This window comes from Pan troglodytes, chromosome 1 (assembly GCF_028858775.2).
Source record: "Pan troglodytes isolate AG18354 chromosome 1, NHGRI_mPanTro3-v2.0_pri, whole genome shotgun sequence".
Classification (NCBI taxonomy): Eukaryota; Metazoa; Chordata; class Mammalia; order Primates; family Hominidae; genus Pan; species Pan troglodytes.
The window spans coordinates 141,134,279-141,422,636 of record NC_072398.2 but is presented as its reverse complement, the minus strand read 5'-3'; the positions used below and the strand labels follow the sequence as shown (position 1 = coordinate 141,422,636).

Sequence of the window (288,358 nt, the reverse complement as noted above, 5' to 3'; positions counted from 1 at the left end):
TTACCGTAACTTTTTAACTTTAAACATTTTTTAATTTTTTAACATTTTGTCTCTTTTATAATAACACTTAAAGTACAAATATATTGTACAACTGTACAAAAATATTATTTATATCTTTGTTCTTTAAGCTTTTTCTATTTTTTTTTCTTTTTAAACTAAAACACAAACACACACATTAGCCTAGGCCTCCCCACAATCAGGATCATCAATATCACTGTCTTCCATCTCCACATCTTGTCCCACTGGAAGGTCTTCAGGGGCAGTAACACACATGGAGCTGTCATCTCCTATGAGAACAATGCCTTCTTCTAGAATACCTCCCGAAGGACCTTCCTGAGGCTGCTTTACAGTTAACTTTTTTTAATAAGTAGAAGGAGTATACTCTAAAATAACAACATATAGAATAGTAAACACATAAACCAGTAGCATAGTCATTTATTATCAAGTATTATGTACTGTACATAATTGTACGTGCTATGCTTTTATATGACTAGCAACAGGTTTGTTTACACCAGCATCACCACAAACACGTGAGTAATGTGTTGCACTACAATGCTGCACTACATTGTTACAACAGCTACAGCATCACTAGGCAGTAGTGACGGCATGGCTCCACAGAACTTTCGGGGCTGTGAGCCGTGAGGCTGAGGGCAGTAGGAATTTTTCAGCTCCATTATAATCTTATGGGACCACTGTCATATATGTGATCTGCCGCTGACTGAAACATCGTTATGTGGTGTGTGACTGTACAAGAAGACAGGCCAGTTCTGCGCAGTTCTCTTAGCCAGTTCCCTGGCAGAGTGTCTCAGACAGGTAAAGTGAAGTTAGGGAGTGGGTGGGGCCCTCTCTGCTCTGCCTCCAGCCCCAGATTTCTTTCTGAAGGCCAGAAGAGCCCTGACTGTCCCAGTGACCTCAGGACCAATTCGTCCATTAGGAGCAATAGGCACAGAGGGCTTTTAGGGGCCCACAAAAATGTTTTCATTTTAATTTCTTTTCAAATCAGAAGAAAAACAAATTGCTTATATAATAATAAATCTGGCCTGTATTATATTAATTTTTATACCAACAGTCGTAAAATTTTTTAAAAATTTAATGGAGGAAAAGGCTCATGAAGGCAAAAGCCATCAGGGCTCATGAAAGCCAATAGTGCAGCCCTCGCCGACCTGAGCAATACAGCAAAACCAGCCAAGCACTGAACTGCCCTGGGAGGGGCTGCTCCCAGGCTCTGCCTGGTCAGGGCAACCCTCGGTTTAGAGGCAGAAGGCTATCCAAACTACCTCAACCTCTTAAATAAGGTGTACTGGGCACCGTATACCTCCTCCCCTCACTTAATGATACAAAATAAGGGAAACAGCATGATCTCACTCATTCGTCTCCCAAATAACACAAACCCAGGTGTGACCTCATCCCCTGACTCTCAAGTAAGGAAAGCTCATCAATGATCTCAACTTTTTCCTCAAAAAGCAAGCTCACCCATGGCCTCCCCCTAGTCCAGGCAAGATCAAGCCTGATGTCACCCTCCACCTCCCAATCCCTCCACCCATATCTGGCTGGGTTCCTCCTCCCCCTCCCCACAGCCTAAGTCTCCTCATCCCACCCTCTGGCAGATGACACACTCCTACCCCACTGCTTCTCAGAAGCGGCTCTGTCTGAAGGTGTGGGTGTCTGGCTGGACGCTGCTTCCTCTCAGCCCCAGGGCCAGGCAGCCTTCTAGAGACAGCATGGACCCAGCACCTAGGCAGTGACTTAGCCGTGGCAGCAGACAAAAATTTATTCAAGGCTCAACACTAAAAGGGGAGTTTTTAGGCAAGTCTGAAGAAGAGACTGAGCCAACTCAGGATGAGAAACTAAAAAGCAAAAGGGGAAATCCAGGGCTGAGAAATTCCTAGAAAAGAATTTATAACTTTGGCTGGGAGAAGGTTCTCTGAGTTGACAGGACAAGGCAGGAACAGCCCTCAGCCACACAGCTTGCAGCCCTGAGTACTGTGGAGCCATGACATCTGTTTGCCCATGTGCCCTGCTCACCGTTGTACATCCTCTGCAGGTACTGTGCATCTGCAAGGAGAGAATGGCAGGCCCCTGACAGCCTGGGCAGCCCAGGTAGGCAATGGGGGACTCAGGACCCAAAGAGCAATACCAACGGAATCTGTAGCCCGGATTTGATCTGTGAGAAAGGGGCAGGACAAGGAAAAAGTTAACCTTGTAAATAAGTCTGTTCTGGCAATATGTCATTAGTTGGGGAGATTGTATGGTGTAAGGGTAGGGGGTTTGTGGGAACACTCTGTACTTCCTGTTCAATGTTGTTGTGCACCTAAAACTGCTAAAACAAAAACAAAGTCTAATTAAAAATTGGCTGAGAAAACTACAACATAAAGCTGTTCTGTGGCCACAGAGCCCTGCCTAGCATCAGAAGTGGTTTGTTCTAGGTCAAGAGGAAGACTAGATACGCAGGACCCACCAACCAAGGCATTGTGATTGTAGGAGTCCCAAGAGATGAAAGCTCTCCTCTTCTCTCAGACCTTCAGCACAACTTTTGGTGTTAAAATTCCTTAACCATGTACAAATTGCTTTGCATTCTACTGCTAAAGAACAAGTGCCATGCAAATACTTAGGGAAGAGATAGACTCTAACATATGAATAGCTGAAAACAGATCTTTTCCTAAGAAAAAGATTTCATATTCTAAGCTTCTGTTTCCTAATCTGTGAAATGATAACAATATAATCTGTCTGATGCAATGTCCTCTGGATCAGTTTGTGTTTGTTGTTTTAAATACAGATAGGCTCTCGCTATGTCTCAAATTCCTGAACCCAAGCAATCCTCTAGCCTACACCTCTCAAAGTGCTGGGATTATAGGTGTGAGCCGCTGCACCTGGCCCCAGATCAGTTTGAAGTGAGATCTTTACCAGGTCACCACATTTAAAAGAGCTACCTTCCCCTCCTCAACTCTCACCAGCATTTCCTAGCACCCTTCGTTTTATTTTTCTATATAACATTTATCATCATTTCCATATCATATATTTTACTTTTTAAATTCTCTTACCTCTCTCCCTTTGGAATGTAAATTCCATGAGGGCAGGGATTTTTGTCTGTTTTCTTCTATATCCTCAGCACCTGGAATATTTTCTGGCATATAGTAGGTCATCAATAAACACTTATTGAATGAATAGTTCATATAACATCCTCAGCACAATACCAAGTATGTGATCCCGTTAACAATTATTTATTTTCTTTTCAAAGCCCTGACAAAGGTGGCATTGTCCTGATGCTTTGGGAGGACCAGTGTGAAACTAATTGTTTGGTTTTTCATCTCTGCTCCTACTTTCCTCACATGGAGGTCCTCTCAGGCTTGAGCCAGGTAGACCAGCAGCTGAGCTAGCCTGAAGGCAGTCTCTGAAGTCTGGGCAAACTGTCCTGGCTTGGCTTTCTCAAATGAAAAACAAACAAACAACAACAACAAACCCTTTTCTCTATTCACACTTCTGATGCCAAATGTGTGGGTCATACTGAGCAATTCTCCAATTCTCTGGGGACACCAACTGGGTGCTGGATGTCCACTTTACTTCAATTATGACACTGGTTAGCTTGTGCTGACAGTTAACACAAGCCCCACAGATTAAGGACTCAGTCCCACAAGACTGCCCCCACTTCATTTGCCAATTGCAAGTAGTGGGTCTCCAGGTGACCCATAACTTCCGGCTTGCCTACAGATCAGGGGCTCTCACAATCCCCTAAGCTTTCATTATTTTCTGCAGTGGCTCACAGAACTCAGAAACATTCTACCATTACTAGTTTATTACAAAGGAGAGTATAAGGAATACAAATGAGCACACAGACAATGCAGTACCTGGAGGGAGGTCCAAAAGGGTACCAAGTACAGGAGCTTCTGTCCCCATGGAGTTGGGGTGCACCACCCTCCCAGCACGTGAATGTGTCCACCAACCCAGGAGCTCTCTGAACCCCGTTGTTTAGGGTTTTTATGGGGGGTTCATTGTGTAGATATGGTTGGTTCAATCACTGGCTGTTAGTGATTGACTCACTCTCCAGCCCCTCTCCCCTTCCAGGAAGTTGAGGTGGGGAATGGGGAAGGGAGATATGGCTGAAAGTTCTAACCCTGTCATCAAGGCTTGGTCTTTCTGGTGACCAGCCCTCATCCTGAAGCTGGCTAGGGACCCCAGGTACTAGTCATCTCATTAGCATAAAAAAGACACTCATCACTCTGGAGATTCCAAGGTTCTTAAAAGCTCTTGTGCCAGGGAACAGAGAATAAGACCAAATATAACAAATGGTGCTCCTCTTACTCCTATCATTCAGGAAATGATGAGGGTTTTAAGACTCATGTGTCAGGAACTGGGGTAAAAGACCAAATATATATTTTTTATTATGTCAGACAGCTATAGGCAGATGATTCAAGGGGCACAGTTATAACTCTAATGCCTTTGTGCAAATTATAAAAAGGTGGCTCCTTCAGGCCCATGGATTGGGAAAAAAGCTTTTATTCCTCTGGGCTGAAACATCTCTGAGACTGGGGAGAAAGGCAGTGCTATAATTCAGCCCACTGTCTTCCCTCCCCCTCGGCTGGACACTTTAGTGCAGTACAGAGACGGCACAGCTGTACCTGGGGCTATGGGAGAAAGTGGTACTGGGGGCCAGGGATATGTGGAAGACAAAGTGCCTCACCCTTACTATGCTCACCCCAAGGATGAGACTCTTTTTCTTTCCAACTGCAGTTTAATTGTTGTAGGGTCTCCTCAGGATGATGCTCACCTCCTGATCCTTCTCCACCCTGCCTTGCCCTGTTCCAGGCCTGTGGTATCAATACTTAAACCGAGCTGACCTAGGAAGAATGCCTTTCTTGGGTGTAAAGATTGAGCAAGCAATGGACAGAGCCATTTGAGGAGGGGCAATGTGTTGTCATGGAAAGGCCACACATCCTGGAATCAACTGACCTGGTATGGTGGCTTGATGGGTGTCAACTTGATGAGGCTGAACTGCATTTCCCAGAATTCCCTTTGCTGCGTGTTTCCCATTAGTGTGGACCACAGGAGATATCGTGTGAAAGTTGGAGGGAAGTAGTGAAGCCACAGCCATTAAGTAGCTCACACATGTCTATGTTGGCATGAATCTGCTGGCTCATTTGCTGGGTCCTCCAAACACATGGATGTTTTTGCCTTCCCAGAGCTCTCCACTGTGAGAGCACTTGCTGTTGTGCACCAGCCCCACCTCCTAATACTCCACCTTGGGATTAGGATTTCAATACATGAATTTGGGAGAGACATAAACATTCAGTCCATCGCAAATCTCTTGCACTCTTAGCAGACAGCTAAATAAACCAACCCTGTCCCTGTCCATTGATCTTCTTCTCCCAGTTAAAATACCAGCATTTTCTCAGGACATTTGAAAGCTAGTGCTTTTACTCAAAGAAAGAGTATGGGTAGAACCTGTAGGCACCTTACTAGGCTAGTTGGGGAGGTATTTTGGGGTGGTTCTCTCCCAATCCTACCATAAGCAGCATCATATACTTGATTTGGATTCATAATAAAGGTGATTATTTGTGACTTTATTAACAGGGAATATAAATGCCTCAAAGAAGGCTTCCACTGTTTAAAACTATTTTCCAATTTTCTGAGTTTGCTGGAATATGAGGTTATTCAGAGAAGGAGCCCTCTTGCAACTCCCTGGCATCTTACCCTCAGTTCCATCTGCATTTTCCACTCTCAACATCCACGCATAAACAGCCAGCATCCAGCCACTCTCTCCCCTTTTATCCTGCTGTGTTATCACCCTGTCCTCCCTCTGTCTTGTCAAAAATGAGCAAAGGCATATTAGTCACCCTGGGACAGCTTGACACGGAAAAGGTGTCCTTTCAAAATCTCAGAATGTCACGATGAACTAGTTGAGAAAACAGTATGATGGACTGTACTGGCTTCTCCAAAGTCAGCCCCTGTGGAAAAATATTGAACATTTGACTCATTCACTGACATTTGGGACAGTTAAATGGGAGAGGAAAAAAAGAAAGGAATGAATAAATTGCTTCTTTTTCCTCCATAGGTATCTGATTCAGGCACCAAAGCTTATGAATCTTGGAATATAGTCAGCTACAATCATGGGTTATTCTCCAAATGAAGAGTCCAAACACTGGCAAAATAAAAAGCACATTTGGTCCATCACATTCCTAACTATAATGGATGCTGAGAAATGGATGCACTGTAACAACCCGCAAGTTTCCTGGTACTGCTGCTGTCATTGCAAAACCATGGCTCCTTCAAAGTATCCATCTCTTGCCTCTGCCAGAAAAAGCCAGCCGTTAACAGAAACTAAACCCAAGGTCACTTACTTTCACATAAAGAGAATATTTTGGCAGCTGCCAAAATTCATTTTTCTAATGTGCACTTACCCAATAACTTAAGCTTGGCATCCTGGGCAGAATCCAACTTGGGTAATTCCATTTTCACAACCAAATTCCCCCAAGGAGTTTGAGCTGAACATCACATTATTCTTCACTTCTCCGGCTATCCTCTCAGTAATCAAACGAGTGCTTTTCATCCCTGAAGCGTCATGGAAATATAGGGGTGGGAGTTCAAAAAAGGGTTTCTTCTTAAGAATATAGTGATGAGAGGTTCCATTATACGAACTTAGTAAAGTCCTTTGGAAGTCAAGACTGGTTTCATTTTTTAAATTATTATTTATTTATTTATTTTTTTTGAGATAGAGTCTCGCTCTGTCACCCAGGCTAGAGTTCAGCGGCGCAATCTTGGCTCACTGCAACCTCTGCTTCCTGGGTTAAAGTGATTCTCCTGCCTCAGCCTCCTGAGTAGCTGAGATTACAGGTGTGTGCCACCACACCTGGCTAAATTTTTGTATTTTAGTAGAGATGGGGTTTCACCACGATGGCCAGGCTGGTCTCAAACTCCTGGCCTCAAGTGATCCACCTGCCTCAGCCTTCCAAAATGCTGGGATTACAGGCATGAGTCACTGCACCCAGCCTGGTTTCATTTATTTAACCAACAGGTATTGAGGTTTGTGCCAAGTGCTGGTCTCAATATTGCAGGTGCAGCAGGACATAAGAAAAGGTTTCTGCCCTCAAGAAGTAAATATTAGAATAAGTATATGAAATAGGGCTGGAGAGAGACACAGGAATCAGACCATTAAGGCCATGATATGGAGTTTGGATATTATTATAAGTACAGTTGGAGAGTATTAGTGGAGTGATGATCAGATTCAGGGTTTTTAATAAGATCACTGTGAAGAGGAAGAGCCATTGTACAGGATACCTGTGGAACCAGGGTCTTAACCTTCTGTTGTTTTCCATTGGAATCTAACCATTCTAGGAGTCAACACAGCTATGGCCAGATTTTCCTCCTTGCCATTCTTCAAACAGCCTTGGATTCTCAGTAACTCAAGAACCAAAGAGTCCAAAGCCATGGTTTGACCAGACGGATCATCAGCACCGCTCCACGACTGATGCTGCTTTCCCTTCTTCTCTAGCCAGCTGTACTTCGTGAGCTCCCTTTGGTCATTCAGGACACCAGAAACAAATAAACTAAGAAGCATTAGTTCATCTCCATGAGCTGCTCCAAGAGCTTTAAATGTAGGTCAGTTGCAAAGTCCAGGAGCAGAAGTATGTATACATATATGAGACTTATTAAATGGTGGCATTCTGGGAAGAGCATCACCACTGATAAAGAATCATTGAAACTTTCTATTTCTGTGAACAGTGGTAAATATAAATCTTAAAGTCATAGAATCTGAGAGTGGTAGAGGACTTCAGTGGTCATCAAGTCCATCCTCCCACCCAAGGTAGGATTATTCTATGTGGCCCTGACAGGGAGTCTAATGTCCTATATCCCTCCCATATCACATAAAAATATCAGAGGAGTCAGTTTAAATGCACACTGTTCTGTTGGCTAGGGAAGGCCATCGACTGTGACATCTATTGCCCAAAGTTGCAGTCTGAAGGGCCAAATAGCAGATAGAAAAAGTTATGTCTTAAAGAGGGGTAAAGGTCACAACCTAGAAGGAGAACACCAAATAAGCTTGTCAATCTCAGCATCAAATTGGAAGAAGGTTATCAAGTATACAGAGCCAGAACAAGAAGATACCCAAGATGCTGATGGGTGACAAATATGGACTAAGTGGATTGGAGGTGAGCACATTTGGAGGGATTTCTGCAGGTTCTCATGATAAATTTTTTATATAGTTCTCACACAGATTTATATAATTGTGCCAGGTACTTTTGGAGGATCTAGAAGGGAACTTCTGTCTTGCTTCTGCTAAATGATCCCTGTCTCACACGGTGGCCCATTCCATCATTAGGAAGTGCCGACAATCAGAATATTCTCCACACCCTCTTCCCTCTGGCCATAGATCTGTTCTTGAGTGACACGCAGAGCAAATCTAAATTTCTTTTTCTCATGATGACCTTTCAAATAATTAAAGCAGATCCTATGTTCCCGTTCAATATTTCCTGCTCTAGGCTACATCTCTCCTGATTCCTTCAACTGTTCTCAGATGATGTAATTTTGTAGCTTCCAAACTTTCAAGTTGGAAAGGGCCTCAGAAATTCAAGTACAGATCTCCCTCTTTTTCCGGGAGGAAGATAAGGTTTAGAGAGAAGAAATGCAGCTTTGGGTAGAGGTGGGGAGTAGATTTTGCCCAATGTCATCTGGAAGTGGCAATTTCAAAACTTAAACCTGAATCTCTTCATCTGAAGTCTAGTGTTTTCCCCATATCTTTCAACAAACCTCAGGATCCTACTCACTTTCCTCTGGATTCATTCCAGCTTCTCAGTCTTCTTCTTTAAAGGGAGCCCCTTTTGTTGAACCCACCAGCAGATGTGGTCTAGCCAACCAAGAGAACAAGGGGATTGTTATCGATTTTATTGTAAACTTCATACATCCATTAATGCTGCTATGATTACTTTAGATTTCTTTGGCAGGCCCTGGTGATTCATACTGAGCATGTGGTTAACTAAAACCATTTGTTTTGTGTGGTTTTCTTTTACTTGAAATGTGTCAAGGAAGGTATTTTCCACCTTGTACTAAAATAGTTCATTTTTAATTTAACAAAAGTGTAGGACTTTATATTTAATCTTCCTAAATATCTCTTTGTTAATTTAGTATATCTTTCCACCCAGTTGAGATATTTTTGAATTTTAATTCTATCAAACATATTAACTAACCATCCATGTTTTATGATATACATAGATTCAATAAGCACACTGTGGCAAAGACAATTCTTGCCAAATATGCCATGTACTCCCTTGCTTTACCCAAACGCTGTTGCAATTGGGTTGGAGCCATGTGACTTCCCCCAGCCAATGGACGGTGAGTAAAGGTGATGTCATTTCTGGGCCAAGGCATTTAAGAGACAATCTGATTCTTCTATTCCTCTATTCCCCTGATGCAGAGACCTTGAACGCCATATGTTCTAGACATAACTGTAGGTGGAGCTTACATGAGCCTGTGGCAATACATTAAAGATATTTGACTATATTCTATTAATTCAAATTTGTATCAGCTACAAATTCATTTCCACCCAAAAACATCATTAAAGATTTAGGTAAATGTTGAATATGTCAAATTAGCTTTATTTAGCCATTCCACAATGAATACATATCAAAACATCGTGTTATACACCATATGTGTATGTGTGTGTGTATATGTATATATGTGTGTGTGTATATATATATATGTATACATATAGTTTCATATAGTTTGGTTGTTTTTTTTTTTTTTTTGAGATGGAGTTTCGCTCTTGTCACCCAGGCTGGAGTGCAATGGCATGATCTCGGCTCACTGCAACCTCTGCCTCCCAGGTTCAAGTGATGATTCTCCTGCCTCAGCCTCCCAAGTAGCTGGGATTACAAGCACCCGCCACCAAGCCCAGGTTGTTTTTTTTTTTTTTTTTTTTTTTTTTAGTAGAGACGGGGTTTCACCATGTTGGCCAGGCTGGTCTCAAACTCCTGACCTCAGATGATCCACCCGCCTCGGCCTCCCAAAGTGCTGGGATTACAGGCGTGAACCACTGAGCCCAGCCTAGTTTTTATTTATCAATTTAAAAAATATTTTAGTTAACTGCCTTGTTAAAATCTAAATACATGAAGTCCCAAGAACCATGGTAATCCACTAAAGGTTTATAAGCATGGGCATGATATGATCAGATTTGCATTTTAAAGATGCATCTGGGTAGGGAGTGATTGGAGGGAACTAAGACTAGGAGCAGGGAGAAGAGCTAAGAGGCTGGTTCATGAGCATTTGAAAAGGGAACTGTGGTTATTGGAGCCAATGTGAGCTCACTACAACAAAGTTCTGTCAAAGTCACCTCTTTTTATTTTTGCTAGTGTTGCTAGACTGGTGTGTTAGAGAGATGACAAAGTTCATAGTCCTGAACTTCTTGTCTGCTGCTCAGTTTTGTCCTGCCACTCAGGTTTGTCCTGTCCCATTCTCATTCTCTGTCCTCTAGCCACATGGACTCCTTTTGGTTTACTTCTGTGTCTTGAGGAGTCTCTCAGATGCTTTTGCAGAGGCTCTTCCCTCTGTTTAGAATGCTTTTCTACCCTGTCCCCTTTTCCAGGCTAATTTCATGCTTTAGATCTCAGTTTTTTCAGAGAGGCCTCCTCTGATTCCCCAAAACTAAGTTAGATCCCCTTGCTTAAATCTTCATTGCTCCAACCCCTTTCAAAGCATTCAGTGCCACTGTAATCACTTCTTACAAAATCACTTTTTCTTTTGACACTAAAAATTCCTTGAGTACAAAGGCCACTTCTGTTGTGTTTACCATTAGGAACTTAAAATAGTGCAAAGTAGGTGTTCACATTTGTTTTATAGGATTATCTAATCATTTGTTCTGGAAATGTGTCAGAAACCTGTGCTAAACCGTGTGAACTACAGATTTTAGAATCTTTTTGTTCTTTGCCCTTCTCCAGATTCTGAGCATTTCCTCTTTCTTGCAGCATTTTTCAGAGATTACTGACAGTGGTTCTGTGTTGCAACAGCAAGTTCTCTCAGTTGTCTGGGTTGTCATTGCTTTAGTGCAGGGATCAGCAAACTGCAGTCCAGCGCAAATCTGGCTAGCAGCCTATTTTTGTAAATAAAGTTTTATTGGAACACAGCCATGCCTATTTGCCTATTTCCAAACTGTCGATGGCTGCCTTCACACTATAACAGCAGAGTTGAATAGTTTCAACCAAGACCATATGGCCTGCAAAGCCTAAAATATCACTTCTATAGAAAAAAATTGCCGACCCCTAGTCTAGTATAAATATTTGAGCTCATTTAAGACAGCTAGTGATTTCTTTGTATTACCTCATCAATATTTGACTTCTTTTCATCTTTGCCCATCTTTGATCTGCCTTTACAATTTGGAAATTATTCTATTGAAGAATTCAGAACAAAATCAACAGCTGCTGCCCATAGTCATCTGCTGACGTAAGTCTTCTGCCCCATGTGGTGCCTGCTCCACGTTGTTCTCTTTGCTCTATATATGTCTAACAAAGCCCATTTTATTGCCCTTAGAATTTTTATAAAATGTATTTCACACTCTGCTTCTTTTTGCAGGTTATATTCTGTCTTGATTATGCACTCCTCCTTCCTACAATTCTTCATGACCCTTTAAGAACTCACCAAAGAGCTCTCTTGGTAGCCAGACACTCCCTTTGTTCAGAATCACTTCCACTTGTGTTATCGGAATTTTATTTTTGAAAGTCATCTATCTCTCATTAATGAGTCTTTAGATCAGGTCTTTAGATTATACCTGTGAGTTTTTCTTTCTCTTTTTCTGAAATATCCAAATGTTTCCGTGAGAGTTTTGAGGGCATGTCAGAAGTCCAGATATCCTTAGCCATTTCAAACTCTCGGATAACAATCCATTCCACTTCTATTCCTCCTCAACCAGTTATTCTGCTTGGTCAGTGTTATGGTTACATTGTAGTCCCTCAAAAAGATATGTTGGACCCCCAGTACCTCCAAATATGAGTTTATTTGGAATCAGGGTCTTTACAGAGGTCAAGTTAAACTGAGGTGAAAAGGGTGAGTGTCTGTGAGCACAGGGTTCTGGGAAGCATAGAGACAGATGCCTGACTCAGAGTCTGAAGGCTGGGAGGTAGAGAGGAATGCCTTGTGGAGAAACTTCTGTTTCAACTGAGACCGAAAACAGTGAAGAGTGTTTAGCAAAGGCACCACTAGCAGTGCTCTGGAGGAGCTGGAGCCTTCCCTGTGATTTCTGTTATTCCCCGCACCCCATCCCCAGCAACCTAATAGTAAAAACTAACATTTATTGATATTCATGTACCAAGCACAGTAATCAGAAGATAACTTAACAGTCATTATTTTATTTAATCATCGCAAGAATCCTGATATTACTATCCTAAGTCCATAGAAAGAGAGACTGAGATACATGGAGGCTAAGAACCTTGTCTGGGATCACTAAGCTGAGTGAGACACCTAGCACTTGAACTCAGGCAGGCTGCTTGCAGGAGCTGTGCCCTTATCCTACGTTTCCTGTGAAGGAAAGGAGCTTACCTGCTCTGCCAGGCAACTTTGAAACATGTCCTCTAGCATCGTTCTACCCACCTTAGCGCTTCAAATAGATGGCCACCACTAAGGCCCTCCTTTAGAGAAATTCTAGAATGCTCTTGAAAATGAGCCAAACAAATAAAAGAAGTATGGGAAGTTGGGAGAAGGGAGGAATCCTCAGGCTCTTCAGAGGAAGATTTTTTTTTTTTTTTTAGACAGGGTCTCACACTGTCACCCAGGCTGGAGCGCAGTAGCACGATCACGGCTCACTGCAGCCTCAACCCCCCTGGGCTCAGGTGATCCTCCCACCTCAGCCTCCTGAGTAGCTAGGACCACAGGCATGCACTACCACACCCAGCTAATTTTTCTATTTTTTGTAGAGATATGGTTTTGCCATGTTGCCCAGGCTGGTCTCAAACTCCTGGGCTCAAGTGATCTGCCCACCTCAGCCTCCTAAAGTGCTGGGATTACAGGCTTGAGTCACTGTGCCTGGCCAGCAGGAAGATTTTTAATAAGAGCAAATAGCTAGAAAGTGGGCTGGGGTCGAAAGTTCCTCAGCCCCGATCCTGTCCTACTAGGAAAGTGCTTCTCAGCAGAAAGGATGAGACTTACTAACATCATTCACATGTAAGAGCATGTCCAGGGACACATTCAAGATATGCCTAAGAGCAGGGTCTGGGCGGATGAGCCTCAGCTGACCCACTGGCCACTCATTTCATCTCTGACTCTCCCCTTGCCTGCTGTCTCTCCATCTCCCCAGCTTCTCTTCTGTGCTACTCAACCTGCCCCACAAGCCACAAAACAACCTGTTAATGTTCTTGGCCTGCAGTTTTTCAGATCTTAACAGGTGAAACTTCAGGGTCAAAGCCTCATAGCACAGCCCCAGACCATCCTCACCCCACTGCAGCCATTCAGGATGGCCTCACAGAAGCCTGCAAGGAAATCAGTTCCTGGCTGGAATTAAATAACAAGGAGCCTCTAGAAATCAAGATTTGACACTGACAACTGAAGCACTTAAGTCACTGGGGCATAAGACAGCACAACAGACGCTACCCCAGTCCTAGGCATGCGGACTTGCCTCGAGCACACTGTAAGTGTTCAGACAGCTTTGGACAAATGCTGTCTTGAACTGCCAGGTTGTACCTTCGTATTTAAGAGACTATTGCTCGGCACAACATGGCAGCTAATATTTAAAACAAATGGTAAAGAGGAAAGGCAATCATTTCCTCACTAAATGAAAAAGGAGATATGAATCTGAGGAACACAATCTGGCACTGATTGAAAGTAAATTACCAGTTGATTAGACGGCTGTAAATTCAGGGAGAGAAGCCTCAACCGGCAGCTGGATTTTGTAAGGAAGAGGGCAATTAGAGAGGGCACAGGCGAGGCAGAGCACAGACAGGGCTCTGCACAGAGCAGACAGGGCAGCTTTGCACCACCAGGATTACAAAGGCAGGAAGGGGTTTGTAGGAAGTGTTCTGCGGATGGAGCCTGCAAGAAAGGGGAGCTCCCCACTCCCACTCGCCCTGCCCCACCTCCCTAGTGAGCAGGAAGAGGTTAAACTGCCAGTCCCCTGTCTAGCAGCAGTTAGGACGGGTGTTTGTTATTGCAACACAGGAAGTACCACAATTTCTCTTCCTTTTTCAGGCTGTACTCAATCTAGAAGCTTTTTGCTTCCTATCAAAAGCCAGGGACTTGAAAACTACTCAGGTCCCTGCAGCCCACAGGGACAAAGTTCATGCAGATTTCAGTGGGAGATGCCATCTCCAGATAGCAACTAGGGCCAGTTTTTGCAGATGGCAAGCGCTTAAAGATGCAAGCCTGCATGATTACCACGAACTGAGAAATCTCTGCAATTAGCAGGAGTGTAACTGGAAAACCCAGGGCTCCTCTGTGCCTTACCAAAAGACATTCCCTCTTCCTCTGGCAAGTTGAAGAAGATAATTTGGCCAGCCTAGGAGGAAGTGATAGATTGAGACAGAAATGGTGGAGAGAAGGATGACTGTGATTTTTACTTTGGTGATGGGCATGAACATAACAAAGAACAGATGGTGGATGCCTTAGTCCCACTGGTGTTATCAATTCCATAGCCCTGAGCCCTGCCCTGCTACAGGCTTATGTAATTCTCAAGCATGTGCTCTCATGGCCCAAGGGGAGACTATGCAGCACAGACCCTCCAGCTGCGAGGTTAACTCATCAATGCTCCACCCTTGTCATCTTTGGGTTCCAGCACTCAGGCCCTGGATATGCCTCTCACCAGAAGTGAACACTTGGTGGGGGCTGCAATAGACCCAATGACCACATCAGCTGCAGTTTGCATCTAAAAGAAATGATTCCAATGTAACATGACAGGGGACATATGAGACGATGAGTAAACAATAGAGAATAAAAATAATGGAGGAAGAGTTGAGGAAAAGGTCTCCTTTGGGCTAGGATAAAGGCATTTCCTTAGCCAGATCTAAGGGTTTAACTCTTAATTTGGAGGCACCAAGAAGTTACAACACAGTGCTACTTGAAGCTTATTTTATAGATAACATACTTAACTGTTAACAGATTCAGTTAGCTGTTTACAGTTTAGTTAACTGGATATAGTTCTCAACCCACATGGGGTCAGTCATTTTCAACAAATCTTTTTAGTTTCTCTATAGAATTCAGAGTTCAAGAGCTCCTTAAAGGATACACAAAACTGTCATCAGTAGTTAAGATTTCGGCGGTCTGGGGGTGAATTCCAGGTAAGTAGTCCCTCTTATCAAATGTCTCTTTAACAATGCTTGCAGCTATCTTGATGTGACAACCATCACAAAAGCAAATATTAATCAGATCACTAAAGGGACACAAATAACTGACACTAGCCAAGAAATAATTCAAAGATATTTTTGAACTAGTTTGGGGCCAACTTTTGTGTGAGAAGAGGAATTGAGTTCACTTCATCTGGTGTTAACTGAAATAAGAGTTAATGTGCCAAGTATCTTCATCAGTGACTAAAACTAAGACCACAGATTAGAGTGCCAAAGGGTGTAACTAGAAGGAAGTGTCAGCATTGCAGAAAAGAATGCAAAACCAGGAGGATCTCATGTGAAGAGCTGGCTGCCTAATGGATAAGAAATATGGCCAGAACACAAGGAAGGAGACTGGCGAGTAATAAAGCTGAATTTAAAGGCTCTCAACAAAGCCACCTTCTCTTGCAGGATTACCACTCCTCCTGCTGCTCTCAGGACAATTCCTGAGCGTGCTGGTGAGAGGCTATGTTCAATCATCCCCAGGGCCCTTCAGCTCTTCCTTCCCTGTTGAAGTAGAAATGAAGATCAATTTTACTTAAGTAAACATTTGGTTCTCACAGCCATAAGAGAGAAAGTTCGGTTCTCAGAGAAGTACATACAACTTACTTCTCTTAAGACAGCTCCGTTTTCCTAAAGACAGTTTATGAACCCCCAAGAACCTACAATGTTCCCTGGAGCCAGTTTAAAGTGTTGAGTCCTCTCTGGTTCTAGGATTCTAGAAGGATCAAAGTTTATTAACAAATCATATAGCAACTACGACTGCCCAACTTTTCCACACAGTTTCTTCTCCGTAACTAGATCATGTTAATGCAATTACTATCAAAATTTAAATAAGTTTTTTTCATAGACATAGACAAGCTTACTCTAAAATTTATATGGAAAGGGAAAGACCCAAGAATTGCAAAAAACAAAAAAACGAACAAACAAAAACTTTAAAAACAAGAATAAAGTGGGAAGAATCACGCTTCCAAATGTTAAGGCCCTATATATAACTGCAGTATCCAAACAGTATGATACTGGTAGAGGGAATAGGCAAAGCAATCAATCAGTGGAACAGAATAGAGAACACAGATATAGACCCACTCAAAATTCCCATTAATTTTAGACAAAGAAGTAAAAGCAATGCAATAGAGGAGAAACAGCCTTTTCAATAAATGGTGCTGGAGCATTTGGACCTAAACCAATACCAAAATTAACTCAAAATGGATCATTGACTAAAACATAAACATACAACTATATAAGAGAAAAATCTTTGGGGTGTAGGACTAAGCAAAGTTCTTAGACTTGACACCAAAAGCATGAGCCATAAGAAGAAAAATTTATAAATTGGATCTCATCAAAATTAAAAACTTCTGTGAAAGACCTTGGACAAAGGATCAAAAGACAAAATACAGACAGGAAGAAAATATTTAGAAATTACATGTCTTAGAAAGGTCTTGAGTCGAAAATATATAAATAACTCTCAAAATTAAGAAAAGAAAAGGACTGCTTTCGTTTGAATGTTTGTGTCTCTCCAAAACTCATATGTTGAGATCTAAACCCCAAGGTGATGGTATTAAGAGGTGGGACCTTTGGGAGGTGATTAGGTCATGAAATGGAGGGCTCATGAGTGAGAACAGTGCCCTTATAAAAGAGCCCAAGGGAGCTTATCTGCCCTTTTCACTTAGTGAGGACACAGGGGAAAAGGACTGTTCTAGGAAACAGGAAGTGAGCACTCACCAGAAACCAAATCCGATCTTGGACTTGCAGCCTCCAGAACTGTGAGAATTAAATTGCTGTTGTTTATAAGTCATCCAGTTTACAGTGTTTTGTTATAGCAGCCTGAGCGAGCAAGACAAGGGCCCAAGGCCTCCGTCAGCACCACGTTTTATGATATGTGTTCTGTGAACCATCTGACTTCGGATCTTAGAGGAGGAGGTAGCAGAGGGATTGGTAAAATGCCGATTCCTGTGGACTGCTCCAGAAATTCTGATTCCATAGATTTGGGCAGGACCTGAGAAATCTGCATTTAAAACAAACTCCTTGAGAGACTTTTTAAATTATTATTAAAGTTTGAGAACTCCCACCATGGCCCAATCTACCAAATTATAAAGGAAGAGCATGCTGGGCATGGTGGCTCATGCCTGTAATCCCAGCACTTTAGGAGGCTGAGGCAGGTAGATCACTTGAGATCAGGAGTTCGAGACCAGCCTGGCCAACATCGTGAAACCCCATCTCTACTAATAATACAAAAATTAGCTGGGTGTGGTGGTACGCGCCTGTAATCCCAGCTGCTTGGGAAGCTGAGGCAGGAGAATTGCTTGAACCCAGGAGGCAGAGGTTGCAGTGAGCTGAGATCGCACCACTGCACTCCAGCCTGAGCAACAGAGTGAGAGTCCATCTCAAACAAACAAACAAAAAAGAAGAGCAGCATTAGAAAGAAAACCTGTACTGGGACAATTGTGCCCTAAAGGGGCAAGCAAAAAGAAAGGGAATAAAGACTAGCAACAACCCAGAAGTGTTGTGAACAACAATTTCTAAGAAGTGACCATTCTCTGTATTTATTAGGATGTGAAAGAAATGAAGTTCCCTCTCTCACACACACATTCAAGAATATAAGTCTGAGGAGAACCTGCTCGGGGTGAAGAATTTTTTTTATAATTCTCATATTCATGCTCAAGGAGCATGCACTCCTAGGCATATATTCACAAGGGGCTATGAGAGCCCTGGAGAGACCAGGTTCTCTGAGGGCAGGACACATACTTTAGCAACTTGGGGGACACATTCTCGAGCTGAACTGGTGTCTCTGGAGCCCATATGAGTTGGGCCTGTGGGGGCCCCACAGACAGGGACCCTTGGCATTGCTGATAATTGAAGGGTCTGCCACAGAGGTCTCTAACATGACTTTCTACCACCATCTTTCCTGCTCACTTGCACATCAATAGACACACAGGCATATTGAGCAGCAGCTCTTCCTCACCTTGTCATCAAACAGTCTGTTTCTGCCTTCACCATTCTGCATCTGACCTTTCACAGGTAGCAAGAGAAGAGTCTAAGGAGCAGCAGGCAACATGCTGAAGTGCAGAGCCAGGTCAAGTCTGGGTTTGTCTGAGCAGCTGGTGAGTAAGAGAGCTGTGATCAGGGCTCTGAGAAATATGGACAGGGGCCAGCCTGACAAAGACAACAAAGAACTGCCCAGGGGAAGGTGAAGAAGGTAACTGTCAACCCTTCAAAAAGTGAAATGGCCTTTAGTAAGATGAAGGCCAGCCCATAAGAGATGCCAGCCAAGATGGAATAATGCGCAGATTTTCATCTAAGGGTGGGAATGACCTGTCGGCCTGACCCAGGCACACCGGCTTCTGACATTCCCTTCCTAGCCCTGCCCACACACCCCCCACCCGACGCCCTTTCCCCAGCCTAGGTCCCTGAGTTTCTCATTCGTTGCTCACTTGTGTCTATTGTATGTCTTCTTCGTCAAAATCGACAGGGGCTAATTAGCGGTGAAAGCAGAGACTCCAGCTCATTTCCGTTCACTTCATTATTTGTTTCTCTTTTGGGCTGAAGCCAAACAACAATCAAACATTAACATTCCCCCTGCAGAGCAGGCACACGGACACATGGGAGCATGTTACAGACACCACACCCTCACAGCGTGCACACATGCACATGCACACACACACACCTGCTCCACTGCTATTCGGCTGTGCGAGGTCTCTGCGGCCCCGCTGTCTCCGGGCATCTAGGGTAACATCTCTTTCCATTTCAGACCTGGGACTGGGAAAAACGTAAGAAACTGTATAATGGAATGGCCCTGGGCAAGCAGGGAAAGGACGTTGGGAATTTCCGGAAGCACAATCCCCCTGGCCAGCACTGGTGTTAAGGGCGCTGCTGGTGTTTTGCAGGCTGCTGTTTCCTCCTCCGGCCCTCCTGTTTCCCGGGCCGCCTGGGCACCGGCGCCTGCACTCTGGCATTCATTGCTCTACCGTAAGCCTTGTTTCTAGCCGTTTTCAATCAAGTGGGAGACTGTCCAAATTTCCGTCTCAATGAAAATCAACTGTTCTAAATCTAAGCTCCCATGAAGCGTTCCAGGGGCTGGCCTGACTTGGAATTTAAGCAGCAGCGCAGCCCTCCCTGGAGTGAGCGGCAGCCGGGGCTCCAGATGAGGCGGGCCTGCCTCCTAGTGGCCAAGGTGCTGCAGGGCAGCTCTGAGGGCTCGAGGGCTGCGCAGCCGCCACCCGAGGACACGGGGAGGAGGCACAGTAAGAGAATCCTTAGAGCCTAATGCCCCCCTCTCCGTCGCTCTCGAGCCGCTCCAGTCCCCAAGTCCCATCCCCTTTCCTTCCCCGACATCTCTCCTCGTTGCCCCACTCTGGCTCCGTCGAACTGCAGTGGTCTGTTAGCTGGACTCTATCTCCAGCTTCTGTATCGAATCCATGCACCTCGCTGCCAATTCGTCTTCCGGACGCTCGTTGTCGATCCTCTGTGATCTCTAATTAAGGCTCTGCTGAGTCTCCTCTTTATCTATAGGGAGGATCCTCAAGCGGGGAGACACACCCTTCCTGCAGAGGCGTATCGCCAGCCACGACAAGGCGAGCCGCGTTTCTCCCCACACTCCCCAAAGAGGCGATGACCCTCCCTAGGCCGCGCTCACGCTGAACCCCTGTTGCTGAGCTGCAGTTCCTGGAGGTGTCCTGTCCTCAAATGTGGGGACGCGGGGAAAAGATTAAGAAGGTAAAAGTTCAAACCAGGCAAAATTTCAAACCTCTTGGCACTCCACAATGGGGCCTCAAGTTTCCCTTCTAGCTTTAGTGCTGGAGTAGAATGAAATGAAGGGTTGGAATGCCAGGTGTGCTACGTTTTAGTCATGGAACTGTATGAAAGGTTCTAAATTCTAAATGTCTTTACAGGGTTGTTATGGAGACTAAAAGAGGTCGCCTGAGTATCAAATTTAGCACAATGCTTGCCACATAGTGAATGTTCAATAAATGGCAGCTGTCATTTTCCCTCCCCCGTTAGAAAGACAACTGGTTTGCTCACAGTTCTGATACCGTCCTTGAGCTGAACTTTCCATCTCTGCACCTCGGCTTTTGACACCCTATTTGCCTGGAGCGTCCACTATCACCACTTTGGTCAAAGCCACTGTCACCTCCTGCAATAGACTAATTCATCTCCCTGCTCCCGCCCACAGTTATTTTTAATCTAGCCACCAGAATTTTTTTTAAGTGTAAATCAGATTATGTCACTCATCTGCTCAAACCCCTATTGTAGATCCCTATTTCACTCGGTGTAAAAGCCAAAGCACTCACCATGTCCTGGAGGCCCTACATGATCTGGCTCTTTCCCCCCCTCATGTTATTTCCCATACCTTTCTCCCTTGTTCACTCTGTTTCTTCCACAATGACCAATTGCTTTTGCTGGAAAGCACCAGCAATTTATTAATAGCCTTTGTGTTGGCTTTTCCCTCTACCTAGAATATTTTCCTCACATACCTGCATAGCTCTTTCGCTTACTTTTTCATGACTTTACTCAGTTGTCACCTTAAAAAAAAAAAAAAAAAAAAAAGCCAGCCAGGCATGGCAGCTCATACCTGTAATCTCAGCACTTTGAGAGGTGAAGGCAGCAGACAGCTTGGGCCCAGGAGTTCCAGACCAGCCTGGGCAACACGGCAAAACTCCATCTCTACAAAAAATACAAAATATATTTTTTGTAGAGGACGGTGGCACACACCTGTAGTCCTAGCTACTTGGGAGGCAGGAGGACTGCTTGAGCCTGGGAGGATGAGGCTGCAGTGTGAGCCATGATCATGCCACTGCACTCCAGCCTGGGCAACAGAGCAAGACCCTGTCAAAAAAACAAATAAATAAAAGCCAATCCTGACCACATATTTAAAATTTCAAACTGCTATACTTTCCCCCAGTACTTCCAATCCCCTTTATCTTGCCCAACTTCTCCTTTTCCATAGCACATACCATATTCCTTACTACCTTCTAAAATAATATATATAACAAAGCCAACCATTGGCAAATAAATCTCTCATAATTTGCTGATGGGAGTGTAACTTGGTACAACTACTCTGGAAATCTTTTAGAGAGTATCTACTAAAGCTAAAAATACCTAATTTTACTCTTGTATATAAATCCAACAAATTGCAAATCCAACAAATTGCAAATCCAACAAAAAGGAGTACTTTTTGTCAGATGTATTTGGTCAGTTCTGTAAATATAATATGTTATATAATATATAATAAGATATATACTTATATATTAGTCACCTAATCATATAGCTATATAATCATATAATTTATGATCTAATCATATCACATATAATAATCTTAATTACTTTAATCATTTCACTAAACTAGGAACAACCCAAATGTCAATCTACAGTAAAATGAATAAATTTTGATTTTTTTCAAACAATAAGTACACAGCACTAAAAAATAAGTTATTCATGGTATTCATTAACAACATGAATGAGTCCAGAATCTAATATTGAGGAAGAGAAGTTGGAAACCAAAAAGTACCTCCTATATGATTTAATTGATTTGAAGTTCAAGAAAGGCAAGACTTCAATGATAGAAGTCAGAATAGAGCTACTTATTTCTCTAATTGGGATATAACCTAATCTTTCTGAAAACAGGGAGAATATTCATCTTGCAGGACTGCTGGGAAAATTGCAGATAATATATATCTAACATCTAGTTCCAAGTTCCTAGCACAGAATATTTGCTAACGAAATTATTGTTTGTATTCACGTGTGTTCTTAATTCATGTTAGTTTGATAATTGCTAAGTAAAAAGATAGTTTTACTCAAGCCAAAGGTTCTGGTTGCATGTGCCATTCGTTGCCACCCAATAGCCATATCCCTTTTATTCCTTACTAATAAAATCCATATTCTTTTTCAGGACAGCTATGTGCCCAGTCCTGAAAGATAAAGCATGACAAGTCTAAGCCAATCAACAAACTCTCATACCCTTTTGCCAGATATTCACTTTCCCAACTCCTCCTTGCAGCTAGGGGTGCCCATGTGCCCAGTTTTGGCCAATGAGATTTAAAGAGCAATTCTGATAGGAAATTGCTTAGGAAAGATTTCTCCTCTTTACTGAAAAGAGATAGACACACACTATCTAGCTGCCTCCTGTTTTCTGCCTTTGAACAAATGATTCCCAGAGCTGTGACAATCATATTTTTACCTTAAGAATCATAAAGATAGTGACACAGAGTCCTAAAATAGCAGAGTTATCAGTCACCTACCTTCAGACTTTTTGTTCTAAGAGTTAATTATCTTTATTATTTAAGCCACCATTAGTTAACTATTATGTTACTTGTAGCTGAAATCATTCCTAACTGTGACTGTTCCCTTATAAATTACTAGTGTACAGAAGAGAATCATAAACTGATAAGACATCTTACTGGGCTCTCTTTAATTTTCCCAGTGTCTTCATGGTCCTTTTTTTGTAAGTCTCTTCCTTACCCGTTTACTAAAATGTCATTTTCTAGTCAAGTATCTTTCAATGGCATATGAACTCACTAATAAGACCAATAACTTTTCAAAGGCCTTTAGGGCTAAGACATACATTTAAAACTCAGGGAAATTCTACACAGTTGCTGACTCCTGTTGGAGGTTGACCAACTGCTAAACTCTGACAGTAACACATATTAACCTGCATTTGCCCACAAGCACACCAGTGTGCCAATTCTGTAAATGTAAATACACTGTGAACAGGTGGTCCATCCAAGCAGGGCTCATTCCTGGTTGGCAAGGCAAATTACTATGATGTTAATGAAGTTCTAGGACCCCTCCCTTTCATGAGCCCTTTTCATGCTTGGGGCCCGAGCAATGTGTTCCCATAGTCATAAGCTTTTGTAAAACTTGTGAGCTATGTTAACTACAATCGGTTAAGACCTCTGTCTCTTTCCTCTCCAGCTTACCCTCTGTTACACTTGCTCTTCTGTAGGGTGGTCTTTTTGTTTGTTTGTTTTGGAGACGGAGTCTCGCTCTGTCACCCAAGCTGGCATGCAGTGGCATGATCTCAGCTCACGGCAACCTCCGCCTCCAGGGTTCAAGTGATTCTCCTGCTTCAGCCTCCCAAGTAGCTGGAATTACAGGCATGCACCACCACACCCAGTTAATTTTTTTTGTTGCTATATTTTTTAGTAGAAATGGGGTTTCCCCATGTTGGCCACGCTGTTCTCAAACTCCTGACCTCAGGTGATCCGCCTGCCTTGGCCCTCCAAAGTGTTGGGATTACAGGCATGAGCCACTGCGCCTGGCCAAGGGTGATCTTAAAGAGGCAAGGGGTGATTGGATTCAGCTAAGGGGAAGCTGACTTGAAAAGGCATAGAGTTTGGGTTAAGAAGATTATTTTTATGTGGTTCACTTCCATATCTAAGTTATTGTTAGCTATCATGGTGCAGGAATGGCTTCCAGCAATATTTCCAATGCTCCTTTGCTGCTCAGCCAATATCTGACAGACAGGTGCAATGCTAGAGGTCATATTGTGATTTGAATGTAACCTATTGCACTTGGCATTGGAAGTCTGTAGGTAATCACGTAGACAACGTTTTCAAAAGTACGAACCCAGAAGCTAGCCTGTGGAAAATTCTGCCAATCTTCAGTTATGTAAAAGTCTGAGCAGAGGATTTAATTCTCAAAGACACCTGATCAAAATGGAAGTTCTGTCCTGTTGAGAATATACATGATAAGCAGTGTATGCAATTATAAACCCAATATTTTTTATTTTTTGAGGTAAATCACACAAAATAGAATTTATCAGAAATCCTGTGATTGTAGGACACAGACCAGTGCCAGGTTCACAATGACTGTGCCTGTTTGTTTAGTCATGTATTTTATGCATCCCAACATGTTGGATCACATCGCATCCTAAAGACAAAGAGCAGCTTTAGACAAAAGAGAATGAAAAAGTATTCATCAATGAATCACAACAACCTAAAGAAACATTCCAATGATAAAATCACCACACATATTTATAAAATAAGTCCATGTACATAGTATAAGAATAATGACAAGTAAGTAGCTTAATGCAATGATGTTTAAAATCTATTTTACTTACTCTTCTATATACCTTAATTTCATGTAGCTTTGTGTATTTATTCAGAATTATTGATTATATTAAAATTCAAAAGAATTATAAAGGTATATATAAGGTAATTCATTAATAAAAGAATTGCATAATTTGTCCTGGACTTTTGATGTTTGTGGTATATTTGTCAACATTTTATTCTTTTTTAATTTTTTTCTTTCATGACAGACAGGGTATGTGCGGATGTTGTAACAGGGTTTGAAGGAAGCACGTCTCACACACCTCACATATGAGAACCCAATCATCACATTTATGAACTACAAAAGGATCAGCATTTTAAAATTTGTAATTTGTGGATTTTTCTCATTCCAAGTAAATAGTTGTTTACATACCCAATTTTTTATCTTTGTTTTTGTTTTAATTTTTTCTTTTTTTCTTTTTTCTTTTTTCTATTTATTTTTTCTATTTTCTACAACCAATTTTTTATTCCTAACTTTGCGTTCTTTTTCTTAAAGAAAGCCTCTGCCAAATTGTGTAAGCTCCTACACAACGCATAACTACCCCTGGTGATCAGGCAACAGTCACAATCAGTGAAGGCTCCAAATGATATTTACCAGTTTGGTTACTTTGGAAGTACTTTCAACGTCAGGCTTTAAGAGGGCAAGAATATTAACTGAGAAGAATTGAAGCTACTTTATTGAATGCCCTACATGGTTTGTTAAGTGAACATAACCTAGTGTTAAAATAGAACGCTTCTCACCTCAGAAGCGTCAGTCCAGAGGGACTGACATTGTGGCTCTCAGGTACCAATGTGCGCATGGGACAGAACACCATAAGAGTAATCTAAAACAAAACAAACCCTGATGTTTGCGTTTGGTTGCAAATTTTAAGGTCATTTATCCAAGGGCTTCTTTCTCTCTTCAAGAATAGAAAAGATTTTTTGGAGAGTAAGAATAAAGAAGAAAGATTCTAGTGAGAAGGATTTTTTGGAAAAGTTTTTGCTGTAAGCCTGAAGTCCTGTATCTCAAGAGGAAATAAGGGGTGAGGGGACACCTGAACCTCCCTCAGGTTTTAAGGGCCTTCAACACGGCCGTTCTGAGAGTCTAATATGTGTCACCTGAAGTTTGAAAGACAGTGAGCTGAGGGCTGATTTCTGCCCCAGAAAATGTGCAGAGTAAGAGAGAAGCTGGCCAGTTGTGTTGAGGATGATGAAGCCAAAGCAAGTAGCTGCTACACCTGGGAAATTCCCACAACCCCAAGCCCCTGCCGTGGAAGGACACGGCATGTTACCCCAGTGCAGGACAGGATAGAGGACCAGCAATCCTGAGGCTGTGTTAGGCTCTATCAGAGAGGACCTCCTAGAAGGGGCAATGGGACTTCATAGTGTGTGGGGGTGGATCCTCTAATGTGGGGAGCTGTCAGCAGAAGGGGCATCAACACAGCTCCAGAGATCCCACAGAGGGGGTACCCCCCAAAAGAGTGCTCAAGAGAATATCAGCTTTAAACGTCAGCCACACTCAGCACAAAGCCAAATTATGGCAGATAGAGCTGAGTAAGAAAATTCCCTTCTACTATTTTTGATTCCTCTCTTTATGTCCCAAACCTAGGGGCAAGCCTAATGAGGAAGAGGAGCAGGAAAGGAGAAATGAAGGATCAAGCCTTCCTCTTTCACTGCAGGCAGCCAGCTCATACTGGGGCTGCCCAAGAATGGGATACAATTCAACATTAAATAAAATTCGAGGTTTTAGATTTTTCCAGGGCTCAGTATTCTAATGTGTGTATTGGGCTGTGTTTGTGACTTAAAATGACCACAGGACAGACTGTAAATTACCTTGGGGTGAACTGTATTCATCCAAGGCAGGAAAAGATTACCATACAAAATAAACTTTATAGGATCAATAAGAACAAAAATCAAGTTGTGTTTTTATCACATTCCACGTGTCACATTTGTTCAACACTTTTGTTACATTAAGAAGAACCTATTAGAAAGCCATAAATAACTTAAAACTTTAATAATGATATTGATCTGATATCACTTTCTGATCGTTTTTCACTGGGCGTTAGTGAAATCCATATTCCTAAGTGGCCAGATTCATGTCTTTGTCTTGATATTACTCTGAATCATTCATTCATTAACCCAACAAGTATTTATTGAGATGTGATGAGGTTAGCTTCCTAAGTTCTACTTTGGTCATGTCCAAGACCCCTACTAAAGAACCTTCTGTGACTCCTCACTGTTTACAACAGACAGGAATAGCAATAGGGTAAGGCTTTACCTCACCTCAGCTCCCTCTCTCATTGTGTGTTCTGATATGTGCCTTAGGGGCGGGGGACTGCCCTTACCTGCCCGTTCAAGAGCCCACGCCCAGTGCTGCCCTAAAAGCCACTGTGATGTGTCAGAGGATTCATTTAATTTGCTCTTAGCAGAGCCCCTATCCTTTGCCCATCTAAATCACTTGCATAAAAAGGGAATTGAATTATATTTCATTTAGATTCAACTTACATTTTATTTTTTTTTATTAAGCCAGGAATATGATTTCCTCTCTTGGCAGCAGCCCAGCGATAACCATTTAAGCCCAGTTCCTTTCTCTAATGCCGTATCCTGGGGAAGGAAAGCTTATGGGGATTTCATGAGTGGTCCTGGTGAAATGACAGTTTATTTATCTCCAGGGGCTCTTTAGTCTCCACCTCTTGCACTTGTCTCGACAGAAGGTTTTGGAGGCTTTGGGGTCAAAGCAGTTTGGTTGGGAGAAGAAGGACAGGAACAGCAGTTATAAATGTCTGACTGCGGCCCACTTTTAAGAGATCTTTCCAGTTCACACAAATGAAGTGGATTTTAAATGCGCTATTCTAGGACAGTATGCCTCCCTAGTGTCTCCCCTGCAGCTGCCATAGACCCCGTTTGGGAGAGAAGATTGTTCCTATGCAGCTTATTTTATTTTTGTTTAATCAAATAAACAAGAGTGTTTTTCCATGGCAAAAAAAAATAAAATAAAATGAATTTTTGGCCAGGCACGGTGGCTCACGCCTGTAATTCCAGCACTTTGGGAGGCTGAGGCGTGTGGATCACTTGAGGTCAGGAGTTTGAGACCAGCCTGGCCAACATGGTGAAACTCCGTCTCTACTAAAAATACAAAAATTAGCCGGCCATGGTGGTATGTGCCTGTAGTCCCAGCTGCTCAGGAGGCTGAGGCACGAGAATCGCTTGTACCCTGGAGGCAGAGGTTGCAGTGAGCTGAGATCACGCCACTACACTCCAGCCTGGGCGACAAGAGCGAGACTCCGTCTCAAAAAAAAAAAAAAAAAATTGAATTTTTGAATTAAGCGTGATTATCCTGTTGCAGCTTGTTGTACATTCAAAATACAAGTATGAGAAGATAAGATTAACACCTATATTCTGTGCCTTTTAAATTATTTCTTTATTATTAGTATTTATACTCAATGCAACAATCACTAAGCTACAGTGCTAAACATTGGGGATTTAAAAGATCAACAAGAAAGGGGTTGGAGAGGGGGAGTAATCTGGAGGGGCGGGTAGCCTGACCATAATCTTCAGCAGTTACCCCAAAGCCACCCAGGTAACATGATGAGGATGAGAATAACAAACAAAAAGTGAGAAATCTTACGAAAAAATTAAAATGCTGCCTGGCATGGTGGCTCACACCTGTAATTCCAGCACTTTGGGAGGCCGAGGTGGGAAGATCACTTGAGCTCAGGAGTTGGAGACCAGCCTGCACAGTATAGTAAGACTTCACCTCTATAAAAAAATAAAAACTAGCCTAGTGTGCTGGTGCACGCCTGAAGTCCCAGCTACTTTGGAAGCTGAGGTGGGAGGATGGCTTGAACCTGGGAGGCAGAGGCTGTAGTGAGCCAAGATTGCACCACTGCATTCCAGCCTGGGTGACAGAGCAAGACCCTGTCTTAAAAAAAAAAAAAAAAAGTTGTCTTTATTGATCTAAGACCTATAATTTCAAGACATATGCTTATTATGAAAATGCAGCTTCAAGACAAGACTTAATCTCTTCTGCCCATCATATTTTAAAGCTGCCACAAAAGAAGTTTATGGTCTGTTGGAGTAAGAGACTGACGTGTGCACAAATAAATTACAAGACAGTAAATGCTATAATAGGGCAATGTATTTTCCTAATGAACCCTTTGTGGAATGGATCAAGAGTATTCATTTTCTTCTGGTAAACAGCAATCTGAACCCAAGAGATAATCCTTTCTCAAACACCCAATCAGCAACCAGCCAGCACCAGTGTCTTGATATTTCTAAAGAGCATACTCCGGTGGTTTGGCCTCCTGGAAGACGCTGTGAGGAAGATTGTGCTTGCATCCCTGAGCCTGTTGCCACTCCTTACTAAGGGCCTTACTAAGGGCATGCCCAGAGCCATCACAGTCTGCTATGTTTGGAAAGGGTTCTGGGCATCAAGACTTATCACTCAGAATACTGTGGGATTTTCTTCTACCTAAGACAAAAGAAAGAAGCAATTCCATTAATGTACGCTTTTCAGGATCTGTTGGGTTTTTCATCTGTTACTGCTTTGGGAACTTTTTCTGTGTGCCAGCACAGCGCTATGCACTGGACATACCATGATGAGCAAGACGGATGTCCGTGCCCTCATGGACCTTAGAGAACCTAAAAGATTCTCATTTCTCTCTGAATTCTTCACAGGATAAACTGCCCTGGCATTTTCAGTTTTCTTTTTCCTCCTTCACCAGGAAGACTGACCCAAGCTTTCTCCTTCTGGGGCTGCCCCCAAAAGACTAGCTCAGTGTTATTCACACACCTGCAGATAGTTGTCCAGGTATATGTATTTCAGTGCACGAAAATAACATGCTTTCCCTGTGTTATTCTCTATCACAGCACTCTGTGTAGTATCTTCTTGGTGCTTATAGGCTGAAGTAATTAATTTGTCTACTTGTTCATTACCTGACCTTCTCACTGGAATGTAAACCCCATGGAGGCAAAGACCTTCTTAATATTCTCAGCTGAATCCTCAGTTCCTCATCAGCAACTTGCATATCATAGATGCTCAATGGTATTTGTTGAATTAATAAATATATGGAAAGAAGGAAGGAAGAGAGAGAGTCAGAAAATGTTATGCAAGGCTTACCAAAAATAGGGTAACCTAATTTCTTAAGGACTTTTACATATTCTTGAATGTGTACCATTTATAAGGGAATCATGGGTCTGGGGTGACATCTTTGACCAATGTCCAGAAGTCTACTAGAAATTTTCCTGGACATTCTCTCAGGGAAAATACTAAGTGAAATAGTTTGGGCCTTGTGGACCTGGAGTCACACAACTGAAAAAGGTTTTATTAGTTCTTGATGTCGGTGAGTAGAGAAGGAGAGAAAGAAATACTCCTGGGCTCTAGGAAACCAGCTCCACCTGTGGCTTAGATAGATCCTTAGAGATAAGAGACAAGCAGGGTTTGTATGGGTCTGCAATGTTTTCCTTTAACCAAGGCCCACATTCTAATGAAATATATTTCTTGTTCATATAAAATCACCCTTAAAAAGATTTTTTCTAACATCCATAAGTGTGTTTTTCTAGTTAGAGTTGACATAGGCTGAGAGCAAACGTATGTAATTGGCTAAGCAAAGATGTGTGCAGATCATGAGGCCATTATTGCAAAGAAATGCATATAATCAGGTAGGTATGATCCCTCAGAACCACAATGTTGGCATAGGTTAAGAATTTTAGATATTTGAAGTTATTGGTTTATTCCTATTTTATGCATTTATTAAACATTTATTAAGCACATACTTATTCAATTACTAACATGGATGACAAAACCAAATCATGCCAGTTGGGGAGGGAAATGGTAGTGGCCACTGCTGGATGTCTTGGATGCTTAGTGGAGCTGTTTCCTGATGCCATGGATTAGAGGTGCAGATGCACTGCTCCTGCACCTGGAGTGCAGTATTTCCCAGTCCATCTTCTGTGGGGTGAAAGTGCTTTCTGGTGCTATTCAGGGTATCAAGGCGTCATACAAAAAACTTACATTGGAAGATACATCTTACTGCTGTTTATCAGCAGCCGTCTACATGAAAATGCTGGTGAGGTCACTGCTGGATAATGCAGTACAAATGCAAGCACTGGTAAGCAATCTGAATTGTAACCACTTCATGTGTAAGAGAAGCACAAGGCCAGGCTGCCATTTGTAGGTAGATTACACTTTCAATGCTAGTGCCAGAATTCACATTTCTCTGGATTTCTGGTTTGCCAGCAGGTACCATGTATGTAAGGTTCTCCTGTGTATGATACCGGGAAATAGTGGTCCTGGCACCCTTGCCTGTCAAGCAACAACAGCATGGCTGTCCTATCCCTAAACCGACCCATGGAATTATGCCACTGTGCAGCCACTGTAGATCACTCTCTGGCATTGACTAATCTGCTGCTGCTTTCTTTCTTTCTTTTTTTTTAGATGAAGTATCAATCACTCTGTAGCCCAAGCTGGAGTGCAGTGGCATGATCTCTGCTCACTGCAACCTCCGCCTCCTTGGCTCAAGTGATTCTCCATGCCTCAGCCTCCCAAGTAGCTGGGACTACAGGTGTGTGCCACCACACCCGGCTGATTTTTTGTATTTTAGTAGAGACAGGGTTTTACCATGTTGCCCAGGGTGGTCTCGAACTCCTGAGGTCAGGCGATCTGCCTGCCTTGACCTCCCAAGGTGCTAGGATTACAGGCGTGAGCCACCATGCCCGGCTAATCTGCTGCTTTCTAATGATCCTGCCTGCCACTGAATGTGACATGTAGCTCACATATGCCACAAAACATTCAGAAAGTCCTTAATGTAGTGGGTACCCTTGTATATATTTCTTGACTGGTTTCTATATAGTCTATATAGTCTCTGAGAAAAGTTTCTTGATTCTCTCAGCTGGAATAATCTTTCTCACCCTGAAATCTCAGAGCACAGCAGCAGCACCACTCATGACCTTTTGTCGTATCTCTCCTACTGATCTTCAAAATCAGAAAGATCTGTGTGGTAAGCAGGGTAATGGCCCCCAAAGACAACAATGTCCTAATCCTTGGAATCTGTGAATATGTTAGGTTACGTGGAAAGGAGGAATTAAAGCTGCAGATAAAAGGAAAGTTGCTAATCTTCTGTAGAGATGGAGAGATTATCCTAGATCATCTAGGAGGGCCCAAGGTAATTACAAGGGTCCTTATAAGTGAAAGAAGGCAGGACAATCTGAGCCAGAGGAGATGCAATCATGGAAGCAGGGTTGAAATGATGCAATTGTTGCTCCATGAGGATGGTGGGGGACCATGAGCCAAGGAACAGGGGCAGCCCCCCAAAGCTGGAAAAGGCCTGGAAACAGATGCTCCCACAGAGCCCCTAGAAGGAATCTAGCCCTGCCATATCTTTATTTTAGCCCAGTGAGACCCATTTTGAACTTCTCACCCATAGAACTGTAAGATAATAAATTTGTGTTGTATTAAGCCCATAAGATTCTGGTACTTTTTTACAGCAGCAATAGGAAACAAAAACAGTATGTCTGATTTATCTTTCTTTCCATCAGTGCCTAACACAGGGTCTTGTTTTCAGCTAGCATCCAATAAGCATGTGTTGAATGAATGAATACTGAAAAACTACTGTTTTATACCTATAGTTGGTCTTTTGTTGTGGAAAAATATGCATAGTATTTATCATTTTAGCCACTCTTAAGTGTGCAGTTAAGTGGCAATAGATACATCCACAGTGTTGTATAACCATCACCACTATCTAAACTTAAAAGTTTTTCATCAGCCCCGCAAAAACTACACATTAAATAATAACTCCTCCATCCTCCTACCCCCAACCCCTGGTAACCACTATTCCACTTCCTGTCTCTATGAATTTGCCTGTTCTAGGTACTTCATATACGTGAAATCATACAATATACGTTCTTCTGTGTCTGACTTGTTTCCCAAACACACTTTCAAGTTTCATCCATGTTGTAGCATATATCAAAATTGTATTCCTTCTTATGGCTGAATAATACTAGTGTGTGTGTGTGTGTGTGTGTGTGTGTGTACACAAACCACATTTTGTTTATCCATTCATCTGTTAATGGACACTTGGGTTGTTTATACCTTTTGGCATTTGTGAGTAATGCTGCTATAAAATTTGGTGTGCAAACATCTGTTCTTTACCTCTCCAAGCTCTAAATTTAAAAAGATAGATAGATAGATAGATGATAGATAGATAGATAGATAGATAGATAGATAGATAGATGATAGATAGATAATAAATTTCTGTTGAAATTTCTGATAGATAAATTTCTGTTGAAGTTTCAGATAGATATAGATAGATAGATAGATGATAGATAGATAGATAGATAGATAGATAGATAGATAGATAGATAGATAGATGATAGATTTCTGTAGAGAGATTTCTGCTTTTGATTCTTTTGGGTATATACCTGAAGTAGAACGACTGGGTCTTATGGTAGTTTTATGTTTAACCTTCTAAGAAATTGTGAAATTGTTTCCCACAGTGTCTGTACCACTTTACATTCTCACCAGTAATGTGCAAGATTCCAATTTCTACACATGCTCACCAACACTTGTTATTTTCCATCTTGTTTTGTCTTTTAATTATAGCCATGCTAGCTGGTGTAAGGTGGTACTCATTGTGATTTTGATTTGCATTTCCCTAATGACTCATGATACTAAACATCTTTTTATGGGTTTATGGACCATTTGTATATCTTCTTTGGAGAAATTTCTATTCAAGTCTTTCGCCCATTTATTTTATTTTATTTTATTTTATTATACTTTAAGTTTTAGGGTACATGTGCACAATGTGCAGGTTAGTTACATACGTATATATGTGCCATGCTGGTGTGCTGCACCCATTAACTCGTCATTTAGCATTAGGTATCTCTCCTAATGCTATCCCTCCCCCCTCCCCCCAACCCACAACAGTCCCTGGAGTGTGATGTTCCCCTTCCTGTGTCCATGTGTTCTCATTGTTCAATTCCCACCTATGAGTGAGAATATGTGGTGTTTGGTTTTTTGTTCTTGCGATAGTTTACTGAGAATGATGATTTCCAATTTCCTCCATGTCCCTACAAAGGACACGAACTCATCATTTTTTATGGCTGCATAGTATTCCATGGTGTATATGTGCCACATTTTCTTAACCCAGTCTATCACTGTTGGACATTTGGGTTGGTTCCAAGTCTTTGCTATTGTGAATAGTGCCACAATAAATGTACGTGTGCATGTGTCTTTATAGCAGCATGATTTATAGTCCTTTGGGTATATACCCAGTAATGGGATGGCTGGGTCAAATGGTATTTCTAGTTCTAGATCCTTGAGGAATCACCACACTGACTTCCACAATTGTTGAACTAGTTTACAGTCCCACCAACAGTGTAAAAGTGTTCCTATTTCTCCATATCCTCTCCAGCACTTGTTGTTTCCTGACTTTTTAATGATCGCCATTCTAACTGGTGTGAGATGGTATCTCATTGTGGTTTTGATTTGCATTTCTCTGATGGCCAGTGATGGTGAGCATTTTTTCATGTGTTTTTAGTTATATTTTTGAGTTTTAGGTGTTCTTCATATATTCCAGATATTAATACTTTATCAGATATGTGCTTTGCAAATATTTCCCGCCACCTAGTAGGTTGTATTTTTGCTTTTAAAGTATCCTTTGATACACACAAGAAAAGTTGTATCCTTTGATTCACAGAAGACTTTTTTTTTTTTTTTTTTGAGACTGAGTCTCGCCCTGTCACCAGGCTGGGGTGCAGTGGTGCCATCTCGGCTCACTGCAACCTCCACCTCCCGGGTTCAAGTGATGCTTCTGCCTCAGCCTCCCAAGTAGCTGGGATTACAGGCACACGCCACCACACCCAGCTAATTTTTGTATTTTTAGTAGAGACACGGTTGTTGGCCAGGATGGTCTCAATCTCCTGACCTCGTGATCTGTCTGCCTTGGCCTCCCAAAGTTCTGGGATTACAGGCATGAGCCACTGCGCCCAGCCTTGATTTAATTTCCTACTCTGTGTCTAACACCACATAAAGGATTGTCCAAACAGCAGAATTTGTGTATAGCTCTTTTATATGTGAAAATCTCAGACTAAATAGTTTTATTTACAATAGCCCAAAATTGTAAACAACCCAAATGTTCACCGGTAATAGAATAGATGAATAAACTGTGGAATATTGAAACAGTGGAACAAGGCAGTAATAAAAAAGAATGCAGCCCTACGTTAAGTACAAACATGGATGAATCTCATTGACATATTGATAAGAAAGGAGGCCAGACACAAAACTATACATATATTATGTTTCCTTTTAGTATTAAGTTAGAGAGCAGGCAACACAAATCTATGGTTATAGAAGTCAGGTCTGTGGTTACATGAAGTGGGATGTTGAGAAGAGACATAAGAGAGACAAAGAAGCCTTCTGAGCTGTTGGAAATATATCTTGATCTAGGCAGTGGCTACATGGGTGTGTGTGTGTGTGTGTGTAAATTCATCAAGTTTACACAGGATTTGTACACTTTGCTGTTTATATATTATACCTCAATTTAAAATATTTTTTAATCTCTGGCTAATGGTGAGGTTCACAGAGTTCATGTTAGTATATCATCATAGTGATTTTTCTCATCAGAATATAGTCTGGCTTCTTTGGGAACTTTTCAAATGATAACTGAGTTTAATCAATCAGCAGCAAACACAGGCTCTTTAACAGTCACAGATTCGGCCGGGCATGGTGGCTTACACCTGTAATCCCAGCACTTTGGGAGGCTGAGCCTGGTGGATCACCTGAGGTCAGGAGTTCAAGATCAGCCTGGCCAACGTGGTGAAACCCTGTCTCTACTAAAAATAAAAAGTTAGCCAGGCATGGTGGCAGACACCTGTAATCCCAGCTACTCAGGAGGCTGAGGCTGGAGAATTGCTTGAACCCGGGAGGTGGAAGTTGCAGTGAGCCGAGATCGCGCCATTGCACTCCAGCCTGGGCCACAAGAGCAAAACTCTGTCTCAAAAAAAAAAAGAAGTCACAGAGTCTTGGAAATTTGCTTGTCGCAGAAAGAGTTTTCTTGAGGACTAGAGAGAAGGGTAGTAAATCATATGCTTCTATATTGATGTTATATTCACAAAATAAATATAGATTGCCTGGAAAAAATCAGCAAGTAATGAAGTAGGATGCTTTGATTGCTGTAGTATTTGAAACTATACCCTGATGGTTGCTCAAAGATGAGAGTTGTTGCTAAGATATTTTAGATACCAGGAAAAGAGATTGAAAAGGATTATGAGCACAAAAGCAGATTTTTAAAAAAAATACAAGTTCAAGTGTATGTTGTTTTGACGCAGACTCAGAAGTGAAATTGGGAAGGCACAAAGTAATAGCATTGGGCTTCAGTCTGTTCACTGACTATTCCCTCAGTAAAGAATTGAAGTTGTGGAAATGATCCCTGTCACACAGGCTATCTGAAGCAAATTAGATTTTAAAAAATCATATAGGTGGAGACCGAGGTGGCTAGAAATATCAATCATCACTCTAGGTCAATGGAGTAGGGAGATGATTAGCCCCTGGGCTGCAAGAGTGAGTGGGAAGATCAGGCAATTCTGGACAAGATTATCACACCTTAGAAGATTAGACTAATATTCAAAATTAAATTTATAAAATGGCCCACCAAAAATAGGATGAAAAACAGTAAAGATGGGGGCGGGCGGTTGCATGTTTGGTTCAATTCTTCTTGGGTCCTGAGACAAGATGGAAAATGAATCACTAAGTAAAAGTGCAGTAGAAAAAGCACTAAGACTTTCCAAATGGAAAAACATACTTGAGCAACGTATGCTATTTCAAAAGTTTTCAAGATACTGTAATAAGTTAACAAAAGTATGACAAAGAAAAATGTATAGTATTCAAGAGCCAAAAGTTATACTCTATAAGCATATATATCATGTTTTCCTCACTGAGTAGAAAGATATTTTCTTCTTTAAGAAGCATTAATTTTTCTTTTTTTTTTTTTTTTTTTGAGACAGAGTCTCACTCTCTCACCAGGCTAGAGTGCAATGGCGCAATCTCAGCTCACTGCAACCTCCGCCTCCTGGGTTCAAGCAATTCTCCTGCCTCAGCCTCCCAAGTAGCTGGAAGTACAGGCATGCGCCACCATGCCCAGCTAATTTTTGTATTTTTAGTACAGACAGGGTTTCACTATGGTGGCCAGGATGGTCGTGATCTCTTGACCTCGTGATCCAGCCACCTCAGCCTCCCAAAGTTCTGGATTACAGGCGTGAGCCACCGCGCCCAGCCAAAGCATTAATTTTTAAAGGCATTAGAAATTCAACTTTCATTAAGCAAGCAGTATGCAATAGATGTGGAAGTCCTCAGGCACTATGCTATGATTTGAATACTATCTAAATTTCAGGAAAGAGCCCCCATCCCATATCTTTAAAGTGAATTATTTAAAAATTGGAAATTAACCTTTTTTAACAAAAAATTACAGGAATAACTGTATACATATCTTCACATATGTAATTTCTAGTGTCATTATAAAGGGATCTGAATAGGTGCTAACCTCAACAACAGGGATCAAAAAAGAACCGAGCTTCAGTGCCACTAAGACATTCCAATGTGTTGTCTGTTTTTGAACTGAACAAGCAGTAAAGGTTATAAAGTGTCTATCTATTTCAAAAAGATCATGAGAAACAGGACTGACCCCGCCTGTCCCTGACAGCTTATGCATTATATGATTTTTTATTCCAGCATTCAATGATTTCAAGTGTCTCACAGAGTTGATTATTCATAGTGCTCATACAACCAACAGATGGCAGAATTGGCCATGTTGTTATTCTATGATGACTACAAATCTAGATCTATATCAAGCAGGATAGTTTTTTTTTTTTTTTTTTTTTTTTTTTAGACAAGATCTCACTCTGTCACTTAGGCTGGAGTGCAGTGGCGCCATCATGCCTCACTGCAGATTTGACCTCCTGGGCTCAAGCAATCCTCCCACCTCAGCCTCCTGAGCACATGCCACCACACCCAGCTATTTTTTTTAAATTTTTTTGTAGAGATGGGGTCTCACTATGCTGCCCAGGCTTGTCTTTAACTCCTAGCCTAAGTAATCCTTTCATTTTGACTTCCCAGAATGCTGGAATTATAGGCATGAGCCACCTTGCCAGGCCAGATTTTTTTCTTAAAATTGTTGTGGCCGAGTGCAGTGGTGCATGCCTATAGTTCTAGCTATTCAGGAGGCTAAGGTGGGAGAATCACATGAGTCCAGGTGTTTGAGGCCAGCCTGGGCAATATGGCAAGACCTCGACTCTAAAAATGTATAATAATAATAAAGATGGTTGCGTATCCCCCTAGGAATCAGAATATCTTACACATACACATCCATATACTCTTGCTCTTTCCAATTTTAAAGTATGTTTCTGGGCTTTTTTCCCTAAAACATACCAAAAGAAAGGATCTCACCTTCAACTATTACTGCATGGTAACAACATAGTCAGTTCAAGAAAAGACAGAGCTCATGAGCTGTTTTTTTTTTTCTTTTCTCACAACACATCTGACACCAAATGAGATTTTTCCTCCCACCAACCAATTCTCCAACTCTCCAGACAACAACTGGCTGTTGTACAATTCAATTCAATTCTGACACTAACTGCCAGAGTTGGTGTCAGATGCTACAAGTGGAAGGGCTCAGTTCCACAAAACTGTCTCCACATCAGACTTCAGATGCCAATCACAAGTCCAGGACATCTAGGCTTCTGACCCACCAGCTACAGATCAGGGGTTCCCACAACCCCCTCCTAGAACAGCCCACAGAACTTAGGAAAACACTTTACATATTATTACCAGTTTATTATAAACTCAGAAACAGCCAAACTCAGAAACAGCCAAATGGAAAAGACGCACAAGTCGAGGTGTGGGGGTGGTGCGTGGAGTTTCCTCTGGCACCCTCCCAGCACCTTGATGTGGTCACCAAGCATTTAGGGGGTTTTATGGAGGTTTCATCATGTCGGCATGATTGATTATTAACTGAAGCCCTAGCTTCTCTCCCTTGGAGGATGGGACTGAGCATTCCAAGTTTCTCATCAAGACTTGGTCTTCCTGGCAACCAACCTCAATCCCGAAGTTATAAAGGAGCCCAGCAAGAGTTGCCTCATTAGAACAAAGATGGTCTTATCACTCAGAGAATTACTAGAGCTTTAGGAGCTCTATGCCAGGAACCAGAAACAAATACATATTTCTCTGGGTTCTTTCTTTATACTTATCTCATTTTAAAAAGGCAGCTCTTCCAATAAAGAAAAGTTCAGAATCAGCATAAACTACCATCAGCCTTTCTGTTGCAGTATAACTGCTGGACTTTCCTCATTTCCCAAAGTGATCCTAAAATCAATCAGGCCTGACCTGGGGCCAGATCAGACTTCCCTGAGCTTGGATTCTCTGGGCCCAAATTGTGGTTCCAAACAGCTCCAGCCCACAGTCTCCTCTCTGCCCTTCATCACCTCCTAGGTACATGTGAGAGACTCAGATCTATGGTTTTACATCTGTTCTAAAGGGAATTCAACTCATCCCAGGGGTTGGTTCACACACATAAAAACAAGGAAACTAAGCTCCTAATTAACATGTGCATATTATTTGTCTTCCACTTCTTGCAGGATCACGGGATCAAATGCTATATATGAGTAGCTTCTGCAATGCCAGGAATCTCATGACCCCCTCTCCACTGGCAAAAATAATATTAATAGCTAGCCCTTATTGAGCATTCACTATGTGTCAGACACTGTTCTAAATACTTTAGAATAGTGCACTGCACTTAGTCATTCAGCACGTTTTTAGTGAGTGCCACTCTTTGCCAGGCACAGTCCTAAACACTGGGGCTAGAGCAGTAAGTAAATAAAAATACATGCCTTCACAGAGCGTATAGTCTAATGAGAGAAGAAAAATAATAAACAAAGTAAATAAACTATATAGTATATTGGAAAGTTATAAGCCTGTAACTGAACACAGTTTCAGTCACTGCTTGCAGAGTCCAATTAACAAGAGCGAGGTATGGTAGGGGAAAATTGACTTTATTTCCAAAGTTGGCTAAGGGGATGTGGCTGGATTCCTATCCAAAGCAACCACTTTGAATTTTGAGGTGGAAAGGCAAGCATTTAAAAAGGGAAGACCTGATATGGAAGGGATGCAGGAATTGCACTGAGTTTTATTCCAGTGGCTATCTTGGGTCCCAGTCCACCTGGAGTGTGGGCTGGCATTCATCTCAACAATGGCCAGGTTGTTGATTAGCCACCTTGAGGTAATCTCTGGAATTCTGCAGCTGGGTCTCCAGGCTTGCTCTGTCTCTCTCAGGATTTGTCCCTGGAACTTCTAAGTAGGCACATAGTTAGATACTAACATATAGTTAGATAAATGTGAAGGGCGTGTATACGGTGAGAAAGGGAGGGATGGGGAGTCTATTTTAAGGCTAAGGGAAAAGGCTTCTGCAGTTTGCTTCAAGGTTACGTCTTGAAACCCAAGAGAAAGGAAAAAAAGTTTTAAAATGCATTTTGAAGTTAAGCTGCCCCTTTACAGGCCCATACAGAAAACGATGCAGGTAACAGGGATAGGGTGTGCTGGTGTAGGATGAGGGACAATTGCCATTCAAATAGAGTGATCAGGAACCTCAGGGAAAAGATGGCATATGAGCAAAGAGTCAATGCAAAAGGCCTGGAGCAGGAGCTTTACTGGCATGGTCAAAAAGGATGCAGTGTAGCTGAAGTGGAGTGAACAAGGGACAGAGTCACAGGAGGTGAGGCTGAAGAAGTAAGGGCAGGGTGGTTGGGCAGATTATGAAGTCTTTTATGTCATTGTAAGGAATCTGACCTCGACCAGGCGTGGTGGCTCACACCTGTAATTTCAGCACTTTGGGAGGCTGAAGCAGGTGGATCACTTGAGCTCACGAGTTTGAAATCAGCCTGGGCAACACGGCAAAACCCTGTCTCTACCAAAAATACAAAAAATTAGCCAGGCATGGTGGCACGCACTTATAGTCCCAGCTACTCAGGAGGCAGAGGAAGGATGGCTTGAGCCTGGGAAGTGGAGGTTGGCGTAAGCTGAAATTGCACCACGGCACTCCAGCCAGGGTGATAGAGCCAGACCTTGTCTTAAAAAAAAAAAAAAAAAAAAGGAATTTGACATTTACTTTGAGTGGAAAGGAAAGCTATGGAGTGTCTTGAACTAATTTATGTTCTAACAGAGTCTTTGCAGCTCCCGTGTTGAGCAGAGACTGCAGAGTTAAGGATATAAACAAGGAGACCATTTAGGGGGCTATTATAACAATCCAGGTAAGATATTGTCTTAGATCTGGATCCTTGGAAACTAACTCTGAGATGAGCAATTACATCCACAGGGTTATAGAGGGTGCTCTTGGCTGATACTTGTGTCAGGACTTGAGGAAAGCATAATAGGTCAGAGGGAGAAGCTGACCTGAAAGATGGTGGCATCTGACGCCTCAGCCTATCCTATGGGGAGCCCTGGAGCTGGGATGGCCCTTCAGAGTTGTCCGAAATTAGGTTAGTTTTCCGTGGCTGCTATAACAAATTACCACAAGCTTGGTGGCTTAAAACAACACAAGTGTATTATTTTACAATTCTAAATAACAGAATTGTAAGAGCCCGAAATGAGTCTCATGGGACTAGTAAGGTGTCAGCAGAGCTGCATTCTGCTAGAGACTTGAGAGGGAGAATCTGTTTCCCTGCCTTTTCCTGCTGTTAGAAGCTTAGAAGCTGCCTGCATTGCACCTTTTAGAGGCCACCTGAATCCCAGCAATTGCCATCACATCATCACATCTCCTCCTCTGACTCTGACTCCTGCCTCCCTCTTTCATTTATATGGAGGCTTGTGATTACATTGGGCCCACCCAAATGATCCAGGACAATCTCTACATCAGAACGTCAACTGGTTAGCAACCTTACTTCCCCTTGCCATGTAACCTAACACATTCACAGGTCTGGGGATTAAGCTATCATTCTGTCTACCACAGGCAAGGTGGCCAGGTGTTCGTATCCATACATTGGCCAGGCTTTGGTGGGGGGCTGCCCCTTGGGAGAGCAAGGCAGTTCTCAGCCAAGGCAATCCCCATGAGGGACACACCTGTATGCCTTTGACAGCCAACATTCCCAGCAGGTGGAGGACAGGGACCTCAGCTCTGAAGAGGATACCTGGGAGGAATGACCAATATGGTAATCACTGTAGCACAAAGCAATTGGATGTTGGATCTATTTTGAAATTAGATTCAGCAGGATTTGCTGATGAGAAAAAAGGTCTCAAGGATACTCCATGATTTAGGGACTGAACAATGGAAAACTAGACCTGCTGTTAATTAGACAAAAAACACTGAATCAGTACTGCCTCATTTAATCCTTAAGATTAAACTGAGGAAAGTACTTTTATTTACTTCATAATACAGTCGAGGAGATTGAGGCACAAAGATGTAAAGAAACCCGTCCAAGGCCACTCAGTGAACCAGTGACAAAGCCAGGATTTGAACCCAGCCAGTGCCCCCAAAAACACTCTGTTTTATCATTTTAAAATGATAACGGAACCCTTTCTGTAAAATAGTTGTTTAGGGATCCAAAATTGAGCTTAACATTATTTTACAGAATCTTGACCTTTCACTCTGGGCCTAGAACCATGTCTGACACAGGCTGGAATGTTTGGAAATACTTGTACACGGACTGTGTGAAGATCTAGTTACATGTATAAAATGTCTGCATGTGTTTCTACTTGGGGCAAGGACCAAACTCTTTAGTCCAAAATCCAAAATGTGAGCCAGGCATGGTGGCACGCACCTATAGTCCTAGCTGCTCAGGACACTGAGGCAGGAAGATCGCCTGAGCCCAGGTTACAGTGAGCTGAGAATGCACCACAATATTCCAGGCTGGGTGACAAAGTGAGATGCTGTCTATAAAAGTAAATAAATAAGCCAAGGGCGGTAGTTCACGCCTGTAATCCCAGCACTTTGGGAGGCTGAGGCGGGCAGATCATGAGGTCAAGAGATTGAGACAATCCTGGTCAATATGGTGAAACCTCGTCTCTACTAAAAATACAAAAATTAGCTGGGCATGGTGGTTCACATCTGTAGTCCCAGCTACTCTGGAGGCTGAGGCAGGAGAATCGCTTGAACCCGGGAGGCAGAGATTGCGGTGAGCTGAGATCGCGCCACTGCACTCCAACCTGGCAACAGAGCAAGACTCTGTCTCAAAAAAAAAAAAAAGTAAATAAATACATGAAAATAAAATCTGTGATGTGGCCCAAGGCTTGTTTCTCACCTTCTCACCAAGTCTCCGGCCTTTCTATGCTGTTTCATACATCAGCTCCTTTACCCTTCTTGTTCTCCCTTAGGCATTACAAAATTAAGTTAACTGTACTCTGCCCAGGGTGGCTGGCTCTCGACATTGCCCTGAATGCATGTGCTGGTTCTGCTTCCCTGCCACTGGGTAGGACATACTGTACACCTGGAATAGCTTCTCCTTTCTCCCAGCCTAGCTGAATATTCCTCACCTTCAAACCCTAAATAGAGACTCTCTCCACCGCGAAGGCTTACACGTAACACTTTGTTCAATTGTTTGTAACAGAAGCTCAACTACATTATTTTAACCAAATAGGGGTTTGTTTTCTCACACACCAAGAAGTCCAGAAGCAGACAGCCCAGGACTCTTACAGCTGCTCAGGGAAATCACCAAGGACCAGGCTGCTTCTAACATCCTTATCTGCCAACCCCAGCGACTGGCTTCAGTCCTCATGGTGGTAAGATGGCTGCTCTACTCTAGGTGTTGTGTCTGAGTCCCAGGCAAAGAGAAGGGGCAGGAGCAAAGGGTCCAAGGTGCATGCCAACTGAGTCTGTGCCTTTGTACCAAGAAAATAATCGCTTTCCTGGAAGCCCCACTTACTGGACTTCCTCTGTCATCTTGCTGGCCAGAACCTGATTGGGTGGCCACCCTTACTGGGCACATGGCTCTCCTAAACAAAACCGGCATGCTATTAGAAAGGAAGAGGAAATGGTAGAAGATGAGATAAACAACCAGCGGTGCCTACCACTCCTTCAGTCTATTCCAGTCCATTGGAAACTTACCCTCCTTTGAGCAACTATTTACAGTCTTCCCGCCTTATCCTCAGGGGATACTTTCCAAGACCTCCAGTGGATGCTCAAAACCAAGGATAGTATCAAGCCCTATAAATACTGTTTTTTTCCTATATATACATACCTATAATAAAGTTTAATCTATAAATTAGGCACAATAAGAGATTGACAATTATAACTAATAACAAAATAGAACAATTATAACAATATACTGTAAGAAAGGTTATGCAAATGAGGTCTCTCTCTCTCAAAATATCCTATTATACCATACTCACCCTTCTTCTTGTGATGTGTCCATGGCTGGATGTCAGGAGCAGACAATGTCAATAACTCACAGGTAGGTAGCACATACAGTGTGGATACACTGGACAAAGGAGTGATTCATATCCCCACAGGACAGAGTCGGACGATGTGAAATTTCTTCATGCTGCTCAAAATGGTATGTAATTTAAAACTTATGGATTATTTCTGAAATGTTTAATTTAATATTTTCAGACCATGGCTGATCATGGGTAACTGAAACCATGGAAAGAAAACTGCTGATAAAGAAAATACTGTATTGCAATTTGTGGGCAGCAAAAGTCCATGTCTATATCCCCCATAATAGAGTGCTGAGCATACGGTAAATGTTCCACTGACTAATACCACAAATACATACAGGCAACATGGCATCATGGTTACTACTTAGTAGCCTGTGTTTGAATCCCAACTCAGCCACTTACTATTTATTAGTCCCGTCAACTTGACCAAGTTACTTAACCTCTCTGTTCTTCAATTTCCCCATCTGTACAATGGAAATAATGTGTTAATACATATAGGCAACCCTTGGCATCCTGGGGATTGGTCCCAGGACACCCCTCATACCAAAATCTGTGAATGTTCAAGTCTCTTATATAAAATGGCATAGTATTTGCATATAACCTACTCACATCCTCTCATATTCTTTAAAGCATCTCTAGATTACTTACAATACTTGATCCAATGCTTACACATCATTTTATTCATGTAGATTCAATGTAGTACTCAGTGCATGGTAAATTCAAGTTGTGCTCTATGGAACTTTGTGCAATTTTTTTCCCCCAAATATTTTTGATCTGAGGTTAGTTGAATTTACAGATGCAGAACCCACAGATATGAAGGGTTGTCTGTACTTTATGCAGTTGTTGTAAAGATTAAATTAGATTAACCCAATATTAATTTAATAAATTAACTTCAATAGAACAGCTAGAATAGTAAGCACTATGTAAGTGTCTGTTAAATGAACACATGATTGTCACCTACGGTTAAAACATTACCAGAAATTGAGACCCAGAATTTGACAAGTTAGAGCATCTTCATGGACAAAAGGGACAGAACAGTGGAAGCCAGGACTGTTGAGGTCAATTAGGATGCATGGTATAACCGCAGGTGAGACATCAATAAAGGAACCTAGCGACAGGTGGGTCAGAGTTGAGGCTTTAAGGTCAGGCTGCCAAATTCAGCCACTAGCTTCCTACTTATTAACTGTGTTCCCTGGGCAAATCACTGAATCTGTCTAAGGGTCAATTTTCTCATATGTAAAAATAGGATAAAAATAAACAGAGCCTCTCCTTAGGTGTGTTTTGAAGATTAAATAGATTATGTAGGGTACTTAACATTATTCATGGTATGTCTGAATAAATGTTCATTTTGTTAAGGATCAGGACCTATAATTGAGAGGCCAACTGGACCATTTGACCTTGGCTGAAGGGGACACAGGAGTGCAGAATGAAGTTTTGCCGTGAACGTGGATCCTCCCTTACAAATCCCTCCATTTTCAAACCCAAGGCGAGAAGATAGAGCTGAGGGAAAATGTGTCTGAGCTGCAAAGTTGTTAGGCCTCCCTGGGGCATTATGAGGCACAGGAATGAGCCAGTGCCCTCTAGTTTGAGTTATGACATTGGATCCTTTTTAAAAATGGAACAAATGGACCTCTCCTAAGAAACATTTATTTCATTTATTTTCTTAGACTGGCATATAGAACCAGGTGCAGTGGCTCACACCTGTCATTCCAACACTTTGAGAAGCCAAAGCAGGAGGATTGCTTGAGCCCAAGAGTTTGAGAACATCCTAGGCAACATAGGGAGACCCCCATCTCTACAAAAATATTTAAAAATTAGCCAGGCATGGTGGCTCATGCCTGTGGTCCCAGCTACCTGGGAGACTGAAGTGGGAGGATCGCTTGAGCTTGGGAAGTGAAGGATGCAGTGAGGTGTGATCATCTCACTGCACTCCAGCCTGGGTGACAGAGCAAGACCCTGTCTCATAAAGAACAAAAACAAACAACAAACAACATCAAAAAGAACTGGCATATAGCAGACAATTGTTATCTCTGGAAGCTCATTTACTCCTAACTCCTATAAGATATGTCACATACACACACACACACACACACACTCTTCCAGGAAAAGAAGAGGCTAAATATTTTAGCCAATATCACATAGTTGGTGGGATTTAAACCACAGCCTTCTAACTTTTTTTTAAAAGACAGGGTCTGGCTCTGTCACCCAGGCTGGAGTGCAGTGGTATAATCACAGCTCACTGCAGCCTCGACCTCCCAGGCTCAAGTGACCCTTCCACCTCAGCCTCCTGAGTAGGTGGGATTACAAGTGTGCACCACCACACCTGGCTTTTCTTATTTTTTATTTTTTGTAGAAATGAGGTCTTACTATGTTGCCCAGGTTGGCCTCAAACTCCTGGCCTCAAGTGATGCTCCCACCTGAGCCTCACAAAGTGTTGAGATTACAGATATGAGCCACTGTGCCAAACCCTTCTAACTTTGAATTTGTGGGTTGTTACATTTCAAAACAATTTTCTCTATTATAAAATGAAACTTAGTGTGCATTTCCTATAATCTCTACCTAAAATCCTCCTGTTAAATAGCTTACGATATATTGTTGCCAACAGAAATAGATGACCTAGACAGAAGATCAGATGTCTTCAATCCTATTCTCCATGTATCCCTAAGCCTGTGAGAAGTTTCAGAGGGCCACGTGTGTGTGGAAGACAGTGTGGAGCCAAGGGACATTTTGATAGAACTTGGGCATTGGCCTCCAGCACTACTATACTCCACAGGCAGGCAAGGCTAACCCAGGTTATGTGGCCTCGCACCTAGAAATAAAATGGGTAATAGCCTACATGACCTCGTCTCTAAGTGCCACCTGAGTCTCAGCCCCCATCATTCCAGCACTCAGTGGTCAGGCAAGACCAATCCAGTGAAAATCAGAAATGTGGGCCCAAGAAGAGGCGACAGAGAGAGCCTGTGTGTGTACCAATGCACAGGTCAGAGCTTCTCTGGGCAGCCAGCCCCAGCCCTCAGGTGAACTCAGCACAGCCCTTCTGACTTACCCAGGAAGATGGGAAAAGGCGAGAGTGAAGAAGCAAGAGAGAATGAAATGAAGAAGCCAAGTCTTCTCCTTCTTCCTTTCCCCTCCAGAGGAAAACCATCTCAAGAGCCAGAAGTGGTATAGGCCCCTAAGTCAAGCTTTTTCAAGCTCCACTTCTAATGCTCCATGCCTTAAAAAGTATGACCCAAGACTGTCCCTGAACATGGCTGATCCACGGTAACATCCTTCCTCCTGGGATAGTCTCAGAGGTGGGTGAGGGGAGCACCATGAACTTTCTCAACCTACAGGCCAACATATTTTATTTTATATTCTTATGTCACTATCTCAGAACTTAATAGCCACTGTATGGCAAAATAAATAATTGGGTTTTTGTGACGAGCCTTTGAAATGTCCTTCCCACTGCAGATGTGCCACACTGTCTCCTAATTCTTCCCTTACAAGCAGACGTAATCCATGTTTCTGAATGAATTTATAATACGAAACCTTCAAAGGGTGGCATGTAAGTTCCACAGACCTCATTTTTACAACAAGGAAAGATTCTTTCCAGGAAAAGATTTTGAAGACCTGAATACTAAGTGAGCAGTGCTATTATATGCATGTGAAACAGAAACGTCTCCCAGTCTTTGGTAACTGGTGCAGTAGACCAGAGCTGGTTTTAATTATGTAGAAATGACTGATTACAGTAAAAACTCAACCTGGAAAACTGCCTCAGAGTTAGAGTAAGGGATTTATAATAATTTAGAGTTGGCAGAGACCAAAGTGATCATCTTATTCACTGGTGCCTTACGTTTTATTTAATCCACTCAACAAATGTTTACTGAATGCCCGTTATGTGCAGGGAATGCAAGTACAAAAATCTTTTTTTAATATTAAAAAAGGTCACAGACCATCATATGATAGCATTGTAATTCTGGACATTCAGAAAATTATTTAATAAAGTAAAATCAACTACAAACTTAATAAAAGTTTAAATATTATATTTTAATAATTATGACATTACCTACATTGAAAATTAGTAGTATACACATGTATAAGACGTATTATTCATTCCATTGACAAAATGCTTGATTCACAAACATTCCTAAAATTCCTTGCAGGCACACCTAAGTTCCCTCCGAGTCTAAAGCCTATAAATTGGAAATTGCTGACTAGTTCAATAAGCTCATTTTACTGATGATGAAAATCAATAAATAACTTACATCTGGTCTTATAACTAGTGGTAGAGCTAGCAGCTCCAACTCCTAACCCAGAGCCTCACTGTGTCATGTAGTTTCTGCCTATCTGCTGTCTATTCAGTTATGTGACAGAGAACACTAACTGGCCCCCATGATTTATTCTCTTCCTCTTCAGCCCCACAAGTTTCAGCCGGGCACGTGGGTCACCAGATGGAGACTACATTTCCCAGCTCCTCTTGCAGGCTGGCATGGCCATGTGACTGACTATGGCCCATGAATGTAAGTGGAATTGATGAGTCCAATTTCTAGGTCACATCCTTATAAAAGAAGCTATTACAACTCCACATCCTAGCCCTCCTCCCCCCAAATTCTGCACTGCTGAAACAGTTTTGACTGTGCAGATTAAGTCAGAATCCTGGAGGCAAATGCAATAAATAGAAAGAATCTGACCCCCTGGGTGCCCTCAATGAACAGGACCACCTTGCACTGCTGCAACCCCTTCTGGACTGGTATGTGAAAGAGAAAGAAACTTCTATTTCATCTTAGCTACCATATTTGCAAGTTCCTTTGTGGCAGAACTTTAGTCAAACCTAACCAAAATAACATAATATACTCACATAAAAGGTTACAAGGTGAGAGGATAAGAGCAATAGCAAAATGTGCTTCTGAAAATAAGGACAGTGTTTCATTTGTATTTCTAATTAATTGCATTACGTTTGATCTTGGTGATCATAGAAGAAAATTAATCTCAGACTATAGAGGCCCCTGGTATTTACCATGGTGTGGTATCCTCCCATGCTCTATCAGAGTTGGTCTGTGTGACCAATAGAATATGACAGAAGTGATAATGTGTGACTGCTGAGTCTAGATTATAACAGCAGTGTTGCTTCTGCCAGGATTTTCTCAGGTAGATCACTTTTTCTGAGGGAATCCAAGTGCCATGCCATGAGGACACTCAGGCAGCCCTATAAAGAGGCCCACATGGCCAAAATCTTGAGGCCTTCAGTCAATAGCAAACAAGAAACTGAGATGAGCATGGAAGTAGATCCTCAAGCTTCAACGAAATCTTCAGATAACTGCAGCCCCAGGAGACATCCAGTTTACCTCATAGGAGAGCCTGAGACAGAACCACCTAGCCAGGGAATGTAAATTGGTATAGCCGTTATAGAAAAAATATGGAGGTTCCTCAAAAAAATGAAACAGAAGTTCATACTGTATTAGTCCATTCTCACACTGCTATAAAGAACTACATGAGACTGGGTAATTTATAAAGAAAAGAGGTTTAATTTGGTCATGGTTCTGCAGGCTGTACAGGAAGCGTAGCTGGGGAGGCCTAGGGAAACTTACAATCATGGCAGAAGGGGAAGCTGGTACATCTTATATGGCTGGAGCAGGAGGAAGAAAGCAAGGTGGAAGGTGCTTACACACTTTTAAACAACCAGACCTCACAATAACTCACTCACTGTCACCAGAACAGCACCAAAGGGGAGATCCACCACCATGATCCAATCACCCTCCACAAGGCCCCACCTCCGACATTGGGGATTACAATTTCACATGAGATTTGGGCAGGGACACAGACCCAAATCCTATTACATACAATCTAACAATCCCACTTTTGAGTATATCTCCAAAGGAAATGAAATCAGTATCAAAGAGATACCTGCACCCTCATGTTCATTGCAGCATTATTCACAATAGCCAAAATATGGAAACAACCTAAGTGTCCACTAATGGATGAATGAATAAGGAAAGTGTAGAATATATGCCAGGTGCCGTGGCTCATGCCTATTGTCCCAGCACTTTGGGAGGCCGAGGCCAGGAAGGGTGGATCACTTAAAATCAGGAGTTCAAAACCAACCTGGGCAACATGTTAAGACCCCATCTCTACTGAAAAAACAAAAAAATTGGCGGAGTGTGGTGGTGGGTGCCTGTAATCCCAGTTACTCAGGAGGCTGAGGCAGGAGAATCACTTGAACCCAGGAGGCGGAAGTTGCAGTGAGCCAAGATCACACCACTGCACTCCAGCCTGGGTGACAGAGAGAGACTCCATCTCAAAAAAAAGAAAAAGAAAAAAATATATATATAGGACTATTAGTCAGCTATAATAAAATATGTGAATCCTACCATTTGCAACAACATGGATGAAATTGAAGGACATTATGCTAACTGAAATAAAACAGACACAAATATACAAATACTCTATGATCTCATTTATATGTGGAATCTAAAAAATGTGAACTCATAGAGGCAGGGAATAGAATGGTAGCTACCAGGGGCTGGGCAGGGGCAGGTGGGGAGATGTTGATTAAAGAGTACAAATTTTTAGACATAAGATGAATAAGTTCTGGGTTTCTAATTTACAGCATGGTTATTATAGTTAATAATACTGTATTATTCACTTGAAATTTGCTAACTGAGTGGACCTTAAGTGTCTTTACCACACACACACACACACGCGCACACACGCACACACACACAAAATGGTAACTAAGTGTGGTGATAGATGTGTTCATTAATTTGACAGTGGTAATCATTGTACAATGTATACATATAGCAAATCACCATGTTGTATACCTTGAACATATACAATTTTTGTCAATTATACAATTTGTAAAGATGGGGGTAAAAACCTAGCTAAGTCACTCCCAATTCCTGACCTACAGAAACTGTGCTATAATAAATGTTTGTTTTTTTAAGCCACTAAACTTTGGGTTAATTCATTATACAGCAAGAGATACCTCATACACTTATTGAATGTGTTTGGCAGGTGACCTGATACAGAGCCTACTAGAAATGTTACATGCTAGAAATGTTGACCTACCTCACCTGGTGAATGGGTTAGTTCCGTAGAAAATTTAGTTTATGCTCCCTAATTTTCTATAGGATTAGAGGTAATAATACCTATAAACATATCTCTTCTTAATGAATTTTTTGTATGTTATTTTTGTGGATAAGGGTGGGGATAGGTAATCTCACCATGTATTACCCCAGAATCCAGACAAAAGAGACAAGTTGGCATCAAGTTATACAATTGATTTACATTTTAATTTTTTCTGATATTTAGGTGAAATTAAGTTGTAAGTGTAGAAGCCAATTCTTTCATTAATCATTTAAACAGCTGTTCAATGCACGTGACTAGTACCTGGTATAGTTTCTAGAAATCATGGTAGAAGTCATGGACTCCTCCCTCTCCCTCAGTCAAAATCCAGCCAGTCACTGAGTCCTGTAAAGAGTAACTCCGGAATGCACAAGGAATTCCTCCTGCAGTGTGAGGCCCAGGCTTTCCTGGCAAGGTCTCAGGGAAGGCGCTGCCACGTTGCTTTTTCAGGGGGATGGAGTAGCACTTTCACTTGGGGCTCAAAGAGCACTTGAGCTGAACACACCCCTTCCTGAAACAGTTACCATGATTTCGAACCCCCAAATCAGACCCTATTTTGGGGGGTGGGGGGTGGGGATGGAGTCTCACTCTGTTGCCAGGCTGGAGTGCAGTGGTGCTGTCTCTGCTTACTGCAACCTCCGCCTCCCAGATTCAAACAATTCTGCCTCAGCTTCCCAAGTAGCTGGGACTACAAGTGCGCGCCACCACGCCTGGCTAATTTTTTGTATTTTTAGTAGAGACAGGGTTTCACCATGTTGGCTAGGATGGTCTGGATCTCCTCATCTTGTGATCTGCCCACCTCAGCCTCCCAAAGTGCTGGGATTACAGGTGTGAGCCACCACGCCCAGCCCATATTTTAATGTTCTGAAAAGTCCAGGACCCAGGAAGGAACATCATCAAAGAGAAATGGGCTGACCTGGCCGCTAGCATCCCAGTGACCAGTCATTCATCCTCTAGATATTCCATAAGTGTCTGCTATGTGCCAGACCTGGCCCAAGGTACTGAGCGAAAGGCCCAGTTCCTACCCTGGGCTCTTACAGTCTAACTGTCAGCGCTGCTTCCCACACCCCCAGGGCTCCCTCAGCTTCTCCCCACACCCCACCGCAAGTTGGCAGGTGGAGGCAAGATTCCACCTGTCCTTTCCCTTCACCTGCTGGAGAGGGCTTTTGAGTACAGCTGGGGCAGGGGAGGTCAGGATGGTGGGCTCACTGGGAAACTGGATGACAAGGAGTATCACTCTCTGCTATGTCAAATAGCTGCAGAAGAACTCAGACTGACATGTTTTCTTTTATTATTATTATTATACTTTAAGTTCTAGGGTACATGTGCACAATGTGCAGGTTTGCTACATATGTATACATGTGCCACGTTGGTTTGCTGCACCCATTAACTCATCATTTACATTAGGTATTTCTCCTAATGCTATCCCTCCCCCATACCCCCACCCCACGACAGGCCCTGGTGTGTGATGTTCCCTGCCCTATGTCCAAGTGTTCTCATTGTTCAATTCCCACCTATGAGTGAGAACATGCAGTGTTTGGTTTTCTGTCCTTGTGATAGTTTGCTCAGAATGATGGTTTCCAGCTTCGTCCATCTCCCTACAAAGGACATGAACTCATCCTTGTTTATGCCTGCATAGTATTCCATGGTGTATATGTGCCACATTTTCTTAATCCAGTCTATCATTGATGGACGTTTGGGTTGGTTCCAAGTCTTTGCTATTGTGAATAGTGCCGCAGTAAACATACGTGTGCATGTGTCTTTATAGCAGCATGATTTATAATCCTCTGGGTACATACCCAGTAATGGGATCACTGGGTCAAATGGTATTTCTAGTTCTAGATCCTTGAGGAATCGCCACACTGTCTTCTACAATGGTTGAACTAGTTGACACTCCCACCAACAGTGTAAAAGTATTCCTATTTCTCCACATCCTCTCCAGCACCTGTTGTTTCCTGACTTTTTAATGATCACCGTTCTAACTGGTATGAGATGGTATCTCATTGTGGTTTTGATTTGCATTTCTCTGATGACCAGTGATGATGAGCATTTTTTCATGTGTCTGTTGGCTGCATAAATGTCTTCTTTTGAGTAGTGTCTGTTCGTATCCTTTGCCCACTTTTTGATTGGGTTGTTTGATTTTTTCTTGCAAATTTGTTTAAGTTCTTTGTAGATTCTGGATATTAGCCTTTTGTCAGATGGGTAGAATGCGAAAATTTTCTCCCATTCTGTAGGTTGCCTGTTCACTCTGATGGTAGTTTCTTTTGCTGTGCAGAAGCTCTTTAGTTTAATTAGATCCCATTTGTCAATTTTGGCTTTTGTTGCCATTGCTTATGGTGTTTTAGACATGAAGTCTTTGCCCATGCCTATGTCCTGAATGGTATTGTCTAGATTTTCTTCTAGGGTTTTTATGGTTTTAGGTCTTACATTTAAGTCTTTAATCCATCTTGAGTTAATTTTTGTATAATGTGTAAGGAAGGGGTGCAGTTTCAGTTTTCTGCATATGGCTAGCCAGTTTTTATTATTCCTCCAGACTGGACACAATTAACTACCAAGAGCTAAAGTGACAGAGCACTTTTCATGACCAGATAATCTATGGTGGCTGCTAGAGGAAACTGTCCCCTCAGGGTGGTTTACAGGGGTAATCATGGGAAAAAATAAATTTGTTTTATGACTGGGCTCTTCAAATTCTACACTTTCAATTACACCATGAAAGGGAGGCAAATGGTGCTGTAAGTGCATAAGACAGAGGGTTTGACCTGAAAGGAGGAGGTGAGGGGAACACAGACAGGGCCTTGGGTAGTGGGGAATCTTGAAGGATTGCAGCAGCAGCAGCAAAGGGGGTGTGAAGAGCAAATAAGGAGGAGGGGTAGGAATTGAGTTCAGGATGGGCTTTCTGAATTGCCCTATGGGAGATGGAATGGTTTGGGGTGACTTTCAGGTAGAGACCATGGTCATACAAAGTGGTATGTGGGTGAAAGTGAGAAGAAGGTGAACTGGAGAGGGAGAACTAAAGAGGCCGGGGGTGGGGGCCACTCATGAGATGTGAACTCTAGCCAAGATGATGGCAGGGCTGGAGACAGACAGGAGGGCTATGACTGTAGTCATCAATGAGCAGGGAGGAGCAGATCGGAAAGTCTGCATGAACCACAAAGGAACAGGGCTTCACAGACATGACCAAAAGTTGGGAAGACAGGAGATTCAGATGGCTCAGTGGAAGGGTTTGGGAAAGAGGAAGTGAGTGGGAAACTAGGAGGAGGAGAGAGAGCACCACGTTTTGATGGGGTTAGATCATGAAGTGGGGGTTACAGCCGTAGGTCAACCAATGAATATAGGAATGTGAGGAGAGATGATTGAGTCCCTGATGGTATTCTACAGCCTTGCTTCTCAAAGGGTGGTCTGAGGACCAGCAGCATCAACATCACCTGAGAACTTGATGTCAGGCCCCACTGTGGACAAATGGGATCCGATTCCGCATATGACAAGCCACCTAAGTAGTTCTGCGCTAGAGTTTGACAAACAATCCTGGGAGGAACACTGTGAGGTTACCATTTGTAGCTGGATATTCCTTATTTTTTAGTCCATAGGAGGCTGTTTCCTGGCCTCCTGGTGCAACATCTATAGGAAAATTGATTTTAGGAGGCATTACAAATAAGCCATTTGGCACATAGCCACTTAACAGGCTGCTGTGATGGTTTCGGTTTTGGGTTTTGTTTTGTTTTGTTTTGTTTTGTTTTGTTTTGTTTTTGAGACGAAATCTCGCTCTGTCACCCAGGCTTGAGGGCAGTGGCATGATCTCAGCTCACTGCAACCTCCGCCTCCTGGGTTCAAGCGGTTCTCCCACCTCAGCCTCCCAAGTAACTGGGATTACAGGTGCCTACCACCATGCCTGGCTGATTTTTGTATTTTTAGTAAGAGACAGGATTTCACCATGTTGGCCAGGCTGGTCTTGAACTCCTGACCTCAGATGATCTGCCCATCTCAGCCTCCCAAGGTGCTGAGATTACAGGCATGTGCCACCATGCCCAGCCCTGCTGTGATGGTTTTTAGAGACTGATCTATGGCCCAGTCTGTGGATGCTGTTTGGTGGGGATACTGTAGCTGAGTGGAATTGAAGTCAGTTTCACATATGAACAGAGTAAATGATTGGAGGGAGTAGGCAAAGATAAAGCCCCCATGTATCTCCCCATCAGCTTGCTTGCTTTAGGCCTGACATCCCACATCTCCCACTGCTGTAGCCAACTCCATAGGTATTTACTGGATGTGCACCAAGGGCCAGGCAGGCACTCTTAAACATCCCCTTCAATTTCCACAGCCTTTGCATAAACCAGCTCACATTTTAATTTTTATTCTCATAACCACCTTTTGAAGGTAGAAGATACTTTCTCTATTTACAGTCCTGGAGGATTTACCCTAAATCACAGAGCTGATCAGTGGCTGAGCTGGGATTTGAATCTAGATTCTCTAACTTCAGCGGATTTCTGCAGAAAAGGCAGGTTTGTTTATGAAGGGGCTTATTATTTATGGCATAGATACTAGAGTTTGGTGGGCCTTGACCTGTTATAAAGTGTTTGGTTTCCTAATTACATAAGCAAGAGGATTTAAAATGCAGAAAGAGGCCCTTTCAGTGACAATCTCCTTTCTGGTCCTCTCTGACCCATCTCATGGGATATCACAAAGCAAGAAGCACCTCAGAAAGCAGAGAGGCCCATTTCGATGAGCTTGTTTGGGACAATGTGCAAAGAGGCCCTGATGCCCTTTGTGGAGAGGGAGCACTTAGGAAAGCTTGGACATGACTTTTCTGCTTCCTCACCTGGTGGAGTGGCGGCTTGGCAGCTGCATGGCTGTAAAACACCACTGTCTGGTCACTCTGCTTCTAATTGAATGCACATCACACTAAACATATTGTTTGCAGGAGTCTTAATTTTAAAAACAAGAGAAATGTGGGAGGAATGAGCCGGCTTGTTCCATCACTTTCCAACTCTCTGCACCTGTTCTTCCATGTGATTCTCATTGTCCTCCTCGAGGGACTCCTGTGTAGTCAGGGAGACCAGGCTAGGAAAGAAGTGGAGGGAGGCCCAGAGCTTCTTTTGTCTGTATTGTTTGGCAATCTGAGCTATCCCTTTCTGTTACACAGCTTGAACATGAGAGTTGTTTTTCAAAAGCCAGGGGAAATAGCACTGGACTACTGATATGGAAGTACCTCTGTTGATATGGAAGTACCTCTCCCATCAGCCCTCTAAATGCTTTTGAGATAAAGTGCCAGCTAGCTCCCATGGGGCATTTGCCTCAGTTGCTTACACAAGTCTAACAGAGATGGAAGGGATGGCTGTGAAATCAAAGTGAACAAGCCTATTTAAATCTTCATTACTCAGTCCCAGCAGCACCTACCAGAGCCCACAGCGCTAGCAATGGGCTCAGAGCATCTCACTGGGCTTCCAGCTGTGTTTTGTTTTTATTTTTAAATTATATGATGTGATGCCCTCAACCAGAGTTGAGGACCCAGTGACAAGGAGAGGCTGTCCTGCCACCGGTCCTAATGTTTAGTCTTTACTTGGCAGAGCACAGGGGCGTATGCTGGGTAAGCCGGTGCCAGATCTGTGAGCACCGTGGTCCAGCAGACAGAATTCCAAATCCAGAGAATCTAGATATTGGGAGCTTTTTGTATAATCACCCTGTTTTTGTAGCACTGGCCTCTTAAATCAATTAGGATATTGAATTTCTGAGTTGGCTATTTAAGTACATTACCAGAAAAACCTCTAAACAAAGCATGTACCTTAACCTGCCATTCCTACACAGTATGAGGCCTTCTGATGATTTTCCCATTAACATAACACATTCCTAGAATTAAGGACGTGAGATAAACAGCAGGTCTAAAAAGAATTCCAGGCCGGGCACAGTGACTCATGCCTGTAATCCCAGAGATCTGGGAGGCCAAGGCAGGAGGATGGCTTGAGGCCAAGACTTTGAGACCAGCCTGGGAAACATAGCAAGACCCCATATCTACAAAAAATTTTAAAAATCACCCTGCTAAACAGATGCATACCTGTAGTCCCAGATACTCAGGAGGCGGAAGCAAGAGGATAGCTTGAACCCAGGAACTAGAGGCTACAGTGAGCTATGAATGTGCTACTGCACTCCAGCGTCGGTGCTGGAGCAAGACCTTGTTCCTAAATAAATAAATAAAATTCCACAAAAGGTTCTAGGAATGAGGTTTTGATTAAATGAAAAATCATTTAACTTTTTTCCTTAGCTACTTTACCCATTAAGAGCTAGAATAAAATTGATTAGAGAAAAATAATAGCACCCATATATTGATCTCTTACTATATGCCACGCCCTGTGTTAAGCCCTTTCATATATTTCTTATTTAATCGCCACAACAATGTCGACTTCTCTTCCTGTTAATGGAAATATGGCTTAGATTTACCTAAATTTACAGAAGCCACTAACTGGTGGGACTAGGAATAAAACTGACATAAGTCTGTGTTTAAAGCCCTTAATTTCCGTGCATCATTTGTTAAAAGATGACTGGAAGGGGTCTTTATTTTATTTTATTTTGAGACAAGAGTCTCGCTCTGTCACCCAGGCTGGAGTACAATGGTGTGATCTCGGCTCACTGCAACCTCTGCCTCCCAGTTCAAGCAATTCTCCTGCCTCAGCCTCCTCAGCAGCTGGAACTACAGGCATGTGCCACCATGCCCAACTAATTTTTGTATATTTAGTAGAGACAGGGTTTCACCATGTTGGCCAGGATGGTCTTGAACTACTGACCTCAGTTGATCTGCCCGCCTCAGCATCCCAGAGTGCTGGGATTATCACAGGCATGAGCCACTGCAGTCGGCCAAGGTCTTTATTTTTGAACCTTGCATTTTCTATAGCACTTTGTAATTTTCAAAGTATTTTGTGAACAGTATCTTTTTTCGAATCTCTTAATAATTCTGTGAATAAGGCCGAAAAGGCCTTTTTCCCATTTTGCAGATGAAGAAACTAAGGCCCAGACAGGTTAAATGATTGACCAAGTTTCCAGAACTAGTAAATATTGGAACACCAATAAAAATGTAGGTCTCCTGACTCCTGTCCCAGTGTGAGATCCGTTCCTCTCACCACCTCTGCATATAAGCAAAGAACCATGTGCTGGAAGAGACCTGAGTGATCATGGATTCTACAGATCTCATTTTTAATTTTCAGAAACTAAGATCCAGAATGGGGGCATTCCTTAACCAAGGTCACCCAATTATCCAGTAACAGAACTGGCCCCAGAAATCAGACTCTCAATATTTGCCACTCTTTCAAAAAGAAGAAGAAGAAGAAGAAGAAGAAGAAGAAGAAGAAGAAGAAGAAGAAATTCGTAAGCAAAATCATCATCATTAAAAAGCATTTGAGGGAAATATTTTGCCAGTTGCTTTGGAAGCATGAAAGAGGAAGCTTCAGGATGAAGCATCGTTGGTTCCTGAGTTCTATCCTCAACCTGCACAGTATTTGCCAAAAGATTTTGTTTCCAGAATAAATTTGTTCATCAGTCATTAATATTATGCCTGTAAAGTCATAAAGCAATTTTTCATCGGTGTTGATGTGTAACTTGCTATTAAAGATTTTTTATGTAGGCTACAAGAGCGTTCAAAGGACAGTGTGCCTTGCGTTAGAAACTTGAACTGTGCAGAGACAGAATGAGTCATTACAGTATCTGACACTAGAGGGCGCTCCGTGAGAAGGCTGGCTACACAAACAGGAAGCCGTCTGGAGCAGCTGGAGACCCAAAAGGGAAGCCAAGAAGAGAAGAAATAAACAGTAAAAAGATACAGTAGTATCCATGGATCCGATGTCACAAGCCACAGGATGGGCAATGAAAATGGCTGTGTCTGTGTGTGTCTCTGTATTTTGGTTTTGGTTTTGTTTTTGTTTTAATATAGCCTTAGTCCAGAATAGGATTTTCATGTGGATACCATTAAATCCTCACAACCTTGAAAAGTAGGTATTATTAATCTCCACTTTATAGGTTAAGAAATCAAGGTTCAGTGAAATTAAGTGATGTGCCCAGGGTCATAAATGCAAAGGTAGTGTACTATTAACTCCTACCAATAGCATTTTCAAAGCAATAAGGCTTTGATTACTGAAGAATATGTAGTAACATCCTATTGTCTAATAAAATGCCTTTCAATTGCAGAATTCCTTAGAATTTCTTTAGTTAAAACTGTTATTCCAAAATAAATAAATAAACTGTTATTCCACAACCTTGTCCTTCCATCTTAGCCAGCACAGTAATTTTTTTTTTGTCCATAAATATTTCATTGTGGATTCTCTTAAGTGACTTTATTCCAACCTCACTTACTAGAAACATCCTCTTTTCTTCCTCCTCCTCTGAGACCACCTAACCTTCATGCCATGGGGTCTGCATTGACACCTCCTGTGGCCCTTACACCTCTCCTCTCTGATCCTGACTCTAGGGACTTCTTGAACCATAGTAGGTGCCAGATAAATACTGGCTGACAATGGTTCTCAAACCTTAATAGGCATCAGAATCACCAAGGGTGCTTGTCAAACTTGGAGATATTCAGAACTTACCCTAAGAAATTATGATTCTCAAAGTCTAGGATAGTATCCTTGCATATTTAACAAGCATCTTGGCTGATTCTGACATAGGTAGTCTGTGAACCTCATCTTGGCAAAATACTTGTTGCATTCTTCTAATGATATGATTTGCCATTTGTTACTACTACTTGAAACATTTTCTCAAGCTGCCACACTTCTATACATTTTGTTTCTGAAGGGTGGAAGCTCTTAGAGGGCAGAGACCTCATTTTCTGTTCTTTCCTATTCCTCCCTTTCATAGCCATCAGATCCCCATTGTGTTGGCAGTTCCCAGGCACTTCTCTTCACCTACACCATAACTCTCTCCCCATGCCCTTTACCTGTGTAGCTCCCACCCCACTTCATGGCTCAGTCTGGATGGCTCCAAGTGATCTTATTGCTCAAGTCCAGGAATGCACTGCTGCTACATGTTCCCAAGGCACCCTCCACCTCTCCCACCAGGGCATGACACACGATGCACACGTCTTTGCCTTCCCTTAGAAACTTTATTCCAACCTCACCCACTAGATACTTGCTGTACCCTCTTTGTGAGGACAGGACCTTTGGTTTTCTTATCCCAACTCTAGGAACAGAGTTCCTAGACATTATCTTATCCCAACTCTAGGAACAGAGTTCCTAGACATTATCTTATCCCAACTCTAGGAACAGAGTTCCTAGACATTATCTTATCCCAACTCTAGGAACAGAGCCTGATATTGGATAAGCCCTTAATGATTGTTTACAGATAAGTGAATGAACAAACTGAGAAGAATGATTAAAAAGAGAGAAATACAGGAGAAGAAACACTTTAAAAATTACCTTATTTCATAAAGGGCATGTGAAGTGTGGGGACAATGCCTTTGGGGTCAGAATGGGGCACCCAGGGATGGCCAAGGGGAGCTGAGGAGCCCTGTTTACTTCACTAACTTCGTTTTTCCTGTGAATCTAATACAGCTCGACTTAATACATATTTACTGGGATTCTTTGATGTGAAAGCCACTACGCTGGACACTGGGGAGTCAAAAATGTATTAAGACACAGTCCCTGAACTTGAGGGTATGATAATTTAAAGTGAAACCACTTTGTGATCTATATGCCAGTGTGTTTAACTATTAATAGGAAACAAGAGATGACACTATTCTGCTCTGAGGACAGTTCAAATGATTCTGGGTCTTATAATTGCTACATGATATAAGGTGAGTCTTAAGAAGCAATGAAGCACAACGGAGAAAAAAAAGCCAGGCTTTAAAGACCCACAAACCCATGTTTAATACTGTAGCTCCCTCCTCTTACTAGTTATGCTACCAGCAGCCTGGGCTGCCTGTGTAACGTAGGTCTAATAATAATAACACCACTTCTGGCACATATTAGCAGTGGTAAGCATGATTTAGCACTGTGCCAGGCACTCTGCTAAGCACTTTCCATGCGTTATCATATTTAATCCTCTCAGCTATGTAAGTGCCACTTTTATTCACATTTTATTACTGAGGAAACTGGCTGTCATAGACTGAAGGTTTGTGAACCCCCAAAATTCGTATGTTGAAGCTCTAACCCCTGCTGTGGCTGTATTTGCAGATGGGACCTCAAAGGACATATTTAAGGTTAAATGAGGTCATAAGAGTGGGGCCCTGAACAAATAGGTTTAGTGTCCTTATTAGAAGAGATACCAGAAGGCCAGGCACAGTGGCACACACCTATAATCCCAGCACTTTGGGAGGCTGAGGTGGGAGGATCACCTGAGCCCAGGAGTTTGAGACCAGCCTGGACACTATAGTGAGACCTCGTCTCTACAAAAAATTTAAAAATTAGTTGGGTGTGATGGTGCAACTGTAGTCCCACCTACTCGAGAGGCTGGGGTGGGAGGATTGCTTGAGCCTGGGAGAAGAGATTGCAGAGTCATGATTGTGCCACTGCACTCCAATCTGGGAGACAGGGCAAGACCCTGTCTCAAAAACAATAAAAGAGACCCAGGGAAAACTCTCTCTCTTCAACCCCTCCCCTCCAAGAAAGAAAATGTGAGGTTTTTGCACCAAAGAAAGGCCTCATGAAGACACAGTGGGAAGGCAGCCAGGTGCAACTTAAAGACAGACCGCTCACCAGACACCCAGACACCAACCCTGCTGACATCTTGGTCTTAGACTTCCAGTCTTCAGAACTATGAGAAAATAAATTTCTGTTGTTTAAACCACCCTGTTTATGGTATCCTGTTATGGCAGCCCGAGTTGACTAATACAGCTCAGAGAGGTTAAGTAATTTGCCTAAAGTGACCCAGATATCAAATAGTACAGTCAGTATTTGAACCTGAACCTGGCTGATTAATAAATTAGATAGTGTAGGTAAAATTCCTGCATGGTGCTGGCAAATAATAATCCCTTAATAAATGGTTTATAATATTCATATTGCACTCCAGAAGTCAGGCCCACAGAATTATTGCTGTTAGTTAGGGTGAGTTACTAGGAGGACGGCTCAGCAAGAGAGCAAGGAGGGCTAGGCTCCAGAGCCTGTGGCATGAGCCAGACACAAGAAAAGAGACACCTCAGCCACCACCAGTGCTTGTGCAACTCCTCCTGCACTGAGCTTCCTTGGACTCAGGAGCTATCACCAAGATCTGTGGAACCCTAACATCATAGGGTTACAAAGGCCTCACAGGTCACCCAGGTCCACAATCTGGTGCCTGCATACCCCTACCACATCTCTGCCAAGTGACAGCTACTGCTTTAATCTCTCATCTGATGGCCTCTCAGTATGGTTCTCAGGCAGGGAAGGCGGGGGATAGAGCCCAAGTCCCAGAAGTCATCCCTGGATGACACTTTCAAGATCTTCTAAGTCAACCCCATGTGTTCCACATGGCCTGCTTGGAGGAGGAATAGCAGGGACTTAACCTAGGGAGAGGCTGGAGATTTTCCCTCCCTCCTATAGAATGAGTCATTCCTTCCCAACCCACTTTTCTCATTGTCCTTCCAGGAGGCAGTGAAATGTTTCACATATTTGGAAATCCAAATCAACACTGATGCAAACGAAAGGGCCCCTAAGTCATTGGGAACCGGTGTGGTCGGCATCACCACGGAGACCTGGGAGGCGGTTGTCAGAGGACAGCTGGCTCAGATGTCAGAGATGCACAAACTTGCATATGCTCAGTCCACAAGCAACACCCCCGCAGCTGGCATCTAAACCCTTGGTAAAGCTCTTGGCTACAGAGTGCTCGTTGATGACTACATTTCATCTCCAAGGCTCTCCTTGACTTTCCTTTCACTGATACAAGGTAATGCAGCTTGAAGCCTCCTACTTTAGCTTTCAGCACAGGGGGTCATTAGTGAGATGTAATGCTGTATTCACATGCTGGTTACCTGTTTGTCTTGTCTTCTCTTTTCTGACAACACACAGCAGGCAAGGCCTTATCATCCTTTGATGAGTAAGGACAGCTATCTTCTTCAAAGGGCTGGAGTCTCAAAATGAGATGGTCCTTTAGATTTTTCGGTCCCAACTCTTTCATGAAATTGTACCAAGATCCTGATTTCCTAAGCAGACATGGGTCAGGAACTTCGTTATTGCCCTTTAATAGATTATATGTTAGTAGGTGCTTGATAAAATCCATATTGAACAGGACCTGAATGTGAGTCCATCCTTGGAGCCACTGCTCTGCCCCTGAAGCTTTCTCTGTCCTAGCCCTTCAGCTTTCCCTTCCTGCTGGAGTTCTGCCACTCCTGCAGGGCTATGAAATTCAATTGTGAAAACATCTCTCCAGACCTCTTCATCAGTTCTTCCTAACAACTCTAAGCCTCTAATACTTGTGCTTAGACTATTTTTAACTTTTCCTTTCTTTTAAAAAATTACGCCAGAGGAGCTTAATGAGCCCTACTTAACTTTTCGTAGAAAAAGAAAATTTGCAGACATTAACCAATAAGTGCGACCGAACACCATGGTTAGCTGGCACGCCTCTGAAAACCTGCCTTCTCCCTGTGCAATACAATAGTTTATTTTTGGACAGCAGCCTCCACACAACATCATGAACACACAACACTGGGGTTTATAATGAACTTAAAAGAAAGTGAAGATTTATGTGAGAGGTTTAGGGGAGGAACTCAGGGTTGCAGAGGGCAGGGTGTGGGAAGGAGGGACGAGTTCCTGGGCAATGAGAAGTCCTGGCTGCCCAAAGCTGCTTCCAGCATGTTGCACCTCCAGATTCTTTATCTTTGCTTTGAATCAGCCAGGAGTATGAATGATATGAAGCAAGTGGGAGAAAATAAGCAAGATTTCAGATTTTTGTTCATTATCATGTAAAACTAACACACACATAGACACGCATACACCACCACCACCACCACGAAAACCAGCAACTAGCCAAACAAAAAAGAGCTTGAGCTCTTACAAAGAATAAAGCACTGTGGCAATAAACATTTTCATCATTCCTCCATCCAAACTCAAGAGTCCCTTTGGGTCAAAGTTGATTCTAAGGAAAGGTTCTCAGCTGTCCTGCAAGGCAAGAGGTCCAAGTCACAAATTACAGGACTGCCCCCATTCGTGTCATAGCAGTTAGGACATGACCATTTGCCCTCTGGATTTTAGCTGAAGTATCATGGAAGTCTTTCCAGGCATGAAAGTAAAGCCCTATTCTTAATAGTGCTCGTACCTAACCGTGCTGGTTGTTCCAAAGTCGCCTGATTACTTTCCCTATTATCACCATGACCTTCTAAATTGGGGCTCAGCCATGCCTTTACCTAATGGGGTTACAATAAACCGTCTCTGACCTGGGGTTTGTGAACGCAGTGTGAGGCATGCAAACACAGCCTTATTTAAGTGCTACTGGTGTGTCTAAGGTCTGGGGACCAGAGAGGGAGGAAGTTAGACTTCAGCAGAGGAAGACCTTCCTCTCTGGATAATTAGCCCATTCTCTCTGAACAGTGTTAGTGTTATAATGTACCATTCTTTAGAATTTTTCTTTAGAATCCATATTATTTCAAGCATTCCATGATAACTCAGAAGATAAAAGTGCTTGCTCAAAGCAGGACAAAGTACTGTCTGGCTGTGTTGGCTAAAAGAAAAGATTTTTAAGATGCTAAGAAATAAAGGAGAAATTTGTACATGACAGGAATAATTTTTAAGTTTATTACCATAACAAATTACTTGTGATCAAAATGAGTGTGAAGTATTTATTCATGATGTATACAACTTTGATTAATTAATCAAAAGGAAACAGGATAAGAAGAGCAATTCTTTTGAGTTGCCACTCAAGTCTAGTGCTCATAATGAAAAAGGCAAAGAGTTTCATGTTTAGACTCTTGATGAGAGGTTAAAAAGTCAACAAACCTCCATCAAAAAAAGCAATTTTCTGAGTTCTTTACTTGCATGTTTGCTAGTGAGGCAAAAGCAGCCAAGGCTTTTGTTTTATGCACAGTGTAAACAGAAATTGTGTAATCCTTATTCAATGGCTCATTGAATTTAGGTTTAGAATGGGCCTCCTTGCTTGTCCCATGCTACCTGATAGAATGGAGATGAAGACAAGCTCTGTGCCTGTGCTCATACTGTTCCCTCTGTTGGTAGAACCTTCCCTGTTTTATCCGCTAGGTGAACTTCTGTTCATCTTTTGGGACCCAGCAAAAAACACCGTCTCCTCTCTGAAGGTTCCCTTGATGCACCCAAGGTGAAGTATAATCTTTCTATCTGAATTTCTGTCTCGCCTCACAGACTGTGGGCTCATAAAGATGCAAGAATATGCTTTATTGATATGTGCATTTCGAGCACAATGGTTGGCTCACAGTAAGCAAGTACTCAATAAAGGTTATTATTGATCATGTATATAAATAAATGCTTTTTGAAGGCATGCATATATGGCAATGACAAGGAGAACAAATAACAAAAAGAATCCAACATAGGCATTATTTCATAAATTAATAATCACTGATTCATCACTGTGCAAAGCAGTGGGGGAGACTGAAGAAACTTAAGACAGAGTCTAGGTCCTAGTTGGGAGAGTTAAATGAAACCTACATGAAATAGCAGGGAACACAAAAAGCAATATGTGATTGCATCTTACAGTTAATGGTTCAGAGTAGTGAGGGTAGGTGTCAGAGCTTTGAGTTCTACCCCTCTCCAAGAGGATTACCCGAATCCAATGTTTACCACTCAAACAGCTGTCAGAATCCTTTTCTGGGTTGTTCCTCACCCTACTTTGCACTTTGTTCTGGATGGTAAAAGGTGCTGGAAATCTAGGCATTTATGTGAAATCTCCTGATTACTAAATATCAGCAACTAATTTTAAAAATCTTAGAACACTGTGTAGTGAAAACACATTTGTAGGCTTTGGGTCTACAGCTTGTCAGCCAGGTGTCACACAAGAAGAGAAGAAAGACTAACATAGTTAACTCATAAAACTCTTATTCCATTTAAAGAGAAGAAAGATCAGATTTTAGGAGATAGGTAAATGTTACTGAGGAAAGTGTCAGGAGAACTATCTGTTGATATGCTGGAGATAAACTTCCAGGGGATATAATAGAGGCTCAGGAATGGGAGGTAGCTGGTCAACTAGTCTCAAGAATGGATGATTTAGACTCATAGTCTCAGCTCCCTGTATGAGTAAGGATTTTCTCAAGAAATGGATCTAATAGCGTATTTACATAGAGAGATATGTAAAAGAGGATTTATGATGGGAATTGGCTCATGTGATTATGGAGGCTAAGCAGTCCCACGATCTGCAAACTGGAGAACTGGGCAAACCAGCAGTGTAATTCAGTCTGAGGCCAGAGAACTGAGAACCGGGGGAGCCAATGGCATAATTCTCAGTCTGAGGCTGCAGGCCTGACATCCTAGGGGGGCCATTAGTGCAAGGCCGGGAGTCTGAAGGCCTGAGAGCCTGGAGTTCTGATGTCCAAGGACAGGAGAAGATGGCTGTCCCAGCTCCAGGAAGGAATTTGAATTTGCATTTCCTTTGCCTTTTTGTTCTATCTGGACTCTCAACTGATTGGATGGTGCTGGCTTTCATTGGGTGAAGATGGATCTTCCTTACTCAGTCCACTGATTCAAATGCCGGTGTCTTCTGGAAACACCCTCAGACATACCCAGAAATAATGCCTTACCAGCAATCTGGGTATCTCTTAACCTAATCAAATTGACACTTAAATGTAAGCATCACACTCCCCTTTGGCTTAGGTTCCCTGCCTGAGCTGAGCAAGGGCACCAACTTCGAGAATGATCAGCAACAGGAGACAGGACTGCTGCCTTCTTCTGTGCATCTGTGTTGCCCAAGGAGCCACTCACGTTAGGATAACACTGACTTTTAGTTCCATGGCTACAACCTCTCAGTCCGAACTTTATTTTCAAATCATCTCCAGGTTTTGCTGCTTTGAGAAGCTGTCAGGTGAAATTTCAAACAATGCTCAGATATATTAATCTTTTAAAGCCAGAATGCTAGAATTTCACTCATGAGTAAGAAAACCCCACAAGCTGGCTTCTCTCTTCCTGTTCCTACATTCCTCTCTCCAGCGCAGGCACTGCTCAGCCTCATCTTGACATTTAAGGTTTCTGGCTGTGCTCATCTTCTCTTCCCACAGACAAGAGCTATGAGGAGACATACTAACAAAGTAATTTCCATGTGGATTTCTAAACATTCAACTCACCATTTAGAAACAGCAATTACTCTTCCTCTTTTCAAGTGACCATACAAATCAGTTTGCTTTGGGAGCTTTTTAATTTTTTAAGAATTGCTCAATTCTTTTCTTATGGTGATTTTCTTGAGGATTTTTTTTTTTTTTTGCCATTTCAACTTTCTATTAGAAAAACTTAGATTCCCACTTGCTATTTTATGTCACATCTGTGTTCTTTTATTCTCACTTAAACCTTTTATTTTAGCCAATTAGAATACACAGCAGCCTTACCTCACATGACAGTTTTAAAATAAATAATATGTTACAGGAAAATGAATGTTTAATCTGCTCTTATTCTTTTCACTATTGTGTTACTTTGTTTAAATGTTTTCCTTAATTAGAATATAATTTAGGACTTTGGAATTACTATTTAGCAATTTTGTTTACTTGTTAAGTCAGATCAGATTGTTTTTCCTTATAAGAGATTAGCAAAAATTGACTGGGCGTGGTGGCTCACGCCTGTAATCCCAGCACTTTGGGAGGCCGAGGGGGGTGGATCACCTGAGGTCAGGAGTTCGAGACCAGCCTGACCAACATGGAGAAACCCCATCTCTACCAAAAATACAAAATTAGCTGGGCATGGTGGCACATGCCTGTAATCCCAGCTACTCGGGAGGTGGAGGCAGGGGAATCTCTTGAACCCGGGGAGGCAAAGGTTGCAGTGAGCTGAGATTGCGCTATTGCATTCCAGCCTGGGCAATGAGAGCGAAACTCCGTGTAAAAAAAAAAAAAAAAGAGATTAGCAAAAATGGTAATGTTTTCCACTAAGTTTCATCTCCTGCCATGTAAACTACTAGGTGTTGTTTTAGTAATAGGTATGTATGATTTGGAAACTCTGAATATGAATGCCTTTTTTCAATTAACAAAACTCAGAGAACAGCATGATGTGGAAAAATCTCTTCTTGGGAAAAATTTTCTCCTGCATTTACTATTGATTAGAAATCTGAAATAAATTCATTAATTCATTATAAAATAATTATTCAGTGTGTACTATGTGCCAGACACTATTCTAAATACATGTGGGCAAAATAGATAAAATTTCCTATCCGCAAAAAGCTTATATTCTAGCAGGAAGAGATAGATAATAAACAAAAAATATAATAAGCCAGTGATAAGTGCCCAAGGGAAAGTAATGAAGCAGGGTGATGGGAACGGAAGCAGGCAGGGAGTGGATTCCAATTTTAGATATGGTTGTCTGGGTATGCTTCTCTGAGTGACGTTTGGGTATGTGGTACATAGATCATGTAAGAACCTCACAAGTCACTGTAAGGACTTTGGCTTTACTCTGAGTAAAATGGGGAGTGATCACAGGGTTTGGGCAAAGGAGTGAGACAATCAAACATATGTTAAAATGATCACTCTGGCTGCTGCTGAGAATAGACTGTGGGGAGGAACAGGATAGAAGCAGAACTACATAGACTAATTAGATGACTAATGAGTTAATCAAGGAGAGAGATGATGGTGGATGGGACCAAGGTGGTAGCCGTGGAAGTGCATAGTTAGAAAGTAGAGCCAACAGAATTTCCTATTTCAATATGAGTTGCATGAGATAAAGAGTCAAGGATAACTTGGGGCTTTTAGTCCAGGCAACTGGAAGAATGGAATTGCCATTTAGTAAGGGGGTAAAGCTGTGTGGGATGCACAAGTTTTGGGGAGAAATCAGGAGTTCAGTTTTGAACATGTGGAGTTTGAGGTGTCTATTAGACGTGAAAGTAGGAAACCCAACTAGGCAGTCAGAAACACAAGCTGGAGCTCAGGAAAGAGGACTGAGTAAGAGACATAAATGCAAAGTTGTTGGCATAGAAGGGGAATTCAAAGCTATATAACTGGATGAACTGATTGAAGGGAGTGAGTTTGGTGTCCTGAAAGGCAAGAGAAGTCCACTTGAAGAGGCAGTAGTGTTCAATGGTGTCCAGTGCTGCTGAGAGGTCAAGTAAGGACCAAGAATTGTTGACTGTATTTAGCAGTGTGGAAGTCATTGTTTTCCTTGGCAAGATCAGTTTTACTGATGCTTTGGGAGTAAAACCCTGATTCAATTAAGTTTAAGATGGGGGTGGGGGATGAATTGGAGACAATGAGTAGAGACAATTATTTTGAGATCCATTCATAGTAGAAGCAGGCAGGAAGGTGGAGTATATGGGTACGAATTCATAGGCAGTTGAATTTGGTATATTTTCTTTTTTTACAGTTTATTGAAGGGAACACTTATTTCATGGTTACCTATTAAGATGCACCCACTCACTTAGATAGATAACCCTAATTTTACCACTCTCTCCGAATACATTTTTAATTTTTATTTAAATAGGGAAGGGGGTCTTGCTATGTTGACCAGTCTGATCTCAAACTCCTAGCCTCAAGCGATCCTCCCATCTCAGCCTCTCAAAGTGCTGGGATTACAGGAGTGAGCCACCACACCCAGCCCTATGAATCCATTTTAGAAGGCGTAGATCCACTTCTTTCTTCTTTTTGTGGTTAAGACATGTACCCTTAGTTTTTCTAGTTTCAATTTCGCCATATTATTTCTAACTATAGCAGTCTGGCAATTTCCCTTCCTCTTTGGACTTGATGTTGTGTCATACTCGCGGAGGGTTATCCCCCACATCCCGTCCAGCTCCATTTCCTCCACAGTGCTTCTCCCCTTTCAACCTGCTCATTGCTAGTCTAGTCATTTCAATTTCCTTAGCTGTGAGGAATGGAGACTGTTTGCCTCTTTAGCTACCTATAAGGCTAAGAGTTTAAGCCTGGGCAACATAGTGAGGCCCTGTCTCTACAAAATTTTTTGTTTTAAAATAGCTGGGCATGATGGTGCATGCTGTGGTCCTAGCTCTTGGGAGGCTGAGGTGGGAGGATTGCTTGAGCCAAGAGGTTTAGGTTACAGAGAGTGGTGATGGTGCCACTGCACTCCAGGCTGGGTGACAGGGCAAGAACCTGTCTCGAAAAACAAACAAACAACAAACAAACAAACAAAAAACAACCCGCAAGAGTTTAAATAAGTCTGAGAAGTGAAATGGGTTTAACCCATATAAAGAAAGTTTGAAATGGGTCTAACCCATATAAAGAATAGAAAGAACATTAAAGTAGTAGGTAGCGCAGGGGAGGAAAGAAAATGAGAAAACATTTGTTTTACCATTTACTTAGGCTGAACTCCTACCATGTAATTTTAAAGCATCATACGTATTGAGTTCCTGTCTTTTAAAAATAAAGTGCTCTAGATATCACATATTATGTTAGTTATGTTATTAAGAGACACACTAGATTAAGAAATTTGATCACACTTATAATATGTGGTTGTACTTAGGTAACATTTACTGAGCAATGCCTATTAAGCACTTGGCTAAGCCCTTTCCACATATTATGTCATTTAACTCTTTCCCTCATAATCAGCTGAGGTATGTATTAGTATTCCCATTTCAGAGATGAGGAAACTGAGAGAGGTGAGAGAGAGGTTCAAATAATTTGAAACTCTTCAGCATTACTACCACTTTCAAGCAAATATACTGTACATTTATTTGTGTGTGACTATGCAGGTATATCCATATTTAGCCCCTCCCACCAGGGCTATTTTTCATTTTCCAATGAATTCATCATGACATTACTCATAAGCCACCTCAGTGCATTTGAGATCAATTTATAAAGTTTGATTGCTGCACAATTTTTCAAAAACATGTTTACAGATTATTGAAACCCATATTGCCTACCATATGTTAGGCACTCTGCTAGGTGATAAAATGGAAGAATGCAAAATCACTCCTCCAAGGAGCTCAGATTCTTCTTTTGTAGGAAAGTCAATTATTCATTCCCTCATTCAAAAGTATTATTGAGTGTCTTGGAGCATGCTATAGTTTAGGTAAGAACAAATCAAGTTAGAATCATCATACTTGGTAAGAGGAGATGCACAAATAATGCCCTTTATCTTACATGGTCCTTTTAGGCAGTACTGTGATTAAGTGCTTGGACCTCTAGAGCCAGGCCACCTGACTTAAAAAGGTAGCTCTGTCAGTTAAAGGCTATGTGGTATTGAGCTAGTCACAGAGCCTCTTTAAAGCCTTCTGTTTCCCATCTATTAGATGAGGATAGTATCTCATAGGGCTACTGTGAAGACTTAAGGTATGTGTAAAGTATTTGGAAGAGGACCTACGTAAGTATTAGTTGTTATTGTTGATACAGATTTACCATGTGCTGAAACAGTTGCCAATTCTCATAACAAGTAGCAAAGGATAATAAGTGCTCTATTAAGTTTTTGTTGAATAGAACTTCCTAGAAGCCGTGTGTTTCTCTGTAGATATGTCTAGAGTAGCCTCAGATTCCTTTTCCATCATATTTCTTCATTCTGAACCCAACATCAAATCAGTTATTGTCCTTTGCTGCCTCCGTTCTGTTTTTTTGTGGAAAAGGGGAAACTGATGGGCTGATTTTTTTGTTTCTGTTTTTACATCATAGATAATCAGAGTTATTTTTCATTACTTATCATTGGTAGACTTCTTACTAGTTTGATCCATGCTATAGTCTGAATATTTTGTCCCCCGCCCCTCCATTTTATATGTTGAAATCCTATCCCCTAAACTGATGGTATTAGGAGGTCGTTCCTTTGGGAGGCGATTAGGTCATGATGGCAGAGCCTTCATGAATGGGATTAGTGGCCTTAAAAAGGAGGCCTGAGAGAGACCCTCACTCCTTCCACTATATGAAGACACAGCAAGAAGTCACCCTCTCTGAACTAGAAAGAAGACACACACACACAGACGTGGAATCTGCTGTTGCCTTGAACTTCCTAGCCCCCAGACTATAGGAAATAATTTTTTTTTTTTTTTTTTGAGACAGAGCCTCACTCTGTCACCCAGGCTGGAGTGCACTGGCATGATCTTGGCTGATTGCAACCTCCACCTCCTGGGTTCAAGTGATTCTCCTGCCTCAGCCTCCTGAGTAGCTGGGATTACAGGTGCCTGCCACCACTCATAGCTAATTTTTTTATTTTTAGTAGAGACAGGGTTCCACCATGTTCGCCAGGCTGGTCTCGAACTCCTGACCTCAGGTGATCCTCCAGCCTAGGTCTCCCAAAGTGCTGGGATTACAGGCATAAGCCACCATGCCCAGCCAATTTCTGTTGCTTATAAGCCACCCAGCTTATGGTATTTTGTTATAATAGCATGAATATACTCTAAAACAATCCTTTAAATTTTTAAAATTATTATTCTGATTATCAGAGTAATATGTGCTCAATATAAAAACAATTCAAACATACAGAACTTGATGAAAGGCCCTAGTAATCCCACACCCAGAGATAATCACCATTAACAGCTTGTTATATATGCTTCCAGACTTCTTCTGAAGCATACATTTAATAACATGTATATCTTAATGCAAAAAAGTACAAAAAAATGGAATCATACTATTCATATTGTTCTGCAGCCTCCTTTTTTTTCACTTATAGATTTTGGACATCCTTCCATGTAGGTACAAATAGATCTAGCTTATTTTTGTTAATGGCTGCTTATGGTTTCCTTCTACAGATCTAGCAAAATTTGCTTAAACAGTTTCCTACTGGGCCTTTATTATTCGATTTTTACACCATTACATGTTCCCACTATTACAAACAATGTTGCAATAAGACACGTATATATGTATTTTTTGTACATGTGTAAATATTTCTGACATAATTTTTGCACAAATATGCTTAAAGCACAAACTCTTAGACATGGACTTACCTATTCAAAGGGAACACACCTATTTATCAAAAATTTCCAAATTGTCCTCCAAAGGGGTTTGTCCAATTTCCTCTTACTTTTACAGTGTGTGAGAGTGTCTATTTCTCCACATTTGACTGTTTTCTGAATATCACTTTTTTCTTTTCTCGATTTATACCAATCTTAAAATCATGTTTTTCAAGTCTAGAATCACAATTTAAAACCCAGGGAAGATCAAAAGAACAAAGTACAGAAGATTGGTTTTTTTGGTTTTGAGACGGAGTCTCACTCTGTCGCCCAGGCTGGAGTGTGGTGGCACCATCTCAGCTCACTGCAACCTCCGCCTCCCGGGTTCAAGCGATTCTCCTGCCTCAGGCTCCTGAGTAGCTCGGATTACAGCTGCGTGCCAACATGCCCAGCTAATTTTTGTGTCTTTAGTAGAGACGGGTTTTCACCATGTTGGTCAGGCTGGTCTCTAACTCCTGACCTCGTGATCCTCTTGCCTCGGCCTCCCAAGGTACGGGACTACAGGCGTGAGCCACTGCACCCGGCCTATAATTTTTTTTTTTTTTTTACGAACAGCAAAACATTCCATATTCATTATAATAGTGGGCTGTTTTCAATAAAAATATCACACCACTAGTTGTTAAGTTTTAAAAGACCTCTCATCTCTTAGATCAGCAAATCTGACACTGATTAGATCACTTACACACACTCCCTGCCCATACACCTCCTTCTTGGCAGTGTGTGGAACAGGAGTGGCTGCTGGCAAGGAGGGTCGGGGAAGGAAAGTGAGAGCAAAAGGGCCGAGGGCTCAGAATCTGGTGTCATCTTGTAACGGGTCTCGGGCAGTCCCTTGAGTGTATTCTGGACCTCTCTGTTCGTGTTCCTGTTTGGGCTGCTCTTCTTCACGTCCAGTGCCTGAGGGCCAAGTGCTCACCATCCAAGGGTCAATTCTATCAGCTCCTCTCTGAATCCTTTTCTGAAACCCTGGACAATCATTCTCTTTAATGTCTCACTGTCTCTGAACCGACACCTTCCTGAGTACCTGTAACATTTGTGCAGCATGCTTATTAAGAATATTTAGATGCTGGGTAAACGTTGATTGAACATTTGCTGACATGGAGAGATATTGGTAGAAGACAGATTAGACTTCCGATGGTTTACAGAAACACATGGATTCAGATAAAAGAAGATATGAAAGCACTGGGTTGAACCACATATTTTATTACAACCAAATAACTCCAAATATCCCGCCTTAATTTATTTATTGGCCCCTGCCTCTGCTCACCCACAAAAAGACTGCAAATGAACCCCGATCCTACAACAACAACAACAACAACAAAAAACGGTGACATTATCGGGCTGTAAAACCCTCTTAGCATAGAATAATCTTTTCATCTGCCTCTTTCAGATGTAACATATTTTTGACGAAAAGAATGGGATGAAAACGGCGGGCTCAGATAAAAACAAGAACCGACTTTCCAATACAGCTTCAATAGCAGACGGAACACATGAAGCTGAGAAACTCTCCATGCCAAGTAGTAGTTGTGTGTGCCCCAAAGCTCAGATAAGTACTTCTCCTTAGAGTTGGAAGGCGCTTAAGTGACTTTTTAACGTAATTCAACTCCCCACCCCCAGCGCCAAGTCTTAATATCAGAGTTTAGTCGACGGGACAGCCTCCTTCGCCCAGGACGGGTGAAGGCTCCTGACCATGCCTCGCAGCTAACTGGCAGCTGCGCCTGCCCGGCACCGAGCCCTGCCCAGGTGGACGCTTGCGAGAGCATTACGGCGATGGTTATGTAGGCTGCCGTTCTTCCCCTCCCAAGCACCTGCTCCGCATCTAGCAGTCGCTCGCCGCCAGTCTCCAACCCCGGGTCCCCTCCCTCGCCACACAGACCCCGTCCGGTCAGGCGCTGCAGGGCCACCGGAGAAAGCGCTCGCAATCACATGGAGGCCCGGGCCCGCCCCATTGGCTGCGGCCGGGCCAGTCGCGGCGCTCGCCGGCTGCGGTTGGTCCCAGAGCTGCAGCGCCTGCACGGGCCCGGAGTCCATGTTACGCTTTGTCTAATTCCCCTCGTTACAGAGTCATGTGCTGCTGCTCCCGTCGCCGCTGCTGCCGCTGCCGCCGCCCGTGGTGCCCCGGCTCCTCCGCCGCGCTTCGAGGTGGCAGCCGCGGGCGGGGCCGCGGGAGCAGGGTCCAGGGCGCAGCGCGCCTTCGCCGCCCCGGCGCGTCCTGGTGCAGCCGCCGCCCGCCGCGGGTGATGCCGCCACCTCCGGCCTCAGCATAAGCCGTGGCTTGGCGGCCGAGCTGCACCCCAAGGTTGGTGCGCACCTCTCCCGGCAGGGGCCGGGGGCTGCGAGGGAAGGCGACGCGCAGGTGGAGCCGCGCCGAGCCGGAGCGCGCAACCCTGGCGCAGGCGCCGCGGCCCGAGCTGCGGTTGCGGCCGGGAACTCATTCGGGGACGTCCGGGGGTCGGGAGGAGGTGGCGGCGCGCGGAGTGGGCTCCCGTTTGCTGCCGCCAGGGCCTGAGAGATTGTTCCGCTTTCTGCAGTCTGAGCGTCGGCCGCTTTGGCCCCGGGCGGCCGGCCCTGCGAGAGGGGAGTGCGGCTGCCTGGCTCCTGGACCCCTCGCGCGCGCTCCCTTCTCTCGCCTCCCTCCGCCCTATCGGAAAGGCGGGGAGAGCCGGTTTCGGCTCTGCTGGTTCCTCCCGGAGGTGGGTGTTTGGTGTCTGGCCTTGCTGGCCCGGCGTCCAAAAGGTGAGCCCTTTAACTTCTCCAGAATCGCCTCCCCTCCGCTTCCTTCCTGTGCAGGGTGGGCTGCGCTGGGAGCCCGGCGGGCGGGGGCGGGGAGGTGAAGGTCCGCGCCCCGCCCCCCGCGCCTGTGGGAGGGAGCTGGGGGCCCGCAGGTGCACCCAGCCGTCCGCGGGCCATCTCCGGGTTGGGTACCGGTATAATCCGCTTCTAGCTTGTTTGGAGGCGTGGGCTCTTGGGAGCGGGACTTCTGCTCAAATCCTGTCCAGGGGCTTGAAAAGGAGGAGAATTGGGGGTGGTTGCCGGGAGGACCAGCCCCTCCAGTTACTGGAGGGTTGATAGGGGCCTTCTCCTTTCCGTCCCCCTTTACTAGGGGGTATCCCTTGCAGATAAATGAGATTTTTTGATTTCTTAAAAAGCCAGCTGCAGTGAAGAAGAACTGCTGCAGGTCGAGGGGAAGAGAGGTAGGTTCTTGCTGGAGAGGGAGAGGTGGGCTGTGAGGTTCCAGGAGCACGCAGTTGGGGGGTGTGTGGCCGAAAGTATGGAGGTAGGGTTGTGGGAAAGAAACAGCCGAAATGAGAGGGAGGGCGCACTCAAGATGTAGGCGGAGAGATGGGGAATAGGTACTGGGGAGTCCTAGCGGAATGTGGGGCCCAGCTGGAGCCGCTTGGCTTATATTTGGCTCCTCGTTGCCTCGCAGATTTCCTGCTCTTGGATCTTGAAAAATATTTTTTTGTTGGACAAAGAAAACTCTGAGGACATATTTTGGAAGAGCTGATTTCTGGAAACTTTCCTTGGCAGCTTTGATAGTAAAATTCCGTACAGGCAGCGTTTATTGAGCACCTATTACGTGGTTTGTACCGGACTTTGGAAGAGTCTGGACAGGCAGGGAATCCCCGTTTGCAGTAATGATGAGGGCTGTCTACCTTATAAACAAATAAGGGGCCCCTCCCAGTGCCAAGAATGAGAGTGATCAGACCTTCCTCGCCATAGCATCTGGGACCTCTGCTTCTTACAGACCTGTGGGAAGAACCCTGCACCATATCCTGTAAATGGGGTCTTCAGGCAGCATTTATTTTTGCAGTCCAAAAATAGTGACCAAACACCTACTGTCAGCTAGGCGAGAGTTGGGGTTCTTGCTTCATCTGTCTTGACACCAACTAACTAAATCCCTGTTAAAATCCAAGTGCAAGATGGGGACGAATCTGAGATGAAAATTAGGTGGTTAAAACAGAGGTCACGAAAAGTTGATTTGGGGTGTTGGGTCTCTGTGGGTTACTTATGGAGCCCCCCATAAAATGATTAGGTAATCTATGGAGCCAGCGAAAAATTCCAAAATCTTGAATTGGCACAGTTTATTTCTATATTTGAACACTACGTTAGATTTGTCTCTTTTTTATTGAGGGTGTATGTGTGCGTGTTGATTAAAACCTAACAGATTAGAAGGTTGGAGAGGAAACTGTCCTTAGATGACCCAGCCTTCCATTACCATGTGGAGTAGCATATGATGCAACAGTTAAAGTATTGAGCCATATTCATATCATTTTCTCCCTGCTGTGTTTTCCAGCATTTAAAAAACGTGGTCAAAACTTGGCCCTTTTTTTCTCAAAATCGCTAAAGTTTAATGGAAAGAAAAAAGAAAAAAACTAGGCCCCTTTTCCCTTAATTTTTATATTATGCAGCATTTTTAAAAATTAATTTTAGAAAATTCTGATGTGTTTGTCATGTCCAAATAGTTAAATTGTTTTGGTAGCTATAGTTTGGAAATTAGACTCGATTCTGTTCTCAGTACTGTAGACAAAATAGCTATTAAAGTCAAAAGTTTGTCAAAACTTTGTAATCATGATTATTATGTTGTTGAAGTGGTAGCTTGTAAGAGATTTCAGTTATTTTTAATTGGAGCTGGTGTTTGACATTCTAAGAAACACCAGCTAATATTTGTTGAGTGCCAGCAGGAAGCAGAGAACTGGAGTGGGTGCTGTGGGATCTTAACAAGGCAGGAGAGGATTCTCGTAGTAATCACAGAGAGCAGATAAGACAGGCACACATGAGGATGCCAGCAGAAGCAGACAGTTACAGTTGTCTAAGAATCCAGGGTGTGTGGAACCAGATAAAAGTGTATGAAGTATGCTGAGGGAGGAGTGGAAATCTGAATTGACTTTTGACAGTGGTCAGGGATGTGGAACAGAATATACGACTAATAAAGGAGGGTAGAGGGAACCTAGTTAGTGAAAAACTTAACCACAAGTCAGTGGTGTTAATCATTTGCCTCAAGACCAGTGGCTCTCAGAAGTAGGCAATTTTGCTTCTCAGCAGACATTGAGGAATGTTGGAGACATTTATGGTTATCATTAGCGAGGTGGCAGGTGCTGCTGTCATCTAGTGGCTAGAGGACAGGGATGATACATAAGCATACTACTGTGCACAGGACATCAACCCCCTTCCTCCTAAACAAAGAATGATCCTGTCCAAAATGGCGATAGTGCCTGCCCTTAGATCTCAGAATAGGTCTTGAAGGGAGGTGGTTCTTGACATGGGAGGAGTAATAACATTGAGCTTAGGAAGCTGATGTAGGAGACTTTTGTGCTCAGGTCTGATGTGATTAGGGTCTGGGCAAATCCTTATTGAAAGAAAGGGGCAGTTTGGAGGGAGATCATAGCAGATGAGCACAGTATGATAGTGGAGTAAGTTGGGAATCATAGAAATCAGAATTGGCATTTTAGAGGGGCCCTATCCAATTTATTTATTTTAGTAAATTCTTACCCTTTCTAGGTAACTTTTGTTAAACCCCAGGAACCGTGAACTGCTCCTGAAGACAGGTTATTACACCTTTGGACTGTTTGTTGTATTATTACTTGAGCTGAAGACTGTCTCCTTGAATTTTTTTTTCCAATGATTTTCTTCTTTTAGAGCTGCCTACTCTCTTTGAATGCACCAAGACAATATGATGTCCCCTTACCCCCAGTTGACTTTGCTAATGCAAACTAGTCCCAATTCTTTTCACAGTCTTTTATTGGGATGTGATTTCTCGATGTCTTCTCAGTTTATCGGCATCTCACATGGAGAATCTGGAATTGAATATGTAATTGAGATGTGATCTGGCCAACAGAGAGTACAGTAAGACAGCTGTTTGCTGAGACCTAAGCATAAATGTCTGCTTACTGCACCTTAAGCTTACAACTGCCTATGATTTTCTTAGGCAGTGCCGAGGACAAACTTCTTTATTAGATAATCATGTTTTGGATAGTCAAAACCCCCAGATATTTGCTCTCTGAGCTGCTGCATCCTGTATTTCTTGGGCAGATTTTTTTGGAGAAGTTTTTTTTTTTGTTGTTGTTCCTTCTCAATGTTATCCTATTTATTTTGATCCAGTCTTCTAGCCTTTGACATTTTTGAATTTATGCCTTCTAATTATATCAGAGAGGAATGGAGGATGACTTTGTTGAAAACTGTAGTCAGTTAGTACTATGTAAAACTCAGTAGTTTGGGGGCTCTGTTGGTCCTATATGAGAGCTGAGATCACTGAGTGATGGAGGTGAGTTCTAGGGCTAATTAGCCCTTATTTTGGGGGCTTCTTAGAAATCTAAATGCCAAGCCACATGGCATTTAGCTCTTGAAATGTTTGCACCTGGGGTACCATTTTGAAATTGTTCGAGTCTGTTGCAAGCTTCTGAAATCTGAATTCCTTCCTCTGGGTCTTTGTAGTTCTGTTTATGTATCTGGAAGAGAGTTTCTAATGTTTTGTGCAAATCTGAAGCTTGCAGGGTTAGAGTTGCTTTTGAAATTTGTGAGAAGGTAGGATAACTGGCAAAAATCAACTATGGACTTGTTTCCCACTCAGGCTAAGCTTTGTTTTCTTTTTTGCTAATATGCCTCAAATATTTAGTGACAGCCTTATATTTAGAGAAGGAGAGAGGATTGAGGTTTAGAAGCAAACCTTTTTCTCAGAGCTTGGCTTTAACTTGCCGTTGATGTAAGTTCATACTTAACTTGAATTTTACAGTCTTCACTGCAAAGACATTAGGAAATTACCATTCCCAGATGTCTTCTGAAGCTGGCAGGTAAGAAATCCCAGGTACCTTAGTGCCAAGTTCTCCGAATACTCTAGATCTATCCAATGAACTAGATTTAATAAATTACTTGATTTGGGTGGTAGCTGTCTCACAGTGTTGAAGGAGAGCTAGAGGAAAATTTCAAATCTCATGGCCAAATGTGTGTGACCTCTTTGTGATGAGTGTCCACTGTGCTCCAATCCTTTGTTAGTGTGTTGGCTGTCCAGATGGTGCAGTCTACTTGGTTTCCCTTCTTTACCAGTCCACGTGGGAAACCTCTTTATATCCTCTGGAGATGAAGGATATTCCAATGAAAAGAAGGGATGCCTTTCGAATATTTGAAATTTCTTGAGGGGAAAAGTGTTGCTGTCCTTTTATATTTTCAAAGGCTGTGTCGAAGTTGGAGTCTTAGAATTAAGGATGCAGTTATGTCACTTTGAATAGAAAGAATATTATAGCTGGAAGGGATCAACCCTTAAATTTTATTTTATTTTATTTTTTTAGACGGAGTCTCGCTCTGTCGCCCAGGCTGGAGTGCAGTGGCGTGATCTCAGCTCACTGCAAGCTCCACCTCCCGGGTTCACACCATTCTCCTGCCTCAGCCTCTGGAGTAGCTGGGACTACAGGCACCCGCCACTGCATGCAGCTAATTTTTTGTATTTTTAGTAGAGATGGGGTTTCACCGTGGTCTCGATCTCCTGACCTCATGATCCGCCCGCCTCGGCCTCCCGAAGTGCTGGGATTACAGGCGTGAGCCACCGCGCTTGGCTACCCTTAAATTTTATAGTTGAGCGTATCCAGGCACAGGGAGGTGATGTGCTTAGCGTAAGTTTACACATGTAGTGACAGAGTAGGCATTAGAATCTATCTGCCTTAAAGACCACAATAAAGGCTAAGGATCAGGATTTCTTCTCTGCTTAGAGGTGTGTAAACAGTAGGGTCCCTCGGGTCTTATTTACATAATTGATCTAAAAGAAGGAACACACAGTGGAATTTCTAGGTTTGCAGATGACAGCTTTTCTGGATTATGAAATGTCTAACCACTGGGGATTTGCTCCAGGGAAACCATACTAGGATGTATTAGTCATCAAAAGATTTGCAGGTGAGTTTCTTGTGGGCAAATAGGTGGTTGGGTATTAAGGGGAAATTACAGAATTTTCATAGGATGGTGTTTTGTTGGATAAACTCAGGGAAGGGCTCTGAAAATACCTTCATGTTGTTGTCCTGACTTGCTGTTGCAGAAAAACAAAAACCATGAAATGCTAGGCTTCATCAAAAAGATTTTGGGGCTGGGCATGGTGACTCAGGCCTGTAATCCCAGCAGTTTGGGAGGCCGAGGTGGGCGGATCACCTAAGGTCAGGAATTTGAGACCAGCCTGGCCAACCTGGTGAAACCCCGTCTCTACTAAAAATAAAAAAATTAGCCAGATGTGGTGGTGCCTGTAATCCCAGCTACTCGGGAAGTTGAGGCAGGAGAATCACTTGAACTCAAGAGGTGGAGTTTGCAGTGAGCTGAGATCACGCCATTGCACTCCAGCCTGGGCAACAGAGACTCTGTCTCAAAAAAAAAAAAAAAAAAAAAGATTTTGGGGAAAAAAAAACAAAATATGGCCTTAATTGAGTTTTCACTGTGTTTTTTCCCCCAAATTCGTGGGCACCTAACCTTCAGAAAGACACTAGAGCTGGAATGACCATTGTAATGATACCTAGAATGTTTGGACATTGCTGCTAGAATGTAAGCTTCATGAGGACAGGGTCCTTGCTTATCTGTTTCTTTGATAAAAATATTAAGATTTCTAGCACCTGGAAAGAGTCATCTGAGAGGAGATGGCATGGAGGCCTATGAAACCACAAAGATAGGGCCATAGGCAGCCTTGATAGTTCACTTTATTCTAATAAGCCCAAGCGTGCTATTTTAATTGCCTCCTTGTCTTCCTGCTCCAGTACTCTGTCAGTGTGGTGAGGGTAGGGATTTATCTCTGTTGTTCTCTACTGATTTTCTAGTGCCTTGCACATGGCACTATTAGTATTTGTCACCCAGAGGAATGAATGAAGAGGTATACCTTAAAGCTTTACAAGATATAAATTCAGGATGAATGCCAAGAAGTATGGTTTTTCTCAACCCTGGCTGGCATCAGAATCAGTCTGGGGAATATTTTTTAAATACATATATTCAGACCCTTCCCCATGCCTATTGAATCAGAATCTCTGGATATGGAGTTTAGTTTTGAAAACAGCCCTCCCTGCCTCCAGGTAATTCTAATGTGCAGCTCAGCTCAGAACCACCATCTTAGTAGTTGTGCACGAAGGTTGGGTACTGACTGAAGACACCTTCAAATGGGTTTGAAACATTTGTGGCCAGCAAGCCCATCATTGGTTATTAAGACAAAAGAGAAGCTTTAAGGATATGTCAGTCTTCTTGGAAGGTATAGTGACCCAAACAGCACATGGTCCACCATGGCCTTTGGTGCCTCCATGAGATAGTGCATCCTGGGCTGGATGGATGATGGGACCAACTCCCAGTCCATCCTTGAGCAGTCATTTCCAGAGTGGGTCCCTGATGACAGTTTCACCAGCCCATGAAAAAATGAGAAGAGAGAAGACAGTGCAACAAGCTTTTCTGTTTCAACTTGAGTGCTAAGTTTATTCAATTATAAGAGTCTGGTTTTTTGTTTTGTTTAATCTTGGGTTGTCCTTCCTACTGGAGGGTTGGCTTGTTTTTCATTTTATGAAAGGATGATGATGGTTTTTTGGTGTCATTTCTAGGTCCAGTTTTAAGCTGGCAATTTTGTGATAGTCTTTCTTTTGACATTTTACTGGCCTGTGAAATCAAAAGTCTGGGAACTACCACTCCTCTGAGGTTTTCAAGATGTCTGTGTCTACCCCTTGACACCTCCTATTGGGGAACGCTCATAAATATGGTGTTAGGTTCCATTACAAGCATTTTTTTTTCTTAAAACATTTTTTTCTTTCCTCTTATGCTTGCTGGTAATAGTTAGGAACATTGCCAGAGAAAGCTTCACTTCCCCAACAATGCATAAATCCCATTGCTACATCTTAGCATCGACAGAGAGCCAGCACTGCAACGAGTTCTACAGAACAAGGAGAAGAAAGGATGTACAAGAAGACACCTTTTTCTCTGATAGTTATTGGCCGCCAGAAAGCTGTGTCTCAAAATCTCTCATGCTATAGAGATAGGACAGAACTCTTCAGATTGGGTATTAGATGCCGTCAGTCAAAATTCTCTTCACTGATTGCTTACAACCCAATTTTAAGAAATATTAGAAAATTAAAATGCTTGGAAAAATGGTCCCCATGATGCTTGCAATGGCACTCTACTGAGTAGGCTTTTAAAATCAGTGTATTCTCAGATATGGCTGCTTTTTTGTTTTTGTATTTAACTTAGCTGGTTAAGAAGTACTTGGACAATGTATGGAACACCTAAAGTTAATAATAACAGCTATTAGGCACTTAATGATTGTCCAAACCTATGCCCTGGAATTTACATGCATTCTCATATAATCCTCAAAACAATTCTGAGTGAAAGATAGACTTATTCCCACTCTACGGATGAGGTCATAAGGCTGGAGAGGTTATGTAATTTGCAACAACGTCACATAGAAGTGGCGGAGGTGGAATTTGAAACCAGACTCATTTTATACCAGACTTTTGTATTTTAAACCAGACTTTTTAATATTTTATAATATATACCTATTCTCTTACCTACTGTACCCTTTCTCATTTCTGCACATTTCTTTGTATTTATTTTATAATACCTAGTAGTATTTCTGTTACATGAAAAAGAGAATCAGGTTTTGAGGTGTAAAGGTACCTGATAACTCCTCTGGTTCGTGCTGCGTGTTTGAAGAGTAGAGCCATAGCGGCATCCCGGCATTTAGGCTTCCAGGCCAATGCTCTTGTCGCCCCAAGTTGGTCTTAGAAGTATGAGCCTGTTGGTAAAACTACTTGAATGAAAATTTATCCTGGAATTGAGAGGGTAACTTTAAATCACTTAATTATTCTGGTGTTTTCTCTAGCCCTGTTCTCTTTTGTCACCCATATTGATGATAGAATGCCACTTGTAAAGTACATCTTAAGCACCCTCCTCCTAGTTAGATCTCAGCCAGAATAACTACTGTACATAAACAAATCATGTAAAGATATACCTAATATTTGCTAAGGTGTTATGTCTTAGCTGAAAAAACTGCTGTAACAAATGTTTGCTGAATAAATGCCATAAATATATTCAATATAAAAAAACTATATCCTCAAAGTAAATGAATGAATAAATAAATATCCATGTATCTACGTCATATTCATAGGCTGTTTCATTCGTGCCTTTATTTTTTAAATACAAGAAAATTATACTTCATTATACTCAAGTATAATCTCTTTGCTGGAGTGAATTTATTCTGTTCAAGTTTTACTTTAACTATTGAATTATTTATCTTAACATTTAGCCAGTAATAAAGTACAAATTGGGAACTGGGCTGCAGTTTTATACATCTTGCACAAAACACCCCCTTCCTACAAACACACACACTCAGAGACAGAGAGAGATGCACTTGTTCTTTAACTTAGCTCTCTTAAGATATTTTTCAATTCCAAAATAGTTTCTCTTTCACCTGTTCTAAATTCTTTTCCTTATAACTTATTTATACCTGCTAAGTTCTGTACCAAGCAGAAATTAGATCTGTAATTTCTGTGCTAATCAGAGTTGGATACTAGCAGTAGCCTGGGGGTCTTGAGCAAATAGTGTGCCTCAGAGATGATTTGTGGCAGCAGGCACTCGCCCTCAGGGTGGGGTCATCAGGAGTGGGAGACCCATCAGAAGTGGGCCTGTTGAGCAGTGCATTGTTGCCGCGTAGGAATGTGGGCCGGTGTTGCCAGATCTTCTGATTTTTCACTGTAAGCCAGAAATCTGGATTGTTGTGTAAAATCTGATTTTAAAGATTGGCTAATTCAACATTTTAGAACTTCCTGTAAACCAAACAAAATAGCTTTGTGGGCTGGAAACTGCCTCTTTAGGCCCTTAGAGATAGCCCTTTAGTGGCCAGATAAATGGAAGCATAGGGTTTGAATAAAAAGCACAATACACTTTTTTTTTTTTTTTGAGATGGAGTCTCACTCTGTGGCCCAGGCTGGAGTGCAGTGCTGTGATCTTGGCTCACTGCAACCTCCGCCTCCCGGGTTCAAGCGATTCTCCTACCTCAGCCTCCTGAGTAGCTGGGATTACAGGTACGCACCACCACACCCAGCTAATTTTTGTATTTTTAGGAGAGAGGGGGTTTTGCCATGTTGGCCAGGCTGGTCTCGAACTCCTAACCTCGTGTAATCTGCCTGCCTCAGCCTCCCAAAGTGCTGGGATTACAGGCATGAGCCACCATGCCTGGCCCACAATACACTTTTAAACATTAATTTAAATTGACATGAATTGAAACTTGATTTCATCCTTTTCTCTCCCAACCCCAGACACAAGGCAGAGCAAAGCAAACCGCAAGCCCCGTACTTTTAATGATAACAATTTCTGACCTTTAAATGTGGTGTATTACATCTGGAGTGGTTGCATTTGAACAGGTTGTCTGGCCTGAGGAGGAATAGGTTTAGGGAGAAATAGGTAGAGTATGAATATAAAAGGGGAGAGGACCGGTGGGACACACACAGAGAGAGAAGGAAGGGTAAGAGCCACTTGGAGTTGAGTAAAGAGATCATCTACCCCAGGAGATACGGGAAGATTTGTTCATATCTTAAAATTGATTTGGGGTAAATGGGGAAGAAAGAGAAAGAAAGAAAAAATGTCAATGTTTAGAAATAGTGCAGAATCTATGTTGGCAGGGGGCAAAGAGTGCTATTATTTTGCAGTTCCTAGTGTATCATGTTAATGTATACGGTGGCTTCTCCAAAAGGGGAATTGGAATGAAAAGGAAGGAAAAGAGTTTATGTCAGAAAGAAGACTAGGGAGTGAGATAAAGAAGAGGGGTCCAGAGAACAGCTGATAGCAAAAAGTAAACCAAGAATGCTGGAAAATGTTTGCATAGGGGAAAGTTGGCTATGTTAGAGTACAAAGCATCATTTTTTTCCCCCACCCAAACTACGACATTGAGGGGATATACACAGCAGTCCCTAGGAAAAAGATGGTTTGGAACACCAGCTTGTTTTGCTTTTGAAGGGCCAGCCTCCAGGGTCCCTTTGTGTGAAGCAGTGTCAGCAGGGCTGCGTCTGCCCTGTCGGGGCACACTGCCAGGAGGATATTGTCTACTGGTTTTAGCCCCTCTCCACCATCTGGGTATCCTGGTGCAGGACAGGACCTCAGACCTTTACTGTGACCCCAATGTTGCTCCTGTCTTTAGTTTTATTTGCTTTTCTGGGGAAAATCTAACATCGTTTTGTGTAATTTGTTGTACATACACCCTCTTTGAAAGAGAAGAGAGTAATAATTTGAACAGATTTCTGCTACTAGCAGAATCCTAGTCTGAGAGGATTTTAAAAAGCATTTTGCTCTTAATCATCCCAAGTATATAGTACCTTGTTCCTGGAATTTCAGCATTTTCTGTGGGGCGGGGAACAACGTCTTTTCATCATCTGCAGGTTTTATTCCAGTCCTGGGGCTGTGATCCCTGTGTGATCTGAACTATGTCTTTCTAGACTGGAATAACTTTAAATTTCTAATACTTTGGTTGCTTTTTAGAATAAATTCATTTTAAAATGTCCCCTTCTATTTGTTACTTTAGTGCAGTAAGGATCTTTATGGATTTCTTTTCCCCCTTATGGAAACCATTTGTAGTATTGAGAGAATGGGTTCAGGTTTTCTTGCACTGTTGGGAAGAAGAAAAATTCTTCAAATTCCACTGCTCGGCCTTCTAGGGACTCTACAGATGGAAATCCTGGAAGATCCTATCAGGAAGTGAAACTTGTAGATAATGTTTGTGCTTGTTTGGGGCATTATGCATTAACAAGTTGTACAAGAAGTCTTCTTTAACCTTCTTATAAAATACACTTAAAAAAGAATCCAGTCCTAGTGACGAATCTGGAAATAAGACTAGGAAACACTTCACCATGTGCCAGGCACTGTTTGCAGCACTTTACATATATTAGCTCATTTACTTCTGACAACAGCCCCATTTTGTAGCAGGGGAAACCAAGGCTGGGTTCTCTAGTCTGGCTGCTCCTCCCAGTCACCATGAGCAGCCAAGGTCATTACAGGAAGTGGCAGAACTGTGATTTGAACCCAAGCTGCCATGGCTTCAGGATCTGTGCTTTTTAGGACTCCTTCATTGCCCCTTGAACTCTCTCACAACAATGACGAACATAAATTTGCTTTAGAAACTTCTTTTGCCTTCCACATTACCTCAGTCTTAAAGTCAGCATCAGAGTTTGGTTGAAAAAAGAAATAAAATTATATTCCTTCCCTGATACCGCCTCCCCAAACCAAATGAACAAATGAAATCATGGAGACAGTTTCCATCTAGGAACAGAAACCTGACTAAAGGATCTTCCTGGAACACCGTACTAAAACGCTGGACTGATCATTACAAAGGCTGTAGTTGGAGCCTTGTTGCTGTGACAACCCGCATCCTTGGCACCAGACTTGTTTTTAACAGCACAAAACCCATCTTGTTTTACCTTTACCTTTACAACTGGTAGATTTGGTGAGCTTCTGAGAGCACTTTTTAAATTGCTTTTTGCAACCTATTTGGAGGCAGTGGGAAGGACCTAGGATTTGGCGCTTAAAAGACTTGAGTTCTAATCCCAGCACTCTCTTTTGTGGACTCGTGTGACCTTGGGTTTCATCTCCTGTAAATGGGGGAGGGGACAGTAACGGCACTAGGATTGGTTTGGTGAGGATAAGAAGCTATTATATATGACAGTATTTTATTCACAATAGCCATGTGTGTCAGGCAGTGAGCTGACCAGCAAGTCCTTTGTGAGTCTTGGAATGCATTTTCCATGGGTGGGTGGTGAGGTAGGTGGTTGGGGAAGGTTTGTGTTGATCTGAACCCCTTTTCTTTCCTGTTCTCTCCTTACCTGTATTCCAGTGTGAATGATAGTGTGGGTGTCAACTCAGTTTTTGGCCCAAATTCCTTTTCCTTGGTTTTCCCCCCCTCCTACTTTGGGCTCTCTTCCAGTTTGCCTACAAAGTGCTATTTGTTGCAAGGGTGAAGCAGGCAATTCTCTGGGCAGCGACACTGTGGCTGCAGGCAGTTACTGTAGTTCAAAGCAAACAGCCAAGCTAGAGTAGGAGGGACACTGACAGGGCTTGTTCATTAGAATTTTGAACATTAATTTTTGAAGGAGAGAAAGGGGAGTAGAAATAGAATAGGAATAGAAATATTATGAAATTTTCTTTGTAACAGAACAAAATTGGGTCAGGAGAAAGGACTTTAAGAAATCACTTAACATTTATCATTACTTTGAAAGCAAATGCCTTTTTTGAGTAAAAGCAAATGCTTTTTGAGCATTTACTTTGTCTGCAGTGCACTCTAGTGGGGTGGGAAACGAAAGTTAGCACTAAATATTAACAACGGCTATCATGTTAGTGCATTTCAGGTGCTCCACAGTGGGCCACTTTTCTGTTTTATTCTTATATCAGCCATGAAGGTTGGTGTCATTGGTGTTCCGTTTCAAAGATTACAAAACTGAGGCTCAGTGTGTTTAAATAACCCACTCAAGGATACAGTGCTAGTAACTAGCAGGGAGAGCTAAACTTCGACCTAGGTCTCTTTCTTATCCACAATATGAAAGATGAGTAAGATATGCCCCTGCTTTGAAGATAAGACCTGCATGTAAACAGTTTAGTATAATTCAGCACAGTTTGCAGTATATGTTGTAATTCTTGTGAGAGCTACATTTTTTGGACATTTGCTCAGAAGGAGAGACTGATTTTGACTAGAAAGATCAGGGGAGGTCTCACAAGGAAAAATACCTTGAATAGGGCCTTGAAGGATGACAAAGATGGTGACAGGTAGAGAATTGATGGGAGAGCTGAGGGAACGTTGGAGCAGCAAAGCATGGAGTTGTAGAAGTACAGAATGTGTTTGGGAAATGCTGCTGGGATGGAGTGAGGGATGGAGGAGGAAAGGAAGCCAGAGAAGTAGTTTGGGACAGATTACAGAGGGCCTAGAGTGTCCTGCTGAGGAATTTAGACTTCACTTGGTTGCCTTTGAATAAAGGTTATTCCATTGAAGGTTCTTGAGAAGGGAAATAATTTTGCCTTGATCTCTGCCTTCAGCAATTCTGGTGGTAGCATGGGCTTTCGCCAACTAGGCTGCATCTAAGGATCACTTGGGAGTTTCCTAAATGTGCAGATTCCAGGAGCACCCCTCCACCCCCATGATTTCAATGGTTCACATCTTGGGTAGGGCCTGGGAAAGTGTGTTTTGAAGGCTCTGCAGGTGGTTCTGAGGGCAGCCTGGTGAGGGAAGGGTTCTAGAGGGCGTTGGGACATTCTAGAGAAAGGTCTGAGATGAAGCTAATTTTGAGTTTGTCACTGTATGGATGATTTTTTAAACCTTGGGAGGGGGCCAGTCATCAAACTTTGTGGAAGTTCTGTCTGTGTAGGTTCTATGGTTTGCTTTTTGTCCTCTGTAAGTATTAAACAGTAATCTCTCAGAGCATTGTCATTTGGCTGAAGTTTTTCACATGTATTTCCTGTTCAAATCTAGAATGTGGGATGGCTCTAATCCTTATGCCCCTGTGCTAGATTTCTCCTTTTTTGTTGCTGTTTCTTTTAGAAGGCAGAGGAATATATGGGATTTTATTGTGGGCTGTACCTGTCTTCAATGACAATCTCTTGGAGAGCATGAGCTCTGTAGTTTACTGCCTGGGTTTTTACTCTGCCTTTCTAGCCATGGGAACATGGGAAAGTTACTTAACTTACTATAAAATGAAGATATAATAATATTTACCTCCTAGGGTTAGTTGTGAGGATGGTTTATATAAAATGCTTAGAACAGTTCCTGGCACATAGTTAACACTCACGTGTTAGCTGCTGTTGCTGTTATTATTGTCATTAATTCTGCAGATACCCAAAGGTATTCCTTGCCTGCATTGCTCACATATTGAGGGCTTCACCTTAAAAAATAACTGTACAAATTATGATTGAGAGTAGTAAGGGTGACATATTAGAAAGTTTTAATTATTCAGTGACCCTCTTTCCTTTCAGAGCCTTTTATTTTCTAGAAACATATGCTTTCCTCCCATGAACAAGCCTGCTAGGACATACTTAAAACCCATATCTGGTCAAGAATCTCTTCCTGCATATTGGCTACAGAGCTAATAGTGCAGTTCTTCAGTCTCTTAGGAGCTACATGAAATGATGCTCACTTTTACATTTCCTAGGACCCAGCCTGAATATAGGTCATTTTTTTTTCAAATGTTTCAGAGTTCTCTTACTCTCATTTGTTAGTTCTAAATCAACTGCTAACATTTAAAATACAATTTTTGCTGGGAGGACAGATAGTTCTACCAAGGGATAAGCTATTTCTCAACATTAAAGAAATTAGAAATTATAATTTATGCTTAAAAAAATAATGTTAGTTCAAGTTTTAACTTGCTTCTCTCTCCCTTCTCTGCTGTTCTTTGTCCTGCCATGTGTTTGCAAACCATTCTCATGACCTTCTGCCTGTGCGGCATATTTGTAGTGGGGCCAGATTATACATACGCCACTGACTTTTTCATCTGACCTCCTAAACTCAGCCTTTGAGCCCCTTCTTTTCTTTGGGTTTTCCTAACGAAGTCTTGTTGAAAGGAATATTATTTCCCATGGAACTTTACTGATAGTGTATGGAATAATACGATCATGCTCTGTGAAGTTCAGACCGGAAGTCTTAACATTTTAAACATGTATCTATTTGCTATTGCTTACTTAGTTCAGTCTTGGCATTTTAGGTTTAGAGGTGGTTACTACCCATTGGACATCCATAGCCACTCCCTGCAAATTAAAGGGGACACAAAAATGAAACTGAACTTCTGTTTTTCTTCACCTCTCTGCTAATTTAACTAAGTCAATTGGCTCGCCCTCATTTGCCCTCTTCACACCTCCCAAATTAATGTTATGTGCAAATTTGATTAAAACAGCGTGAGTAATTTCCAAGTTACTTTTGAATACGGATTGAATTCCATTCCTTGTGGCTTTTTCTTCATCATACTAGTAGATGTAGCCAGTGTTTTTCTTTCTAGCCTGCTTAACTTGTGTGGTTCTTGGAACAACATAAGTTTTGGTTGATTTAGGATCCTGATTTCACAGGATACTGTATCAACTGCTTTACCAAGATCAAAGTACATGGGTTCACTGCATTCCTTTCAGTTGCTAATTCAGTTGTGCTGTAGCCAGGCAATCCTGGAGGCTTGAAATCCAGGATTCTGGTCAAGGTGAGGAAGCAGCCCTTCCTCCTGGCTTTTTCATTCTGCAAATACCTTTTCTTTCCTTCTTAATATTTATTTATTCAGCAATGTGGCCCAGGCTCTGCATCCCTGACTTCCTAAAGCTTTCAGCCTAGTGCCCCTAGACAAGTGGTTACATTCTTGCTACAAACTGGAAAGTCTCTGAGCCCCTCACCCCACTCCTCCCCACTTCTTTTCTTCTGCTGTATTTATGGCAGTGTACCTCATGAACTTTCACGCTAGGGAAAGCAAACTCAATCCAATTGGGTCTTATGGGTAAGAAAATGTGTTGGTTAAAGTAGATTCTGGTCAGCCAGGCTATCGAAGTTTTAGTATTTACTAGCAGTGTGACTTTGGGCAAATTACTTAACGTCTCCATGTCCATGTCTGTTTTCTCATCTGTAATATGAAGATAATAACTCCTACCTCATAGGGTTGTTGTCAGGAATCATTGAAGTGTTAATACATGTAAAGTGCTTGGCATTTATTAAACTAGGGTTAGTTAAAAAATTGATGAATAAGCTATTAAAAGTTCATAATAAAGTTTCTGGAGTTTTCAGGTACTCCGTTTCTCTTTCGTGCTATTTGCCTTGGCTATTCCACTACAGGCAAAGGAAAGGAGATGAAATTTAAAGTATCTAATTTTGTAACCTTAAATTATTCATGAATTGTTTTTCTTGTGTAGACTCCATTATAATGTATAATGGAGAATTGTATTCAAGATATGATGTGTGTGACTTATTCCTTATGAACTCTGAAAGTCATTTTTAAGAGCACTTCTTAATAATGAACATTATATTTATTTGACTTTTTAGGATCCAACCCTTTTACATTGTTGGGCTTTTTAATATGTTATTTAAAAAACAAGATTGCCCAGGCCAGGCGTGGTGGCTCACGCCTGTAATCCCAGCACTTTGGGAGACCGAGGTGGGTGGATCATTTGAGTCCAGGAGTTTGAGACCAGCCTGGGCAACATGGCGAAACCCCTGTCCCTTAAAAAAAAAAAAAAAAAAGGGGGTGGGGGGAAGAAAAATTAGCTGGATGTGGCGAGCTCCTGTAGTCCCAACTACTGGGGAGGCTAAGGTGGTAGGATTGGTTGAGCCTGAGAGAACAAGGCTACAGTGAGCTGAGACTGTGCCACTGCACTCCAGCCCGGGAAACAGAGTGAGACTCTGTCTCAAAAATAAAAATAAGATAAATAAGATTGCCCAAAGAGAATTAAAACAATGTTTCAAATAAGGAAGCAGATACTATCACAGAAGATTAACAGACAAAACATGCTTTCCAAAGAAGAATGAATTATAGGACAGTATTTCATCTATGTAATACACATCAAAATCAACAGTCATTAAATAATCCAAGGCTATTCATTCCTAGCAGTCTGTGCTGGGAACATTTTGAACAGTCTTTTATACAGGTATTTGCATTTAGTCAGAATTTTGGGGTATCTTACCCTTCTTTCACAGTATTATGCTTAGTAAATCCCAGTACATCAACCATCATGTCCTACTTTACATGCATTTTTTTGCATACTAATTGAAGAATGAGAGAGGAAGCTTGGAAAAAATGTATTAAGATTTTGTTTATCACAGTTTGATCAGTGGATCAGTCTTATTATTTTATAAAATAATATCCAGCTGCAGCTCAAGTGCATATTTTACCTAATTTATATCTACTTATATTCCTATGGCTTAAAGTCAGTTGGCCTATTACAAAATACATGTTTATCCTTTACACTTTACCAAAATCTGGCGAGGTGATGAGGGTGTATGATGCACTTGAGAGAGAGCATTACAAGTTATGTTTTTAAAGTGGGATTTTTTTTCTGAGCAAAAGATATGTAGTGCAGAATGATATATCCACAGCCAAAATGCACCCACTCATTTCTATTCAATTAAAAGAAGGAAGAACAGACCCAGGGTGAGTTTTCGTTCCATTACCTAAGGCTTTGAGAATATCACTTAACATCTGTGAGCCCTGCTGCTGCTTCTGTAACACATTAATAATGACACCTCCCTGCGAAGGTAGTTCTGAGAATTCATTGAGGCAGGGCCTGTGAGGGTTTGTCCTATGTAATGTTAGTAATTTTGTGCAAGGTGTGTGGGTTCATTGTGTGTGTTTGGAAGCTGAGGAAATTGGAGCACTGAGCTTAGAGAGATACCAGCTCAGGCCTGTAGCCACCCTGGCCCTACCTGCCTTGTGGCTGGATCTTCTAAGTCATGCTGTGGGGTGCTTTAAGTAGTGCTTTCCTTATTGCTTGCTGAAAATCAGGAAACTATCTTACAGGCATATTTTTTTTAAAGATGATTTGCAACCCCTTGCTGCATTTTGTCATGTGAAATGACACTTACTCTGGTTCCTTAAAGATGGCTAATAATCCTCTATGGGTAAATGCCAATCAGGCCAGCCAGTTGGCTCTGCGAAAGGCTTCTTTGAAAGCCATGGTTCAGGTTTTGCAGAGGCCAGGAAGTGAATGTGAGTGCCAGAGACCTCCTTCCCAGAAAATCCTGTTGCATGTGCTACCCCGGAGGTGAAGACAAGGTAGGGACACTGCTGTGAAGGCTGATAGTGCAGAGAGGTCATCTCTTTGGTAACCAGACAGCTTGTCATTTTTTATTTTCTTGTTTGTAAAATCCATGTGTGATAATCACCAGGACTCCTGATATTCACACAGAGAATTGCTTGTGGCAAACATTTTTAACCGCCAAACTAAGATCTTTCTTAAGATGAAGAAAGATAAGCAGCATTGTTTTTTAGAGATGAGTTTATCATCTCCTCCTCCACACCCATTAGTCCTCAGAAAAGCTATTTCTTGAAACTGAATTTGGAGCTTCTAAAATGGCTTTCACAGTGTTGGTCTCTTCATCTGGGGATTATGGTACTTAGGGAGTGGAGACTTTCAAAGTGAACCTTCCACATTTTTCCAAAATCTTTTGTGGCATAATTTGTGCCTACCTGAGAGCGCATTTTTTCTTTTTATGAGGTTGTGATTTTAATATATATACATACACGTGCACACACACACGTGCGCATGCACACACACACAAAAGCATAACAGCGGCTATGAGAAAGAAACACTTCTGCATGAAACACAGAAGGAGCGGGCAAATAGCTGACCAGGGGAAAGTATGAGATGGTGTTCAGGCCTCATGGTAGTTAGGATTAGGAAATGTCAGGGGCTGTGTTGTATTCTCCAAACTGTAAGCTTTGGGAGTCGTACAGAGTGAATGTTAATAAATATTTTTGATGAGGAGGGTTTGGGTTTATAGGGAGCCTAAGAAAGAGAAATGTGGCTGCCCTTCCCCCACAGCTGGCCACTGCTCTGGAGGGGAGAGTATTAGACATTTGGGTGTGGACATAGCAGCATAGGTGAATACCGTTGTTAGTCTCCCACCAAATGCTCTTCTGTATTTTGTTACCTATTAAACCATACAAACTCTCCTATATATCATTAAATTATCACTCAGTACAGTCCTTGGACAAAATAGGAATAGTCTACTGTTGACTGTTTTTAGATTAATGACTTTGAATTTTTCCTAAGAGAGATTTTAAGAAGTTAGATAGTCTAATCTCATGAGTCCCAAATATAAAAAACAAAGGCTCTGCAGGTTTAAGTTTTCCTTTGCCTTTTCTTACGAATTTAAATATTTTTCTTCAGAGGTTTTCCTTGGGCTCTTAGATAATGAGTAACAAAAATGAAGGAGGGATACCAAAAGATATTTCAAAACATAATTGTGTCCTTAAAAACATGGTAATAATTGACAGGGTTTTTAAAATGAGAGAAGTTTCTAGCTAAATGCCCTGCTTCACATCCCCACTCCCCACACTGAGTACTTTGGAAAATATGTGGTAGCTGTTTGGGAAGAAGTATTAAGTTTGTGAAAAGACATGAAGAGTTGCCAGGACCACAGTAAGCAAAGGATTGAGAGAAGGAAAAAGGTGAACAGAGCTAGACCCTAAAAGGATGCTAAGATCCCTTGAGAAGTCTTTTAGTAAGAAGCCCTCATTAGACTGCGAGTGCCTGGTGGACAGGAATGCATCTCACTGGTCCTTGCAGTCTTCTTCCCAGCCCCTGCCTTTGTACTTGAAGGCCATGGTCATCTGGGTGCACTACAATTCAAGTCTGTGAGGTGAGGAGAAAAGGGTGGGTGAGGTGTAGTTCATCGTCTGGAGGCCTCAGTATTGTCAAGACCACCCCCCCTCCTTTTTTTTTTGTGAGTGCACAAGACTCTTAATCACCTTTTCATTTGGTTGCGTCAGGAGCCTCATAGCAGCATGCTACTGACAGGTGATTGTGAACTAAGTGTTATAGCAGAAGGAAACAGAAAATGAGAGAATGTCAACTTGAAGCCGTGTGTGTTTTTGTGAACATCATTTGCCACTTTCTTAAAGAGCCCCAGTTAGAGAAAAAATAATGCAGGAATCGAATTTTAGTCAGCTTGTTAGGTTCTGAACTGGACAGACTTTGTACCTTGGCATATGAGTAGCCATTCTAGAACCTTTTGAACTTTTGCCACCAAGTAATTCTGGAAAGGCTGACAGCCAGCAGTAGATAATGGAAAAAGCCAGTATCCTCTGCCCGAGAAATTAAGGTGTGTATTATTCAGGTGGTTAAAGAAACTGCCTAGCACAACAGCAATAGCTGGTAAGTAGCAGGATCATTCAGAGATGAAGGGATGGATCACAGAATGGTTGCTGTGCTGGACTTTCTCCCTAGAATTCATGATCATTGGCCAGGAGTGGTGGTTTACGCCTGTAATCCCAGCACTTTGGGAGGCTGAGGTGGGTGGATCATGAGGTCAGGAGATCGAGATCATCCTGGCCAACATTGTGAAACCTCATCTGTACTAAAAATACAAAAAAATTAGCTGGGCATGGTGGCGTGTGCCTGTAGTTTAAGCTTCTCGGGAGGCTGAGGCAGGAGAATTGTTTGAACCCGAGAGGCGGAGGTTGCAGTGAGCCGAGATCACGCCACTGCACTCCAGCCTGGGCGACAGAGCGAGACTCTGTCTCAGAAAAAAAAAAAAAAAAAATTCGTGATCATTGTAGGAATTCGCAGTGTAGGGGAAATGGTACAGATTTTATAATCAGGAAAGACCTGTATTCAGCTCTCCATTCGACCACTTTCTGGCAGAGCCATGGGAACAGTTTCTTAATTTCTCTGACCCTGTTTCCTCACTTGGGAATATGACTTTTGCAGATCTGTTGGAAAATATTAAGGCCAAGAGGGATTTAAAATGAGATGTTGTCTAGCACTGAGTAGGAGCTTAATATCTATCCGTTCCTTTCTGCTTCAGTCAAAACTGAGCTTTATATGTAGAATAATTATTGTTTGTATTCCATTCTCCATTTTGAGTATGGAACCATGAATGCCAACAGCTTGATAATAAAAGGAGCCGTTTGTCAAGAGACAGTCTTGTAAGCGCTTTGTAACCTGGTAGACTGTGCATGTAAGGGCAGGCAGGTTACAAATGCGAATCCCCATAGCCAGCACACTCTACATACAGCAGATTCTTAAGCCATCTGTGTACTCTTTTTAACACTGTACTGAAGTCCACTTAAGTCAGAGTTCAACAAAATGAATGAATGTAATCCCAGGACTATGGAACTTCTCTGTGATTACATAGCACAGAGAACTACGGAATCATTTTCTGGAAGAATGCACCATGCGATTATGCTCCATGTGGAATTGGTATATATAAATGTTGGTAGACTGTGAGGATGAGGTTGACAGATTGATCTGAGTAGAGACCCTAGGAGGAACCGAGGATACTATGTAGTTTTGTTGTTGTTACTGTTTTGCAGTTCCTGGCTGCTCTGTGTTGGCAGCTGTGTGCACGCTTTCTCTTTTGAGCCAGCGAGGCACAAGACAAGTAATTTCCCATCCTGAATCTCTCACAGCTGCTGAGCTGTAGTGGATATACTGGGATGTGGCTATGAACTTTAAAAATTTGCATAAATCCAGCCCCCACTCCCCTGCAAAGGCTCAGTCTTGTCTTTACACCTTCCCCGAGGTAATTATTTTCTGGGGGGTAGGGGTGGGGGTTGGGAGGGTGAAGAAAGGAAGAAAAAGAAGGCCGACCACTCTAGGCACCGGCGGAGGAAGCGTGGAGTCCATTGATCTAGGTACTTGTGGGGAGGGGAGAACCCGAGCAGCAGCTGCAAACGGAAGGGCTGTGAGCGAGCGGGCGGGCGGGCGGCTGGCAGCGAGGCCACCAGCAGGGGGGGACCGGGCCGAGGCCGCGCCACCTCGGCACCACGCGGGCAGCCGGTGCGGCGGGGTCGCCACGGCCAGGGGAGCGCTGGGTGCCCACCATGGCAGTTATGCAAGCGGTGACCCCCTGGTCTTGCCTCCCCGCCGCCCTGCACTCCTTCCTCCCCGCTGCCGACACTTGGATCTCTCTAGCTCTTTCTCTCCCCTGTGTTTTCAAACAGGAAGTGCACGGCTGTCTATAACGTGCTCCCGGGTCTCAGGATGGAGGAGTGAAGTCTCCTGTCGCCGTGGTTCCAGCCTCCGGAGCTCGCCCAAGCCGCGTCCCCAGAGAGCGCCCTGAGAGAACAGGGTGGCCGCTTGGTCCAGGTGCGCGGGGTCGGGTCTGGGTCCAGGGCGCGGGTCGGGAAGTCCGCGGCACGGAGCACTGCTAGTGTCGGATCTGCATCTCCAGCTCTGTGCTGCAGCTTCACTTGCCCGCCCCCCACCACTGGCTTCTCACCCGGGGTCTCTGCCAAACTCTGGCTGCTGCCGCCCTGGGTTCGGGCCGGCGGAAGGCCCTGGGCGTGCGCTGCGGAGCCGCCTGCGAGGACTCTACTAGGGCGCTTTCCAGGCTGGACTGCCCAGGGCTGCGCTGGGGCTGCCAGTGCCCGGGGAGTCTTCCTGGAGTCCCCAGCTGCCCTCTCCACCCTCTCCTCCAGCTGCTGCTGCCTGAAGCAGCAGCTCTTTGTTCCTCCCTTCCTGGTCTGGGGTCATACACATAAATGTCCTGGGAGGCAGGGTGGTGGGAGGGTAAGGGGTTGGGACGTAGGGAAGAGGAAGAAGATGAGTTGTGGGTGAAGTGTAAGGTGGACAGGAGAAAAGAATCTTAGTGTCCATGCTCAGAAATCAGCTCTTCAGCTGCTGAAACAGAGGACCCCGGTTCCTTGGTTTCTGTTTTGGGAAAGCCAGGCCATGCCAAACGGAGGGAATTAATGATGCAGGCACACACCGGAAAGGTAGGGACCAGGAATGAGGCACAGCAGCGAGTTCTGAGATGTTTAGTCTGGTGTCTGGCTTGTTAATTCCACTGTGGTTTCTGAGCCAGGCCTCCTCGCTGAGACAGAAGGTACTTTAACATATGAGCCAGGCGTCTTTATTAATTCCATTTGTCATCAAAGTAAAATTGAGAGTGACTTTTCTCAAATTCACCAGGTAGATTATAATTTCACTTCCACATCGTGTTCCATCTCAAATGTTCATAGAAGGAGAATAAAACACTAGGGTTGGTTTTATGCTACAGACGTTTTGCATCTTTATTTCCCTGGCAGGTCCTCTTTCTCCAGAATAACTCAGATTGACTTCTCCCCCCAGTGAAAGCCTAGCCTTGTTTTACCGCCTGTTTATCTACCTGGTGAAACTCTAGTCTTGGGGAGGACACTAAGGGGAGTGGGATGGCTGAGAATAATCAGTTTGATGGGATCATTATATGGCCTCAAATTAAATGTTTGAGCCCTGTTAAAGCCAGTAGCATCTTCTTAATTTTTATTTCCGAGGAAGGGATGTGAGCATATGACTAGAGGGGAGGAAAGTGAGACTCTGCCAAAGAAGATCTCTCCCTGTAGCACAGAGGAAAAGTGAATCTGTGTAGCACAGTATCACATACACTGCGCGTTTTCACTTTATCGGGTAGCCAAGCCATCTAAGGAGTCAGGGTTAGGTGTAGAATTTACATTCATGACGTAGGATGCTGACTATAGCATTCTGATGCTGAAAATTTTATCATAAAACATATTTACTACATAATTAAGTTTGCTTTGAAAGGAAAATTTACCAGGGTGGTACAAATTTACCAGCTTGAGTACAAAACATGTACTCAATAAGTACATGGCATTATGTAGCCAAAATGCACTATGAAAACTGAACAATTAAACTTATCCTTCCTAGATAGACATGGACTTCTTAAGTTTGAATTTAATTGTGAGATGGCTGTGTTTATGCCTCTTCTTGCCAAATACGTCATGAAAAGTGAGAAAGTAATCAAGAGAGATTCTTTTTATTTTGAGACGGTTTTTCATTCTGTCACCCAGGCTGGAGTGCAGTGACGTGATCTCAGCTCACTGCAATCTCTGCCGCCTGGGTTCAAGTGATTCTCCTGCCTCAGCCTCCTGAGTAGCTGAGATTACAGGTGCACGCCACCACGCCCAGCTAATTTTTGTATTTTTAGTAGAGACAGGGTTTCACCATGTTGGCCAGGCTGGTCTCGAACTCCTAACCTCAAGTGATCTGCCCACCTCAGCCTCCCAAAATACTGGGAGGCCACCACACTCAGCCAGTCAAGAGAGATTCTTGAAAGACCTGTACAACCATAGTGTTTTGCAGCTACTTTTTTTTTTTATTTTTGAGACGGAGGAGTTTTGCTCTTGTTGCCCTGGCTGGAGTGCAATGGTGCGATCTTGGCTTACCACAACCTCCGTCTCCCGGGTTCAAGCGATTCTCCTGCTACAGCCTCCCGAGTAGCTGGGATTACAGGCACGCACCACCTCGCCCAGCTAATTTTGTATTTTTAGTATTGATGGGGTTTATCCATGTTGGTCAGACTGGTCTAGAACTCCTCACCCCATGATCCACCCGCCTCGGCCTCCCAAAGTGCTGGGATTACAGGAGTGAGCCACTGCACCCAGCCACTGCCTCTACTTTTATACCTATGTGTGTTCCTTGCCCCTCCGTTTATTAATTTATTTGGGGACTTTCTTTAGCATCTGTCACTCTGCTCTAAGATACAGTAGAACAGCTTTTGTGAGCCTCCAAATCTCTGTCCCATTTAAGAACAGAGTCTCCTTCTATTCTAGTGATATTTAAACTCAGAAATCATAACTGGCCTTTAGATTGTCATTTTCTGTTTACACAGTGTATATGATGTATTTTTTTTTTTTTTACTCCTTTCAACAGAGCTAAACTCTTCTTGCTCCTTTCAATGATGTAGTGAAGTAGGATTCATTTTCTCCAGTTTATGGAGAGAGGAAACAGGCTGATGAGATGTAACTTGCCAGTGGTCGTATTAGTAAATGGAGTTGTTGGGACCTGAACAAGGTCTTCTGATGTAATCCGTGGTTCTTTTGTAGTCTGGAAAGCCACTGCCTAAGGAAGAGGTGGCAGTGCTGATTCAGGTGGTCCTTTGCCATTCCAAAAGAAAGCTGGATTGCCTTACCAAATCTCCAGGTTTTTCGTTATACCTCTTCACTCAGGCTCTGCCCAGAACTCAAGGTTTGTTTTCATTTTTAAAGCAGTTTTTTTTTCATATTTGAAATTTACACTTCCTGTGTGTCTGTGACTAGATTTAGCTGTGTTTGCACCAGTGTGATTTGTATTCTGCCAAAATTCTAGTAGTATATTTTAATTTACAGATACCTTTGGTCAGGTTTTAGTGAGCAGATATCTTTCCAAGGGATCAGATTACCATATTTTAATTTTTTAGAATTAAAAAACCTCTTCTGGCTTACTCCTAGGGCAGTTTATATCCCAGAAAATTAATTAATTAGTAAATTATATATATGACTCTCCACTCCCCACTACTGCTGCCACTGTGCACATCCCCTACTCTTTCATTCCAGCTCACAGTAATCCACTGAGAGGCTCACATTACAGACAATGTGAGCAAACCCATGTAACTTTAAATTATAGATTAAATATTTTTGTAACATTCCTTAGATGCAAGTAAGTTTATTTCCTTTGTAGCGCTTAAAGTTGAGGCTCTCTTTAGTTACAGTTTTAATGTTGCACCATTAACTAAACTGTAAAATTATGGTTTAATTTGTTGTACTGCAAATTAAAATTTGGAGTACATTTTTCATAAGTGTTGGATAAAATATTTGTTTTCTCTTCAATAATTGGAATATTTATAGTGGCCTATAACTTCCCCTCTGTAAAACTGTGGTCAAAACCCTCAGGGAGAGGAGAAGGTAAAGGAGGAGCAAAAGAGAGGAAATGAGAGCTCATTGTTTTGTAAGGGAGGAATGAAATGATACATGTATGATTCCTTAATACGCAGTGCACTGCCTTTTCTGTCTGTCGGTGAGTTGCAGTGGCTTGTGAACCAGCTGTGTATCTCTTCCAACAGAAAGGCTAAAAATGAAAGGGTAACTAGCTTTGATGTTAAATGCCAAGGAAAAGTTAATGGCCAAGAGGGGACTACGAGTGGAAATAAATGCAAGTTAAGATTTCATTTTTTCAAAACTTTTTTTCCCTTCATGTATATTATAAAGTAAAAAATGCCTTCTTAGTCAAATTGTAAACTGTAATGCAGTGGCTCCTGACACCAAAATCAGGAAGCTTTTATTTAATATTAAAAGATTTCAACGATCTTAACTGGTTCACTGTTTTACTTCGTATCTCTTATAATTGCAGATGTTTCATGAGAGTTAATTTATATCAGCCGAGTATATATTGCAAATAATGACTTCAGCATCTTCCTGTATTTGTAAAATAGCACTGCATGTATATATGAGGTAAGGATTCAGCCTACAGACCTCTTGCAGTACCCTGAAGTCTACAGGTTGGGAATTGAGGCCAAAGCAAAACAACTGCTCCAGACTGAAAATGCTGAAATGGTGATGAAAAATGCATAATATGTTAGCCATCAGATTATAAAGATTCCCAGGTGGAATTTTTCCTCTTTGTTGTACATTAAAAGGATGATGTGTTAAGCCCTGATTTTGGATCTGGTCATGTTTCCGGGCTAATCGTTTTTCATGGTCAGCTTTGAGATCTTTGCAGTTAGTCATGGATAACTGGATTTCTCTTAAGAGCATTTTCCCTACAATACTTCTGCGAATATGCCTTCCCTGTTTTTGTAGAGTCAGGACTCTGAGGCCAGTTTCAGAATCATGATGGTCATAGCCACTACCACCACCACCACCAGCCCTATATTCATTTCCCAGAAGCTAAAAGAGTCTTCCCAATCTTAACCTTTACGATTTGTGGTAAGTTTAAGGAAAGGGAGATAGGATTTATCCCTGTTCTGCAGTGGGAAAAACTGATGTGTGAGTTCATATTGAATTAGTCTCTCTGATTTCTGTGTGTGTTGTATTGACATGAATGTAAGTCATTCTGCTTGAGATAGGTTGAGCAGGGCATGGAAATCTAATAGGGTTATTTCATGAAGTTCCTTCATTTGTTAAAAGAAATTACTTCCTATCTATTGAACACCATATTTTTCAGGCATTGACAAATAGACATTGATTATCTCTAATCCTCCTGGTGTTATGCAGAGTGGGTAATAACCCTGTTTGGTTTTTTGGTTTTTTGGGTTTTTTTTTTGAGACTGAGTCTCGCCTTGTCACCCAGGCTGGAGTGCAGTGGCGCGATCTCGGCTCACTGCAAGCTCTGCCTCCCAGGTTCATGCCATTCTCCTGCCTCAGCCTCCCGAGTAGCTGGGACTACAGGCGCCCACCACCACGCTGGCTAATTTTTTGTATTTTTAGTAGAGACGGGGTTTCACCGTGTTAGCCAGGATGATCTCGATCTCCTGACTTCTTGATCTGCCCGCTCTGCCTCCCTAAGTGCTGGGATTACATGCGTGAGCCACCGTACCCGGCCAATAACCCTGTTTTATGTGAAGAAACTGAGGCAGGCAGAGACTCCAAGTCACACAGACAAGCTAAGGCCTGGACTCGGATCCAGATTTGTGCAGTCTCCAACACTAAAACATTTCCCTCACTGTATATCCTGCTCTCCTTGTTCTTGAACTAGACTATGTAAAGAAATTATCATGGTTTGTTTAGCCTTACCTACCCTTTCAGCAAAGGTTAAGTTAAAACTGTAGACAATATGGAGACAGTACAAATAGGGACATGAAAGGGTCAACATTTTTATGAATATTTTTGGCTTCCATGTAGTATGTATTAATTTTTTTCTAAGCAACCTAGGCATATGGAATTTATTGGCCTTCATGAGAATTTCTTGAGGCGATATTGACCACAAACAATATTGCTGGATCATAGGATATATGCGTACTAGGAACTGCATAATTTTACTGGGAACTGCACAGATAGTTGCCAACTTTATATCTCCACCAGTACTGCATAATGCCTTTTTTGTTGTTGTTGTTAACAAATATCCTGATTGCTGCCAACCTGATAAATGTTGATTATACCTAATGGTTTAATTTTGCCTTTTTCTGATTACTAGTGAGGCTGAACATGTCTTCATTTACTTAATTTAATTTCCCTTTTCCATGAATTGTCTTTTTATGTCTTTAGCCTGCCCTTTATTTTCTGTTGGGTCTCTTGCCTTTTTCTTGCAAGAACTTCTTGAGAGAATTTTTGTAATGTTTCTTGTGTATTCTAGAAATTAATTCCTCTTTGTCTTTAGACATTGTAACTTTCTTCTAGTGTGTCACTTTCCTAATAACTTTGTCTATGATGCCTTTCGGTAATAGCAACAATAAAATCTTTAGTTTTAATGTAGTTGTCTCATCACTTTATATTATTATGGTCTGTGCATTTTGAGTCATTTAAGAAATCCTCCCCTATTCTGGGCTCACAATGTTGTCTCTCCTCATTTTCTTTTATTAACTTCAAAGGTTACTCTTATTATTTGGGTTTTTAAACTCTGTAATTTGAGATACGAAGTATTAACCCAATTTTTATTTTTAAAAATCTGGTCATATTGTGAGCCAGTTTTCCCAGCACTATTTGCCAACTAGTACATTCTTTCTCCACAGAGTTTTGGTGCTACCCCTAGGATGTCAGTGCATATATGTAGATGTCTCTTTCTGAGATCTCTATTTGGTTCCAGTTGACTTAATTGTATGTTCTTGGGCCTTTGATACACTGTTTTATTTATTTATTTTTCAACTTTTATTTTAAGTTTAGGTGTACAAGTGTAGGTTTACTACAAAGGTAAACTCGTGTCATGGGGGTTTGTTATACAGATTATTTTATCACCCAGGTATTAAGCCTAGTACCCATTAGTTATTTTTCCTGATCCTCTTCCTTCTCCACTTTCCAAAAGGCCCCACTGTGTGTTATTTTCCTCTATGTGTCCATGTGTTCTCATCATTTAGCTCCCACTTGTAAGTGAGAACATGTGGTATTCGGTTTTCTGTTCCTGTGTTAGTTTGCAAAGGATAATGGCCTCCCACTCCATCCAAGTCCCTGCAGAGCACATGATCTTGTTCTTTTTTATGAATTTTTATGTTCTTTTTTATCAAGGAATACTACTCCTTGGTGTATATGTACCCCATTTCCTTTTTCCAGCCTGTCATTGATGGACATTTAGGTTGACTCCATTTCTTTACTATTGGATACACTGTTTTAATTGTTGCATGTACCTTTATATAACATGATTTTATTAGCATGACTTCTTGTGACATGTACATTTATATAACTTGACCTTATTGTTATGATTGATACATTAATATAAATTTTAAAGTTCAAGACTTTAAGATTATTTTGAGGCAGATTCCTTGCCCTTATTTGTATGTGTTAACTTTTTGCGGCTACACATTTTCTAAAAACACATTTCTAAAAGACACATTTTTCTAGAAATGTGTCGACCTATCTAGGAATATTGTTTAATTTCCTTACTTGGTAACACAATTTTAATATTGCTGACGTTACATTTTCTTCTGTTTTTTTTGTGTTTTTTTTTTTTTTTTGTCTTTTCTTCTTTTGTTAGCAGTTATGGCTCCCTTTCATACTTGGTCATCTGTGTAGGGCAGTGATGTGTCACTGCAAAGGCTTGTCCTCCTCTGTTGCTCTGTATGTGCTTGTAGAGCTATGATGTACATTCCTGGTATGGCTTTTGAATGAATGTTTTATGAGGTGTGATGCTTACTGACTGCATGGGTGAATACTCTTGAAAGTCTCTTAATTACAGATGTCTCTTTATTATTGGGACAACTTTGTCAGTTTCAGCTTGATTTTCTCCAAGTTTACTTTGCTCTAGTCTTCTCAGTTTAGTGGGTCTTATTCTTCCCCCTGTCTGCAATTTATGTCACACTGAATGCTAGGTCACTTTATTTGGTAAGTGGGTGTTTGTGTGCCTCTGCAGAGTACAATGTATTTTCCCCTTGTCTTTCTTTTTCTTTTTCTTTTTTTTTTTGAGACGAGAGTCTTGCTGTGTTGCCCAGGCTGGAGTGCAATGGCACAATCTCGGCTCACTGCAGCCTCTGCCTCCTGGGTTCAAATGATTCTCCTGTCTCAGCCTCCTGAGTGGCTGGGATTACAGGTGCACATTGCCACATCTGGCTAATTTTTTGTATTTTAGTAGAGACGGGGTTTCACCATGTTGCCCAGGCTGGTCTCAAACTCCTGAGCTCAGACAATCCACCTGCCTCGGCCTCCCAAAGTGCTAGGATTACAGGCATGAGCCACCGCGACCGGCACCACCTTGGTTTTTAAAATGTGATGAAACCATGTTGTGTACATAGCATGGCTTATTATTATAAGTAAATTTGAAATCATGATGGGGACAAATTTAGGTCTCAAAATAGATATTGTGTGACAAGGTTAGGCTAAGACATGTTAACCTTGGCCAATAGTTATAGGATTACGTAGATAATAGCTGTATTTTTTTTTCTAGTGTCTGTAGTTCTTCAGGTGCTTTATGGACACAGGAGAGAGTTGCAGTCTTTTTAGTTAACTGCTGAGATTTACCAAGCTTGTACAAAGTCTGATAAAATCATAATATAGAATGTTCTAGGGTCCGAAACCTGCTGAGACGGATAAGACTGATATCTGTGGGTTGTTGGAATTGTTCTCGTATTGTGCTTTAAATGGGATTTATTAGCTATTCTCTTGAGTTTGATTATAACAGCCCTAGCTAGTGACCTGACTAAACTTACATGCTCATTAGAGGACTTTATCAGTATGGAAGTTCTCCATTTCTCATTCAGATTCCTCTGTGCTCCCCTTAGCAGCTGTCCTACCAGCCTTCCCTCTTATTCAATTATTGTAATATAATTGGCAGCCAAACTACTTCATCCATTCAACAGGAGACATTTGCTGAGCTCCAAATTATTAAATCTTAGTCCCCGCCCCTCCCCATCATCCCCACCTCCTGTGTACTGGTCATTTTGTTAAGTTCTGAGGATGCAATGTGAGTATGAAATGGTGCCTAACCTCTGAAGATAGACTCATAAACCACTAACTGGAACTTAACTTTTTTATAACTTAAGGCACTTTATAGCAATATATTGTGATGATAATGATAGAGAGTAGGGCACATAGAAGGGAGTGTTTTGTTCTTTCTTGTTTGTGAGGAAGGAATTCCTGAAGGAGGGGATTTTGGTGCTGAATTTTGAGAGGCTGAGATCATTTACCAGGCCGAGGTGGAGAAAGGACAGACTGAGGAAACAGCCCAGGTTCAGAGCCCCAAAGGGCTCAGTGAATGTGGAACATGGACTAGGAGTGAATGGAGCCAAGCGATGGTGGTACAGAGGGGAGAAGAGGCTGGAGGTGCCTACTGGCTTGGGTTCTTGGTCAAACCCATGTCTAGGGCCATGCATTTCATTTCTGAAAGTGTGAACTTTATCCTGACAGCATTATGGAGTCATTAAAGGTAAAATTAAGTGTTGCAATCACTGTTTTCAGATATGTGAAAAGAAAGCAGGGAGAAGTTTAGTGGCTACCATCATAATCCAGGCAGACATCATGAGGACCCAAACTAAGGTGATGAAGGTGAGAAAGGAAAGGCGAGACTGGATTGAAGAAATGATTAGGAGAAATAATTAGTTATTGATTAGATGGAAAGTAGGAAGGGAGTAAGAGGAAGGAAAAAGATGATTCTTGATTCTTCTGGTTTTGATGACTTACATCTGAAGGTGTCATTAGTAAGGATGAAAAACATAAGAAGTTTAGGGACAATTGTGAGTTCAAGTTGAAGTGGAGTTGGGGTGTCTGTGGGGCATTCTTTTGATCTTAAGAGGCCTGAGCCCCAGGAGAGAAGTAAGGGCTGGAGACAATTATTGAAGAGTGACTAGGATTGATCGTGGTAGCCATGAATGTCGTTGAAACTCCACAGGGATGGCCAAAGGATCAAAGACTGAGCAGACAAAAGAAGAGGAAAATCTGAAAACAAAAGTGACAACATTGAGTACCAGGTGCTTTTTGTTTGTTTGTTTTTATATATTATACAATTCTTACAACAATCTCCTGTGAAATAATTATGTTATTGTCTTTTACAGACAGGGTGTCTAAACCTCAGGTGAGCAACTTGCCACGCTGCCCAGAGAGTAAATAGGGAAAAGCTGTCAGGTCCTATCAGGGCACAGAAGGGTCCGGTAGAGTGAAGATTGAATATAGGAGATTGGATCTGACAGTTAGGTATTCAGTGGGTAGTCAGAAGACCTCTAAAGCCTAACACTGGATTGTCACCAGTGAGGAAAGAGGAGGAGTTAAGAAGTGGGGGCATCAAATGGAGAGAGAGCAAGAGAGCACAGGCAGGAGAGCGAGCAGATGCACGCGGGTGTGTACACGTTTGTGAGGAGTTGTGTGTATGTGTGTGATAGTGATTAGAGCTTATAGTTTGGTTGAGAATAGTGGTGAGGAAGTGACTACAAGTAGAAGAGGAAATCATTAATGGAGTAAAGTTCCAGAAAAGATAGGGGGGCCAAGTTCTAGAGCACAAGCATACTCAAAGGGGTTGTTATAAAAGGGAATTGGGACGTTTATTCTATTGGGACAGGAGAAGAAGAGGAAGAGATATGTGTGGCTGTAGGTGAATATGCAAGTGGATGGGAAAGAAGTTGAGAAAGTTTGTTCCTGATGGCTTGGATATTTTCAGTAAAGGAGGAGATAAAATCTGCTGAGAGTGTGGGGCCTTGAGGAGACAGCTGGAAGTTAGTAACAGTTACCTTTGTAAAAGGAGCCCAGTGCTTTAGGATGAGTGATAGCTGTGTATCATTGAAGGCCCAGTTGTAGTTTTGTCAGTGGTGGTTAGGTGCTGACGGAGGATTTTTTTTTTCTGTTTGATAGAGTACTGTAATATGAATAGCATGAATGACCTTTTAAAATAGAACGCACAGGCCCTGCCTGAAACATTAAGTCTGGATGGTGATTTAAAGATTGGACAGGAGGAGAGAAGGAGCAGCAGACTTAACATTAGGGAACTTGAGTTCTAGTCCTAGTTCTTCCATTTAATGGAAGACGGGGAGTTCTTCCTCCTCATCTTTCAATGGAGGAAGTTGCATTTAATGTCCTCTCAAGTCTTCTGTAGCTCTCAGAACTTCTGTGAGATTTGCACATCATTAGACAAAAATGAGTGGAGAAGAGAGTAAGAGCAGCTAGAGTCCTATCACTTATCATTTATGGGTTCTTCTGATGGCAGCGCTAATCCCAGAGCCTTTGGGAAGTTGACAGCATGAACAGCAGGACAGCTGTTAGATAACCGTACCCAGGTGTCTGCAGTTGTGTCTGTACATGGCAATGGGAGAGGGTTAGCAAGTCAGAAAAGGGGAAGGACAGGAGCATGAATCTGTGATGGGATTTGCGCGTGGGGTAGACAGTTTGGATTTACCCTTTGCCCCTCCTGCTGAGTGCCACAGTTTCCTGAGGAATCACTGGTAGCAGATAATTTAGTCGTTTCATAAGAGAAGGTGATGCTCTTTGCATTCATCTCTATGTTGTTTCTCTCTCTCTCTCTGTGGTTGCATTTTCTTTTTTCTAGGCTCATTTCTCACTCTTCGTTAAAAGTGTAGTATTGTAGAAGAGAATCGAACAGTTGGAGAAGGCTAAGTATTCAGAGGATCTTACCTTAAGAGTCCTTTCTCCTTTCCGTTTCCAGCACTGCACCTTGAATATCTTTACCTATAGATTTTGAAGGATTTCATCACTCTTCTGAGTTGGCTGTATTCTTCCTCTGGAAGGTGTACTTATTCTTCAAAGCCATTTAACTGTCTGAGCCCCCTTTTAAGAACAGGGATAACATCTTAAAGCCCTCAAGGTGTGGTTAGCATTAAAAGGTGAATCCAGTCAGATGAGTGGCTCCAGAGATTATTGTAATAATTTAACAAGCCTAAGCAGGTGATAGGACACTCCTTTGTAAATTAAGCCTCTAATCTTTCTTTATGCTCATGCCGATTTGAGAGAAACCTGGGAATTTCCTTTTCCCCCGTTAAGCTATTACACAACTTAATGCTTGGAAAATTCTTCACAGGAAGAAACAGGGTGTAACAGTTTTTGTGAGGCATCTTTTAAAAATGCACCCTTTTAGCTGAAGTCTGAGTATACAATTGCCTCTCCACCCCTTTGCTCTAGTTTCTTTTTGAGAGTCTTAATTTCTCCACATAATTATATACTCTTCAAAGTGAAAATAGTTAAAAAATTAAAACCACTTAAACTGAAAGTTAAAACATTGTTCATAAATATGTTCTTCCATTTCCTGAGAAACAACAGGAAAGATTGCTTTCTCAAACTAAGTAGCCTGAGTATGAAGTCAGACCAATAGAGATCAAAGATTCACGCATCATCACACAATGGGAAATTTTTAGTCATTTTTCTAACCACAAAAATAAGTCTAATGCTAGTTCTGTGGGTTTGTTTTGTTGCCTGTGGCATCAAGATATGTATGTATAATTCAGAATGTACCTTTGGCATATTTGAAATTGTCTTAGCCTAATGTGACTATCTAGTGTGTCTGAAAGAGCCTATTTTCAAGATATATTTGATGAGTATGAACATACTACATATGCAGCAATGGAAAATAGCCTTCTTGGGCATTAAATTTAGGAAGAATGTAGAAAACCAGCTGACTTTTTGTATCTGTTTAGCATCTAAAATTAAAATTAAACTTGCTAGATCAGTAAATAATTGCATAGCTATGCTAGTAGCAAAAGTTTAGCAGCTCATGTTGAACACTGAACCATATTGAAAAAGGCATCTGCTACAGTAATCTCTCTCTCTCTCTCACACACACACACTCTCAGGTAAGGATAACAGCATTTATTAATATTTCTCTATTTCCAGAAATAAGATATGAGAGGTTATTTTAAAGAAAGAAAGTAAATGCTCTTATGATTGGCAGATTTTTATCTGTGGGATACAAGTAAGATGAGGGAGCAGTATATGCCTGCAGTATTCATCTGTCATTAATTTGTGTCAAATAATGTGATTCTGTATTCCTCAAATGTTGTAAAATAGGTAAACATTTTGTCTTTCACAGAAAGATAGAAAGTCAGATCTCCAAGCAGTTTACTGCTATGATCTCAGCTTCCTTTTCAAATCCCTTAGGTATTTTAAACCTAAGTCTTTATATTTAAAATGGGTCTCTTGTAGACAGTATATATTTGGGTCTTGTTTTCTTTATCTACTCTGACAATCTGTGTCTTTTAATTGGTGTGTTTAGGTAATTTACATGTAAAGTGGTTATTGATACAGTTGGATTAATATCCACCATGCTTGTAACTGTTTTCTATTCATTGCATGTGCTCTGTTTCTCCCCCCACATTTACTGCCTACTGTGGTTTTAAGTTAACATTTCATATAATTCCGTTTTATCTCCTCTTTTAGAATGTCAATTATACTTTCTTTTTAAAAAGGTTTTAGTGATTACCCTAGAGTTTATAATTGATTTTAGTTTCTTAAAACAAAAAAATACCCCAAAACATATGTATGTGTATGCATAGAAAAAAATTTGAAGGCTTTTCAACAAGACATTAAGAGTAATTATCGGGGTCAGGCACGGTGGCTCATGCCTGTAATCTCAGCATTTTGGGAGGTGAGGCAGGTGGATCACCTGAGGTTGGGAGTTCAAGACCAGCCTGACCAACATGGAGAAACCCCGTCTCTACTAAAAAATAGAAAATTAGCCGGGTGTGGTGGCGCATGCCTGTAATCCCAGTTACTCGGAGGCTGAGGCAGGAGAATTGCTTGAACCTGGGAGATGGAGGTTGCGGTGAGCTGAGATCACACCATTGCATTCCAGCCTGGGCAACAAGAGCGAAACTCCATCTCAAAAAAAAAAAAAGTAATTATCTCTGAGTGGAGATTATAGGTGATTTTGACTTTTTATAATTTTCTGTATTATCTGATTTTTAAAAAAAATAACAAGCAGGTATTTTATAATCAGAAACAAAGCTTTTTCCATTTTGGTGAGAAAGAAAGAGGTAAATCACAGCAAAATAAGCTGAAAATCTATGATTCTAAAATGTATACCCTCTCTCTGCTTCCACCTTGAGATAAGCACATTATCCCATAATTACCTGCACTCCACTAGTGGGAAAAAGGAAAGGGGTTTACTGCTTTTAAGCTTGCATTGGAAAGGTTGTCAGCCCCTGTCCTATACCTTCTGTGCCTACACAGTGAAAATTGAATCCTCAGAATGACTTGGAATCAGTCTACCCTGTGGTTTGACATAAAGTTTTCTACATATGTAAAGTTAACCAGGCCCCACTATTTCTGCATTATTGAGGTTCTCCTCTAAGTAGAATGTCTTTTTGCTCTTCACTATCTTTCAAAAAATAATGAGTAGGATTAGGGCACTTGAAAACCACTTTAAGGTATAGCCTTTGCCGGGCAAGGTGGCACACGCCTGTAATCACAGCACTTTGGGAGGCCGAGGTGGGTGGATCACCTGAGGTCAGGAGTTTGAGACCAGCCTGGCCAACATGGTGAAACCCCGTCTCTACTAAAAATACAAAAATTAGCCGGGCGTGGTGGCAGGCACCTGTAGTCCCAGCTAGTCAGGAGGCTGAGGCAGGAGAATCACTTGGACCTGGGAGGCAGAGATTGCTGTGAGCAGAGATGTCACGCTACTGCACTCCAGCCTGAGCGACAAGAGTGAAACTCCATCTCAAAAAAAGTATAGCTTTTCATGACAACTTTGTAATACTTTTTTTGTTTGCTGTTATGAAATATCTCCTTTTGGGTGGGGTGGAGAGGGGATGTCAGGTAGTATCTGTGATAATAGGTGAAGAGATGATAGCTAATGTGAGGCTGTTGGTCCATCTGGATTTCAGGGAACTCACCTCCCCACCTTGTGAAATATTAGAGAAAATTACCATTACTGTTCTCATGATGTTAATTATATCTTCTGAAGTTTTAGAGGTTTACATATAAACCAAACCCAAATTAAGGTTTAAGAAAGTGGCATGACTTAGTGCAAACAGATGAAATGTTGATTTCTTTAAAAGTTGTCTTAATACTAATGGATCTTGCAGGTGTTTTCAAGAAAGTTATAAATTTTGTAAGTATAATTTTAGTAAATAAAATTTTGTAAATATAGTTTTAATTTTGGACTTTTTTTTTCCTTCCTTACTTGCTGCATCAAAGTGAACAAATGACAAGTGAAATTTTTTTGAGTCTTCTGAGAGAAGGAAGTTTATAAAAGCAGATGCCTTTTTCTGTACTTCCAGGTCAAAAATTGTAGGCCTCCATTTTAATATAGCTTATTGTTAGAACAAGGAAATTTCATTTAAGACAAGAATTGAAGTCATAGTTACATTCTGTTTAAAACTAATAGAATTAAACATTTTGACATAAATAAAACAATTAGAAAACTTTACAAAATAAATGTAAAAAGAATTCATTCACAATACACTGATTATTACAGCTATGTTAAAGTCTACAATTGAACACAAAATATAAACAATTGTTATTTAAGGGATTATAAGTAAATTTAATAAATTTTCTTTACAAAATTTTTGGTGAGATATCCTATAAGAAGTAGAGGGGTCAGAAATCAAATTTCTGGGATGCTTATTAAGATAAGCTTGAAATGTAATTGAATTTTTAAATTCGCATTACAAGTCATAATAGTAGACTATTCGGTAAATGTAGGGAGTAATGGTAGGTAATAGCAAAGCTAGGTAATTTGACTCTTTTTTTTTTTTAAGCTCATTTTCAAATGAGAGACTCCATACACGGAGATAGTAGTGTCGAACAATGATAAAAATTCTAGGAGTTGTTACTATCTTAACACATTTATCTAAGCATTTACCTATGTTGCCTTGGTGCCTTTGACTGCTGACATTGGACCCTTTCGTCTGTTTTTAACTTGTCGAAATTGTTGTTATAACATTTATCTGCCTCTGTTCCTCGGGTATAGCTGTGAAAATAGAAATGGTTCGGGGTTAAGGATTGTGAATGGGAGGAAGAAATAATCCTCTCATTATTTTCAATACAGGGAAAGAGGATTATTTGTAACCCTGAGCTTTTACCCCAAAAGGACATAAAGTATAATAGGTGATCTTTGCTTTTATAAATGTGAACCATAATAACTACTCTTGGGAAAGGATTGATAGGCCCTATTTTCTACTTGCCTTTTCATCCATTTATTTCGTGATAATTCCTCTATGTTTCCTAATCATTTGCTCTTTGAAAAAAGTGAGAGCTTGTGATCAGTCCTGCACGGAAGCCAGTACACAATCTAGGTATTAGAGCAGAGAGGCTACCTTCCATTTTGTGCTTCCAAGAGGTGGTTGTAAATAGGAAAGTGAAAATTGTTAAATGACAAAAATTACTTTGAAGTAAATTTCTCTGCCTGTTTTAGAACTTAACTCTAGATGAAGAATCAGTATATTTTGGGGGGCAGTAATAGTAAGACCAAAAAGCAACATTTTTACAGCAGTGTCAGAATATCTATTTGCCAAGTATTATTTCCACTTTATGGATGGGGCCTAAAAGCCAGATAGTTTGTTTGACTTGAAGGTCACTGGTTAATGAGCCTCTTATTACTACATAGGTTTTCACCCGTGCTGAGCAAGAAAGCTTACAAATCTCCTACCTAAGGCAGGCTTATATCCGAACCATTCCAAGATAAAGAAAATGTACAATTTAAGCTTTTCTGGAAGAAAGGAAAACCTCAACACTTTCTGATCTCTCTCAGATCAATAGCATTTTAAACTAAATCTTTTATGCGAAAAGTTAATTAAGGCAACTCCAATTCCTTTCTTAACAGAAATGGTTTTACATCATCCTCCATGAAGTAACCAACCAAAGACAGGCCCACCTTCATCTTTCTCCTTAGGAAGTTTATTGATCCCAGGGCTCTTTACTCTTACACGTCCAATTTTAAAATGTACACGTGGCCGGGCACAGTGGCTCACGCCTGTAATCCTAGCACTTTGTGAGGCCAGGGGGGGCAGATCATGAGGTCAAGAGATCGAGACCATCCTGGCCAACATGGTGAAACCCTGTCTCTACTAAAAATAAAAAAATTAGCTGAGCGTGGTGGTGCACGGCTGTAACCAAAGCTACTTGGGAGTCTGAGGCAGGAGAATCACTTGAACCTGGGAGGTGGAGGTTGCAGTGAGCCGAGATCCCGCCACTGCACTCCAGCCTGGCAACAGAGCAAGACTCTATCTCAAAAAAAAAAAAAAAAAAAATATATATATATATATATATAGTATATATATATGTAGTATATATATACTATATATAGTATATATAGTATATATATATGTAGTATATATATACTATATATAGTATATATAGTATATATATTATATAGTATATATAGTATATATAGTATATATAGTATATATAGTATATATATAGTATATATAGTATATATAGTGTATATATAGTATATATATAGTATATATGTAGTATATATATAGTATATATAGTATATATATATACACAGATGCATTTTGTACTTATTTTTAAGATTTTCCTTGAAATTCTTTTTAACGTTCTCCATTCCCCCGTTTAAAGTTACTTAGAAGGGCTGTTATAGGAAACCTCATTTGCTGCAGATCTGATTATCTTCTGGGATAAAGATAGGTAGAAGTTGCAGGGAGACATACTTTAGGTTAATGCAAGGAACAAATCAACTTCAAAGCCATGCAGAGCTGGGCTGAATTGCTGGGTGCTGTCCAGGGCCTTAGCATCAAGGGCACTTTTGAGAGTCTGTCCATCCTTGGCCAAGGGAGTAGAGAGATTTGAAACTTCATGGGAGGGTGGGGCAGAGATGCTTTCTAAGGTTACACAGTGTGTACATACCATTCAGTCACAAGCTTTGTGCTAGAAAAGCCCATGCTTAAATACCACCTCTGTCCCCTGCTAACTGTGTGACCCTAGGAAAGTAAGCTAAATTCACTAAGCCTCAGTTTCCCCCTCTTTAAAATGAGGTCAAAATGATAAGAGGATTATCATGTGACTTTAACATACATAAGGCACTTGGTTTAGTTATTCCTTCCCACTGACTTTGTGATTCTATAGTTTTTCATTCTGTGCCTTTTTTCCTTTCTTTCTTTCTTCTTTTCTTGCTCTCCAGTTCATTCATTGTAGAGCCATTAATGGTTTTTTCACCTTGTATTGTCCTCTTCTTTATTAATACCTGTGCCTTAGGGCCTACTAGTGGTGCCAGGGATTCCCTGAGCTCCTTTGGTAGCATCACTGTCCATGTCACATATCTGGACAAGTCAGCGAAGAGGTATTGGTCCTCTGTATCCTTTGGACTTGGCATATGGGCATCCCTGAAGACTTTTACAAAGCCAAGATTCATTGCTACTTTAGCTTTCCTGTGTTGTGTACTATAACACGTTCTGCTCCATGAAAGCATCAGATAGCAGTTGGATATAGATGGAGAAAAAGGTTTTGTACAGGGACTTATGGATGTAGAAATCTATGCTGGTAACATTTATTTTTTCTTCATCTAAGTTTCTGTTTTTGGAGCCAGGCTTCTAATTACAAATAATTGTATTTGACAGAGAAGAAGAATATCAGATCCTGAAGGGCCAGAATGATTCATCCTCTTTAAGGGGAACATGTAACATAACTTTGGGGAATAGCTATAGATACTAAAGGGGCAACATAAAACATTTATTGATTACAAAGTGTATGAAGACCCACTTGCTTGGCAGAGTGATATCATTTAGAAAAGTGGTAGAATCTCATTCGTACACACTTCATGACTAAAAGAGCTGGTTATACCGTTAGATTGTTAAAGCTAGAAGGAGGCTTTCAGGTCACTCTATGCAGTGATTTTCTTCTATTAATAATAAAATGGAGATCAGAAGAGTGAAGTGACTTTTTCCTTGAAACATAACTCTTAATACTAAAAAAGGCAAGTCAGGGAGATGTGGGCCCTAATTTTGTTGTTATTTTCTTACATCTAGTGTACCACCCTGACTCCAGCCTCTGGACCTGGGAGTCATTTCATTGTAGCTCAAAGAAGGCTATATATACCCTGTTAGCCCATACTGCTTACTAAGTTGTTAATGAAAAAGTTCTTGTTCTTCGTAAGAGATCCGTCTTTTGTCCATGTTAAATGATGTTATGAAATTTTTGGTTTATTTGGTTGTTCTATGTTAGGAATAATTGAAGTAGGCCAGTCTTTGGACAGTTTAGTTCTCCTGTGTTTAGCACTTTTTGTATTTCTTCTCTGTGCTGGATGTATTTATGTTTTTCAGTCTTTCTGTGAGTTAACTCTAGGAGATGGGTATAACTGTATCCATTTTTGTCAGATGATAAAAAGAGGCTTGAAATGCTTAAACAACTTGTTCCAGGTTATACAGCTTATAAACTGGAACTGGATCCCAGGTGAGTTTTCCAGAGCACATGTTCATAATTGCTGTCTTTTTTTTACATTTCCTGCTTCCTTTACTACCTGAGTATTGGGGGAACAGGATGTGGAACTGAAGATTTTACTGTAACAAATGATCCAAGGAAGATCATCTGGCCTGACCCCTTGGCTTCCAGCAGGAAGGGTGTTTTCTCCCGTGATTTCATGGATGAGATATTCAAGGCCTTGTTTTTATTTATTTTTTGGTTTGCTGTTTCAAAATAAAAAGGCTTTTAGTTCTTTGTTATTATAAAAGTAATAAATTCCCATGTAAAGAAAATATAGGAAATAAGGAGAATTAAAAATGACCTTTGTAGTTCCCTAGTCAGATGATGAAGAGTGGATTCAGATAGCTGTATCCCCTCACTAGCCATTTGACTTTGGGCAAGTTTTATAGCCTTTTCATGCCTCAGTTCCCTGTATGTAAAACAAGAATAATAATAGTGCCTGCCTTATATAGTTGTTATGAGGATTACATGGGCTGTTATTTGTGAAGCATTTAGAACAGTGACTGGCACACAGCAAGTGCAGCACAAGCGTTGGTTGGATAAAATAAAGGGCTGCCCATGTAGATAGTCTTCTGGTCTGTGGCCCCTGGAGGAAGAGGCAGAGGCAGACCCAAAATGTAGATCACGCAGTACACAAGTGGGTAATGGGCTGAGCTGTGTGTTGAAGCAGAGACAGGAAGAGGCGGCCTGGGAACCTCAGTTTCTTTTTGCCTCCTTAGTGATCCTAATAACCTGGAATATTAATAAACTTATGTCCCTCACTTTCAAGATGCTGAAAATGATTATGCTTCTTTTTTTTTCCTCCTAGCTTTCAGAGAGCCCATGGAAACCAAGCCTGTTTATTTGAGATTTTTCTGTTGCAGGGTAGGCCAGACATGAATTTCCTTTCATGTGATATTTTCTGTGGTCTGTGTTAGTTTAGTTCTTCCTTTGTTTTCTTGTGCTTTGGTGTGAAGAAAGAAGATGCCCTGTTTATAAAGCCTTGGTCTTTCATGTATCATGCATTCTTAAACTAATTCCAGTTGCTCTGACCCTTTGAGATTTTAAAATTGCTTTGTTCCGGTTTTTAAGTACTTTTGAAATATTAAAAATGTTCATGAGGGAGTGGGTCATGGGAAAAATTTCCCAGGGCTGTTTGTTCTTAGAAAATTGTGAATTTGCATGGAGAGGTTTTATGCTGGGTTAAATTCTGCCAGGTGCATTGGTCACTTGAACTTGAGTCTGGTTCTTTTGATATTTAAATCCGTGCTGTTATGGCATAAAGTGCAGAGCTGGAACCTCTTAAAACTAAATGCCTGCTATGTTGAGCTCTTGCCCCATTGTCCCATCAAAGAAAGGTCTTAACCAGTACTTGGGTTTGCATTGAGGCACCATGTCAATAGTGAGGATCAAAAGATTGGTCTGTTCTGTTTTTTGTCTTTGAACCAAGACTTTCCAAAAAGAACATAGACTTGTTTTGAATATTGCCGCCTCTGGGTGTGAGTGATTATGCAAGTCAGTAGCATTTTTGTTTTTTTGTTTTGAAAAAACTGTTCAACATAGATGCAGAGGTAAGAAATTGCAAGAAAAACAAAAACACTTTTTCAAACTTGTACAAAGCCATCTCTGAATGCAGGTGGTCCTCAGTTTACAAGGATTTGTAATTCTTCCTTCATCTGATGAAAGACACCACTATCCACCAGTTACCATTTGAACACTTTCCATAATGTATCCTTCTCATTTAACTCCCAGATGCAATGAAGTGCCAAGCCCTCTCAATTCTATCTTAAATTTTATCTGGTATCTCTTGACTGTGCTGTGGGCTGCTGCAGTCCACAGCTCCAGTTGCGGCCTCCATCATGTTTTGCCTGGACTGCTGCAGCTGCCTCTGAACTCCAGTGCTCTCTATACATTGGAACCTTATGTCAGTGACCTCCTTAACACCCTCCAGTGAATTCTCATTATCCTTGAAACTCCTTAATAAGGAGTTAAAAGCCAGAGTCCTTAAGACATCAAGACCTTGCCCCAGGAAACCTCAGCCTCCATCTCTAGTCTAGAGTACTAGCTTTACCTACCCCCGACCCCTCACCATCTTCCAGACACAAAAAACTTCTTCCTGTACTTCTTATTGGCTAAGTTTTCATGACAATAAGCTTTGACTACAGGGTATGTCTGATGTCTAGCACACTTTTTCCCCTTCTGCTCCTTCACTTTTGTTTGGCTAACTCCTGTGTCTTCTTTTGGTTTTAATGTCCTTCCAGAAGCTGTCTAACCCCTAAACTGGATTAGGTCCCCTTGCTGTTTCCATAGAACATTTTACATCTCCAACATTTCACTTATTACATTGATTTGCCTTTTCTAATAGATTTCAAGCCCCATAAGGGCATAAATATGTCTATCTTGTTTCCCACTGTATCCCAATACCCAGCACACAGTAGGATCTCCCATGTTTTTGAATGCATGTGGTCCAGATCATTCCCTTATTATTACTTGTAGTAGTGCTTAGCACACAACCTGTGAATGAATTTCATTCCTTTAAAGGGAGTTTTCAAAAACCATTCTTGTTGACTACTTTGCTTAATTGTACTAAATATGTATAAACATGAAATTATATATATATATATATACTTTCTGTGCTTATAGTTTTTATAAAACTATTAAAACATTTTAAAATCGCAAATACAAATAATATATTAAAACCTTTGAATTTTAAATTAATAAGATGAATGCTTTTTTGCCAACGCTAAATCACTTATGTTGATTTTTTAAAATATGAAGTTGTTCCATTGGGTCCAAATATGTACTTAAGGCATATGAGTCTTTTGACTGATAGTAGTAATGTAGAGAATACTTATTTGCATAAATAAGTTATTCAGAAGCACATTATGAACTCGAAAGCCTTGCTTGCTAGCTCAGGACTATCAGAACTTATCAGACCGTAAATCTGCCAGTGAATAGTTCTTTAGTTACAATTTTAATGATTTTAATGACTTACAACTTTTTTGTTAGAGCTGTAAATGTCCTGTTCATTCAAAGATGATGTTGCCATTTCAGAATTACTGACATCAACTCCAAATATATATCTAATTCAACTATTGGCAGAATCAGGAACAGGAATATGTTTGTAAATTTTAGTTCTTAGAGATATGGAAAATTTTTAAGGTTTTCAGCATGCAGCCAAGTGTCAGACTGTTGAAGGAAGTCAATAGATTATAGAAATGACTCATTCAGATTATTTTGAAAACAACTTGAACAGAACTCTTTGTTATCATTGCCTCCTCTTTATAATTTTTGAACTGCTGAAACAAAACCTTTGCTCTACAATACCTGCATGTGTAGCACATACCTTCATGTCATTTGACCTTCCCTTGGTGTGTTTCTGTGGATTATGTATCAAGTCTGCATCTGTCCTTTCCTCATCAGCCTGAAGCAGTTACTATAGTACATTCCTTCACTGTTTGTCATTTTATGGTGCCATGAAATCAAAGTCTTGCTCAATGACAGTCTTAAATTACATTTTATCATTGCCGTGTGTGCTTATCAGCACCCCAGGAGTACTGATCACTGATGAGGAATGCTCGGTGATGTGGCAATTATAAATACACACTTGGGCATGGTATTGCTAAAGGGGTCATTCAGATGGTCCAGTGTGCATTTATATCAGTTTTCTTTAGATTAACATTAAGATGAAAACACAGATTGAAAGATTATTCTGGAGAAGTCATAGACTCTTGAATGTGTTGGTAGTTTTTTAGAGATCCTTAGACCCCTGTTTGAGAACACTTGCTTATAGCATTCATAGACTGTGTACAAAAATACAGCCAGATTATTGTGTTTCTGGAAGTGTTCTGGCTTTTGTAGGCCATTCCTTTAGTTCTCTACTTTTCTTTAGCCTTTGAGCCTATCCCTACATCTTAGAAAACCCCTTCTTGGTGAGAGGAATGTCAAGCTTTGTTTTCTGGTCTCAGGAAGGCCCAATAGGCTCTCTGTTGGGGTCTCTCTCTGGCTATTTCTGGTTACCTAGGTAACCCTGCAGCCCATCCCCTCAGGAGCATGGAGAATACACACCTGTTGAGGAGGGAATAGAGAGGGCAGGGCAGCAAAGAGAGTTAAGGGCGGCATGAGGATTTCAAGTGTATCAATCAGATAGATACTTACACTTAACATTAAAAGGAAAAATCGGTGTGATGTCGACCCCCAAGTCGAAGGTATTTTATTAAGCCAAACAACATCAGGGTAGCAAGTCACTTAGTATTTGTGTATTTTTTTAACTGTTTTATTGAGATATAATTCATATACCATACAATTGGCCCACTTAGAGTGTATAATCCAACAGTGTTTATAGTACATTTAGAATCATGTGACCATTACCACATCAATTTTAGAGCATTTTATCACCCGAAAAGAAACTCTGTCCCCAGTTAACATCATTCTCCATCCTTTTCAGTCTCACCAGCCCCTGACCAACATTAGTCTGTAGATTTGCCTATTAAGGACATTTAGAATAAATGAAATAATACAATATATACTTTTTCATAAATTATGTAGTCACTTTTTGACTGGCTTCTCTCATATTTTTAAGGTTCAGCTACATTGCATCATGTGTCAGTATTTCATTTCTTTTTATTGCCAGATCATATCCCATTGTATAAATATGCCAGATTTTAAAGTGTACCATTCTGTAATGTTAAGTATATTCACATTGTTTTGAAACAGATCTCTGGGACTTTTTCATCTTACAAAACTGAAACTATATACACCACATTTTATTTACCCATTCTCATAGATTGGGTTGTTTTCCACATTTGGGCAGTTGTGTATAATGCTGTGAACATTTGTATGCACGTTTTTAGGTGGAGATATATTTTCATTTTTCTCACGTTTATTCTGCCTAGGAGTGGAATTGAAGGGCTAGTCATCTGGTTATTCTTTAACATTGTGAGGAACTGCCAAGCTGTTTTCCGAACTGGCTGCACCATTTTGCATTCCCACCAGCAATGTCGTTTTTGATTTGCATTTTTCTAATAACTAAGGATGTAGAACATCTTTTCATGTGAAGACATTTAATTAAAATTTTTTCCTTAAAATAATGTTTTACTAGATTCTCAGGGTTATAACTTAGAAAGGAAACATCCTTTTAGAATTCTTCAAGGATACTAATTGTAACCCAAATTATGAGGATTGAAAGACAAAGAGTAAATGGCTGCCCTCATTGTAAGGACTGACTGTTGGCAGGTTAGGTTTTAAGTAGAAATGGTTTAGCAGTCTCATTTTCAGGAACATACTAAATGGAGTCCTGAACTGGGTTATCTATGATAAGCAAAGGAGGAAAGAGAAAAAGAGGCAGATGGGCCAATGTAAGCCATTCCCTTTCAAGATGCTCAATTACTAGCACAATCAAGCCAAAGAATGGCCTTCAAATGATGAGAAAATACATAAGCCATCTATACATTTTCTAGTACCTTGTTTGGTGTCTGGCACAAAATATTTATTCTGGGTTTTGAAGAAGATAGAACCTTGAATGCAGCTGACACACCAAGATTTTGAATCATAAAATGTAGGGATTAGAAGCTAATGATTCCTGCAGGAAACATTATAGTAAGTAAAAACAGGCTGCGCAAACCATCCCTGGGTTAAATTCTTAAAGCTACTGGGCTCCTTCAGGTTATGCAAATTTCTTCAAAACTACATCTGATCTCTCCCATGATTCCCTCAACACATGCATGAAAGGTATATGTGAATTCCATGACACGAATGAGGTTTATTTATGTAAATATACCTCAGCATATTCCCCCACCCCCCACCAAATAAGGCACATCAATTTTTTACAATAATAAAGAGCTAATTGTTGAGTTCTAACTATATGCCAGGCACGTGCTAAGCAGTGTATATTGTGTCATTTAATTGACACAGCAACTCGATGAAGTTGATCCTACTCTTATTCCTGTATTACAGAAAAGGAAATTTAGGTTCAGCAAGACCAAGTAATATGCCCAGTATCATACCAGCTCTAAAGAGGCTACCGGAGAATTCTAGGCTTCTGGTCAGTGCTCTCAACCACTGAACACAAAAATGTCTTTCTTATTCCTTTTAGTCTGCTGCAGTAATTGGGAGGATATAGAATGAGAACTTTTTAAGTATTGACACTGTATTTTTTGTTGTTGTCTTTTTGTTTTGTTTTGTTTTGTTTTTGAGACAGAATCTCACTGTATCGCCCAGGCTGGAGTGCAGTGGTATGATCTTTGCTCATTGCAACCTCTGCCTTCTAGGTTCAAGTGATTCTGCTGCATCAGCCTCCCAAGTAGCTGGGAGTACACACGCATGCCACCATGCCCGGCTAATTTTTGTACTTTTAGCAGAGATGGGGTTTCGCTATGTTGGCCAGGCTGGTCTCGAGCTCCTGACCTCAGGTGATCCGCCTACCTCGACCTCCCAAAGTGCTGAGATTACAGGCGTGAGCCACTGCACCCAGCCAACACTGCGTTATTTTGACTGAGATTTTGTGATTGCTACCTTGGCCTGTGGTAACTAGAATAACCAGTTTAGAGAAGAACGTAAATGACCTGATGGAGCTGAAAAACACAGCATGAGAACTTCGTGAACCATACGCAAGTATCAATAGCCGAATCGATCAGGATCAACTTTATCAAATAAAGCGAGAAGACAAGATTAGAGAAAAAAGAATAAAAAGGAGCAAACAAAGCCTCCAAGAAATATGGGGCTATGTGAAAAGACCAAATCTATGTTTGATTGGTGTACGTGAAAGTGATGGGGAGAATGGAACCAAGTTGGAAGATACACTTCAGGATATTATCCAGGAGAACTTCCCCAACCTAGCAAGACATGCCAACATTCAAATTCAGGAAATACAGAGAACACCACAAAGATACTCCTCAGGAAGAGCAACCACAAGACACATAATCATCAGATTCACCAAGGCAGAAATGAAGGAAAAAATGTTAAGGGCAACCAGAGAGAAAGGTCGGGTTACCCACAAAGGGAAGCCCATCAGACTCAGCAGATCTCTCGGCAGAAACCCTACAAGCCAGAAGAGAGTGGGGACCAATATTCAACATTCTTAAAGAAAAGAATTTTCACAGGGCGTGGTGGCTCAATCCTGTAATCCCAGCACTTTGGGAGGCTGAGGCAGGCGGATCACAAGGTCAGGAGTTTGAGACCAGCCTGACCAGTGTGGTGAAACCCTGTCTCTACTAAAAATACAAAAATTAGCTGGCCATGATGGTGCACACCTGCAGTCCCAGCTACTCAGGAGGCTGAGGCCGGAGAATTGCTTGAACCCAGGAGGCAGAGGTTGCAGTGAGCAAAGATTGCACCACTGCACTCTAGCCTGGGTGACAGAGCAAGACTCCATCTCAAAAAAAAGAAAAAGAATTTTCAACCCAGAATTTCATATCCAGCCAAAGTAAGCTGCCTTTTAGTTTTTCTAAAAAACTGATAGAGATGCCAGGTGTGGTGACTTACACCTGTAATCCCAGCACTTTGGGAGGCTGAGGCGGGTGGATCACGAGGTCAGGAGATAGAGGCCATCCTGGCTAATGTGGTGAAACCCTGTCTCTACTAAAAATACAAAAAATTAGCTAGGCGTGGTGGCACGTGCCTGTAGTCCCAGCTACATGGGAGGCTGAGGCAGGAGAATCGCTTGAACCCGGGAGGCAGAGGTTGCAGTGAGCCAAGATTGTGTCACTGCACTCTAGCCTGGGCGACAAAGCGAGACTCTGTATCAAAAAAAAAAAAAAAAAAAAAAGATAGAAACTAAAGGTGTCTCCTGGCCTTAGTTTTCTAAGTCAAGAAGAGAGTCTAGTTAAATTTTGTGTACTTTTACTACAGATTTCCTATGTTTTTGCAAAATTTTCTCTTAAGTTGGTGCATTTAGAAGGGAAACTAAATAAATATTTTGTCACTGAAGAGATGAGAGACATTTGACACCCCCTCCCCACCTTCCCCTCAGAATTCAACCTGATAATGCAGAGGCTTTCACAGCCATCTAGTCCCAACATTGTCTGTAAGATGCTTCAAGATAGAACTTTAAGGAAAACACATGTAGGAGGCAGTGACCAGGGGTACTTGGAAATAGGTACCCTTTCCAATTTAGCTTTGTGAACATTTGTTCAATTTGGTAGTTTTTAAGCTAACTAATAGCATTGTGGGTATTTTATTCTTGGATTTAAATTTGGGTAATTTCTGTAGGACGCTGAAATACCTTCTACCTAGACATAGAATTCAACTTTAAATAATTCTACTTTAAGTCGGTTCCTGGGATGAGGTACTTAGTAATACAGTATTGAAGTGGTAGATGGTGAAGTTACTTCCTGTGGTGGTGTTTCATTCATGTCTCAGGTTGCAAAGTTATGTAAGTTGTTTACAGCAAAATACTAGTGAGGAAGAGTTCATTTGCCACTGCTAGAAGGTACAGACTCCCGGCATTTAGTATGATGACTATCTTTGGTCTTTTCTTGCAGCTGTCTTGTTTATAGAGTCAAATTATCTTATGTCTATCTAGGGTTAAATGTCACAGTCTCATGGGTAATGTAACAAAGTTTGTATTTTGTGCTTTGTTAAAGAAAGCTAGTAGGTGATTACTTGCGGTTGAATCGGTATTTGGAGACTCATTAATGATTAATTGAAAACACACACAAGCACTTTTTTGGTAACCGCTTGCGCATAGCGGTCTTTTGGGGTTCAGATATTTAGCAGATACCCCCTTCCCTCTCCTAAAAATATACATTTATTTTATATTGTGTTAGACTTAAAGTATATTTGAACAGAATATGAAGTTTATGATTCTTAAACTATTTGCATTTACATATGGTATAATTACTCTTAGGTCTCTGATGGTAATAGATGTCCATTTTTTTTCATTAATACTCTTGTTTCTTTCTGGTGTTTACAGGAATACTAACAAAATACCTTAACTATCATCTCAAAAGTTAATGATAAATGTTAATAAACTTCATTATAAAACTGTTCGGTGATTTACAATTTGAAAATATTGGCAACCCGTAGTACCTGGTACCTACGGTTTGGAACATGTGGTGAATGGATTTATTTCAATACCTTCAGTGGCTCTTTTCTGAAAAAGTCCATTGAAAATCTTATGAGGCCTTTTTTGTACTTTTGCCTTTTTGTTTGTTTGTTTGTTTGTTTTGTTTTGCTTGCTTACTCCTAAATACTACCTCATATTTGTCCACTTTTACTTTTGGGCACTTACAGCTTTTACCTTCATTTGGCATTGGGGCCATTATGTTTCTATTGACCTAGTATTGTTCACTTCCTTGGATGATCTCTTCCTCATTACCTGGCAATCTCTGGCAAAATTTCACACTTATATTTTATAAATTGGGAAATCACTTTCCTGAGAGTGTATTCCGTCTGCAACGTAAATGCAAGTTCTTTTGGGACAAGTGCCATAGTTTAAACGTAAATTATTCATTGACAGTAGCAAGCGTTGTGCAAACTATGCAGTGCTTTCTCAGTAAGTGCTCATTGAGTTGCCCTGTGTGCATGATGGCCAGCTGTGTTATCTGGATGTGGAACATAGCGTTCTGCTATCTGTTTTCAGAAATGTCGCATATCCCTTCCAGGGCAGACCACTCGCTGCCAAGGCATAGGGTCGAAAACTGCCCAGTGGGGTGGAAAGCAAAGGCAGTTGGTTAGCTGTTGGTGCTTTCTTTACTCTCTATGAGGATCTTTCAATGGCAGTGACCAGGACTTCATTCTGTTATTTGTTATAGAACAGGCAAGACATGAACCAACCCAGTCATATTCTGTACCAGACACATCTGTGGTCCATTCTGCTTTCCCCAGCTTTGGTTTCTTCATTTCACACGTCCAAGAGAATTTTCTTAAGGATAACCATCTTATTAGAAATATGTCTAATTGATAATGAAATGTCTGTATTTAGCTATTTAACTTTGTTCTGGGTTCTCTCTGCTTACTTAATGAGACTGCATTTCCCTGAGATGAATGCTGTGGGTTTTTGCAGTCTCTCCCCAACTTTGCCCCTCCCCTCTTAGATGAAGGTGCATCACTAGAGAACCTGCACCACTGTGTCTCCTACACTGTGTCAGGTAGACAGTACATGATTAGTAATGTGTGTGCAAAGCTTTCATGAATGCTTTTAAGAAGTTGAACTCTTAATATTTTGCTTAATTTCCCCAAGTTTAGGATAGGATTAACGTAGAGTTGAAATTCAGATAGCATCTTGGGAATTTTAGATAGGAATCGTTTGTGACCCAAAATGAATAAAAATTGATATTACAAGCAGGCTTTTAATCCAGAAAATTTACTTATTCTGTCCAGACTGTGAACAGTTGTTTTGTTCTCACCAAAGGCAATTTTGGTGAAGTGTTCTTAGAAACAGTGTGTACAGGCTTCTGTAATTGTACAGGGGAGAGATCATAGAGATCCAGGGAACATCAAGATACTAATTCAACCTGTCCTCTTTGAAAAATTTGACCCCCTCCCCTGTAACTCAACAACCCCTCAAAGCTGTCGATGCAAAGTTGCAAAATAACAAAGGCTTCTGTATTAATTTCTGTGTTACAGCCTTCTGGGAAGAGAATGCTGGGAGAAAAAATATTTCTAAATGTATAATTGCATATATACACTTTTTAGGTTCTCCTTGTATTTTTAATGACCTAATACTGGAACATTTTGATAAGTTTAGTTCTTAAACAGAACTACCAAACACAAAAGCCAGCTGGAGGCAGCAAATGACTAGGTGGATGTTGAAGCTCATGACTTCCTTTCAGTGGCCTCTTCTTTGTACACAGCTCCATGTTTATGTCCAGATGGACTGACTGTATTGATAGGTTCCAGATAAACAATGGACACATTAGAAGAGGGGTGTTATCATCAAAAACCAACAACTGAAGAGTTAAAATATGAAATATATCTTTGTCATGTAGGATTGAAAACTATCATATTTTATTGAATCAAATTTATGGCATGTTTCTCGTAAACCTAAATTTTATAATCCTGTCTGTTAAGTTGGTTGGCAAAGCCCAAATGTTTTCCCTTACATTCCTGAAACAAATTTATAAAGTCAAAGAATCAGCCATATCATAGCAAATTTAGAGTGCCGTTTGATAATGAACGACCTAGTAGGTCATTAATCTTTTCTATGGGCAGTGTTTTTTTTCCTCATCAGCTGCCTAAAGTATTTGGGAAATTGTATCTTGTGGGAGTTGCCATTCATCAGGAAATGCTTGTTCATAGATCTAAGCCAGACCACATGTAGCAGTAAATGTTATTTATCACTATGGAAACCAAAAATCACAAATGGGATAGTCTAAGTGTTAAGCAGTCTGCTTCCTATGGCAGTAAGTCATACCCAAATTTGGTTCACTTCACTCAAATATTTGTGGGGCACTTAACGATTAAAGGGTTTGTAGGTACTTTGTTTAATGAATAAATTTCTCCTACACAAAGCTGAAAACATCATAAAGGGAAAAACTAGGAGGAAGAGTTGCCAGTTTATGTGGCTTATCAAGCTCATAATTGTAGACCCCTAAATTGGGAGGCAGAGGACTAGAGTTTTAGCTGTGGTGCTGCCAGAAGCTAGCTGTGTAGCTTTGAACTAGTCCTCTAACTTCTTTGGAACTCAGTTTTCTCATCTATAATGAGATGGAGTTGGATTCTATGACCTCGAAGTGTGAATCTGTTTTCCTTTATTATTCCTTGAGAAGTAAGAAACTATTTGTGTGTGTGTGTGTGTGTGTGTGTGTGTGTATGTGTGTGTGGTAAGTGGGGCATAATATTTGGATTCATTATGTCAGGAGTAATGAAGTTTACTATTACCCTTCAGTGACTTTATCACCTAAAAAAAGAACAAAAACCCATGCTTAGTAAGGATAGGGTCCACATGTTGCCATTTATCTATGGATTCTGCCTTCCTCTCCACTCAGTATGTATTGACAAAGGATGTCATTATTATCTAGCAATGATGAAGTATTGCAATAATCTGAATTGTAGATGTTGAATTGACTCATAGCCAAAAGGTGGCATTTAAGGAGTATAATTGCTGTTCATAGATAAAAGTAAGAATAATGACTTAAGCAGTAATCCAAAAATGTTAAGAAGTTGGTCGAAGAAGAGGCTGGCTGAATTGATGAGTGAGAATGTTTATTCATAAATTCATTTAATTCTTAGTTCTACTGAGACTTTACCATGATTGTCATTGCAGTAGTTCCTATACAGTGGGAATATGTTCCTATAATGGGAATTTGAATCATTCAGTGTTGCTGATCTGGTTGTATCTGGACGAGGCAACTTCTCTTACCTGTTGTCTCATTATTTAGTGGGGGGAATATCTATCCCATCCTTACTTCTCAAGAATAATATGAGGATTAAAAAAACCTGTATAAAGCTACAAACCAATATTATTTTGTACAGGTTAAGTAGCCCGGTAGAATCTTTTGGAATTGATTGAAAATACAAATGCCTTTTTGACAGGCATTGCTGTTGGATTTTTTTTAACATGGGAGAAGTTTACTAGATTTCAAATTTTAAAATACGCATGGGATTGAAAGTTAGAAGCTCTGAAACATTTAACTATCTGGTCTTTACAAAATATCATAATAGGTGTCCATTAAATGTTCTTCATTCACTCATTCATTTATTTTATAGTTTTTGATCATTTGCTGAATGCCAAGCAGTGTTTTAGAAGCTAGATTATACAGTTGTGAATATAACAAAATCCTTATCCTTATGAAGACCATATAGTAGATGAGTCTGATAAGCATGTGTTTCATGGATATCTATTAGATATCCTTTAATAAGTGCTAATAACAAAATTAAGCAAGATAAAGAGATAGGGCAATGAGAGAAGGGGGTGTTACATGGTCAGAGAAAGCCTTTCATATACAACAGTGTAACTTCCATCTCTTTTAAGGTCTTCTTTATTTCTATATGTTGTCATCTGACACTGTACCCAACACATAGAAGGTGCTTATTAAATGTTTAAATGAAATTTTTATTTATTTAACAAACACTTATAGAGGACTTACTCTATGTCAAGCAGTGTTCTAAGTGCCTTGCAAATATTATTTTATTTGATTTTCACAAGAATGCTTTGTATACTGTTTCATTTTATGAGGAAACTGAGGCACCAGGATGTTGAGGAACTTCCGCAAGGTCACAGCTAATAATGAATGAATCAGTTTGTAAAGGAATTTAAAAAATAAAGATTCTTAAAGGTTCTTAGTGCCACCTCTTGCTTTCAGGAACACCAGATAGGGTGGGACTCCATATTTTGGGATCATGTTGGGTAGGGAGCATGTCAGCCCCTGAGGTCCTTTTGAAAAGCTCCTAATACCTCTACCTCCCAGGCCAGGCAGATACCACTCTTCTGCAGGCTTCCATCCACTCAGAGCTCTTTCCTGCTGGACCCGTTGGAAGCTTCATCTGCTCTACTGACACCTGGACTTTCCTGGGGCTGAGGTTAAGTGATAGCTTTTTCTCTGTGGTTGAGGAATTACAGCTACTAGAAAAGAATGTATCCTCTTCATCCATTCTCCTACCTACTATTTAAATGGCAAGTAGTGTTTTTATACTGTGGTCCATGGACCCCCAGGATTAAAACCACCGTGGGGCTCATTTACCATACAGATTCCTGGGCTCCACCTCAGACCCACTAAATCAGGCTTTGCAGATGGGGCCCAAAAATCTCTATTTTAAGCTTCTTAAAAACTACTGGGTTAGAGGATGTGCACTTCCCGTGTGAGGGGAAAGAGATGAAGAAAAGAGAGTTATATAAGACAGGTTTCTCTCCACAGAGAGTGCAGAGAGGTTCTGTAATTCTGATGGAATTCTTTCCCTGCCTGGTTAGAGCAGAGAGTTGGCAGGGTAGTGGGAGATCAGATATTAAGGGAAAATCCATGTGAAAACTCCAGAGTCATTTAGAATAAGGGTTAGTTAACTGTGGTCTACAGGACAGCTGCCTGTTTCTGCAATAAAGTTTCTTTGGAACATAGCCACATTCATTGGTTTATGCATTGTCTGTGGATGCTTTGCACTACACTGATAGAGTCGAGTAGTTGTTACAAAGACTATACTGCCTCCAAAGCCTAAAATATTTAGCATTCGGTCCTTTATAGACAAAGTTTGTTGGATAGCTTACCAAATAACTACATGAAGATTGAAAAGTTTCTATCTGCTCTCCAATTTGGTAGCCACTGGCCCTTGAAGTTTGGATAGTGAGCACATGAAGTGTGGAAAATGTGACCAGGTAACTGAAAGTTTCATATTATTTGGTTTTAATCAATTTTAAAAATTAATTTAAACCTCAATAGCCACATTTGGCTGATGGCTACCATGTTGGATAATGCAGAACTAAAGTGAAGCTTTCAGATTGGGATTGGCTGTAAAATGTCAAATATGACAAGGGTCTGCTTTAGGCCTCTGGAAAGAGGGAGTCTAAGGAAAGGAACATCTAGATAGGATATATTTTAGAAGAAACTTCAAACAGTTCTTTCTCTCTCTCTTTTTTTTTTTTTTTTTAATTTGTGTTTATTAAGAGTTACTTGTGGGGATCCAGTTCTGCCACTTACAGCTTTTTGACCTTGGTCAAGTTACTTAGCTTCTCTCTGCCTCAATTTCCTCATTGGCAAAACAAGGATAATAACAGTACCTTTAAAAATTTTTATATGTGCTTTAAAAATACCTTGCACATAGTAAAAGCTTTGTGAGTGTTTGCTGTTCTTAATTATTGTTATTATTATTTCATGATTTTTTGTGGCCTAATCTAAGAAAATAATCCTTACATATTTGCCCCACTCCCCCTGTTCTGTTTTAAGGAAAGTGGATTCTGAATTTCAGAGTAATTTGTATATTAACCTGGCTAATGCAGCCTGTTCCTAAAACGTGGCTAATGCAGCCTGTTCTGTTCCTAATTTAGGGACCAGCGGTGGTTCATCTCCTTCCACGCAGGTTTGTTACAGTTAACATGGTTGGGTCCAGCACGTGACATACATGGTATGGTATTGTCTAGGTTTTATTGATGGTCACTGTAAACTTTTATAGATAACTGAAACTCTTCAAAAATAAACTAGGCATTTTTATTTAGAAGCAGACTGTTTCTTAGTGTTAGTTCTTGTTCCTAAGCAGGAACCATAGTAATATTTGAAAGGAAGTATGTTTCTATTTTATCTTGAGACGTGTCAGAATCTCCTAACATGAGTATGCTTGGTGCCTTCCCTTTTATAGAAGCTGAGCAGGACTGGCAGGAACTGTTTGAGAGGTGCGAGTTCCCTTTGTTTGTGTAAATGATAGCAGTGATAGAAATTGAAAAATGAGAGAAAATTCAGAATCATGTCACTATGGGTTTTTAAAATCCAGTGGCTATTTCTTAACTCTTTCATCGTCAGTATTTTTTACTAATTAGTTCCATAGACTTGCAGTGGATAAACAATATCACTTAAAAACCTCCCAGAAGCCAGTGAGTGCAGCTTCTTGAAAATCTGCTTTTAAGTTTTCTGAGACAGCAAAGATGTGAAAATACTTTATAGTGCCTAGATCTGTTATCCAAGGCTCGAACAGCAGAGTGTTCAGCAGGTATTATTTGCTCAACAGTTGCTCATCAAGCTGCCTTTTTGACCTGTAAGATGGTGTTGCCAACACCCGTTGATCAGCACATAATATAAGAAGAAAGCCCTTGGCTAGATGGCAAGAGGTGTTTTCTTATGCAAGTAGTCCCATTCTCTGGGCCATATTGTTCTGTTGGTTGTCTTTTCTAATTCTGGATTGTGTTTGAATGTATCTGAGATGCATTGAACTTGCTTAGAGTTTCCATGGACTCATTGTACTTAGAGCAGAAGGAATGAGAACATGGTCAACTATTAATATCCTCTAGCTTGAAACTATCTACAGTCTGAAACTTTAGTCATCTTAGGGAAGGAGGATATGGAAGTATAGAAGTCTCTGATGAGGGCCATGTGCAGTGTCTCACGCCTGTAATCCCAGCACTTTGGGAGGCTGAGGCGGGTGGATCACCTGAGGTTAGGAGTTCGAGACCAGCCTGGCCAACATGGTGAAACCCTGTCTCTACTAAAAATACAAAAATTTAGCCAGGCATGGTAGTGGGCACCTGTAATCCCAGCTACTTGGGAGGCTGAGGCAGGAGAATCACTTGAACCCAGGAGGCAGAGATTGCAGTGAGCTGAGGTCGCGCCACTGCACTCTAGCCTGGGCAACAAGAGCGAAAATCCGTCTCAAAAAAAAAAAAAAAAAAAAAAAGTCTCTAATGAGATGTGGCCCATGAAGGACTGGATTGCCCAGTAAGCACAGCTGCTTGGCTGCAGGCCCTATTTTTCTGTGCACATCTGTGCACCCCCCTGCTCTGTATCTCCCTGCTGCATTTGTCCACTAGACTTTATCTATGCTTTTCTAGCACTCTTATCTACAGCCGTTGACACCCATTTGTATCTCTTCAGCTGAAAAAGAGTAAGCAATGAAAGAGTTTATCCTGCTATAAATTCAATGTGTGTTCTTCTCCTTTTGTTTGGGGATGCAGCTTGCAATTTAGAAGGTGGTTCCAATTATCAATTTCCTGGGGGTATAAACCTTATTAATATAAATTGCAGAGCTAGAATTAATGAGGAGAGCTTTTGAGCAGACCGACATCAGCTCACTGTAAGGAAACAATTGTTGAGAACTAGAGCCGTCCAGTAGTTTGCTACTGAAAGACCTTGGAAAAGCTCAGATGATTCTGGTAGGGATGTTGAAATGGATAGGAAGCTGGTGAGATGGTTTTTTATGTTGGGATATTGTATACTTCAAAGATATTATAACAAAAATACTTTCCTGGTAAATCTGTTGTGTTACCTTATGTATGATATTGTGTATAAGAAACAATTTCTTTTTTCTTAAATCATAGGTGAATGAGACTATCAAATGTGGCACACTAGTAGACACCGTTGTTCTAATGATGCATGTTGTATAATCATTTCTTCCCTACAAATTTATTTTAAAATTAATTAACAATTTACTAATTATAGTATACTTGGCTGTATTCAGTAGTTATTTGTTTGGGACCTGCTGTACCCATCACAGTGTGCTAGCTTCATGAGGGATAAAAACATAAATATGGTGCTGCTTTTGCATTCTAATTGGAAAAAGAGACATGTAGGTTAGCTAGAATATAAATGAAACTATGAAATGTATTAAAATTGAATTACAAAAAGGTAAGTAGAAGCCATTTAATTCTTCCTGGAGCAATCTAGAGAGATAGTGTGGACTGAACTTCAAAAGAAGTAAGGTTGAAAGAGGCAAGGATAATAATTATTAACATTTATTTGGTATTTAGTATGTGTGAGACATTTATCTATGTGCTTTGCATGTCTCTACGACGTTTGGTACTGTTACCCTCATATTACTGATTGGAAATTGGTTGGGGCAAGGAGGAAATTTGATAAAGATGTGTAAGCAGGGAATGTTGAGTAGTCTCGTGTAGCTGACTATAGAATTTGTGGGGACAGGCAACTGCATAAGAGATGAGAAATGTAGACTAGAATCAAATTATGTAATCCAAAAGAAAAATTTGACTTTCCAGATTCATTTCCAGGATCATCTGAGGCAAAGTGTTTAATGCAAAATACATTGGCTTTGGAGTAATGAGCTTTAGATTCCAGTGCTAGACTGTAATAATGTGAAATCTCATTAGGTTGGACATTTGTCATAAATCAGAAAGAAGAGACCTAGGTTTGATTTTTTTTTTTTTTTTGGCCTACCATTTACTTGCTGAGTGTTCTACATTCTGCAGAGATTTAGGTTCATTATCCATAACATGAGTAATAAAATTTCCCCATGAGTATGTGAAAGTTCCATGCTTGGTGCCTTATATGTATATAGGAAGGATGTAATAAATATTAGTGGATCTAAATCAGAAAATAGAATTTAAAGCAGCAACTCTTGCCCAACCAGCTAGATACCCTTATATATATTTCCTTTGTATCACTCTTCAACCTTTTGAATTCAACACCTTATTTCTTCTTGCATGGACTGTTGTGCTAGTCTTTGAACTGATCTATTCATTCTATTCCAAATACAGAATGTTAGATTAATTTTTTCAAGCACAACATGTTATTGCTAACATATGTATGTCACTGTATTACATAATACAGTGTACATATTACATAATATATGTAATACATAATATATTTATTACATAATACATGTCACTAGCACTGGAATCTAAAGCTCATCACTCTAATGCCAATGTATTTTGCATTAAACACTTTGCCTCAGATGATCCTAGAAATGACTCTGGAAAGTGAAATTTTTGATGGCACTCCATTTCCTACAGAATGAAAAGCAAGTTCTTACCTATGGGCTCTTAACTATTCCATTATTAATCTCTTCTTTTTACTGGCCTATCTCATTTCCAGCTCCATTTCTATCCCTAATCCTCCCAGTCCAATGATTTCTCCTTTATGGTTCTTTACATCTTTGGACATTTTTCATCCAGTCATCTATTCAGCCAACAGAAAGGCTGGTAAAAGTGGGAGTATGTGGAAATTCTCCTTCGATTGCATATTCTTTGGAAAATACAAAGTGCAAGGTTTTCCAGCTGAGGGTGGGGAGGAGATTTCTAAAGAAAGGAGAATGTATGAAATAGTCATCTAAAAAAGGAAAGAATGATGGACTTGGGAAATATGCTAGGATTGCTAGGCTAAACTAAGGACCCCCCTGAGATTAGTGGTCATAAGTTTAAAACAGTACTTGTCAGTCAGCATGGTGACTGATTTTCTCCAAACATGTTCAGCAGCCCAGGTACAGTTGCAGAGTAGGTGGAGATTTGGACTTAACAAAACTGTGGTTTGTCAGATGAGTAAGATGGAGAAAAGAAGAAGCAAGGGGAGCTATGGTGTAAGGAAGGAAGGAAGTGTTTATAGTAATAAGGCAAGTGGAAGGGAGAACCTAAGGGGGCTCAAGACATGAATGGCCTGAAAAGGCATGATCACACCTTTTCTTAGGCATGAATTGTGATTTCCATCCATTAACCTGGAACAGCCTCACTGAACTTCATTTTTAGCTTCTGTTTTTCATTTCCAAATTCATAGTTGAGTGGTCATTGGCCTGATGACCCTTGGCCCAGAACTGCAAGGCCATGCTGAGGGTGCCCCTGGCTATGAAGTAAGAGATGGAGTTGGCCCTGTTAACTTTAACTCTGCGAGCTGTTCATGAGTCTTCATCTGGAAGCAGTTTATCCATATCCACTGCCTTGGTGATGGAGTAGTGCACTGGGAGGGGCTGGGACTCCTGAGGCCCTGCTCAGCAGAGCAGCTGCCAGAGAGAGGAAGATAAGGCCTCACTGCCATCAGAGTTAGGACCAGGACCTATGTTTCTGGTTGTATGCTGCCTACGGAGCTTTTGGATGCACTCTGGGATGGGAGACTAGAAACTTTGGCAGTTGTTTGAGAAACAAGTTCCTGTAGAACAGTAGCTATGGCTATTTAGCATATGTTTGTTAGGTCCCCTTATGTGCTAAGCCCTGTGCTGGGCCCCAGGAACACAAAGGTGAATAAGGTAGAGATATCCCTGCTGTCATGGTAATTTATTTCTTGCTTCCTACCATTCGTTTCATTAGCTTTGCTGTTTAAGTACTACGTGCCATGCACTGGACTGGCTATTGGAATTTTAAAAATTAATATGAGTCTACCCAAGGGTAAGCAGATAAATTATAATACCTTTATATTTACTCTGTGAGATACACTGCAGGCGCTGTGAGTCCACAGATAGTAAATGCTGTGGGAGATAATGAATGCAGAAAAGGGCTCATCCCCTGCCCTCAGGGAGGTTATAGTCCATCTAGGAGAAGAAAACCACAGTACCTCCAGAAGCATATCCTGCTATTTAAATTTTTCACTGTTTCATTATTTGTATGTCAAACTCCAAGTGTTTTTGTATTCCCAGCAGAGTTCTGATGCCAAAGTGCTAATAAATGTTGATTGAATTAATGGATAAATAACTGTGTATTGCAAGACAGAAATTAACATGTTGCTATAATAGAGAGTAGTTCTTTTAGAAAGAGTGACATTTGAGCCAGGCCTAGGAAACTAGATGGCCGTTCCATATGAGAAAAGAAGAGGCATGCCAAACACCAGAAATAGCCACTTGTTAGGCCCAGGAAACCACCTGGGGTTCTGGCTGGTAATGAGCCGAGGGCATATGGAGAAATGTGGAGAGATTAGGAGGGAGGACGAGGGCAGATAGTGGATGGGGCTTCAACTGCCAGTCAAGGGAGTTTAGACTTTATTTAGCAGGTAGTGGAGTTTTTAAAGAGGAATTCCAGAGCTGGGCATGGTGATGCCTGCTTGTAGTCCTGGCTACTTGAGGAGGCTGAGACGGGAGGATCCCTTGAGGCCAGGAGTTTGAGGGTATAGTGCATGATCACGCCTGTGAATAGCCACTGCACTTTCACCTGGGCAGCTTAGTGAGACCCCATCCCTTAAAATACGTGTGTATGCGTGTGTGTGTGTGTGTGTGTGTGTGTGTGTGTGTTAAGGGGCAGTATTTTCAGAAACTTATTTCAGAGGGTACTTTGAGAAACTACTTTTGATAGCAATGTAGTGGGCAGATTGGAGCAGTTAGATCCAGTTGGATCAACTAAGATCCAATCTGATCTTCGTTGGATTAAAATAGGATTTTATTTTTGAGAATGCGGGATATCCAAGCATGACCAGAGGGTAAAGGGAAGGAACCCCTGGGTTTTCTGAGTGCAGGATCACGACCAGATGGTAAGGGAGGAGGAGATGAACAGCACGTCTCATTGGGGGCCTGGTCAGCACTGGTATTGGAACCTCTCAGTAAAGTACCTGCTGAAGAGAGATGCCCTGGAGGAGCCGGCCTAGGCTGTGGATTCTGGGCCTTTAAGGCTGCTGTTAAAATCACTAACTGTGGGGTTTCAGCTAGGTGGGGAAACCAGAAAGAAAAAACAGGAGGGGCTAATGATAGACCCCTTGCATGCTCCAGAACATCTAACATGTTGTTCAAGTGGTATAATTGACATATTGATGATCAGACAGAAAATGCAGAGTGGTGAACGTTCGTCTCTTAGGACCCTAATTACCTCCTTTGTAAAACAACCCTTCAGATTCTGTTCAGCACTAGCAGCCCGTGAATCTGTCAGTGGAGAAACATAGGGACTTTAGAAAAGCTGGGTGCTTTCTGAAAACCCAAACAAACACCCACTGCCAGCATCCAACTCAGGAAGGGCATCCGATCCTGTCAGTGTGGGTACTTTGATCCATTTAGTTCTTATTCATTATTACTGATTCTTTGTAGGTAAAGTTTATAGGAAAGCAAACCAGCTAGGTTAGAGCGTGTTTCATGTTAACCTTTTTTTCCTTTCTCATTGCTGAAGAAAGTAGGGCACGTTGTTTGAACAGCATCTAGTCATGCTACAGCCTGCACCTAAAATTGCAGATGGGCCTTTCTGCAAGAATCCTTAATGCGTGAACAGAGATTCTTCATTTGTTCTTTATATCTGGTTATAAAAGAAAACGATCTCACAGTAAGCCTTAGGGTGGGCTGTAGATGAGGTAGACTTTGTGTGTAATGGAGCCCTTTCTATTTCCTGACATTAGTCACCGAAGGAAAACGCCCACATAATAATAAAAATAATACCTAACATCTGTTCAGCACTTTGGAGCTCCCACTTGCCATATATATTCACATCCAGATATCAGAAGTCATATATGCGATGTTACACTCTAACTAATGAAAGCAAAGATAAGTATTGAATATTTAGTGGCATGCATTTATTTAGGTAAGGATTTATGGTGAAGAGCAGGTTCCTTCTGTTTTTTCAGGCGTTGACATTGGGGAAGCGATAGAGTGGATAAGAATCGTGGAGGTAGACAAACATGGGTTCAAACCCCAACTCTAGAAGCAGGGTGACCTTTAGCAAGCTGTTTAATGTCTCAAAGATCCCAGCTTTCTCATTGTAAACTAGAATTATAATACCTCTCAGACTTGATGTGACAATGGAAAGAAATTAGGTTTATAAAACTCAGATACGCTTGGAACCAGAGAACGGCACAGTAACTGGTAATAACAATTACTTAAATGGTGTACTGTTGGATCTTGGCATCAGGAACCTTTCCTTGCCTTTGTGCCCTTATACCCAAACTATTACAGTTCCCACCTACATTTCTCCTTTTAAGATGCTGTGTTTGCACTTTCTACCTCAGTCCCACTGATACCATGCTTGATGTTGCCTCCAGCTAAGTTATGACAGCAACCTCCCAGACAATTGCTAGTATCTCTCATCCTCCCATCTCCCCACAACCACACCACAGATCTCATATACCATGGTATGACTATACATTCTAAACCTATTTTATGTTATTGTGAATCTGTACCATCTGTCCGCTGCCTATTAAATAAAACTACACTCCCTTTAAATTTTGATATCCTCTGAAATCTGGCAAAATCTTACCCTTTGACTTTATTTCTTATGACTACTCAGTACAAATTTTTGGCTTCATCCAGGGATCTTAACCTTAGACATAGAATGAACTCAGTTCTCCTCAGTGCCTTTGTTCATGGTGATCTTCCTGCCTAAAATGCTGCATATAGCATTGTTTATAAAGTATGGATGCATGGATGCATGTATTATGAGTCATAAAAGAAACATGAGGGCCCAGAAACACATTTTCCTTTTAAAGAATGCTGAGGAAATTCATATCTAGACACATTCCTCTGCTTTCCATTTCATTTCTTCCTTGACAATTAATATCCTGACAGTGTTAGAATGCATTAACTTAATAATGGTGTGAATACATCCTAGTAAGGATAGTACCAGCGCATTTAACAGCCTGAAGAAAGAGATTTTTAAGTTAGGGTGTTTGGAAAGGGCAAAAAGGCAATAGTAAGTTTCCTATATATGTGCACTAAGAAATATCTGTCTGGACCCATCAGAGAACCCTTATTCTACTGTTGCTGGTGTTTACTGTCTTCCTTAACATTGTTTTCTTTGAGAGAATAAACACGTTGTGCTTGGGCATCAGTGAAGACCTGGTGTGCAGAGAGTGCCCTGCTGTCTTTCTCTTACAAGATCCTCAATTCCTCAAACCATGGCTTCAGGCTGCAGGCTGTGGAGGCAGAATGGGCAAGGAGTCATTTTAAGTTCACTCCGTGGTTTCCTTTACATCAGTTTTCATAAGATGTAACCTGATGTGTCTTGGACCTATAGACAAATGCTATTTTGCTTGGTCTTCACAATGTAAAATTATTCTGGTTTGTTGAGATGCTTTACCTTACTTACTTGCATTTTTCCTTCTATTCCTTTACTCCTTAAAGAAAAGTTAAGGGGTGAGAGTGGGGAGAGGAATAGTAATGGGAGAATCTGTTCCATATTATACCTCATCCATGATGAATCTCATTGCCTTCGAAATTTTTCCTCCCATTTTTAAGAGTGTAGTGCCTCATCCATGGCAGTTAGTGGAAACTTAAATATCCTAAGATTTATCCTTTGCCAATTCATTTAGTCTCTGAAGAGTGAGAGACTCTTCTCAAGTCTCAAGACAGGGAGGTGCTCTTCTCAAGAGCCCCAGACGGGGGAGGTCATTTGTAACTTCTTAAGGGGTGGAAGTTACATTTAGGATTTTCGTTTACCTCCAAGTTTCTTCTTAGAAGTTTAAGTAGTGGAAGAAGGATCTAGTAGCTCTTATACTGTAGCTTAGTCAGTAAAATTTTTCCTTATCCAATAAGGTAAGTACTTGTAAAATCATAGTAGCAATTAAGAGGCTGCTTCTCTCTTTCTGTTGGCATTCATTTATTGTAAAGACAAGAGCATCTTTTTAGAAACCTTAAAGCACTTAATAATAAGCAATTTAAATAAGGTGAGAAGGAAGAAACATTTTCCTCAGTTTTTATCTCAAAACATATGGTGTATTCGCAGCCCATAAGTTGGCAGTAACAGCAGCCTATTTAATAAAACGGAAATATGCATGTGAGGTTAATCAGGTCAAATACAAATATGCATATGTAGAATGATAACCTCAAAGAAAACTGCAAATTTATTCATAGCAAAGAGTGGAGGGGAATGCCATAAATATTAACAGTGGTCAGAAACTTACCTGATTTTTTATTCTTTTACTTGTATGTATTTATATTTTCCAAATTTTCCTTATTGAATGTCATTAACTTTATAATCAAAAAGTCACTTTTTAAAAAGACATTTTTAAAATGGGGCATTTTAATGTTTTTAAAAATGTTTTAAAAAGACATTTTTAAAAAGTGATGCCAAATGATGGGTGTGTGCTGATTTGGTGATTTGTTATTTAAATTTTATTTCTTAGAAGAAAAAAATTGGAGAAAAGTGTAAAATGTGGGAGAATAAATGATTAAATGTGACTTGTTGAATATACTAGTCGTTTACATGGGCATAAATCTGGAAACCTCAGATATCTTGAAGGGTCACAAAGAGCCGATTTATCTGATTAAGTTAATTAATACGTATGAAGTCCTTTGAGCAGTGCTTGGATATGATATGCTCTTTTTTATTGTTTTTATTTTCGTCATTATCACCCTTGGACACTAGCACATATTATAATACCTTATACGAGTGGTAGCATTCACTAAATGCTTGTCGAGTGAATTTTTCTAGACTTTTCACAACTCTGGTTCATTTAGTAGTTGTGTCACATTTGGACTTTGATGCCTGGAACTGAACTGAACACAGAATGACACACATGATCTAACAAGCGCAGACTGACTGTCTCCTCCCCTGTCCTGGTCATTGTCCTGGTAATGGTTTTTTGATGAGCAAGTCCCTTTGTTGCCTCATACCAAGCTTTCAACCTATGAAAACACTGAAGTATCTCATAGATGCAGTAACTAAACTAGTTCTCTTTCCCTGATGTGTACTCTTGAATTTTTTAATCAAATTATTAACTTCCCTGGTAATCTAACCTTTTTTTTTGGTTTGGCCCACCTTTCAGCCTGTTAAGGTGTTTTCATTGCTAACTCTTTCTATCCTGTATAGTATCCTCTTAAGCCTTATGCAATCAAAATTTCTGCAGCAGTATCATGAATTTAAAATATGGGATAGGAGGAGAGCCCTATGGCATGGCATTCTTCTTCTTATTTTCTTTATAATGTTACCACCTCAGTTATTTAGTTTGTTGGCTAATGACAGATTAGGGAGCCACAGGGAGGGAGGTTTCTTAGAAGAGGGGTGGACTGATCATATCCTGAGTTTATTATCTGATGCCACAGGAGAAAACAGAAAAGATGTAAAAAGGCACCAAGGGAGACGTGACACTGTGCATTTGTCAAAACCCAAAAAACTTTACAGCACATATATTGAACATTAATGTATCCAGATTTTTAAAAGCCATTTAGGAGGTTGGAGGATCCCAGGATGAAATTCAGACTATGACAAAAGAATCCAACTGTATTACAAAGTACAGAATAAACTCACTGAAGAAAGTGAATGAAAAAGGGTACCGACCTAAGTAACTTAGGAACTATATGCAAGCACTATACTCTATTCGATAAAGTTGTTTCCCATGAGGATATAAGTTAATGATTCTGAAACTATTATATATGTACACTGGAATTGAATAATAAGTAAATGGATAGTGGATGATGAGGGCCTTGGTTTCTCACTTTGGAATGGAAAGTTATAGATAAGCAAGGAGGGAAATGATCCATGTGGTAATGGATTTGAATTGGAGATACCGGTATGAATTCATGTTTAGCTTGATATAGATACAAAATACAAAGAAATATTTATAGATATGTGTATATACACAAGTTAGTACGCACACAGTTTCTTCGCTGTGTCACCTGAGAGAGCCTAAAAGCAGCAATGTCCCAGCAGCAACAAGCATATCTGGCATCCAGATCTTGGTTTCTAATACCATTATCCTGTGAAAGCCACCAGGTCTCCTGGCCGAATGACAGATTCCAGATTCTAGAGCGGGGGCAGGGAATGTGCAAGATGAACTTGGAGCATCTTGTAGTGCTGGAAAGTAAGGAAGAGCTTAACAAACCCACAATGACGAAGGTTTATCAGAGGGACACAGGAGTTACTGAAATAGCTCACAGTGGCCAAAGATGAAATAATTTGAGCAACAAAATAAAGTAGTAATGAACTGTAACCCAAACTATGAAATATGTACCCATCCTGATATAAATAAATGATTGAATCAATAAATAAATGAGGGAAATAGATAAATCTGTGCAGAAAAATTCCAAGTGATTTATGTAGGTATTCCACTCTCAAAGAAGTGGGTTATAATACTTGTCATTTCCTTAAGTGTGGGCTGTGCATGGTGACTTCCCTCCAAAGAGCAATGTGGGAAGGCAGAGAAACCTGACAAATACTGCTCTAGTCTGGTGAGCAAGGTTAACATCAATGGTGGTAAGTCAGGCTAGTGTTTATGCTTGATATGATGTGATGAGAATGGCACTTTACTTCTGGGGTCTTACTCCCAGAAACCTATAATTTCAGGGTAATCATGAGAAAAGCATGAGACTAATTCCAGTTGGTGGTCATTCTATAAAATACCTGACCAGTACTCCTCAAAACTGTCAAGGTTATCAAAAACAAGGAAAATCTGAGGAACTGTCTCAACCAAAAGGAACCTAAGGAGATATGAGTAATAAATGTAATATGGTATCCTGGATGGGATCCTGGAACAGAAAAAGAACATTAGGTAAAGACCAAGGAAATCTGCAAAAAGTGTGGGCTTTAGTGGATAATATATTTTTATTGGTCTGTGAATTGTGACTAATGTATGATATTATTAATGGGTGGAGTATATTGTAACTCCTGGCAGTAACTTAAATTTCCTCTAAATCTAAAACTATATTGTTTAAATGTTTGTTTAAAAAAAAACAAAAGGCAGCCTGGATGCACTGGCTCATTCCTGTAATCCCAGCACTTTGGGAGGCCGAGGCTGGCGGATCACTTGAAGTCAGGGGTTCGAGACCAGCCTGGCGAACATGGTGAAACCCCATCTCTACTAAAAATACAAAAATTTAGCCAGCTGTTTTGGTGAGCGCCTGTGGTCCCAGCTACTTGGGAGGCTGAGGTAGGAGGATCGCTTGAGCCTGGGTAGTCGAGGCTGCAGTGAGCCGAGATTGTGCTCCTGCACTTCAGCCTGGGTAATAGAGTGAGACCCTGTCTGAAAAAAAAACATAAAATAAAATAGGCCGGATGCGGTGGCTCACGCCTGTAATCCCAACACTTTGGGAGGCCGAGGTGGGTGGATCACGAGATCAGGAGATCGAGACCATCCTGCCTAACACAGTGAAACTCCATCTCTAATAAAAATACAAAAAATTAGTTGAGCGTGTTGGCGGGCGCCTGTAGTCCCAGCTACTCGGGAGGCTGAGGCAGGAGAATGCCATGAAACCGGGAGGCGGAGCTTGGCAGTGAGCCAAGATCACGCCACTGCTCTCCAGCCTGGGCGACAGAGCAAGACTCTGTCTCAATAAATAAATAAATAAAATAAAATAAAAGCCTTGAGGATTCCAAAAACATTGTAGGAGAGGGCAGCATACCACACCCTAGTAGCCTGGGGGCCTCCGTGTTACAAAAGTGTTGATTGATGCTCTTGATAATGGAGCTGAGTCATCAAGAACAGGTTCAACTTTGTCCTGAGAACCACTAATTCAGGGATGTTCTCACTACATTTTCCTGGTTACAGCCAACTTTTTGGTATTTATAGCCCCAGGCTTTGTATGCTATATCATTCATTGAGTCTTTTTCCTGACATGGTTTAACCTAGGAGTCTCAATATGTAGAATTCATGTCTGAGTCAGCCTCTCCGTATCCCCTTTATCTCCTGGCAGAATCTCTGGTTCCTGGCTCAGGCACATCCATGTTTTTGATTTTTGATTTTTGGTTTTGGAATTATCTTTTGACTTAAGAAGTCACAAAAATAATACAGAGTTCTCCAGTACCCTTCACTCACCTTCCCTTATGTTAATGCCTTACATACCGTAGAACAATTCTAGAAACCAGGAAATTAGCATTTATACAATACTGTTAACCAATCTAGAAACCTTATTCAAGTTTTGCCAGTTTTCCTACTAATGTCCTTTTTCTAGTCCAGGATCCAATTCAGAATCCCACATAGTACTTAGTCTCCTCCAAGCCATGATGATAGTTCCTCATTCTTTTTTTGTTTTTTATTTTTTTTAGAGACGGAGTCTTGCTGTGTCATCACTCTGGAGTGCAGTGGGGCGATTTCGGCACACTGCAAGCTCCGCCTCCCGGGTTCACACCATTCTGCTGCCTCAGCTTCCTGAGTAGCTGGGACTGCAGGCACCCACCACCATGCCCAGCTAATTTTTGTATTTTTAGTATAGACGGGGTTTCACCGTGTTAGCCAGGATGGTCTCGATCTCGTGACCTTGTGATCCCCCTGCCTCAGCCTCCCAAAGGGCTGGGATTAACAGGCGTGAGCCACCGCGCCTGGCCTCAGTTTTTGTCTTTCATAACATCAACACTTTGGAAGCATACTGGCCAGTTACTTTGTACCTTGTCTATCCATTTGGGTTTTCTGGTATTTTCTCATGATTAGATTGGGGTTATGCATTTTTGGCAAGAGTACCACATAAGTTATGTGTTCTTCCAAGTTCGTCATATCAAGATGCACGTGATGCTGATATGTTTTATTACTGGTGGTGATAACTGTGATCTGTTAGTAAGGATGATGTCTGCCACTCCATTATAGAATTATTGTTTTCTCTTTTGTAATAAATATCTTGTGGAGAGATACTTTGAGACTATGCAGATATCCTGTTTCTCATACTTTTGCTCACTACTTTTAGTGTTTATCAGTGTCTTGTGCCTGCAACAGTTATTGCTGTAATGTTTGCCTAACAGTGATTTTTGTCTTTCCATCATTTCCTCTACATATATTATTTGGAATTCTGCTTTAAGAAAGAGCTGTCAAGGTGCATTCATTTTTAGTAATAATGATAACCACAATAATGTTGATTATAATTATAATGGTACCCAACATTGTTATTATGACTTGCTTTGTGCCTGGCACAGTGCTGAGTTCTTGGTTTCACTTTTATAACACCTTCTTAATTAGCTCATCTGTCTGCAAGAGTTGTATTTCCTGGAGCACCCTCTCCAGCCTTTCCTTTCCCTTTGTTCCTGTAACTTTCATTTGCCCCTCTGTCATCATCCCCCTGCCCTCTGTATTAACAACTCTGGGTTCTCTCACTCCATACTAGACTTTGGTCTCTTATCTCTGTATCTCCGGTTCCATGTATAATGTCCATCACATCATAAGTGCTCAGAAACTGTTCTTGAATGAAATAATTTGTTTTGAGCCTGTGTAACCCCAGTTCATCCTACCTGAGCATGCTACATTGTTCCGTTTCACATTCTGATAATTGTTCTTTAGTGGTCAAGCCATATGTTTGCCCCTTATGAAGCTCACAATGATAAAATGCTGGATATTTCACAGTGCTGCTGCTGTTAAGCCAGGTGTCCTGAACACCCTCTCTCCATGTTTGAGTTTTTAAATTATGTACAAGGCTTTAGGCTGATCCCTGTTAAATATCATCTTGTTTGTTTTAGCCTGCCTTTTCAACCTATGGAGATCTTTTTGATACCTGATTCTGTTCCCCAGCCCATTTGCTATCCATTTCAGCATTGTGTGATTGAAAATTTTTCATCTTCCAAATGATTGATAACAGTGTGGGATAAGGTAGGACCAAGTTCCCTGCTTGGCATTATTTAGCACTCTAGGTGCAGTGATTTGACCTGTAAGGAATCTACAGAACCGTCACTAGATTGATATTTCCTTTTTTTTTTTTCTTTTGAGGCAGTCTCGCTCTGTCGCCCAGGCTGGAGTGCAGTGGCACCATTTCGGCTCACTGCAAGCTCTGCCTCCTGGGTTCACACCATTCTCCTGCCTCAGCCTCCTGAGTAGCTGGGGCTATAGGCGCCCGCCAACACGCCCAGCTAATTTTTTTGTATTTTTTAGTAGAGTCGGAGTTTCACTATGTTAGCCAGGATGGTCTCGATCTCCTGACCTCATGATCCACCCACCTCAGCCTTCCAAAGTGCTGGGATTACAGGCGTGAGCCACTGTGCCTGGCCGTAGATTGATATTTCTGTCAAATTCACAAGGTTATTATATGTAACTTTGTTAAAACTTTCTTGAAATCAAGTAAAATTCAATCAGACAAAGTTTATTTGAAATTACATGTCCTCAGCTTTCAGTTGACATGTGGTTAATTTGTTCATTCATTCATTTATTTATTTATTAAACAGATAATCTATAAACATCTATATGACAGGTACTGTCCTAGGTGCTGAGAATAGAGTGTGAACAAAATAGACAAGATCTCAGCTTGTGGATCCATAAGCAACCAAAAACATAAACAAGATAATATAAAATAGCTGTAAAAGCTATGAAGAAATGAAATGAGATGGGGACTAATCAGGAAAGGCCTCAATGAAGAGGTGCCAGCTGAGCTAGGGCAGGAGTGTTGAGAAGAAGGGAACAATGAGAAGATCTGGGGAATGAACAGTCCTGCAGAGGGATGAGCACGTGCAGAGGTCCTGAGATACAGGTGAGCTTGGCATATTCAAAGAACTGAAGGGCAGCCAGTGGGCGAAAACATGGTTATAGCTTTCAGTTACTTGAAAAATATTCGTTATCACTTTTTTCCTAGAAAGCATCTAACTTCATGCTTAAAATCTGACTTTATTTGCTCATTTAACTAGGAAAAAAAAGGTAGACCAGAATTGCAAGGGAATTAGCATATTTCCCCAGGAACAAAGTATTCTGAAAACAAAACAACAGAAAATACTGGAAATTATGCATTTTCAAGATTGATAAGAATGCTCTTGTTTTCCCAAGCATACATTTATTCCCTGAAGTAGATACAGTGGAACCCATCTATATTGTAATGGGACATACGTTATTGTTCTGGATGCTTTAATATCTAGTATTTTAGAATGTCTTTTATACTGGATAGTAGTGTAAAATGCCTTGAGACATGCAGTTGGTTTTTAGACTTAAGACCTCTTGATGATTGCAGACTTACTCTTTTTTCAGTAGAGCATAGTGGAAACTAAAGAGTTTTTTAGATGAATATCTGGAGTAATTTAATTACCATTTTAATTGTTCTGTATTTGCAGATAATTGGTGATGTGAGTTTTTGACTGACTTGAGATTAAAATGTGCTAAACCGTTACCTGATAACTCTCATTAGAGCAATATATGCTGGAAGCAGAGGGCTCTTGTTATGGACTAAGTGTTTATGTCCCCCACAAAATGTTGAAATCCTAACCCCAGTGTAATGGTATTAGGAGGTAGGGCCTTTGGAAAGTAATTAGGGCATGAGGGCTCTGCCCTCATGGATGGGATTCATGCTGTTATAAAAGGGACCCCAGAGAGTTCTCCTGCCCTTTTCTCACCATGTGAGGATAGACAGGGAAGTCAGCTGTCTGCAATCTGGAAGAAGGCCCTCACCAAACTCGGCTGTGTCGGTACCCTGATCTTAGATTTCCAGATTCCAGAACTGTGAGGAATAAATGTTTGTCATTTAAGGCACCCAGCCTGTGTAATCTGTAATAGCAGTTCAGACTAAGACAGCCCCATATTACTCACTCTCCATCTTAGAGTGAGCCGAGCACATAGCATTCTTGGCATCAGTAGCACAAGGGTATGAAGGGAAATGCTTGAAGATGACTGGAATGTATAGTAGAAATGTGATTCCTGTTTATCTCTGAGTGTTAACTTTCAGAACATAGGAAATTGAGATGCTCCCTTAAACATTCTTTTAGATAGCAATTTAGGGAGGCAAGCTGAACTTAAATCTTTTAGGAAATTGGACAGAGTCATAGCCCATTGGGTTTAGAGGTAGTATAAGAAAGGTTGCTGACATTAATTGGCTAAAATGAATGAAGAACAGAGTAAACCAAGAAGATAGTATTCATGTACATCATCAGCACAATACTGAGTAAGCTGAAATATAGAAAAATAATGTATGCTTACTATTATTGGAATGTGAGTGACATAAGTAAATTTCATAAAGGGAATATAAGTCACCACTCAAATAGTTGTTTCTTTCCTTTCCTTAAGATACAAGTGTTCCATATCTTACGGGTGAGTACAATATTGGCTGATGTGATACGGAAAATTCTGTCAAGTTCGGAGACAGCCATAGTGTTGAAAGTTCTGAGTGCTTTCAACACTATCAAATAGTGCTCATATTCTTTCATTGTCAGATTCCATGACCCAAGTGTGTCTGTAGGTGAAGGTCTCCCACCCCCACCCCACCTACTGATCACTCAGTAAGCAAGCAGGCTGATGTCTCAGTGCCTACAGTGAGCAGTGTTAACTGACTCCTGTACTTGCTTGTCTGAGGACAGATAGGTGTGCTAGATAATTAACATTTTTTGGAAACAAAATTATTACATTATCCTAAAAATAAATCAACGTACTGGGAACACATGCAGGACTTTTGTATTACTACGCAAGAAAAGATAAGCCTACTATATTCATATAATATATTATGAGGTCTGTTAGATGACCTTAAATTTGTTCATTTTTCTTATTTGACAAGAGTTTTAAATCCCTATGTATTTACAGATTTGGCAGACTTGGTATGTTTTCTTCAAGCTATCATAAACAAGCAAATGGCTCAGAAAAATTCCCAGCTAGGTAATTTTATCTCAAATATCTGCTTAATTTCAGAGGCAACTTGAGTTAGCCCTGTGCAAACTCAAAACACTGTGTGTTAATATATGTGTAATAATTTTTTTTCTACGTACCACATGTATCTTCTAAGTAGCATAATGTTGCTTTTAAAGATGTACCTGTTTGTTTTTTTACTTTTAATTTTCTATGTGAACAAATTTGACATGTACTTTTAAAAATTAAAATATCTTCAAGTTTCTATTCATATATAATATTTCATTTTAGGCAACAATTGAACTTCTGAAAAGTTGATGAGACGTTGAACTTCCGTAAGCTAAATTATTTTTAGATGTCTTGAAAGAACTCTAAGAAGATGAATAATCATACCAATTTTTTCATGATTTTAGTAATCTCTTTATCATGTTTCTTAAAGCAGTTTACATCTATGTATAATTTGTGAGGCCCAGGATAGAATGTCTCTGAGTCTGATACTCCAGAGTAGCATACTCAGCTCTACAGGGAAAATTTTCCATAGGAAACATCAGAAAAGGAAAGGTATCACAGCACGTTTATTAAACATATTACATAATATATGTCTCCTCCTAACAGGCAAGCGTTAGAACCTTTATTAGACATTGTCATCTTAATATAATGTAATGTCCACAAATACATTCTCTAATAGACAAGAAATGATACATGAGTTTTAGGTTTCCAGACTAACAACCCAAAATCTATGGCTTAAGTGGCTTTGTATAAATACATGGCCAATAACGGCATATTGCCGGGACTTGGAGCAGAGGTAAGAGTGTGGGGAGAGGATCAGCCTTGAAGACTCCCTTGTGGGTGAGTGGGAGGGTAGAGGGGTGGATGAAGGTGGTAAAGGATAGATGGGAAGAGGCCAGGAGGTGGGGAAAGGAGGGGTCGTAAACTTTGGTTCTGGAGGAGCCCTTAGAGATCGTGTCGTCTGACATCATCATTGCACAGAAGGGGAAGCAAGATAAAAATGTTTATGTGCCTGGCTCGTGGTCACGTAGCTAGTGGCCAAGCAGGACCTAGAATGCAGATTTCTGACTCCCAGCACACTTTACACACTGGGAGTTTGCTAAGAGTAGCTGAGAAATACACACAGTGGCTTGGCAGGGAGAGAGAGGCTGTGAAGACTTAACACAGGTGAGGGGTGTTCAGGCCGAGGGTAGGGCAAGCTCCTGTGTGAAGATCAGGGTTTACCACCCCTGGAAGACAAAGGTAGTGAGAACCCAGCACAGAGGTCAGGACTGTAGTCAAATAGTTTAGCATTCAGGACAGAGTCCAGTCTAAGAGCGGGAAATCGCCATACCACACTAGTGATGATAATAATTACTCTTTCTTTCTCCCTTTCTTTCTCCCTTTCTCTCTGTCTCCTCTCTTTTCTTGTGAATCATAGTTGTTAATAAACAAGCTAAATCTATATAGTGCGAAATAAACATATTCACATATTCTCAAAAAAAATTACTACTTGTTGGATGCCTATTGTGCATTAGACATTAGGCCAGACACTTTATTGCAGCATAATCATTTAATTGTCATAATAATCCCTTTGGAAAGGTGTGGTGGTTCAGTTTTTGCAGATGGGGGTGCTGATTGATATTCAGAGAGTTAAATAATTTACTTGAAGTCAGCAGAGTGTATTAGAACCTATTCATTACTTTGGGACCAGAGGGGCAGAAGGAAATCCAAAGGAAGAGAAGTATGCAGATGTGTTCAGATACACATTTTGATGCTAACTATTGATGTATGTACATCTCTCTTGGCTATGCTATAGGAATACCTTAAGTAATTCAGTGGCAATATACCTTCTTGCTAGTATTTTAATAGTATAGATCGGTTAATGAATTATCTTAGAAACATTATACTTGGTGTATTCTGTTGCTTTATGGTTTCATTTTAGGTTGAGTATTAAGGGAACACAGTATTTTAATCGGGACTCTGCCAGTGCTTTTATCTACAGGCCTGTTGCCATTTTTGTCTTCTGTGAAATTTTTGTCACAAGAAAGGCGGGATTATGTTTTTTCCTAGCAGATTGAGTTGGTGTAGTATATTCTTGGTTATCAAAATACTTACATAGATTTGAGATTTTGAATTGGTAAATATTCATGTGGTGTTTAAAAGCATGATACATATTGCACAATCTTAATCCCATTAAATTGGATGCTGTGTCTATACACACGTAGGACCTAGGAGGACACGTCAAACTGTAAACTGCTTGTGATTGTGGATAACTTTGTTCTTTGCTTCTTGTGTTTTTCAGTTTCCTATCAGGCATATATTAACTTTTTTTAAAAAAGGTTATTTTTAATAACCTGAAAAAAAAAACTGATTTGCTGAAAGTCAATAGTTTGCTCTGAGAGAGGACACCATGATTTGAACTGGTCTGCCTTAGCCAAATCTCATTTGATTTCTGCAGTGCTATGTTGCCCTCCCAGAATCACAGATAAAAGTGGTGGGCAGCCGAGGTGCAGTGGAGGTAGAGGCTGGGACAAGGTGCATCCCGGTGAGTGCCTGGTACAGGGAAGGAGCAGCATGGTCATGGTGTGATAATTGGAGGCCACCTCTCCTAGCACAGCAGATAACAGAAGGAATTCCCACCTAACCGCCATACTCGCTCCTAAGCAGCTGAGTAAAGATGTCTCTGATATGTGGCTGAACCTCTGTATGTGGTTTAGTGCTCACAGGCAGCCGATACTGAGAGGAAAAACCTTGGGTTCCTAAAACTTTTAAAACATTGAATACGAGCCAGTAAGCAGTCATTGGTATACTGCAGTTATTGTACCAGAGTTAACTGATGCTGTAGAAGTGAGGCCACCACATTTATCAAATCTAAAAGCAATTCATGGGAGGATGGTGAAAAATGGAAAACCGCAACCTGATGAGGAATCATGAAATATCTACGTGTGGATGTTTAGCCTTGTACTCCACCTCTATGGGGAAGGGAAGGAAAGCATTATTCATTGAGCATCTCACAGTGTTCCAGATATTAGATGCTTGCCAATCCTCGCAAATTCTACGAAGGAAATACTCTCACTTCCTGTGGATCAGGACATTGAAGCTCAGAAAGAGCTCATTTGCTGTGGATCACATAGCTAGTAAATGGATTCACACCCAGATATACCTGAATTCAGAGTCAAGTGGAAGAGGAATTAGACTTAAATCTGAGTGGCCCCAGCAGCAAGGCTAGGATCAGTGAGTGTAAAGGAGAGATCGGTTAATTTCATAGAATGATCCAAAAGAACTTTCTTGTAATAAGTGCTGTTCCCGAAATCAAGCAAAGTACCTTAAACACAGATATACATACACAAACAGCTTTACTAAGATTTAATTTACATACTGTAATATTCACCTGTTCTAAGCATACAACTACAAAGTACCTTTTAAGGTAGTACATTTCCTGTCATTAGAAATGTTTGTGCAGAAAGGGCTGGAAAATCTCCCAGATAGAGTAGAGGAATGTTGTGTTTCCATCTCTATGAAAGCCAGTGTTGAGTAACTCAAAAGCAGTGTCCATACTGTGATGTGCTGAGTGGCTGTTTACTTGTTTTAAATGTCGATTGATGTAAAGGAAAGGAAAGTTCCAAAAGATGTTCCAGTTGTGCTTTTCATCTTAAATTTAGATCAACGAGATGAGCTCTTCAGCTTCAGAAACACCTAGGCCTTTCATTCTGGCTGCACACTACAGTTGCAGAGGAACTTTTCAACAATTCAGGTGTAGATTCAAGGGCCTACCCTAGGTCCACTAAGTTGGTACCTCCAGGGGTGTGGCCTAGCATTACATTAGTTTCTGAGGCCACCCCGCATTATTCTAGGGTGCAGCTGTGTTGAAAACCACTTTCTTTGGCTGAGGAGAGGCTCAAGTGTGCCAGAGGGTCATGGAGGGTCAAAGTTACAAACCAATCCCATTCTGCCAGTGACCTGTCTTTTCTGCCTGGTCAAATCAGCCACATCCAAGTTACTTCTAGTTCGCCAGCCATTGCTGCTGTGCCATGTCTGGCTCTTTGAAGATGTCTGACAGTGTTGGCAGTTAACCAGAGACAGTTTTGTGACTTAATAACCAGATCAACTTTGTATGTAATTCATGTCCACCAGACATTTTTGCAGAGCTTTAGGATGGAGAGGACCTTGAGGAAAGAATTAATGTAAACTGCATCACCTTAGCTGATCATCATTCCTGCTTTTAGAACAATCTGAACAATAACTCTCACATTTGAAAATTTTGTGCATCTGTTCTTCAGTTGTGCAGGTCACAATGTATAGGCCCACATCAAAGGATCAATGCTTTCAGATTTGTCTTCTATGTGGAACTTGTATGGTTAAATGATTATAATGTAGTAAAGTGAAAATCTAGTCTGGGAGCTAGAGGGTGTCAGAACTGATGGTCCTGGGGATCCTTTGAAACCTTTCTTTGTTTCTTTGTCTGTAAAATGTGACCAACAATTCCTGCCTTGCAGTATCGCTCTAAGAATTCAGCTAAAGAATATGTGTGATAATGTCTTACAACTACGTATTTATTGCACCCCTTCCATGTGCTGGGTAGTATACTAGTCCCTGGGGAAACAAATGTGAATGAATTATGATCCCTGCCCTGGAGAAACTTACAGCTTTAGTGAAGGAGATAGACTCAAAACCAGATAATTGTACGAGAGTGTAGAGGGGCAGAAATGCACAGGATACTCTGGGAGCATCAAGGGAGGATTAAAAGGACTGGGTTATTGGTGTAGAGATTTCCAGGAAGGCTTACCATAGGCACTGATGGCAGGCAAAGACAGGTAATTAACAAGGTAAATTGGAGAAAACTGGATACTTTAGGCAGAGGAAATGCAATGGGCAAAAGCCTGTGGATGAGAACCTGGTAGAGGGACGATGTGTTACAAATGCTGATGGTGTTTTATTCAATTCTTGCTTTCCCCTGGGAGAAATGACTTTTGGGTACAGTACATCAGGGAAGATTCAAAAGGTAAAGGTGGTGAGAGATGTAGGTTAAAAGTCATCGTCTGTTTTCTTAGTTTGCCTGATTTTGTGTAGGTATTTGGAATATACCTACACAAAATGAAGCAGAGTGCAGTTGAGTGATTTATGTCCATCATAAAAAAAAACTGTGACTAAAAATAAATCTTAGTTCAGGCCAGATGTAGTATATGTTTACCACTTGAGGTGAACATCGAAGCATAGTGGCACTTACTGGAAGTATCTCTCAGAGAAAGGAGGCTGATTTTATAAAGAAAGTCTTTGGAGCTCAGGAAGTCTGAAAGCTAAGAGTTGGTCCACAGAGCACTGAAGATAAGCCTGTTGAGCCTCACAGTAATTTTTGTCTGTCCCAATTTTTAGGCAGCAAAACCACAGCAGCATCTCATCAAGACTATTGTTAATGCAGCTGTCTCCATTGGTTTATGTGTCTTATCCTTACCCTGTTTCCTTCACAACTGTACCATCTTAGGAATCAGGAATCACAAAGCCAGGTATCCAATGGTGATTTCAGTTCTTTGCCATGGCGAGTGGAGGCCAGAGGGGTCAGGGAATGTCAGGAGTGCATAATTCTTGTGCTGTAGGCTTTCCTGCCATACGTTATCAAGTGTACTCTACAGCATCCTGATAACAGCCTCTGCCCTGGGAAACAGACTGTGACCATGCATTTCTAGTCCAGCAAATCCTATCAGAAGACCAAATGGCTTCATCAAAAACAGAGTGACAACCTCTTCTCTTTGCCTCTTCTGCTGACTCTGTTAACAGGCAGCATTGGGGCAGGAGAGCCTGCAGGCCTTTCACGGCTGCTTGAGTTCTCACCTGTTTGTCTGAGCTCTGATTCCTCTGCCCTGTAAGCGTAAAGGAGATGTGCTGAGTGGAAAGAGCACTAAACAGGCAGCCAGGAAGCCAGATTTCAGGTCCATCTCTGCCTCTAACTGGCAGCCTTGCCTTGGGTAAATCATCAGTGGGCAATAGTTTCTCTCCTGTAAAAGGAAAAGATTGGGTTTAGATTGTTTCTGAAGTTCTCTCTAGATTTAACCTGGCAGGAGTTGAAATTGCTAATCTTACTCTTAACTGCACCATTGCCCAGTCCCCAGCTGTCCTCACCTCTGCCCCACCCTTTCATTGCCACTGTCTCCTTCATACTTCCCTTTCCACCTGACCTGTCCCTGCCAACTCCATTCTTTCATGCCTGCCTCTCTGTATCTGGAGGGAATCCATTGGTGCCCAAGCAGGGTTAGATTACCAGATACGCAGACTAAACATGTGTTTGGGGCACCAGAAAAGCAGACACCGTGCTCAAATATTTTTTTAAAAAAATAATTTGATATTTGCTGCTTAAAGAAATAAAGCCGTGATCATGAGAAAAAGCAGACCTTAGCTGGACTTTCTTATACTTATTTTGTGGTTTATTATTTAAATTTGATTTCTATTTGGAGGAACGCTATAATCTTTGCAGTACTTCGTGCCTCTGAAGGCTTCATCTTCTTCCTCCTCCTAAACTTGTTGAACTCAGCCTTTCCACCGAAGCCTCACAGAGGTAGGGAGATGCTGCTTTGCTCTACCCTTTTCTCTGTACTGGCCTCATGTGTACTGCTTTTAGTATAGTAACACATTTCTCTATAGCACTTTCTAGGTGAGCATCTCCATGCTGGGGGCTAGGCCCTGGGGCAGAAGTAGGCCAGGGAGAGAGGCACAAGGTGTGAGACACACTCTTCCTCCTCCAGAGTTTATAATTGAAACATATGTTTTCTCCACAACAATTAAATGCCAGAAATGCCCATACGTATTTGAAGGCGTGCAGAGCAGTCTCTGGAAGATGCTCCTGCAGCAGGGACCTTGAAGAGAAGATGGAGGAAAGTTTAACCGTATTAACAAAGTGTGCATATGTGAATAGCCTGCTACTTTATTTCTAAGCTCTAAATCCAATGATTGTGGACTGTTGGCTGTTTCCCATTTTCAGAGCTGCCCCAAACCAGTTTCTCCCAGACTCAGGCATTCTCTCTGTGTCTTCATATCTCTTCTGAACTGACTTTTGTCCTTTGAGCCTGCCCTCTCTGATAAGCTGCCGTAGCCACTGAGAAGAATGACCAAGTTGAGTCCCTGAGCCCACAGAATAAAAGGATGTTTTCTTTTTCTTTTTTTCTTTTTTTTTTGAGACTGAGTCTTGCTCTGTTGCCCTGGCTGGAGTGCGGTGACACCATCTTGGCTCACTGCAAGCTCCGCCTCCTAGGTCCACTCCATTCTCCTGCCTCAGCCTCCTGAGTAGCTGGGACTACAGGGCCCGGCTAATTTTTTGTATTTTTAGTAGAGATGGGGTTTCACCGTGTTAGCCAGGATGGTCTTGATCTCCTGACCTCGTGATCCACCTGCCTCAGCCTCCCAAAGTGCTGGGATTACAGGCGTGAGCCACCGTGCCCAGCCAATAAAAGGATATTTTCTAATGGGTTCAGTCTGGTTGCCTAGGGGGAGCATTTGGCTTTTGCATAGACTGTAATAATCCCTATTTCTTTATTTTCATAGTCTGGTTAATCCCATGTCATTGCCTTTGAAGTTAAATAAATTGATTGCTTAATGTGCACTGGGCACTGTACTAAGTGTGGATATGTATGGGCTTACTAAATCCCCACCACAACCTCTGAGGTGAGTGCTGTTGTTTCCCACTTATTGAGAAAGAGGGAAACAGAGATGTTAGGTAACACACCTGACATCACACAGCTAATAAATGGCAGAGCCAGGATTCTTCGCTCTGGCAGTGTGACTCCTGTGTCTCTTCTCTTAATCATTGCACTGTATGTTCTCTGAGTGCAAAGGCAGAGAGGGTAGAGTTGTTGGTGTGCTGGAGGCAGCATGGGGAAAGTAGTAGCACTCTCCATTTGAGTTATTGAACTGATTTTGAGTTTCTTTCTTTCACAGTGAAAGTTGTTTGAATTGTTAATAAGAGGAAATTTTAGAAAATGCTTCACCTTTAATATATTAGGTTATATCTCTTCTCTGAATGGCATCTTTTCAATTCTCTTCATCACTGTTTTTGTTTGCCTAGTATGTGATCAAAATTAAAGTTGTCTGCTGTGGCTGCCTTTTCAATGAGGTACACAGTATCACATTGCCACATGTAATTTCCACTCAGGTGACACTGTTCTCACTGCTGAGAGAAATGGCAGGATTAGCAGAAAGGGTGGTATTAGATATTTTATCTCCCTTAATCTACAAGCAAACATGGTTACACATATTGGAATATGTCTTTTCAGGATTCTGGTGGACTCGGTTGGTTTATTTTAAGGATGAGAGTTTCCTCCAGAAGGTTAAGCATTATTACATCTGCTGCTTTACCACACCTACTTTTGGGGTGTTTGCTGATGTTCATAACTAGCAATAACTGTGATTCATAAAAAGGAATCTCTTATTTTTATGAACATTTCAATCTGGTGTCTTGAGTTGAGCCCAGAAACTTTATAGCTGGCTCTGAATTTATTTCTCCCAAAACATAAATGTATTTTTGAGATCCTCTTAATACCTCTGGTATCTGATATTCACACATCATTTTATTTAATGATTCTAGAGGCTTGGAAGGCTGCTAAAAGTCATTGTTTTCACCTTTGAGAATAATTACCATCCTGGAATCCCCAGTTTAGCCTGAGACCACCTAACTTCCCCCTACTCAGGATTCAAGCCAGTTCTGTCCAAGGACAAACCAGAGAGGGCCTAAAGAATTAAAGTGGGTGGGGCAGGATGAAAACACTAATAGTAGAGAGAGCTTTCTGAGCTATCTGGAAGGATCGTCCTCACCCTCTCCCAATACTTCTGTCAAAGTTAAAAACATTTCCCCCTTAGTTTGGCTCCTTCGGGAATCCCCAGGCCCAGTTGCAGTTTTCATTGCAGCTGTAAGTGACCATCTGACCACTGGTGAATTCAAGAAAGTTGGACCTTCAGGCTCTTTTTGGAGTTAATGGAGCATCCTGTAGTTGAACAGATGTGAAACTGTTTTTAGAGATATCAGCTGCCTGCTGGTCTGGTTCCTGGGCTGTGCCTTTTCGGTTCAGCCCAGGGGAAAGGGAGGAAGGAAGTAAAATGAAATGAGTTCATTCACTTTTCTTCCTTAAAAGGACTGCAGGAATACAGGAGAAGGACAGGGGCATCTGAACTCAGTGAATTAACTTGTTCTTCTGTCTGCTCCAGGTTATTTCCTTTGGTTCTTGCTGACATACTTTACCTGGAGCTCTATTGGCCACTCCTGCACTGCACAGGTATTAGGACCAGACTCTGTAAAGCTGCAGGGAGGGATGTAAACACCTTAGCATCCAGAGTCATGACTTAGTAGAAAACACGTCAGTTTTATTATGAGACCTAAGTTTGAGTCCCAGTGCCACTACTATTAATTAGCTGGGTAATATTGGGCAATCTTGGAGTTGAACTTTTTGAACAGTTTTTCCCCTAACTTGAAGTTGGTAATAACATTTACTTTACAGGATTGTTGAATGGTTGTGAGGATGAATTAAAATGTTGACCATGTTGAAGTCATTTTGTAAGCCATCCAGTATCCTTGCTGTTATAGTTCTGTGCACAGCTGATTTTTTAGTTGCAGGCAAACGAATTTTTACATGGAAGTACTTGATTTTGGAGGTTTTAAATAACCCTTTTATAAAGGATTGATAGTTTAAAATAGTTGGTCGTAAAAATGAAAAGGAACTTGGAAAGAAATGTCATGCTGCCCTTCAGATTTATTTCAGCACACATAAAAGAAGCCTCTTAAGAGTTAAGTTTTCACCTGTGTCATTTGGCTTAGAAAATAGTTTGAAGAAACTTTTCATGGGTTAATGCTCTACAAGGGTCAAAAACCTATTTCCATGTGCTAAGACATCAATAATATTTTTAATAGGGCTGTTTCTCTTTTGAATATATGTTAATTGTTTCCCTCTAAGAATTCACACAGAAATTGGATATCATATTTTGGACTGCCTCCCAAGACTTTTATGGGATGGAATATGGTCAAATACTCATTCATGAACAAATAAAACCAAACAGATTTGTTTCCTTCTCACCACATTTTTGCACATATATCTTTAATAAATATTCACTGAAAGCTGTGAGCTATACAAAGCAAGGAAGACTACCCACTATTGAAGTTTGAGGGAGCCAAGTGAATAACCCCTCTTTCCACACCAGTTAGAAAGATAAAGGAGTCAGGCTGGTAGATAGCAAAATATCATCTTTATTACTGATGATGCATTTTGGAGAATATGGCTTTGGGTCTGCAGCCAAGTAGGCCTTCAGAAATTTTATCCCTGAATTAGATAAAACTACCCACCTTTTCTTGGCATGCCAGAATAATGGAAGCTGGTACCCTGCAGGGGAAAGCTGCCTTCCCCCAGCAGGAGAGGAGTCCAGAATTCGTGACCTTTGCAGACAGGCAAATCTCAAAGAGAACGAAGAGGAGGAATTAGTGAGGGGGCAGCAAGGAAGGCCCGGTGTATTATTGTAAGGAATTCTCTCTTGGCGATGTAACATGAAGAGAGTGAGTAAGTGTTCTCTTACCTCAACCCTGCAGTAGGGTCTTCAAAGGTAGCTGAGACCTGACCCCTGCTTACCAGGGACATTGAATGGGGAAGGAAGAGAAGACCTCTCTACAATTGTATTTGAACAGTTGTCCTTCTTCGCAGCTTTAGCTAAGGCTGTAAATGCAAGTGGGAGCACATTTTTATGGGGCAGCCGCATTGTTCCCTGGTGTTTTAACTGCCCCCCAACTGCTGTTTACTTCTCACATCTGAATCTTCTTTCAAGCATCACTTTTAGGCTTAAAAAAATCCCTATTTGACTAAAGAAAATGAGCGGAACGATTCCTCTTTATAAAATGCTAAACAGAACAAGACATCTGGTACTGTACACACTGTAGCCCAAAGGTGAATTTTACCCTCAATATAAGCAGAGTATGCTGTATGGCAACAGTCAGCTCAAACAGAAGCTCGAGTATCGCTGTAGAGCCGCTGTCATCACTGAAGGGAATTCATCATTATCCCTGTTAGTAATTTCATAGCTTTGGAAACTGGTTTATAGTACTTAACTGACACAACCCCAAAATCCCACCCCTGACTCTGCCTTTTCTATTTTCCCCAACTTCTGTTCCCTTTCTAAAGAACAAGGTTTTGTGGAATTTAAAGTAGACTGTGACTGGCCAGGTTGCTGCTTGCTCACAATGCTTGTCCTGTGTGTTGGCTTTCTCAGCCAAACTTTTGGGAGCCAGTTGTCACCCAGGACCCAAGGCTGGCATTCTTTGGAAAAACCTGCCTGTGTGTTGTGCCAAGTTGTGTTAGCCACTCCATGTTATTCTTAGATGGGCTCTGGAGTACGACCAGCCTGTGTGCATGCATTTGTAGTAGGCACTGGATAAGAACTGGAGTAATGACTACAGAAGTGAACGGTCACAGCTCTAACCTGCTGAGTCATCTCAGCTCAGCCTTGCTAGCAAGGCCTCCCAGGCTGCATATAGTTTGCTTTTCCTGTTCGTTGCATTCCAACCTGTCAACGGCTATTTTCTGAAGGTCTGTGGGGGCTCATGTAGAAAAGGAATAGATCTGGGTGGAGGCCAAGAATCTGAATTTGTATCATGTACCCTAGCTCATCTTAATTCAAGTGTTAGTCTGTAAGAAACAGAAGAACGGGTAACTCAACTCCTACAAACAAATCTGTCAGCATTTACTCATGCAGGAAGGCTATTTTCATGTATCACGTTCAGAACACAAAGGGTCCCAAAGGGCTTCCCATCTATCTTTCAGGTGCTGGGCTTCCTGTCTTCCACTGTGTCTTTTTTTTTTTTTTTTTTTTTTTTTTTTTTTGAGACTGAGTCTCACTCAGTTGCCCAGGCTGGAGTGCAGTGGTGTGATCTTGGCTCACTGCAACCTCCGCCTCCTGGGTTCAGGCGATTCTCCTGCCTAGCCTCCTGAGTAGCTGGGATTACAGGCACAGACCACCACACCTGGCTAATTTTTGTATATTTAGTAGAGACGGGGTTTTGCCATGTTGGCCAGGCTGGTCTTGAACTCCTGACCTCAGGTGATCCACCCACCTAACCTCACAAAGTGCTGGGATTACAAGTGCGAGCCACCATGCCCGGCCACTCAGTTGTTTTAAATCATGTATTGCCTATGAGCAGATGAGGAAGAGGAATCACACTGTGTATTGAGATTACTGACAACCTTTCTAAGCCTCATTTTCTCAGAGTTTTAGCCTCAAAAGGGACATTGATCAATTTGTAGTCTGATTTCCTTCTTTTCTCAGTTTACAAAGAACTTAGAGGAATTATTTCATGAGTCCCCCAAAATTAGTCATTTCCTGCTTTGTGACCCCATAGCATTTTGTTCATACTCCATATTTTAAGTAAACACTGTTTTGTAATTAATGTGTTTATATGTCACTTCTTTCCACCATCACCACCAGCCCCCTTGCGCCAACTGATTTCTTCAAGAGATTGAACCAGGTCTAATTTATGTTTGTCTCCCACCAACCCAGTGACAGATAGATGAATCATGTTGCCTGGAGAGGTTAAGGGATGCCTAGAGTAGCAGTCCTGAAATGTGAGTGGCTTTCATGACTCCCAGCCATGTACTTATCACTCGTATGTTGCCAGAAATGTTTTTAAATGATGTGAATTCATGCAAATGAGTTAGGACACAACTTTCCCATTATGTTCCTCTACACTAGCTCATTTATAAAACATTCATAATAGTGATGATGATGATAATGATGATGTCATCACCACCCACCCAACTGTATCATTTTAAGGATCAACCTAAATAATATTTGTGAAAGCTTTGAAACTGGCAAAGCCACCTTATGCAGGTATATAGATTGCTATTACTCTAGTCTGTTATTATTTCTGTGTAATTTACAAAGTATTTCATATTCATCATCTCACTTCTCATTACACCTCTGTGAAATAGATGGTCTCATTGTCATTTCATAGACACAAGAACTGAGGCTGAGCGAGACTAAGTATTTCAACCATAATCACAAATGGATGAAAGAAGACTAGAACCCAGCCAGCCCTCTTGCTTTCTTCCAGTACAGCCACCAGATCAAGGCTGCAGAGTCCCTCAGGGGTGTTGTTATCATCATCATCTGTTGAATCTGTTGCATCTTCTGTTGTGTGTTTAGATCCTCAGGTCCCTAAAGCCCTCCGGGGTGAGCCCAGGAAAGAGACAACTTCATGAGAAATGAGAGTGAGGCCCTTGTAAGACCAGTTATGTATGTGTGTTGAAATGCTAGTCAGGTTTTTCGTTTTATCAAAACGCAGGGCTTAGACACAGAATGCTTTATAAGACAAAGCAAGTTTGATTTTGAAGTGGCCGACCATTGACCATGTTGGACCGGCAGCAGCAACATGTGAATATGTGGGTCCAGGCAGGAGGGGCTAACCTCTCCATGGCTTCTGTCTCAATGGGGAGTTCCTTACTGTGACTCTCAGAGGAAATGAAGGATGATAAATCCAGCTGCTGCTTCCTGTTTCTATAATTTGGGGATTTATTTTTTTAAAGGGTAGAATGCTTTATTTTTAAACCAGTGGAAAATACCCTCAACGTGTTCCTTGTTAGTATTTCCTTGAAATCTAGATGCACTCATTTGAGCTTTAAAGGAGTGGGTGTGTTTGCGTGTGTGTGTGTGTCTGTGTGTGTGTCTGAAATTCCCATGATGCTGCCTGAGATGGCTCGCTCTCTTTCTTTCAGTTTTTCAACAACAATAACAACAGAATGAAAACCAATTAAGGCAGATTTCACTGGGCAGGAAGCTCTATGTGAGATTGATGACAGTATCTGATTTAGAGGAGGCCTGTAATTTATATCTGTGGTATTACTATCTCTCCGAGTATGCTTGTGCAATTCAGGTCTGGTTTTTCTTCTGCTTGTGATTGTGTCATTAGTAATAAAGTCCTGAGTCATTTAGGAAACACACTGCCTTCTCACATATCATTGTTTACAGACAGTAGCTGTTTGGTATAGATGATTAGGATGCCATTTTTGGAGTTTGATTATGTAGCCCCTGACTCCATAACTAAAACCAATAGGTAGAAATATATTTTACCAGTGCCATTTTTTTTTTCATTTCCTAATTTAAAAGACAGAGGATGTATATGGGGTTCCAATGGTACATCGTTCAGGAGCAGCATAGGAAATTTATCTGGCAAAATAGAATTATAAGAATTTAGTAGGGCCAGGCACGGTGGCTCATGCCTGTAATCCCAGCACTTTGGGAGGCCGAGGCGGGCAGATCACGAGGTCAGGAGATCGAGACCATCCTGGCTAACACGGTGAAACCCCATCTCTACTAAAAATACAAAAACTTAGCCAAGCGTGGTGGTGGGCGCCTGTAGTCCCAGCTACTTAGGAGGCTGAGGCAAGAGAATGGCGTGAACCCAGGAGGCGGAGCTTGCAGTGAGCCGAGATCACGCCACTGCACTTCAGTCTGGGCAACAGAGCAAGACTCCGTCTCAAAAAAAAAAAAAAAAAAAGAATTTAGTAAATATACCAAATCCCCTCACTGAGTAAGAATCTTGGCTCTAATTTAAGTCCCTTAGCTCCTCCTTTCATGTTCTTAAAATCATAGCTAAGTTACTATTCTTCTTATAGTGGGTGATCAGTACATATTTTGTACTTATGAACCAGTAGTCCTAAGTGAGTTGTTTATTCTTCTAAGAATTATGGTTACACTTTAATGAATTCAGAATAAAAAATAAATCTTCACAGCCTAAATTTAGTGAAGAGATTATACCGAATATTTGGTCTGACTTTGTTAACAACTTTTTGAAGGTAAGATTTAAAAACTTTGAGACTATGACACTTACTGGAGGACTGTTCCAGCACACTGGATGTTGTAAAAGTCTGGAATTCTCATCTCCATTCTGCCATTTCCTTGTAACAAGTTTCTTGGCTATAAAATAAAGTTGATATTATTTGTTTGTCTCATAGTAGTTTGTGAGGATCAGATTAGTTGGAATCCATGGAATTGTCTTTTAAAAAGTGAGATTATGATAAAGACCTTAGGTAATATTGTTATTAAATGACAGTTGGGTTGTTGTTTCATTTTTTAAGACTTTACTCCTTGTGCCCTTAGGCAGCCTTTGACTACCAGCATTTTGTCACCTTCACTTTAAGGGTTCCTTCTAATGATTTTTTTTAATTTGTAGAAGCAAATTTAATTTAATTTGAGTTAATCTCTAGTTTAAAATAAGCTGAGGGGGCAGGTATGGGCTTCATAGTGTCAGTCAGATCTGGGTTTGAATCCTGGTCCACCTTGTATTAGCTGTGTGATCTCGGTCAAATTACTCAAACTTTCAAAACCTGTTTTCTCTCAGTAAAACTGGAACAGTAATACCACTGCTCAGGATGGATAGGACAATTTAATAAGCTCAAGTATGTAAGTGCTTGGTTATTCAGGAGGGGTAATTTTCTTCCTGTCTTCCCCTGCCTATTAGCAGTAGCCTCAGTGTTGAATGGCAAGATACAGCCCAAGATTTTCCTGTAAAGATGCCAGCAGTGCACAGCTCCTCCCCTCTCTACCTCATCTTTGTCCCTGTATACCATGGTCAAGGAAATGAGAAGTAAACTAGCCGCTGTAGGTCACTGACACTCTCCTTAGAAATACTAAATATTTCTTTTCCCACCTTCTTTTCAGTGTAATCTGACCTGAGTTCTCTGAATGCTTGACCTTCCCAGGGAGTTTCAGCGGTTGAGAAAGCCTGACACTGCTTGGATTACTTGAATATATACAGAGCTACTCACTCATATGTCCATGCATTTTTGGGGTTTGTTTTTTTTTTTTTAGTTATATAGTTTGTGGAATTATTTTGCAAGTTACCTTTTTCCCTTTAGACTTTTCAAAAAAGAACCTTTTAAAATTTTATGACGGGATAAGCAATATGGCGGTTAGCAAGGTTAATGTTTACCAGTTTGCTGAAGGGAAAATCAAACAACATATGTCCAAACTCTGTTTAAGAATTTCCATGGTATTCTGAATTCCTTAATCTCTGTAGTTTTAAGAAGTCATAGCAACATGCCGCATACTTGAGTTATAGCTCCTTGTCGAAATGTGTTTGTATAATTTGACTTTATGTTCAAAATAAGAAACAAGTAGCCATAAGAAAAACATCTTGGTACTCTCTCACCCTACTATTTCCAACTTTTACCTCTCTACTCCTTTCCTATCCTGAAAAATACACCCTCCCATCATACCTGCCTCTCCCCTTGCTGTTGTACCAGCCTTTTGTTTCGTCCCCAGCTGAGATTTGAGAGGTGAATATTCACTTTCCCACATACCCTTGCACACTGTGAGCCAGACTTTTTCACCGAAAGTGCTCAGGCCAAAGTGTCAGGTGACTCTCAGCTGCCAGATCCAGCAGTCACTTTTGCCCCTTAACGTGTGTGACTTGCTTTTGACACCTGCAATGCTGCTTACCACTCTCTTCCTGAAGGGGTTGCCTCTTTTGGCTTCTAGGCCAACATTCTCTTCATAGTTCTTGTCCTCTGACCCACCCTTCTTCCTCTCCTCTGCTGAATGCTTTTCTTCTCCCAGTTCCCTAAATGCTAGTGATCCCCTGGATTCTGCCATTGGCGTTTTTTCTCTGTGTATGCTCTCCTTGGATTATCTCATCCTGCATATGTGGATTAGTCACAAATCTGTAAATCCCAGATCTTTCTCTTAGGATTCAGGACAACCAACTACTAGATACCTTGACTTAAATTTATTATACCACTACCAGCTATTCCAATTGAAAAATTGAATTGAATGGAAATCATGTTGACTATAGAGTAGTTTTCTCCTTCATCTCCCTGCCTCCAGTCTTTCCTCCCTTCAATCTTGCTTCTACATTCCTGGTAGAATTCTTTTTAAAACGGAATGGTGACCTCATTGCCTCACTTGTTAAAACCCTTCAGGGGTTCCTTACTGTCCCTTTCTAATTAGGATCTTACAATATTGAACTTTCCCTGAGTTGTACCCTGGAAAATCTCCCCATCCTTCAATTTTCCAGCCCTCACCCCCCACCCCCACCCTTTGGTGTTCTGGGAAACCACAAAGGACTATCTTGTTCTCCAGTATTCTGAGATTAGACCCATCTCTGCCCTTCCTGACTCCCAGATGACTTCCTTGTTTACCTGCCTCTGTAAAACTCCAGACCCCTTCCTTTTCTTTGAGACAGCCCTCATTAGTGTTTTATTCCAATAGCTTGAAGAAAATCACCTCCTTAATTGTCTGGTGCATTTTGGCTCTCACAAGTCTTACCCTGTTAATTTATTACAGTTATCATTCTATCATGTTATGTTTGTTTATAATATAATCTCTACATTGTATTATTTATAATAAATTACAATATATTGTTCATAAATTGTTAGTATAAAATACTATTTTATGTTTATACTTCCACTTTAAGTCCTTAGTGTTTATAAAATACTTGTATTTATAAACAAGGATGAATTATAAAATAAGTCTGTCCAAATCTATTTCTAGATGCTTTTAAGAGGTGTTTTTTAGTAGTTGGAGGTTTTATTAATTATGTTACCAACTAAACTGCTGAGACACCCAAATAGAATGACTTAAATAAGATAGATGTTTATTTCCTCCTTACAGAACAGTCCAGATATGAGCAGCCAGCAACTGGCAGGATAGCACTCCTGTGCTACACACATGATTTCTAAGGTTGTCCTGCTGTCCCCATTTCTAGCCCGCAGGAAAAAAGGAAAAGGAAGGCCAAGTCAAGTAGCCTTGTCTTGTAGCCTTGTCTTTATGAAGGTTACCAGGAAATTAGTTGAACTGCTTCTTACATCCTGTTGGTCCCTCCTCATTAGGGGGCCACATCTGGCTGCAAATGAGGCTGGGAAATGTTATCTCTAGATGGGCACCTTTGCACCTAGCTAAACTGGGTGGTGATGGTGGCAGGTGTATGTTACTAAATAATGGTTTTGGGGGCACACGTAGTAGTTATCATAGAAATGGAAGACTATTTTGATTAAAAAGTCAACTTGGGAGGAAATGAGTGATCAAAATAAAAAACATCTGGGCCTACCCTATAAGCTTCAGTACTTGCCATATGTAAGTAACAGGACTCAATACTTCTTTCTTTTTTCCTTCTAGAAAAGTATGCCATGCAGAGTTAAGAGTATGTAAATTTAAAAGACAGTTTGTAGCTCTTACTCTCAACCAGTGCATTTGTGGTGAAAATGGGTGGCATAGGATACATGTGCATATTACAAACAAATGCTTGCAACATGGAATTCTCTCTACACTTTTTTGTCTCATTACTTATATTTTCAGATTCAGTACAACTTGTGGTATCAGTTTATCACCATCTTCGAAATATTTTCTGAAAGATGATATATTTTCTAAGTGGAAGAATTATTCCTTTCCTGCTCTCTTATATTCCTCACTCTCAAATGTCTTACATAATTTGGGTCAATTTCCTGGCTGATGTCCCCTGGCATGCTAGTAATGGAATGAATACATGCTTGCCGACATGCAGATCCTCTCAGGCCATGGTACAGGGCAGCCTCTAACCATGAGCAGCTTCAGCTGTTTCCTGCTTTATGCAGTACGGATACTGTCATGTTGTACGTATATTCTGATACGGAAAAGTGTGGGAAATGCTGTTTTAATGGTTTATGCCAATTTCATCTCTTTGTACTCCAAATTTTTTACTAGAAAATAATTGTAATATGTAACATCCTACCATGGTAAAAGGTCAGTCCCCTTGGTAAAGAAGTAAAAATTATCTTGCTATGTTATCCACTTTGGATGGACTGTAACTGTAAAATATCTAAGATGATGTTGTGTCCGGAATTGGTGGGTTCTTGGTCTTACTGACTTCAAGAATGAAGGGCTGGCCAACTGCTCTGAGTGCGGGGCCCACCAAGCCCACGCCCACCCGGAACTCCAGCTGGCCCACAAGCGCAGCACGCAGCCTTGGTTCCCGCTCGCGCCTCTGCCTCCACACCTCCCTGCAAGCTGAGGGAGTGGGCTCCAGCCTTGGCCAGCCCAGAAAGGGGCTCCCACAGTGCAGTGGTGGGCTGAAGTGCTCCTCAAGTGCCACCAAAGTGGGAGCCCAGGCAGAGGAGGTGCTGAGAGCAAGCGAGGGCTTTGAGGACTGCCAGCACGCTGTCACCTCTCAATGTGACTACAGATTATTTGCCTAAAAATATCTATACTTATGTTTATATGTCAGCCATACACAATGGCATCAGACCTTTCTAGCCCATGTGGCCTATAATTAGGGTGACAGTAACACTTGGTTTTCCTGGAAAAGTCCCTGGTTTTTGTTTACTATTATTGCTTGTTGCTGGTCTCAGTTATCACAGTTTTTTTTTTTTGCATTTATACACTTTATTGTCTTTTTAAAAATTTTTTACATATAGTGAAGATGGGGTCTTACTATGTTCCCAGGCTAGTCTTGAACTCCTGGGCTCAAGCAATCCTCCCAAAGTGCTAGGATTACAGGCATGAGTCACTGCACGGGGCCGTGTCATTTTAGATATTAGCACTGCTTACCCTAAGTAATTCTGGGCAGAATGGTGGTAGTGGTCCATGCTCCAACTTTTCCAAACTACTTAAGATAAGTATGGGTGGATCTTTAAGCTCTTGGAGGGCAAGGACTCTATCTTGCTCTACTGTGTGTGTGTGTGTGTGTGTGTGTGTGTGTGGTGTGTATGTGTGTGGTGTGTTCAGCACCTAGCACATTACCTAAGCTAAACATTTGAAAATGTAAATGATGATGAGCTTGATGGCTTCATGACAACACAGGTTTGGTAAAGTCTATGATGGGCAAGATACTTTGTTGCCAACTACAAATCCTAAGTACCTAACAGTGTGTAGCGTTTAGGAATGAGTAGATTAATGATTGGTCACCTCAGTCTTATATATTTCTTAGCATTTGCAGTCTCTATCTAAAGATATTGTGGTCCATCAACACATTAGACAATCCTACAATTACAGTTGTAACATGTTGTATATAAAGTCACACAAACAAGCAACTGTTTCTTGGGTATAATGATCCGTGTTTACTGTTTTTTGATTTTATGAGGAAAAAAGATGGCATTTAATTACTCCAATAATGATCACATCGTAGATAGATAAATTCTATCACTTGTAAGATTTAGACCTTAATTTATAACCAATGTATGATATTTTAGGCTGGAATTCCCAGTGGATGTGCCAGGAATGGCTACCGGATGGCTGAAATATTCACTCCTTTGGGCAGGGCCGGAGGCCCTTTGCCTGATTGTATTCGCCCTCTTCAGTTTACCCCAGGGCATATATAAATGTCCTTTCCTCTGTGGGCCATAAAGTGAAACAGATTGGGAAACACTGTTAATGACCTCTACAACCAAAATAGCAGGTGCTTAAATAAATGCATTGGCACCCTTGACATTTGAGTATGCAAAATAATTTTTCAAAAATGTTATCTTGGGCCATTTTTTGAGAGTTAAATAGATGTGCTTTATCAGAAAGTAAATATCCAAGATTATCAAAGTCAAAGACCATAATCTTCAAAGAAGCAATTCATCTAAAATAAGTAACAACATACTGAATTAGAAAGCATGTTCTCACATGCTTTCACAAAAAAGTCTCACAAAAAAAGAGAGAAAGATAGTATGTTTGTTTATATTTTGGATCTTCCCACCACAGGAAGGTTTAAGCGTGTTTATGAACTGCAGGCTGCTCAATTGCGATTCAGTCCTACATCTCTACTAATGCTTTATTGCAGGGGGAAATATTAGAAATTATAGCATCATAACAGTGGCTCTCTACTAAAATTCTTCCAGTTAAGATAATTTGGGGAAAGGGAAGAAACCATTAATTCCAAGCACACCTTAATTTGTGAAGGGCTTCCAGTTAAATGTCCTATCAGATCTGCTTTTCTAAAGATCATTTGTTATTTTCATAAGAGCTGCACAAATAGATGCTAAGTACTTAGAAACAGAATTAAATAAATCAAATATGAATAAAACATTTGTTTGTTTTATCAAATCCTTTGAAATAGAACAAAAGTTATATTTAGCCAAGTTTACCAATTTATCACTAAATCGAAAATAAGGACTTGTTTGTATTATTTCGAAAGGCCAACCCTTTAGGGGAATTTTTATTTAGCTCTAAAATGTTTTTTAATGTCAATAATGAATTCCACTGCAATAGCGATTATATTGTCAAAGGTCATTAATGATTTTTAAGTCTTCATTACGCTTTAATGAGATTGAGATTAAGATCTCTGTAATAGTTGACTGATGTATAGTTTAACTCTGTGTCTCCTCATCTTTTGATTTTCTTGCTTTTCTTTTCTCTCTTTTCTTCGTTGATTTTTTTTTTCTTCTCAAAGCCTTCATGATCTTTATTTTTCCCCTATCACCACCACATTTCAAATCCTGGGTTTTCCTCAGGGGCCGCCACCTTCCCCAAATTTTTCTGGACATTTAAATCCAATTTTGTGGAATTTTTAGGGTAGGAACATTCAATGAGCAGGCCTACCATGTGTTCAACATTACACTGGGTGGTGTATGTACCTTGTCACAGTGGGGTTTTATTTCCATTTCATTGATAAGGAAAATGAAGGCCCAAGTTTACACAGGGATGTGAAACATTATCTGTGTTCCTATTTTACAGGTAAAAGGTGGAAATAGGGGTGAAAACTCAAGCAAGCTGACTCCTTAAGCCACATTCTTATCCAGTATACTACCAACTTAAGAACCGAATATCTAGTTTAAATTAGCTCTATAATAGAGATTCTAGGCTATTTGTGTTTAAATTATTCCATCTGTTAGATATCTTTATACAGGTGTAAACTATTTGCCCTAATTAGCCCATTAATCTATCCATTTTATTCAATACCTTTTCTACCACTCACAGCCTAGTTTTAACTACCTACATATGTCCTTTGCCTGGAGTCATGCAATAGCTGCTTTCCTGATCTTGTATCTTCCCTCACTAACCTGTATGCTAAGCCCAGAGTAATCTTTAAAAGGCACAAATTTAATTTTCATCAACCTCCAATCTGCAGCTGAAAACACACCAGTGACTTAAAACTGCCCTTAGTTTGATGACATCAAACTATGCTTCTAAGCATCATCTCACACTGCATGTTCCTGTGACTCTTCAAGCTTTGGGCACTAGCCTTCTTTCAGTTCTCTGGTCATTCTTTGTTCCCCTCTCTCCACAGGGCCTTTGCACATTCTGGGCCACCATACCCCTATACTCTTCTTCACACCTCCCTTCCATCACAATTTCCTCAGAAAATTCCTCCCTGATCTTGCCAACTGGAGGAAACACCCCATTATGCACTTTCATAGTACCATGCAACCAGGGGAAGGTCCAAGCTTCCTGGGATCTGAAATTTTTGTAATTTGAGGGGCTGTCTTTAAGAAAAATAAAATTAGAGATACAAATATGAGTATAGGGCCTTGGAAGCGGTCAGTGCGAGGATAGGGTCCTGACCCTTAACCTTTCACTACATGGCAAATCTACCTCAGCCTGTACCTCTTGTTGGTAGCTCTTCACATTGACAATTTAATTTATATACACAACTAGGTGAATATTTCTTTCCCCTACACTATGCACTGTGTGAGAGAGGAAATATGTCTGAATTTACTCCCCAAGCTTTCTCCAGGAATTTGCGTAGTGTTAACACTTGAGTATACAGTATATATTTCTTGGGTAAAGGAATAAATGAGCAAATGAATAGTTAAAAGAAGACTTAGAGTTAATGCTTATAATGCCCGTATAAAATTGTCCTAATTTTTTGGAACCCAAAGCCAAGTGGAGAACATCTGGGTTCCATGGCTCATACCATTTCATCATGAAAGACAAACTTCTCAGTACCAGGTGGTAAAGATGAATGTTGATAGGTTTATTTATATAAAGCACCTTATTCCACACAATGAATAATAACCAGCAGCTGTTACTCAGTGCTTACCATGTGCTGGGCACTTGCTCAACACTTGTACATGGTATTCTGCCTTAACACATATGGCATTCACCACTAACTGCAGGGTTACTCTCAGTCAGAATTTCTGCCTCCATTGTCCATGCAATGCAGAAGGGCAGAAAACCCCATGCAGGACAAGGAAAAGGAGGCCTGAGGTGCTGGCACCTTCACTGTCTCAAGGGTCCTCCCTCTCTGGAGCTCCTTCCTCTCTGCCATTTTATATCACCTGTTATGTGCTAAAATGGTGTTTGTTTGTCACTGCCCCAGAGATGATGCTGGCTTATCACCTGCCCTCTGCTTAGTTCTTGGTATTATCTCCTAATGAGGGTATGCCCAAGCTTACCTTTGTCTTTGTTTTCCTGTAGAGTGCTTAATTATGAGTCAAACTACATTCATGTGGTCTGTCCTAATGAGTTAGCATCCGAATGACCTGTTAAAAAGAGTTCTAATATGTTGCCCAGCTGGACATTGAAAAATGCCTGTTAGAGTTGATCATTTTGACTTTGGTATAATTAATAGTGACCTTTTCTCACTGCCAGTATTTGGTTCAGGTTGGGTGCCTTCTGAGCACCCTTCTGGAATGCTGTACAGTTGTGAGTGATTCATTCTGTTAACAAATCTTTATTAAGTGCCTAATCTGTGCTGTGCCCTGAGGATACGCAGATAAAAGAAACTGTCCTCCCATTAGGTGGAGGCATTGAAACCCAAGTGGAGGAAGACAGGGAGACAGAACTGACAGTTCTGCAAGTGTCATGAGCAGCCATTGTCTGACTTTGCATTCATTTCTGGTCCTACTGGCTAGAATCTCCTAATAAACTACCAAGTAATCCTTTTAACTGAATAAGCTACCTATCCAAGGATTAGAATTTGTATCTGAGTATTTTTCTCTCATACTAACTTTGAGAACTTTTTCAGGGTTAGTGAGGTAAGCACCAGAGCAAGATACTCAGGTACTTTTCCAGCTATCTGTACCAAACCAGGAATAAGGACTGACAGGCTCCCAGCTGTCTGTCACCAGAGCAGATATTTATGGGTTTATGATCAGAGGGTCTTTTGGTCCCAAAAAGTAACTGGAAAAGAATGTGGCAACTTCCTGGGACCATGGAAAGCTGCTTGGGTGTCAGGGATATGCTATGCCAGGTATATGCTAGAAGAAATACTATTAAATGTCAGTAAACTTAAAAGGAAAATGGTCAAGTTTAATCTAAGATGTCCATTTTGCAGATGGAAAGAAGCAGGGAATTTAAAAATGCAAGCAAAGCTCCCATTACAAATCCTACTAACTGTCTCATAAACTGGATGAAGTTAGGCGATAAAGTTGAACCAAATTCTTCACTCAGTTTGGGATGACTTTCTCTGGAGCCTTTATTAAGGTCTCTTAGCTGCCAGACTGTTTTAGGGACTAATGAAACTATTGTCATTATCCCTTGCTCTTTTTATGTTTCCTCTAAGTTGCTTTCTCAGTAAGGACAGCTTTTAATTTTTTAAAAAATTATTTCCCTTTTTAATCCCCAGAACCCTATAGCAAAAACTCCATAATTATTTGTTAAAGTTTCTAGTAGAGGGTCACTAAGTGGGGTCTATAGATACTGAAGCTCTTGTGAAATTCTGCTGGCCTGAATTCATGATTTAAGGGAATGCTGGTGATAGCTTGTAGAAGAAACTGAGATTGTATGGAATAAAATGTGGAAGCCATTGATTTTAGAGCCTCTTTTTTATTGTTCTATGAATAAAATCTCATTTTGTAAGCCCTCAAATGTGGGCCTTGACTTTTAGAATTGAGAGCTAGAAGTAAAAACAAATTCACAGCAGTGTACTAACACATTTTTGTTAATTCCTAAGATATTTTGCTTTAGACCTATTAACATATTTAGAGTTATGTTCCTTAGTTCTGAGGCAAATTTGCTCTGTGAATAGCACTACACTAGGAAGAAATCCTAAAAGAGACACTGACATGTAATTTGTGTAAAGTTCTTTTTATATTTCACAAGTTATGAATTTTCTATAGTCCTTTTAAGTGTTAAATGGATTTATAAAAAGCTTTTGGTGGTTAGCAAAATGGGTGATTTTTGCCCAATGCGAAATCTGAGATTGATAAGTTTTATATAAGGAGTGTTTTTTAAAATCTTGAGATTTTTTCTGTAAAAAAATTGTTTCAGTTATTTTTGAGATATCTAAACCAAAATAGCATTAGAAAGGAACTATTTTAAAAGTTTAATTTCTTATCATAATCTTTTAAGAGGGAGTGACACCAGTGACTTACATTTTCATTTCTATATAGAATTATATCAGCTATAGAGTATATTGTATACTTGTAATACCCATAACTATTAACACTTAAATAATACAGTAATACAGAGGCCTATTGGGAAAAAAAAAAAAAAAAACTAAATCATTCCTTTTTCCCCTATTGCTTCTGAAGCATTTGTTATTTTCTTTAACTGTATAAATTTTTGATAACTGATTTGGGTGTGCTGTGTGAGTATCTGTGTGTACATACACATATGTGCTTACGTGTCTGTTGAGTGTTAGGGAAGGCTTGTTGTAGAGATGGTGTAGCTCATTATAAACTTTGGTTTGTTCTCATTTGACTTATTTCAATGAAAGATTTGAGAATTTGATCCTCGTAAGTCTCTTGCATGTTCTCCCATTTGCCCAGGTTGACCAAGAAGGCTTTTTTCCCTGCAGAAAGAAAGTGAAAGTTGATATTTGATTGGGTAGTTAATTCATGCCTACATGAAAAATTACAGGCCAGATGTGGTGGCTCATGCCTGTAATCCCAACACTTTGGGAGGCCAAGGCGGATGAATCACTTGAGTCCAGGAGTTCAAGACCAGCCTAGGCAACATGGTGAAACCCTGTCCCTACAAAAAATACAAAAAATTAGCTGGGCTACTCGGGAGGCTGAGGTGGGAGAATCACCTGAGCCCAGGAGGTCAAGGCTGCAGTGAGCCAAGATCACGCCACTGCACTCTAGCCTGGACAACTGGAGTGAGACCCTATTTCAAAAAAAACAACAAAAAAGAAAAACTAAGTATAATTGAGTGTTATATTGATTACATTAATCAAGCCATTTGCTTCTTTATACATTAAATTCTTATTTAAATCATATTTCAAAGCCATTTGGCTTCCTTCTTTTAATAGGGGTACTAAGACCTCCTAGTACAGATAAACTTTTAAAGGTTTTTTTTGTTTGTTTTGTTTTTGAGAGAGAGAGTCTTGCTCTGTTGCCCAGGTTGGAGTGCAATGGCACAATCTCAGCTCACTGCAACCTCCGCCTCCCAGGTTCAAGCGATTCTTCTTCCTCAGCCTCCCGAGCAGCTGGGATTCCAGGCACCTGCCACCAAGCCCGGCTAATTTTTAAATTTTTAGTAGAGTCATGGTTTCACATGTTGGTCAGGCTGGTCTTGAACTCCTGACCTCAGGTGATCTGTCCTCCTCAGCCTCCCAAAGTGCTGGGATTACAAGCGTGAGCCACTGCACCCGGCCAACTTTTAAAGTTTTAATTTAGGTGATTATATTTTTCTGTTTTAATGCTAGGGTTTCCTTTATTGCTCATAACAATCTCATGAATATATGTTTTCCAGCAGTCACCAAGCTACCCACATTTACTCTGGCTAACAAATGGGAACAAAGAGCAAGATTTGAATCCAGGTCTCTTGGGCATCGGAGTTGTGCTCTTTCTAGTATCATTTGCCACCTCTTCATATAATTTTTTTTTGGAGGGGGAGATGGAGTTTTGTTCTTGTTACCCAGGCCGGGGTGCAGTGGGGCGATCTTGGCTCGCTGAAACCTCTGCCTCTCAGGTTCAAGCTATGCTCGTGCTTCAGCCTCCCAAGTAGCTGGGATTACAGGTGCTCGCCACCACACCTGGCTAATTTTTTGTATTTTTAGTAGAGACCGGGTTTCATCATGTTGGCCAGGCTGGTCTCGAGCTCCTGACCTCAGGTGATCCACCTGCCTTGGCCTCCCAAAGTGCTGGGATTACAGACATGAGCCACTGCGTCTGGCCAATAATTTTGATTTAAATACATCTAAAACAATAAATAAAATTAAATGCCAAATATTTATCATTAGTCATTTATTCCAGGATTACTCTATGTGCATGGTGCTACATGCTAGTTCAAAATTCAACGAATTGGTCTAGTCGTCTTCAGTAAAGACTAAGACAGACTTTTCTCCTCAATGATTCTTTTTTTCTTTTTTAAATTCAGATTCAGCAAACATCTTTGGGGGCTTACTTTGTGCCAGACCCTAAACCAGGTGTTCCTAATACGTTACACTGTGAGGTGGTTTTTATTATTAAGATTTTACCAATGAGGCATGAATGTTAGAGAGGTAATAATATAAGCAATCATTTAAAAACATACTTGAACTTAGAATGTAGTCTAGCATGAATAGTTGCAATAGGCTACAGTCATATCTACCTTCACTATCCTATTTCTGTTGAAAGGCAGTTTAGGCAGTAAAATAAACAAAGGTTGAGATCTGGTTTCTTTATTTTAACAGCTTTATGGAGATAAAATTTACATACCGTACAATTTACTCATTTGAAGTATATAATTCAGTGTTTTTTAGTGTAATTACAGAATTGTCCAACAACCATGTCTTCTGATTTTTGAACTGTTACTGATTTTTTTTCATTACTACTAACCATACATTTGAATAAGAAAACAGGACCATAATTCTAAAAGGATTTAGATTCAACCCTGTTGTTTTCAGATTTAGTTTTGTTCAACCAAAGTCCAATAACTTTCCCTTTTCAGTTCTAGTACAAAAAGCTTCCTTGACTTCCATGAGAAATGTTTGCTTACAGGAATGTTAAGCTGATTTTCATGTGTGCCATTGACAAGGAGAAGCTTTGGAATGTGAAATCCACTTCCGCATAATGTAATTATTTAAGTCTTTTGCAATAGATGTACTATAAAAGAGAAATCAAAGAATATATGCAATTAATACTTACTAAATATATGTTTTTCAAGTTAAAAAACAAAAATCCCTTGATAATCCCATTTATAGCCATTCTGAGTCCTGATTCACTAAGGAGATCAAACCTCAAGATATGGGTAGGATGCAGAGAAACCAGGTGCTGATCTCTTCTCTCATTGGCTTAACTTCACATTAGAAAGAATCATATTGTTATGATGGCCATACTTCCCAAAGCAATATGTAGATACAGTGCTATTCCTATCAAACTACCGTGTCATTTTTCACAGAATTAGAAAAAACGATTCTAAAATTCATATGGAACCCAAAAAAAGCCAAATCACCAAAGCAATCCTAAACAAAAAGAACAAAGCTGGAGATATCACATTATGTGACTTCAAACTATACTACAAGACTACAGTAACCAAAACAGCATGGTACTGATACAAAAGCAGACACACAGACCACTGGAATAGGACAGAGAGTCCACAAAATTATACACATACAACCACCTGATCTTTGTGACAAAGTCGACAGTAACAAACAATGGGGAATGGACTCCCTATTCAATAAATGGTGCTGGAATAACTGGCTAGCCTTATGCAGAAGATTGAAACTGGACCTCTTCCTTTCACCATATACAAAAACTAACTCAAGATGGATTAAAGGACTTAAAGGTAAGACCTAAAACAATAAAAACTCTGAAGAAAACCTAAAAAATACTATTCTGGATGTTGGCCTTGGCTAAGAATTTATGACTAAGTCCCCAAAGGCAATTGCAACAAAAGTGAAAATTGACAAGTGGGACCTAATTAAACTAAAGAGCTTCTGCACAGCAAATTAAAGTATCAACAGTAAACAGCATACAGAATGGGAGAAAACATTTGCAAACTATGCATCTGACAAAGGTCTAATATCTAGAATCTATAAGGAACTTAAATCAGCAAGCAAAAAACAATCCCATTAAGAAATGGGCAAAGGACATGAACAAACACTTCTCAAAAGAAGACATACATGCAGCCAACAAATATATGAAAAAATGCTCAGCATCACTAATCATTAGAGAAATGCAAATCAAAAAGTCAGTGAGATACCCTCTCACACCAGAATGGCTATTATTAAAAAGTCAAAAAACACCAGATGCTGGCAAGGTTGCAGAGAAAAGAAAACACTTATGCACTGCTAGTGGGGATGTAAATTAGTTCAGCCACTGTGGAAAGCAGTATGTAGACTTCTCAAAAAAGTTAAAACAGAACTATAATTCAACCCAGCAATCTCTATTGTGTATATACCCAAAGGAAAACAAATCATTCTACAAAAAAGATGTGTACTTGTATGTTCATTGCAGCACTATTCACAATAGCAAAGACATGTAATCAACCAAGATGCCCGTTGACAGTGGACTGGATTTTTTTTTTTTAATATGGTACATATACACCATGGAATACTATGCAACCATAAAAAAGAATATATCATGTTTTTTGCAGCAACATGGATGCAGCTGCAGGCCATTATCCTAGGCATAGTAATACAGGAACATAAAACCAAATACCACATGTTCTCACTTATAAGTGGGAGCTAAACACTGAATACAGATGGATACAAAGAAGGGAACAATAGACACAGGGGCCTGCTTAATGGGGGAGAGAAAGGAGGGGAGTTGGGTTGGAAGGCTCCCTATTAGATACTATGCTCATTACCTTGATTGGGGGTCCCCAACCCCTGGGCCACGGACTGCTGCTGATTCATGGCCTGTTAGGAACCGGGCCGCACAGCACCAGGTGAGCAGTGGGAGAGTGAGCGAAGCTTCATCTGTATTTACAGCCACTCCCCATTGCTGACATTACTGCCTGAGCTCTGCCTCCTGTCAGATCAGCAGCAGCATTAGATTCTCGTAGGAGTGTGAACCCTATTGTGAACTGTGAATTCAAGGGATCTAGGTTCTGCTATCCTTGTGAGAATCTAATGTCCGATGATTTGTCACTGTCTTCCATCACTCCCAGATGGGACCGTCTAGTTGCAGGAAAAGCTCAGGGATCACACTGATTCTACATTATGGTGAGTTGTATAATTATTTCATTATATATTACAGTGTAATAATAACAGAAATAAAGTGCATAACAAATATGATGCACTTGAGTTAGCCTGAAACCATCCCCCTCCCCCGTCCATGGAAAAATTGTCTTCCATGAAACCAGTCCTTGGTGCCAAAAAGGTTGGGGACTGCTGACCTTGGTGATGGGATCATTCTTACATCAAGCCTTAGCAACTAGTTTACCCATGTTACAAACCTGCACATGTATGCCCTGAACCTAAAATAAGTCACTAGAGGATCATAGTGTACTTAATATACTATATTATATAAATATGTGTTAAATATGCTTTATACACATACACACTCAGAATATATGAAAAGCTACTTTTGTTTTCAAAGTGCTTGTGCATCTTTAACTCAGTTGATGGTTGAAATACCCCCCTGGTAGGAAGGGCATATGTCATTATCCCCATTTTTGGTGGGTAAAATGGTATAACAGATGCATTAATTCAAGTCCTGTGGCTGACATTGCTGGAAAGTACTGGCTTTCTGCCTTATGGCCTGGGCACTTTCTTAAGCCTATACTTAACATCCATGCTTTGGTTTCCATACTTTGGCTTACCCGTGAGATGTGATATCTGTACAGGGGTATACCAGACCACTAACTGGGATAGCATTAAAGTTATTTGTAGTTTCTCTAACGCATCATTTATCTCATGCTATGCCTTTGCCCTTGCTATTTCTTCAGTCAAAATTGTTTTCCCTCTCCCTACCACCTCATGTCTTACCCTTCCTTCATCTCTCAGCTCAAAACCACACCTCTGTGAAGTTCTCCCAGTTACTACATGCAGACTTGGGCTTGCCCCGTTCTGTGCATCTGCTATACTTTGTATTAACTTCATATTACTTTGTATTAAGGTGAGAGCAATGCCCTTACTATTAGGTTGGTGCAACTTTTGCCATTAAAAGTAGTGGCAAAAACTGCAATCACTTTCACACCAACCTAATATGTTGTAATTGTACACTTACTGCTTATCATCCTGCATTAGACTGGGATCTCCTTGAGGGCAAGGATCTATATTAGATCATCTCTGCATTCCCCTCCATGGTGCTTGGCACGGGGCTGGTGGTTTTCTTGAATTCCTAGTGAATGTCAGGAAGGGATGGTGGTGATTACATAATGCCATTGCTTTGTCATCTCCAAGCCAAGGACAACAGTGAGGAGTTGCCTCCTTCAATAGCCAACCCTTAGCCAATAACACAGGCATTGGATGATGCGTGGTAGAGAAAAAGATTTAGAGATGAAAGATTGTGTTAGCACTCTCACTTAATTAGCTCAGAGAGGTCATTTAAGCTTTTTGAGCCTCAGGTTTCCTCATACTGTTGGGCAGTGGTAATGCCTAGACCACTGGGTTATTATGAAAATAAATAGAGATCTTGTATAGGAAAGTAGCTTGCAAACCGAAAAGCACTGCAAACATGAGAAATAAAGAAGAAAAGGTAATCTGGTAGGAAGAACATGTGCTTTGGCCTGAGGTGGGATTTTAAATCCAGACTCTGCTACTAATTATTTAACGTCCACAACTTCTGTGAGTCTATTTCTTCCCCTCTCAAGGGTAAATAACAACACTTTGGCTGCTTAATGTTGTGAAGGTTAAATAGGATTCAGGCAATGTTCCACTGTGTTCCACCTGTGTTCAGCTTTTTCCACCCAGAGCTTTCAGATATTGTATGTTCCTACCTCTGCACCTTCTTTTCTGTGGCAGAATCAGTCCTTTGTACTCCAGAGAAAGCAGGCACCTACTCTTAGGCCGGGGAAATAAATAGTGAGGGGAGACCACCAGAGGAAGAGACAGGCTTCCCTGGCATGTAATCCCAGCCAGCCGGGATGTGCCCTGGGACAGGGCGGAGGCGCAGCCTCAATGTCATGTCACTGCACATTCCTAGGACAGCTGTTTCTGCGGCAGCTTCTTTTACCATTTCCTTTGAAACTTTTTATTGAAGTAGAAGCCTGAGTGTACAGATCACATTTTATAAATTCAACACACCCATGTAACCAGATCATTCATTCTTGTTGCTGCCTAGTATTCTATTTTGTAAATATACCACATCTTTTATTCTACAGTTGATAGGCATTTGGATAGCTTACAATTTAGAGCTAATACAAATGGTGCTGCTATGAGCATTCTCATACATGTTTTTGGATGAATATATACCCGTGTTTCTTACAGGTGTATACCTAGCAGTGGAATTGCAGGGTCATAAAGTGTGCTTATGCTCAATTTTAGTAGATAATACTAAAACATTTCCCAGAATTTCCCAACATTGACACACTCACCAGAAGTATTTGCATTCCAGTTGCTCCAGCATCCCTACCGGCACTTAGTATTATCTGTCATTTTAATTTTAGGAATTCTGGTGGATTTTATAATTTCATACATTTGGAAATAGAGCCATTCTCTTAGCCCCCAAAAGCTTAAACTAAACTTTTGTACATTCATTTTCAGGAATGTGCTCTCTATAAAACTGGGAAGTTGTATCAGATGTAAAGCCCCTAGTACAGTGCTTGCCACGTGGAAGGAAAATGACAAGTGATAGCCACTATTACTGTCACCATTATCATCATCACTAAATGCCATCTGTGTTCTTCAAGGGTGAGAGTAGGGCATGGTGGATTACAAAGGTGAATAAGACATATTCTCTGCCTACAAGGAGCTCAAGATCTAGTGGAAGAGACCAAGATTAGAAACAGATTTTGTTTTTGTTTTTGAGATGGGAGTTTTGCTCTGTTGCCCAGGCTGGAGTGCCGTGGCATGATCTCGCCTCACTGCAACCTCCGCCACCCGTTTTCAAGCAATTCTTCCTGCCTCAGCCTCCTGAGTAGCTGGGATTACAGGCACCTGGCACCAAGCCCCGCTAATTTTTGTATTTTTGGTAGAGACGGGGTTTCACCATGTTGGCCAGGCTGTTCTCAAACTGCTGACCTCAGGTGATCTGCCCACCTCGGCCTCCCAAAGTGCTGGGATTACAGACGTGAGCCACCATGCCCGGCCTACAAACAGATTATTATTAGACAACATGATAGCAATTTGAAGGAAAAGGTAGTGCTTGAGCTGGGACTTAATAAGGAAAAGTTCAATAGAAAGAAAAAAGAAAAATGGCCTGGAGAAAACAGCAAGGGCACAAAACTTCTGGTGGGGGGTGGCAGAGTAGACAACGTGCTGGAAGAGAGGAGCTCATCTGAGGTTGGAGTGGTCATGTGCTATCTGTTATTCAGTGTTCCCATTCTTGCGGGGAGTCTGGGGCCGGAGCTGGTGACTGTGTGTGAAGTTACAGTACTCTGTACTCTGTTGCTATGCCCACTGCCACTACCTTTGAACTTTTCTTTTCCCACTGGGAAGGTGGACAGCCTCTTCTATTTCCTGGGATCAAAGCCTGTCCTGAGTACAAGGTGCTTGAAAACTACCATTGACACTTCAACAGCTGCAAAATAACACTGGTTGCAAGAATCCAACAATGTCTCTGCTGTGTGGTCCTTTAACTATTTATTTTTATGCTGGGACCTGGCTTAGAGTGTTCATTCTTGCATAGATCCAGGTTGCTTTGTGGTAGCAATTCAGGTTAATAAAATGCTCCTCTGCCCAATACCATCTGTAGGTGTTAATAAATGTTCTCAAGGAATTTTTAGGATGCTGAAGATGATGATCAAGATCTCAAAATCATTTCATTGATTAAGTACCTACTATGTGTCAGGCATTGGATACATAGGACAAAGAAGGAAGTGGGCATAGTGCATATCTTCATTGAATTGGTAATCCAATGGGAGATCAGACAAGTAAATACAGTGTGATAAGGGCTGTGATGGGCGGAGGCACAGAGTTCTGTGGGAACACATGGAAGAAGCACCTCACCCATACTAGGAGATCAGGGAAGGCTTTCTGGAAAAGGCTGCAGAAACCTGATAGCCTAGTGAAGAGGAGTAGGGAGGAAGTAATCAAGGCAGAGGAAACAAAGTGTTGGAGAGGCTGAACACAAGGGAGAGAATGGCTTGTTAGAGAAACTGGCAGAAGTTACTGGCCTGGAACAGAGAGAGCCTGAAGAGTTTTTACCAAGGGACCCATGGCAAGATGGAAAAGGGATTAAAGGAGGTAAAGACTGGCAGCAGAAAGACCAGTTGTAATAATCATGGTGTAAAAGACAAATAACCAATGTCCTCAGTACACTGACTTTCAAAATTCACTTATCTCTCAATCTGCCAAGCCAGACATCCTGGCCTCCCTAGAACCAGATACAATTACAGTCACATGTCTCTTCATGGGGATACCTTCTGAGAAATGTATTGTTAGGCAATTTCATTGTTGTGTAAATATCAGAGTGTACTTACACAAAGCTAGATGGTGTGTGTGTGTATATGCATGTATGTATGTATTCATATGGAAAACCAAATTCCCAACATCATTACTGAATATCAGTCCTTTCCCCTACTTCAGGAGTCCCCGGGCCCCAGGCTGCAGACTGGTACCTGTCGCGAGCTGTTAGGAACTGGGCTTCACGGCAGTAGGTGAGCGGCGGGAGAGTGAACATTACTGCCTGAGCTCTGTTTTGTGTCAGATCAGCAGCAGCATTAGATTCTCATAGTAGCATGAATCCTATCATGAACTGCGCATGTGAGGGATCTAGGTTGTGCACACCTTGTGAGAATCTAATGCCTGATGATCCAACCAAGATGAAACAGTTTCATCCCAAAACCATCTCTCCCCCCAACCCCCATTTCTGGAAAAATTGTCTTCTACAAAACTTGTCTGTGGTGCCAAAAAGGTTGAGGACCGCTGCCCTACTTGATCTGTAATGCCAGTGATTAGTGCTCTGTATCAGGTTTCTATGTACTTCATTATAAAATGGAGTCTCACTCTGTCACCCAGGCTGGAGTGCAGTGGTGTGATCTTGGCTCACTGCAACCTCCTCCTCCCGGGTTCAAGCAATTCTTCTGCCTCAGCCTCCCAAGTAGCTGGGATTAAAGCGTGAACCACTATGCCTGGCTAATTTTTGTATTTTTAGTAGAGATGGGGTTTCACCATATTCGCCAGGCTGGTCTCAAACTCCTGGCCTCAAATGATCCACCCACCTCGGCCTCCCAAAGTGCTGGGATTATAGGCATGAGCCACCATCTCGTATCTTATGGGACCACCATCATATATGCAGTCCATTGTTGACCAAAACACCATTATGCAGTTCATGACTCTTTTTAAAAAGTAAAGAAAAGTCCTATTTGAAAGAACTATTACATGCAAAAAAATCTATTGTTCCTATTACTCATGCAGATGGCCCTTTAAAGCCATGGTCCCCAGGTATGACTGTTACGTTCCTTGCCAGAAATAAACCTGTGCAAGGTGTACTCTCTAGTCTCTGTACGTGAAGTAAGAGTCATTCTGTGCTTGATGCTGTGTTTTGTGCATTCTAGATAGGAACTGAAGAGCTCAAAATCACATGAGGTTGAGCTGTTTCTCATTTAGGTTAGCTTGCTATGATTCCAGTAGCCTTTCTTCCTGCTTATCCAAGCCATTCATGAAAGCAAAACCCACACAAGATACAGGAGCTCAGAATAAAAGGGGTTCAAGTGGGCGTGTTATCTCCCACTTCCCCTACTAAGGTACAAAGTTATTTTTCTTTTTTTCACTTCCTTGGTAATTTTTTTTTTTTTTTTTTTTTTTTTTTTTTTTTTTTTTTTTTTTTTACAAAGACTGGATACCAGGCATTTCATACTTAAGCCCTGAAGTCTGGGAATGTGATTTCTAACAATTTTATGTTTGGAGTTCTTAGGCTTGTGTTTACCTGCTTACGTAAGAGATAATTTTGCTTACAAAACTAACTACAGATGTGATCATTGCTATAGTATTCGTTGTATTTTATTAAGAAATATTATGAACCTACTCTATGCAGTACTAGGTATGTGGAAGGGTTTCGGAAAAAAAAAAAAAAAAAAAAAAGACCTGGTCCCTGCCTTCAGAAACTTAATTTAAAACAGAGCAGAATCAAAGTACTAATGCCACCTTTCTTCATTGTGTCATCCAAGGAAGACACAAGTAATCAGTCACAGCACTGTTTCCTACTGAAACCAGAATCAGCCTCAGAATCCTCCTCAACACAGCATTCCAGACAACCCATGAATAGATAATTCATCTTCCTGGTTGGGTGTGGTGGCTCACACCTGTAATCCCAGCACTTTGGGAGGCCAAGGTGGGCAGATCACAAGGTCAGGAGTTCGAGACCAGCCTGGCCAATATGGTGAAACCCTGTCTCTACTAAAAATACAAAAATTAGGTGGGTGTGGTGGTGGATGCCTGTAGTCCCAGCTACTCGGGAGGCTGAGGCAGGACAATCGCTTGAACCAAGGAGGCAGAGGTTGCAGTGAGCTGAGATCGCGCCACTGCACTCTAGCCTGGGTGACAGAGTGAGGCTCTGTCTCAAAAATAAATAAATAAATAAAAATAAAACATTAAAAATTCATCTTCCATCCTTAATTTAAAAAAATACATGCATTCCCAAAACTCTTGGGTACTTGCCTTGGTTTTTATTGCTTGGTCTTTTGCTAGTTTTTAAAGAAATAACATGATTTATTTCTTTAAAAAAGACAAAGCAATATGAATATGGAAACCCAAGAACCTCCCAAGAAATGAAAATATAGTCATGTGGTTTTTCAAGAAGTTGAAACATTCAGTTCATGCACATAATTAGAGAAGCCCATTCCTATTACTTGCCACTATAAACACTGTTTTTCTTGGTTACTTCCAGGATGATTGTCCTTGTCCTTTATTATTTGTATAAACTAGTTCCAGCGCTATAAAGCTGTCAGCTGATAGTGAATAATAACCACATTTTCAAGTTTCCTGGCACCGGGGCTTCATTCATGGCTGCTCGGGTCACCTGCTTTGGTAGAGATCATATGTCTTCCTGGTGCTGACTTATTCAGCATCACCATCATTGATTATTTCATGGCCACCTGAGTCTTGAGCTGTCTTCTCAATCCACATGCTTTCCATAGGACTGCATCAAAGGCCAGAGTTTCAGCTATATATATTGATAAATCCCGAGTGTGTATAGTAAGACGACTCCTAAACGCTAGACCCTTAATTTCAACTGTTCATGGACACTTCCACCAGAGTGATTGGAGCTAACGTAAACAGCTAACAAACACTTGTGGCCAGAGGGTGTGCTAAGAGCATTACAATCATTACTTAATTTAACCTTTCCAACAACCCTTAGAAGTTTTCACCCCTATTATACAGATGGGAAATACACAAGGCTTAAGGAATCAACCATTAGTAAGTGTTAGAACTAAGTCTGGAACATAAGACTATCCAAAGTTTAATGATATCTAATGGTATACACAGACCCTTCAATTTTGGCTTATACAAAATAAGAGTCATCCCACTCCTTGACCTCCAAATTTCAGTCTTAACCTTTAATGAGTCCACAACAAATGCCATCCTGCTGTCATACCCTCCTTCAAGGTCCACTAAGTAACCACTATGGACTTGGTGCAGTCTGTCATAATTTCTTACCTAGAATGCAATTCTTACTCGTTCTTTCCCTCTTCCCTTGCACTAGGAGAGAAAAGCTGTATATTCCCCTTTTAGTTTATTTTCTACTACATTTATATTGGATAAAAAGATAGGACCTGAATGAGAAAACTTTAGTTAGGAGCAGGCATAGGGTTTTTCTCATTTACTCTTTTCACTTGCATCTCTAGAATAATGTCTTTTGTCTTCTTGTTTTCTAGGAATGTTTACCCTTGCGGAAGTTGCATCACTTAATGACATTCAGCCAACTTACCGAATCCTGAAACCATGGTGGGATGTGTTTATGGATTACCTAGCTGTTGTTATGTTAATGGTAGCCATCTTTGCAGGAACCATGCAACTTACCAAAGATCAGGTGGTCTGTTTGCCAGTATTGCCATCTCCTGTAAATTCAAAGGCACATACACCACCAGGAAATGCCGAGGTCACCACCAACATCCCGAAGATGGAAGCAGCCACCAACCAAGACCAAGATGGGCGGACAACAAACGACATTTCCTTTGGGACATCTGCTGTGACACCTGACATACCTCTCAGAGCCGCATATCCTCGCACAGATTTCGCACTTCCAAATCAGGAGGCAAAGAAAGAGAAGAAAGATCCAACAGGTCGAAAAACAAACTTGGATTTTCAGCAATATGTATTTATTAATCAAATGTGTTACCATCTGGCCCTTCCGTGGTATTCTAAGTACTTTCCATACCTAGCTCTTATACATACTATTATTCTCATGGTCAGTAGCAACTTTTGGTTCAAATATCCCAAAACATGCTCAAAAGTAGAACATTTTGTTTCAATATTAGGAAAGTGCTTTGAATCCCCTTGGACGACAAAAGCGTTGTCTGAGACAGCATGCGAAGACTCAGAGGAAAACAAGCAGAGAATAACAGGTGCCCAGACTCTACCAAAGCATGTTTCTACCAGCAGTGATGAAGGGAGCCCCAGTGCCAGTACACCAATGATCAATAAAACTGGCTTTAAATTTTCAGCTGAGAAGCCTGTGATTGAAGTTCCCAGCATGACAATCCTGGATAAAAAGGATGGAGAGCAGGCCAAAGCCCTGTTTGAGAAAGTGAGGAAGTTCCGTGCCCATGTGGAAGATAGTGACTTGATCTATAAACTCTATGTGGTCCAAACAGTTATCAAAACAGCCAAGTTCATTTTTATTCTCTGCTATACAGCGAACTTTGTCAATGCAATCAGCTTTGAACATGTCTGCAAGCCCAAAGTTGAGCATCTGACTGGTTATGAGGTATTTGAGTGCACCCACAATATGGCTTACATGTTGAAAAAGCTTCTCATCAGTTACATATCCATTATTTGTGTTTATGGCTTTATCTGCCTCTACACTCTCTTCTGGTTATTCAGGATACCTTTGAAGGAATATTCTTTCGAAAAAGTCAGAGAAGAGAGCAGTTTTAGTGACATTCCAGATGTCAAAAACGATTTTGCGTTCCTTCTTCACATGGTAGACCAGTATGACCAGCTATATTCCAAGCGTTTTGGTGTGTTCTTGTCAGAAGTTAGTGAAAATAAACTTAGGGAAATTAGTTTGAACCACGAGTGGACATTTGAAAAACTCAGGCAGCACGTTTCACGCAACGCCCAGGACAAGCAGGAGTTGCATCTGTTCATGCTGTCGGGGGTGCCCGATGCTGTCTTTGACCTCACAGACCTGGATGTGCTAAAGCTTGAACTAATTCCAGAAGCTAAAATTCCTGCTAAGATTTCTCAAATGACTAACCTCCAAGAGCTCCACCTCTGCCACTGCCCTGCAAAAGTTGAACAGACTGCTTTTAGCTTTCTTCGCGATCACTTGAGATGCCTTCACGTGAAGTTCACCGATGTGGCTGAAATTCCTGCCTGGGTGTATTTGCTCAAAAACCTTCGAGAGTTGTACTTAATAGGCAATTTGAACTCTGAAAACAATAAGATGATAGGACTTGAATCTCTCCGAGAGTTGCGGCACCTTAAGATTCTCCACGTGAAGAGCAATTTGACCAAAGTTCCCTCCAACATTACAGATGTGGCTCCACATCTTACAAAGTTAGTCATTCATAATGACGGCACTAAACTCTTGGTACTGAACAGCCTTAAGAAAATGATGAATGTCGCTGAGCTGGAACTCCAGAACTGTGAGCTAGAGAGAATCCCACATGCTATTTTCAGCCTCTCTAATTTACAGGAACTGGATTTAAAGTCAAATAACATTCGCACAATTGAGGAAATCATCAGTTTCCAGCATTTAAAACGACTGACTTGTTTAAAATTATGGCATAACAAAATTGTTACTATTCCTCCCTCTATTACCCATGTCAAAAACTTGGAGTCACTTTATTTCTCTAACAACAAGCTCGAATCCTTACCAGTGGCAGTATTTAGTTTACAGAAACTCAGATGCTTAGATGTGAGCTACAACAACATTTCAATGATTCCAATAGAAATAGGATTGCTTCAGAACCTGCAGCATTTGCATATCACTGGGAACAAAGTGGACATTCTGCCAAAACAATTGTTTAAATGCATAAAGTTGAGGACTTTGAATCTGGGACAGAACTGCATCACCTCACTCCCAGAGAAAGTTGGTCAGCTCTCCCAGCTCACTCAGCTGGAGCTGAAGGGGAACTGCTTGGACCGCCTGCCAGCCCAGCTGGGCTTGTGTCGGATGCTCAAGAAAAGCGGGCTTGTTGTGGAAGATCACCTTTTTGACACCCTGCCACTCGAAGTCAAAGAGGCATTGAATCAAGACATAAATATTCCCTTTGCAAATGGGATTTAAACTAAGATAATATATGCACAGTGATGTGCAGGAACAACTTTCTAGATTGCAAGTGCTCACGTACAAGTTATTACAAGATAATGCATTTTAGGAGTAGATACATCTTTTAAAATAAAACAGAGGATGCATAGAAGGCTGATAGAAGACATAACTGAATGTTCAATGTTTGTAGGGTTTTAAGTCATTCATTTCCAAATCTTTTTTTTTTTTCTTTTGGGGAAAGGGAAGGAAAAATTATAATCACTAATCTTGGTTCTTTTTAAATTGTTTGTAACTTGGATGCTGCCGCTACTGAATGTTTACAAATTGCTTGCCTGCTAAAGTAAATGATTAAATTGACATTTTCTTACTATATCACCTTCTTTGAGGGGTCTTAATTTACTTTGCTTAATTGGTGCAATATTGCTTTAACTCAGTTCACTAAAGACAGACACATCAAGTCCAAACTTGTAAATTTAGATTTGCTGAAATACTGATTTATTTCCTGTTTTAATTTAAAGTGCCTCAAGTAAGCACCTCTCACAATAGTTGACTGGTACTGCTGCTTCTGAGCACCTCGTGTCATAGATTTTATACTCTTACAGACTTGGAATGCAGTAGAGGTATGTGGATTGTTAGGGGTTTTGTTTTTTAAGAATAAGTAACAAGAAATAACACATTTATTAATAATAGCTTTTTTGACATAGTTTGGAGTTCTGATTATATGGTACATTTTTCTACCAGTAATATAGGGTTGCCAATAAATAGAAAATGTTTTCTAAAAATAAATTTTATTACAACAAAATAAAAATTTTAATGACTTATTAACACAGCCTCCAGTATCACCACCATTTGGAAGATAACACAGAATCACAAGTATCATTTAATTTCTTGCCCTTTTCAGTGTTGTTCTGGTGTTGGTGGGAAAATAATAGGAAATGTAGTTCATTGGGTAGGGAAACTCTTACCTTTCCGTATCTTAATGACAAGCTGTATTTTCTGTGTTTTTATGCAGCTAGGCGTCATAGCCAGACAAATGCTAGGAGAATACACTTTTTAGATAATGATTTCCTTCTTTATCTAACTGACCAGTGTCTAATCAATCTCAGAAAAATCCAAAAAATTCCCTGCCACCTGTTTAGGTATTAGTTGGCAGATGTTTCATAGGCCTTCTACAGGACTCTTCAAGAGAATAGAACAGTTTGGCACTCTGACAAAGTAGTGTCCTCTCGCTACAAAACTGGACTCACTTAAACACTGGACTTTTGTCACTTCTAAGCACAGCTTGAAGGATTTTGCAGGTAATGGGCAAAGATGGACTCATATCTTTGCTTTCCTCCCCAGAACTGAACTCTGGGAGTCCTGGTCTGTGGCCAGTGGAGGTGAATCTTTGCCTGCCATAGAGCCTGTGAATGCTCTGAGAAGTATTATCACAAATAGAAAAGGCTGTATTCCCTGTAGCTGAGTCAGGAATTGACGCTGGCTCTGGCACCCTGGCCATTCCTTCTCCTCCTCAAAAGGCTTGAGGTAGGGGACTAGCTTATTAAACATTTTTTAAGCTTAAGTTTGAATAATCAGACAAAAAGCAGTGGCATATTTTCAGTACAGCAAATTCTTTTCTATGCATCTTCCAGTTGTCTCAGCATTCATTAATGTATTCATTAGTGTTAATGATGTACCCTGGTGCCTGTCTAATACAAGGAAGTAGGGATTCAGTGTTGAAATAAGTTCTGGCTACATGGAGGTTTATATAGCAAAGTAGAGAAATATTAATTATGTAAATAATAGAAGTGTTTAATTACAATTATAGATGGTGTAGGTCAGGTGCAGTGGCTCACACCTATAATCCCAGCACTTTGAGAGGCTGAGGCAGGAGGATGGCTTGAGCCTGGGAGTTTGATTGAGACCAGCCTGGGCAACATAGCAAGACCCCATCTCTACAAAAAATTTTAAAAATTAGCTGGGCATGTTAGCATGCACTTGTAGTCCCAGCTACTTGGGAGGCTGAGGTGGGAGGATCACTTGGGCTCAGGAGTTTGAGGCTGCAGTGAGTTATGATCGTGCCATTGTACTCCAACCTGGTGACAGAGCAAGACCTTGCCTCAAACAAACAAAAAGTGTACAAAATCTGTGTAAATGAATAATGGCAGGGGTGGAGTGAACTTAAAGAAGAGCTTCAGGGAAGTTTTGTAGTTGTAAACGGTCCTGAACATTTCCCTTCCACCAGCCATGTAGGGCACTGTTCTCCCTGCTTGGTAATGCCACCACCTGAAATTAGCACAGTATTTGTAGAAGGATGCCACTCCATCTTAGTTGTGAGATAAGGAGTCCAGATCTTAGGATCTTTGCTTTTAGGACTGGAAAACTTGTCTTCCCTTTTTTAAACAAAACAAAACACCTTATTGAAGTATAATTGGCATATAGAAGGCCCTACATCTGTAAGGCCTTTACATATGTACCTTAAATATGGTAGCAAACTACATCTCAATGAGCTGCCTTTCTTAAAACAAGTGTATGTTGTTTTTGAAGGGCAGGGGTGGCAGGATGCCACAGTTCACTTTGCTTTTCAGAGAAGAGCCATTCTGTAGGAACCACAATCTATGAGATAATCCCTAAGTTTGGCCACTGGCAGCCCTGCCCATAGGCTCCTGTTTCCTAAACACTACTTGGGGTTCAGTCACTTAGAACTGGTTGGTGTTAGATCCCTTCAAACAGTATCAAGGGGTACCTCTTTTACCCAAATTTCTGTTGACTATCAGCCCTTACTAATTTCCTTGAACTCTGAAAAGTTCACGGTCGGTTGATTTAAATGTCACATTCCATACCACTGTTTGCAAATAGGAATACTCTAAAAGAGAGTTCCTGAGAAATGTTGACTCATTTAACAGACTTTAAATATACTGGGTTTTGACACCTCAACAACAGAAAAAGAGTTGTGGGCCCAAATAGACTGTCAACCTAAGTGTCCTCTTGAATTTATGTTGGCATCGCATGGACCAGACATGGGAGAAAAACAAGTTAGTATGTATAAGCTTTGGCTTAATATTTTCATATCTTTCCACGAAGTCCGTTGAGCACCAATCTGAAGAAGAGTATTTAAAGTCTGTTTTTAAATATGCCATGTCTGGGTGAGTCTCACAAAGTCTGAAAGAACTTGGTTTCCTTGTGGCTGTTTAATTTTTTCTCACTAGCAGTCAGTTGGCGTGACAGGATTGGCTTTTTCAAGGGTTCAGAAAGATGAGCCAAAATTGTCACAGGGACCTCATTCTTAGTAGTACAGGTTTAGTAATTTAATAGTAGGCAGGAAGAGTTCATTCTATAATTCATGGCCAGCAAAGTCCTGACTGTTTGACATTTTTTTAATATAAAGAAAGAAAGCATATTCTTTCTTAATCCGTAATACTTTCTCTGTCTCCCCTGGTCTCTACTTCAACCAGTAACCAAAACTCTGTAAGTTGCTGATGGCAGCAAACTCCAAAGTGCCCTTGAGGCCAACGCCCAATAGTTATTTCCATTCACCTTGTTGAATAAAAGCCAGAGTGCTGTCCTCTCGCTAAGATTTCTGGCAGCACTTGCGTCAGTAATTCATTCCAATAAAATGGTCCCTTTATCAACTGAATCCCCAAACAAAGGCTGTACTAACAAAAAGCTCCTTTCATGAAAAAAAGAAGGGGGGAAAAAGAGCAAGCCCCTGGAAACCAGTTTTCAAAAGTCCTCTAACTTGTGACTGCAACATGAAGAAGTGGCCCCCTCTGATCCTGGCCAGCTGCGGCTCTCTTAAAGGCTCCGGGTAGTCAAGGCGGTATCCACTGGGGCACAGGGAAGGCTGAAGCCAAGGGGGCAGAAGGGCAGCAGGCCAGGAACCATCTGCCTCTCAAGCCTGGCCTAGCCTATCCTGGGGTGACAGTCACAGCTGAAATCATGGAAATAAGTCCCTTCACTCACAAAGCCAATAGCAGATGTCCATTCTTCATCCTTGTGTCTCTGGACATAAAATGTATAAACTGTTCCAGGTAAGCATCACCTTTCTTGTGGAAATTCATGGGATTATTTGCTGAGAGTTAATCCTGAAAAGTTTCATCCCATAGTCTCATCCATCCCCTTCTACTGCTGTGAGACCCCTGATGGTAGAAACTTCCCCAGCCCCACCTACTGCCACTGTAAGCTGTCCTTCCTTCACTCCTAAGATTCCAGGCTCTGGAGTGACAGTGCCTGGATTTGCATCCTGCCTTGGCCCCAGCTGTGTGACTGTGTGGAAGCTACTTACCTAAGCCTCAGTTTTTTTTTTTACTGTAAATGGGAATAGTCATAATGCCTACCAAATGGGTTTTATTGTGTGTGACAATTGAATGAGGCAATTCATTTGAGGCACTGTGCCTGGCAGATAGTAAGTACGCAATAATACTATTGTTACTTTTATCCCCAGAGACTGTTGGCCTTCCCTAATATGCATTCTCTCCTTCCTTGGTAATGGAATTTTCAGTGGACACCTGGAACACAATAAAATGTGTATTTTTAAAAGCCAGGCAGTGGTGCATGCCTGTAGTCCCAGCAACTGTGAAGACTGAAGCAGGAAGATCACTTGAGCCCAGGTGTTCCAGTCCAGCTTGGGCAACACAGCAAGACCCTGATTCTTTTTAGAAAACAAAACGGGCCAGGCATGGTAGCTCACACCTGTAATCCCAGCACTTCATGGGCCAAGGCGAGTGGATCGCTTGAGGCCGGGAATTCGAGACCAGCCTAGCCAACATGGCAAAACCCTGTCTCTACCAAAAATAACAAAAATTAGCTGGCACAGTGGTGCATGCCTGTAGTCCCAGCTACTCAGGAGGCTGAGGCAGGAGGATCACTTGAGCCCAGGAGGTGGAGGTTTCAGTGAGCAGAGATGGGGCCACTGCACTCCAGCCTGGGTGACAGAGCAAGACCTTGTCTAAAAAAAACAAAATGAAAACTATTTTCCAGCCTTCCTTGGGGCTAGATGTGCCATGGGGCTAGAATTTAGTTAAATTCTAGCCAAATGAGTGGGAATGGAAGTGGAATGTGGGATTTCTGGATTAGGACCTTACAGGAAGGGCATATCCTTCCCCATTCCTGCTGCTTAAATTGCACATATAGAAATAAGCCCAATTTAGATTGTGCAGATCAGGGCAACAAATCAGATGTGGCACAGAAGCACAGTAAAAGTCTGGGCCCCTGGTGACTTCAAGAAACAGGGTCATATAAAGGAGAAATAAATCTCTGTTCTGTTTAAGCCACAATTTGGGGGCTCTGATAGATGGAACAAATCCTAAAGACCTTGCTACTCAAACCCGTGGCTGGACAGCCATAGCAGCACTGGGGGCTTGTTAGAAATGCAGAATCTCAGATTCCTTTCCAGACTGATTGATTGAATCAAAATCTGTGTTGTAACAGGATGGTGTTCAGGTGATGTATAGGCAAATTAAAGTCTGAGAAGCATTGTCCTAAATAACACACCTACGAAAAACAAATCAGTCATCAGAATGGTGTTTCTTCCCCCACTGGGTTATGCCTCTCCCATCAGCCTTCTGCTGGGTTCTAGTGGGAGAGGCAGGAATTGGGGATTTTGTTGGTGCTTGTGGCTTAGACCAACTTCCACATCCCCATTTGCTCCTGCTAGCAGCCATGCTGTTCATGTCACCATAGCAACTACAGAGCGGGGGGAAAAAAGTGACAGTCATTGTGGGCTGCTTGAAGAGGTGGTGGCAATATAGGTCATCCTCCCAGTAGTGTGAGGTTTTGAAGGTCTATGACTGCCCCAATGGCATATGCACTTGTGCTAAGCCCTTCATTCATTGACACCCTTCACTTGCCCAGGTAGCTAAACTGTCCCATTCTGTTAATCTTCAGGCTGAGTCTGGCTTAGTTGCTTAAAGTTCAGTCAACTATGGGATAACCTGCGCATTCTGAGCCTTTTCAGAATGCTTCTGGAAAACTGCCAAATAGCCCAGCATGAAAATTAGCTAGAGTCGTTTTAGGGGAAGACCTACTCGAAGGAATCACACAGGTGTTAACGCCAAGCTGCATAGATAATGTAAAGAAATACATTTTTTCAATTTGCCATTGAAAAACTGTAAGTAATAGCCACATGTTTCAGTACTTTAAAATGAGGTTCTCCACTTTGGGAGGCCGAGGCCGGTGGATCACTTGAGCTCAGGAGTTCGAGACCAGCCTGGCCAACATGGTGAAACCCGTCTCTACTAAAAATACAAAAATTAGCCAGGCATGGTGGTGCATGCCTGTAATCCCAGCTACTCAGGAGGCTGAGGCAGGAAAATCACTCGAACCCAGGAGGCAGAGGTTACAGTGAGCCAAGGTTGCACCATTGCACTCCAGCCTGGGTGACAGAGCCAGACTCTGGTTAAAAAATACATACATACATAAAAAAAAATGAAATGAAGTTCTGCCTGAATGAAAACTTCAAGATGTATCTCCAAGGGTTTAACCCAAGTATTTCCTGCAGCTTAGGCCTGTTACCTATCGGGCTTTGGTTATGATGGAAACATCTGGTTACTCTCCTGATGATAACCCTTCATCTTCCTGAAGATGGTGTTTAAATCACTCATCATCTCCACTTCCCAGAATGTTGTGAAGATTATGTCAGCATGGTGCCTAGCGCTCCCTGGAGATAAATGTGCATAATCAATAGTTTGCTATTAATTTATCATCATGGTAGGAAATTCAGTAAAGAGAGCATTTTCATCTTTGCCTTAGAAGTAGCCGACACATGAATTCAAGTCTACACCTTCCACGTATCAATCCTAAGTAACTGCTGTTCTTTAGGGGATTGATTATATGTTTTCAAGTTTCCATTTCTGAAGATAGAAGATGGTATTAGAAGTGAATTGGGCTGGGTACAGTAGCTCAGACCTGTAATCCCAGCACTTTGGGAGGCCAAGACAGGCAGATCACCTGGGGTCAGGTGTTTGACCAGCCTGGCCAACATGGCAAAACCCCATCTCTATTAAAAGTCCAAAATTTAGCCGGGCATTGTGGTGCACGCCTGTAGTCCCAGCTACTCAGGAGCCTGAGGCAGGAGAATTGCCTGAACCCAAGTGGCAAAGGTTGCAGTGAGCCAAGATCACACCACTGCACTCCAGCCTGAGCGACTGAGCAAGGCTACATCTCAAAAAAAAAAAAAAAAAAAAAAGTGAATTGGACAATATAAGTAACAATCGTAATGGCTCCGACTGTATGCCAGATGGGCATTTGACTTGTATCACAGACAAACAGGGAAGTGTGAGTTACTTCCATTTTATACATAAACTGTGAAGTTACACAATCTGTCCAAGGTCACCCAGCCATCAGGAGACAGGGGCACTGCTAAATCAGGCAATGTGCATATCTTGTCTCATTGAATCCTCACAAGACCACTAACAGAAAGGCATTGTCCTCATCTAAGAGATGAACAAACCTAGAGAATTTGACCTGTCTCTCTTCTCACATTGTAAATAGCAGTTACTAGTCTCTGACGCAGGCACCCCTACAACCAGAGAGGTGTTGCTTATGCTCTTCCACTCAAATACCCAGCAGATGACTGGTGCTCTGTCAGCAATTCAAAAAGATGTTTTGAAATCTGTATTGACATCCGGTTACATAAATATGCCCCAAGCTAGGATTTTTCTTCATTCTTTAGCCTTAGAGAGAAGTTTTGATGTATCTCAGCATCTGTCCTTAGCATTACAACTTGTTTCCTCTGTTAGGCTGTTGACAGTCGTGAAAGGGCAATCCACCCAAGGTAATGTAATTATTTGCCCTCACTAAATGTTAAAAGCATGACCATCTTTACTCATGGTCATTTACTCAGAAATGAGAAAGCTCTGTCTCAGCTGCTTGATGCAGAGTCAGTGTGGTAGAGAGTGACATTCAACAGATCCAGAAAGGTGGGTGCAGGAAAACACTGTAACATTTGCTAGGCCCTCTGGGCAGATGTGACTTTTCTTTCCAGCATGGCATTTCAAACACGGATTCTTCGGCTGTTCCCAACCCATGCGGCAGCAGGCGCCTGCATCGCCCTGACCTTTATTTTTACTGGATCTTTTCCTTTTTCTGTTGATGGTCACTGTACTCCACCATCTGGGGTGGGACAAGAAATCAAATATTTGTGGTCCACGGGGAGAAAGGACCCAGCTTCACATGGAAGAAACTGCTTAGAATAGAGGAAGAATGAAGAAAGTTGAGGAAAGTAACATTCCCACCCCTGCTGGTACATGTGTACCCTTTCCAGATTTGCATTTCAAAACCTCCAGGAGGTTTCCATTTTTTTTTTTTTTTTTGGCCTACCTTCTTCCCTTTCCATTGTAATCTATTCTAATTCCTCACCCCAAATGAGCTCAGTTTGGCAGAGTGAATTTTAAACAAAACATGAATTGTCAGATGAAAAGCATTTGTGTGTGTTTTATATCTTTGACCCCTTGTAAAAGTGAGCAGAGCTTTTACAGGATAATACAGTTTATATACAATCAATATAAGCAGGAGAATCGTGCCATTCACCAGGACTAAAATTACAGTCAGTAGTGACCAAGAAAAGTCTGCTGACGGAGCAATAAGGAGCTCAGAGGAGGCCAGGAAAGATGTTTTAAAATATTGTAAACAGTTATTCTATTATTTACAGAATAAAACTAGCCCAATGACATATTCTAAGTATGGCCTCAGTTCTTCTGCCAGCCAGAGCTAAAGCCATAGCAAATAACACATGTGCTCAATTGCAATGAATTGAGACCTATTGCAGGAGTTGCTTTTGAGAAGATTACAAGAGGTTCTAAGTTGGTTTTACTCATACTGAGTTTTTAGTTGCTAAAATCCTCCTCATTATATGAAACTAAGTTAATTTTCTTAGCCTAAGACTTAACTCCCTCTGTATAAAAAGCCTCCTGCCAGCAGCGTGACCACCTACTCTGTCGTTAGAACTGGGAAGCTGCAGAATATGGTGGTTAGAGTTTAAGCTACTGGAACTGCCTCCTTAAAGGCAAGTTACTTAACAGGGGTGTGTTTTTGCTTTCTTATCTGTGAAAAGGGGTTAATGATAATATTTACCTTGCAGCATAGCTGTGTAGATTAAATGAGTTAACACATGAATTGCTTAGGACAATGCCTGGCATGTTGAATGTTTAATACATTTAAGTGGTTTTCATTAATAATATTTCTATAATATTTGAGAGATGTATCCATCATTTAAGCCTGGAAAATAAAGCTATTCAAATGCAAGATTATACAAGAGATAAGGAAATGGACACTGCCCAAGTAAGAACTAATTTTGCCTTTCTCTCAAAAGACAGCAAAGACAAGTCACTGGTGATTTAATATCTCACAGACATCTTTTCATACATGTATTACTTTGTGTATTTTGCTTAGCAAATCAGGGGATTCAGACATTGTAATACCAAGAACCCTCTTGGGTTGCTTATGATTCTTTGTAAGTTCTCTGAACTTGGGTCAGACCCAGTGACCTACTGGCGAAAGACCTGAAGACAGATTTTCAAAGAATAGCTGCAAGGAACTCTGACTTGGGGTAATTTATTGAGTCTTTGTCTCAGCCTTCTTGGTGTTGCTATAACAGAACACCAAAGACTGGGTAATTTATGAAGAAATTTACTTTTCACAGTTCTGGAGGCTGGGAAGTCCAATATCAAAGTGCCTGCAGCGAGGACCTTCGTGCTGCATCATCCCATGGCAGGAGACAGAAGCGCAAGACAGCAGGAGAGCCAGGGCAAGAGAAAGAGGGCTAACCTCATCCTTTTATCAGGAGCCCACTCCTGCAACAACAGCATTCAACTGTTCATGAGGGCAGAGCTCCCATGACCCAATCACATCTTAAAGTTTCCACCTCTCAACAATGTTGCATTGAGGATTAAGTTTCCAATACATAAACTTTGGGGTACACATTCAAACCACAGCAGTCCTCAATAAGGAATGTTGACTGTTTTCGTTGGGCACGGAATAAGGAATTTGCTTCTGGGCTGACCAATATTTTGTATCTCTTTTTTGTTAACTTGAAACTTAGACTGGTCATTGGGACTAAAAGTGTTCTACCTTTTTAGTCTATTAAAAAAGATGAAAATTCATATCTGTGACCACAGATATTAATAGTTGGTCATTTGCTTTCTTCAAAGAATTCATTTGAAATATATTTATATTCATAGTTTTAAAATATATGATCCATAAAAGCCCAAGTTTACAGAACAGATGACTAAGGGTATGATTTTCAAAACGAAAATAATCTTTTCTTCTATTCATCAGGGTTAGCTCCTCTAGAACTTAGAAAAAAAATGGTTATATACAATGTTTAGGAAATGAAACCATTGGTTACAGCAAAGCATACTTGCAGCACTTTCAGAATGAGCACTTTAGACAGAATGCTCATTTTAAAAGTACTGTACAGCCAGGTGTAGTGACTCACGCCTGTAATCCTAATGCTTTGGGAGGCCGAGGCAGATGAGTCATTTGAGCCCAGGAGTTTGAGACCAATCTGGGCAACATGGTGAAACCCCATCTCTACAAAAAATAATTTAAGAAACACTAGCTGAGCGCAGTGGTGTGCGCCTGTTGTCCCAGCTACTCAGGAGGCTGAGGTTGGAGGGTTACTTGAGCCCAGGAGGTTGAGGCTGCAATGAGCCAAGATTGCACCACTGCATTCTAGCCTGGGTAACAAAGAGAGACACTATAAGTAAGTCTATGGCATTTTCTGATGGCAGCCTGGGCCTACTAATACAGAAGACATACTGAAGTTTATCTGAAGTTGCAAAGGCAAGCTGGAATGCTGTGATACTGGAGCACAGTAAATGAGGACAGAATTGAAGGACTTGGGGTCAGAGATATAAAGTGGTAAGTAAATTTAAAAACAAACAAAAAACCAAAAAGAAATAATCCATCCAGGCTTGCATTGAGCATCTTTAACCATTCCTCCCTCTCTTTGTCTACTAAGGAAGGATGAAAGAAAGTGCTTAATCACCAGCTCTTTGTCATTGGAACTGAGAAGCTGCAGAATATAGTGGCTGCTGGAACTGCCTCCTCAAAGGCATGTTACCTAACATGAGCCTTAGCTTCTGCTTCCTCATCTGTGAAATGGGGTTAATGATGGTACGTACTTTCCTTGTAGCACAGCTGTGTAGATTAAATGAGTAAACACATATAAAGTTACAAGATAACACAACTCATATAACCTTCCCATTGCAATGTTAACACTGCCAGTTACAATCCACAGTTAGATATAAACAATGATGAGATATAAAGGATTATCTGGGAAACTGTGAGATCTCAACTTTACTTGAAGATTCAGTTCAATCTGTTGCATTTTTAAACCTAGAAACAGACCATGAGGTATGCAGGACTTAAATAGAGCAGACTTTTGCTGTTTTATTATATTAAATATCAACCCTCCACTCCACTAACTCTTTGTTTTAAAAAAAGCCCTTTAGAATTCAGTTGTATCAAAAAAAAAAAAAAAAAAAAAGGTGGTGGGGGGGGCTGGAAATGGGGAAACTGGGAAAGCAGAATAAGGGGAATGGTCAAGCCAGTCATTTCTTCAAGAAATATTAATCGAGCTCTTACTTTGTATAAGCCAGGCAACATGCTAGGTTCTGGGGTAAATCAGATGTATTTGATCCCTACCAAGAAATGATTCAATCCATGCTTTGTTTTCTGTTCTTGCCCCTACCCCTTACTCCCTTCCCCCATCTGTTGTCAGGTGCCATTCTGCAGAGGTGCAATTAAGAGTGGGAGTTAGCCTGGCTAACATGGTGAAACCTCGTCTCTACTAAAAATATAAAAATTAGCCAGGCGTGGTGGCGTGCACCTGTAATCCCAGCTACTTGGGAGTCCAAGGCAGGAGAATTGCATGAGCCCAGGAGAGGAGGTTGCAGTGAGCTGAGATTGCACCACTGCTCTCTAGCTCGGGTGACAGAATGAGACCCTGTCTCAAAAAAAAAAAAAAAAAGAAAAAAAAAAGTGGGAGTGCATTGCAAAGAATACAACAAGTATCTAGGTTCTCAACTAATTCAAAGATGGTGGCCTTTGGGGACTTGTACTTCTAGTCAGCTACAATCTCTTCTTCCCACCCTTTTATTTTTTTCTCCCTCTTCTCCCTTTCCTTTGTATCCCACAAGTTAACATTAAAGGTCCCATTCTTTTTTTTTTTTTTTTTTTTTTTTGAGACGGAGGCTTGCTCTGTGGCCCAGGCTGGAGTGCAGTGGCGGCAATCTCGGCTCACTGCAAGCTCCGCCTCCCGGGTTCACGCCATTCTCCTGCCTCAGCCTCCTCAGTAGCTGGCACTACAGGCGCCTGCCACCATGCCTGGCTAATTTTTTCGTATTTTTTAGTAGAGACGGGGTTTCACCGTTTTAGCCAGGATGGTCTCAATGTCCTGACCTTGTGATCCGCCCGCCTCAGCCTCCCAATGCTGGGATTACACGCATGAGCCACCGCGCCCGGCCTAAAGTTGCCATTCTTAGGTAGCCTTCTAAGTGTCCTGATTTCTCCTGATTACAAAAGTAACACATGTTCATTGTTAAACAAAAGTAATGTATTGCAGAAATGCATGTCCTTTGAAAATATGTCACTCCACCCCTCAAAACTCCTCATTGACTTTTAACTCAAAGAGTAAAAGGCAGATGGCCTGTCGATTTGCACCCCCCCTTACTTCTCTGACCCCATGTCCTCCAATTCTGTTGTTATTTACTGTGCTCCAGTATCGCAGCCTTCCAGCTGGCCTTTGCAACTTCAGGTAAACTTCGGCACAGTTTCTGTATTAGTAGGCCCTGGGTGCCATTACAAAATACCATAGACTGGATGGCTTAAACAACAGAAATTTATTTTCTCACAGTTGTAGAGGCTGGAAGTCCAAGATCAAGGTTCTGATCAATTTGGTTTCTGGTGAAGTCTCCCTTCCTGGCTTGCAACCAGCTGCCTACTTGCTATATCCCCAACATGGCCTTTTTTCCATGAGTGCATTGGGAAGACCAGGGACTTGGGAGAGCTCTGTAGTGTCTCTTCTCATAAGAACACTAACCCTATCAGATAACAGCCCATCCTTATGACCTCATTTAATCTTTATTATTTCCTTATAGGCCCCACCTCCAAATATAGCCACACAGGGTATTAGGGCTTCAAAATAAAAATTTGGGGAGAACACATTAAATCCACAACAGCTTCCTTCTTCAAGTTGTTGCTTAAGTATCACCTTCCCAAAGAGGCTTTCTCTGGCCTTTCTTAAAAACACTGATTTATTATTTCTAACAATTCTGTGGGCCAGCTGGGTTCCTGGGGTCATCTAGGGAGGCTGCGGTCATCTGACAGCTGGATTGGGACCCTAGGGTATAAGATTACCTCACTTGCATGGCTGCAGTCTTGGTGCTGATGTTGACAGGGCCTTTCTTTTCATGGGTATCCCATTCTTCTATAGTCTAGTCTGGGATTCCTTACACAACAGCAACAATTTTCAAAAGTGGAAGCTTCAGTTTATGACCAGACTGGCCAACATAGCCAGACCCAGTCTCTACAAAAAATAAAAATCAGCCAATCGTGGTGGTGCATGCCTGTGGTCCTAGCCACTTGAGAGGCTGAGGCAGGAGGATTTCTTGAGCCCAGGAGTTTGAGGCTGCAGTGAGTTTTTATCATGCCATTGCACTCCTGGGCAACAGAGAGAGACCCTATATCTTTTTTTTTTTTTTTTTTTTGGAGATGGAGTCCTGCTCTTTCTCCCAGGCTGCAGTACAGTGGCGTGATCTCGGCTTACTGCAACCTCTGCCTCCTGAGTTCAAGTGATTCTCCTGCCTCAGGCTCCCGAGTAGCTGGGACTACAGGCATGCACCAGCACACCCGGCTAATTTTTGTATTTTTTAGTAGAGACGGGGTTTCACCATATTGGCCAGGCTGGTCTTGAACTCCTGGCCTCAAGTGATCCACTCTCCTTGGTCTCCCAAAGTGCTGGGATTACAGGCATAAGTCACTGTGCCCAGCTGACCCTGTACCTTAAAAAAAAAAGTGGAAGCTTCAAGATCTCTCAGGGCCTTGGCTCCTGACTGGCAAGTTAGGAACAACAGAGCCCATTTTTGAGGGTGTGCGGACATAAGAAGTCATGATTTATGAGGGAACGCTATTGTAACAATCTGCCACACCATCCTATTTAAAATTGCAACCTCACTCTTACTTTTTTCCCATAATTTTTTTCCTTGGCTAACTACAAACTCTATAAAAAGAGAGATATTTATTTATTTTTGTTCCCAGATTTATCTCCAACACCTAGAATAGAACCTGGCCTGTTGTAGGTGCTTAATAAACATCTGTTAAATAACTGAATGCATTAATTTGAAAATGCTTTCCAGAATGCATCATTCTAGATCTTATACCTTTCTGCATGTTTTTACTGTTAAAAAGCACTTTCCCATAAAAGATCTTGTCTTAATTTTTACAACAATCTTACTAGGCAGGCAGGGCAAATATCGTTGATCCCACTTTATAAATGAAAAAACTGAAGCCTAGACAGGGGAATTTGCTTAAGGTCACACAGCTGATATGAAGTGAGCTTGTGACTTCACATCCCAGGATTTCTACCAGCCATCATGCAGCCCCAGGTGAAATGCCTTCTCACTCCATTCTATTTCCCTCCTCAGGGCTTTGTGCTTAGGAAGCTCTGTTAATCGTTTTTGTTGGCTGGCTAACTTTGTGCCATGGGGCCAAGAGGAAAAGAAAGCATTTTTTATTTTTCTGATATCTCTTCATGGAGGTCAAAACCTAAAGGTCTCAATGATCCAGAGTCATCAAGACACAAAAAGGCAAAGGTGTCAGGACCTTTCTTTATGGACCTTGTCCCTGGATTGCGTTGCACTGTTTGCATAAAGTTAAACTTTAAATTTGCATATCTAACCTGTGGTTACCAAGTTGTTCTGGTCTGGATAATCCTTGGTCTCAGCCTGGAGCAAGCAGAGAACAATCTCCTCTCAAACTTTGTGCTGCTATTTCACCTTGAGAAGGTTTGGTTAACAAGTCAATCTTAATATTAAAGAAAAGTGATACCAGACTGGAGAAAATACTCAACACAGTACATTCCGAATGTACTTTGATAATTTTGGAGGTGGTTAGAAGCTTTGGTCCCTTTAAAGAAAGCCCCTTGGGACAGCTTGCAGACTATAGCTAGAAGCAAGTTAGAGGTTAGAGAAGTCAGTTTCTTTCTTTAAAAAAAATTTTTTTTTTAAGAGACAAGGTCTTGCTGTGTTACCCAGGCTGGAGTGCAGTGTGCAATCATAGCTCATTGCTGCCTCAAACTCCTACCCTCAAAGGATCCTCCCACCTCAGCTTCCCCAATAGCTAGAACTATAGGCAGGCAACAGCATATCGAGGGGCTAATTTTTTTTTTTTTTTTTTTTTTTTTGTAGAGACGGGGCCTTGCTATGTTGCTCAGACTGGTCTCAAACTCCTGGCCTCAAGCGATCCTTCTGCCTCTGCCTCCCAAAGCTCTGGGATTATAGGTGTGTGTTACCGCACCAAGCCAAATAAGCCATTTTCTAAAATAAAAAGTTTTATCCTTTCTCTCTCATTCTTTCTCTTGTCACAGTGTTTTTAATTGGTTACCAAATAGCATTCTAAATTAAAAAAAAATTTTAATTATTAGCATACATTTTACCACTTATCATCTGTATATTATACAATGTTCTTTTAAAATGCAAATATGGCCAGGCAGGGTGGCTCACACCTGTAATCCCAGCACTTTGGGAGGCTGAGGCGGGCGGATCACAAGGTTGGGAGTTCGAGACCAGCCTGGCCAACATGGTGAGACCCCCCCCCCCCATCTCTACTAAAAATACAAAAAAAATTAGCCGGGCGTGATGGCAGGCGCCTGTAGTCCCAGCTACTTGGGAGCCTGAGGCAGGAGAATCGCTGGAACCTGGGAGGTTCAAGTGAAGGTGAGAAAGAGAAATCAAGAATGTCAACTAGATTTATGTTTTGATCAACACATACCAGGTGACACCATTTCCTGAGAGGTAAAACAGCAACAACAAAAATAACAACTTGTATTTCAGACAAATGGAAAATTATGAAGAATAACTTAACTTCTAAAACATTCATTTGTATGTATGCTGATGCAAATTTCATTTAGAATCTGACGTTAAAATGAAGAGAGAAGGGCAAATGCATCTAAGACTTTAGAATATTTTTGGTAATAATGTGTTAGGTAAGAAAAGAATATCTGGATAAGCGATGTAACTACTCTGGCAAATGATGTTTTACATTATAATGCAAGTTAAATAGACTATTTTGCCTATGCCTGGAATTTTCCAGTGGAGGTAGATGATTTCTTAGAACAGGGATGAGTGGAAAGTTAGGGTATTTCTGAAGACCCACTAGTAAAATAGCAGTGTTTCTCCCTCAGAGATTGTTCCCTTTTTGATTCCTATGACTAATTCTGTCATTTGCAGGAGTTTAAGAAAAAGTTACATTTTTTTTCCAGCTATGTCTCTACCACATTTTTCTGGCACTGTTTATAAGCTCAAATTTCCAGTTGAAAGGATGGTTAAGATTGAATTACTCTTCAAATTCCTTTTTCCTTTCACAGTTGTTTTTCCTTGATGAAGTCTCTTTGTCACTATCAAGGTTAAGTGAAGTCACTATGGAAGGAAAGAACAGAAGGAATTTGGAATGCTTTTCCATTAACTTCTGAACCACAGTGACTTATTCCTTGAGAATCTCCAGTAAGGCTTAGGGTCTTTCGGATAAGTCATTTTGGAGAAATGTTTTCTTCTTTTGCTGTTAGGTTGACATGGCAAAAGAAATAATATTATTTGTGTTAACCTTTGTCCTAGTATGTTATTGCTCAAAGCAAGGTTGTAGATACCGTGAGAATTATGCCTAAATGATACAAAATTGCATTTTCACCACCCAGTACTGCACATGGCAGATATTTAGTAGGCATTAGTTGAATTACAAATTCCAAGAATCTGCTAGAAATCGTAGATTGGTTCCTTTCATCTTGCAGATAGTGTGATGGAAGAAGAGGAGTTGAAAGCTTTTAGCTCCTAGGCAAAAAGTCACATGTTGTTTAGAAATCTCACTATTTCCTCTGAAATTGAAGACATCATATTTTTAAGGACATTTTGTAGAGCAAGGCCCTGAATCTGAAACCACCTTTGCAGAGATTATGATAGCGAGACAAGTCTAGCATGGCTGACTCCATCTTGCTTCTAGCCTCACAGCCTGGCTGTCTTTCCTCATTGCTGGGCATAGACCAAGCTAACCATGGGAGGAATTTAGTCATATAGTCATAGTTTACCTTTTTTTTTTTTTTAATTAAATAGGGATGAGGTCTTGCTATGTTGACCAGGCTGGTCTCAAACTGCTGGTCTCAAGCCATACTCCCATCTCGGCCTCCCAAAGTGCTTGAGATTACAGGCATGAGCCACCACTCCCAGCCTATAGTTTAACTTTAAAGCAAGATGATAATAGTCCTCTTCTAAAAGTAATCTCTTTATTAACAGACTGAAACCACCTTTGTAAGACTGAGAGACCACAAGATTAAGATTATGGGAGGGGCCTGAATTTTGCTAAACTACAGGCATATTTTATATAATCCTTACTGCTCAGGAGTCATGTGGTCAGAGTCATGTGGTCACAAGATTTGTGACTTCCCCAGTTGCTCATGTAGATAACATCACTAATGTAGAACCTAAAATTGGTCTTTTGAGATACTTTTCAGATCTTTACATTCTGGCAACTGATTGACCTCACCCAGACCTGAGACTCAGGCTTCAGCCAGTCCTGTGGCCCCACCCAGAGGCTGACTCAGTGCACATAATTGTTTTCCACACCCCTGTGATTTCATTCCTAACCTATGAGCAGCACCCCTTCCCTTGCTCCCTACCCACCAAATTATCCATAAAAACCCTGGCCTCTGAGTTGCTGGGGAGACTGATTTGAGTAATAACTTCAGTTCTGCTTGGCTGGCCTTGTGTTAATTAAACTCTTTACTGCAATAATACTGTCTCAGTGAATTGCATTTACCTGTGCAGTGGGTAAGAACCTGTTAGGCAATTACAAATCCATAAACATAGACTTTATAATTATCTCGCTAATTCTGTATGCAAACTTCTTTAAAATTTTTTAAAAATTATTTATTGTTTTTATTTTACTTTATTTTATTTTTATTTTAGAGAAAGACAGGATCTTGTTCTGTCACCCAAGCTGGAGTACAGTGGCATGATCATAGCTCACTGTAACCTTGAACTCCTGGACTCAAGCGATCCACCTGCCTTAGCCTCCTGAGGAGCTGGGACTACAGGTGTGTGCCACCACACCTAGCTAATTTCTTTCTTTCCGTCTTTTTTGGAAAAAACAGGGTCTCGCTATGTTGCATAGGCTGGTTTTGAACTCCTGGCTTCAAGCAATCCTCTCATCTCAGCTTCCCGAAGTGCTGGGTTTACAGGCATCTGAGCCACCCCACTCCAGTTATATGTAAACTTTCAAGTTTCTATTTAGTTTGCTTGGCAGGATAAGGGAGATCCTCCCCACCCCCACTCCATCTAGGGAGAGCTTTTAGGATAAAAAAAACTCTGTGGTAGGAAGTAAACAAACATTCTCAACTGACAGACTTTTGAACTGAAAAGGGCCAGGAAGACAACAGAAACTCCTTTACCACAATAATATAATAGGGTGAAGTGAAGAACATATTAATATGCTGGGAAAAAAAAAACAACAACCCAGGCATGGGGCTAGAGTACATGCCTGTCATCCCAGCTACTCAGGAGGCTGAGGCAGGAGAATCACTTGAGCCCAGGAGTTGGAGGCCGATCTGGGCAACATAGTGATATTTCAGCTCCAAAAATTTAAAAAGCCTGAAAAATACTTTGCTCCTGTGTTACTGACCCCCATTGTCTTTGAAAGATGAGCAATACTGATTATGGGGAAATATTTGTCCTTAGGTATTTCAGGAGGAAATTGGCCTCAGCCATCAGCCCTCACTGCCCAAGGGGGAAAAGCATTTCAAGAAGTTCCACTACAGGGGTAGCCACATTCCTCCCACTTTAGAGTCAGCAGAAGGATAAGCCAAGGGAATCTGCCTTTAACACTCAGCAGAAGCCCAAGGCATTCATCTTTGCACTTAATAAGAAGAGACAGCAGTAACTGGGACCACTTTCTCTTTTTGAGAATGGGACAGATTTCTGAGGCAAAGGGATGGGATCATTAGAAAAGGAATCTCAGAGGGAAGATCGAAGAGGAGGACAGCAGAAACCTGAGGAGACAGAGAGCAAGGTAACAGCCATTTGGGATATCTTGTAAAGGTCTAAATTGTGAGTCCTTGTCCCATCTGCTCACCTCCTTTCCTCATATGGTAGTAGGGAGCAGGTTACTCAGAGAGGGTTATAACTGTTGGTCCTCCTCTTCCGAATGATTTTGCAATGCTTATCTACATTTTTTTGGAAAAGATTAGTGTCCAGAGGGTGTTTGAGCTTGCGGAAATGGATGCATATGTGTTTGCGAAACAAATATCCTGATCACTTGGTGGTCCCTAGCAGAGATGGGTCCGAGAGGGTTACAGGCCAGACTCCCCCCCATAACTAAGATAAGGAGAAGTTTACTGGTGTTGGGGCTCAAAACACAGTGCCCTAAAGTGTGGTGCTTTGGCATGCTGAGTACTTTGAACTGAAGGAGATTGCAAGGGCCTCAGAAGCAACATATTTCCGACCTTCTCCCACCCTCCTATCTCCAGACTCTCTTTCTCCCCTGAAGCAACTCATAAAACCAGAATAAGTCTTCCTCAAGATGGGTCATAGAAATTCTAACTCCTCTCCCCTGAAGCAGGCCATAAAACCTAGAAATGTCACTCTCTGACATTCTCCCCTCTTCCCTGAAGACCTTCATGTGACAAGTGTCTTGTGCTATACCCAGAGCTACATAGGGGGCCAAGAAGAAGCAGAACAGACAGGCCTTGCTGCATTCCCCTCAGTTGATTACCATTATTGCAGCATACCCTTGTTGTCCAATCTCATTTCTACGTGACTGTCCATTTGTCAGCAAACCTAAGCATAAGAATACCCAGCTTTTCCTGGGTCTTTGGTTCTTCATTTCTGAAGTCTCCCATGTCATTTAAAACTTTGTTAAATAAATTTGTCATGCTTTTCTCTTGCTAACTTGTCTTTTGTTATAGAAGTGTCTGCCATGACCATTGTGATGAGTGATGAAGGAGTATCGTACCTGTTTGTCCCTCCACAGGCTAGCAGATGACTCGCTAATCATAGGAGACAAGCTATCTCCTTTGCCTTGACTAAACCTTGAAAACTAGCAAAACTCGTCCACATAGCAGAATAGGAAGGCATTCCTGACACACCTGGGTCACATGAGATTTAACTGTTTTTATTACAAGGCCTTTTGTGAGGTCTTGCAAGCAGTGGGGAAATTACCAACTGGACTACTATTTCTTTCACAAATGCTAATTAAATGCCTTTAGGTGGCAGACTCTTTTCTTTTTTTTTTTCTTCTTGAGACAGAGTCTCACTCTGTCGCCCAGGCTGTGGTACAGTGGCAAGATCTCTGCTCACTGCAAACTCTGCCTCCCGGGTTCAAGTGATTCTCCTGCCTCAGCCTCCTGAGTAGCTGGGATTACAGGCAGGTGCCACCATGCCCGGCTAATTTTTGTATTTTTGGTAGAGACGGGGTTTCACCACACTGGTCAGGCTGGTAGGTGGCAGACTCTATGTCAAGTTCTACGCAAATTAATTGTTTTTGGTCTCTGACCTTAAAGATCTCATAATCTACTGAGGAAGACAACCATGAAGAGATAATTCAATTTAATTCAATTGGATTGAAGAAAAGACTGAGAAACAAAGACTGGTCAACATAGTGAGACCCCGTCTCTACAAAAACTAAAAAAAAAAAATGAGCCAGGCACAACAGTATGCACCTGTAGCCCCAGCTATTTGGTAAGCTGAGGCAGGAGGATTGCTTGAGCCCAGGAGTTTGAGACCAGCCTCAGCAACATAGTGAGACCCTGTCTCTACAAAAAATTTAGCCAGCTATGGTGGCATGCATCTGTAGTCCCAGCTACTCAGGAGACTGAGGCAGGAGGATTGCTTGGGCCCAGGAGGTTGAGGCTGCAATCAGCATGATCAGGCCACTGTACTCCAGCCTGGGTGACAGAGTGAGACCTGTCTAAAGAAAAAAAAAAAAAAGACAGAAATGAGATGAATTAGTCCACCTAAGAGATGATAGAGATCTGAACTGATGCAGTGGCAGGAAAGATTCAATGGGAGAGGGAGGCTGAGAGATATTTCTGAAGTAGATGCAAATGGATTTCATAGGTAATTGGATACTGCAGAAGGGGGGGGTGCAGTGCGGGGTAAGAAGTTCTTGGGCTCCTGTTGGGTAATTCTGACCTCACTTATTTAAAATAATAATAATAAACTTGAAGTTTAAACATCGATATTGCCAAAGTGAAAGGAAACAGCTGAGAAGGCAGTCTGACTTGCTTTTGTTGTCTACTGCTCCACATGATCATGTTTGATTCAACTGACAGTTAAAGGATTTTGAACCTGGGCCCTTCTTGTGGGTTCCAAGGCAAGCCACAGCATGGCACTTACATCCGAGGGTGTCAAAGCTGTCCCTGGATGTCACACCCTAGGCTATCACAACCAAAGAGAAGACTCAGCACAGTTAGGGTGAGGCAAGGGTCAGGGAGAGACTGCAGCTGTGACACCAGGGCTTTGAGAATTCTGTGTCATGAATGAGGGTGTTGTTTTGCCTTTTTGGATGAGTACATGTGTGTTTTGGACAGTTTGTAGATTCTGGCAATTCTAGAAAGGGTGGGACAGGGGACTTACCTCAGAAAAGGGAAGAGAACAAAGAGTAGGCAGAATAACTTGTCCAACACTAACAGCAAATACACCATTTTCCTCCTGCAAAAATGAAACAGTCAAGATGAGGAAGACCTGATCAGTAGCACAGTGAAGCGATTGAAGAGTATGGGCTCCAGAGTGAGATTAGCTGAATTCATCCTTAGCCTTGAGATCCCGCACTGATTACCCAAGCTGTCTGAACTCTAACAAGAGCCTGGGACATAGTAAGTGGTTGGTAAATATTAGCTTATACTATTCTAAGTAATTTTGGGCAGGAAAGAGAAATAAGACAATTTTTCTAACCCTGAACGAGAAGCTGGGAAAAAAAAATAGCTTTCAAAACAACACTGGAATAAAATTCCAAAAGCATAAGCAACTAAAGAAAAAAAATAGCTAAATTGGATATCTTCAAAATTAAAATCTTTGTGCTTCAAAGGATATCATTAAGAAAGTGAAAAGACAACCCACAAAATGAGAGAAAAATTGTGCAAATCATTATATCTAACAAGAGGCTTGTATCTAAAACATATAAAGAACTCTGGCCCGGCACAGTGGCTCACACCGGTAATCCCGGCACTTTGGGAGGCTGAGGCAGGGGGATTGCTTGAGCCCAGGACTTTGAGAACAGCCTGTATGTGTATACTCTATCCTGTGATTGTATTGTATTGTATTGTATTCACGTGGTGTGACCCCATCTCTATAAAAATTACAAAAATTAGCCAGGCATGGTAATGTGCACCAGTAATTCCAGCTACTCAGGAAGATGAGGTGGGAGGATTTATTGAGCCTGGGAGGTCAAGGCTGCAGCATTCCAGCTTGAGTAACAGAGAGAGACCCTGTCCCAAAACAACAACAATAAAAAACAAAACAAAACAAAAAAACAGAAAAGAAAAAAAAGAACTCTTATGATTCATACACATAACCCAATTTTAAAGTAGGCAAAGGACCTGAACAAACATTTCTCCAAAGAAGATATATAAATGACCAATAAACACATGAAAAGATGCTCAACATCTTTAGTCACCACAGAAATGCAAATCAAAATCTTCACACACACTAGGATAACTATGATCAAAGCAACAAATAATAAAAGGTGTTGGTGCCGGGCGCGATGGCTCATGCCTGTAATCTCAGCACTTTGGGAGGCCGAGGTGGGTGGATCACGAGGTCAAGAGATCGAGACCAGCCTGGCCAACATGGTGAAACCCCATCTCTACTGAAAATACAAAAATTAGCTGGGTGTGGTGGCACGCGCCTGTAATCCCAGCTACTCAGGAAGCTGAGACAGGAGAATTGCTTGAACCCGGGAGGCGGAGGTTGCAGTGAGCCGAGATCACACCACTGCACTCCAGCCTGGCGACAGAGTGAGATTCTGTCTTAAAAAAAAAAAAAAAGTGTTGGTAAGGATGTGGAGAAGAAATTGATAAATTGGAACCTTTACACTCTGCTGATAGGAATGTAAAATGGTGCAGCCAAAAACAGTCTGGCAGTTCCTGAAAGGTTTAAAATAAATTTACCATATGACCCAGAAATTCCACTTCTATGTATATACCTAAGAGAAAGGAAAGCATATGTTCACACAAACATTGTACATGAATTTCATAGCTGCATTATACATAACAGCCAAAAAGAAGAAACAACCCAAATGTTCATCGACTGATGAACAGATCAACAAATTGTGGGATAGCCATACAGTGAAATATCATTTGGCGGTAAAAATAAATGAAGCACTGATATGTGCTGCAACGTGGGTGAACCTCAAACACTTTATACTTAGTGAAAGAAGCTGATAGAGACAGGAAAAAACAAAGTGTTTTTCCTACTTTCACACACCACTCGACAGGAACTTCTGACACCAGATATGTAGGGGGGTTCTCCACACACCACACAGTTCTTTTGCAGATACTAACTGGGTGTCCTACAATTTAACTCCACCCTGACACTACTTACCTGGACTTAGCATCAGATCCCACAGGTCGAGGGCTCATTCCCACAAGACTGCCCCCCACTTCTGATACCAATTGCAATTTCTGACTGCAATTGGCTATAAATTAGGGTTCCCATGATCTCCTTCTTGGGTTTAATTTGCTAGACTTGTTCACAGAACTCAGGGAAACACCTGAAACATTTACCCATTTATTAAAAGGATATTACAAAAGATACAGATTGACAGAAAGATGGAAGAGATACATAGGGCAAGGTATGGGGGAGGGAATGCAGATCTTCCATACCCTCTCTGGATGTGCCACCCCCCCAGGTACCTCCACATGTTCAGCAATCCAGTTTTTGGGGACTTTTATGGAGGCCTTATTATGTAGGCATGATCGATTACATCACTGGCCATTTGTGATCAACTTAACCTTCAGCCCCTCTCCCTTCCTGAGAGGTTGGGGGTTTGAAAGCTCACACCTTCTAATGATATGGTTGGGTTGGTTTCCTTGGCAACTAGCCCCACTCACCCCGACAATCCTGAGGCTATCTAGGAGATTCCAACCACTAGTCATCTCATTAGCATACAAAAGCTACTCTCTTCTCTCCAGAGACTCCCAGGGTTTCAGGAGCTGTAGTGCCAGGAACCAAGGACAGAGACCAAATATATGTTTCTTACTGTATTACAATATTATAGAAACCAAACACAAAAGACCACCTTTTGTGTAATTATATGAAATGTCCAGAGTAGACAAATATATAGAGACAGAAAGTAGACTAGTGGCTGCCAGGGACTGGCGGCATTGAAGAGGAATGAGGAGCAAATAAGAATGAGTATGGAGTTTCTTTGCAGAGTAATGAAAATATTATAAAATATAATAATGAGTATGGAGTCTCTTAGGGTAATGAAAATATTCTAAAATTGATTGTTGCAATGGTTGCATAACTGTGAATACACTAAAATCTATTGATTTGTACATTGTAAATGGGTAAACTTTATTTTAATACAATTACAGGATAGAGTATACAAATACAGTGATTTGTACACTGTAATGGGTGAACTATATCTCAATACCTCAATAAAGCTAGTTTTCTTTTTTTTTTTTTTGCACTAGAAGAAGGAGACATCAGTATGTTAAGAATGTAGATAGCTCTTGTTATTTTGAGATACGTCCCATCAATACCTAATTTATTGAGAGTTTTTAGCATGAAGGTTTGTTGAATTTTGTCAAAGGCCTTTTCTGGATCTATTGAGATAATCATGTCGTTTTTGTCTTTGGTTCTGTTTATATGCTGGATTACATTTATTGACTTACGTATATTGAACCAGCCTTGCGTCCCAGGGATGAAGCCCACTTGATCATGGTGGATAAGCTTTTTGATGTGCTGCTGGCATTACCATTCAGGACATAGGCATGGGCAAGGACTTCATGTCTAAAACACCAAAAGCAATGGCAACAAAAGCCAAAACTGACAAATGGGATCTGATTAAACTAAAGAGCTTCTGCACAGCAAAAGAAACTACCATCAGAGTGAACAGGCAACCTACAAAATGGGAGAAAATTTTCGCAACCTACTCATCTGACAAAGGGCTAATATCCAGAATCTACAATGAACTCAAACAAATTTACAAGAAAAAAAACAAACAACCCCATCAAAAAGTGGGCGAAGGACATGAACAGACACTTCTCAAAAGAAGACATTTATGCAGCCAAAAAACACATGAAAAGATGCTCACCATCACTGGCCATCAGAGAAATGCAAATCAAAACCACAATGAGATACCATCTCACACCAGTTAGAATGGCAATCATTAAAAAGTCAGGAAACAACAGGTGCTGGAGAGGATGTGGAGAAATAGGAACACTTTTACACTGTTGGTGGGACTGTAAACTAGTTCAACCATTGTGGAAGTCAGTGTGGTGATTCCTCAGGGATCTAGAACTAGAAATACCATTTGACCCAGCCATCCCATTACTGGGTATATACCCAAATGACTATAAATCATGCTGCTATAAAGACACATGCACACGTATGTTTCTTGTGGCACTATTCACAATAGCAAAGACTTGGAACCAAGCCAAATGTCCAACAATGATAGACTGGATTAAGAAAATGTGGCACATATACACCATGGAATACTATGCAGCCATAAAAAATGATGAGTTCATGTCCTTTGTAGGGACATGGATGAAATTGGAAATCATCATTCTCAGTAATCTATCGCAAGGACAAAAAACCAAACACCGCATGTTCTCACTCATAGGTGGGAATTGAACAATGAGAACACATGGACACAGGAAGGGGAACATCACACTCTGGGGACTGTTGTGGGGTCGGGGGAGGAGGGAGGGATAGCATTAGGAGATATACCTAATGCTAAATGATGAGTTAATGGGTGCAGCACACCAGCACGGCACATGTATACATATGTAACTAACCTGCACATTGTGTACATGTACCCTAAAACTTAAAGTATAATTAAAAAAAAAAAGAATGTAGAGTAATTTTCCTGTTTAAGATATATCATATGGTCAGTATGTTTCAGATTAATGAATCAACATGAAATGAAAAAATGTCTAGTGGGTATGCCAAAGATTTCCATTAATGGTCTTGGACGTTCTACCTTTTAATTAATGTCCCAGAGAAGTCCATTGCTGCCCCAGATCCACTCTCTACCCTGCTCTCTGTAGGGAGGCTGGCTTATACAAACCACACCAATAGGCTCCTGTGGCTTACAGCTGGGTCTGGCCACAGGGAGTTCCAGCAGGAGACGCAATGGAGGACATCCCCTCCCTGCAGTCCAGCCTATGACTCCCTCATTATGAGAGACAAGAAGGCTGCTTTGCCTTGATCCTCACTCTTCTTGTCAGCTTCTCTGAAGTTACTAGCCCTGGACAACCCCTTGTGGTTTCTCGGCACTCCGGTCAGTTTCCTGTTGGAACACTAACCAAAACACTGCCAGTGCATAAGTGACATAAAGCAGGATCCAAAGGACCTGGACTGAGAACAACAGGATGAATCTGACAAGAGGGTATTTAATGAAAAGTATAGATGAAGATGTGGTTACTACACTATTTGAAGCTTTGATTATTGACCGTGAATCAAGAGTTCGGACGATGCACTGCCTCCAAAATAAAATTCTAACTTTATACTGTTCCAAATAGAAAAGTGTTTGCATTCTTTTCCTGTGGTTAGACCACTCTTAGAGTACTGTGTTCAGCTATAAATAACACATGAAAAAGTTATCTGTGTCAAATTACTGTAGATTTTAATGCATCCATTTTACTTCCAGCCCCATCTCTTGGGTGCTCAAACATGAGCAAATTGGGGCTATGAAATCAGATAATTTGATAGGTAGACATGGAGCTATTTTAAAAATTGCCTTTCCCTTCCAATTCTTGAGACACTGTTTTTGAACCAAATTGTCACTTCCATTAGAGTAAATTATTTCCCAAGGGACTTCTAGAATCTTTATACACATACACTTAGTGACTCACCCCACAGTCTTGAAATAAACCCAAACCTATGCACACATTTTAGACTGAAGGCTGATGCACATGAAAGAACTATCCAATAAATAGATTACATCAGAAATTTTCTTATAGGCCTAGTTTTAAGTGTATGGCAAAATTCAAGTTGAGATCAAATAAACAATATCCGAATGTTCATGCTAGAAGTGCCTTTAATATCATTCAATACAAGTCTCTGGTTTTGTAAGTAGGAAGAATGAGGCTGTCTTGCTTAAATTCACGAAGCTAACTGGTGGTAGAACCTAGACAAAAATCTCAGTTTTTTTGCATCTATTCACTGTGCTACATTGCCTCCCTAATAAAATCACACTTCTAAACACCAATTTGGAGGGGACTTGGCAAGTCTTACTATTTTCTCAATGTTTGTTGGCTATCTACAGTGTGATAAGACACTACCACATTTCTAAGACATTTATATACCTTATTTGAAGCTGAAAAACAGTATTTGTAATGTTTAACTGAGAGATTTTTTTAAAGTTTTCTTCATTTTTCTTACCTATTCATTGCAAAAACATTTATTGAGAAGCTATTATGTGCTAGGCAATGTCCAAAGTACTAAGCAGTGAACAAAGATTAAAAAAAAAATCCTTGGCCAGGCACGATGGCTCACGACTGTAATCCCAGCATTTTGGGAGACCGAGGTGGGTGGATCACGAGGTCAGGAGCTCGAGACCAACCTGGTCAACATAGTGAAACCCCATCTCTACTAAAAAAACTACAAAGAAATTAGCCGGGCGTGGTGGTGGGCACCTGTAATCCCAGCTACTTGGGAGGCTGAGGCAAGGAGAATCGCCTGAACCTGGGAGGCGGAGGTTGCAGTGAGCTGAGATCACACCACTGCACTCCAGCCTGGGCAACAGTGTAAGACTGTCTCAAAAAAAAAAAAAAAAATCCTTGCCTTCATAGAACTTACCTTGTAATTCTTATGTTTATATTTGGGGTAGACTTCAAGGGAATTGAGAGAATTCTTGCCCTACTTTTGTGATAGCCAGCATCTAAGATGGCCTCCAGTGATCCTTGCCTGGATCCTTCCTGATGACCACATCCCTGTATAATGCCCTCCCATGCTGCCCATGCGTTCTGGATAAGCAACAGAATACTGTAGAAGTGACAGTATGTGACTTTGAGTTTTAGTCTGAAAAAGCACTGCAGCTGTCTTTGCCATTCTTGCATCACTTCCTTGGGGAAAAGGACCCTCAAACAGCCCTACAGAGGCCACAAGCTGGGAGGAACTGGGATCTCCTGTTAGCAGTCAGCACTCTCCAGCATGTGCATGAGTTGTCCTCCAGCCTCTGTCAAGCCTTCAGATGACCGCAGCCCTAGCTAACATCTTGACTGCAGCCTCACGAGAGACTCCAAGCGAAAACTATCAGCTAGGTTGTTCCAAATTCCTGAACCTCAGCGACTGTGAGAAATAGTAATGTCCATCATTCTTTTTCTTTCTTTTCTTTTTCTTTTTTTTTTTTTTTTTGAGACAGAGTCTCGCTCTGTCACCCAGGCTGGAGTGCAGTGGTGAGATCTCAGCTCACTGTAGCCTCTGCCTCCCGTTTCAAGTGATTCTCCTGTCTCGGCCTCCTGAGTAGCTGGGATTACAGGCACACACCACCACACCCAGCTAGTTTATGTATTTTTAGTAGAGACAGGGTTTTACCATGTTGGCCAGACTGGTCTCGAACTCCTGACCTCAAGTGATCCACCCGCCTTGGCCTCCCAAAGTGTTGGGATTACAATCGTGAGCCACCACGTCCAGCTGCCCATCATTCTTTTACACTACTGAGATTTAGGGTAATTTGTTATGTGGCAGTAGATAATTGACATACCCCATGAGTTTTAGGAAGGTTCCCTACAGAAGAACCATCTGAGAAGCACCTCAATATTAAAAATGGAAAAGGAAGCAACATTTTCCAGCACTTATGAGTTACAAGAAAAGAGAATCAACTCAGTGGAAAATATACATAAAGACCTTGGACATTCCAAACCCATCATTTCTAATCAAGAGTTCCATGTTTTTGGTGCCATCAGAAATTTGGGGCTTTAAAATGTGAGTAGGAAAAGTATAATGGTGGCAGGTGCCTGTAGTCCCAGCTACTCGGGAGGCTGAGGCAGGAGAATGGTGTGAACCCAGGAGGCGGAGCTTGCAGTGAGCCGAGATGGCACCACTGCACTCCAACCTGGGCGACAGAGTGAGACTCAGTCTCAAAAAAAAAAAAAAAAAAAAAAAGTGGTACGCTTTTATTACATTGGAGAGAGGAAGAGACCCACAGGTGAGGAAAAGGCAATCTTCCCAACTCCCAACTCTAATAAAGAAAGATACTGAAATTAACCTAGGGTGGTTAAATTCAGCAGTGGGCCATGGCAACAGAAAACATTGCAAAAAGTACAACAACTCAGCACGACTATTTGCCAATAATTTATTTTCATCAAGAAAAGAAAAACATATCCTTGGTAACCTGCCAATTCTCAACAAGCTAATTCACGTCAAGTCTTTCTCTGGGAAAAGAGATAATTAAATCTTTCTGAAATCTTTGCTCCCTAACTACAGTGGTCATTAGGGCTGTTCACAAACATTCTTGTTCTCTTTCCTTCCTGACATATGGTGGATTGTAATTTCCCCCATACTTGGAGGCACTGCCATGTGACTTGGCCAATGAAATGTATGTGGAAGCTGTAAAAGTCAAGATGCTTCACCGTCTTATCTTTTTGTTGTCATGGCAACCAGCAATATTCCTATAGTGGTCGTTCTGTCAGCCCCAGGTCTGGAGTAAGGATGACAATGGTGTGGAATAAAGCTTCTAGCAGACAATGATAGAGAGTATAATGAATAAGAACTATATCTTCAAATTTAAGTCATGGAAATTTTGAATTTACTTGTAACTGCAGTGTAGCCCAGCCTAGCCTGGCTGAAATACTGATAAATAACAGAAGTTCATGTTCAACAGTCCTGTTTCTTCAGATGCTGGATTAGCAGCTGTTGGGGCTCAGAAAAGGCTACCCCAAAATATGGTGCTTTGACATGCTGAATGGAGGAAGCAGCCTCAAAATTCTCTCTGACCTCCCTGCACCCCATCTCTTAATCCTCCATCTCTCCCAAAGCACAGGATGAAGTTGTTACCTAAAGTTCCCGTATCTGCCTATAGTCCAGATCTGCCAAGGGAAAAAACAAATCCCTCTCATCCCTTCCCTGAGTTTTAATTAACTAAACTCATATCACAGGAAGAAAGACAAGTCTGTTGGCCAGGCGCGGTGGCTCACGCCTATAATTCCAGCACTTTGGGAGGCCGAGGCAGGTGGATCATGAGGTCAGGAATTCAAGACCAGCCTGGCCAAGATGGTGAAACCCTGTCTCTACTAAAATAAAAATGCAAAATGTTAGCCGGGCATGGTGGTGGGCGCTTGTAATCCTGGCTACTCAGGAGGCTGTGGCAGAGAATTGCTTGAACCCGTGAGGTGGAGGTTGCAGTGAGCCGAGATCACGCCACTGCACTCTCCAGCCTGGGTGACAGAGTGAGACCCAGTCTCAAAAAATAAAAAGGACAAGTCTGTCAACAAACCTGGACAGCCTTTTGTCCCAAAACATTGTCTGCTTTGTGAGCCCAACAGGCTTTGTCTCAGGCCATTATATGTTCTTGGAGCCCATTAAATTCCCCTAAAAATCATTTACTAACCCCCTTACATCACCCATACTTCCCCATCTCCCTTTCTTCTAAGAAGAAAGGCATAAAAACATCTAGACCCCAATTCATGGAGAAAGAGGGGATAATATCTGGGATTTTCCTCCATGCACTTTAATAAATTTATATGCTTTCCTCCTATTAATCTGCCTTTCGTCAGCTGATTTTCAGCAAACCTTTAGGGGGCAAAAGGGAAGTTTTCCTTTGGCTGCTACACAGCTCTGAACTGATGAGGAAGAGCTACTGTGTGTAAGAGTCTGGCTACGAGCCAGGTGCCTTCCATCCTACATCTCAGTTCAATTCCACAATAAAATGGAAACGCAGGTATTATTGAACTCATTTTACCTATAAAAAACCTGAGAAGCGAAGTGACTTGCCCCAGCTCATTGGCAAGCAGCAGAGCTAAGACAGGAAGCCAGGTTTTCCGAGTATAAAACCCAAGCAGAGTCACTATGCTGTACTGAGACCTCCTATTACTGATTATGAACCAAGGTAATTTTATCCTACTTGATAACTCAGATGTCACCTCCTCCTGAATTAGTCACTTTTATATGCTCCTCTTGTCTCTCTTCTTTTCTATTTTCTCCAAGAACTGAGCTGTGGGACGCTTACCCTCATCATATTCCCTTACTTTGAGATAACTGCGATTCTCTCACTTAATGGCAAGGAAAAAAATACTTGGAATGTGGCCCCTGAAAGGTAATGTTAAGCATTTTATATACATTGCAATCTTGTTTAGTCTTTATACAAACTCATAACAGAAGTATTATAGATCTATTTTAAAAGTGGGGAAACTGAAAGAAGAAAAAACTGAGAAACTGAAGCCGTGGCAGGTTATATAAATTGTCTAAGGCAGAGGCCGGGCGTGGTGGCTCACACCTGTAATCCCAACAGTTTAGGAGGTCGAGGCGGGCAGATCGCCTGAGGTCGGGAGTTTGAGACCAGCCTAACCAACATGGAGAAACCCCATCTCTACTAAAAATATAAAATCAGCTGGGCGTGGTGGTGCATGCCTGTAAAATCCCAGCTACTTGGGAGGCTGAGGCAGGAGAATCGCTTGAACTCGGAAGGTGGAGGTTGTGGTGAGCCGAGATGGTGCCATTGCACTCCAGCCTGGGCAACAAGAGCAAAACTCCGTCTAAAAAAAAAAATTGTCTAAGGTTGGGTGAAGTTCAAGCCTGTATCCACCTGAATCCAAACTCCTTCCCCTTTACAGTTCCTCTTCCCACAGTAATATTTGCTGTGTCTCAATTCTTTTTTTTTTTTTTTTTTTTTTGGTTGCGGGTGGGAGACAGGGTCTCACTCTGTTGCCCAGGCTGGAGTGCAGTGATGTGTTCACAGTTCACTGCAGCCTTGAATTTCTGGGCTTAAACTATGCTCCCACCTCAGTTTCCAGAGTAGCTAGGACTACAGGTCCCAGCTAATTATTTTAATTTTTTACTTTTTGTAGAGATGGGGCCTTGCTTTTTTGCCCAGGCTGGTCTCGAACTCCTGGCATCAAATAATTCTCCTGCTTCAGCTTCCCGAAATGCTGGGATTACAGGTGTGAGCCACTGCATCCATGCCTGGCCCTGCCTTCAATTCCATTAACACTTGGAATTCCCTCACCTCTATGATGGCACTCAAAGAAATGGATCTAAACTATGGCATTTGGACATTCTTGAGCGGGCTCTACTAGCATTTAATGAACTGAGACCAGGGAGGAGAGACACGCTGCCATAGTGAGACAGCCCATACAACAAAGAATTTTCTGTCATCATATGGGATCTTCTAATGTCCCAACAGATAAAGGTTCTTGTACATGTTTATATTTCCAAGCCTAAGGTCTAATTTCATTTTATATACAAATATGAACCATTTAGGAATGCAATCACCAGCTAAACAAAGGGAAGATTGTACTGTGTTTAGTTTGGACTTTTCAAGAAATGATCACCACTTCAGAAAATATATCACCTATTGCAATACTGCTCATGGTATTTGACTCACTATAATGCCACACGTGTATCAGTCTGCAATTGTAGCTGTCAGGTGCAAATACGTAGCGTAGAAGCTTTGACACATCTTTCAATAGACTTAGAATTGATCTCACTGAATTTTATGACTAAAGATCGTTTTAAAAATATTTCATATTATTACTCCCTATATTTGAACGAATTTAGCAGTTTGATAAGAAATCCATAATATGAAAATAATGAGATGGAAGGATGTTTATTTATTTTTGTGTTATTTGCATGCTGCCCCCAGACCTGTGCCGCATAACCTCCATGTAACTCCTAATTTCTTTTCTTTTCTTTTCTTTTTTTTTTTTTTTGAGATGGAGCTTTGCTCTTGTTGCCCAGGCTGGAGTGCAATGGCACGATCTCGGCTCATCGCAACCTCCACCTCCCAGGTTTAAGTGATTCTCCTGCCTCCGCCTCCTGAGTAGCTGGGATTACAGGCATGTGCCACCATGCCTGGCTGATTTTGTATTTTTAGTAGAGACAGGGCTTCTCCATGTTGGTCAGGCTGGTCTCGAACTCCCGACCTCAGGTGATCTGCCTGCTTTGGCCTCCCAAAGTGCTGTGATTACAGGCGTGAGCCACCGTGACTGGCCACTATTTCTTTACACAGTTTATTATCAAGTTCCTGTTGTCCATCCAAGAGCATGGTCCCCAAGGTCATTTTAAGTACTGGTGCCTAACTTGATGCCACAAAGCACAGAGGGATTTCAAGAAAAGAGACACTACTCTGTCCCATGAAGTAGCATATATCTGTACATATAGAGAGACCCTATGTTTATGACAAGACACAACTCAACTGTGGATATCAGAGTCCTCATGTTTTCAACTTTGACATTGTAATTTGTTTTGCATGTTATCCCTATTCCAATTAAATTGACACTTTTTCCATTCTCACATGAATAAATTTAAATTTCTCTAAACTATATTTTATTCTAGTGTAGCCCACATCCTTGTTCTTTCATTTTCTTATTTCTTGTATAGATATGCTTATTTATATCCTAACATTCATTATAAGAAAGTGTAAGCAGGCTGGGCGCGGTGGCTCACACCTATAATCCCAGCACTTTGGGAGGCTGAGGTGGGCGGATCTCCTGAGGTCAGGAGTTCAAGACCAGCCTGACTAACATGGTGAAACCCCATCTCTACTAAAAATATATAAATTAGCCGAGTGTGGTGGCATGCACCTGTAATCCCAGCTACTCAGGAGGCTGAGGCAGGAGAATCACTTGAACCCGGGAGGCAGAAGTTGCAGTGAGCCGACATCACGCCATTGCACTCCAGCCTGGGCGACAGAGCAAGACTCTGTCTAAAAAAAAAAAAAAAAGTATAAGCAACTGACTACTTCAATGTGTCTTCTCATGTAACCTGGCCCAAGCAAAGTCTTCTAATACATGATAATTTATTTTTAATTATTCTCCTTTTATTGTTCTTTTTTTTTATTTATTATGGTTAAGGCTTAGTGCTGAAAATCTCTGTCCCAGAAAAATCCCTTAGTCCAAGGAAAACCAGGATTGTTGGTCACTCTAGATAGTGCTGGGTTTTTTCCTGAAATTATATGAGTAGGTAGGCTTTATTTTATTTTTATTATTATTTTTTGAGACAGATTCCAATCCCTGCTCTGACTTAATTATTCTGTGTCTAAGCTTCTCTTACTGTAAAACGAGGATGATAATAATGCATCTGTCTCACTGAGTTAATGTAAAGAATACAATGGACTAATGTCACTAATTCTTTGCACAACACACAGTAGATGTCTAAAATATTTTATTTATCATTCTTCCCAGGCCTACCCAGCTCTACCCTTCCCAGTAGTAACTCATGAATCAAAATGATTCATTTCTCATTCCTTGACCTCCTCTCTCACCTGGGCCGCTGGTTTCTTATGGCTTATAGGAAAGCATTCCACTCAATGAAGCAATTCATACTGAGGTGTGAGTTGCTAATAGACCACCCTCTTAGCAGGCTGTAGGTATTTTCAAACTTATTACCCTCCACCAGAAGATTATGTATGAGATATTTTTTGAATTGAAGAGAGAATAGGAGTATATTTTCCAATGCCCCCTGTTATGGGCTACATTGTGACACCCCCAAATTTATATGTTGAAGCCCCAACCCCCAGTACCTTAGGAATTATTTGAAGATAGAGTCTTTAAAGAGACAAGGCTAAAGGAGGTCATTGGGGTGGACCCTAATCCAAAATGTCTTGTGTCCTTATCAAAAGAGATTAGGACGCAGACACACACAGAGGGAAGACCATGTAAAGACAGAGAGAAGATGGCCATCTATAAGCCAAGAAGAGAGGCCCCAGAAGAAATGAACGCTGCTAATACCTTGATCCAGGGCTTCTTGCCTCCAGAATGGTGAGAAAATAGATTTCTGTTGTTTAAGCTACCCAGTCTGTGGTACTTGGTTATGACAGCCCTAGAAAATGAAAATGGTCCCTTATTTTTGTCACATATCTTTTGTAGATTAAAGCTTCTGGGACCAGATTCCAGATTAGTTCTCTGAATTCTCTGTTCTGCTTTTTCATTCCATGGCAAACCCCAGAACTTCAGTCTGTGGGTTCACCATGGGGAACATGCATGGCATTTAATCATCATGGTACTTATGGTGGTGGTTATGATTGATTGCAGATTGGGAATCCGAGTGTCAGGGAGGTTATATATCTTGTCTAAAGCAATCATTTATTCAACAAGTATTTATTGAACATCTATACGATATTTATATACCAGGCACTATGAGAGATGCTGGAGTCACATCAAACTGACTTTGCCCTGCCCTCATAGAGCTAAAGGATTAGTAAGAAAAACAGATTTTAAATAAGTAATTATGTAATTATAATAAATATCTGTGAATGTGATAACTTATGAAGGAGCATAACATTTTAGTAGGAGAGCCAAATCAGCTTAGCTCCACCCAAAACAAATTTAGTGAGCACCTATTATATGCCAAACATTGTGCTAAGTGTTTGAGAAATATCAGGGAACATGACAGATATGGACTCTTCCCTCATAGAACTTCCATGTCTAAAAGGAAAAGAAGACATCAAACAAGGCGTACAAATGAAAGAGAGATGTTACAAGGCTTAACTTCAAGATTATGTGTGAGCATTTGGCAAAGGCATATAATTTAGCATAAGAAGTCCAGGTAGGCCTCCTGGAAGAATCACTGTGCATACTGTGACCTGAAGAATCAGGTAGCCGTGAGCCTGACAGAGGTGTTGGAAGCCTTCTTCAGTGAGGTCATCTCCTGTTTAGACAGTGCTTTCCTCCCTGTACATTTTCTCTGAAGGCATCTTTGCTCTGCCTGCCCATAAACATGTTACTCAGCTAGAATACTGAACACTAACCAGAGAGCTATTTCAGTACTGTCTTGTCTAGAATGGGACTTTACCTTTTAGGGCATAAGCCTGAGAGCTTCCCATCTCAGAGGGTGACTTTAGATTGCTTCCTCTCCCTTACTATTCTGTTTGTGGCAGACGCTGGGGGTTGGCTTATCCAAAACCTTTTTCCTTATTGCCCTCTACTATAGAAGCCAGAAAGCCAGAATATTTATCTCCTGACTTAAATGTTGTGAGAGGCTACTAAGTCTGTCAGTCTTAGGTGTTTTTGTTTGTTTTTCCCTTTTGTTTTTATTTGCAAAACATGCCCCCAATTGATTCATTCATTGTCCTACCTCTCTGGTAACAAAAAAAACACAAAAAACAAAAAACAAAAACAAAAACAGAGGCTTGAACCACACTATACCTAAGCTTTGAAAGAATCCAGATACTTTCTTAATTCTGTTTCATGTCAGGATATTCCTGGTTGGAAAGCTCTTGGCATTACAACAAATTCAAGCTGAATCATATTTGTTTAGACTATTATATTCAGGATTGCAGAGCCAGCTGCCTTTTGAAGTGCTTTGATTTAGATACCTGGGGCCCTCATATTTAATGCTTCTTGTTAAAACAGGTAAAAGTATTTGGGAATATGGCCCCTCCCAAAAGTTTGAACACAATAAAAAATGATGCAGATTATCTTTTAAAAAGTATAGATAGCCAAGCATGGTGGCTCACATTTGTAATCCCAGCACTTTGAAAGGCCGAGGCAGGCTGATCACCAGGAGTTTGAGACCAGCCTGCGCAACATAGCGAAACATCATCTCTACAAAGAATACAAAGATTAGCCAGGCATGGTAGTGCACACCTGTAGTCCCAGCTACCCCGGGGCAGGCTGCGGTGGGAGGATCTATTGAGTCCAGGACGTTGAGGCTGCAGTGAGCTGAGATCACGCCACTGCACTCCAGCCTGGATGAAAGAGTGAGACCCTGTCTCCAAAAAGAAAAAAAGTATAGCTAAAGGAAAAATGGAAAAGGGAAAAATGAAGAGAGGAAAAAAAGGCAAAGGTATGAAAGCTAGTTCTAGGTGGTGAGTCAGATTATACTTCCTTTTATAATATCTAGGTGAGTGGAAAATACATCCTCCTGGATAAAGTCTTTGCTTGAGATAGAAAATTCCTTCAAATTACTCCTTTCTTCGCACTATTGTATCTTTTAGTCACAGAGAGGTGTTTAGAAAACAGATTTTGTAAGGCCATCACATTGTTCTGCAGTATAATTTAAAAAATAGTGTCTCTTTTTTTCCTTTTTAATTTTTATTTTTTGAGACAAGGTCTCACTCTGTCACCCAGACAGTGCCATGGTCATGGCTCAGTGTAGTTTCAACCTCCTGCTCAAACGATCCTCCTGCCTTAGCCTCCTGAGCAGCTAGGACTACAGGCACATGCCGCCACACCTGGCTAGTTTTTAAATTTTTTATAGAGAGGAGGATCTTGCTGTGTTCCTCAGGCTAGTCTCCAACTCCTGGGCACAAGCCATCTTCCTGCCTCAGCCTCCTAATGTGGTGGGATTGCAAATGTATGACACCATGCCCAGCCAAAATTATTCTCTTACTGAAACAAACCTACCTTTTTATTTGTAAGAATCTTTCCCCTTGGAACACAGTATCAGAGTTTGTCAATCAAAACTACATGTTTACCTTATCATAGAATAAATTGTTTGATTCAAAAATTTTGATTTTTGTAAAGTTGATCTTTGAAGAGCCAGATTAACCACCTGGATTGAGTAGTGTGTCCTGTGTGTTGCCTGCCTGACCAGTTGAATTGGAGAGACCACAATGAGCTGAATTTCCTGGTTTGGCCAGAGCCTTTCTTTGTGGGCAGAGAGGAAATGAGAGCAGCAGAAAATCTGGAGATAAGATCAGCCACCTCCCCTAGTGAGATGTGAGAGACTCCCTTGCCCCATATCTCTTCCTGTTGGATAGCTGACAGGGACCACTGCTTTGGAATAAGTCAGCAAAGATCACTACCAGGTAGAGAATGGAAAGCCTCCTTTGGTTTTAAGGAGGAGAGAAACACTGAGGCACTCCAGGAAAGTGAGTGTTTATCATAGATACACAAACTGGAACCAGAAAACTGTTCGGGGATTGAGGGAGCTCTAGGGACTGGCTGTTTCCTTTATCTTTCTCATAGCCAGGATCATCTCCCTCTTGTTATCTTTCTGCTTTTTTCCTATGAAGTGTCTGCTCTGTTTTCCCTCTTTATCAAGAGGCCAATCCCGGCCAGGCGCGGTGGCCTGTAATCTCAGCACTTTGGGAGGCCGAGGCGGGTGGATCATGAGGTCAAGAGATGGAGACCATCCTGAACAACATGGTGAAACCCCATCTCTACTAAAAAAAAATACAAAAATTAGCCGGGTGTGGGGGTGCACACCTGTAGTCCCAGCTACTCAGGAGGCTGAAGCAGGAGAATCGCTTGAACCCGGGAGGCAGAGGTTGCAGTGAGCTGAGAATGTGCCACTGCACTCCAGCCTGGCGACAGAGTGAGACTTCGTCTCAACAACAACAAAAAAAAGGAAAAAAAAAAGAGGCCAATCCCTCAATCCAAATGCCTGAGAGAGCAAGTCCAGTTGCCTTTGTTCCGTGAGGCTGCCCTTTGGGTAGAGCTCTTTGCCCAAGGCATCTTCATGAGTCATTAACCAACTGATGGAAAGGCTGCCTCAGGCCAGGTGTCTACCTCTGGTCCACTTAGGGTCCCTTGTGCATAGACACCAGCCTAAGGTAACTTCCTGATCCTGGGGATTATGGATGTGGCAGTTTATACTAAAAGCAACTGTTGAATGACAGTGCCTGGGATCTGCATTTAGTCTGAGTCCCAATGCGATCACATGCCTAATTTGTTTGACCAGTCAGCGCTCAGATTTCTTCCTCTGTAAATAGGGGATAATAATGAAACCAACTTCACAAAGTTGTAGTGAGGCTCCAACAGGGTAATATATTAGTGAAAGGGCTTTGTAAACTATTAAATGTTATACGAATGATATTATTATCAAAAAGAGATAACCTCTTAAGCCATTTTGACCCCTTTGGGTTCTCAGGCTAGTCATTCATCTTAAAAAGGAACATGGCAGGGAACAAGTGGGGAGTGTCAAGAGGCCAGGAATCTCTTGTTACCCTCTGTTAAGGGATGTCCAAGGACAGCTAGCCGGGAGTCCTGGGCCTCAGGGCATCACAAGGCTCTGGGTTCTTGATGTGTATATGTATAAAATGAGGGGGAATAGAGGACCCCTCTTCTCCTTGCCTCTAGTGACACATCCCTTTTCATTGATAACCCCTCCAAATTTCTTTAAAGAGAAAAGGAGACGAGAAGTAAGAAAATGAAAGTTGAAAAGAGAGAGGTGATGGTGACTAGGCAGAAGTAATAAGATACTGGGTGTGAGTTCCCTAGAAGGGCTGGGCAGTTCAGCTCACAGAACTGAATTGCTGGGGAATTTTGGCTCACAACTAAACATCCTGCAGCTGCCAGTAAATGGCAACCCCTTTGTATGAAATGTGGCCCTGACCTTGGGCAGAGCTGCATCTGAGCACCCCTGGACCCCCTGACTCACTGCTGAAGTAGCTAAATGAGGGTGGAGCACTGGACGGAGTACAGTGGCTTTGTAATTAAGTTTACCAAGTCCCTCATTGCACGAGGGGAAAGATGGAAAAGAGGTTGGAGAGATACTTCTTTAATAAGATCCCTGTCCCAAATCTGAAACCTAGGTCCTGTTTGAGTAGGCTCAAGTTGCTCATATCTAGGCTGTCATGTAAAAATGATCTGTGTGCTCCAGAAATTTATAATTTATTCATAAAAACACATTTTCAAAAACACACTGCAAACTGGAATGTTTTGGTGCAGCACAGACTAGCTATTAAATTCCGATGGCCTAGATGGGCCTCTGCAGAGCCATGTGGTGTGAGAAGATTAAATAGGGAGGAAGAAAAGTAGAAGCAAACTTTTGATATGTTCCTTTGAGAAGAGTATAGGAAGGTCAAGCAAGAGGAGATAGGGAAGTGAAGAAGTCGATGAATCATTCTCCTCTATATTTGGCTAATTTCCTCATTGGCATTGGCAGATATGACTTCCAAGTTCCGGGGTCCTGACTTTCTTTTTCCAGGGTTTTTCATTGTCTGTTAATTAGGACATTGGAAGAATTGTCATGATAATTATAATGTCTAGACTAGGGGAACTACAGGAGGCAGTAAGAGAATATTTAATTGCAGAGCTGAGAAGACACATGAAGATGACAGGATTGTGTAAGTCTTTCCTTAGAACAATGCCACACGGAGCTGTGTTTCACAGGTGCTCTGACATTGCCTCTTATGTAAGGGGACTCTTTGGTGTTTTCTCTGAGCATTTAGGGTTTTCAAAGTTCCCATTTCCTCCAGAAGATACCAAGGATCTGCAGAAAAAGCAGGGCTGCAGTACTCTGATGTTTATCAGCTTTACCCTCAGAGTCTGTCATTGTAAAGGTAGGGATGGATGCTCTCAGAGTTTCTTGCCCAGACTAAAAGACACCCGCTGATTCCTTTGGAGAGGTAGGAAAAATGATCAGGCAGGGAAATCTCTTTACCTTGCCAAGTTTGGTCATCACATTTCCTCTCCTGCAATTCAATTGTATGCTTTTTCCAGTTGGTTAGTAGAAGTATGGCGCAGAATGTTTTCCTTTCCAACACATAGTAAATCCTTGCTTATTGGTATCCAATTAACTAGGAGAAGACAAAATGATTGGTATTTATAAGGATGCCTGGAATGTGCCAGGCCATCTCCAATTACCTTTTATTTTCTCCAAATGGAATTATCACTTTTGTTTGTGCTGATGATGGATATAAAACTAGCTTATTATAAAAATTCAACATTGAAAACTGGGGTGGTGAAAAATCCCTTTGCAAACGTTTCACCTCATAGCTGACCTTCCAGTTAACCACTCTATAGACTAGACCCCTTGGAAATTTTCATGCACATAAATACACACATGTATATATAATGTAGACTATATGCAAATGAGATCATACACATCCTGTGAGTAAGCTGCCTTTTCACTTTATATGTTATTAACATACATTTCAAACATATACCTCAACCTTTTCAGTGGTTACACTTTTTTTTTTTTTTGAGACAGGGTCTCACTCTGTCACCCAGGCTGGAGTGCAGTGGCATGATTATGGCTCACTGCAGCCTCAACCTCCTGGGCTCAAGTGATTCTCCTGCCTCAGCTTCCTGAGTAGCTGGGACTACAGGCACATGCCACCATGCCTGCTAATTTATTTTTTGTAGAGACGGGGTCTTGCTATGTTGTCCAGGCTGGTCTTGAACTCTTGACCTCAAGTGATCCTCTCACCATGGCTTCCCAAAGTGCTGGGATTACAGGTGTGATCCACTCTCTGCCTAGTATAGATTCTTCATAGTTGATTTTACTAAGCATCTGATAATGAATATTTCATTTGCTTTCCATTTTTGCTACTGTAATCAATTCTTCAATGACATCGCAGTTCTGTGATTCTTTTTTTGTTGTATTTGTTGTTGTTGTGTTTTTTTTTTTTTTGAGATGGAGTTTCACTCTTGTTGCCCAAGCTGGAGTGCAATGGCGTGATCTCGGCTCATGGCAACCTCCACCTCCTGGGTTCAAGTGATTCTCCTGCCTCAGCCTCCTGAGTAGGTGGGATTACAGGCTCACGCCACCACGCCCAGCTAATATTTTGTATTTTTAGTAGAGACGGGGTTTCACCATGTTGGCCAGGCTGGTCTGGAATTCCTGACCCCGTGATCTGCCTGCCTCGGCCTCCCGAAGTGCTGGGATTACAGGTGGGAGCCACTGCGCCCGGCCCTCTGATTCTTTTTAAAAAGATAACTATTATTGCTTCACAGTTCTCTGATTTTTTTTTTTTTTTAAAGCTAACTATTGGCCTGGTGCGGTGGCTCATGCCTGTCATCCCAGCACTTTGGGAGGCTGAGGTGAGTGGATTACCTGAGGTTGGGAGTTCGAGACCAGCCTGACCCACATGAAGAAACCCCGTCTCTACTAAAAATACAAAATTAGTTGGGCGTGGTGGCGCATGCCTGTAATCCCAGCTACTCGGGAGGCTGAGGCAGGAGAATCGCTTGAACCCGGGAGGCGGTGGTTACGGTGAGCTGAGATCGTGCCATTGCACTCCAGCCTGGGTAACAAGAGCAAAACTCCACCCCCGCCCCCCACCAAAAAAAAAAGATAACTATTATTGCTTTTTATAAAGTTAACTTTGTTGAAATATAGCTTATGTACAATAAACTGAAACCATGAACAGCTGTAGTTTGATGAGTTTTGACAAATGTATGCACTCATTTAACCTCTACTGCAGTCAAACTATAGAAAATTTCCATCACCTTAAAAAGTTCCCTCATTCCCCTTTACAGTCAACATCACACTCATCCTCAGCCCCAGGTAACTGTTGCTCCACTTTGTGTTACTATAGGCTAGTTTACATTTTCGAGAATTTCATGTAAGAAAAATTATATAGTATGTGCTTTTTTGAGTTTGGCTTCTCTCACTTAGCTTAATGTTTTTCAGATTTGTCCATGCAGTTGCTTTTATCAATAGTTTTTTTTTTTTTTTTTTTTTGACAAGGTCTCACTTTGTCACCCAGGCTGTAGTGCAGTGGCTCAACCTCCTGAACTCAAGCAATCATCTCACCTCAGCCTCCTGGGTAGTTGGGACTATAAGCTCGCCCATTAGGCCCAGCTAATTTTTTTGTTTTTTGTATCTTTTGTAGAGACTGGGTTTTACTATGTTGCCTGGGCTGGTCACCAACTCTTGAGATCAAGCAATTGGCCTGCCTTAACCTACCAAACTGCTGGGATTACCAGTGTGAACCACCGTGTAGTTCTGGTTCATTTCTTTTTAATGCTGCATAGTATTATCTTGTACAGATGAATCACTATTTATTTATCCATTCACTAATTGATGGATATGTATATTGTTTCCATTTTGGTAACATATAAAGTTGCTATGAACATTTGTGCGGAAGTCTTTATGTAGACATATGTGTTAATTTGTCTTCCCTATGAACTTTATAAGAAACTGACAAATTGTTTTCCAATGTGGTCGTACCATTTACATTCCTATCAGCAGTGTGTTAGAGTTCCAGCTATTATATATTTCTAGTTTTAGTCATTCTATTGGATGGATGGTAATATATCATTGTGGCTTTAGTTTGCATATCAATGATGACTAATGATGTTGAGTGTCTCTTCAAGAGCTTTTGACAATTGGTATGTCTTATTTTATGATGTATCTGTTCAAATATGTTGCCATTTAAAAACAGTAGGTTGTTGTCATCTTATTACTGAGTAGTAAGGGTTCTTTTTTTTCTTTTATATTTTCTTTTAATATTTGACTTTTATTAGTATGATTTTCTTTATTTTATTTATTTATTTATTTTTGAGATGGAGTTTCACTCTTTCGCCCAGGCTGGAGTGAAGTGGCACGATTTCGGCTCACGGCAACCTCTGCCCCTGGGTTCAAGCGATTCTCCTGCCTCAGCCCCCTAAGTAGCTGGGATTATAGGTGCACACCACCACGCCTGGTTAATTTTTGTATTTTTAGCAGAGACAGGGTTTCACCATGTTGGCCAGGCTGGTCTCGAACTCCTGACCTCAGGTGATCCACCAGCCTTGGCCTCCCAAACTGCTAGGATTACAGGTGTGAGCTACTGCGCCCGGCCCATGTGATTTTCGTTTATAGTTTTTCTCCAGGTGGAAAGAGGTCTTTATATAATCTAGATACAAGTACCTTGTCAAATGAGTGCATTGCAAATGTTTTTCTCAATCTGTGGCTTGCCTCTTAATTTTCTTAACAATGTTTTTCAAAGAGTAACGTTTTTAATTTTAATAAGGTCCATGAATTATTTTTGGAAACATCTAAAAAAAAAAAAGAGAGACAGCATGATAGGTTAAATAGTGGTCAGTCTAGTTTTAATACTGAACTCATACAAAATTTCAATTCCTTGAAAATTGTCAACTATGTATTAATTAAAGTGTTGGATCAATCAAAACATCCCTTTTTCTTATTGCCTTTGATAACATAATTTGGTGTATTTATGTGTCCTCATGTAGTGACTCTGAAATTTAAATGCTATCTTAAACCTTTTTTTGTTTGTTTTAAGATGGAGTCTCACACTATTGCCTGGGCTGGAGTGCAGTGGTGCTATCTTGGCTCAGAGCAACCTCCGCCTCCCAGGTTCAAGCATTTCTCCTTGCCTCAGCCTCCCAAGTAGCTAGGATTACAGGTGCCTGCCACCATGCCCGACTAATTTTTTTGTATTTTTAGTAGAGATGGGGTTTCACTATGTTGGCCAGGCTGGTCTTGAACTCCTGACCTCATGATCCGCCCACCTTGGCCTCCCAAAGTGCTGGGATTACAGGTGTGAACCTCCAATATTAGCCTCTCAACGTGCTAAGATTACACCCAGCCTCCAATATTTTTTTAATGCCAATGTTTTATGCTATTAATAGATGTATAATAACCAGATAGTCCATCTTAACCACATTTTTTATTTTTAAATAGTTTTTATGTGGATGTCTCATTATCCTTATCTAGGCATTCATTGATTTTGAGGGCAAACTATTTTGAGATTTTTAAAATATTTCATTTTAGCCTCAATAAGAATTTTCTCAATGTAGAGACTGGAGTTTTAAATTCATATTTGCCAATATTCTCAAGTAAAAAATTAGAAGATTCTAGTATTGAACCATTTAATTCACTGGCAATGTACAGCTCCCAAGACAAAAATCTGGGAGGATGGAGAGAAGCTGCTAAGGGAGACGAGGTGTGTCCCTCATAAATAAGAAATTTTGCTAAGTCACAGCTGTCCTTCGTTTTCAGATAAATTAATAAGAATCAATGGAAGCTCTCAGTGCAGCACAGGGTTGCCTCCTAGGAAGGGGTGTATTTTCAACACGGGATCCAAAGAAATGGTTTATAGCACATTAGTGCCTTGGTTTTTGAAGGTTGAATACGGCTTTGTTATTCGACTCTCCAGTTACATCCTCTAGAGGATACAATCACTGTTGCCCTGGGGGAATAATATCTGAGTAGAGTTACAGAAGGCAATTGTAGGATATGGAGGAGGAAGGACCTCTCCCTCATTACTTTATGCTTCAAAAATTAAATAAACAGTCAAGTGTACTGTTAGCATTTTTCTTTCTCTTCTCCAGTTTCTGGAAGCAAAAAACAACAAAGAATTAAAAAGTACGGGAAAAAATTCATTTTGCTTAATATATATGGTGTTTCTTCTTCTTTTTTTTTTTTTTGACGGAGTCTCACTCTGTCCCCCTGGGCTGGAGTGCAGTGGCGCAATCTCAGCTCACTGCAACCTCCGCCTCCCAGGTTCAAGCAATTCTCCTGCCTCAGCCTCCCGAGTAGCTGGACTACAGGCGCCACGCCTGGCTAATTTTTTTGTATTTTACTCACCATGTTGCCCAGGCTGGTCTCAAATTCCTGAGCTCAGGCAATCCATCCGCCTCGGCCTCCCAAAGTGATAGGATTACAGGCGTGAGCCACCGCACCTGGCCCCTTTTGCCTAATACTAATTTACTGAACTAAACATCATACACTTATGACCTTCCTTTTTTCAGTAATTCATATCAGCATGAATATTTAGGAATAAGAAAACTTTGAGGAGAAAGATTTATTATGTAAATATGAACATCTGCTATCCACCCGATGGGAGATATTTAATTCTAAAGCCCGGGCATATATTTTGTCAAAACAAGTAGAGCCAGGCCTGCTGTCTGTATCAGCCCCACCCAGGCAGGCTTGGGATAAGGGAGGGAGTGGAGAGGGAAGGCAAGTCCCCAGAGTTCTCTTATCTCAGCCACAGCAAAGAGATCCCTGGAAAAAGCAGGAGACACTTTCCCGGCGAGTCCTCTTGGCCTCCCACCGTACCCCGCCCTCTCTCTAGGCCTCTTTTTAGAATTTCTGAAAAGGATATGGTAAGAGAGGAGACGACTGGAGAGAAACAAGTGGGAAACAGCAATTCCAGGTTCAGGATGGGGTGTGTGTCAGAAAACTCCTCTGGCCACCCTTGTTTTTTTTTTTTTTTTTTGAGACCAAATCTCGCTCTGTCGCCCAGGCTGGAGTGCAGTGGCGCGATCTCGGCTCACTGAAACCTCCCCCCTCCAGGTTTTAAGCAATTCTCTGCCTCCGCCTCCAGAGTAGCTGAGATTACAGGCACGTGCCACCATGCCCGGCTAATTTTTTTTGTATTTTTGGTAGAGACGGGGTCTCACCATCTTGGCCAGGCTGGTGACCCACCTGCCTCGGCCTCCCAAAGTGCTGGGATTATAGGCGTGAGCCACCGTGCCTGCCTACCCTTGTTTGTTTTCTAGCGGTAATGCTTTCACTTATTTTATTAGCTGAATGACCTTGGACAAGTACCTTCAACCTTTCTGTTAAAATAACTCATTTTCCTACCATCATGTGCTTCTTTAAAAACAAGTAAGGGAATTGTATTGATCAGAATAACTTGCTTCTAGAAATATCTGGGGCAGGAAGGTCACTAATTGATGGAAAGTACTATTTCTTTTTCCTTGAGTACTAGAACTAGCCCAGTATAACACTGCATACACTTTTCCTTTCTTTGAGTCAGATCTCAGCTAGTATACTCTAGTAAGTATTGATGAAATTGTATGAAAGGTGAAGTAAGTTTCTCTTTTGAGACAGGAGAGTGAACCTATATGCACTCACCTTCCCCCATGACCTCACTGAAATAAAAGTAAATAAGCACAGGAAAAAAAAAAAAACATGTAGTAGGGAGAGGTAGAAAGCAATAAACTGGAAATTTCAACAAATCCTAAAATAAAGTGAAAGGGGAGGGTTAATGGTTAAAATGGGTAGAAAATGCCACGGGCTAGAATACACAAGATAAAATGACAATTGGAAACTTGAGAGAAACAAAATTCTGAACAATAAAGTCACAGACCACACATGAAGCAAACTACAACTGGGCAGGAAAATAAGCAGTTAACGGAGTGTACGAAAAGGCAATTCATTTGACCTTCATGCTAGAAATAGCCTCATTTGAGAGACCCAGGGGTTATAACATTAAGTCCATGGAAAAGAAAATATCCTAGCACATTAACATTGAACAATGTTTATATTAATCATAATTGAGTATGTGCAGTATATTGGATTCTTTTTTTCTTTTTCTTTTGGAGACAGAGTCTCTCTCTGTCACCCAGGTTGGAGTGCAGTGGCACAATCTTGGCTCATGGCAATCTCCACCTCCCAGGTTCAAGGATTCTCTTGCCTCAGCCTTCCAAGTAGCTGGGACTACAAGCACACAGCACCATGCGCAGCTAATTTTTTGTATTTTTAGTAGAGGCAGGGTTTCACCATGTTGCCCAGGCTGATCTCAAACTCCTGAGCACAGGCAGTTGCCCACCTCAGCCTCCCAAAGTGCTAGGATTACAGGAGTGAGCCACCGTGCCCAGCCTGCTTCTATTTTTTAAAAAACATTTTAAATAACTTTATTTTTTAGGACTGTTTTAAATTTACAGAAAAATTGCAAAATAGTACAGAGAGTTGCTATATACCCTGCAGTCAGTTTCCCCTATTATTAACATCTTACATTAGTATAGTCCATTTGTTACAATTAATGAATGAGTACTGTTGTTATTAATAGCTACAGTTCATAACTTATGCAGATTTTTTTATTTTCTCCCTCATGTCTTTCTTCTAGAATCCCATCGCATCCAGGTTATCACATTTCATTTCGTTGTCACGTCTTCTTAGGCTCCTCTAGGCTATAGCAGTTTCTCAGGCTTTTCTTGTTTTTGATGATTTTGAATTTTGAGGAGTACTGATTACGGTTTTGTAGACTGTCTCTCACTTGGGATTTTTTTTTTTTCTTATTATTAGACTGGGGTGATTGGTTTTGTGAGGAGGACCGCAAAGGTAAGGTGCCATTTTTATCACATGAAGTCAAGAGCACATTCATACTATGTACAGATAGTACATACTATCAGTATGACTGTTGACCCTGACTTCAATCACCTGATTGAGCTAGAGTTTACCACGTTTCTCCAATGTATGATTACTTGTCCTCTCCCCCTTTCCTTACTATACTTTTGTGTCCGGAATTGGTGGGTTCTTGGTCTCACTGACTTCAAGAATCAAGCTGTGGACCCTCGCGGTGAGTGTTACAGCTCTTGAGGTGGTGCGTCTGGAGTTTGTTCCTTCTGATGTTCGGATGTGTTTGGAGTTTCTTCCTTCTGGTGGGTTCGTGGTCTCGCTGGCTCAGGAGTGAAGCTGCAGACCTTTGCGGTGAGTGTTACAGCTCATAAAGGCAGTGTGGACCCAAAGAGGGAGCAGCAGCTGGATTTATTGCAAAGAGCAAAAGAACAAAGCATCCACAGTGTGGAAGGGGACCCCAGCGGGTTGCCACTGCTGGCTCGGCGGCCTTTTATTCTCTTATCTGGCCCCACCCACATCCTGCTGATTGGTCCATTTTACAGAGAGCCGAGTGGTCTGTTTTGACAGGGTGTTGATTGGTGCGTTTACAATCCCTGAGCTAGACACAAAGGTTCTCCACGTCCCCACTAGATTAGCTAGATACAGAGTGTGGACACAAAGGTTCTCCAAGTCCCCACCAGAGTAGCTAGATATAGTGTGGATTGGTGCATTCACAAACCCTGAGCTAGACACAGGGTGCTGATTGGTGTGTTTACAAACCTTGAGCTAGATACAGAGTGCTGATTGGTGTATTTACAATCCCTTAGCTAGACATAAAGGTTCTCCAAGTCCCCACCAGAGTCAGGAGCCTAGCTGGCTTCACCCAGTGGATCCTGCAGGGGGTGCTGCAGGTGGAGCTGCCTGCCAGTCCCGCGCCGTGCGCCCGCACTCTTCAGCCCTTGGGTGGTTGATGGGACTGGGCGCTGTAGAGCAGGGGGCTGCGCCTGTCGGGGAGGCTCGGTCCGCACAGGAGCCCACAGAGCTTGGGGAGGCTCAGGCATGGCGGGCTGCAGGTCCCAAACCCTGCCCGGCGGGAAGGCAGCTAAGTCCCTGCGAGAAATTGAGCACAGCAGCTGCTGGCCCAAGTGCTAAGCCCCAAGTGCTAAGCCCCTCACTGCCCAGGCCGGTGGGTCCGGCTGGCGGCTCCCAGTGCGGGGTCCGCCTAGCCCACGCCCACCCGGAACTCGTGCTGGCCCGCAAGCACCACGCGCAGCCCTGGTTCCCACCCGCGCCTCTCCCTCCACACCTCCTTGCAAGCTGAGGGAGCCGGCTCCGGCCTTGGCCAGCCCAGAAAGGGGCTCCCATAGTGCAGCGGCGGGCTGAAGGGCTCCTCAAGTGCCGCCAAAGTGGGAGCCCAGGCAGAGGAGGCACCGAGAGCGAGCGATGGCTGTGAGGACTGCCCGCACGCTGTCACCTCTCACTTTTTGGAAGGAATTATGTAGATTTTTAACTTCTAAAGTCAACCTATAAAAAAAAGTAGAAAATCGTTTTTTATGATGGCAGTACACAATACAAATATTAACCATTTTGTTAGTTGTAAAGTATAGCTGACAAAAATGGAAGAGAGAAGAAAAGTGCAGGAATGGGAAGGGGAGCCACTACATTTTATAGAACAGAAAGCCAGAGTTATGCTATTAAAAATCAATAGAAATTTGAGTACTTATTTAAAAATATAAAAGTTTAGTTCCAAAAGAGGAAATAAAATATATGATTACTGTTTTAAACATTGGGAAGAGGAGGGTAATATGAGAGACGTGCTCATTTTTATACTGTGAAATTAACTGCTATTGATTAAAGTTGGTAAACCAAGAAGAGCAATATAGAGTGCAATGGAAGTAAACACCAAGTGATCTCATACCAGATGAAACAAGGAAGTTTTTCTCTGCAGAAGAACTGGAGCTGAGCAAGAAGGGGAGGGAGGAAAGGCTGTTGCTTTTCAATGGAAATTATTTTATACAATGTGATTGATTACCACATGCACAAATTATTTGCTTTAAACAAAAGATGATGTGTAGGGTAGTACCAGGACTCCTACTGGACAACCTGGTATGACCCTTTTTTTGGGTAGCACCCAGCTTCAGTTATACAAGCAAACCAGCTAACTGCAAAACCTTCATCCATACAAACCACATTACAACGTGGTGTTTTGTTGGAACCTCACTTGTGAGATAGTCAAAGGAGCAACCCTCTTAGGTCTTTGATTTGTAGGAAAGGCATTAAAAAAAGAACTTCCTTTGTTTCCCTGGGATTAAAGATTAGGAAGATTTCAGTTGCAAAAAAAAAAAAAAAAAAAAAAAAAAAAGAAGAAAGAAATTGGTTGAAAGATGTGTCCAATTGTCTCTAGTTGCAAAGTATTGGCAATCAGTGGAAATCCTCTGTGTGTTTCCTGTGTTTAGCATTTATATAACATGTTTCAAGTTTAAAAGCCCTTTACTGTCATTAGCTAATTATCTCCCAAGGGCTGCAGGGTAGTTAGAGGAAATGTTGGAATCAAGCCAGTTTTTAGAGCTGTAAGTTGTATACACACATACAACTGTGGCAGCCCTGATTCAGGGTGTAGTTGTTACACCATTTCCCACACATAGATCAATCAGTTAGTGTGTGGTTATTCAATCTCTGAAGTTCTTTTTCTAGACTTGACATTTTCTTCTCAAGAGGTACAAGTTACTGAAACAGAAGAGCACTTATTCTAATAGCACCTCTCCTAAGTGTCTTGAAAATAAACATTGTTGATAGTTTTAGGTTCATCATCAAATCAGAATCCCTGAAGTGAGGCCTGAGTTTGGCGATGGAGATGTGCCCTGGGTGATTCCAGCAAAGAGCCACTATCAAGAACCACGGACTTAAATGGCCAATAGAGGTTCCCCACACCCACCATCAATAACTATATCTCCAAAAAGAATGAAACACAATATGTGGCTATAGAGAACTTTTCATAAACCCTACCCATTAATAAATATTAAATCTTGTGCAAAATATGTATTTTACATTATCAAAGTGCTCAAGAAATTTGGAGGATACAGAAAAATAAAAATGCATGTATATCTAAAAAGTCATCACAAAGAGAATCACTGTTCATGTTTCTTCTTTCCATTTTATTTCAATGCTTTGTCTTTTCTTTTTCTTTTCTTTTCTTTTTTTTTTGAGACAGGGTCTCACTCTGTTATCCAGGCTGGAGTGCAGCTGCGCATTCACAGTTCACTACAACCTCGAGCTCACAGACTCAAGCGATCCTCCCGCCTTAGCTTCCCAAGTAGGATAGCTGGGCACACACCATCATGCCAGGCTTGCTTTGTCTTTTAAGAAAATTTATTGACATAGCAGTTATCAGATTTCATATTGGCTCCATACACCAATAGACCTAAGCAGTTTTGTATCTTGCTTTTCAAATTTGCCATTATAATAAGCATTTTTCACTGTTTCATGCTTTAAAAGTCATCTCTGAAAATGAAATGAGGCAAACAGGAACATTTCTATCCGTGATTACACCAAAATAGAAATACAGGTACTTGCAGAGCACAGGCCAACAATATTCTCTGCTTTGGTGTCCATTTAGAATCCTTCAGATCAGCAGGAACTAGAACTTGAACTCAATTTCTGTAGCCACATTCTGACTACATTTGGTGTGTGATGCCCTCTACTGGCTGTTCTAGGATGGTGCCTTTTCCGTTTGTAAACTTAGGACTCTAAAGAAGGGGGTTTAGATTGTGTCCATGCATGTTTGAATGTTCTGTGTCTGTATTTTTATTTATAGGTGTTGCCTTCATGTAGAATTGAAGCTATATGAATACAGGAGCCGGCTGTGTGTCTGTTTCCTTTTTTTCATTCAAGAAACATTTTTAAAAATCTACCACATGCCAGGTATGGTGCTAGGAGGCTGGAGACACAAAGATGAAATCTCCACCTTCAAGTGGCTCATTATCTTAACTACTGGGAGAGATACAGTCAGGCAGGGGAACCTACTCAACATGCCTTGAGTATTCCAGCAGAAGAACTTGATTCTCTGTAGACCATGGTCTTTCTCCATCTAGAGAAATCATCCTCTCCAGTAAAGTGTCCAGATTTTGGAAAAACACATGTGGCAGAGCCAGGAAGAAGTGGGACACCATCTTAACAGGGCAGATCCAGCAAATCAATTCTGGCAATCAGTGGGGTTGACATGTCACAGCCAGCTTGCTGTCAATATACTTGGTAAATTAAAATTTATGATGGAGTGTAACACAAAAGTAAGATAAAATGAATGGCAATAATTCAGAGTTGTAATTGAGTTCCTATAAGGGAATATACTTCATTTTCCAGAAAAGTGTACTTTATATAATATGTAACCAATGAAGGAAGGTATCAATTACATTTTGAAAGCACTTTGTATTTGGAACTTTACCTTGCTTTCTGGGAAAAGAAATTCATATAAAATGAACCAGTTTTTTTTTTTTTAATCTGAGGAAGACCTGGAGCATAGGACAAAGCATTTGATCACTTACATAGTTACCTTATATGTATTAATAGTTCTGTTTGACCGCATTATGCACAATTATATAAAAATCCTCTATAGATTAGCAAAGTCTTTTTTTTCAAACCTGAGGACTCTGATGATGGTATTGGCTCTATAAGGTTGGCTCCATACACCAATAGACCTAAGCATGACTAAACAATATTTATCATAAATATGAAGCCAGCAATTGCTGGTTGTATGGTCTTGAGTGAGTTACTTAACTTCTCTTCAGTTTTCCTTGTTTGGGAAAGGGTATAACCTACCTTATTGTAAAGAAATGGGCTTGTAAAGTATCCATCAGAATTCCTCAGTAGAGCACAGTAGGTACGTCAAAATGACAGAGATGCAAGCTTAAGCCCTGGAGCCAGGCTGACTGGGTTTGAATCTTCGTGCTACACTTCATTAGCTTTGTGACTTTGAACAAATCTTTACCTTTCTGGGTCAGTTTCCTCATTGATAAATTAAGGATGATTATAATACCTACAATCATAGCATTGTTGAGCAGATAAAATGAGTTAACACCTGTAAAGTGCTTCGGAACATTTATGAACATATAGGGCTTAATAAAGGTTAATTGTAATTTATATTGCTATTCCTTTCAGCTTTTAGAGACACTTGCATCTTTTTGTAGTTCTATATTAAAACCAGGGAGAGACATCTTCCCGTGTATAAAATAACATTTCATTCAATGCTGTCATACCAGCTGTTTTCAGCAGTTTTCCACTATTGTGGCCCTGTAACTAGCTCTTCTTTGATATGACCTCAGATCCTCAGTAGAAATTACTTTAAGTTTGGCTGCTTGGCTGTACCATAGTAATTGTAATTGTTAGCTCTTGACTTCCTTCTCTAAGCCTCTATGGATTCCCTAAAGAACATGGAGGAAGATGGCCAGGCGCGGTGGCTCAAGCCTGTAATCTCAGCACTTTGGGAGGCCGAGGCGGGAGGATCATGAGGTCAGAAGATCGAGACCATCCTGGCTAACACAGTGAAACCTCGTCCCTACGAATAATACAAAAAATTAGCCGGGCGTGGCGGCGGGCGCCTGTAGTCCCAGCTAATCGGGGAGGGGGCTGAGGCAGGAGACTGGCGTGAACCCGGGAGGCTGAGCTTGCAGTGAGCGGAGAGCGCGCCACGCACTCCAGCTTGGGCTGCAGAGAAAAACAAACAAACAGACAAAACAAAACAACAACAACAAAAAAGAACACGGAGGAAGAATTATTTGGCGGCAAATTAGGAAAGCATCGTGTAATCAAGACTCTCCTTTGCAACGCTATTGTCACTTTCTCTCCAAAGTAACTGTACAACAGTGATTTTCTGCAGAAGAAGCTCTGAGACCTCATTTCAGTCTAAGTTTTTTCATCATTTGGTTGATGCTCCTCCCCTTCAACATACATAGTGACAATGTGCTATGTACAGGCCATACAAAGGGTTGCAAAGAAGGGTCTCCACACTCAAAGAATGTGAACAAGGAGCAAGGCAAGGATATAACTAATTCACTCACTAATTATAGCAAAAATCCAACTGTGATAACCACTTATAAGGTTATAGAGAGTGAAGGGGATTCTGATTAAGAACTTCGGGAGAGGTTTACAAAGAGGCAACACTTACATTGAGCCTGAAGAATGGCAAAGGAAGAGAGGAAACATGATAGAGGCAGAGAGTTCAACATGAGCAAAGTCCGGGAAATGTGAAAATACACAGCTTGTTCGGGGAACAGCAGATGGGCCTGTGTTGTTAGAGCAGAAGGAATGTAGGCAGGTGGTTAGGAGATGAGGAACAAAGGTCCCTGGCTCCTCAGGGAGTCCACTCACTTAGTTCTTCTCAGGTTCCAGGGTGGGGCTTCTCTGACAACTCCCTCAGGATCAGGTCCTAGGTGTAACCTCACATTTCCTCCTCCTCCCAGAAGTCTTCTCTTGACTTCAGCCCTATATCCTTTTACATCTTCACATAAAAAGCCCTATTCTTTTTTATTTTACTTCGGACTTTGCTGGTCTGGCATTATTTACCTGCCACCTGTTGTAAAATATATGGAAGATGAAATGGCATGAGACTTTGTACAAAGCATTGGCCCTTTAAGATAAAAATCTGCGCCTAACAAAGTAAGAACAGGACAGGCAGCCTAGCTAGACTGTGGGGGGTGGGGGGTGGGAGAGAGATAACTGTGAAGTAAGAAAATGATGCTTGGTACATAGTTGGTGTTCAGTCAATATTCGTTTAATAAATGAATTAGGAGACAGCTGGATAGTCTCATGTATTGTGAGATATCTCTGCGGTATGGCCATCTGCCTCTGGAACAGCACCTCCTATTTGGGAAAGAGGAGGGAAACAGGAAGGAAAGGGAGAAAATATATGTGTATTGTGGCTTTCCATGCATTTGTGCCAAGGTCAGGTTTGTTTCTAAGTTAGGAATTCCTTGTCTGGCAGTCTTCTCTTTTAGGGAAGAGGGGCGTGTGTGTGTGTGTATGTGTGTGCGCACACATACACACATGACACACAAATACAATGACCCAATATTTATTCCCTTCTAGTCATGCCAACACCTAAAGACCTCAGGCTACAAAATCATTTCTTTGCCAGAGGTAAACTGGGGGAAAATGATAAGAAAAAAAAGCTAAAAACATTCAGTGAGAACTCAGTTTTCTTGGTAAACATATATATTTGGCACTTAAGATGCAAAGAAGTCTTGATTCTAATCCCAAAGAGCTTTTAATGTGGGAAGACATAAAGCCAGGGTATTTAATGCATGGGAGATAGGGCAGTCACAGAACCCAAGGCCTTCCTACTCCAGGTGTGGCTCCACCAGCGGCAGCATCTCCTGGAAGTTTGTTAGAAATACAGACTGTCCAGTTCCACCCAAGACTGACTGAATGTGATTTTGTCTTAACAAGTCCCTAGGTGAATCATTTGCATGCTAATATTTGAGAAGTACTGACCCAGGGGGTGGGGTTGGGATCTGGGACTGATTCTTACAGGAAATAAATCCTGAGCTGTGTTTTGAAGATGAGTACGGTTAACCAGGTGGTGTTCCAAGCAGAGGAAACAACATAAGCAAAAGTTCAGTGGTATGAAAAAGCACAGGGGTGTTTTGGGAACCTGTCACCTAAAATTGCTAATCAAAAGAGAGAGTGTGGGAGAGAGGAGGCAAGGGAAATGCAGAGAGATGATGCAGTTCAGGCAGTGGCCAGATCCTGCTGCATGTGTTCTAGGGTAAGGAGATTTGACTACACCTAATCCTTGATAGAGACGCATGATGACATGTTCGGATTTGCATTTAGATCACTGCAACCCTGAGGAGGCTGAAAGACAGAGAGATTAATTAGGAAGCTGAGGCAATAGTTTTGGAGAGAGATAATGAGAGTCTAAACTTAGGTTGTGGCAGTGGGGATGAAGAGGAGGGGGCAGGTTTAAGATATTTTAGGTGCTAATAAACAGATGAAAGACTTCAGAATGGATTGGAGGTGGGAGGATGAGGGAGGGCTGAGTTTTGACTAGATGACTCGTAAGCTGGGATTAGTGTGTGGCTGTTCATGATGCCACTAACAGAGATGAAAGGATACAGGAGGACGAACAGGTTTGAAATTATGAGTTCAGTTTTCAAAATGTTCAGCTTAGGTGAATATAAAACATGTATAGATGGTCTCTGACTTACTATGGTTTGACTTTATAGCTGTGTGAAAGTGACGTGCATTTAGTAGAAACTATAATCCAATTTTGAATTTTGATCTTTTTGCAGGCTAGTGACATGAAGTAGGATACTCTTTTCCAAGGCTGGGCAGCGTCTCCCAGTCAGCGATGTAATCACAAGGGTTAACAACTGATATTCTACAATGTACTGTGCTGCCAGATGACTTTGCCCAACTGTAGGCTAATGTAAATGTTCTAAGCACATTTAAGGTAGGTTAGGTGAAGCTATGATGTTCAATAGGTTAGGCATATTAAATGTATTTTTGACTTGTGATATTTTCAATTTATGAAGGGCTTATTGGGATGTAACCTCAAGTAAGTGGAGAAGTATCTGCATAGAAGGGAAAAAAGGAGGAAACAAGAAAAGGGTGGAGAACAGGGTGAATCAATCAGGATGGAGGAGGAAAAAATGCCCTGCCCATTTCTGGGGCAACAGTAATACACATAGTGTATCTGTGAGCTTTTCTTGTAGTTGTATTTCCAGAGGTTGCCTCCTTGAAACTTGGTTCCAGCAACTGGGTGGACCCTGAAAAAAGGTAAATAATTTGATTCATGGTTTCCTATCTGGTGATCAACTCATTGTTGCCACCGTTTGCTCTATGAAAAAAAAAAAAAGTTTTTTAATCTGTGGTTCAAACTGCTCCAATGTCAGTTTGTCTTTTTCCAGATCCCTGAATGTTTGAATAACTTTCTCCATGTCTCAAACACTGTTTCCAAAGTGGCAATAATACAATCCAGTATGTGTGTGTGTGTTTCTATAGGTCATCCTTCAAGCTCTGGATGACTCTTCTGCCACAAATCTTACCCCTCTGTGAACTGTTACAGCTCTTTTATTTGCACCTTAAAATTCAGAACTGGATCGTAGCCTGTCTGTAAAGTTATTTTTTCTAGACTTGACATTTTCTCAAGGAGTACAGGTTACTGAAACAGAAGAGAAATTAGTCCCATAACATCTCTTTTAAATGTCTTGAAAATAAACATTGGTGACAGTTTTGGTTCATTATCAAATCAGAACCCCTGAAGTGAAACCTGAGTATTGGCACTTACTAAAATTGCCCTGGAGGATTCCAGAGTAGAGTCACAATCAAGAACCACTGACTTAAATGGCCAAGAGAGCCCCCTACCTCCGCATCACTAAGTATATCTTCAAAGAAAATGAAACATAATATTTGGCTAAAGAGAACTTTTAATAAACACTAATCATTAATAAATAATAAATCTTGTTTTAGGCCAAATATATATTTTACATTATGAAAGTGCTCAAGAATTTGGAGATATAGAAGAATACATAATCATGTGTATATATAAAAAGTCATCACAAAAAGAATCATCGTTCATGTTTTAGAATTCTTTTTTTTCTCTAGGCAAGAACTTTAATGAATTGAACTGTTACCGACAACATAAAAAACCAGTATAATATATACAAAATTATCATTTTATGTCAGGATAAAATTTATCATGTTGGCAACAGAATATGTCCTGCCGACCTCCAAGTGGCTGGCACAGTACATCCACCCCGTGACAGGCCCACTGGGACTGTGGTGAACATGCCTGTACCTCAGTACAAAGTCCCCTTTCCCTGAGAAATGTACAGAAGGAGAGATGAAGAGCGCGTATCCAAAAGGAAGAGGAAGAGGAAGAGGCTGGGTGCCCTGTGCCCTGAGCTCAGAACTTCAGGGGGATGACCGGCCAGTAATTAGGCTGCTTTGGATCACAGTGCTTGTCAAAGCTCAGCTGCACGGTAGCCTCCATGGCCTGGATCTTGGCGGCGCTGTCCCAGTACAAACGCTTCATTTCGGCCTGGCGCCGCTCAACAGGCCTCTCAGCTGGGGCCTCTACCGACCGGCGGGTGTTGCAGTACAGGTCGTGGTCAGCGTTCACGTAGCTGTCCAGGCGCTCCGCATCCAGCTGTTGCCGCCGCAGTAGTTCTTCTCTGTACTTCTCTGTCTCTGCAAAGTACTGGCGGAGCTCTTCGGTGATTGCCATATTGCTCAGGTCACATGCTACCTCTGCATCTGACTCGGTCTCCATCTCTTCCTCCTTGGATAAAGCTTGGTCTTCTCTTGTGGATGCCTGGATCCTACTGCTGCCATGTGGATGTTGCCCAGACCCTCTGAAATGTGAAGAACTGCAGGGGGAGTCCTGCTAGGCCACATGATGGTCATAGAAGGACTGAGGATACACAACCTGGTTATCGTAAGAGCTTTGGGGAAGAAGCGCAGGAAGGAAGAACCATGGAAGACTGAAACAGGATTCCGCCGCCTTCCTGTAGGCATTGTGGTGGCTTTGCATCCAAGCCATTGCTTGATGATAATGTTGCCAGTATCTTGCATATACTGGATGAGAATACCAAGGCCTGGTAGCTTTTGATGTTGATGCCTTCACCACTGCCATCTCCGATTGTGAAAATCCAAATGGGTGCCGAAACTTGTGGGCGCGCAGCTTGCAGATCCTGGGCAGTGGCCAAGCAGGCCATGTTTTAGAATTCTTTCCAGGCGGGTCGCGTTGGCTCACGCCTGTGATCCTAACACTTTGGGAGGCGGAGACGGGGCTGGGGGTGGGGGGATCGCTTGAGTCCAGGAGTTGGAGACCTGCTTGGGCAACATGGCAAAACCCCCATCTCTATAAAAATAATTTTAAAAATTTTTAAAAGAATTATTATTTCCATTTTATTTCAGTGCTTTTTCTTTTAAGAAAATTTATTGACATAGCGATAATCAGACTCCATACGCAATTTTGTATCTTGCTTTTCAAATTTGCCACAGGCTTCTAGAAACGTCCCAGACTTCTGTGTCTCCATGGAGGAAACCCCGTAAGTACTTACAAATGTTATGATTAGTCATCCCTAGCCAATACTAAGCAAAAGGTAGGCATGCGGTTTTATTAGTTTGGGCAGGAAGAAGGCATTCCAACCGGCTTCTTTCGCTCTTGCCAGGTTCAAACATGGCGGGCCGCAGCCGGCCCTTCCCGTACACTCGGCTTGCTTTCCCACAACCCCCGCCAATCTTTAGCGCTCCTTTTTCACCTTCCTTCCCCCTCAGCGGCTCCAGAGGGTCAGCACCTCCGAGCGTGACAGCGGACCTGCTTCCCGCCCCCCACGCGAGGGCCCGCCCACCAGCCCACGTCAGCCAATAGCAGGCCGCGCCGATGGGGCTGGTAGCGCCGGTCGGCCCCGCCTCCCCAGCCTCGCTGTGGCCTGCGGCTCCCGGGCTGGTAGCGCGCCGCTCTCGGTCGCGCGGACTGATCGTGTGGAATCGCGGATCGCGGACGCTCGCCGCCGGCCATAGCTCAGCCTAGCGCCGCCAAGGCCGACGGCCCCCAGCCTCTGCCATGGACTTCGAGGACGGTAAGCGCTGCCTCTGGCTGGTCGGCGCAGCTGGCAAGAGGCGGGGTGGCCTACGCAGGGGGTCTGTTTACCGTCTCAAGATGGCCGTGTGGGCTTTGTTCTGCGGGCCCGGAGGCCGCCCGCCCGCCCCGGGCCCAGCGCCCGGAGTCGGCCTCTTTGGGGACCCACGCGCCCCGATTCGGCCCGCTCGGCGCCCGCTGCCGGCGGAGACAAGAGAACTCGGTGTCCGGTAGGACGCGCCTAGAGCGCGAGAGCCTCCGGGCTGGAGCCCCAGACTCGCCTTGGCCCCTGGTAGTGGAAATTGCCCCGACGTCTCCAACTTCCCGGTCTCGGGCAAACGGGCGAGTGCGGCCTCACCCACCTAGTCTCGCATTCGCCCCACAGGGCAGCGACCCAGACCGTCCGTTTAGTTAATCCTCAGCCTCGGGTTACTTCTTGCCAGATAGAATTTTCAGAGGCTTGTTCACAGTGATGTTTCTGTTTGTCCCGGTTTAAGATGAGTTGAAAGGGTGTCCTTAAGTGATATGTATAGATAAATATCTATGCAAAATGGAAAGCAAGATGTTTCCTGGTTAGTAAACTGGGGTGTTTATCACCAAAAATTACCTGCTTATTAATCCCTAACTTGAAATATTTATGTGAACCAAAGCACTTTTCTTTGGATCGTGTGTAGATAGGATTTAAGTTAATCAGAATTTTGGCACAGCAAGCATCAAATGTCCTTCACATTTAGACCTGTACACAGCCTTGTAAGTGTTTGACTTACGGATTAAATAAACTGTATTTTAGCAATACTTTTCAGTTGTCTCAGATACTAATTCTTTAAACCACTTTTACAGGGTCACAAAGTAATATTAATTTGGTCTTCACTTTTGTTTTTAAACCTTGCTTGGAATTGGTGTCAGGATAAAGTGGTATGTAGTGACAACATTAGGGAGACATGGGAAAGGACTTACGTGATTAAACTGGATTTAATCCTGAGTAACCAGGCATGCTTAAGTAAAACCAGTTCACTAAGTAGGCTGTAAACCTTTAACCCCACCAAAAAAATGATCTTTAAATGAGGTGTGATCTCAGCATATGTCTTACTCGATGAGCTTTTGATTTTTCATAACATTTCATGCAACAAAGAATTAAAGCTTTCATATCTAGGTACAGATTTGTGAAAGGGGACTGGAATAGCCCTCTTGTAGATACTTTTCAGTTACTTTGAAATAGTTCAGCTCTTAAGAGTAGCACACTCTCGTGGTTTTGTTTGTTTTGGTTGGACTTTAACTCATTTTGATGTAGATACCTTTAAACTATGAATATTTGGGCTGGGCACGATGGCTCACACCTGTAATCTCAGCACTTTGGGAGGCGGAGGCAGAAGAATCCCTTGAACCCGGGAGGCGAAGGTTGCAGTGAGCCGAGATCGTGCCATTGCACTCTAGCCTGGGCAACAAGAGCCAAACTTCGTCTGAAAAAAAAACCAAAAAACAAAAAACCAACAACAAAACAAAAAACTATGAATATTTGAAGTGGCCAGAGTTGGGAGTGAAAATAAAAAATATATTATTGTATTTTCATGCTGTAGTTTGATGATAATGCCAACACCCAAGGTATAGCAGAGGCTAACAAAGTGGAGGTGGGGCAGTAGAAACAGTTCTTTCTACTGCCCCACCCAAGGCAATAAGGGAATCCATTTCTATGGAGAATTGAAAAACAATAATAAAATGTAGTATGTCTGCTTTCTATTATTGACATATGCCAGAATTCTAAACAGTGTCAGTGATAGAAATTCTAAACAATATTAGTCATGAAATACGCCCTGTCTCACTGCCCAAATATACCACTGCTGTATTTGGAAGATGGAGTTTGACTAACACCATATATGAATCTATTCCTGTATAGTGTAGCAGGATTCTGTTGTATCCAGATGACCACTATGTTAAATTCTGTTCTTTCAGTATATATTTGTAAAATTAACTAAAGAATTTAACAGTTGTTAAATTAGTTTTGATGAGGAAATTGGCAATATGGTTTTCAGTGATGACACATTCTGGATGAATATAGAACACAGTCATATATGTATATGCATATGCATGTCTCAGATAAGATCTTGAAATCTTTTTTTTTTTGAGACAGAGTCTCGTTCTGTCGCCCAGGCTGGAGTGCAGTGGTGCAATCTTGGCTCACTGCAGCCTCTGCCTCCTGGATTCAAGTGATTCTTCTGCCTCAGCCTCCCTAGTAGCTGGGACTACAGGCACGCACCACCAGGCCTGGCTAATTTTTATATTTCCAGTAGAGAAAGGGTTTCACCATATTGGATGGGCTGGTCTCGAACTCCTGACCTCGTGACCCGCCCACCTCACCTTCCCAAAGTGCTGGGATTACAGGCGTGAGCCACCGTGCCCGGCCAAGATCTTGAAATCTTTAAAGAGCAAATTAAATGGTAAAAGAAATTAACTTAGCAAAAATTTCATGTTACGTACAATTCTCAGATGTCTTTGCTTTTGCATTATTTGATACATAATTTAATCTATCTGCCTTTGTGTTACTTGGTACAAATCAGTGCTGAATCCCCTCTTTTGGCTGTTATTATGTATCAGGTGTTGTAAACTAATGTTTACCATAATTTGGATAATAAACCTACCATTTGGGGAGATAGTGAAGAAAAAAGAGATACATTTTCTGGAATGGAGTATTGGTAATTATTTGTTTTAATTATTCTCAGTTTTGCAGATAATTGGGTTAATGTCATTTTAAAAATTGTGCTTGTTTTTTACTGGATCGGCATATAATTTTGAATTATTGCTAATATCACACTAATTCCTTTTTGTTAAATGTGTCTTCATAGATTACACACACTCTGCCTGCAGGAATACTTATCAGGGCTTTAATGGTAAGTATCCTCTTTCAGCTTTTCTCTTCATGCGCATAAAAATATAGTATCAATGTAAAAGGCCAGTTCTACCTATTTCAGTCCTTGTTTTGGTTCTTGATATATCATTTATGTGTTAATATTGTCTTACTATATATAGTATTTGAATTGGGGAATGTGCTATCAGAAAATGTTAGGGGTTATTCACATTAGTTTGATTTTTTTTTTTTGGTCCATTTTGTTTGAATTATGATTGTTTTAATGTGTTCCAAAGGGCCTAACTACATTCTGAGTGATGAATCACAAGACACTGGCTGAGTTATTTTGGTTGAATTAGAGGCTTTGGTATTGAGTAATGTAGACTAAGTGGATTATTGGCTTGGTTCTATATAGCTTGTATTGTAATGCATTTTGACCTTGTTTTTGAGGTCATTTTCTTCAGTGTGTCCAAATGTGTTAGTATATAAAGAGCTGTCTAGAGGAGCACATGAAGAAGCTTGATTGTTTATTGACATGAGCATGACATTAGACTTGTGACTATAGAACTAGATAGAATCATGAGAGGTATGTAGAATACAATTGGATGTCATTTTGATAGTTATTAGAGTTAGGGCCCTGCCACACAAGATAATAATACAAAAAAAGAACACAGAACAATTAATGCAGGTTAAAAAACATATGAAGGACTTGAGGCATTAAATATCCTGATTGCCAGAGAAATGTAAAATCCAACTTTCGTACAGAATAGAATATATTCACAAAGTAAAACTGAAGCAAATGTATACTAAAGACTATGCCATTTATGGGAATAATTACTGAACAGTTAATTTTTATTTCATTATCTTTAAAGATTAAGATAAACTTTGGATTTCATGTGGGCTAAAAAGGCTTAACATATAGGGAGTTAGTACTGAAGAATGTATTTGTGAGCTGGAAATTGAAAATTACCAAAGGAAGTTTAATTTGCATCCACATGTAAGGTATATTGAAAACTGGAAAATCAACGAGAAAGCCATTTCATAAGTTTTGATATAAAGATTTTAAGGCCTTGAACTTGGGAGGTGATAGTAGTAATCTTAAAAATAAAGAGCAAATTAGCAGAACTTGCAGGCTGACTAGTAATGGGTAGAAAATTGAGAGGGTTGAATAAAAATGAATCCAGGATTTTAAACTGGAATGTATGACTAGTGCTTTTACAAGGGAGAGGGGGAGGGGAAGAGGGAGGGGGAGAGGGAGAGAGTTTGTAATGATAAAAGGCCATCTAGGATTTACTGGATAGTTGGATTTAATGTCTAAACATAGGACTTGAAATGCAGACTCATGCAGGGCCAGATGTTTATTTATTAATTAGTATACAGTGTTGCAAAAAGATCTAATATTATGACTTTTATTTTTTCTCTTAATTTTAGTTATAACTGGTTCTCATCTGAGGGTAATTGTTGGAATCTCCTGGGGAGCTTTTTCAAAGTCTCTCTTTTCACACATAGCCTATACCTCTTGAATCTTAATTTCAGGGCAAGTGGTCTTTGGCTGTGTATGTTGTGCAAAACTACTCTGAATGATTTTGGAAGGCACCTCTGATTAAAGGCCAATGCTTGACAGTACTTCTAGGTCTAGATTATCTATATTTTACAAATGAGGAACTTAATTTCAGGGATTCAATTTGACTTTGTTCAGCAAATATTTATTTAGTGCCTGCTGGGCATCAGATATCGTTCTAGGAGGTGGGAATATAGCAGTGAACAAAATGGACAAATATTCCTGCCTTTGTGAGGCTTTCCGTCTAGTGGGATGAAATAGTAAACAAGATAAGAAATAATATATATGTCATAATTTAGTCCACAGGGGAAAAAGGGAGTAATATTTATTGTATGTTAGATGATGATCATTGCGAGGGAGAGTAACATAGAGAAGGAGGATAAATGTGTGTGTGTGCTTGTATGTGTTGCAATTTTAGAGTCTCTGGGGAAAGACTCACCAAAAAGATGACATTTGAGCATAGATTTAAGATGAGTGAGTATGCAAGCCATGAAGCCATTTAGAAGAAGACTTACGGGCTTTAAGAAATAAACAGTGTGTAGGTACCAAAAAGCCAAAAATATATTTTATTGTTAGCACTGTATTTTCTAGGAAGTGAAATGAAGTAGAAGGCATTGGAAAACATGGCAAGATACAGATTTTCCCCACACTATTTCTTGGAAGGAAAATGTATTTCCAGTGTCTCCATGTTTTCCTTCTTGCTTCATAATACCTTTTACATAAATAGCATATAGAAAAGGGGAGAGAAAAGGGTGTGGTAACTCATGCCTATAATCCTAGTGCTTTGGGAGCCTGAGGTAGGAGCACTGCTTGAGGCCAGGTGATTGAAACTAGCTTGGGCAACATAGTGAGACCCTGTCTCTACAAAAAAAAATTTTAAAAACATTAGCCAGGCATGGTGGTGCCCCCCTATAGTTCCAGTTACTCCAGAGGCTGAGATGGGAGGATTGATTGAGCCCAGGAGGTGGAGGCTGCAGTGAGCTATGATTGTGCCACTGCAGTCCAGCACGGGTGACAGAGCAAGACCTTAACACTGGCTTGACTAGAACAGATGATTTTTTGCTGAGCAATCTTAAGACAAGGTTAGAGTGGTGAGGTGTAGCCAGAAAGCATTGAAAATCAAAGATAATTTGCTTATATATCAGAAGCAATACAAGTGAAGACCTGAAAAAGTTGAGGGAGTAAACAGTGCAGGTTCAGGGGAATGAGCATTCCAGGCAGAGGGAACAGCAGCTGCTAAAATGGGTATACACCTTGTGTTCTAGAGACATCAAGGGGCCTGGTGTTGTAGTAGTGGAGTGAACAGGGGTGTATGTAATTGATAATGAAGTTAAGAGGTGATGGGGCATATCATGTAGGGCAGGGTTTCTCAAATTTCTTACATTTTGGACTGGGTAATTTTGTGTTGTAGGGGGATGTCCTGTGCATTGTGGAACATTTAGCAGCCTCCTTGGCCTCTATAATATGCCAGATGTCAGTAGCATCTGCCCCCTAGTTGTGACAACCAAAAATGTTTCAGACATTGCCAATGTCCCCAGGGGGTGCAAAATCTCCCCTAGTTAAGAACCACTGGTATAGGTTCTTAGATGTTATTTTAAGCTTTGGATTTTACTTGGAATAAGAGGAACCCATTGGAGGTTACTGAGCATTGAACATGATTGAACTTAACATTTTGTCAGAATTATTATGGCTGTTGTCTTCAGAAAAAACAGCAAAGGAGCAAAAGTGGAGCAGGAAAACCAGTTAGGAGACTTTTGCAATAACCTAGGTGGTAGATGTTGGTATCTTGTAGTAGGGTGCTGGTAGTGTAGAGTTGCTAAAAAGTAGTCCCACTCAAGACTTAATGTCACATAGTTAGTTATTTTGGTCATAGGTCAGTTTTTAATTTTTTTTTTTTTTTGAGGTGGAGTTTCTCTCTTGTCGCCCAGGCTAGAGTGCAATGGTGTGATCTCCGCTCACTGCAACTTCCGCCTCCTGGGTTCAAGCAATTCTTTTGCCTCAGCCTCCTGAGTAGCTGGGATTACAGGCACCCACCACCATGCCTGGCTAATTTTTTGTGTGTTTTTTAGTAGAGACGGAGTTTTACCGTGTTGGTCAGGCTGGTCTTGAACTCCTGACCTCAGGTGATCCACCCGCCTTGGCCTCCCAAAGGATTGGGATTACAGGTGTAAGCCACCTTGCCCAGCCCATAGGTCAGTTTTTTTTCCCCCAGTATGTCACAGCTGCTGCTTTGTATTTTAATTAAAAATGAGTTTTAGCATTTTTGAGCGTATTATTTGTATGATAGAGTGATCCAAGTGATAGAATATATTTGATTTAAATTATTAGGTCAGTTTTATTTTTCTGGGTAAATTACTATCATTTAAGATATACTACTATGTTCTCATGGTTTTATTTTTAAAAGTGATTTTAAAATTCATTTTGGTGACCTGGAAGAAAAATTTATAAAAAAGCTGTCATCTTACATTATCTGTAGCCCTGTAACTACACTGATTGTATACAATATAAAGACTTTTCCTCTTGTTTAAATGAGTAGTAACATTACTATGAACAATCAAACAGAATCATTGCTATATAAAAGTAGCTTTATTAATTTTTGTACATTTCACAGTGCCTAACACATACATGGTTAGTGTACAATAAATGTTAATAATTTTATGATTATAGTGAAATAAATAGAACAAAAAACTAAAGGTTTTAGTATTCAAAGGCAGCCAGTGCTAACTCAAAATAGAAACTAGCAGAAATAAAACATAAGATTTTTTTCTCTGTGTACCTGACTAAACATAATCTTATTTTTTAATATGAGGCCTTAGAGGAAAACTTTTCATTTTGAAAACTTTATTTTAATCTCAGAATTATCCTCTGAGAGATATGAGCATAAATTTTACTATATACTTACCAACTGTATCACAAAAAATTAACTATTTTATTAATCTGGGACTGTGTTGTCCAGTTTGGTAGCTACTAGCTACATGTTACTGTTGAGCACTTAAACCATGGATAGTTTGAATTGAAGTGCTCTGTAAGTGTAAATTGCACACCAGATTTGAAGTCTTCACATGAAAAAAGCAGTAAAATATCTCCATATGTTTTGTATATTGATAAACTTTTTGTACTGTTATATTAAAACCCATTAGTATGTCTTGCACTTTGAATGGATCTTTTTTACCATATATTATTTTGTAATATCGGCATTATTTGGAAAATACTAGTTTTTATATAAAATGCAGATTTTCCAAATATTGATCAGTTTTATGGCACAATATTTAAAAAATCATATTCAGTGATACCACCACCAACCTTTCAGAAAGCCTTTAAGTATTGGGAAGGTGTCAAGCTCAAGATGGTAGATACAACTTTTAAAAAATTCTAATGTTCACTTGAAAGCATGAATTTTATTATTGACAACAAATAATGTCAGTCGTTTTCGTTAAAACAATGGTTTCACTTAGTTCTTTTTTTTTTTTTTTTCTTTGAGACGAGTCTCACTCTGTCGCCCAGGCTGGAGTGCAGTGGCACGATCTTGGCTCACTACAAGCTCCACCTCCTGGGTTCATGCCATTCTCCTGCCTCAGCCTGCCGAGTAGCTGGGACTACAGGCACCTGCCACCACACCCAGCTAATTTTTTTTTTGTATTTTTAGTAGAGACGGGGTTTCACTGTGTTAGCCAGGATGGTCTTGATCTCCTGACCTCGTGATCTACCCGCCTTGACCTCCCAAAGTGCTGGGATTGCAGGCGTGAGCCACCGCGCCCAGCAACTGCTGTTCTAAGATAAAATTTGGACCCTTACCACAGGACTAGTAAATTTAAGATGAGGCCACAAATGGCAGAGTAAGGCAGAGTATCACAAGCACCACGTGAGAGTTACAGGCTTTTGTAAATATTCAGAAGAAGGATGACACTCAGCTGAGAGAGTATCAGTAAAAGTTTTCTTGAATGCATTCGTATTTGAAATGGACTTTAAAAGATTAGAAAGTTTCAATAAGCTGATATTTAGGGTAGCAGAGGAAAATGTTTCATGTAGAAGCAATAGCATGAGACTAGACAAGAGGATATGTATAGAATTTTGGGAAAATCATTTTATCTCTTTGGACTTCAGTTCCCCAGATCTATAAAATGAGAGGATTGATTTTGAACATTCAGGTTGCTACCAGGTTTAAAGTTGGATGACTTTGAGTACTATTTTTATAAAGTTGTTATTGTTGTCATTATTGTTGGGACTAGAGATATTTAAATGATTATATAAAATTTAATGTTTTAAAAAATATAAAATTAAGATATTTACTCTGTGTATACTATTGTATTTATTTGTGTATGACATTTGGGGAGGAGAGTAATGAGGGATTTTTAAAGGACTTTATAGAAAACAAATTCTAAATGTTTGTTTTACTTTCTGATTTTTGTAGTCATCCTAAATTGATTTTGTTACCTCTTTTGTTTTATTTTTCATATCAGAGGTTGGTATATAGGCAGAATTGCAGTGTAATAAAATAGACTTAATATGCTTATTGTATTAGTTTTTTTTTTTTAGTGTTCACATTGCTAGAATTTGCATTCATTTGTTGAGTCATAATTTATAGGCACAGTGCCATAGATTGGTCTCAATCTGTGATTTTACTTTTTAAAAATATCTGTTTCAATTACTGTGAACAAGGCTAATTGGAAATGTGGCTGCTTCTGAGTTTTCAGACATTTAAAGAGCAGTTAGATGCAGAAAACAAGTATAGTCTACTGCTGTCATATAGGACAAAAATTTCCCCTTTGACTTTATTAAATGCTGACTTCTTTTAAGAATAGGAATTATGTATCATTAATTATATATGCTATAGTACTTAATACAAGGCCTTATAGTAGTCCCCTAGTCCAACAAATATTGGTTAAATTGAAAATAATTCTGTGGCCAGGTGCAGTGACTCATGCCTGTAATCCCAGCACTTTGGGAGGCCAAGGCAGGTGGATTGCTTGAGCCCAGGAGTTCGAGACCAGCCTGGGCAACACGGTGAAAGCTCATCTCTATCAAAAATACAAAAATTAGCCAGTCTCATAACCCAGTCTCAAAAGAAAATAAAAAAAAATAATTCTAATATAGAACTTTTTAGTTGAAAATATGTTTTTCTTTGAAATATCAGGGCTTTTTTTTTTTAGCAAATTTGATTTAGTAGCTTCTCATCATCTTTGTGTTTTTCCCTTCAGCATTTAGTGTGAATTTAGTTTAAATGTTAATGGTAAATTATCTCAGGTGATAGATAGGAATATCTTGTGTTTTGTGCAAAGATCCCTGAAGAGAATGGTGTATTTTACTGACGATTTCTTATTGACTCTCTTTTAGGAATGGATCGTGATTATGGCCCTGGATCTTATGGAGGTCTGACATTCAAGGATATTTATCTAAAAATTCTTCTTTTGAGTGCCAGTAAAGGTGAGCATCATATAACTTTTTTCTTTTTAAACTCTTATAGGGATGGATCGTGACTATGGCCATGGATCCTATGGGGGTCAGAGATCCATGGATTCCTACCTAAACCAGTCATATGGCATGGACAATCACAGTGGTGGTGGTGGGGGTAGCAGGTAAATTGCTTAATCATTTGGCCAAATAATTAGACAACTATAAGATTTTGGATATATTATTTTAAGTACTCTTTAGGCATGTTATGATACTTGAACTTCACTGTTTGCTATTGAATCATCACCTTAAATATTTAAAGGTGTTAATTAATGGGTATAAAATTTAAATCAGTATTACTGGCAGACGTTATTTTAGGAAAACACCAGATAACTATATCATGTCAATATAATAGAGTAAGATACTCTTTTTAGCAGTGAACTTTTAAAAAATTCTTATACTTTTAACTTCTTGTCAAAGTATCCTGAAAAATGATATAAAAATGTTATTGAAAATATTATTTATGAAGCTTTTTCTTAATAATTAAAAAAAATCTTTTCTAATGTGGGGTGCTATGTAAATTAGCAAAGCAGTCTAACTAGAATGGATTTTACTGAACCAGTCTAACATTTACTTTCCAAGAAACATTCAGGACATATTCCTTTAATTCTAATTTTAAAGGAAGAGCATATTGCAATAATAAAAATATTTTTAAAATTATGTTCAGGTTATTTATTGACAGGTACTACTTACACCAAAGCACTTGTGCTCTAGGCTAGAAGCATTGTATTAAAGCCATGAATACTATACCTTTGACTAGTCGAGATTGTATTTATATTTTACTGTTACTACTGTATAAAGCTTAAACCTACTTAAACAACTACAAGCTTTAAGGTTGACCATATTTCAGGAGAAGGGGTGTCTACTTTTTGAGGCACAAAGGTTCCTGCTGAATATAAGTAAAACTAGTTAGTAGACATGTGAAACAGTCATCCTTCTGCATAAATTGAAGGATCCGGATTCCTTAATGATGGACTGAATGATGCTTACTTTCCTTCTTTCTGCTTCCAGTGTACCACTATGGTTTATAGTAAAGAAAAATTAAGAAAGTGAACAGTTGCAACTATTTTGCTTATGTGATAGATGTTTTGAAAAATGTAGTTGGAAATAGGAATAATTTTTATATGGTTACTAGGATTCAGAAGTAAATCTATTTAGTGATCTGTAAATAATTGAAGTAATGTAACACTTAATGTTTTAATATGTCAGTTATTGCCCTTTTATATTGTGAATGTAATGTGCATAAGCTATATCCGTAGATGTTATTGTTTTATCTCATGTGTAATTGTGGGCCTTTATAAAATTGTGTTGTAAGATATCAAGCAACTTTTGTAATCCATGCTTTGGGTTTGTGAGAAGGAAGATGATTTATTTCTTCTGTTAACTCTCTTAAAACCTCGAGGAGACTGTGTGCTCCCTTTTTTAGGGTAGTTTTATGTGATAATTTCCTGAAGGAAATAATTTTGCAAATAACTGAATATATTATAAGATGTATTCTTTCTCATCTGCCTTGAAAATTCATATGCAGAGGGTATATGTTGGTGATCTTTTATGTTTTATCTGTTTATCCTTCTAGATTTGTTAGATTTTCTAGTCTACAAGTAAAAAGTGATTGAGGATTGATTAATTGACCTTGGCTGAAGTTTGGCAGATTGTTAAATTTTTATAACCAGAGATAATTCCCCAAATTTTGACTCCTACAGACACAATGAAGCAGTTTGTGATATAGATTATTGGGAGTGCAAAAGGATCTCTCTGTGTCACAAATAACCTACATCTAAGTAGACTTCAATTTGTGTCCCTATTGAAAGCCAAAATATTGTAAATGTTTTGTAATTTTTAATATTAGGGATAGATTCAAAAAAGTTTGAATAGTTTGTGAACTTTAGCAAATGACCTTTTCCAAGACTAGGGCTGGGCTTAAATAATGACAGACAAATCTTTTCTTCTTCATAAAATAGAAAAGCTGCTAAGAAGCAGATTTTAAAGCTAAGTTTTACTAAACTCAATTCATATTTATAATCTGACTCAGATAGCTTTCTATCTGGTCTCACGTTGAACTGCCCAGCCCTAATCAAATGTGAACAAAAGTAGAACTGTGCAAACCAGTATGGTATAAATGAATTTTAGTTGATAAATGTCATCTGATAATTTGTCTTTTGAATTGTCTAACATTAGTAAGCTTACTTTTGTTTTTTCCCTCACTGTGCAACTTTTCCAGGTTTGGACCTTATGAGTCTTACGACTCCAGGTCTTCTCTGGGTGGGCGAGATCTGTACAGATCTGGCTATGGTTTTAATGAACCCGAACAAAGCCGCTTCGGAGGTAGTTATGGTGGTCGATTTGAGAGCTCCTACCGGAATAGCCTTGACTCTTTCGGAGGTAGAAACCAGGGCGGGTCTAGCTGGGAAGCACCTTACTCCCGTTCAAAATTGAGGCCTGGGTTTATGGAGGACAGAGGAAGAGAGAATTACTCTTCCTACAGCAGTTTTTCTTCACCCCATATGAAGCCTGCACCTGTAGGCTCTCGGGGGAGAGGAACGCCTGCTTATCCTGAAAGTACGTTTGGAAGCAGAAACTATGATGCTTTTGGAGGACCATCAACAGGCAGAGGCCGAGGCCGAGGAGTAAGTACAACAGAATCTTTTCAGATTCTTTTCACTAGTCACTCTTTTAAACCCTTTCAAGACCATCGTTTTCAACTAGAATAAACACTGTTCATCCCGGTGTATTTTGAAGCAAAAGCTGAGTCATAAACATAATTTTTAGGTTGACTGTAAAAGTTTTTCTAGCACCTCAGAAAATAAGTGGCAGTTTGAGATGATCATAAAGTTGTGCCAAATCTCCCTTTATTAAAAAGGTGAGGCTATTAGGTTTGGTCTAAAAGGGGTTAAAAGGAGTTGCATTTTCCTTGTAAACACTAGCAGTTTTGCTGGTGGAATAGTTTGTGGATTATTGTGAAAGGTCACTGAACCCTTTTTGAGTTTTTGAGTAGGTTAAAGGTGCAATGTATGATAAAATGTTTATACTTTGTGGCTAAACTCTAGCAAGTAGAATTTCTTCAAAGCTCCATGTTTCACATTAAACACAGGAGACTAAAAGTTGATGATAGATCAGGATAGCTTAGCCATGTTTATGTGGTGAAGAAGTTGATGTGTATAATAGATTGTACAATGATTTGTGGTCAGTGTAATTTTGCTAACTCACTCTTACAATATGTCCAGTTGCTGGTTGTTTTATTTTCCCTCGTGTTACTAGTTTTACTCTTGAGAAGTAATTTCCACCTGTACAGATATGTTTATGGTTTCTTCTTAGGGAGTAATATTTTGTAAATTATTGCTTAAATGAGTAAATATACTAGTCCACAATTGTTTAACTTTAGGGTACATAGTGTAAACATTATGCTTTATGTTCTTAGGTCACTTGATTGACATGAAATTTTACCTAGTAAGTGTATGCAGATTGTGGGGTTATTATATAGTTTGATCATTTAAAGAGTATTGTATTTTTGTTATAATGTAAGAATCCTTTTAAGTCAGCTGCTCTTAATATTTTCTTTGCAGAGGAAAGTATTTCTAGTAAAAAATGTAGTAGGGTACACGTTTTCGACTGGTTATTAACTTTTGATATGTCAGTGTAGCTTGTTATACTTGTGTAGAAATTTTGCATTTTTAACAGTTACTCTTTACTTATGTAAAAATGCATTGCACCTTTAATGCGTAATTAAGGAAGATTTTCCTGTTGTGACTTTTTAAATTACCTGGAAACACAACTAGGTTAGATAGGCATTCCTGAGCATAGTATACAAATGTAAGCAACTGATACATTACAGTTCCACTATACTTCATGATCATAGGTTAATTGAAGATAGTTGGGATGATAGGCTTTGGGTTTTGAATTGAAAATCCATTCTAGTTTGAAAATTTGGAAAACACTTAATATTTTCCATGCTGTATATTATTTTAGGCAAAGTGTGTTTTCTTAATGAGGCTTCAAAAGTAAATTTCATTTTCATAATAAACAAGTATTCCTGTACTTTGTATTTACCATTCTAGTCTGAATGGACTTTTCTTTCTTTCCTCCTGTTAGTGAAGTAGATGAGCCAATAGGACCTACATTTTAAATCTTCACTTGTACAATTCCCCTTGGGTCCTTCTCTTCAGATTACTCCTCCATCTTTATCTTCTAAAAGTAAGATTAGCAGAATAAATTTCTGTGGACATGTGGCCTCTTGGTGTAGTAGATTTGGATAATGACAAGAGAAGAGGAAGGGACACAAAGAGTCGTTTGGTTGCATGACTCTTCATCTGTAAACTTTTGTTTCTTGGGCTTCTGGGTCAGAAAATGTTTCTCTAGGTAAGAATGTGAATGGAACGTCAGATGCAATTCTTTATCTGAAGTGTGTCTTGGAAGTTGATGCATGGTTATGCTTTAACTCTCCTATTTCATACTAATGTTCCATCTCGCCTTCTCATTCCCTTTTTCAACAGGGAGAATACTAAATGATTTCTGGATCTTTTTTACTTCAAACTACAAATATGGTCTTCTTTGTGTATCTTAGTTTTAGTAAAATAAAGATTTCTTTTAGGGTCTTTTCATGGGAAAACATCAATTAGGAACTCTGAAGAGGAGTTGTCAGAGAGTTGTACAAGTGGTAACATTTGGACAGGCACATATGTTGTCTATAATCTCAAGTAATTTTGAAATGTAAAAGTAAAAACATAGTTAGCAAATATTCATTATTTGTTCTACTGGAAATAAAAATACTAATTCAATGGATTTGAGTTTATGTAATAATTTACAGAGTTTTTCAATGTGTTTTTTCAGAATGGACATGTAAAATTTAGTTACATTCCAGGGAATTTTCAGGTGAAAATTAGTAGATAGTTAACATGAAAATTTTATATGAATTCATATTTTTTCTTGGACAATATGCTAATATTTATTGATTTCACAAATTTACAGCATATGGGTGATTTTGGAAGCATTCATAGACCCGGAATTGTTGTTGACTATCAAAACAAATCCACCAATGTGACAGTTGCTGCTGCAAGAGGAATAAAGAGAAAAATGATGCAGCCATTTAATAAGCCCAGTGGAACCTTTATCAAGAAACCCAAACTAGCAAAACCTATGGAGAAGATAAGCCTCAGCAAATCACCCAGTAAGTAAGAAAACATAATTGCTATGATTCAGGATACTTTTTATTTTTTAAAATTCCATACTTTTTGGTAATTTTTTCATGTTTATATACAGAAACTACATAACAATTATGATTGTAGAAGTTAGATCTGTAAATCCCCTATTGCAGTTAATAATTGGTCATGAATACCCAAAGATACTTTTAAAATGTACATACCCTGGTCCATTCCTTTTTCCTGAATCCTTGTGGTTGTGTATCAAACCCTCTACAGCTGAGAAAACAGGCACAGAATAGATAAATAATTTGCTGCCTAAGTCAAACAACCAGTGAATGGTAATGCCAGTATTTATTCCAGAGCAAGTCATGCTCTAGAAGTCCTGTTCTTAAACCTCCATATGATTGTAACAGAAATTTGCTTTGTATTCATTTTTCCCTTTTATTTTAAAATAACTTTTTCCCTAATTATGACATTATAGACATTTTAATATGTAATATTTGAAAAAACTGAAATTGCAATGTTAGATTCTTTCCTCAAAATATATTTTCTATAATATAAAATTTGAAAAAGGTTTAAAGGGTGTACTTAAATTACTTTCTCATCAGGCCTTATTGTTTAATAAGAAACAATATTCTGGAATTTCTGGAATCCTGGAAACCTGATACTAAGCAGAGTATGTGTTGTGGGGATACCTTTAACAGTGTGTCAATTGATAGACTGTTATGTATCAAATTTGACATTTTATTAGACATTACTATAATAGAAAATCCAGTTGATTCTCTTGGGACCTATTTCAAAGATATATTTTGCACGTATGGTTAAATATTGCAAAAGTTTGATAAAGAAACTGATTTGCCCTTAAAGCAGATATATATGTATCCCTCCCCCATACCCCCTTTTTATATAACAAAACTTGAGAAAAGTGTTGTGTAGCTAAGAATGAAACTAAAATTCTTTAAATTATGCCTTCTCTGTCAGGTGTAAAATGGGCATTTAAAAAGATGATTGCTGAATTTTCCTCAATACAAGGTCTTGCTATGCTATAGTATAGACTATGTGACTTTATAGAAAATTAGTAGGAAAGGAACCCTATTCTGTCACTTGGCTAGAAGTACAACATGTCATAGTTTTAGCATATGAAAGGAAGATTAAATTACTTATTTGAGGTAATATATAAATAAGTAGATTTTTCAAAGGCCATCCAAAAGGATAAGCAGTGCATAAAAGGAAAAATTTAAGGGCAAATAGTTACTTTTTTTTTTTTTTTTTTAAGTATAAAGTTAAATGTATTATAAGAAAGAACCTGCTCACAGTGAGTTACCACTCCATACCCACTTGGATGGTCATAATAAAAAAAGGAAAATAACAAATATTGACAAGGATATGGAGAAATTGGAACCCTCACACATTACTGATGGGAATGTAAAGCAGTGAAGCCACTGTGGGAAGCAGATTGGTGCTTCCTGAAACAATTAAACATAGACTGTCCATATGATCCAGCAATTCTACTTCTAGGTATTCTTCTACTCCAAAGAATTTAAAGTAGTATTCCAACAAAAATTTATTTATTTATTTATTTTTATTTTTGAGACAGGATCTTACTGTGTTGCCCAGGCTGGAGTGCAGTGGTGCAGTCTTGGCTCACTGCAACCTCTGCCCCTGGGTTCAAGCGATTCTCGTTCCTCAGCCTCCTGAGTAGCTGGGACTACAGATGTACACCACCACGCCCAGCTAATTGTTGTATCTTGAGTAGAGATGGTTTCGCCATGTTGGCCAGGCTGTCTCGAACCCCTGGCCTCAAGTGATCCATCCGCCTCAGCCTTCCAAAGTGCTAAGATTACAGGCATGAGCCACTGTGCCTGGTCCAAACAAAAATTTATATATGAATGTTTATAGTAGCATTATTCATAATTGCCAAAAGGTAGAAACAATTGAAATATACATCAACAGAAGAATGGTTTAAAAAATGTGGGGTATTCATACAATGGAATATTATTAAACCATAAAAAAGGAAGTACTTACTAATACATGGTACAACATGGGTGAACTGTGAAAACATGCTAAATAAAAGTCAGACCAAAAAGGCAACAGACAGGATGATTCTAGGTATATGAAATACTTAGAATAGGCAAATCCGTAGATCAGAAAGCAGATTAGTGCTTACCAGGGCCTTAGGGTAGGGTTGAAATGGGGAGTGACTGCTTTATGGGATGATGAATAGTTCTGTAACTAGATAGTGGAGATGGTTGCGTAACTTTGTGAATGTACTTAATGCCATTGAATTGCACATTTTAAAATGGTTAAACTAGTAAATCTTATGTTTTGTGTATTTTATCACAATAGAGAATATTTTTTAAAAAAGAGAACAAATTTGCTTTTATTTTGGAGGTTACAAATTTTAAGAAACTTTTTGAGAGCTCCTACAATATGAACATGAGTTCTTGCATCCAGGACTCTGCAGTGTTTACTGGACTTCCATTTTCATGCTCGGTCAGGTTACTTTAGTGTTTTTCCCAAAGTATGTGATGCCCAAGATGATTTTAGGTGATAAGGATATTATTGCTTAGAATAAGGATAGGACAAATGAGCACATTTAAAGAAAAATATGTAGCAAATAATCACATAGATGACAAGCAGATATGACAGAATTCATGATGATGGTATTCAAATGAATGAAGTTCATTTAGTGAAGTTTCAGAAATACTGGATAGTCTCAAACTCCGATTTTTTTGGTGAGTTCAATTTTAGATTACAATCACTAAGTATACCTCATAAGTATGTACTTTATGAACTGATGATTGGAAAGAGAGAATGGAAAAATGAATTTTAGCTTTTACTTTTTTGTGTAATATCCTAGCAAAAACTGATCCTAAGAATGAAGAGGAAGAAAAGCGGCGAATTGAGGCTCGGCGAGAGAAACAAAGGCGCAGAAGAGAAAAAAACAGTGAGAAATACGGAGATGGATACAGGTTTGTACTTAGAGTCAGAAAATTAGGTTCATTAAAAAATGATTTCCTAGAAAAGGCCAACACATCAATTGTAATATTAAAAAGTTCTTAAGATTCAAATGAAAGACTTGTTCAAAGATATAGAGGAATGCTTTTGGTTTTTGATATTTATATGTAATCACTACTTAGAAAACATAAGAAAAAAGGCATTCTATTCATATTGGCAATCCAAAAGATATCAAATATTCAGAAATAACAGTATTCTTAAAAAGAAACACTTGTCATTGAGATTTGACTGTATGGAGTCACAGTGATTTTCATGGGCAGGAACTAAATATTACAAATACGTAAGTTCTTTCCAATCCAGATCCCAAAGGAAATTCTGAAGAAGAGTAAATGAGTAGGTACTGGCTTTTATAGATAATCAATCATTAAAAAGCTATAATAGTTAAAAATATGTGGCAATACACAAAGCTAATTATTATACCAGATTAGCCTGTGAACAGACTGTAAGGAAGAATGTAATATTTAATAAAGAGGATATTAGAAATAAGAGGGGAATTGGGCTGGGTGCAGTGGCTCATGCCTGTAATCCCAGCACTTTGGGAGGCCGAGGCGGGCGGATCACGAGGTCAGGAGATCAAGACCATCCTGGCTAACGCGGTGAAACCCCGTCTCTACTAAAAAAATACAAAAAAAAATTAGCCAGGTGTGGTGGTGGGTGCCTGTAGTCCCAGCTACTCGGGAGGCTGAGGTGGGACGATGGCGTGAACCCAGGAGTCGGAGCTTGCAGTGAGATGAGATCGAGCCACTGCACTCCAGCCTGGGCAACAGAGCGAGACTCTGTCTCAAAAAAAAAAAAGAGGGGAATTGGTTGAACAATGAAATAACAACAAAAATCAGTTTAGAGCCTCCTCATATGACACCTGGAATGAATGTAGTAAAAAAAAAATGAAATTACAGAAAAACAAAATGTTCTGCAAGGAGATATTTTTCCCAGGCTTAAAAGTTATAGAATAAATTACAAAGGAAATTATGAGCAGATTTGGCTAAATAAAAACTTAAAATTTGAAAGGAGTGCAAACAGACTTGGAAAATATAAACATGAGAAATGATTAATGTCCAAGTTAGATTAAAACATCACCCAAATTATTTTAAAAAGTAAGAAAACTAAGATGTTTAATATGATGAGGAAACAAAAAACAGCTAGTAATAATTTTAAGGAAATTGTTTAAACTTAACAGTAATTTCATTAAACTAAAAATTTAAATAATAGTATGCCATTTTATTTCTAAGGAGAAATTTGATTTGCTAAGTAAGGAATGGTCAAAGGACGCTTAAAATTTGTTGGTGACAGTATATTATAACTATTAGAGAGCAATTTAGCAGTTTTTTAAAAATGTCTAAATTTTTCTTAAAGCCTTGAGCCCAGAATTTTGAGGCCAGCCTGGGCAACGTGGCAAGACCTCATCTCTAAACAAAACAAAACAATCTATAAAAAGAAGAGTAGTTCTAGTTTCAAGAACTACTGCTATTTTTAGTCCTTGTGAGTTCTCTGTCCCATTCATTATCTCTTGTGATTCCTTCTTTTGGTAGAAGTAACAGGCATAGTTAATATTTTGGTGTAGAAATGACTTTAAATTATCAGCGTCTTGGAGTGTAAAAATCATTTTACATTATAAGATGCAATTTTTTAAATTTAATTGCCCTATGAGTACTTTTCTTATGAAAAATTTTAGATATGGATTATGTTCATGTTAATATATAAAATTGTGATATAGAGAAAATGAAATAATTGAACTTTCATTTAGCTATTTTCTCTGTAACTCTAAATATAAATCTGATGATATAACCAAAAGAATGTTAACTCATAAATTATCATTTTAGGATATAATTTCTTTAAAGTAGTCTAAGTTATTTTCATTTATCAGAGCAGTTTTACTTTGAGTTATGAGGATTCGAGATTGAGTAAATCACTATTCTTGTGATAGGTTCCTTCCCTTGGATATTTGAATGCTTTCCACATAATAAAGCACATGGAAAGGTTTATATCTACCCTTAAGGGAACCTGGGGAAAAAGAGATGGATGTGTGAGAGATGTACATAAATAATAGTGTATGGTGAAGGATACCAGGAGTACAATGTAGTCTCATGAGATATAACTTCTAAATAAGGGTATAGGAGACCAAGCATGGTAGCTCATGCCTGTAATTCCAGTACCTTGGGAGGCCAAGGCAGGCGGATTGCTTGAGCCTAGGAGTTCAAGACCAGCTTGGGCAACATGGTGAAACCTCATTTCTACAAAAAATACAAAAATTAGCCAGGTGTGGTGGCACGTGCCTGTGGTCCCAGCCACTTGGGAGGCTGAGGTAGGAGGATAGCTTGAGCTTGGGAGGTGGAGGTTGCAGTGAGTTGAGATTGCACCACTGCACTCCATAGCCTGGGCAACAGAGCAAGACTCTGTCTCAAAAAATAAATAAATAAGGGTGCATGGAAATCAGGGGAGGCTGCAATGATGGAAGTAGTATTTGAATTGATCTGGGAATGGTAGGGTTACAGGAGGAGTTGTGAGAGGCAGCCCAGGTAGAGGCCATGGCTTGCCATCAAAGCAAACAGGAATGTGTTACTGTTATTTAGAAAATTGAAAGCAGTGTAGATTGAAGTGACTCTAATGGGTGAAAGGTATAATCTAATTTAAACATTTAATGAAGACATGCTGTGCCAGATAATGTTAAAGGTATTGGTGAGTAAAGCCAAAAAGAAGAGATTAGGAAATTTCCTGGATGGCAGCTGAAAACATTTTTGTCTTTGTTTTTGGAGCTTATGGAGCTAATGAAGCCCTTTGAGCAGTAATGTGCTCTTACCTCCTATAGGAAGTAGCAATAATTAATTGAATAATTATTGTGTTTTAGGAAATGTTCTAAGGGCTTTGTCTGCATTAATTTTTAAAAATCCTCAGACACGTCTGTGAGCGTTCTCATCTCAATGTAAGAAAACCAAGGCCCAGAAAACCAAGTCAAGTAACTTGCCCAAGATCACAAAATGGCATTAGGATATGAACTCAGCAGTTGGCTCCAGAGCTCATACTCTCAACCAGGAAAATAAATCTAATAACATTGCAAAGAATTAATTGGAAAATGGAGACTGGAGACAGAAACCAGTTATGTGACTGCTGGCATAATTCAAGGAAAAGAAAATAATGTAAAATAGAAACAGTTATTCTGGGCACGGTGGCTCACACTTGTAATCCCAGCACTTTGGGAGGCCGAGGCAGGCAGATCACCTGAGGTCAGGAGTTCAAGACCAGCCTGGCCAAGGTGACAAAAACCCTGTCTCTACTAAAAATACAAAAATTAGCCAGGTGTGGTGGCGCATGCCTGTAGTCCCAGGTACTTGGGAGGCTGATGTGGGAGAATTGCTTGAACTGGGGAGGTGGAGGTTGCAGTGAGCTGAGATCGCACCACTGCACTCCAGCCTGGGCAACAGAGCGAGGCTCCATCTCAAAAAAAAAAAAAAAAGAAAAGAAAAAGAAAAAAAGAAACAATTAGGTGGGACTGTTCATTATGGAGTGGCTCTTGAGCTTACAGATGTATGCATTTGTCCAGTCCAGCCCTATTAGTTATCCCTAAGTGAAGTAGTCTTTAGAAGGCAAGACTTTTATCACCCAAGAATTCCACAGGAGTGAATTATGATTGTCTGGTGGTGTGCCACCTTGCTTTATTGATACTACCATTGGTTTAGAAGCTTGAGGATGGAACAACATGTAAAATAAGTTGCAGAACTTTGGAACTTGATACTTCTTGAGGTTTGCTTTGCCTTTTTAATTGGTCCAGGCTTGAAGTGGATAACTTATAGACCCCCTGATTCAATTTTTCCTACCTGGAAGCTCCAAGGTGGGCTAGAAATGCAAAGTGGTATATGGGTGCTGTCCAAATATGTACTTAAATACTGTTTTTTTTGGATTTAAGCTAAGTTTAATTCAGTCATAAAGAGGAAGAAAGAAAATCATTTATGTTGGTAAAATTAGTTTCAATGTTATATTCTTATGAACTCTTTATAGTTGAATAAAGTAATATTTAAAGGAAAATTTTTTCTCTTACAGAATGGCATTTACATGTTCATTTTGTAAATTTCGAACATTTGAAGAAAAAGATATTGAACTGCATCTGGAAAGTTCTTCACATCAGGAAACATTAGATCATATACAGAAACAAACTAAATTTGATAAAGTAGTTATGGAGTTTTTGCATGTGAGTAGCTGTTTTTGAAGTGAGAAGCATTTTATTGATATGAATTTCTTATGATTTCATTTTTCACTCTCCCCATCTCTCGCATTTATGTTTCTAAAATTTTAATTTACTATTTAAAGAAAGAGTTGTTTTAAAATTAACCCAGAATTACTTGTGAATTCCTCTATAATAGAATTTGTATTTGTTATTTCAGAAATTATTACATTTTTCACAGTTTCTGCGGGAGGTGTCCTTTAACAACTTTATTGATGTGGAGTCAGCTATCATCCATTAACTGGAGTTGTGCTGGTTACATTCATTCGTTATTTCAGTTGAGCCCTGTAACAATTCATTTTTATCATGAAAGATTATGCTCAGAGCAGTTAAATGACTGTTAAGTGGCAATGCCAGGAATTCAGAAATAATGTAGGAGTTTAGCAAAGGGAAAGACAGTTGGGAATGTTAAGGAATGCTTAAAGAAGGGGCTTGAGCTGGACTGTTGACTGTACATACAATTAATTTGGACAGAAGAGATGGAATTATTAGAAAGTTAAAAATACAATGATCAGGCCGGGCGCAGTGGCTCACGCCTGTAATCACAGCACTTTGGGAGGCTGAAGCGGGTGGATCACGAGGTCAGGGGTTCAAGACCAGCCTGAGCAACATGGTGAAACCCCGTCTTTACTAAAAATATAAAAATTAGCCAGGCGTGGTGGCGCATGCCTGTAATCCCAGCTACTTGGGAGGCTGAGGCAGGAGAATTGCTTAAACCCGGGAGGCAGAGGTTGCAGTGAGCAGAGATTGCACCACTGGACTCCAGCCTGGGTGACAGAGCGAGACTCCATCTCAAAAAAAAAAAAAAGTGACCTTTCAGACCACTGTAATTCTCATAGAACTGTGACCCTTAATTAACAATCTTCTGTAATTTATTTCCTTAATGGATTTCTGTGTGTCCTTTATAACTTAAATACCCACCTACTCTGGAAGACCTCTTAAATATTCTAGCTCCCTTTGATCCCTTTCTCTATATGCTTAAAATATACTTTGAAAAGTGAATAATTTTTGTAGGTTCCTAATATTTTATGATTATCTTTTCAATTAAATTATAAACTCCTCGAGAAAAGATGTTAATTCTTATATAGCAGATACTGTATCTTCCATAGAATGAACATAGTGCTAAGCATTATACTTGAGTGCTCATTGAAAGCTATTTAGATTCTTTCTATTTTGTTTTCTAGGAGTGTATGGTGAATAAATTCAAGAAAACATCTATTCGTAAGCAACAGACAAATAATCAAACAGAAGTAGTTAAAATAATTGAAAAAGATGTTATGGAAGGTAAGTATTTAAAACAAATTATTTTAAAATTCTACATGTGTTTTTATATATCATAGCCTGTTTAAATGTAAATGATAGCCACTAGAGTGATATAGTACAGTCATATATACAGTAGCTCTGAGTGAGTTACCAGAAATGAACTTCTTTGTCTTCCTGTTCTAATGCTTACAAATTTATCATTACCTGCCATTACTTTCTTCACTCCAGTTTGAGAGGAAAAGTTACCTTTTCCTCTAGATGAAAGATACTTCTCTCTGTTCTCTGTTTCTGTTATTCCTTCTCCCAAAATTCAAGTTATGAACTCTTCTGTTTTTTAGTCTTTCCTTCTCTTTTGATTCCATCTCTGGAGTCTGTAAATATGCTTTTACTTAAAAAAAACAAAACAAAACAAGAACAAAAACAAGAACTAACCAAACAAAAAACAGCCAACAAAAGGAATAAAAGAAAAGGAAAGAAAAACAGACACTAGTTCTCCTAAATAACCTGTCTTCTTTTTCTTTTTAAATAACCATGCTTCTTTAAGCATAACCCACACTATTCTCTGCTTCTTCATCTCACATATATTACATTAAGCACATTAAACAACTTTCTACTACTGTTAGTCTACTGAAACTGCTGTGACAGAAGTTACCAACACCAACTTCTCTAGGTTCTTTTGAATCATTATCTTCCGTAACATTTTTTGCTAACTATATTATTCATGAATCATTTTTCTTCCTTTGTTTCTGTGGCACTTCACTGGCCTAATGTTTTCTTTATCCTTTTGTCATTTTTTAAGTCTTTATGGTTTCTCTGCCACTCTTTTAGAATTTGATGTTTCTCAGTACCTTGTCATTAGCCCCATTACCATCTCTTTTTATATTCCTTCCTAATAAATTCACTTACAGAGCTTAAGTTAGTATCTAGATGTTCATTGCTTATACATCTATGTTTCTAGCACAGATCTTTCTTCTGAACTCTAGTCTTACACATCTAACTGCCTACTGACATCTCTTTACAGCAGTCACACAAAATCAACATATCCAAAAAATTTATCGTCTCCTTGAGCATATCCTACCTTACAAAGAAAGCAAAACAAAACCTCACAGTTTTTTCCTTCACATATCTTGAGAAGGGCCTGCACCATCTACCAAAGCCAGAAGTAGAGAGTTATATACTAGGTACTTTTTCCTTACTGTATCTATAGTACTGATCAGTTGATAACATCAATTCTCTTTTAAACATTTATCAAATCTGTTTCTTTACCTCTCCTTTAAATACTGTATTTGTTCAAATCCTTTTCTGTTGTCTTGACAATTGTAGTATTTCCAAAGTAGTTTCATTACTTCCAGTTTTTCTTATCTTACGATTTTATTACATGATCTCATTATTTCAGGAACTTTCAGTGGCTCCTCATCCTCTCCAGGATCAAGTTCAAATTCCTAGGCGTAGCACATACAGCTCTTTATTATTTAGGCCCTTCTTTTTTTCTATTTTCATCTTTAGTCTCTTCTTCTCTGTTCCAGTCATACTAACTTGCAGAAAGTACCATTCTCTTACACCCTTCCCTTGCATATGTTTATATGTTCACCTGTAATAAACCCTGGTCACCATTTGCAAGATCCAGAATACCTTTGTTCCTTATGAATCCAGTTTTGACATCCTTTCCCCTTTTCTTACTCATCCACATTCATAATCATGGAAATTCTTATTTTACTACAAAATCAATATTTGTTTTCCTTTATATTATAGTTTTGGGAGGATGAATGTACAGGCCTCAGAGCATGGTTGTTTAACATGATTAGGAACTATAATGTAATTGTACCTTAATAATTTTAGTTAGCAACATATTAAATCTACATATGTAGATTTATGAGATGTGGTAGAAATACTCAACATAAACCTATGCACTCTGATCTTTATTTTGGAAGAAGGGGTATAAATAATCATGGAAATTAAGTAGTAAAAACTTCATTGGTCAGAAATAATATATGAATTATTTCTTTAATAATTGAATGTCTTTTGTAGGTGTTACTGTAGATGATCACATGATGAAGGTAGAGACAGTTCATTGCAGCGCTTGCAGTGTGTATATCCCTGCTTTACATAGTTCAGTTCAGCAGCACTTAAAATCTCCTGATCATATCAAAGGGAAGCAGGTAAAATTTTCATCTGTCTTAATAAAGTTGCCAGATTATCCATCAATCTTCTGTTGTTCTTTGGCCATAGCTTCACACCTATCTGCAATTTTATCAATTTATCAATCTCATATGGAAATAACTGTAAGTATACTCAGAGAGGCAGTATATAGTGGTTAAGATTGAGCTCTAAAGTAAGACTCCCTGAGTTGTTCAATCTATAACATGTGTTAAGCAAGCAAGTTAACCTTTGTCTAAGTTTCCTTATCTGTAAAATGAGGGTAGATGATCATTCTACTCTTATCTGATTTTTTTTAAGAATTAAATTAATTAAAACGTATAAGGCAATTAAAATAGTGCCTGGTAATGGTAAGCATTCAGGAAATCGTAGCTTTTGTTGAACTGTTAACTTTTTAAAAAGTCAGTACAAAACAGTTTTGTGAGAGAGTGTGTGTGTTGTGTGTGTCTGTGTTTTAGAATAAAAAAGAAAGTAAAGATTTGATTATTACTGATACATTTTTCTGATGGTTGGGAAAAATACATTTAAAAACAGCATTATCAGCTAGCATCTATTGTTACATTTTTTAGTAGAATATCCCTGAAAAATTTACTGTCTTCTTTTTGGTCAGTATATTTCTGCTTCTCTATTGGCTTGGCTGGTTTTATTTAGTCAGATTTACTTCAGACAATACAAATGTTTATATTGTGGGAAATCAGTTTGTTTGAAAAGCATATTTAAAGATTCAGATATTAAAGCCTCAAGTTTTAAATAGAACATACCCAAGTGTTAAACTTTTATTTTGTATTGAAGTGAACCTCATTTAATTCAGATTTCTTCAAGCATTTTTGAACACATACAATCTTTTCTTAATCTATGTCTTTTTCTTCTCTTGATATTCCCTTGACACCATTTTGGCAATTTTCTATACTGGTAACTTTCTTCCTCTGTATAATAGTCTTGAAATAACTACAGCCTAGAGGAAGACTAGATACTCTTGTAGTATGAAAAATTATTCTTTATTTTTTGACAGTGTGAAAATTAATAGTTGGGGGCTGGGGAGGCAGATGTGGAGTGGAAAGAAGGGAAGGCAGCTATCTAGTAGAATCTAGACTTGTAGATTCGTGGGACTGAGTGTTTTCTTTTGAAGCTGATTGGCTTGAATCTTCATTGTTTGAGTTCATAGATTTAGACTGTGGTTATGTAGTTGCTATTGCTCTATAGTTTGTAAGAAGATAAGTCATTTAAATCTAAGGGTTTGAGCATGAAATGCTGTTTTAATTATGGAAATATTTTTCATGGCATGGTTTTCAAGAACCCTCAGTGTGTTCTGTTTTTTATAGGCTTATAAGGAACAAATAAAAAGAGAGAGTGTCTTGACTGCTACAAGCATTTTAAATAATCCAATAGTGAAGGCACGATATGAACGTTTTGTTAAGGTAAGATTTTAGGGCAAAAACCTTTTCAATAATATTGTAGTATTGCAATAATTAACTGGTGACATAGTAACCTTTTGTGATACTTGAATATAGTATAACATATTAAGAAGAATTTTACTCAGTATCTTGCATATAGGTAAAACATCTTTTTTCCTAACTGTTGGGTTGGTCAAGATGGGAGCAGTGATTCCTCTCTTATCACCTTTGTAGCTCTGAATCAATGAGAAATACACAAGAATTAGATAGAAAATCAAAATGTCAGCTTTATTCTTGATTTAAGAAAAAATTGACTTGGAGAATATATCTTAGCTATGTAGTTGCTGTGGACTTTTAATATTTCACTTCTGAATTAGGTAGACTTAGATCCTCCCAATTTCTGTTACCAGCCCAGATGGACAGCAACAGGCTTCTCCTAGTTTACCACATGGCATAGAACAGACTAGGATATACCTTTTCTGTCACTAGGAAGACCCAAAAGAGGGGACCCACAACGGACTGTGTTGTGTCCACCTAGTTTTTTCTTCCAAGCATACTAATTGCATAAATCATTCCTTTTCCTTGCATAAAAGTTGGAGGGTAGCAGGAAGGTCAGATATGTTGCTCCAGAAGAAGGAATCTCATGGAATTTCGGGGGCGGGAGAAGAGAGGTTTGCTTCTAATATTAGGAAACTCAGATGTGAACAATTGGATATATACTCTTTACTCCTCAGGGTTTTTGCCATATGTTATGGCTTGAATCCATCTTTACATAAAATTTATGATAAACACTTATATACAAATAAGAGCTTACTGTGATTCGGGAATAAATTTTAGAGGTTAGTCTTTTGGTTTTGTTGTGTTTTTACTTCTCTTATAATACCCAGACTGGTCTGATAGAAGTTATTTTTCAGTCTTTACAAAATAATACCTACCTTAAAATCATTATTCTACACTGAAGAGAGCTGTTGTGTTGAGGATTTACAACAGTGTGTTATTTACATTAGTATGTATAGATTAAAGAAGTTTTGTTTATTTTGTCTATTGTGACTCTTAACAGCTACTCTGTGAAGAAAACCTGATACATATTTAATGACCATTAAATTGTCCCTCTACCAGTCCTTTCCAAGCTAAATAATATTAGTTCTTGCAGCTCGTTCCTTAGGGGCCTATTTTCTAATTTGTTAATCTAATATTCGTTAATATTTGTCACCATTTACTACATTCTTGACACTACTTTAAAGAAATGAATGCAGCCCTCAATTGAAATCCAATTTTATGAGAGGTATGGCATCAAAAAGAAGCATCATAGCTAAAGAAGGAAAAATTAGATTTTTATTCTTGCATTGTCACAAACTTCTGAGAAGTCAGTGGTTTCTATTGATGTATGAAGATAATTTTTAATGAGGGAAGAATGCAAAATTAGAATTTCTATATAGTGTTTTCAAGTTACACAATCGAGTCACTTCATGGAATGAGAGATGTCACTGGTGGGAGTATCCTGCTCATGCACATGTTGTAGAGAACACACCTGAACTGAGAACTCCTCTAGAACTTTGTTACTCAGAATGTGATCTGTGGATCAGCAGTATTGGCATCACTTGGGAGCTCATTAGAAATGCAGAATTTCAGGTCATACCCAGGCCTACTGAATAAGAATCTTCATTTTAACAAGATTCCTGTTGATTTATATGCATGTGAAAATTCAAGAAGCACTGGGGTCACATTACTCAATGATGGCCCTTTATTCAGCATGCCTGTCTGCTCTGTTCCCTGTTGTCATTCCCCAGAACATCTTCTGCTCATGGTCAGCTCTGGTCATGGCTTAAAACTCCTCCACTGTCCCTCCACCGTCAAGTGCTCTCAGTCTGATAAAATGCCCTTTTAAATCTTTGTCCCTTAGAGACACAGCAGAGAAGACAGAAAACAAAACAAAACAAAACAACTTTGTCCTCATTGAGATAATCAGTTCATCAATTTCTCCTAATTCTCCAACTGTATCATCTTGTTCTGCCTTCACTCCCTGCTCTGGGCATTGATAATCACCCCTTTCAGTAGGGAATGGTGCCGCTCTCAAATTCCTTATTAGTTCTAGCTCTATGGTTAGCTTTAATGTTTGTCTTGCTCAAAAATGTGGAATCGTGCGTGCCAGTCCTGTGTTTCCCAGATTTTCACTCAATTCACAATAATTTTACTTATTAACTACCAGTGTAATGTGTTTCCTGTAGTGACTCTTCCAACCTTTAATAACCTCATGTCTCAGATTTCATTCTTGCTCTCTTTGCTTCCCATATTCTTTTTCTTATATATATATATTTTAAGACTGAATCTTTTTGTGTTGCCCAGGCCAGAGTGCAGTGGTGCGATAATAGCTCACTGCAGCCTTGAACTCCTGGGTTTAAAGCCATTCTCCCACCTCGGCCTCTCTAGTAGCTGGGATTACAGGCACATACCACCACACTCAGCTACTTCCCATATGCTTATTTCTTCTCCTGCATTAGGGAGATTGAGACCATTAGATGTAAATTCAGTAAGTGTTCTCATTTCTGCCTTAGATATATCTTTCCTTCACCTTTATTATCTGTGAGGAAAAATCTTTGCCTTTCATCTTTGTTCTAATTCCATCATTATTTCTTCCCTTACTTGCATCTGATTTTTTTCCTGTTTTTTTTTTTTTTTCTAATCTTCCTCAAATAGACATGCTTATGAGTTCCCTAAACTAAAAATGACTTAACTTTTCCTAGACTTTGGCCCACCCTATTTTATCATCTTGTCTCTTCCCAGCATACTTGAAATGGTAGTTTACTTTGCATGTGCTCTTTGCTTCCTCTCTATTATTCACTCTTTAAACTAGTAGTTCTCAACCGGAGGAATGTGTTCAATCACCCGTGAGGCTAAGATAAACAAAAAGCTGCCTAAGCCCTTTTTTAGGCTTTCTGAATTAGGGTTTCCCAAACTTCACTGATAAATATCTCCAAAAATGCTTCTCTTATTTTGAGACAGAGTCTCACTCTGTTGCCCAGGCTGGAGTGCAGTGGTGTGATCTGGGCTTACTACATACTCGACCTCCTGGGTTCAAACGATTATCCTGGCTCAGCCTCCTGAGTAGCTAGGTCTACGGGCACGCGCTGCCACACCCAGCTAATTTTTGCCCTGAAATGCTTCTTAAATATGCAAGTTACTGAGCGTCTCCCCTGGAAATTTTGATTCAGGCAGTCTGAGATTGATCCAGGAATTTGTGTTTTCAGCAAGAGCTCCAGTACAGACTAAATGAAAATCTCAGGGTGCTGGAATCAGGGCCTGTGGTTTTTGACAGCTTCATAGGAAATTTTAAAGATACATTCTTGGACAACTGCTGCTGTCTAACTGTCACATCATACTTTTGAAACTGCTCTTCCTAAGATTACTAATGTTGTCATTATCAAATCTAGTGGTCTTTAAAAAATTATAACATATTAAATGTATGGAAATAAGGGGATAGTACAATAAATCCTCAAGAACCCCCATTCTGTATTGATGATTAACTCTAGTGACCTTTTTCAATTGCTTTCTGCTTTTTTATATGTATCATTTGACACTGTTGATCTATCACTTATTCTTGAAACTCTCTTTTATCAGGTAGTATTTTTACTGTCCTGGGTTTCCTCCTGCACCAAGTGTTCCTTCACTTTTTTTTTTTTTCGAGACAGTCTCGCTGTGTCGCCCAGGCCATGCAGTGGCGCGATCTTGGCTCACTGCAAGCTCCACCTCCTGGGTTCACGCCATTCTCCTGTCTCAGTTTCCTGAGTAGCTGGGACTACAGGTGCCTGCTACCAGGCCCGGCTAATTTTTTGTATGTTTAGTGGAGTCAGGGTTTCACCGTGTTAGCCAGGATGGTCTCAATCTCCTGACCTTGTGATCCACCCGCCTCAGCCTTACAGGTGTGAGCCACCACACCCAGCTGTGTTCCTTCACTTCTAACTTCTGCTGCCCCCATGTATAGTGCAGGCATCTTCATAGGGTTTTTATTGCAGCCCTTTTTTCTACTTAATCCACCAGTCCCATCCCAGGGCCTTCCCATTTAAGACCCTGGCTTCACCAATGCACTCTCTGCAAGCAGGCAATTCATAAATGTAAATATCTTATTTTGAACTCTCCTCTCTTTTGAGTTGCAAATTTGTAGCTGCCTGTTAGACATCTAGATATCTGAAGTTACAATTATATATATTAATAGCATATATACACTTCCTCCCCTTTTCCTTTCCATTAGAATAGTGATTGTAATTTACCTGTTCTGTGAATAATGTCACCACATCTTTTACATTTCCCTGGTCTGGGATATTAGAGTAGCCTCCTCACTAGTATTCCTTCTTTTGGTTCTCTGCTTCATCCTACACATTCCTGTGTCATTCATCTTAAAGGGTAGTGCCAGTCTTAATATTTTCCTGCTTAATAACCTTCACTGTTACTTCATTTCTTACTACATTAATATAGCCTTCTGATATGGTCAAATCTATATGAGATTTGATCCAGATATATAATTGAAGTATTAAAATAAAATATTAAAATAAAGTTGTACCTGTGAATGTTTACTGAGAGGTTTGTCTACTTTTTAAAAGTAGAAGTAAGGCATGGTATCTAGTAGATTAAGCGAGGTACCTGATTTTCATTTGAGTTTTAAAGAGATTCTGTAACATTAATACTCATATAATTAAGCAAAATGTAAATCTTTGCATCATCCCTTTGTTTCTACCAAAAACCACACTTGCCTTTGTCATGTGTATATATGTGTGTGTGTGTGTGTGTGTGTGTGTGTGTGTGTGTGTATGATTATTTAGAAGTACAGTTAAGGGGAAAATATGACCTTTAAGCATTTCAGTTATGGAGGATAAAGTAATGGCTTCAGTAAATTATATGCTCACATTGGTATGAAATGGACAGTCAACAAATACTTAATGAATTTGTTATAATTTACTATGAAAAGTTTCAAAATGGCATTTCTTCCTCATGATATGACAAGTAAAAATTTCACTTGCCAGATAATGTAATAATGAATGTGCTCATTTTGAAAGCCATTTCTTATGTTTTTAGGGTGAGAATCCTTTTGAAATTCAAGACCATTCTCAGGATCAGCAAATAGAAGGAGATGAGGAGGATGAAGAGAAGATTGATGAACCTATTGAAGAAGAGGAGGATGAAGATGAGGAAGAAGAAGCAGAGGAAGTGGGGGAAGTAGAGGAAGTGGAAGAAGTAGAGGAAGTGAGAGAAGGAGGAATAGAGGGCGAGGGAAATATACAGGGAGTAGGGGAAGGAGGGGAAGTAGGGGTAGTGGGAGAAGTAGAGGGAGTGGGGGAAGTAGAGGAAGTAGAGGAAGAAACAGCAAAGGAAGAACCTGCTGACTTCCCTGTTGAGCAACCTGAAGAAAATTAAATATAAGGTATTAGATTTAAAAGGAGCTTTACATCTCGGTTCTAATGTAAAAAAGGGTAAGAAATTTAATAGCTTAAAATATGAATTAACACCCATGTTGCATGCATTCCACATATTAAAATTTGTTTTATATAATTTCTAAATGTTTAACATTTGTTTAATAAAATGAAGGTAAAACTATTTTAGTTTAGTTTTTATAGCTACCAAACTTAGATCCGATAAATTGTTTGTATAATTTTTAAGCTTAATTTTTATTACTTTATTGGTGTTAAGGATAACAAATGTGTATTGTTAGTATATCTATTCTAATCATTTTATCTTAAATGCTGCTCTTGGGAGTGAATATTCAAGTGTGCATCAATTTTTTGAATACTTACCCTAGAAGATATAAACTGGGCAAGTATTTTGTGCTCTGACTGTGTATTTTTTTACTGCATTAGACATTGAATAGTAATTTGCGTTAAGATACGCTTAAAGGCTCTTTGTGACCATGTTTCCCTTTGTAGCAATAAAATGTTTTTTACGAAAACTTTCTCCCTGGATTAGCAGTTTAAATGAAACAGAGTTCATCAATGAAATGAGTATTTAAAATAAAAATTTGCCTTAATGTATCAGTTCAGCTCACAGGTATTTTAAGATGATTGAGAAGACTTGAATTAAAGAAAAAAAAATTCTCAATCATATTTTTAAAATATAAGACAAATTGTTTTTAAAGCATATTTCAAATAGAGGTGAGTTTGAACTGACCTTATTTATACTCTTTTTAAGTTTGTTCCTTTTCCCTGTGCCTGTGTCAAATCTTGAAGTCTTGCTGAAAATACATTTGATACAAAGTTTTCTGTAGTTGTGTTAGTTCTTTTGTCATGTCTGTTTTTGGCTGAAGAACCAAGAAGCAGACTTTTCTTTTAAAAGAATTATTTCTCTTTCAAATATTTCTATCCTTTTTAAAAAATTACTTTTTATGGCTAATATACGTACATATTTAAAAAGAGAACATGAGCTTGATAGAGGATCTATTCTTAAATAATTTATTTTCAAACAACCATCTATGTCACTAAAAAGTAGTGCTCTTATTTTTTTCAATCTTTACTGTGGCCTCTTTTGAGAGTAGGGTCCGTATTTTTTTTTTTTTCTTTTTTGGGACAGGGTTTCACTCTGTCACCCAGGCTGGAGTGCAGTGTAGCCTCAACCTCCTGGGCTCAAGCGATCCTCCAACTTAGCCTCCCAAGTAGCTGGGACTGTTAAGTGTGAGCCACCATGCCCAGCTAATTTTTGTAGTTTTTGTAGAGACGGGGTTTTACCATGTTATCCAGGCTGGTTTCGAACTCCTGGGGTCAAGTGACCTGTCTGTCTTGGCCTCCCACAGTGCTGGGATTGCAGGTGTGAGCCACCATGCCTGGCATAGGGGGCTATATTTCAGTGAAATTAGAAAAGTTTTGAGGCATCGAATGGATAAATGGATGGATATATCAAATTGTAAGGTATTAAGTGGGTGAATGTATGGACATTTGTAGAATCCCACAGATAATTTATCTTTTTGTGTAAAATAAGGCTTTTAAAACTAGACTTTCTGAACCAATACAGTTGTTTTTTTTTTTTTTTTTTGAGGTGAACTAGGTTTGCCTAGCTTTAAGCTGGCAATATCTAATAGATACTTGCATCTAATTTTAGGGATTTGGTGCCAAATGAGAGAAGGGTAGTTGAAGACTAGATAAATTTGGATACTATCTAGGAGTCTGTATTTACTTAGCAGGCTTTTGAAAGCCTTTTTGCTTAGGAGTTCAAATTTTAAGGATAATAGAACTTGTTACCCTCTTATTTCTCCTTTATTTAAAAATATTTGTGGAAGGGCTAAGGTAAAAGAATAATAAATTCCTCTAGGTTATTAGTATTTGGTTCTTCTGATACTAAGCTGAGTGATTTTTTTTAAAACAATGTCTCTGGTAGTCTGATTGAGATATGAAACTTTTGGAAAGAAACCCATTATGTAACAAGGATCCTATGTAATAACTGGGTAAATGTTTTAGAATGAGAGATAGGAAAGAACATCTAAGTAGTACTTTTTTGTGGGACGCCTGAGCCTTTATACAGCCTAGCTAATTTGCAAGGTAATGATAAAAGTGTATTTTGTTACTGTGCTTAATTCAGAAATTCAAATTCATGTATTTCCTATTGGATAATTTGTAGACGGGCAGTTTACTTTATAGTCAGGTTAGTTTTTGTGATCCTTAGTGTTTATATTTGCATTGCTTTTGTAATAAGGATTTATATAAGATCTTAAACACCTTTCAACTTCTGTTTTCCAAGTATCACTTGTTTTCTCTATTACAAAGTGAGATACATAGTTCTAAATAACCAAAGAAATTTATTTATAACCTACACAGTTGTTTCAGCTACATGCCTAGGGACTATCCTGTACTATTCCCTTTTTATCACTTCCTACCTGCAGTCTATCAAAAAGTCTGTCTGTTCTACTTCCAAAATTTATCTGCCGACTCTTCTACCTCCACTGCAACCAACCCAGTTCAAGTCATGATAATTTCTTGTTAACTAATCTTGATTCCACCCTTACCATGATAGATTCAGTTTTCTACACAAGTATAAGCTTTTAAAAATGTAATTCAGATGATGTTAATCTCATGCTTTTTTTTTTTCTTTTGTACCTATACAGTTAGAACTCCTTATCATGTTGATCAGACTGGCCTAGCTTTCCAACTTTATATCATATACCATTCTTACCAGCCATAATGGCCTTTTGTTACTTTTTTGATGAGTTCTTTCCTACAAAGACCTTTGCATTTTCTTATTCTATAGCGTATACCCATCAGCTTTCCTTGGCTGATTCTTCATCCTTCAGGTCACCTTAAATGTTAGAAAAGGGGAGTAGTTCTAAAATGTTTGTAGAAACGAGGATTTGGGGGTACCAACCTAGATTTTACCAGAGCATATTCTTTGGAGGTGTTCTTTTTTTCTACTTTTTTTTTTTTCTTTAGGGTCTGTCTTTGTCATGTAGGCTGGAATTCAGTGGCACGATCATGGCTTACTGCAGCCTTGACCTCCTGGGCTCAAGCGGTCGTCCCGCCTTAGCCTCCCAAGTAGCTGGGACCACAGACGTGCACCATCACACTCAGCTAATATTTTTTTTGTAGAGATGGGGTCTTGCTTTGTTGCCCAGGCTAGTCTTGAACTCCTGGACACAAGCAGTCCTCCCACCTCAGCTTCCCAAAGTGCTAGGATTACAGTCAAGAGCCACCACGCCTATCCTGGAGGTGATATATTTTTAACAAATATCTCACATGATTTTGAAGGTAGTGGTCAGTGATTGCACTTTGAGAACATTCATAGGGCCCTCATACAAATTTCTGGTGCCTGTAACTCTTCCCCTATCAAGGCAGGAGTTTCTGCCCTTTTGAATATAAACATAGGTTTGGGGGATTCTTCATAATACTTTCTGAAAGCACTGGAATCTATAACAGACCTGTGGGAGTCAGAAAATGGGGACTTTTCCCCCCTCATTTAATACTTACAACTATATTGGTAAGTTAGTAGGAGTAGTAATTTTCCCATATAATAAGCCCACTCTTGTACATGTAGAAACAGAGAAAAGAACTACAAAGGTAAATGTTGGTGCATGTTGAAATGTATTTAAGAACTCTGTTTTTGTTGGCAAGATTGTTCTTATTGTAGAAGTGGATATTATCAGATTATTTTAGATGTTATTTAACATTTGATTTATTTACCAAATTGCCCTTACTTTGAATATAAGCAAACTTTTTTATTGTGGTAAAGTATACATAGCATAAAATTAGCATTCTAATCATTTTTTAATGTACCATTTAGTGGCATTAATTACAAGCAAACTTTTTTTTTTTTTTTTGAGACATAGCCTCACTCTGTCACCCAGGCTGGAGTTCAGTGGCACTATCTCAGCTCACTGCAATCTCTGCTTCCTGGGTTCAAGTGATTCTTGTGCCTCAGCCCTCCCGAGTAACTGGGATTACAGGCACACACCACCATGCCCAGCTAATTTTTTTGTATTTTTAATAGAGATGGGGTTTCATTATATTGGTTAGGTTGGTCTTGAACTCCTGACCTCAAGTGATCCGCCTGCCTTGGCCTCCCAAAGTGCTGGGATTATAGGCATGAGCCACTGCGCCTGGCATACAAACTTTTGATTACAGTTTGACACCTGTTGATGGACAGAAAATGGAGTAACCGTACAGGCAGGAATGTTCTAGTCTGCGTGACAGTTACAGTTCATTTTATAAATAAACAATTTGACTTTTTTTGGTAGTTATGGTCCCTACCCTCAGTGCTGTATCTCTATTTGGTATTCGAACAAATCCAGGGAATCTGCAAGGCTGAAGGGCAGATTCTTGGCAATGGTAAATTCAGTAGGTCCTGCCACCATTTGAGGCCTCCTTGGAGACAGCCATACTAGTCTAATCTCTTCTTGACTTTCCCTTCTTCTTTCCCAGACCTCTAATTCCCAGAGGTCTGTTGTGAATTCTAATGCTTTCAGAAAATATTACGGAGAATCCCACAATGATAAAATTTCCCAGTTTTTGTTTTAAAAGAAAGTTGAAAAATATTATATTAGGGGTCAGGGTGGGGTGATGTTGATGGTGACAGATGGCCCCCTTGGTGACAGGGAGGTATGAAATAGCATGGAGTGTGGAAGGGTACTATGGGTAGCTTATTTATTAGATCAGTATAAAGTATAGATTTAAGAGAGTTAGATTAAAATGGCATGCTTGATTCAAGTAATTAAATTCTAAAGTTCTATTAAAATTGTAGAGGAGATACAATAATACAAATTTCAGCAATAAGGTTAGATTTATAATCACACTAGGAAGACAAGAAGGGTGCTGTGAAATATTTCTAGAAGATACAAAGCAAGGAATTAGATCTTGGTGAAACCAAGAGAGCCAAGTTACTGACAGCCACATACAGAAATTAAAGAATTACCTCCAGTTGTAGAGACAGCTCTGAGATGGGGTGTCTGTAGTGTGCTAAGCCAGATTTTTGAAGGACTAGATAGTTATTCTGGTCTCTGACTCAGAGCTGCTGGTCCACAGAATTCCTCTAAGCTATAGCTGTAACACAATTTGATGTTTGCCAAATAAGGTGAGACTCACAGAGTATATGTGCGGAGCATATAATGCAGAGCATACAAATAGGGGCCATCGAAGTGTGGCAGTGCCCTAGGTATATTGTGATTACCACAAGGAGCTTTATTCCTCATACTTAGAAAACAAGCAAACAAAGAAAAATCTGCCAGCTGTCTATTTCCCAATTTTCCTTCTGACTGTTCCTTTCTCCTTCCTCACACAATTAAAATGCTAGGTTTCCTGTAATCGCAATCTTCAGGGAATTTTTCACTCAAGCCCAGAAAATAAACTCCAGATAATGATACTGAGAAATTTATTGGTTGGAAAACTGCTATCTGCAGGCCTCCCACTACCTATTTCTTAGTAGATTTTACGTTTTTAAAGGGTTGTAGAACACCAAAACAATATATGACAGATACTGTGTTTGGGCCTCAAAGCCTACCCTTTATATAAAAAGTTTGTTGACTCCTAGGCTCTCATTTGCAAGTAGACAAATGAGAAACAGCAAATATTTAAGGAAAAGAGCAACATGAAAAATACACAGCAAACTTAACAAGCAGAAAGAATTCTTGGGGAAACAATTCGGGGGAAAAATGACCAAGTATAATTAGTATTATATGGAATAATAATTAGTACTACTTATAATAGTTTCATATGTAATCCTCATCATATTATATGTCATTATAATCCTCAAATATTTTAGAGGTTATTGTACTAATTTTAAAAATGCGAGTTGGTATAAAGAAGTATCTTGGAAATAAACAGTTGTGAAAATAAACTCTGTTTTAGGCTGATTAGTTGAATAAACATGGCTGAGAATCAAATTACTGAGCTAGAATTTTGAGCTGAAGATACTTCCAGAGCTTACAAGAAAAGATAAAAAAGATGGAAGTTACAGTAAAAGACATAGATGTATCTCTTAAAGACATAGAAAACCCAGAATACCATCTGTTTAAAAATTAAACTTCATGAGATTAAGAGCCATATGTATAGAGAATTCACCATTGAATACCCTGTATATATCACAGTGCCAGGTAAATACTATGCAATAAATATTTTTGAATGTATGTATGTATGTTACAGTATAAATATATAGAGGAGTTCCAGAAAGTGAAAAAAGAAGTGAAGAATAGGAAAAAAAAATCTTCTGATGAAAGATTCATATTAGAAGTCTCCAGTGCTGAGCAAAAACAATGAAAAAGTCATACAGGATGAATACTGTCAAAATATGTGTAATCCCAAGCTTAGAAAAATCTCAAAATGTCTAAAGAGAAACAGTGTACCTATAAGGGGAAAAGAATCACATTGGTCTCAGACTTGTCATCTGTACGTTGGAGTGCTACAACATACTGCTATTTTTGAAGTTCTGAGGGAGAACTGTTTTGAATTTAGACTTCTATCTTGAGTGAAACTGTCAAGAGTAAGGGCACAGTAAGGACATTCTAGCAATTTTAGAACATGCAAGGATTTCA

The 288,358-nt window shown here is 40.6% G+C and overlaps 3 protein-coding genes, 2 long non-coding RNA genes and 1 other non-coding gene across 22 annotated transcripts in view; 3 read left to right on the top strand and 3 right to left on the bottom strand.

Annotated features, from left to right (window-relative positions):
- Positions 1-5,699, bottom strand: part of LOC134808971 (uncharacterized) — a 5,779-nt gene extending 80 nt beyond the window's left edge. Inside the window, exons 1-3 of the long non-coding RNA XR_010153325.1 lie at positions 3,042-5,699; positions 2,026-2,164; positions 1-383 (exon numbers count right to left, since the gene is read on the bottom strand). The exon at positions 1-383 is cut by the window's left edge and continues 80 nt beyond it. This is a non-coding gene — a long non-coding RNA (uncharacterized LOC134808971). The remainder of the gene's footprint in view (positions 384-2,025; positions 2,165-3,041) is intronic.
- LOC134808970 (uncharacterized) lies at positions 4,865-9,880 on the top strand. Of its 2 annotated transcripts, XR_010153324.1 has the most exons (3): positions 4,865-4,950; positions 6,050-6,326; positions 7,330-9,880. It is a non-coding gene; the product is annotated as an uncharacterized LOC134808970 (long non-coding RNA). The 2 variants fall into 2 exon arrangements; XR_010153323.1 differs by lacking the exon at positions 7,330-9,880 and having other exon boundaries at positions 6,050-6,657.
- Positions 9,881-24,537: 14,657 nt separating this feature from the next.
- Positions 24,538-24,644, bottom strand: LOC112207483 (small nucleolar RNA U13). Its single transcript, XR_002941918.1, has one exon. It is a non-coding gene; the product is annotated as a small nucleolar RNA U13 (small nucleolar RNA).
- Positions 24,645-74,725: 50,081 nt separating this feature from the next.
- Positions 74,726-215,068, top strand: LRRC8D (leucine rich repeat containing 8 VRAC subunit D). Of its 12 annotated transcripts, none has more exons than XR_010153289.1 (5): positions 75,349-75,479; positions 97,343-97,487; positions 199,114-200,333; positions 200,438-200,588; positions 207,650-215,068. XR_010153289.1 is itself a non-coding variant. In XM_063799785.1 (5 exons), exon 5 carries the CDS (start codon positions 186,936-186,938, stop codon positions 189,510-189,512), a length of 2,577 nt encoding a protein of 858 aa, XP_063655855.1. In that variant the 5' UTR covers positions 75,349-75,479; positions 97,343-97,487; positions 100,223-100,364; positions 101,505-101,605; positions 186,934-186,935; the 3' UTR covers positions 189,513-189,866. The 12 variants fall into 12 exon arrangements, 10 of the variants coding, with proteins under 10 accessions (XP_054540789.1, XP_063655850.1, XP_001150794.2 ...); XR_010153288.1 differs by having other exon boundaries at positions 200,434-200,588; XM_063799785.1 differs by lacking the exons at positions 199,114-200,333; positions 200,438-200,588; positions 207,650-215,068 and adding exons at positions 100,223-100,364; positions 101,505-101,605; positions 186,934-189,866.
- A 32,246-nt stretch (positions 215,069-247,314) lies between these two features.
- Positions 247,315-249,149, bottom strand: LOC738896 (gem-associated protein 8-like). Its single transcript, XM_054684838.2, has one exon. The coding sequence runs from the start codon at positions 248,010-248,012 to the stop codon at positions 247,647-247,649; it is 366 nt and encodes a 121-aa protein (XP_054540813.1). The 5' UTR covers positions 248,013-249,149; the 3' UTR covers positions 247,315-247,646.
- ZNF326 (zinc finger protein 326) lies at positions 249,140-287,664 on the top strand. Of its 5 annotated transcripts, XM_513552.9 has the most exons (12): positions 249,164-249,327; positions 252,167-252,211; positions 259,064-259,099; positions 259,194-259,305; positions 261,402-261,807; positions 264,146-264,344; positions 267,179-267,290; positions 271,372-271,519; positions 272,737-272,836; positions 274,844-274,974; positions 276,295-276,390; positions 281,437-287,664. In XM_513552.9, exons 1-12 carry the CDS (start codon positions 249,312-249,314, stop codon positions 281,773-281,775), a joined length of 1,740 nt encoding a protein of 579 aa, XP_513552.3. In that variant the 5' UTR covers positions 249,164-249,311; the 3' UTR covers positions 281,776-287,664. The 5 variants fall into 5 exon arrangements, with proteins under 5 accessions (XP_009423280.2, XP_513552.3, XP_016777709.2 ...); XM_009425005.5 differs by lacking the exon at positions 276,295-276,390 and having other exon boundaries at positions 249,140-249,327; positions 281,437-282,611; XM_063799748.1 differs by lacking the exon at positions 261,402-261,807 and having other exon boundaries at positions 249,170-249,327; positions 281,437-282,611.
- Positions 287,665-288,358: the final 694 nt, after the last annotated feature.

Excerpts from the sequence above, each read along its gene's own strand:
- LRRC8D (XM_054684814.2), top strand. The coding sequence starts at position 186,936 with ATGTTTACCCTTGCGGAAGTTGCATCACTTAATGACATTCAGCCAACT.
- LOC738896 (XM_054684838.2), bottom strand. The coding sequence starts at position 248,012 with ATGGAGACCGAGTCAGATGCAGAGGTAGCATGTGACCTGAGCAATATG.
- ZNF326 (XM_513552.9), top strand. Across the intron at positions 259,100-259,193 it reads TGGCCCTGGATCTTATGGAG|GGATGGATCGTGACTATGGC; the intron begins GTCTGACATTCA and ends AAACTCTTATAG. Across the intron at positions 259,306-261,401 it reads GGTGGTGGTGGGGGTAGCAG|GTTTGGACCTTATGAGTCTT; the intron begins GTAAATTGCTTA and ends CAACTTTTCCAG.